The sequence below is a fragment of the Coregonus lavaretus genome (assembly GCF_964263955.1).
Source record: "Coregonus lavaretus genome assembly, chromosome: 23".
NCBI lineage: Eukaryota > Metazoa > Chordata > Actinopteri > Salmoniformes > Salmonidae > Coregonus > Coregonus lavaretus.
Window position 1 is genome coordinate 43,130,822 of NC_140010.1, and position 288,358 is coordinate 43,419,179.

A 288,358-nucleotide genomic window follows, 5' to 3' on the forward strand; every position below is an offset into this window, starting at 1 on the left:
TGGATTTTTGTTTTAGATTTCGTCTCTCACAGTTGAAGTGTACCTATGATAAAAATTACAGACCTCTACATGCTTTGTAAGTAGGAAAACCTGCAAAATCGGCAGTGTATCAAATACCTGTTCTCCCCACTGTACATGTATACACACATGTATACTCTCCCTTACTTGGGGCTCTATTCAATCACATCCGCTTTAGCTGACATCCGCATAGTGGTTGTTTTGGCGGTGTCTGAGGTAGAGCTGTCCACAAGTGGCTCCTGGCATTATACCTAAAGCGGACGTTGCCATTGGCTGCACGGAGTCACATTAACAGAAATCTCATGCAGTCCTGTTTACAAGTTTGAACACTGAAATTTGAGATGTATCTACACCTCGATTAGGCTGATAGAAATCCTCATTTGTTTGTTAAATGATTTTGAATTTAAACGTAATTTTTTCTATATAGCCTACACTTTCTCGTTCTGAACTTGTAACTCGAGTAGGACGTGTAGTTTCGTGACAATGATCAAGAACAGCTGCTTACCGATTTGACAGATCCAACGCAGTTGCACCTCACACACTGCCAAAACATCAGCTATGCGGGTGTCGGCTATTGCCGGTTAACACTTGATCTGATTGAATCTAGGCCTTACACTCATTCAGTCTGTTTAGTTGTATGATTATTGTCAGTTAAGAAAATTGTGCCTCTCTTTTAAATCTGCCACCCCCAGCAGTTCAGCTGCAGTCACAGTAGTCCTCTGCTGTGGTATTTAATTTACAGGCTGCACAACTTCCTACTACACTGGCCGTGAAAGGAGAAACTTTTGAGGATTCTCAGATGGATACAGGTAATTCAGAATTATGTTACATACACATACGCTCACTCACACCAAAATATGTGCACACAAACATGTTGTTGAACGGTATACTCCCTGTCACTTTATGCATCTCTCTTTCAGATCTGCCATGCACTCCACCACTGCCTGACAGCCTCACCCAAAAGTGCAGTCACTGGGCCTATCAAGACTGACAAAGCAGAGATTTCCAGCTTCACCTGGAATACTTTTCCAACAGTCTTGAAGGAGTTCCCACATATGCTGAGCACTTGTTGGCTGCTTTCCTTCACTCTGCGGTCCGACTCATCCCAAACCATCTCAATTTGGTTGAGGTCGTGTGATTGTGGAGGCCAGGTCATCTGATGCAGCACTCCATCATTCTTCTTCTTGGTCAAATAGCCCTTACACAGCCTCGGGGTGTGTTAGGTCATTGTCCTGTTTAAAAACAAATGATAGTCCCACTAAACCCAAACCAGATAGTATGGCGTATCGCTGCAGAATGCTGTGGTAGCCATGCTGGTTAAGTGTGCCTAGAATTTTAAATAAATCACAGACAGTGTCACCAGCAAAGCACCCCCACACCATAACACCTCCTCCATGCTTTACGGTGGGAAATACGCATGCAGAGATAATCTGTTCACCCACACCGCGGTTGGAACCAAAAATCTCAAATTTGGACTCCAGACCAAAGGACTTTTGATGTTCTTGAAATGTTCCATTATGACTGACCTTCATGTCTTAAAAAGTAATGATGGACTGTTGTTTCTCTTTGCTTATTTGAGCTGTTCTTGCCATATGGACTTGGTCAGAGAACTCCTGAGTGGCGCAGTGGTCTAAGGCACTGCATCGCAGTGCTAACTGTGTCACTAGAGATCCTGGTTCGAATCCAGGCTCTGTCGCAGCCGGCCGCGACCGGGAGACTCATGGGCGGCGCACAATTGGCCCAGCGTCGTCCAGGGTAGGGGAGGGAATGGCCGGCCGGGATGTAGCTCAGTTGATAGAGCATGGCGTTTGCAACGCCAGGGTTGTGGGTTCGTTTCCCACGGGGGGCCAGTATAAAAAAAATATGTATTCACTAACTGTAAGTCGCTCTGGATAAGAGCGTCTGCTAAATGACTAAAATGTAAATGTAAATGTATGTCTTTTACCAAATAGGGCCATCTTCTGTGTACCCCCCCCCCTACCTTGTCACAACACAACTGATTGGCTCAAACGCATTAAGAAGGAAAGAAATTCCACAAATTAACTTTTAAGAAGGCACACCTGTTGAAATGCATTCCAGGTCACTACCTCTTGAAGCTGGTTGAGAGAATGCCAAGAGTGTGCAAAGCTGTCATCAAGGCAAAGGGTGGCTATTTGAAGAATCTCAAATATAAAATATATTTTGATTTGTTTAACACTTTTTTGGTTACTACATGATTCCATATGTGTTATTTCATAGTTTTGATGTCTTCACTATTATTCTACAATGTAGAAAATAGTAAAAATAAAGAAAAACCCTTGAATGAGTAGGTGTTCTAAAACCTTTGACGGGTAGTGTATGCTCCATTTTATTTGAGGATTGTGTGCAAAAAAGTACATTTACAGTTAAAGCAACAGTTTGGTTTATTGGATATTTCTCTGATTAAATGAATGACCAAAATGAAGTTGGCAGACCTGCAACCCTCTGGGAGTGTGTGCAGGTTTTGTCATCTGGAGCTGAAACAAGGCCCCAAAAGCCCTCACATATGTACAGGGTTCCCAGTAGTGGCAGGCAAATATGTGTATTGTCCTGCAAAAGTATTTTTATGTACCAAGGCCATTCCCTGGCTACCCATCCACATCGCTCAGGCCAAACTGACGTTTGTTCTCCACATTGACTGTATGTAGGGATTACAATTCAGGGTGATTCATCAGGCAACCAAGGCCAAGGAATGGAGAGAGAGAGATGACCTGGAGGGGAGTTCCAGACCTCAGCTTTTTATGAAGCAGAAAAGCAGAGATGTGTGGCTGACAAGGAATAAGTAAAACACAACATGCACACACACTCTCTCTCTCTCACACACACACACAGTCTGTAAATATGTAAATTCATTGTAAGATATCTAGGCCTACAACTCTAGAGTGCAGTAAAAAAAATAAGATGTATCATTAATATTATGATTAATAACTGACACAATTCTATAATGAATACATATAATAATTATAATACATAATAAAGTGATTGTTGAGTGTTAATTACTCAACAAGTAGTGCCCCAAGGTGGGATCAAACCGTGTCTCAAAAGTAGCAGAAAAGGTCAAAAAATGATAAACGTTTGGCCCCCACGGGTCAACCATGAATAGTTTTGCAAAACTATTTATTGTTTTGTGGTCGACCACTAACTAGATCCAAATAATTCAGGTAGCTAACGTTACACAGAACAACCGGGACCATATATACAAATATATATATTGTGTGTTACTGTAATTCAGTTTTTACCTTCCATACTACAAATACAATAGCTACAATGACCTATTTTGAAATTTTTGGTATCTTCTCCGGCTGGCCTCGACCAACTGACTGACTCTCACAACGACCATTGGAAAGACAGGCGCCGAGTCCGGCTCAAGCAGCAAAGTAGACCGCTCGAGCAGCAGAGGCCACCGATGCTGGATCGTGTGTTTTTGGTTCCTTTAGAGGTAATGCTAGCTCCCTATTAAGGATACTTCAGCAAGCATTGATGTTGGTAATTGACAATACATGAGTGCTGCTATTTGATATGTTGAAAATTACAATGATAGATTTGTAAAACAGACAGGAAATAGTAGACTATTGTTGACTTTGTGATGTGAGGTCTCAATCTTGAATTAAACTTTGTCTATGTTTAGGTTCAGCTAACATTTGGCAGGCAAACTTGGGACAAAGAAACACTATGCCAAAGTTACAGTTGGTGATACAATTCATAACTTACCCGGTTTAGATACGCTTTTTTATTTTCTTCTGTCTTCTCAGAATGTGCAGGCAGCCCATAGCTACTGTCAAAAGTTCCATGCAGGAAAATGTTAGTTGTCTCAAAATATGAAATGTGACATTAAGCGGACGTTTTTTCCAAAGCGACAGTATGCATGCATTCATTATCCATTCGTGGCCCAGGGAAAATCGAACCCAGAATCAAAATCAAATGTATTGGTCACATACACATGAGTAGATGTTATTGCGAGTGTAGCGAAATGCTTGTGCTTCTAGTTCCGACAGTGCAGCAATATCTAGCAAGTAATTTCTAACAGTTCCACATCAAAAACCTAATACACACAAATCTAAGTAGAGGAATGGAATAAGAATATATAAATATATGGATGAGCAATGTCATTATCATTATCAGAGTGGCATAGTCTAAGATGCAATAGATAGTATAGAATACAGTATATACATATGAGGTGGGTAATGCAAGATATGTAAGCATTAAAGTGGCATTATTCAAGTGACTAGTGTTTCATTTATTAAAGTGGCCAGTGATTTTCAAGTCTGTATGTAGGCAGCAGCCTCTCTGTGCTAGTGATGGCTGTTTAACAGTCTGATGGCCTTGAGATAGACAGGCAGTGGCTCGGGTGGTAGTTGTCCTTGATTATCTTTTTGGCCTTCCTGTGACATCGGGTGCTGTAGGTGTCCTGGAGCGCAGGTAGTTTGCCCCCTGGTGATGCGTTGTGCAGACTGCACCACCCTCTGGAAAGCCCTGTGGTTGTGGTCGGTGCAGTTGTCGTACCAGGCGGTGATACAGCCCGACAGGATGCTCTCAATTGTGCATCTGTAAAAGTTTGTGAGAGTTTTAGGTGACAGGCTAAATTTCTTCAGCCTCCTGAGGTTGAAGAGACGCTGTTGTGCCTTCTTCACCACACTGTCTGTGTGGGTGGACCATTTCAGTTTGTCAGTGATATGTATGCCGAGGAACTTAAAATGTTCCACCTTCTCCACTGCTGTCCCGTCAGTGTGGATAGGGGGGTACTGCCTCTGCTGTTTCCTGAAGTCCACGATCATCTCCTTTGCTCAGTTGGTAGAGCATGGCGCTTGCAATGTCAGGGTTGTGGGTTCAATTCCCACGGGGGGCCAGTATGAAAAATGTATGCACTCACTAACTGTAAGTCACTCTGGATAAGAGCGTCTGCTAAATGACTAAAATGTAAATGAGTGAGAGGTTATTTTCCTGAAACCACACTCCGAGAGCCCTCACCTCCTTCCTGTAGGCTGTCTCGTCGTTGTTAGTAATCAAGCCTACTACTGTTGTGTCGTCTGCAAACTTGATGATTGAGTTGGGACCCAATTGCACAGGGCGGGGTTGAGACCCAGGGCCTCAAGCTTGATGATGAGCTTGGAGGGTACTATGGTGTTGAATGCTGAGCTATAGTCAATGAACAGCATTCTTACATAGGTAATTCCTCTTGTTCAGATGGGATAGGGCAGTGTGATGGTGATTGCATCGTCTGTGGACCTATTGGGGCGGTATGCAAATTGAAGTGGGTCTAGGGTGACAGGTAAGGTGGAGGTGATATGATCCTTGACTTGTCTCTCAAAGCACTTCATGAGGGCCTTCAGAGGAAGGCCCTCAAAATTGTCAAAGACTCCAGCCACCCTAGTCATAGACTGTTCTCTCTGCTACCGCACGGCAAGCGGTACCGGAGTGCCAAGTCTAGGTCCAAAAGACTTCTCAACAGCTTCTACCCCCAAGCCATAAGACTCCTGAACAGCTAATCATGGCTACCCGGACTATTTGCACTGCCCCCCCACCCCATCCTTTTTACGCTGCTGCTACTCTGTTAATTATTTATGCATAGTCACTTTAACTCTACCCACATGTACATATTACCTCAACTACCTCAACTAGCCGGTGCCCCCGCACATTGACTCTGCAACGGTACCCCCCTGTATATATAGCCTCCCTACTGTCACTTTATTTTACTGTATATATAGCCTCCCTACTGTCACTTTATTTTACTTCTGCTCTTTTTTTCTCAACACTTTTTTGTTGTTGTTGTTTTATTCTTACTTTTTTTGTTTAAAATAAATGCACTGTTGGTTAAGGGCTGTAAGTAAGCATTTCACTGCAATGTCTGCACCTGTTGTATTCGGCGCATGTGACCAATAAAATTTGATTTGATTTGATTTGATTTGATGATGACAGAAGTGAGTGCTATGGGGCGATAGTCATTTAGTTCAGTTACCTTTGCATTCTTGGGTACAGGAACAATGGTGGCCACCTTGAAGCATGTGGGGACAGAAGACTGGGATAGGGAGATATTTAATATGTCCGTAAACACACCAGCCAGCTGGTCTGCGCATGCTCTGAGGACGCGGCTAGGAATGCCGTCTGGGCCGGCAGCCTTGCGAGGGTTAACACGTTTAAATGTCTTACTCACGTCGGCCACAGAGAAGGAGAGCCCACAGTCCTTGATAGCTGACCGTGTCGGTGGCACTGTGTTATCCTCAAAGCGGGCAAATAACTTGTTTAGCTTGTCTGGCTGCAAGACATCGGTGTCCGCGACGTGGCTGGTTTTCCTATTGTAGTCCGTGATTGTCTGTAAACCCTGCCACATACGTCTTGTGTCTGAGCCGTTGAATTGCGACTCCACTTTGTCTCGATATTGACGTGTTGCCTGTTTGATTGCCTTGCAGAGGGAACGACCACTCTGTTTGAATTTTTTTGGTACCCTTTCCCAGATCTGTGCCTCGACACAATCCTGTCTCGGAGCTCTACCGACAATTCCTTCGATCTCATGGCTTGGTTTTTGCTCTGACATGCACTGTCAACTGTGGGACCTTATATAGTCAGGTGTGTGCCTTTCCAAATCATGTCCAATCAATTGAATTGACCACAGGTGGACTCCAATCAAGTTGTAGAAACATCCCAAGGATGATCAATGGAAACAGGATGCACCTGAGCTCAATTTCGAGTCTAATCAATTTCGAGTCTAATACCAAAGGTTTTGAATGCTTATGTAAATGTGATATTTAAATTTCCACAAATTTCTCAAAACCTGTTTTTGCTGTGTCATTATGGGGTATTGTGTGTAGATTGATGAGAAAAAAATCAGTTTTAGAATAAGGCTGTAACATAACAAATGTGGAAAAAGTCAAGGGGTCTGAATACTGTAAGGCACTGTATATAAATTCCAGTCGTACTTTATATAAAATAATATGCCATTTAGCAGATGCTTTTATCCAAAGCGACTTACAGTCATGTGTGCATACATTTTTAGGTATGGGTGGTCCTGGGGATCGAACCCACTACCCTGGCGTTACAAGCACCATGCTCTACCAATTGAGCTACAGAGGACCACCGTCAAAAGCCTTTTCAAAGTCAGCTATGAATACCAGGCCTGGTTTCCCAGGTGTTTCATAGTGTTCCATTGTTTCCTGTACTTGTCTTATATTATCTCCAATGTATTGTCCATGTAACAAAAAACAGTCTGATTAGGATGAATAATTTCTGACAATTCCAATACGTAGAATTGTTGCAACACAACACTGAAGTGTAAAGGCCCTCCAATCTTTATATTTACCACTTGGGTCCTGTTTCAGTAATAATGAAATAAGACCTTCTTGTTGAGTACAGTGAGGGAAAAAAGTATTTGATCCCCTGCTGATTTTGTACATTTGCCCACTGACAAAGACATGATCAGTCTATAATTTTAATGGTAGGTTTATTTGAACAGTGAGAGACAGAATAACAACAAAAAAATCCAGAAAAACGTATGTCAAAAATGTTATCAATTGATTTTTATTTTAATGAGGGAAATAAGTATTTGACCCCTCTGCAAAACATGACTTAGTACTTGGTGACAAAACCCTTGTTGGCAATCACAGAGGTCAGATGTTTCTTGTAGTTGGCCACCAGGTTTGCACACATCTCAGGAGGGATTTTGTCCCACAACTCTTTGCAGATCTTCTCCAAGTCATTAAGGTTTCGAGGCTGACGTTTGGAAACTCGAACCTTCAGCTCCCTCCACAGATTTTCTATGGGATTAAGGTCTGGAGACTGGCTAGGCCACTCCAGGACCTTAATGTGCTTCTTCTTGAGCTACTCCTTTGTTGCCTTGGCCGTGTGTTTTGGGTCATTGTCATGCTGGAATACCCATCCACGACCCATTTTCAATGCCCTGGCTGAGGGAAGGAGGTTCTCACCCAAGATTTGACGGTACATGGCCCCGTCCATCGTCCGTTTGATGCGGTGAAGTTGTCCTGTCCCCTTAGCAGAAAAACACCCCCAAAGCATAATGTTTCCACCTCCATGTTTGACGGTGGGGATGGTGTTCTTGGGGTCATAGGCAGCATTCCTCCTCCTCCAAACACAGCGAGTTGAGTTGATGCCAAAGAGCTCGATTTTGGTCTCATCTGACCACAACACTTTCACCCAGTTCTCCTCTGAATCATTCAGATGTTCATTGGCAAACTTCAGACGGGCCTGTGTGCTTTCTTGAGCAGGGGGACCTTGCGGGCGCTGCAGGATTTCAGTCCTTCACGGCGTAGTGTGTTACCAATTGTTTTCTTGGTGACTATGGTCCCAGCTGCCTTGAGATCATTGACAAGATCATCCCGTGTAGTTCTGGGCTGATTCCTCACCGTTCTCATGATCATTGCAATTCCACGAGGTGAGATTTTGCATGGAGCCCCAGGCCAAGGGAGATTGACAGTTTGTTTGTGTTTCTTCCATTTGCGAATAATCGCACCAACTGTTGTCACCTTCTCACCAAGCTGCTTGGCGATGGTCTTGTAGCCCATTCCAGCCTTGTGTAGATCTACAATCTTGTCCCTGACATCCTTGGAGAGCTCTTTGGTCTTGGCCATGGTGGAGAGTTTGGAATCTGATTGATTGCTTCTGTGGACAGGTATCTTTTATACAGGTAACAAGCTGAGATTAGGAGCACTCCCTTTAAGAGTGTGCTCCTAATCTCAGCTCGTTACCTGTATAAAAGACACCTGGGAGCCAGAAATCTTTCTGATTGAGAGGGGGTCAAATACTTATTTCCCTCATTAAAATGCAAATCAATTTATAACATTTTTGACATGCGTTTTTCTGGATTTTTTTGTTGTTATTCTGTCTCTCACTGTTCAAATAAACCTACTGATAATTTCTTTGTCAGTGGGCAAATGTACAAAATCAGCAGGGGATCAAATGCTTTTTTCCCTCACTGTATCTGATAATCTACCATTTTTATAGGAGTGGTTAAAACATGCTAATAACGTTCCTCTTGAGTACATAAAAAAATGTTTGCTATACCTCAACTTAAAGACTTTAATTGTATCAAGAAGTTCCTCCTCTGTCACGTCTACTCATGTTCCTCCCCTCCGGTATGCGACGTCGACGGAATACTAACCACCGGTTGTCACGCCCTGACTCAGGGGACTCGTATTTGTTGATTCAGGGTGTGTATTTTCTGTGTTGTGTTTTGCTATGTTGATTTTCTATGTTTAGATCTAGAATGTGTAGATCTATGTTGGCCGGGGTGGTTCCCAATCAGAGGCAGCTGTAGATCGTTGTCTCTGATTGGGGACCATACTTAGGCAGCCTATTTGCACTAGTGGGTTGTGGGATCTTGTTCCGTGTGAGGTATGTTGTTTGTCTACCTTGGACTTCACGTTTCATTTCATTTGTTGTTTTGTCGTGGTGTTTATTCAATATAAATAAACATGAATGCATATCACGCTGCGCCTTGGTCCGTCCCGTCTATAAACGAATGTGACACCGGTCCTGGGATTCATCATTACGCACACCTGGGATTCATTATTACGCGCACCTACAGATCATTATGATTCACAGCTGGACTCCATTGCCTTCCTCATTACCTCCCCTTTATCTGTCGCTCCCTTACGTTTATTCCTCAGTCGGTATTGTTCCTGTGATCATGCTATATCGCCAATGTTACGCTGTCTCGTTTCATGTTTGTTGTTTTATTAAACGTTTCATCTGCTTCTCGAATTTGGCATTCACATGAGTCTTTCTGTATAGCAGTTAATTTTACATTATTAATAGGAAAAAAAGACTTACAAGTAACTTCGGTTAGTGGAGATGGAGGAGACTGGAATGAAAACATATGCTTAAAGTACTTTGCTTCCTCTTTCAAAATATAGTTTGGTTAATCATAGGTGACTCCGTCATTTGTAACAAGTTTCAGTAAATTATTTTTGGTAGCATTTCTATGTTGAAAATAAAAAAATAATTTGGTGCATTTTACCCCATATTCCATCCAGTTTGTTTTATTTTTATAATATATTACACTTGATCTGTCTTGAATAAGTTCCTACAGTTTTTCCTCTAACTTATTCTGTGTCTCTCTGGTACGGTTTTCATTGCTGTCTGTCTGTACTGTTCGTCCCTCTATTTGCTTTGTTAATATAAACTGTTTTGACCTAAATTGCTTTTGTTTTTGTATTGAATTGCATGGCCTCTATATACACATTTAAAAGTGCCCCATACAATAAGGGGATCTGTTGTACCTATGTTATGTCGGAAAAAGTCAGTTATAAATTATTCTATCTTGGTTAAAAACAAATTGATTAAATTTCAAATATCCTCGCCCACATGGAAATTCTGTACGAGTAATGTAAAGTGTTGGTCCCATGTTTCATGAGCTGAAATAAAAGATCCCAGCTTTTGTCGAGATAATCCATCCACTTGACAGGTGTGGCATATCAAGAAGCTGATTAAACAGCATAATCATTACACAATCAAATTTGGCAGTACGTCAAATCGGCCTCACAACCGCAGACCACGTGTAACCACACCAGCCCAGGACCTCCACACCTAGCTTCTTCACCTGCGGGATCGTCTGAGGGGAGGGGGGTTGCTGAGGAGTATTTCTGTCTGTAATAAAGCCCTTTTGTGGGGAGAAACTAATTCTTATTGGCTGGGCCTGGCTCCTAAGTGGGTGGGCTTTTGCCCTCCTAGGCCCCCCCATGGCTGTGCCCCTGCCTAGTCATGTGAAATCTATAGATTAGTGCCTAATGAATTTCAATTGACTGATTTCCTTATATGAACTGTAACCCAGCAAAATCTTTGAAATTGTTGCATTTTGCGTTTCTGTTTTTGTTCAGTATATATGCCAATTATTTTATGGTCCAATCGCATTCTGTCCCCTATCAGCCCTTTTTAAACTTTTGGTGCCAGCGAGAATGACATAAGAAAGTAGTGAAGACGACTAGCTTGACTGAGCCTCCGCCATGTACAGTGGGGAAAAAAAGTATTTAGTCAGCCACCAATTGTGCATGTTCTCCCACTTAAAAAGATGAGAGAGGCATGTAAATTTCATCATAGGTACACGTCAACTATGACAGACAAAATGAGGAAAAAAAATCCAGAAAATCACATTGTAGGATTTTTTATGAATTTATTTGCAAATGATGGTGGAAAATAAGTATTTGGTCAATAACAAGTTTCTCAATACTTTGTTATATACCCTTTGTTGGCAATGACACAGGTCAAACGTTTTCTGTAAGTCTTCACAAGGTTTTCACACACTGTTGCTGGTATTTTGGCCCATTCCTCCATGCAGATCTCCTCTAGAGCAGTGATGTTTTGGGGCTGTCGCTGGGCAACACAGACTTTCAACTCCCTCCAAAGATTTTCTATGGGGTTGAGATCTGGAGACTGGCTAGGCCACTCTAGGACCTTGAAATGCTTCTTACGAAGCCACTCCTTCGTTGCCCGGGCGGTGTGTTTGGGATCATTGTCATGCTGAAAGACCCAGCCACGTTTCATCTTCAATGCCCTTGCTGATGGAAGGAGGTTTTCACTCAAAATCTCACGATACATGGCCCCATTCATTCTTTCCTTTACACGGATCAGTCGTCCTGGTCCCTTTGCAGAAAAACAGCCCCAAAGCATGATGTTTCCCTGCCCATGCTTCACAGTAGGTGAGCATTCTTTGTCCTCCAAACACGACGAGTTGAGTTTTTACCAAAAAGTTCTATTTTGGTTTCATCTGACCATATGACATTCTCCCAATCCTCTTCTGGTTCATCCAAATGCACTCTAGCAAACTTCAGACGGGCCTGGACATGTACTGGCTTAAGCAGGGGGACACGTCTGGCACTGCAGGATTTGAGTCCCTGGCGGCGTAGTGTGTTACTGATGGTAGGCTTTGTTACTTTGGTCCCAGCTCTCTGCAGGTCATTCACTAGGTCCCCCTGTGTGGTTCTGGGATTTTTGCTCACCGTTCTTGTGATCATTTTGACCCCACGGGGTGAGATCTTGCGTGGAGCCCCAGATCGAGGGAGATTATCAGTGGTCTTGTATGTCTTCCATTTCCTAATAATTGCTCCCACAGTTGATTTCTTCAAACCAAGCTGCTTACCTATTGCAGATTCAGTCTTCCCAGCCTGGTGCAGGTCTACAATTTTGTTTCTGGTGTCCTTTGACAGCTCTTTGGTCTTGGCCATAGTGGAGTTTGGAGTGTGACTGTTTGAGGTTGTGGACAGGTGTCTTTTATACTGATAACAAGTTCAAACAGGTGCCATTAATATAGGTAACGAGTGGAGGACAGAGGAGCCTCTTAAAGAAGAAGTTACAGGTCTGTGAGAGCCAGAAATCTTGCTTGTTTGTAGGTGACCAAATACTTATTTTCCACCATAATTTGCAAATAAATTCATTAAAAATCCTACAATGTGATTTTCTGGTTTCTCTTTTCTAAATTTGTCTGTCATAGTTGACGTGTACCTATGATGAAAATTACAGGCCTCTCTCATCTTTTTAAGTGGGAGAACTTGCACAATTGGTGGCTGACTAAATACTTTTTTCCCCCACTGTATATCTCACTAGGTCAGGATATTTAAGCCTCCATATATCCACTAATTCCAATATATCCAAGATATTTGTGATTTCCTTAAGTGCATGAGGGTGATAGTTTGTAGTGTGATTTCCTTTATGGTCCATTGACGTATTTTAAACCTTATTATAATAACCCACCATAATAATAGTATTGTATTGCTTGTAGGCTTGATAAATTATTATATATATTTTCAAAGAAACGTGGATCATCATTATTTGGACCGTATAGATTAATGAGCCAAATCTGTTTTTGGTCCAATAACATATTTAAAATAATCCATCTACCTTGAGGATCTGTTTGGACAGTTTTCACATTCGAATCAAAATTATTGTTAATTAACCTCAGCTGGTAGAGCACGGCGCTTGTAACGCCAAGGTAGTGGGTTCGATCCCCGGGACCACCCATACACAAAAAATAATAATAATAATGTATGCGCACATGACTGTAAGTCGCTTTGGATAAAAGCGTCTGCTAAATGGCATATTATTACATTATTATAATATCATCACCCCTTTTGATATTTCGCCCCCCCCCCCCCCCCCCCGTCCTTTTTCCACACAACTTCATCTAAAATTGTTGAATGAGTTTCCTGTAAACAATAGATATTATATTCCTTTACTTTCAGCCAGGTAAATACTGATTGTCTTTTCTTATGCTCTGCCATTACAATTATAACTGGCTATAATTATTTACCATGAGCTGCCCAGTGACACAAGACTTCCAGACGAGCTAAACCACTTCTATGCTCGCTTCGAGGCAAGCAACACTGAAGCATGTATGAGAGCACCAGCTGTTCCGGATGACTATGTGATCACGCTCTCCGTAGCCGATGTGAGTAACACTTTTAAGCAGGTCAACATTCACAAGGCCGCAGGGCCAGACGGATTACCAGGACGTGTACTCCGAGCATGTGCTGACCAACTGGCAAGTGTCTTCACTGACATTTTCAACATGTCCCTGACTGAGTCTGTAATACCAACATGTTTCAAGCAGACCACCATAGTCCCTGTGCCCAAGGACACTAAGATAACCTGCCTAAATGACTACCGACCCGTAGCACTGACGTCTGTAGCCATGAAGTGCTTTGAAAGGCTGGTCATGGCTCACATCAACACCATTATCCCAGAAACCCTAGACCCACTCCAATTTGCGTACCGCCCCAACAGATCCACAGATGATGCAATCTCTATTGCACTCCACACTGCCCTTTCCCACCTGTACAAGAGGAACACCTACATGATAATGCTATTAATTGACTACAGCTCAGCATTCAACACCATAGTGCTCTCAAAGCTCATCACTAAGCTAAGGGTCCTGGGACTAAACACCTCCCTCTGCAACTGGATCCTGGACTTCCTGACAGGTCACCCCCAGGTGGTAAGGGTAGGTAACAACAAATCTGCCACGCTGATCCTCAACACGGGGGCCCCTCAGGGGTGCGTGCTCAGTCCCCTCCTGTACTCCCTGTTCACCCATGACTGCATGACCAGGCACGACTCCAACACCATCATTAAGTGTGCCGACGACACAACAGTGGTAGGCCTGATCACCGACAACGATGAGACAGCCTATAGGCAGGAGGTCAGAGACCTGGCCATGTGGTGCCAGGATAACAACCTCTCCCTCAACGTGACCAAGACAAAGGAGATGATTGTGGACTACAGGGAAAAAAAGAGGACTGAGCACGCCCCCATTCTCATCGACGGGGCTGTAGCGGAACAGGTTGAGAGCTTCAAGTTCCTTGATGTCCACATCACCAACGAACTATCATGGTCCAAACACACCTAGACAGTCATGAAGAGGGCACGACAAAGCCTATTCCCCCTCAGGAGACTGAAAAGATTTGACATGGGTCCTCAGATCCTCAAAGAATTCTACAGCTGCACCATCGAGAGCATCCTGACTGGTTGCATCACCGCCTGGTATGGCAACTGCTCGGCCTCCGACCGCAAGGCACTACAGAGGCTAGTGTGTACGGCCCAGTACATCACTGGGGCCAAGCTTCCTGCCATCCAGGACCTCTATACCAGGCGGTGTCAGAGGAACGCCCTCAAAATTGTCAAAGACTCCAGCCACCCTAGTCATAGACTGTTCTCTCTGCTACCGCACGGCAAGTGGTACCGGAGTGCCAAGTCTAAGTCCAAAAGACTTCTCAACAGCTTCTACCCCGAAGCCATAAGACTCCTGAACAGCTAATCATGGCTACCCGGACTAATTGCACTGCCCCCCCACCCCCACCCCCCACCCCCCACCACATATTTTTATGCTGCTGCTACTCTGTTAATCATTTCTGCATAGTCACTTTAACTCTACCCACATGTACATATCATTTCAACTACCTCAACTAGCCGGTGCCCCCGCACATTGACTCTGGACCGATACCCCCCTGTATATATAGCCTCCCTACTGTTTTTTATTTTACTTCTGCACTTTTTTGTTGTTTTATTTTACTTTTTTATATATAAAAAAATGCACTGTTGGTTAAGGGCTGTAAGTAAGCATTTCACTGTAATGTCTGCACCTGTTGTATTTGGCGCATGTGGCCAATAACATTTTATTTTATTTTATTTGATATTTGATATGTTTGTAAAATTACCATAAAAAAGTGCCATGATGATTGAATGTCCATATAGCTGTACCATGACTACTGTACCACTGCTACTGAGTAAACCTCTAATTGTTCTCTACTACCCGCTAAAACCTTCCCCATCCCAGGTTGGGTTGTCGTCCCAGTGACTGGCAGACCACCCCTGTCCACCTGGATCCTAGGGCCTTTGAGAGATTGGGACCCATCCTTTGAAAACAGCACACAGTGCCACCTACAGAACAGAAGCAGATCAACAGCCAAAAGCATTTCCAACACCCTCACCTCGATTATACTGTATACAGTTATTACAAAATATATACAGTACCAGTCAAAAGTTTGGACACACCTACTCATTCAAGGATTTGTATTTCTACATTGTAGAATAATAGTGAAGACATAAACTATGAAATAACACATATGGAATCATGTAGTAACCATTTGTTTTTAAACACATCAAAATATATTTTATATTTGAGATTCTTAAAAGTTACCAACCTTTGCCTTGATGACAGCTTTGCACACTCTTTGCATTCTCTCAACCAGCTTCATGAGGTAGTCACCTGGAATGCATTTCAATTAACAGTTGAGCCTTCTTAAAAGTTAATTTGTGGAATTTCTTTCCTTCTTAATACGTTTGAGCCAATCAGTTGTGTTGTGACAAGGTAGGGGTGGTATACAGAAGATAGCCCTATTTGGTAAAAGACCAAGTCCATATTATGGCAAGAACAGCTCAAATAAGCAAAGAGAAATGACAGTCCATCATTACTTTAAGCCATGAAGGTCAGTCAATCCGGAAAATGTCAAGAACTTTGAACATTTCTTCAAGTGCAGTCTCAAAAACCATCAAGCGTTATGATGAAACTGGATCTCATGAGGACCACTACAGGAAAGAAAGACCCAGCGTTACCTCTGCTGCAGAGGACAAGTTCATTAGAGTTACCAGCCTCAGATTGCAGCCCAAATAATGAGTTCACAGAGTTCACAGAGTTCAAGTAACAGACACATCTCAACATCAACTGTTCAGAGGAGACTGTGTGAATCAGGCCTTCATGGTCGAATTGCTGCAAAGAAACCACTACTAAAGGACACCAATAATAAGAAGAGACTTGCTTGGGCCAAGAAACACGAGCAATGGACATTAGACCGATGGAAATCTGTCCTTTGATCTGATGAGTCCAAATTTGAGATTTTTGGTTCCAACCGCTGTGTCTTTGTGAGACACAGAGTAGGTGAACGGTGATCTCCACATGTGTGCTTCCCACCGTGAAGCATGGAGGAGGAGGTGTGATGGTGTGGGGGTGCTTTGCTGGTGACACTGTCTGTGATTTATTTAGAATTCAAGGCACACTTAACCAGCATGGCTACCACACATTCTGCAGCGATACACCATCCCATCTGGTTTGCGCTTAGTGGGACTATCATTTGTTTTTCAACAGGACAATGACCCAAAACACACCTCCAGGCTGTGTAAGGGCTATTTGACCAAGGAGAGTGATAGAGTGCTGCATCAGATAACCTGGCCTCCACAATCACCCGACCTCAACCCAATTGAGATGGTTTGGGATGATTTGGACCGCAGAGTGAAGGAAAAGCAGCCAACAAGTACTCAGCATGTGTGGGAACTCCTTCAAGACTATTGGAAAAGCATTCCTCATGAAGCTGGTTGAGAGAATGCCAAGAGTGTGCAAATCTGTCATCAAGACAAAGGGTGGCTACTTTGCAGAATCTCAAATATAAAATATATTTTGATTTGTTTAACACTTTTTTGGTTACTACATGATTCCATATGTGTTATTTCATAGTTTTGATGTCTTCACTATTATTCTACAATGAAGAAAATAGTAAAAATAAAGAAAAACCCTATAATGAGTAGGTGTGTACAAACTTTTGACTGGTAGTGTATATATACTTTTGCATATCTTAATTTATTTCCACAATTAACAAATAATATGTAGCCACTTCCTACGAAGGATTGTTACCTATAACCAGGACTGACATTACAAAAATTACATTTTCGGCAACAACCAATTATTGTGATTAATCCTATACTGTCCCTAACATCATTACCCCATAGCAACAGATGTGGGATACATACACGCACTCTCCCCACCCCTCTCCCACAAATAACCACAAGCTCAGATGTTTAACAGTTATTCCCACCCTGAGCCCAACTCAAGAGAAGACTTGATGTGTGAATGTGTATACAGTTGTAGCTGTTTGAGAAGGCATGCTGGTCCCCCGTTGTGACCATTTTCCCAAGCACCTCTTTGCAGTCAGACAATTAGATTATTTTGTGCCGCCAGAGCCAGTGTGTGTGTGTTTCCTGGTGTTTGTGACACTCGCCGTCTGGTGCGAAGCAGATCTGGTGGGGAGCGTATTGAAACAGAGGTGACAGTCCGAGTCTTTACCTGACAAACTAATGTTAGGATTCATGAGTTATGTTGTTAGAGCTTTTGTGTCAAATACACTGCGATGTTATAGGTGTCACGTTTATGGGCATGTCGCAGCAGTGTGTAGGAGGGAGATTCCAAGATGTGGGAAGTGTGCAGGAGGACATGGGACAGAGGAATGTGTAGTTTCAGTGGAAAAAGTTGTGTGTGTCATCTGTAGGGGTGCCCATGTTGCTGGGGATCTGAGGTGTCCGGTGCGAGAGAGGCAGGTTGAGGTGTCCAGGGTCAGAGAGGTGTAGAAGATGTCCCATGCTGAGGCAGAGAAGAAAGTAGAGGAGGGTGGATCAAGGGTGAGGGATTCTGAGAGGATCCCTGTGAATAGTATATCCATGCCAGAACAGAGGAATAGGTCAATGAGTGATATATGTTTCAGTAAGGTTGGATTCTTAGTGTTCATAGCAATGGTTATCAACAGTACCGCAGAGATGAAGCGTAAGTCACATAAAATAGATGTTGTGGTGGCAGCTGCAGAGAAGTACTTGGGGGTACAAGATTTTAATTAATAAGTTACAGGGTGTGTTGAGTGGTAGTGTCCCGTCCTCTCAGGTCATTGGCCAGGTCGTTGGCCAGGGGTAGGATCAGATAGGGTTAAAGAAGTGGAATAAGGTGGTGGGTTTTAATGAGTGTAGGGTTAGTCGGTAGGGTAATAAAAAATATTATTTTATTTTTCCCATTTCCCTTTGTATCTCAAAGTGTAATGGATTTATTACTTATTTATTTATTTTTATTATTTATTATGTGTGGTCCTCTGTAGCTCAATTGGTAGAGCATGGCGCTTGTAATGCCAGGGTAGTGGGTTCGATCCCCGGGACCACCCATACGTAAAAATGTATGCACACATGACTGAAAGTCGCTTTGGATAAAAGTGTCTGCTAAATGGCATATTATTATTTATACTATAGTTCAGTTGGGGGCGGTAATGCAACATATTGGATGCCAACCGCCGTTAAACTCCACCGAAGAAAAAGAAGAAGAAATCACCTCAGGCTTGACAGCTGCATTTCACACATGTGCGCAGGGCAGACCACACAATGTTGTCAATGGAGGGTACCTGCGGCGGTGAGAAGAGTGGAAGAAAGGAGTGAAGTTGAAGAAATAATGGTAGTAGGAGTAGAGACACCGGATAATGTTCCTTGTCAACAGAAGGATCCTGACATGTTGCATGTTAAGAAGGTGGACTTTGTAGCGTTTATTGCATTGGTTATCAACTGCACAGCACAAACAGAGAGGAAATCAGAGAAAATAGGCATCATTGTGAGTGCGGCTGAGCGTTTTTTAGACTCAGACATTTTAGAGCAGAGGCATTACAAGGAATCCTGTCGAAGAATGTTCTGTCCTCACAGGCATCTGAGCCTGTTAGGGATGTAATTTGAACTGTGACTGAAGGACCAGGATTTTATATAATTTTTTATATATATTTTGTATGATGTCGGGAATATTAAAGTAGTTTAATTAGGAAATTAGCAATTCTGTTTTTTCATGTTCAGGCTGACCTTACTATGGAATTGCTCTTTTCAATCTACCAAGAAAGTTTTCAAAAGGAAACCCTGAAATGTTATCGAAGTGGCCATGTGTCTGAACATCATCACTCAGCTGTACCAAACCATGTACATTGTACACCAATCTCTCTGGAAAGTACAGTTCACTGAAATACTTTGAAAATGACACGAGCAAACTCTTGGCAAAATCAGACATTGTAGCGCTCAGTGTTGGGCTTGCAAAGATGTAAATAGCCACAAACAGCAACATTAAATTATTGTACAGTGGAGAACACAAAAGGTCACATAGAGGACCTGTATATAAAATAAACTGGCCCAACTCTGTAGCCAGGGTCGGCCCGCTCATTAGGTAGGATTAGGCGGCCGCCTATGGCGGCAGATTGACATTTTCTGAGGTAACCTGACCAAGACGCACCTCCAACAACACATAAAACATCACATCATTCTGCCCAAAATCAATGACAATTTCTCTCAACCAGTGGCATATGGGCTTTTTAGGTGAGCGCTGATGCCGCCCTGTGATAAGCAGTGGCCACTTTGTCAAAGGCAAGGATACAAAATATTTATCTTGTCCATTCCCAGCGCGCCTCTCCAGGGCACTGTTGGAGAGATACATTGCTGTAGCGCTCCACCAACGTTCCGTGCCAAAAATAATCTAGCGGCCTCCCGAGTGGCGCAGCGGTCTAAGGCACTGCATCGCAGTGCTAGAGGCGTCACTACAAACCCGGGTTCGATCCCGGACTGTATCACAACCAGCCGTGATCGGGAGTCCCATAGGGTGGCGCACATTTGGCCCAGCGTCGGTAGGGCTTGGCCGGGGGGGCTTTACTTGGCTCATCGCGCTATAGCGACTCCTTGTGGCGGGCCGGGCGCCTGCAGGCTGACCTCGGTCATCTTTTGAACGGTGTTTCCTCTGACACATTGGTGCGGATGGCTTCCAGGTTAAGCGAGTGGGTGTTAAGAAGCGCAGTTTGCGGGTCATGTTTCGGAGGACACATGACTCAACCTTCGCCTCCCGAGCACATTGGGGAGTTGCAGCGATGAGACAATATAAAAAAAGGGGGTAAAATACTAACATAAGTCATGTAGCAGATATACAGTGCATTCGGAAAAGTATTCAGATGCCTTCCCTTTTTCCACATTATTTTACGTTACAGCCTTATTCTAAAATAGTTTAAATTCAATTTTTTCCTCATCAATCTACACACAATACCCCATAATGACAAAGCAAAAACAGGTTATTAGAAATGTCTGCAAATGTATTAAAAAATAAAAAACAGATTTACATAAGTATTCAGACCCTTTGCTATGAGACTCGAAATTGAGCACAGGTGCATCCTGTTTCCATTGATCATCCTTTAGATCAGGGGTGTCAAACGTACGGCCCGCGGGCCGGATCAGGCCCGCAAACGGGTTTAATCCGGCCCGCGAGATGATTTAGAAAAAAACAATCTTTTTTTTTTTTTTTTTAAGTATAAAAATGCGCTGCAATTTTTCTATAAAATAAACTGCTGTTCCAATTGCGTCCACTGGATGGCGCAATAGCAATTGTGTTAAGCAAGCAAACTGTTTATACCGGGGCAGAGCAAGTAGGTCAAGCACGTGCAGCCAATGAGCTACTTTGTTTTGCCCGCGATATTTATTACGGCTTCTACTTTTAACATTATGTGCTTTGGCACCCTCATTGCCCCAATATGTCTCTGTCAAAAAAGAGAAAAGTGGACGCAGAGTGTTCCAAGAAAAATGGTCATCCTATTTAATCACGGAATTGAATGGGAAAGCTGTATGTTTGGTGTGTTCAGAGCATGTTGCAGTGCTGAAAGAATATAACCTTCGTCGCCACTATGTGAGTCTTCATGCCGACAAATATGACAACTTTCAAGGACGGCGGAGATGAGAGAAGGTGAATGAACTGTTGGCGGGTCTGAAGAAACAGCAGTCTGTGTTTACTCACAGCCGAGACATCAGTGACGCTGCAGTGAAAGCTAGCTACCTCATTGCTAATGAAATCGCAGTGGCTTCAAAACCATTTAGTGAGGGTGAATTTGTAAAAACATGCATGATGAAGGCAGCAGAGATTGTGTGCCCTGAAAAGCGGCAGGCTTTTGCAAATATCAGCCTGACAAGAAACGCAGTTGCAGACAGGATTTCCGATCTTTCAGTGGATTTGGACAGCCAGTTGAAGCAAAAAGTAAAGTCATTTATTGCGTTTTCGGTTGCAATTGATGAAAGCACAGACATTACAGATGTTGCACAACTGGCCATTTTCATCCGCGGAGTTGATGACACATTGACCGTCACCGAGGAGTTCGTGGAGTTGGTGCCGATGACAGATACAACGACAGCAGCTGATATTTTTACCGCACTCGTCGGCGCGCTGGACAGGGTCGGAGTGGACTGGTCCCGCGCTGTCAGCCTGGCTACAGATGGTGCGCCCTCAATGATCGGGAAAAAAGCAGGCGTTGTGACAAAGTTCAGAGAGAAAGTGCAATCTGCAAATGGAGGACGTGATTTTTTGACTTTTCACTGTATTTTGCACCAGGAGGCTTTGTGTTGCAAGTCATTAAAGATGGATAACGTCATGAAGGTGGTCATCCAAACTGTTAATTTCATCAGATCCAGAAGCCTGAATCACCGTCAGTTTGACAGCCTTCTCAGAGAGAAAGACCACATCTATGGCCTGCCATACCACACTGAGGTAAGATGGTTAAGCCGAGGTGCTGTGCTGAGGCGTTTCTTTGATTTACGAGAAGAAATTGAACAGTTCATGGAAGAAAAGGGCAAACCAGTGTTAGAATTTCATTCCGCAGAATTGATGCCGGACCTTGCATTTATGGTGGATGTTACAGAGCACCTGAATAACTTGAACAAACAGCTGCAAGGGCGCAACAAAGTTGTCACGCAGTATTATGACAGCATACGTTCTTTCAAGTTGAAGCTGTCATTGTGGGAGACGCAACTTGCCGGTGGTGATGCAGCTCACTTCCCCTGTCTGAAAAATGTGTGCGTGACCCAACATGTGGCAGACATGAAGCGGTTCAAAGATAAAATAACTGGACTGTTACGGGAGTTTGAGCAACGCTTTCAGATTTATGTTTATATGTTTTTATGTTGATGTGCTATTGTTTTTAATTTATTTTATTTTATTTGTATATTTAACCTATTCTTGACTCTGTGGTTCTTGCACTTGTTTGGGGAACAGGATTTCATTATTTTTATCTACATTTCTGCCTGAGAAATGACACCCTGATATAGTTCTGTGATCTGTGAAACAGTTCTGTTAATCACTGAGGCATTGTGTGTTTGTGTGTTCTTTTTCTTTAGAATTTTCAAATAAACTTGACGTGTTTTATGATTAATAGTGATGTTGTGCTTGTACTATTTTGGACACACTGTCCTCAGGCTCCAGCTTTATGTTGTATGTTGATCGTATTAAAACAAAGAAAACAATCTGAAGTTGTTGTTTTTAAGTTATATATACCATGATTTTTCCGGTCCGGCCCACTTGGGAATAGATTTTCCTCCATGTGGCCCCTGAGCTAAAATGAGTTTGACACCCCTGCTTTAGATGTTAGGTTGGGTGGTGGACTCAGGTGCAGAGACGGACACACGGACAAAGAGAGTAAAATTAGGATGTAGTTTATTCAACGTGTATTGGCAGGGAGAAGTAGTCAGGGTGGAATAGCTTCAGGCTGGGGTAGGAGCTGAGTGGGGTGGAGAGCCAGTAGTCCTGAGAGCTGGATAACGAGGATATCAGGCAACAGAGGAGCAGGTAGCGGCGTGGGAATGGCAGGCAGGCAGGCAGGCAGGCAGGCAGCAGGAACAGACGAGATCTGGTCGAAGGAGAGACAGGTTACAAAACGTGGCAGGAACAACAATAATACTGAGAGAGTACAACTACACTGAGAGTGCTGTACGGGCCAAGTTACCACTGGAAGTGTAGGAACGAACTGGCGCTGGAGAGGTGTCCAGCCCGGGTAGATATCTGCTGCTTGATTGGTGCCAATGAGCTGCAGCTTGATGCAACTGATCTGATGATAGAAAGGCCACGCCCGCTGACCTAGAACCTCTGACTGCACAGCAGGGGGAGACAGACACAAACAACACACACAGGGGAGAAAAGGGAAAGGAACACCAACAGGAACAGGACCAACAGAGCCGGACCGTAACAGTACCCCCCCCTCAACGGGCGCCACCCGGCGACCCACCCGGCTTGTCAGGGTGGTCCCTATGGAAGTCCTTCACTAGCTGAGGATCCAGAATAAAACGTCTGGGAATCCAGGACCTCTCCTCGGGACCGTATCCCTCCCAGTCCACCAGGTACTGAAACCCTCTACCACGCCTTCGGACGTCCAGCAGTCTCCGAACCGTGTAGGCTGGATGGTCGTCAATAATGCGCGGTGGCGGAGGGGGATCCACCGGCGGACACAAAGGACTGGAGGAGACCATCTTCAGCTGGGACACGTGAAATGTGGGATGGACTCTCATGGCCTGGGGAAGCTTCAACCGAACAGCCGAAGGGTTGATGATGGATTCGACCTCAAAAGGACCCAAATACCGGGGCGACAGTTTACGGGAGTCAGTGCGCAGGGGAATGTTGCTGGAGGAGAGCCAGACTCGCTGACCAGGCTGGAACTGTGGAGCGACTACCCGGTGCCTGTCCGCCACACTCTTATTGCGCTCTGCTGTCCGTAGAAGGGCCTCACGGGTGTCCACCCACACCTTGCGGCAACGACGAAGGTTATCCTGAACTGACGGGACGGTTAACTCCTTTTCCTGAGACGGGAACAATGACGGTTGGTACCCCAAAGCCGCCTCAAATGGTGAAAGGCCGGTGGCAGATGAGGTGAGGGAATTGTGGGCATATTCGACCCACGGGAGGTGTTTGGCCCAGGTGGACGGGTTCTGGGATGTCACACAGCGTAGGGCAGCCTCCAGGTCCTGATTGGTCCTCTCAGGCTGGCCATTGGACTGGGGATGGAACCCTGATGAGAGACTGACAGAGGCACCCAGAGCAGAACAAAACTCCTTCCATACCCGAGAAATGAACTGTGGACCTCTATCGGACACTATGTCCACAGGTATTCCATGGGGACGGAATACATGTAGGACAAAGAGGTCGGCCGTCTCACTGGCAGACGGTAATTTTGGTAATGCAACAAAATGGGCAGATTTAGAGAATCTGTCCACGATGGTGAGTATGGTGTCATTACCCTCAGACATAGGAAGTCCAGTGACGAAGTCCAAGGCCACGTGAGACCAAGGACGACTCGGGACTGGGAGAGGCCGCAGCAGGCCCGAAGGCGCCCTGTGGGAAGCCTTATTTTGGGCACAGATGGAACAGGCCGCCACGTACTCCCGGACGTCAGCCTCGGCTGATGGCCACCAAAAATGCCTCTTCAGTAGCGATAGTGTACGTTTCATACCAGGGTGGCAGGAGAAGCGTGAGGTGTGGATCCAGTTGAGCACTTGCGGCCGCACGGCTGCGGGAACATAGAGAAGGTCGGGGGGGCCATCGGCCGGTCCAGGTTCCGACTCTTGTGCCGATCGGACGAGGGACTCGATTTCCCAGTGAACCGCCGCCACCAAACAGGACGCGGGCAGAACAGGTTCAGGATTGCTGGAGTCTTCATTGTCTGTAAACTCAGCCAGGTCCAAGTACTCCTCAGGGACTGAAGAGAGGTCTGGGGTTTTGACAGGGGAAGCAGGGGAACCTACCGAGGGCGGAATAGCCGACCCAAGGCAAGCAGAATGGCAGTGAGTGCTCCAACTGTGTATCTTGTGGTTTTGCCAGTCAATATGGGGGTTGTGAAGGCTAAGCCAAGGGAAACCCAGGATAAGGGGGGAGGCCGAGGAGGAGACTACTTTAAACTGGATGGTTTCTTTGTGATTGCCGGACAGCATGAGAGAAACGGGGACAGTTTGGTGGGTGATGTTGGCAAACTGACGGCCGTCTATAGCGGTTACTGTTATAGGCTTAGGCAGGGGCTTAACAGGGATCTCAGCCTGAGTGACCAGGTTAACGTCAACAAAATTATCCTCAGCACCAGAGTCAATGAGAGCAGCTAATGGGAGAGACAGATTCCTGAACTGGACTGTAGCTGGGATAACTAGACGGGGTGCTGTGGGCATTGAGTCAGGTGTAGCACTCGCAAGTACGCCCACTTTTACCTGCGAGCTTTGTCTTTTTGGGCGAACCGGACAGTTAATCAGGAAATGAGTGCGGTCCCCACAGTACATGCACTCACCAACCCGCATGCGCCGTTCCTTTTCGGCAGGGGACAGACGAGCGCGGCCCAGCTGCATGGGCTCGTCTAGTTCCATGGAGGGATCCGCTGAGGTGTGTGGGCGGTGTCCGAGTGGTGATGTTGCTCGGGTTGCAGAAAGCGAGGGAGCCCCGCCTGCGGTGTGGACCCGACCGCCCCTCTCCTGTCTCCTCTCCCGTAGCCTGTTGTCTATTCGTGTAGCAAGGGAAACGAGAACATGAAGGTTAGCAGGCTCTTCACGAACAGCTAGTTCATTCTTAATCGTGTCACTTAACCCGTTAACAAACGCTCCCTGAAGAGCTTCGTCATTCCACTTGGAATCGGCTGCCAAGGTCCAAAAATCAATGGCGTATTCAGCCACGCTACCCGTGCCCTGTCGTAGCTTCAACAGTCTCTTTGTGGCGGTCCCGGCATGGTCCGGGTGATCAAACACCACTTTCAATTGAGAGGAAAAATCGTCAAACGACAGGCTGGCGATCTGCTGAGTAGAACAAGCCGCTTCTGCCCAAACCAAAGCTTTGCCCCTCAGTAACCCCAGAGCGTAATGTACCTTTGAGGATTCCGTGGAGAAGGACAGGGGCTTCTGTTGGAACACCAAGCGGCACTGAAGCAGGAAACCACGGCACTTGTTCAGGTCCCCGGTGAAAGGTTCGGGTGAGGTTGTAGGGGGTTCCCGAAGGGCAGGAGCGGAAGCCGAGCCTGGAGCCACTGTAGGAGGAACAGGCGGAGGAGAAGCAGAGGGAAAAAGGGTAGTGAGTGTTACCAGGTTAGCTACCTGAGAGGTGAGATGAGATACTTGATCCAACAACTGCTGGTTGTTATCCAATAGCATCCGGATGAGTTGGTCGTGTTGTCCCAATAGTACTCCTTGTGAATGGAGGGCGTGTTGTACGCCATCACCCGTTGTTTCATGTGACATCTCTGCTGAGTCCATGTTTGGCCAGTTCGTTCTGTTAGGTTGGGTGGTGGACTCAGGTGCAGAGACGGACACACGGACAAAGAGAGTAAAATTAGGATGTAGTTTATTCAACGTGTATTGGCAGGGAGAAGTAGTCAGGGTGGAATAGCTTCAGGCTGGGGTAGGAGCTGAGTGGGGTGGAGAGCCAGTAGTCCTGAGAGCTGGATAACGAGGATATCAGGCAACAGAGGAGCAGGTAGCGGCGTGGGAATGGCAGGCAGGCAGGCAGGCAGGCAGGCAGCAGGAACAGACGAGATCTGGTCGAAGGAGAGACAGGTTACAAAACGTGGCAGGAACAACAATAATACTGAGAGAGTACAACTACACTGAGAGTGCTGTACGGGCCAAGTTACCACTGGAAGTGTAGGAACGAACTGGCGCTGGAGAGGTGTCCAGCCCGGGTAGATATCTGCTGCTTGATTGGTGCCAATGAGCTGCAGCTTGATGCAACTGATCTGATGATAGAAAGGCCACGCCCGCTGACCTAGAACCTCTGACTGCACAGCAGGGGGAGACAGACACAAACAACACACACAGGGGAGAAAAGGGAAAGGAACACCAACAGGAACAGGACCAACAGAGCCGGACCGTAACATTAGATGTTTCTACAACTTGATTGGAGTCCACCTGTGGTAAATTCAATTGATTGGACATGACTTGAAAAGGCACACACCTGTCTATATAAGTTCCCACAGTTTACAGTGCATGTCAGAGCAAAAACCAAGCCATGAGGTCACAATTGTCCGTAGAGCTCCGAGACAGGATTGTGTCGCAGCACATATCTGGAGAAGGGTACCAAAATATTTCCGCAGCATTAAAGGTCCCCAAGAACACAGTGGCCTCCATCATTCTTAAATGGAAGAAGTTTAGAACCACCAAGACTCTTCCTAGAGCTGGCCGCCCGGCCAAACTGAGCAATCGGGGGAGAATGGCCTTGGTCAGGGAGGTGACCAAGAACCTGATGGTCACTCTGACAGAGCTCCAGAGTTCCTCTGTGGAGATGGGAGAACCTTCCAGAAGGACAACCATCTCTGCAGCACTCCACCAATCAGGCCTCTATGGTAGAGTGGCCAAACAGAAGCCACTCCTCAGTAAAAGGCACATGACAGCCCGCTTGGAGTTTGCCAAAAGGCACCTAAAGGACTCTCAGACATTGAGAAGCAAGATTCTCTGGTCTGATGAAACCAAGATTGAACTCTTTGGCCTGAATGCCAAGCGTCATGTCTGGAGGAAACCTGGGTGCTGGCAGCATCATGCTGTGGGGAGGTTTTTCAGCGGCAGGGACTGGGAGACTACTCAGGATCGTGGGAAAGATGAACAGAGCAAAGTACAGAGAGGTTCTTGATGAAAACCTGCTCCAGAGCGCTCAGGACCTCAGACTGGGGCGAAGGTTCACCTTCCAACAGGACAACGACCCTAAGCACACAGCCAAGACAGCACAGGAGTGGCTTCGGGACAAGTCTCTGAATGTCCTTGAGTGGCCCTGCCAGAGCCCGGACTTGAACCCGATCGAACATCTCTGGAGAGACCTGAAAATAGCTGTGCAGTGACGCTCCCCATCCAACCTGACAGAGCTTCAGAGGATCTGCAGAGAAGAATGGGAGAAACTCCCCAAATACAGGTGTGCCAAGCTTGTAGCGTCATACCCAAGAACACTCAAGGCTGTAATCGTTGCCAAAGGTGCTTAAACAAAGTACTGAGTAAAGGCTCTGAATACTTATATAAATGTGATATTTCCGTTTTTTGACAAAAAAAACCTGTTTTTACTTTGTCATTATGGAATATTGTGTGTAGATTGTTGAGGGGAAAAAACGATTTAATCCATTTTAGAATAAGGCTGTAACGTAACAAACTGTGGAAAAAGTCAAGGGGTCTGAATACTTTCCAAATGCACTGTAGCATATGGTAGAAAAGGTATGTGGCCTTTTCTGTAGCCTACAGGCTGGAGAGAAAATGTATGACAATGCAGTGAGACTGAAACGTTTTACATCATGCAGGTTTCTCTGATCAAATAGCCTAACCCAAAAATAGTTTTTGGCCTTACTGCTATTATTCCATACAAATGCATTGAATAACAGATTCACTACATGGAACAACCAATAGTCCCCCAAAACAAATCTAAAGGAACTTTGTTCTGAAGTGTCTGTCCTATATCTGAGAGATATAAGATGTGTTTAACCCCATATTTTTGGTAAAAAACAATCTAAGCCCCGTCTCAGCCAGGGGAGGTTCTACTAAGCTAAAGAGTACCACAGTATGAGTCATAATACCTATAAAACCTAGCGGTCAAACAAGGAAATGGTTCCAATCGTTTTTCCACCCTTCATTTTTCCCATAGGGGATTTTAGAAATACTTAAAATAAAGTCTGTGTTTCGTGTAGGCTTACCTTGGCGTGACGTTTTGATAACCGTGTAAATCTCTCTAGGACAAGATTACTTTTATCAATGTATTTACCCCCCCAAAATGAAATGCTAATTAGCTGCTAATGTGTCTATCATAAAGAACTACAAATGCCATGATGATCTGGACGAGCCTGTAGAATCGAGGCAAAGGTAAGAATCTCTGGATTAACTATCTAATGTTAGCTAAATATAGTAATTAATACATTCGCTACATTTCTTTAAATTGACAATTCTGTGAACTGTCTTGTGCAAGTTTTAAATTGACACAATATCTGTTAGCAAAGGTGTCAGCTAGAGATGACGTGCAGGAGCTTGCAGGGATTTGTAGTCTTACATGATATCTACTTTGATGTCTACATTTTCGAATCTGTGAGTAAATAGATCCGAACATATTGATAGAAGTCACCTTGTCCGAGAAAGATTTACATGGTTATCAAAACATTATGCCAGGGTAAGCCTACATGAAACACATCCCTTATTTTAAGTGTTTCTATAATCCCCTATGGGAAAAATGAATGGTGGAAAAATGATTGGAACCATTTCCCTGTTTGACCACTAGGTTTTATGTGTATAATGACACCTCCACTGTGGAGCTCTATATGGAATTGTTTTAAGAAGGTCATACTAAGGATAATTTTGCTATTTGATTTTGAATTTTAAGACCCCTTGAAGTATACAATTTTTTTTTTACAAAATTATTTCAGGAAAATTGTATTTAGCCCATACAAACGCATTGAATAACAGATTCACTACATGGAACAACAGATCGGCTGTACCGACTTCAGACTAGTCCCAATACGCTTGTGGGGGTCGTAGAGCAAAACGGACACCATCGTGTTTGTGAGAGTCTCATCTTTCCATAGAGGGGTCATAATGGCTTGAAGGCCACACCATTTGGACTCTACAGTCGATTTTGTGAGAAGACCGATTTTTGGGATGTCTCATGGTCTGACAAACACCGCTCTAGCTCTGTCACCTTTCACCGCAGATGCGGAAGTGCGACATTGGATGTGGTGCATTGAGACGCATCCAATGCAAAAAAACAAGATATCTCTATCTTAAACTGACAGATTGTTATGGGGATTTTTTTAATGCTAATTAGATTTCCGCGGGGCCGCGGACATGTACTCTAGGTTAAAAAACAACATAACCTATCCTAAAAACAGGACAGGTCAAAGTAAAATGGACAATATGGAATGGACAATTAGGCTACTTACAACTGCTGTCCAGGAGTTTCATCCCTTGGGCAAAATTGCCATGATCAGTGGTTTCAAGGTTGTACCCATCCATTTTTGATGAGCTGATCATAGCAAAAAAGAAAGTACTTCTGTATTTCCCGCTGTGTAAACACATTGCAAATAGGCTCAGGATAACTCATCCTAATAAAGTTGGGTTGCTGATATTAAAGCCAATGCAACGGCCTGTTTTATAAATGGTGGGCCTACCACATGGATGGGCATTCATAAAATTCCATTCTGGCCTGACATGGTAGGCTACACCCCGGTAAGCACGGACCGATGCCAATGTCTTTTGGACTTCTCTTTTTGGTCCTGTCAGGTCCGGCCATCTTTTTTTTGTGTGTTTTACAAACGGTAGGCCTACCACATACTGTAGATGGGCATTCCTAAAATTCAATTTCAGGCGACACTGTAGGCTATACCTCACTAAGCACGGGCCGATGCATTTTGAACATCTTTTTTTGGTGCAATCCGGACCGGCCTTGATTTCCAAGTCCACAGGCGTTGGTTTTTGGTCCAGTCCGGACCATATCTGAACCAATCATAGACGTCTATGTTTGGTACCGATTTAGTCCGGTCTGGACCAGCCTTGATTTGGCCCAAACATAGACGTCTATAAACTTTCATTCAGAATCGAAAATGAACCTGATTTCAACGTATTCTTTTTTTGTCTCGCATAGGGCGGCAGACCGGCCCTGTCTGTAACTTTCCATCTATTTCTTTCTGCCAGCGACCTAGGCTTCCTTCCAAACTCTTGGCTTAAACCTGAGGAAGCGAGATGAAATAGACCCTACTGCTCTGGAAGGAAGCTGCAATGGGCCACTTGTCCACAGGTCTAACAGACATATCACTACCCCGAAGCAAACTAGATGCATATAATAATGCGGAAATTGAGAGACCATCCCTACAACCTCTCTCGCAAGGGCGAGGGTTAATGGTGATGTTCTTCGTCAATCATCTGAATAAAACTCTGGTCTGTCCTTAAAGTGGCTTCTGTTGCTAGAAATGGAATTCTGTTCAGTATACACTTACGTGGCTGGGTACATTTATCACAACCGTAATACCCTGTGTGTGATTTAATTCCCTTAATGAATGCCCTTGCTGGTTCATCACAAATGACTGTGCTCACTTTCATGAAAAAGGTCTTGCCATGGTAGACAAAGTGTCACGACTTCCTCCGAAGCTGCCTCCTTTCCTTGTTCGGGCAGGCTTCGGCGTTCGTCGTCACCGGCCTTCTAGCCACTGCCGCTCCTCTTTTCATCATTCCATTTGTTTTGTCTTGTTTTTCACACACACCTGGTTCATATCCCCTCATCAGTCTCTGTATAAGTATTCCCTCTGCCCCCCATGTCTTTGTGTGTTATTGTTTCCATGCGGAGGTGTCGCTAGCTCGGTTGAGCATTCATGTTACTTTTGTCGTTGGGATATTCACCCGTGTGTTTTGTTTCCCCAGTGCGCATTTAAGTCGCACTGTATTTGGTTTTCGCATTGCTGCGAACTGCTGTATTGGATGAATAAAACATATTCTGTGATTCACACCTCCTGCGCCTGACTCCGTCCTCATCACCCGCTACAGAATAACACACCAAACAGAATGGAGTCAGCAGGAGCGGGGAATATGCCTGGAGTCTTTGTGCGGGTCCGGAAGCATTCCAACATGTTAGGCAGCTTGGGTGAAGCGATGGATCGGGTTCTCCAGGCCGTCCAGCACCTGGAGAGGAGAGGACCCGACCCTGCGGAACCAGCTGAGCGACCGGATCCAGCCACCCACACACCAGCACCCAGTGGTATTCACCTGTCTCGACCGATGGAATACGACGGGACAGCGGCCCGCTGCCAGGATTTCCTCCTGCAGCTGGACCTCTATTTCAACACCATCAGCCCTGCTCCATCGGATTGGGAGAAGGTGTATGCCCTCGTCTCCTGCCTCTCGGGGAAAGCCCTGGAGTGGGCCAACGCTGTCTGGAGTGAAGGAGGAGACGCGTTGGATAGCTATGGCGAGTTCGCTCGCCTCTTCCGGGCAGTCTTTGATCATCCCCCCGAAGGAAGAGAGGCGGGTGAGCGTCTGTTCCATCTGAGGCAGGGTTGAGGACCGCCTAAGACTTTGCCCTGGAGTTTAGAACTACAGTGGGGAGAACAAGTATTTGATACACTGCCGATTTTGCAGGTTTTCCTACTTACAAAGCATGTAGAGGTCTGTAATTTGTATCATAGGTACACTTCAACTGTGAGAGACGGAATCTAAAAATCCAGAAAATCACATTGTATGATTTTTATGTAATTAATTTGCATTGTATTGCATGACATAAGTATTTGATCACCTACCAACCAGTCCCGAGTGGCGCAGTGGTCTAAGGCACTGCATCGCAGTGCTAGCTGTGCCACTAGAGATCCTGGTTCGAATCCAGGCTCTGTCGTAGCCGGCTGCGACCGGGAGACCCATGGGGCGGCGCACAATTGGCCCAGCGTCGTCCAGGGTAGGGGAGGGAATGGCCGGCAGGGATGAAGCTCAGTTGGTAGAGCATTGCGTTTGCAACGCCAGGGTTGTGGGTTCGATTCCCATGGGGGGCCAGTATGAAAAATAAAAAATAATGTATGCACTCACTTAACTGTAAGTCGCTCTGGATAAGAGCGTCTGCTAAATGACTAAAATGTAAGAATTCCGGCTCTCACAGACCTGTTAGTTTTTCTTTAAGAAGCCCTCCTGTTCTCCACTCATTACCTGTATTAACTGCATCTGTTTGAACTCATTACTTGTATAACAGACACCTGTCCACACACTCAATCAAACAGACTCCAACCTCTCCACAATGGCCAAGACCAGAGAGCTGTGTAAGGACATCAGGGATAAAATTGTAGACCTGCACAAGGCTGGGATGGGCTACAGGACAATAGGCAAGCAGCTTGGTGAGAAGGCAACAACTGTTGGCGCAATTATTAGAAAATGGAAGAAGTTCAAGATGACGGTCAATCACCCTCAGTCTGGGGCTCCATGCAAGATCTCACCTCGTGGGGCTTCAATGATCATGAGGAAGATGAGGGATCAGCCCAGAACTACACGGCAGGACCTGATCAATGACCTGAAGAGAGCTGGGACCACAGTCTCAAAGAAAACCATTAGTAACACACTACGCCGTCATGGATTAAAATCCTGCAGAGCACGCAAGGTCCCCCTGCTCAAGCCAGCGCATGTCCAGGCCCGTCTGAAGTTTGCCAATGACCATCTGGTGGAGGAATGGGAGAAGGTCATGTGGTCTGATGAGACAAAAATAGAGCTTTTTGGTCTAAACTCCACTCGCCGTGTTTGGAGGAAGAAGAAGGATGCGTACAACCCCAAGAACACCATCCCAACCGTGAAGCATGGAGGTGGAAACATCATTCTTTGGGGATGCTTTTCAACAAAGGGGACAGGACGACTGCACCATATTGAGGGGAGGATGGATTGGGCCATGTATCGCAAGATCTTAGCCAACAACCTCCTTCCCTCAGTAAGAGCATTGAAGATGGGTCGTGGCTGGGTCTTCCAGCATGACAACGACCCGAAACACACAGCCAGGGCAACTAAGGAGTGGCTCCGTAAGAAGCATCTCAAGGTCCTGGAGTGGCCTAGCCAGTCTCCAGACCTGAACCCAATAGAAAATCTTTGGAGGGAGCTGAAAGTCTGTATTGCCCAGCGACAGCCCCGAAACCTGAAGGATCTGGAGAAGGTCTGTATGGAGGAGTGGGCCAAAATCCCTGCTGCAGTGTGTGCAAACCTGGTCAAGACCTACAGGAAACGTATGATCTCTGTAATTGCAAACAAAGGTTTCTGTACCAAATATTAAGTTCTGCTTTTCTGATGTATCAAATACTTATGTCATTGCAAATTAATTACTTAAAAATCATACAATGTGATTTTCCGTCTCTCACAGTTGAAGTGTACCTATGATAAAAATTACAGACCTCTACATGCTTTGAAATTAGGAAAACCTGCAAAATCGGCAGTGGATCAAATACTTGTTCTCCCCACTGTATAGCGGCTGGGTCCGGGTGGAACTAGCGGTCCCTCATTGACCATTTCCGATGCAGCCTGCGTGAGGACGTCCGAAGGGAGTTAGCCCTGCCAGGATACCACTCTGACCTTCAACCAATTGGTGGACATGGCCATCCGGTTGGGCAACCTGCTGGCTTCGAGAGGACGTCCTGGAAGTGGCCTGCCCATTTCACCCCCCCCTCACCCCGGCTCACGTTCCAATGGAGCTGGGTGGTGCAGCGTTCCGGGAGAACGGAGGACGACAGATCCAGTGTCACTCTTGTGGCAAGAGAGGACATTCTGCTGCACGATGTCGTCAGAGTTCTTCTGGTTCTGGAGGCGGCAGGCAGGGCACTCTCGCATCACCCCAGGTAGCGCAAACACACACTTGTTCAGAGCCCTCTGCTGCGCATTTAACCATCCACGTCAACTTCCCTGATTACACGGTAGGTCCCCAGTGTAAGGCGCTGGTAGATTCAGGTGCAGCTGGGAACTTTATGGACAGGTCTTTAGCTCTTAGTCTACATATTACATTGGTTGCCCTGTCCATTCCATTGCCCATCAAAGCACTTGACAGTCGACCATTAGGGTCAGGTTTTGTTAGGGAGGCTACAGCACCAGTCACTATGATTATGCAAGAGACCCATAAAGAGCAAATCACCTTTCATATTATTGAGTCCCCTGATTTCCCTGTTGTGTTGGACCTTCCCTGGCTAGCATTACACGACCCCACCTTTTCATGGCCGCAGAGGGTTCTCACGGGGTGGTCGCGAGAGTGTCAGGGTAGGTGTCTAGCTGTTTCCGTTGGTGCGACCACGGTGGAAAGTCCAGACACTGCCTCCACCGTCAGCATTCCCCATAATACCTCGACTTGGCACACGCTTTTTCCAAAACGCAGGCGACCAAATTAACTTGATTGCGCGATAAACTTAGACGCTGTACTACCCAGGAGTCATGTACAGTCGTGGTCAAAAGTTTTGAGAATGACACAAATACTAACTTTCACAAAGTCTGTTGCCTCAGTTTTGATGATGGCAATTTGCATATACTCCATAAATGTCATGAAGTCCCTCTTTGCCATGAAAATGAACTTAATCCCCCCAAAACATTTCCACTGCATTTCAGCCCTGACACAAAAGGACCAGCTGCCATCATGTCAGTGATTCTCTCGTTAACACAGGTGAGAGTGTTGATGAGGACAAGGCTGGAGATCACTCTGTCATGCTGATTGAGTTAGAATAACAGACTGGAAGCTTTAAAAGGAGGGTGGTGCTTGAAATCATTGTTCTTCCTCTGTTAACCATGGTTACCTGCAAGGAAACACGTGCCATCATCATTGCTTTGCACAAAAAGGGCTTCACAGGCAAGGATATTGCTGCTAGTAAGATTGCACCTAAATCTACCATTTATCGGATCATCCACAACTTCAAGGAGAGAGGTTCAATTGTTGTGAAGAAGGCGCCAGGGCGCTCAAGAAAGTCCAGCAAGCGCCAGGACCGTCTCCTAAAGTTGATTCAACTGCAGGATCGGGGCACCACCAGTGCAGAGCTTGCTCAGGAATGGCAGCAGGCAGGTGCGAGTGCATCTGCACGCACAGTGAGGCAAAGACTTTTGGAGGATGGCCTGGTGTCAAGAAGGGCAGCAAAGAAGCCACTTCTCTCCAGGAAAAACATCAGGGACAGATTGATATTCTGCAAAAGGTACAGGGATTGGACTGCTGAGGACTGGGGTAAAGTCATTTTCTCTGATGAATCCCCTTTCCGATTGTTTGGGGCATCCGGAAAACACCTTGTCCGGAGAAGACAAGGTGAGCGCTACCATCAGCCCTGTGTCATGTCAACAGTATAGCATCCTGAGACCATTCATGTGTGGGGTTGCTTCTCAGCCAAGGGAGTGGGCTCACTCACAATTTTGCCTAAGAACACAGCCATGAATAAAGAATGGTACCAACACATCCTCCGAGAGCAACTTCTCCCAACCTTCAAAGAACAGTTTGGTGACGAACAATGCCTTTTCCAGCATGATGGAGCACCTTGCCATAAGGCAAAGTGATAACTAAGTGGCTCGGGGAACAAAACATCGAAATATTAGGTCCATGGCCAGGAAACTCCCCAGACCGTAATCCCATTGAGAACTTGTGGTCAATCCTCAAGAGGCGGGTGGACAAACAAAACCCCACAAAATCTGACAAACTCCAAGCATTGATTATGCAAGAATGGGCTGCCATCAGTCAGGATGTGGCCCAGAAGTTATTTGACAGCATGCCAAGGCGGATTGCAGAGGTCTTGAAAAAGAAGGGTCAACACTACAAATATTGACTCTTTGCATAAACTTAATGTAATTGTCAATAAAAGCCTTTGACACTTATGGAATGCTTGGAATTATACTTCAGTATACCATAGTAACATCTGACAAAAATATCTCATAACACTGAAGCAGCAAACTTTGTGAAGACCAATACTTGTGTCATTCTGAAAACGTTTGACCACGACTGTCGCAGGCTGAAACGGAGGCTATGGAGACATATGTCTCCGAGTCCCTGTGTCAGGGGTTCATACGTCCCTCCACTTCACCCGCCTCCTCAAGTTAATTTTTCGTGAAGAAGAAAGACGGGGGTCTGTGCCCTTGCATTGATTAATGTGCACTTAATCAACCTATCATTCGCTATAGTGACCCTCTACCCCTCATTTCCTCTGTGATCGAATCAATGCATGGGGCGCGCTTCTTCACGAAATTAGATCTTAGGAGTGCGTACAACCTGGTGCGTGTCCGGGAAGGGGATGAATGGAAGACAGCATTTAGCACAACCACGGGGCATTATGAATACCTGGTGATGCCGTACGGGAATGCTCCATCAGTCTTCCAGTCCATTGTGAACAAGGTGTTTCGGGACATGCTTGGTCGCGGTGTGGTGGTCTACATCGATGACATCCTGGTGTATTCCGCTACGTGCACTGTCCTATATACCAGGCACTAAGACCGTGAAGGCAGACGCACTGTCACGGTTGTACGACACAGAGGAGAGGCCCATTGACAACACCCCCATACTCTCGGCCTCCTGCATTGTGGCGCCGGTGGTGTGGGCGGTGGACGCGGACATAGAGCGGGCGTTACACACAGAGCCATCTCCACCTCAGTGCCCAGCTGGGCTTCGGTACGTGCCGTCTAGTGTCCGTGATCGTCTTATCTATTGGGCACACATGTCCCCCTTCTCTGGTCACCCAGGCATCGGCCGTACAGTGCGCCACCTTACCGGGAAGTACTGGTGGCCTACCTTGGCTAAGGACGTGAGGGTGTATGTCTCCTCCTGCTCGGTGTGCGCCCAGAGTAAGGCACCTCAGTTACATCCCTTACCAGTTCCACAACGGCCATGGTCCCACTTATCGATCGATTTTCGAACTGATCTTCCCCTCTCTCAGGGTAACACCACCATCCTGGTCGTTGTGGACCGCTTCTCTAAAGCCTGCCGCCTCCTTCCACTGCCCAGTCTCCCCACGGCCCTGCAAACTGCGGAAGCCCTGTTTACTCACGTCTTCCGGCACTACGGGGTGCCAGAGGACATAGTGTCTGACTGGGGTCCCCAGTTTACATCTAGGGTCTGGAAGGCGTTCATGGGACGTCTAGGGGTCTCGGTCAGCCTGACCTCTGGGTTTCACCCCGAATCTAATGGGCAGGTGGAACGGGTGAATCAGGATGTGGGTAGGTTCCTGCGGTCCTACTGCCAGGACCGGCCGTGGAATGGTCGGTGTTCTATAATCCAGTGCGACTTGAGTTTCACCATCAGCTGGAAGACTGTGTCTGTCCCCTTTTCTTAGCTGAGGGAGGGAGAGCAGAAGCCTCAAGGCTCCTCCCTCCCCTCAGACTGACCATCAGAAGCAGGCCATTAGTCCAGTAAAAAAAAAACTCATTATTATGCTAACTCAGCTGTGCTTCACAAGTAATACAACAAATATCTATTACCAGTGTGATCATATCCCTACATTAAAAAAATACAGTGAGGGAAAAAAGTATTTGATCCCCTGCTGATTTTGTACATTTGCCCACTGACAAAGAAATGATCAATCTATAATTTTAATAGTAGGTTTATTTGAACAGTGAGAGACAGAATAACAACAAAAAAATCCAGAAAAACGCATGTCAAAAATGTCATAAATTGATTTGCATTTTAATGAGGGAAATAAGTATTTGACCCCTCTGCAAAACACGACTTAGTACCATTAAAATTATAGACTGATCATGTCTTTGTCAGTGGGCAAACGTACGAAATCAGCATGGGATCAAATACTTTTTTCCCTCACTGTATATAATTTCAAAATGGTCTGAGAAGAACAACATTGGCAGGGCAATTCAAGCATAACCAATTCAAGCATAGCCAATATGCAGTGATAATGTATTGGGCCTATAGCCTACTCTCACAAATCTCATTGCTAAAGAACTGTTTTTAATTGGTTGCATAGGCTTATGTTTTTTAAGGGGCAGCGGTAGATCTCGGCTTACATTTTGACTCAGAAAGTGATCTTGACTCAGAAAAGGTTGGTGACCACTGCTGTAGGCCTATTTTACATTCAGCAATTAGCAAGAGCAAGCCTGCTTCTCTCCTCGAATAGGCTATTAGGCCTAGTATAACAAATTCTACAAATAAATGTCCTATAGCTTTTGTAGCTATAGCATTTCCTGGGATTTCACACGAAGAGAATAGCAGAGAGGCATTGCGTAGCCTATTTCGCACAGGAACAGCTGAAAGAAAGAGGCTATAGAGATGTGTAGCCAAAGTAAAACGCTAAATAAAAGGTAGATATTAGGCCTTTCATTAGCTAAATATTAGGGCTATAAATATTTACCTGTCAAAGTGCCGGAAAAAAAAAGTTTACAGATTATGAAATGGCAGATATAGGCAATGCATTCCTCTGCGGTTGCCGGCACACAAAAAGCTCCACTATTGATTAGGCCTAATTTTTAGACAATAAAATTATTCTACCTAAGCTACAGCAATGAGGTATGTATTATTGTTAGTACACAATTATTGTCTAGGCTGTAAACTGCAGTGATGTAGGCTAATTTGAATAACCACTCAAACATCCTTTCGAATGCATGTTTCATGCCAAAATAAAGCTCTGATTATACAACCATTTGGATCAGTTATGGGTCTATTCTCTACAGTTTACGAGGTCCAGAAAGTTGCATTAGTCCACTCATATGGTGTATTTTGTCAGGATGTATTGGCGTTTACAGATACCATAGGAAAATAGGCTATATATGACACTGAGATGTGCTGTCTGTCATGTATCATCAGTCTCCCAAGTCGTGCTATAATTAATGTGGCCACCAGTATATTCCAAAAAATTATCGGGCCGGATATATGCTGAAGTGGACATGGCCCGAGTGCCATTAGCAGGAACCCAGAGTAATATGATTCTGCCGGACTCAGGAAGAGCTCGGCCCGCATGAAGCCCTCCCCGAGTCCGAGTCGATGCCGAGTCCCCCGAGTCTCAAACAGAATAGGCCCGAGCCCACCGGGATTATGTTTACTGTTAATATTTTGATATAACATATATTTATTTGATTGTATATACGTTATATACATAGTTTTAGCAAGCGCTTTGGCAGCAATCTAAGCTTGTTTTGCTATAATATTTAGCTAGTTAGCTTTGCAAACTCTAGCCTAGCTAGCTAGCATGAAGTGTAGGCGATATAAAAATGTATGTAAAAACAGCTCTGGCTTAGTTTAGAAGACAGACTGATGTACATTTTTTACAGCAGAATTACTTTTGAATTACTTTTGATGCACCGTTGAAAAGATTTGTATAATTAGTTCCTTGTTCTATCTGTGCCAGTAGTGTACAGCAGCTGCCATTACTGCAGTAGCGAAAAACCAGAAACAGTCATCTCCCCCGCAATTTCAACCCCCCCCCCCCCCCCGGAGATAGGCTCATTGGGAGATACAATTCCACTGAAACGCTACACTCAACTTCAAAATAACATTTCATCATCTGGAGAGTGCTCTCTCTCATGCACCAACTTTCCTGACAAATGTCATCATCTTGGCAACATTGAACCAATGTTAGACCACTCCCCTCTCTTATCTCTGCTGTGTGTCTCTCCCTCTTCTTCTGTCTGTCTCCCTCACTCTCCCCCTTTCTCTCTTTTGCAATGACCCTCCATTTCGTTGTGCCAGATTTGATAGCTTGTGTTATCAATGGCTCTATTGGTATGTGTGACCGTGTTATTTATGTCAATGTTGTCTGTAAATGTTGATTTATTTTTAACTCGAAAACAAATTTGTGAATAAGACGAATAAAGTGGACTTGGCTGAACTCTCTCACTTTGACAACTCCAAGTTCACCATAATAGAAATATAATTTGTCTGACTCTTAAGGATGTAATAAATTCAATTTAACATCCTTGGGTCAGGGTCAAGGAGCAATGGCTACCTTGTTGGCACTAGGACCCAGCAAAAAATAATGACATATGGGAAGCCATGTAAGTCAGTGCAAGAGAACTTGCAGCAGAGAAGGGAAAATGATTACGAGAGGGAGGGAATGAAAGAGACCACAGACAAAGAACAGAGACTGGGAAAGAACACTGGGAGGAGGGAGTGGGATAAAGAGAGAGACAGAAGGACGCAGGGCAGACAAGAGGAACAGGGCTGCAGTTGGAAAGAGTGACAGCTCAAGATCAAGAGGCTGATAGAGAGTGAGAGTGAACGAGGAGCCCACTAAGAAGGAGGGAGGGAGGAGGAGGAGTCTTGAACAACAAGAGGAAGATAAAAAAAAAGCGCTTGGGAGAGAGAAAGATCTACAAACAGAACCCGTCCAAACACAGCCATTACACTGGAGCAGCGTGCTGAGCCCAAGGAATATGGATTGAAGTCAAGACAAGTTGGAAATCTATCTGGGAATAGGACACCCTAATTCAACCGACAACCAAAGGAACAACTGCTGTAGCGAGGAGAGGAGGAGAAAGACAGACAGTGAGAGGGAGCAAGAGAAGAGAGAGAGTACAGGATAGTGAACGAGTAAGGGAAAAAGAGTGGCTAGACAGAGGAAGGCAAAAGAAAGAGAATTAATACCACCCACTGTGCCAATACCACACACAGATTCAAAGACAGAAACCCTGCCTGTGCCACACACATAGTATTTATGTCTCACACAGTGGCAATACTGCACACACCGAATTTCTCAAACACGTTTGCGTGCGACATATGCAGTAAGTATTCAACACGCTGAAATCAAAACGTTTGTATCAACAGAAACGGAGAGACACAAAGAAGATAAAGAGGCATGGAGAGACATTAGAGCGTCATATGGGTTGATATTACTACGCACAGAGTTACATAGACAGACAAAACGCAACATAGTGGCATCACGGGGCCTCCACAGGAGCAGGAACTCTTGGAAAACAAACCTGAGGAACTATACAGCCAACTTAACCCCATAAAAGAATTACCACAGAGCTGGAGGCCGGTGATTGTCCTACACTTTGACTACAATCCTACCACCATCAAACAGCAGCAAAGCAGAGCAACTGTATTGAGGATCTATCATATCCGTAGGATGGGTGCCTAAGACAGGCGAGCTGAAGAGCTGTGTCCCTGGAAGGAGCACCACCAGCCCTCCAGCCCCTCCCCACCATGCTGCCCCGGACGGCCCAGGGCAGGGGCACCTTAAGCAGAGTACGAGGGCTCCTGCTGCTGCCCCTCCTAATGGTGCTGCTGGTGACTTTTTGTGCTGCACAGAGTGAGAAGAGTCAGGAAAACCAGGGAGAGAATAACACTGGCAGTACGGAGAGCCCGGTACGTCTCTATCTTAACGCACACCATTACCAATACGTCTCTCACGTACACACATAATCACACATTAACAATTAAACACATAGTTTTTTTCCAAAATGGCAGTATGTGCCTGACATGATGAATGACTGTTATGATTGGTATAAGTTAGTGAGTCAGATATAATTGCTGTGGTAAATATTGTGACATTACTGTTCAGTGTGAGGACCAAGTGGTTACAGTGTGCATGGTTCAAGGGGATATATTTAAACATTCATGGTAATGGTAATGGTAACTCATTGTAATTGCAGGAGACTGTCTCCTCAGATGTGGCCATCGTCAGTCCTCGTAACTCCTGGCTTGTCTTCAGACACAACTCCAACAAAGGAGAGAACAAGAAGACCAAGCCCCCAAAGAGGGCATCTAAGGTGAGTAGATATAGAAATGGAAACCCATACAGATCTACACAGTAGGCTAATACAAGCCTAGCTAACACGGATACAAGCTAGCTAACACAGGTACATTCAGATTCTGGCTTATATAAGTTCTGAACAAAAATATGAGTGCAACATGCAAAGATTTTACTGAGTTACAGTTCATATAAGGAAATCAGTCAATTGAAATACAGTGAGGGAAAAAAGTATTTGATCCCCTGCTGATTTTGTACATTTGCCAACTGACAAAGACATGATCAGTCTATAATTTTAATGGTAGGTTTATTTGAACAGTGAGAGACAGAATAACAACAAAAAATCCTGAAAAACACATGTAAAAAATGTTAGAAATTGATTTGCATTTTAATGAGGGAAATAAGTATTTGACCCCTCTGCAAAACATGACCTAGTACTTGGTGGCAAAACCCTTGTTGGCAATCACAGAGGTCAGATGTTTCTTGTAGTTGGCCACCAGGTTTGCACACATCTCAGGAGGGATTTTGTCCCACTCCTCTTTGCAGATCTTCTCCAAGTCATTAAGGTTTCGAGGCTGACGTTTGGCAACTCGAACCTTCAGCTCCCTCCACAGATTTTCTATGGGATTAAGGTCTGGAGACTGGCCAGGCCACTCCAGGACCTTAATGTGCTTCTTCTTCAGCCACTCCTTTGTTGCCTTGGCCGTGTGTTTTGGGTCATTGTCATGCTGGAATACCCATCCACGACCCATTTTCAATGCCCTGGCTGAGGGAAGGAGGTTCTCACCCAAGATTTGACGGTACATGGCCCCGTCCATCGTACCCTTTGATGCGGTGAAGTTGTCCTGTCTCCTTAGCAGAAAAACACCCCCAAAGCATAATGTTTCCACCTCCATGTTTGACAGTGGGGATGGTGTTCTTGGGGTCATAGGCAGCATTCCTCCTCCTCCAAACACGGCGAGTTGAGTTGATGCCAAAGAGCTCCATTTTGGTCTCATCTGACCACAACACTTTCACCCAGTTCTCCTCTGAATCATTCAGATGTTAATTGGCAAACTTCAGACGGGCCTGTATATGTGCTTTCTTGAGCAGGGGGACCTTGCGGGCGCTGCAAGATTTCAGTCCTTCACGGCGTAGTGTGTTACCAATTGTTTTCTTGGTGACTATGGTCCCAGCTGCCTTGAGATCATTGACAAGATCCTCCCGTGTAGTTCTGGGCTGATTCCTCACTGTTCTCATGATCATTGCAACTCCACGAGGTGAGATCTTACATGGAGCCCCAGGCCAAGGGAGATTGACAGTTCTTTTGTATTTCTTCCATTTGCGAATAATCGCATCAACTGTTGTCACCTTCTCACCAAGCTGCTTGGCGATGCTCTTGTAGCCCATTCCAGCCTTGTGTAGGTCTACAATCATGTCCCTGACATCCTTGGAGAGCTCTTTGGTCTTGGCCATGGTGGAGAGTTTGGAATCTGATTGATTGATTGATTGATTGCTTCTGTGGACAGGTGTGTTTTATACAGGTAACAAGCTGAGATTAGGAGCACTCCCTTTAAGAGTGTGCTCCTAATCTCAGCTCGTTACCTGTATAAAAGATACCTTGGGAGCCAGAAATCTTTCTGATTGAGAGGGGGTCAAAAATTATTTTGGACATGCGTTTTTCTGGATTTATTTGTTGTTATTCTGTCTCTCACTGTTCAAATAAACCAACCATTAAAATTATAGACTGATCATTTCTTTGTCAGTGGGCAAACGTACAAAATCAGCAGGGGATCAAATACTTTTTTCCCTCACTGTAAATAAATTAGGCCCTAAACTATGGATTTCACATGACTGGGCAGGGGCGCAGCCATGGGTGGGCCTTGCCCAGCCAATCAGAATGAGTTTTCCCCCACAAAAAGGCTTTATTACAGACAAATACTCCTCAGTTTCATCAGCTGTCCGGGTGGCTGGCCTCAGACGATCTCGCACGTGAAGAAGCCGGACATGGAGGTCCTGGGCTGGCGTGATTACACGTGGTTTGTGGTTGTGAGGCCGTTTGAACATACTGCCAAATTCTCTAAAATGACGTTGGAGGTGGCTTATGGTAGAGAAATTAACATAAAATTATCTGGCAACAGCTCTGGTTGACATTCCTGCAGTCAGCATTCCAATTGCACGCTCCCTCAAAACTTGAGACATCTGTTGCAGGTGTTGTGTGACAAAAGTGCACATTTTAGAGTGGCCTGTGTAATGATCATGCTGTTTAATCAGCTTCTTGATATGCCACACCTGTCAGGTGGATGGATTATCGTAGCAAAGAAGAAATGCTCACTAACAGGGATGTAAACAAATTTGTGCACAAAATTTGAGATAAATAAGGTTTTTGGGCGTATGGAACATTTCTGGGATCTTTTATTTCAGTTCCTGAAACATGGGACCAACACTTTACATATTGTGTTTATATTTTTGTTCAGTATATTTACAGTGCCTTCAGAAAGTATTCATACCCCTTGACTTATTCCACATTTTCACCTATCTATCTACACACAATACCCCATAATGACAAAGTGAAAACATGTTTATAGAAATGTTAGCAAATTTATTGAAAATGAAATACAGAAATATCTCATTTACGTAAATATTCACACCCTGAGTCAATACATGTTAGAATCACCTTTGGCAGCGATTACAGCTGTCAGTCTTTCTGGGTAAGTCGCTAAGAGCTTTGCACACCTGGATTGTACAATATTTGCACATGCTTCCGGATTCCACACAGAGGGGACTATCCCCCGTGGAGAGCCACACCCTCTGTCCTGGGCGAAAAACTGGGTCTGGGCGATGCCTGCGGTTGGTCTGATGTTGAGACCTGACGAGGCCCGCTTAAGCGCTGCCCGTAACTGCCTCCAGGTGCGGCGACAGCGACTGATGTGGGCCTGGACCGACGGGCCGCCGCCTCCTCCTCTTGCTCTGGGAATAAGGGGGGTTGGTACCCGTATTGGCACTGGAAGGGGGACAGGCCGGTGGACGAGCAGAGAAGGCTGTTGTGGGCGTACTCCGCCCATGCCAGTTGCTGACTCCACGTAGCTGGGTTGCTGGTTGACGCGCTCTGTCTGCCCGTTCGACTGGGGATGGAAGCCAGAAGACAAGCTGACGGAGGCGCCGAGGCAGGTGGGGAACACCTTCTAGAACCTGGAGGCGAACTGAGAACCCCGATCTGACGCCACATCTTGGGGAAGGCCGTGGACCCGGAAAACGTGCTGCACCACCAACTTAGCCGTCTCGCAGGCCGACGGGAGTTTGAGAAGGGGTATGAAGTGGGCAGCCTTCGAAAACCATTCCACAACGACCAGGATGACTGTGTATCCATCAGAGGGGGGTAAGGCGGAAATGATATCCAGCTAGATGTGGGACCAGGGGTGCTTGGGGATAGGCAGGGGTCGGAGCAGCCCTGCCGCGGGCTGAGGTGAGCTCTTCGTGTGCACGCACACCGGGCAAGCCGCCACGAAAGCGCACGTACCCCCCTCAGCTGATGGCAACCAGAACCTCCTACGCAGGAACTCCAACGTCCTGGCAGCCCCCGGATGGCTGGTGAGGTCGGACGCGTGCGCCCACTGAAGCAGTCGCGAGCGCGCAGCCTTGGGTACGTACATCCTCCCCAATGGGCCTCCGCCCGGATCGGGCTCCCGCCGTAGCGCTGCTCTGACCAGCCTATCGATTCCATTGGGGACAATGGGGTCATCTCTCTCCACCAGGTCCACGGGTATGAGATCGTGAACCGGAATCTGGTGAAGAACAACGCCCACCTGGCCTGGCGTGAGTTGAGCCTCTTGGCCCCCTGAACGTAGGCTAAATTCTTATGGTCAGTCCATACGACGAATGGATGGGCGGCCCCCTCTAGCCAATGCCTTCACTCCCCCAGGGCGAGCTTGACCGCTAGCAGCTCACGGTTCCGCACGTCATAATTCCGCTCCGCCGAGGACAGCCGACGGGAGAAAAACAGGTAGGGGTGAGTCTTACCGTCCGGAGGAACCGCTGGGACAGGATTGCTCCCACCGCAACGTCTGAAGCATCCACCTCCACAATGAACGGTAGGGACGGATCAGGATGCCCTAGGACCAGGGCCGATGTAAAGCGCAACTTAAGCGCAGCAAATGCGTTCCACGCTTCCGGGGTCCAGGCGAAGGGGCGCACGCTCGTCTGGGTGAGGGCTGTCAGGGGCGTGGCTAGGGAGCTAAAATTGCGAATAAATCGCCTATAAAAATTAGTGAACCCTAAAAACCTTTGTAGTTGCTTGAGGGATGGGCTGGGGCCAATCCAGTACCGCGCTGACCTTGGCTGGGTCCATCCGTAGGTCCCCCTGGGTGACAATGAACCCCAAGAAGGAGACTGTCTCTCTATGGAACACGCAGTTCTCCGCCTTGACGTACAGCTGGTGACGGAGAAGGAGTTGGAGGACCTGCCGAACGTGCTGCTGGTGTTCACTCATGTCCTTTGAAAATATTAGGATGTCATCCAAATACACGAAGACGCTGTAGTCGAGGAGGTTCTGGAGCATGTCATTGACTAACACCTGGAACACTGCAGGTGCATTGGCACGGGGACAGTGCGCCGGGTGATGAAGCCCGACCCCAACGGCCGGCCATCCAGGCCCATGACCGGAACCGGCTCAGAGAGGGAAAGTAACGGAACGCTCCACCCTTGGGCCAGCCCCGCTGTTTCCTGCAGCCCCCGCGGTACTCAGAGATGTGTTGTTTTGGATTTGCCCCAAACATTAAGCTTTGTATTCATGATATAAAGTTAATTTCTTTGCCACATTTTCTGTAGTTTTACTTTAATGCCTTATATTATATTTTTATTCTGTACAGGCTTCCTTCTTTTCACTCTGTCATTTAGGTTAGTGTTGTGGAGTAATTACAATGTTGTTGATCCATCCTCAGTTTTCTCGTATCACCGCCATTAAACTCTGTAACTGTTTTAAAGTCACCATTGGCCTCACAGTGAAATCCCTGAGCGGTTTCCCTCCTCTCCAGCAACTGAGTTAGGAAGGACACGTATCTTTGTAGTGACTGGGGTTTGTAGTGACGCCCTCATTCTCATCGACGGGGCTGTAGGGGAACAGGTTGAGAGCTTCAAGTTCCTTGGTGTCCACATCACCAACGAACTATCATGGTCCAAACACACCAAGACAGTCGTGAAGAGGGCACGACAAAGCCTATTCCCCCTCAGGAGACTGAAAAGATTTGGCATGGGTCCTGAGATCCTCAAAAAATTATACAGCTGCACCATCGAGAGCATCCTGACTGGTTGCATCACCGCCTGGTATGGCAACTGCTCGGCCTCCGACCGCAAGGCACTACAGAGGGTAGTGCGTACGGCCCAGTACATCACTGGGGCCAAGCTTCCTGCCATCCAGGACCTCTATACCAGGCGGTGTCAGAAGAAGGCCCTCAATGTTGTCAAAGACTCCAGCCACCCTAGTCATAGACTGTTCTCTCTGCTACCGCACGGCAAGCGGTACCGGAGTGCCAAGTCTAGGTCCAAAAGACTTCTCAACAGCTTCTACCCCCAAGCAATAAGACTCCTGAACAGCTAATCATGGCTACCCGGACTATTTGCACTGCCCCACCACCCCCACCCCCCACCCCATCTTTTTACGCTGCTGCTACTCTGTTAATTATTTATGCATAGTCACTTTAACTCTAACCACATGTACATATTACTTCAACTACCTCAACTAGCCGGTGCCCCCACATATTGACTCTGCACCGGTACCCCCCTGTATATATAGCCTCCCTACTGTTATTTTATTTTACTTCTGCTCTTTTTTTCTCAACACTTTTTTGTTGTTGTTGTTTTATTTTACTTTTTTATTTAAAAATAAATGCACTGTTGGTTAAGGGCTGTAAGTAAGCATTTCACTGTAATGTCTGCACCTGTTGTATTCGGCGCATGTGGCCAATAAAATTTGATTTGATATGATTGATACACCATCCAAAGCGTAATTTATAACTTCACCCTGCTCAAATGGATATTCAATGTCTGTTTTTGTTTTGTTTTTGTTTTTCCATCTACCAATAGGTAACCTTCTTTGTGAGGCATTGGAAAACCTCCCTGGTCTTTGTGGTTGAATCTATGTTTGAAATGTACTGCTCGACTGAGGGACCTTACAGTTAATTGTATATGGGGTACAGAGATGAGGTAGTCATTCAAAAACCATGTTAAACAATATTATTGTACACAGAGAAAGTCCATGCTACTTATTATGTGACTTGTTAAGCAAAATTTTTTATTTAGGCTTGCCATAACAAAGGGGATGAACACTTATTGACTTGACATCTCAGCCTTTTATTTTTTATTAATTTGTAAGAATTTCTAAAAACATTTTTCCAATATGGGGTATTGTGTGTAGGCCAGTGACACATAATCTCCATTTTAATTTCAGGCTGTAACACAACAAAATGTGGAAAAAGTCAAGGGGTGTGAATACTTTCTGAAGGCACTGTAGGTTTAAACTATATACGTTTAAATATGTATGCTGCTAAGTGGGCACGATGGTAACATAAGCGAAAGCAGGTGAAATGGGTTCAAAGAAGCTAATGTAAGCAAGCGTTAGGCTAACACATCAAAAGACATACCAGGTAAGCAAATTTAGGGCGCTATTCAATCTGTAAAGCTGAAGTGTTTAAAATATAAAGGTAATTTCTGATTGAGCCGACATATGCAGCGTTTACCGTGAATACAGTCTCCGCTAAAGCGGGAACATTACCTTAAAATTTGAATCATGCTGTAAAGCTGAACTTCAGCAATGCGGATTGAATAGAGCCCCTAGTGTCTTACGTGACCAGATATATTCAACACAGTTGAATAAATACTGAGCAGCATATTCACCTAGGCTATGTGTGGGTTCCCCTGGATTTACAGTTAGCAGCAGGTGTATTGCTAACAGGTAAATAAATATACAGTACATGCGTGTAGCAATAAATAGATGGATACAGGTTAGTTTATATAATGACATAGCTATTGAAATAGAGGCTGCACTAACTTACCAAAAATGTATTTACATGGTAGTTAAGGTGTGTACAATGTAATCACTGTAGGTACATATTACTACATATGTATTACAACTGTTACTTGTTTGCAGCATGCACAATATCAAGGATTTGGACATAAACTCTCAATGAAGACAACTGAATGCTGGTGAGCAAATGGGTCTAGAGTAGATACACTGTGTCTTTACTGTTCATTTCATCCATTGCAAGTCAAGGTAGATCTCCTTACATTTCACCTTAGTTGAAATTCAAATACACATGCAATAGGTGTGGTCTGAGCATTGTGAGTTTAGGGCCCTCACTCAGGAAGAAGTAAGGCATCTCTGCTCTCTCGTGTTAGATGGTGGGAGTGATAGATTGTTTAATTGTAACAGGTTTAAAGGGTGCCAATTTGACCAAGTTTAGTCAAAATGATGGGCAATGATTTTAATAAAAAAGAGTGTCTAGGTATACCGCATTTAATCTGGATTTGATGAAGCAAGTTTATAGTCTTAGAATCCCTTGCTTCCCTTTTATCCTGATCCATCGAGAATAACTGTAACCAATCAGTTTTAGGTGTAGACGCCTTTAGATATTCCCGTTTGTATGAACTCTTTGAGGACTGATCATCGAGGACTGGTTTCATTTTTTTTTTGTCTCTGTCTGTAGCATGGGCTACCAGGGCCCCCCGGACCACCAGGCCCCCAAGGGCCACCCGGCCCCCCCGCCCCGCTGTTACCTCAGCAGGAAGAGCTGATGCAGGAGTTCCAGCTACGACTGAGAGGTACACAAGAACAGACCAATGGCAGACTCTGAAATTAAGGGACAGACCTGGATGTCAACCAGTCATTGGTCTCCACTAGGCTACGACATAGTGTCAAGTGTATCCTAAGGTCCAAATTTTGTTCAATCGTGGCCTGGGGTGGTCTAGCGTTTAGGGGCCGCTACCTTCAGCACGCACATATAGGCCTATCGTGTCGATTCTGGCCCACGCCCTTCTGGCACAAAGAACTCAATCCCACGATTGGCTTGATATATTTACACATTTCAAATATGGACAGTCCAGGAATATTCTATCCTGATCTTGATAATAAATTACCATACCAGACACTTTTGGACAACATAAATAGGGAACAAATCAAATAATAACAATAGGCCACACCAACATTAGTTTCCATTTATACAACGTGTCGGGTACATTTCCACAGTAGGTTTGCTGTGGTAAACGATTAAATACTTTGTTTCTATTGTACGGAATGCTTGTCAAATAGATAAATCGCCATTAGTCTGTTCAAAAAGGTCTAAGTTGTTCTGATTACAATACAAACCAGAGGACAAACATATCTTGAAAGACTTTGGTTGCAAGCAGGACTAAGGTAAAACGATTTTGTTGCGCTGAGACACTTTTTTTTTTATCAGACTATTCTTTTTACTTATTGAAATTTTTTAAATAAATGCAATTCAATTTTGGGCCTAATGTAGGCTCAGGCTGGTCACGATATCATGAGGCTCTGAGCCAGAGCTTGCTGCTTAGACCACTGCGCTACGGCAGTTAACAATACTCTAACAAGCATTAAGAATACTATGAATACTGATGACACATAGGCGCGTCGTTTTTAATTATTTTGTTTTAATCCTTCCCCAAAACATGGTCCTAGTGCTCTATTCAATCCACATTGCGGAAGTTCAGCTTTACCTTGTGATTTAAATTTAAAGGCAATGTTCCCGCTTTAGCGGAGACTGCATTCACGGTAAATGCTGCATATGTCGGCTCAATCGGAAATTACCTTTACATTTCTATTGCGGAATCTGTAACACTTCAGCTTTACAGATTGAATAGAGCCCCTAACCTTAACCACTCTGAATTAATGCCTAAACTGTTAACCTAATAGTTTCAACCCTGTAACCACGTGGAATGAATACATCAAAAATAGACGTTCATCCACGAGGCAAAGGGCAGTGGGCCAGGTTCAAACCCATGCTGACTCTGGCTGTAACCGATGGACCACACAGGCACTGAGGAAACAAATAATTTATTCTGCCTATTGTTTACCTTCAACATATACAGTGAGGGAAAAAAGTATTTGATCCCCTGCTGATTTTGTACGTTTGCCCACTGACAAAGAAATGATCAGTCTATAATTTTAATGGTAGGTTTATTTGAACAGTGAGAGACAGAATAACAACAACAAAATCCAGAAAAACGCATGTCAAAAATGTTATAAATTGATTTGCATTTGAATGAGGGAAATAAGTATTTGACCCCCTCTCATACAGAAAGATTTCTGGCTCCCAGGTGTCTTTTATACAGGTAACGAGCTGAGATTAGGAGCACACTCTTAAAGGGAGTGCTCCTAATCTCAGTTTGTTACCTGTATAAAATCAAATCAAATTTTATTGGCCACATGCGCCGAATACAACAGGTGCAGACATTACAGTGAAATGCTTACTTACAGCCCTTAACCAACAGTGCATTTATTTTAAATAAAAAAAGTAGAATAAAACAAAAAAGTGTTGAGAAAAAAAGAGCAGAAGTAAAATAAAATAACAGTAGGGAGGCTATATATACAGGGGGGTACCGGTGCAGAGTCAATGTGCGGGGGCACTGGCTAGTTGAGGTAGTTGAAGTAATATGTACATGTGGGTAGAGTAAAAGACATCTGTCCACAGAAGCAATCAATCAATCAGATTCCAAACTCTCCACCATGGCCAAGACCAAAGAGCTCTCCAAGGATGTCAGGGACAAGATTGTAGACCTACACAAGGCTGGAATGGGCTACAAGACCATCGCCAAGCAGCTTGGTGAGAAGGTGACAACAGTTGGTGCGATTATTCGCAAATGGAAGAAACACAAAAGATCTGTCAATCTCCCTTGACCTGGGGCTCCATGCAAGATCTCACCTCGTGGAGTTGCAATGATCATGAGAACGGTGAGGAATCAGCCCAGAACTACACGGGAGGATCTTGTCAATGATCTCAAGGCACCTGGGACCATAGTCACCAAGAAAACAATTGGTAACATACTATGCCGTGAAGGACTGAAATCCTGCATCGCCCGCAAGGTCTTAATGACTTGGAGAAGATCTGCAAAGAGGAGTGAGACAAAATCCCTCCAGAGATGTGTGCAAACCTGGTGGCCAACTACAAGAAACGTCTGACCTCTGTGATTGCCAACAAGGGTTTTGCCACCAAGTACTAAGTCATGTTTTGCGGAGGGATCAAATACTTTTTTCCCTCACTGTAATAAACAATTTATCTAAAAAAAACTATATTTTTCAGGGGGTGCTGCAGCACCTTCAGCACCCCTATGCCAACAACCCCCTAAATATTTCTTCAGATATTCAAATCCTCCTGCTGCAGGACTCGCCTGCGATGAAAGGGGTGAAATTAAGATCCAACATCGGTGACATTTCAAGCTAGCTGTAAAATGAGTTTACGGTACGTTCTTAACCCCATTACGCTCACCCCTTCTAAACTTGCTACACAGCGAACTACCCCGGCCGTTGAGCCGATCCTGGTCACAGACACCACTGTAACGGGGGACAGTGTGCTACAAACAGTTTAGCTTCCTCCACTGTCCGATTTCCCCAGACTGGGCTCGAACCAGTGATCCTCTGCTTCGCAACACACATGACCACCCTCCTTGACAATGTTCCAACGGGTCAAGCCACTCAAAATGTACCTGTTGGATTGCTCCATCGGCGACATTTCAAGCTAGCTGTTGCGTGAGCTTACAGTACGTTCCTAACTCCGTTACACAAGTTCTATTCTACATTTTAGTCATTTAGCAGATGCTCTTATCCAGAGCGACTTACAGCTAGTGAGTGCATACATTTTTCATACTGGCCCCCCGTGGGAATCGAACCCACAACCCTGGCATTGCAAGCACCATGCTCTACCAACTGAGATACAGGAGGCTCTGAGCTTCTATGACTCCATAGTGGCAGGCAGCTCTACGCAGTGCATTCTCTTATAGTAAAGTGCGGCCTGGAAATAAGATTAAATTTCTAAAGTAGGCAAACCCTTTGTCGTCATTATGATGTCACTAGTTCTACTTTAGAAGTAGTATAACATTGCATAGTTAAGATTGAGTGAAGAGCATGTTAGCATTGCTAGGTTTTTATGACGATAGTTGCTAGATAATGGCGACATAGATATACTTTAGGCATATTGCTGATGCAGTGGAGGCTCCTCAGAGGAGGAAGGGGAGGAACAACCTAATTAGTAAAAAAAAAAAATGTATAAGGTATCCTTTTTAGATAAAGCTATACTAAATATATTCACGTCACCAAATAACTGATTAAAACACATTGTTTTGCAATAAAGGTCTACAGTAGCCTCAACAGCGCAGCTGAATACTGTATGCTGAAAACACTCGGTTTGTTATTTTTTACTAAAATATGAGTTAAATATAAATACTGAACTTGTTTTTGCATGGATTCCGCGACGCGGTTAGCTTTTAACAGCTAGGACCGCTATTTCTTGTCCGAGAATCCCGCTTAACAGACAGGTTGAAGCCTGCTTGACAGATCTGCTAAGCTGCTAGCCATCAAGCTAACGAAGTTCGTCCCAGATGAGTTTTGCAATGGAGCCCTCTTTGTCTGGAGAAATAAATGAACGGTTCCAGCACTGTAGTAGCTGTATCTACTATGCTTTGTTTCGGGACAAACTGGATCACTCAGAGTTCCAATGTGGCAATTGTTTGCTTGCCGAGGATTATAGGCTTGAGGTGGCTTCCTTGATCACGCAGGTCACCAGCCTACGTAATAAACTGGGGAAACGCAGAGTGGAATGTTTACCTTTTCTACGCCGGTGGCTGGACGTCGTTCGCACTTGTTGGATGCATCTCCGCCTTGTCGTTTGTCGTTATCCGACTGGCCGGTGTTGCCTGGTGTTCGTTCGCCAGGGGAGCCTGCCTCTCCTCCCCCATCTGATAGCGGAGTCGAAGGAGCACAGCAAGAGGAGCATGGCACTCAACGATGGTCGCATGTCACAAGCCGTGGAAGCCGAAGACAGCGGCCTCCCGCAAAGCACTCTACACTCCCAACGAGAGGCCCGGAGCGGCTACAAACAACAAATAGTTTTGCTGTCCTGGAGCCTGATCTTCCTGCAACTTCGTCGCTGGGGGTGCCTGTGTCTGCGGCCGCAGTGCCTACTCCTACGATTTCTAAGTCGACGTCGGCAAACTTCCGTCCCTGCTCTGGATCGAGCGGGGCTTCTCCATCTGTCGGAGGCCTGCACTAGGCGCCGGGAGCGACGGGCTGAAATGATCCTGCCTCTCGCCCATCCATAAAGGGTTCTCCGAATCCTGTGAAGCGTAAGAGTGTGTGGATTTCCTCATCCTTCTCGCCGGCCGTGATTTTGGGCAGCACCATGATAAGAAATGTGACCATTCCAGGTGCAAAAACAATGTCCTATCCCGGAGCTCGAGTAAATTATATTACTAAACTGCTCCCGAATGTACTACGTCAGGACATGGAAATCGATTATATCGTAGTCCATGTGGGTTTTAATGACATAATGAAGAGCAGCTCTGAATAGTTGAAACTGGATTTTAAAGAGCTGATTGACGCTCTGCTAGACACTAATAAAATACCCATCATATCTGGCCCTGTGCCCTCTCTGAATCATGGCATTGAATGCTTTAGCAGGATTCCTGCTCTTCACAACTGGCTACGTGATTATTGCAGCTCAATGGGTGTAACTTTTGTTGACAATTTCGATACCTTTTGGAAACATAACACATTTTATAAGGAGGATGGGATCCACCCAAATCATTTGGGTTCCTGGATCCTTTCACAGCATTATAAGGCTGCATTGAGACAATGACTTATCAATGACCCAAGCCCAGCTCAGTTAATCCCTACCATTGTGACGCTGAGTTGTCATAATGCTTCAGCAAATGTACATTATACCAGGGGCATTGGTAGACACAATGTAAGTAACTTAATTGATGTCCATCTAACTGCCCTGAATGCCTTTGCTGATCCTACAGCTATTGTATGCAGCAATCATGTGCCTATGAACCAAATTTATGCTGTTAGCACTGAGGCGGTGTGCCCTAGTAGGAAGTCCACTGTGTGCAGCTCACCCTGCACTAACATAAATAACATGAGCATATCTACTTCTGCTAAGCTTCCCAGTAAAGCAATGAAAACAATCTAGCATCCCAGAAAAGTGCTCAAAATAGCCCATGTTAACATATGTAGCTTAAGAAACAAGGTTCATGAAATTAACAATTTGCTAGTAACAGATGAAACTCACTTAGATAATATGTTTGATGATAGAGTGGTAGCAATACAAGGTTATAACATTTACAGAAAAGACAGAAATGCCAATGGTGGAGGTGTTGCTGTTTATATTCAGAACCACATTCCTGTAAAGCTTAGAGAGGATCTCATGTTCAATACTGTTTAAGTAATATGGCTACAGGTTCATCTGCCTCACCTAAAGCCCATTCTTGTGGGAAGCTGCTATAGACCACCAAGTGCTAACAGTCAGTATCTGGATAACATTTGTGAAATGCTTGATAATGTATGTGATATCAACAGAGAGGTATATTTTCTGGGTGATTTAAATATTGACTGGCTTTCATCAAGCTGCCCACTCAAGAAAAAGAATCATACTGTAAACAGTGCCTGCAACCTGGTTCAGGTTATCAGTCAACCTACCAGGGTAGCTACAAACAGCACAGGAATTAAATCATCAACATGTATTGATCACATCTTTACTAATTCTGCAGAAATTAGCTTGAAAGCAGTATCCAGATCCATCGGATGTAGTGATCACAATACAGTAGCCATATCTAGGAAAACCAAAGTTCCAAAGGCTGGGCCTAATATAGTGTATAAGAGGTCATACAATAAGTTATGTAGTGATTCCTATGTTTTTGATGTAAATAATATTTGTTGGTCTGTGGTGTGTAATGAGGAGCAAACAGACGCTGCACTTTACACATTTATGAAATTGCTTATTCCAGTTACTAATAAGCATGCATCCATTAAGAAAATGACTGTAAAAACGGTTAAATCCCCAAACGCATTGCAAATTGAGAAATCATGTGACTAAACTGTATAAAAAGCAGAAGAAACTACACTATGAAACCAAGATAAATGCCATAAAGAATGATAGTAAAAACTTTGGAGCACCTTAAATTAAATTTTGGGAAAAAAGGCAAACTCAGTTCCATCATTCATTGAATCAGATGGCTCATTCATCACAAAACTGACTGATATTGCCTACTACTTTAATTATTTTTTCATTGTCAAGATTAGCAAATTTATGCAAGACATGCCAGCAACAAACGCTGACACTACATATCCAAGTATATCTGGCCAAATTATGAAAGACAATCATTGTAATTTTGAATTCCGTAAAGTGAATGTGGAAGAAGCCACCGGGGTCTGACAACTTGGATGGAAAATTACTGAGGATAATAGCGGATGATATTGCCACTCCTATTTGCCATATTTTAAGCCTACTAGAAAGAGTGTGCCCCCAGGCCTGGAGGGAAGCAAAAGTAATTCCACTACCTAAGAATGTCTCAAATAGCCGACCAATCAGCCTGTTAACCAACCCTTAGTAAACTTTTGGAAAATATTGTGTTTGACCAGATACAATGCTATTTTACAGTAAACAAATTGCCAGTGTGTCTATATATGTGGATGACTCAACACTATACATGTCAGCTACTACAGCGACTGAAATGACTGCAACACTTAACAAAGAGCTGCAGTTAGTTTCAGAGTGGGTGGCAAGGAATAAGTTAGTCCTAAATATTTCTAAAACTAAAAGCATTGTATTTGGGACAAATAATTCGCTAAACCCTACACCTCAACTAAATTGTGTAATAAATAATGTGAAAATTGAGCAAGTTGAGGTGACTAAACTGCTTGGAGTCACCCTGGATTGTAAACTGTCATGGTCAAAACATATTGATACAACAGTAGCTAAGATGGGGAGAAGTCTGTCCATAATAAAGTGCTGCTCTGCCTTTTTAACAACACTATCAACAAGGTAGGTCCTACAGGCCCTAGTTTTGTCGCACCTGGACTACTGTTCAGTCGTGTGGTCAGGTGCCACAAAGAGGGACTTAGAAAAATTGCAATTGGCTCAGAACAGGGCAGCACGGCTGGCCCTTAAAAGTACACAGAGAGCTACAATGAATAATATGAATGTCAATCTCTCCTGGCTCAAAGTGGAAGAGAGATTGACTTCATCACTACTTGTATTTGTGGAGAGGTATTGACATGTTGAATGCACCGAGCTGTATGTTTGAACTACTGACACACATGCATACCCCAAGAGGTGTCTTCACAGTCCCCAAGTCCAGAACAGACTGTCATTTAGCAGACGCTCTTATCCAGAGCGACTTACAGGAGCAATTAGGGCACATCGACAGACTTTTCACCTAGTCGGCTCAGGGATTAGAACCTGCGACCTTTCGGTTACTGGCACAACGCTCTTAACCACTAAGCTATCTGCCACCCCTACATAGAGCCATGACTACATGGAAGTCTATTCCACATCAAGTAACTGATGCAAGCAGTAAAATTAGGTTTAAAAAACAGATGAAAATACACCTTATGGAACAGCGGGGACTGTGAAGCAACACAAACATAGGCACAGACACATGCATACACACACACGATAACATACGCACTATACACACACGTACACATGGATGTTGTATTGTATGTGGTAGTGGTGGAGTAGAGGCCTGAGGGCACACATAGTGTTGTGAAATACGTGAATGTATTGTAATGTTTTTAAAATGGTATAACTGCCTTAATTTTGCAGCAGCTAATGGTGATCCATAATAAATCCAAATACAAACAGCACCGTCTAGGGTAGCACCCTGGTGTAGCCAGAGGACAGCTATTATGCGTCCTCCTCTGGGTACATTGACTGAGGAGTATTTTTCTCCACTAATACAGGAGTAATAAAGGCCTAGTTCCCATATTTTGTGGCTTTTTTTATAGGCTATGTTGTAGCAACCTCATGATGGGCATAGGGCAAATTAAAGTATTTGAACTGGGTGAATGGAATATGAATGACAGTCATCCAATATTTTGTAATAGAAATAAGGTCATGCTAATTTTTTAAAAAGACAGTCCTCCCTAATCTTAAATGGCACCGACCGCCACTGATCTGAGGACATCAGAATGATGACAAAGGGGTGCCTACTAATTATTTGCCTTATTTAGCAATTACATCTTATTTTGAAGCAACTACAAAATCATCATTAGCCCTTTAAAACTAGTGGACTCCAAAGTTGGGAATCAGTGGCCGCTGAGAACGTTCATAACAATGGAGTGACTCGACCATGAAATCCATAAAAAGGTATCAATTTGATATTGAAGCAAAACCACACCCGACACTAAAGCAGAACCCACAGAGCTAGTTGTTTGAATCAGAGATCACGATTGTTTATATTTTGCAGCATGATTATTGAATTATGACTTATATCTTGATAATCAAAAGCAGCCAGAGCTTGAAAACTGTCATCTGATATGGAAAAAAATTGCCCTAACCGTAAGATACTACGATTGCTGCAAACAATATATGGAATACATACTCTGCGGTGCGCACAGTATATTCACATAACAAACACAGCATAACTCAGTACATATAGCCTACATAACAATGCACTGCCACTACATTTTCTGTATTGGTTACAATTGGTCTTTCTATACAATGTGTGTGAATGTAGGCCATATACAAAATACAATGTTGGGGAGGCTGCTTGTCTGATTGTGGGCTGGTCTGATCCCTTAATAGAGGTAATTTTCCGGAACGTGGATGTGACTTGGCTGGGCCGTAGAATTCCTCAGATTCCTCCAGGCTCGCTAGTGTGTCTTTGTTACTTTTTTGTGTGCGCTCGTGCGTGAGTACGTGTGTGTGAGGTGTTTGTGCATGTCCGTGTGTTTGTAATAACTGTCCGTGTGTGGAATGAGAGTTGGCAGGCTGCCATGTGAGTAGACACGGGTCTGTTTGTGCTCTCTGGGAACTGCAGGCTGTTCTGACAGCACCTCTAAAACATAAAGACTTCTATTCACACAGCCGAGAAGGGTGGCGCCGCACACACACTCTCGCAGACATGTTACACACACTAGCACACAAACTAAAACATGCTTTTTAACACTTATACACACACACACACTGCTGATATTCAAACAGACATATATTTACACCACTGGTGTACCACACCCCCCCACAGACCTTCTGGAGGAGGCCAACCCCCCCCCTCCCCCCCTCCCCACATAGCATATGAACAAGTCATAAGCCATGGCAAAAAATATTTATAATTACAGGATATGTGCTTTAAAACTGCAACATTTTATCTCAGCCTCATTGCAAAATGTGTAGAATAGCAGGACATTAGCTTTAAAAATGCAAATTTTTCTCTCAGCCTCATGGCAAAAAGTGTAGAATAGCAAGAGAGTGTGCTGAGCAATTAACTGAAATGTCAGTTATTTTTCCGTTTTTAAACAGCTAATTGACAGACATTGATGGTTCAATCATTTGAATTCCATTTCGTTCAATGTACACATTTCACTGCAGTTTCTCAAGAGATAAATCAGATCATACCTGTACTGTGCGATGTAGTATGGAGTTGTAGTTACCAACAGGCCAATGTTCTACATAGTTTAGTGCACAAAACGTGATAATTAACTACAATGGCCATAATCCATTGTGCGGCTACTTGTCTGTTTCTTTTACGCCTGCTACGTAAGGGAATGTGGGATCAGTTTCTTTGAGGTATCTAAGTGATTGAAAGTTGGTATTTAGCAGTCATAAAATTATGCCTTATTTACTTTGAAGAACTACTAAAATAGTGATTTTGTCAGACAGCATAGGCAGCATGAGATGATGACTTGGAATTAAATAATAAAGTCATCAAATAAAACAAATGTAATATACACAAGAACTTAAATATTTGTATTAAAGTAAAGTAATATGAATAACTGATGGTTAATAAGTGATAAGCAGTCATGGGCAGTCACTACCATCATGGGACTTGTATTAATTGTTTTATTCTGTGTTACAGCATTTAACCCACATAATGCATAGTGCATTTAATGTAAAAAAAAAAGAAGGTTTTATTTAAATCGAAAATTATGTATTAAACAATATATATACAGTTGAAGTCGGAAGTTTACATACACTTAGGTTGGAGTCATTGGAGTCATTAAAACTTGTTTTTCAACCACTCCACACATTTCTTGTTAACAAACAATAGTTTTGGCAAGTCGGTTAGGACATCTACTTTCTGCATGACACAAGTAATTTTTCCAACAATTGTTTACAGACAGATTATTTCACTTATAATTCACTGTATCAAAATTCCAGTAGGTCAGAAGTTTACATACACTAAGTTGACTGTGCCTTTAAACAGCTTGGAAAATTCCAGAAAATGATTTTATGGCTTTAGAAGCTTCTGATAGGCTAATTGACATAATTTGAGTCAATTGGAGGTGTACCTGTACCTACATTTTAGTCATTTAGCAGACGCTCTTATCCAGAGCGACTTACAGTTAGTGAGTGCATACATTTTCATACTGGCCCCCCAGTGGGAAACGAACCCACAACCCTGGCGTTGCAAGCGCCATGCTCTACCAACTGAGCTACAGGGGAGGTGTACCTGTGGATGTATTTCAAGGCCTACCTTCAAACTCAGTGCCTCTTTGCTTGACATCATGGGAAAATCAAAAGAAATCAGCCAAGACCTCAGAAAATAAATTGTAGACCTCCACAAGTCTGGTTCATCCTTGGAAGCAATTTCCAAACGCCTGAAGGTACCACGTTCATCTGTACAAACAATAGTACACAAGTATAAACACCATGGGACCACGCAGCCGTCATACCGCTCAGGAAGGAGAAGCGTTCTGTCTCCTAGAGATGAACGTACTTTGGTGCGAAAAGTGCAAATCAATCCCAGAACAATAGCAAAGGACCTTGTGAAGATGCTGGAGGAAACAGGTACAAAATTATCTATATCCACCAGTAAAATAAGTCCTATATTGACATAACCTGAAAGGCCACTCAGCAAGGAAGAAGCCACTGCTCCAAAACCGCCATAAAAAAGCCACACTACGGTTTGCAACTGTACATGGGGACAAAGATCATACTTTTTGGAGAAATGTCCTCTGGTCTGATGAAACAAAAATAGAACTGTTTGGCCATAATGACAATCGTTATGTTTGGAGGATAAAGGGAGGACTTGCAAGCTGAAGAACACCATCCCAACCATGAAGCACGGGGGTGGCAGCATCATGCTGTGGGGGTGCTTTGCTGCAGGAGGGACTGGTGCACTTCACAAAATAGATGGCATCATGAGGAAGGAACATTTTGTGGATATATTGAAGCAACATCTCAAGACATCAGCCAGGAAGTTAAAGCTTGGTCGCAAATGGGTCTTCCAAATGGACAATGACCCCAAGCATACTTCCAAAGTTGTGCCAAAATGGCTTAAGGACAACAAAGTCAAGGTATTGGAGTGGCCATCACAAAGCCCTGACCTCACCATAGAAAATGTGTGGGCAGAACTGAAAAAGCGTGTGCGAGCAAGGAGGCCTACAAACCTGACTCAGTTACACCAGCTCTGTCAGGAGGAATGGGCCAAAATTCACCCAACTTATTGTGGGAAGCTTGTGGAAGGCTACCCGAAACGTTTGACCCAAGTTAAACAATTTAAAGGCAATGCTGCCAAATACTAATTGAGTGTATGTAAACTTCTGACCCACTGGGAATGTGATGAAATAAATAAAAGCTTAAATAAATAATTCTCTCTACTATTATTCTGACATTTCACATTCTTAAAATAAAGTGGTGATCCTAACTGACCTAAGACATGGAATTTTTACTAGGATTAAATGTCAGGAATTGTGAAAAACTTAGTTTAAATGTATTTGGCTAAGGTGTATGCAAACTTCCGTCTTCAACTGTATATACCAAAACTGAACCAACCTCAAAAAGCACAAATCGCTCAGCACTACAAGAGATTAGCCATATAACTGCAAATTTTTCTCTATGCCCCGTGGCAAAATGTGTAGAATTGCAGGAAATTTGCTTTAAAACAGCAACATTTTCTCTCAGCCTGATGGAAAAATATGTAGAATAGCATGAGATTAGCTATAAAACTGCACATTCTTCTCTTTGCCCCATGGGGTGGGGCTCTTGCGAGAGGGGCCGCCTGAAAGTGCAGTACGCCACTGATTTGCACACATACACACAGAACAATCTCAAATATATTCATATTTAGCCATGCACATGGCACTCTCAGATTCTTAATTCAAGTCATGTAAGACAGCACCAATCACACACCACTGCTCAAACATATATTCTTTAAGAATATAAACAATACAAAAACAATTCCCTGTCTTTCACTTCAGAACCTTTTTAATTATTCTGACACTCACTCCCTCAATCCACTTGAATCTCACTTATCTCCCCTCCTCTTGCCATTACAGAAAACTCATACCAACATAATCTAAATCTATCAAAGCCTGGACTGTTCAAATACACTGACAATGCATCCTTTCCTTCTTTCCTTCCTTGAAGGTTTTCACCTATCCAGTCTTTGATCTGCCATGACTGGGTAGGTGAAAGCCATGAATAGTCTCTGTGTAAGTCTCAAATGGCACCGTATTCCCTATATAGTGCACACTACTTTCGAACAAAGCCCTATGGGCCCTGGTCAAAAGTAGTACACTAATGAATTGAGGGGAATACGGTGCCATTTGAGACTTACACAGAGACTATTCATGGCTTTCACCTACCCAGTCATGGCAGATCAAAGACTGGATAGGTGAAAACCTTCAAGGAAGGAAAGAAGGAAAGGATGCATTGTCAGTGTATTTGAACAGTCTCCGTCTCTCTTAAAATGAAAGAAATAGGTATTGATCACAGGAACTATCTCCCTCTCACTCTCTCTCAGAGATGGCGGGCGGTCCCTGTCTGCTCTGTGAGCGACCTCCCCGTGTGGCCACCGCCTTCCACTGCCGCCTGCATCACCCCCTCACCGTGCCCCGCCGCAGTCTGCTGGAGCTGCAGCCATTCAGCAGTGTGAGTGAATCGCTCATACACACACACACACACACACATATATATCCACAGACCCTCAAACACGCATACATATGCCAACGCAGGCACACACTCACAAACACACATGCATGTGGTTACAGATACAACTCACTGGAGCCCCAGGCCTTCAGCTGTGTGAGTAGACACACGCTCCAATAAACTCATGCACGTGCACATACACAAACAGTATTATTACATCGGCAGATATTGGAACACCATCTATCCCTCCAAAAGCATGGAAAAAAATTGCCAAATATGACTAGGCTTAAATGGCTTATATTCTAGAAAAGGCAGTATCACTTGACCATTGACCTTTGTCTCCCTGTGTGACCCCTCCAGCCCTCGGACACGGAGCAGAGCCTCCAGAGGGGCCAGGGCTTCAACTCTAGCAGTGGCCGCTACATGGCTCCCGTCTCCGGGTTCTACCAACTCACCGCCAGCCTTCTCATAGGTGAGACTTCCACACCATCCCATACCAAAGTGTTAAATTATGGGGGTAAGGGGGTTTGCAGTACATTTGGGCTGAATTGATGCCCATACCACAAAAAGAGGGAGGGAGAGGAAGAGGTTCAAGAGGGAGGAGGACAGATAGATAGAAAATAGAGATGTAATGAGAGGAAGATAAGTGGTTAGACAAGGAAATTAGGAAGATAGGAGCTGGGGAGAGGCTAGGGAACGATAGAGAGGGGGATGGATAGACGGAGAGAGGAGAAATAAGGAAAACAATGGGAGACTATACAAAATAATGGTTTGTAGAATAACATCTCCACAATAGATCAAATACAAAGTCAACATTACAATAACTCTATAGCATTATACAGTATATATTTTCCTCTAAGTAGCTTTTCCCTCGTGACCTAGAAATATATATATTACCTTCTTTTTTGCCTGCAAGAGGCCAAGTGGAGAAGTGAAGGTTGCAGCCAGCCATGCAAAAAAAAACGGTTTGAACTTTTTGGGTGTGTCATTGGCTTACACCAATCAGAAGTGGCCTAGGCACTGCCCTGGCCAATCAGTGTCAGATGTTGAGAAGATAAGGCCCGGCCAGTTCTGAGGAACAGGGGTGGGGTCTTTCCTCAGAAAGTCCACCCAAAGGGAAACCACCCCGCACCACCACTGCAATGTGTGTGCCTCTGTGCATGTGAAGTAAATGGTGTGTGTGTGTGTGTGTGTGTTCTTAGAGCCCAATGAGAGGTCACAAGCCAGGATGAAGGATAGTGTGAAGGCTTCCATCTGCATTGAGTCCCTATGCCAGAGCAATGTGTGAGTACTAGTACACACACACAAACACACACACACGGCACACACAAGTTGTATTCAATCATTGCCAGTTGTTCCCGCCTGTTTTTCCTGAGCTATGCCTCTGAATGTTCCAGGTCTCTGGAGTCGGTGACAGGGGTGGGTAGTTCAGGAGGAGTCTTCAGCATCTTACTGACAGGAACCCTTTACCTACAGGTAATATACTCTCTCAGACACAGGGTATTATTACACATTCACGCACGCGCACACACAAACACAGTATAGAGTTACACGTGTATATGGCCACCCATTCACAACAATCTGATATCTGCACACACTCCTATCAACACTCTCATCTCCAGATAAAGACATATACTTTGACAATTATGTGCAATTACCTTGTTTGCCAGGAATGATACTGGCAGTCAGAGTGATAGATGAAAATAAACACTGCTCTTGGTGAAAGGATTGAGCGTAGAGTGCTGAGTGACTGATGGTCTTTAACCCTTTATGTTCTGGCTTGCAGGCGGGGGAGTATGTGTCCATTTTCGTCGACAACGGAACAGGCTCAGCACTCACAGTCCTCCAGGATACTTTGTTTTCCGGGATACTCCTGGGAGTGTGAAGACAGTAAAACAAATGATACACCCACATATACATAAGCACACACCCATAGACAGAAATGAACACATGCATTAAACCATGTACGTACACAGAGATGGGCAAAGATACATTCAAATGTATCTGTTACAAAATATAAAATACCCTAAAGACCAATGTATTGTAATGAACTACAAAATACTGGTGCCAACAAATGTATTTGATTAAAATACATGTATTTTGTATTTTCAAAATACAGAAAATACATTTACAAGTAGCCTCCTTAAATGAGTTATAAAACAGCCTGTGAACGTTGGCTAACACGCTATGAACAGTATCTATTGCCCAGACAGTTGGCACAGTTCATAGTGTTAGTCTTCAGAGCTTTGTGGCCGCTGCATTGGTGTCAGAAATGAGATACCATATATTACTCTGAGCCTTACATCATCAGAGGTGTAGGTGGATGCACAAAGGTGTTTGAAAGAAAGTAACTTGCCGAATGAGAGTGAGTGTAGTGATAGTGTGGCAATAAAAATCTAATTCACTGCATTATCCTCACTCTGGAAGTGTACTGTATCTTTGTGCATTAACTTTTTTTGCAAGCTCCTCCACCAACAACTCTCATTGCTGTACACGATAGTGGCATAAGACTTCTGATATGGGGCCACAAAATTGTGAACCTCTATTTTTTTAAACGGTATAAAAGTATTTGTGTTTTGAAAATACAAAATACCATTCTCTGAAGTATATTTTTACAAATTACATCTTCAGTCCTTTCGAATACAAATTACAACATACTCAAAAGTAATTGAAATACCTATCCAATCTCTGTGTGTACATACAGAAAGTATTTCTCAAAATTGTAGACTCTCTCTCACACACACACACACACAGCTATATGCCACTCTGGGCAGAGCAGAGAAGAAAGCCTCACACTGGTAACTGCGAGTGGGATGAGTGTGTCATTAGCAAACATCAACAGTATTCAGACCAGCCTCTGCAATTATCCATAACAGCATTGCTAAGACAACAGGGTCGTATTCACTAGTGCACACTGTAGCAAAACATTTTGCAAAGAAAATGAGTTTCTTATTGGACAACTTCAGGTAGTTGTTTTCTTCCGTTTGGTTTCTACTGAATACGACCCAGGACATTTTGTTAACAACATCTTAAACCACCATTTTGTCTATATACGTAGATGTATTTTTCTAGTGCTACTTTCATTGTCGATGACTCGCTTTAACACGCTATTCAGAATATTTATTTTGCTTTTGGATTTGAAATGAATACGATATATAAAAAGTTGTGGATATTATTGCTTGTAATAAAACATTTTTTGCAATCCCAGTTAGGATATGCTCGCTGGTGTTTGTTTGTTGTTTAAATATGGAATAATCTACAAATGTTCTATTTCCAATTTCAATTCCAAGTGTAATTATAGGCTAATTGCAGAGATACATAGATACTAATTCTTTCTCCTGTGCTTTTATTTCAGTGTTGTTTCAATGTAATTTGTCAACATATTGTGACGTGGAATCTACGTGGAAAATACATTGGATTTGAGGGTGAAGTTTCAACCACATGATTATGTCATCATGGTAACCAAATTTCAACATAGACAAACCCTGTATAAAATATGTTACATTTGTACCTTTAAAACAACGTCAGATCTTCAACGTTATATCCACCATCAGCAAAAACAAAATAATAGGCTGGGCAGCATCCACTGGCGTAGCGGAAACCCCTGCATCCCCTTAAGGGACATGCACACGTCATCTCACACCTATGTCAACATTTTATAAATGTTTGAAAAAAATATTTTATTTTACAGTAAATTCAAATCAAATTGTATTTGTCACCTGCTTCGTAAACAACGGGTGTAGACTAACAGTGAAATTCCCAACAATGCAGAGAGTAAAACATTGAAATAATAGAAAAATAATAAGATGAGGAATAAGTAACGATAACTTGGCTATATACACGGGGTACCAGTACCGAGTCGATGTGCAGGGGTACGAGGTAATTGAGGTAGATATGTACACTACCATTCAAAAGTTTGGGGTCACTTAGAAATGTCCTTGTTTTCGAAAGAAAAGCAATTTTTATTTTTTTTTCCATTAAAATAACATCAAATTGATCAGAAATACAGTGTAGACATTGTTAATGTTGTAAATGGCTATTGTAGCTGGAAACGTCGGATTTTTTATGGAATATCTACAAAGGCGTACAGAGGCCCATTATCAACAACCATCAGTCCTGTGCTCCAATGGCACGTTGTGTTTGCTAATCCAAGTTTATCATTTTAAAAGGCTAATTTATCATTAGAAAACCCTTTTACAATTATGTTAGCACAGCTGAAAACTGTTGGTCTGATTAAAGAAGCAATAAAACTGGTCTTCTTGAGACTAGTTGAGTATCTGGAGCATCAGCAATTGTGGGTTCGATTACAGAATCAAAATGGGCAGAAACAAATAACTTTCTTCTGAAACTCAGTCTATTCTTGTTCTGAGAAATGAAGGCTATTCCATGCGAGAAATTGCCAAGAAACTGAAGATCTTCTACAACGCTGTGTACTACTTCCTTCACAGAACAGCGCCTTCTAGGCAGAGTTGCAAAGAAAAAGCCATATCTCAGACTGGCCAATAAAAATACATACAAGATTAAGATGGGCAAAAGAACACAGACACTGGACAGAGGAAGATTGGAAAAAAGTGTTATGGACAGACGAATCAAAGTATGAGGTGTTCGGATCACAAAGAAGAACATTTGTGAGACGCAGACCAATTGAAAAGATGCTGGAGGAGTGCTTGTTGCCATCTGTCAAGCATGGTGGAGGCAATGTGATGGTCTGGGGGTGTTTGGTGGTGGTAAAGTGGGAGATTTGTACAGGGTAAAAGGGATCTTGAAGAAGGAAGGCTATCACTCCATTTTGCAACGCCATGCCATACCCTGTGGATGGCGCTTGATTGGAGCCAATTTCCTCCTACAACAGGACAATGACCAAAAGCACAGCTCCAAACTATACAATAACTATTTAGGGAAGAAGCAGTCAGCTGGTATTCTGTCTATAATGGAGTGGCCAACACAGTCACCGGATCTCAATCCTAATGAGCTGTTGTGGGAGCAGCTTGACCGTAAGAAGTGCCCATCAAGCCAATCCAATTTGTGGGAGGTGCTTCAGGAAGCATGGGGTGAAATCTCTTCAGATTACCTCAACAAATTGACAACTATAATGCCAAAGGTCTGCAAGGCTGTAATTGCTGCAAATGGAGGATTTGTTGACGAAAGCAAAGTTTGAAGGACACAATTATTATTTCAATTAAAAATCATTATTTCTAACCTTGTCAATGACTACATTTCTTATGCATTTTGCTATAGTTCCAATTCAAACTCATTTCATGTATGTTTTCATGGAAAACAAGGACATTTCTAAGTGATCCCAAACTTTTGAACGGTAGTGTACAGATAACTAGGAATAAAGTGACTAGGCAACAGGATAGATAATAAACAGTAGCATCAGTGTATGTGATGAGTCAAAAGAGTTAGTGCAAAAAGGCTCAATTCAGATAGTCCGGGTAGCTATTTGGTTAACTATTGAACTATGTAGCAGTCTTATGGCTTGGGGATAGAAGCTGTTCAGGGTCCTGTTGGTTCCAGACATCGGTACCGCTTGCTGTGCGGTAGCAGAGAAAACAGTCTATGATTTGGGTGGCTGGAGTCTTTGACAATTTTGAGGGCCTTCCACTGACACCGCCTGGTATAGAGGTCCTGGATGGTAGGGAGCTCGGCCCCAGTGATGTACGGGGCTGTACGCACTACCCTCTGTAGCACTTTGCAGTTGGATGCCAAGCAGTTGCCATACCAAGCGGTGATGCAGCCAGTCATTATTCTCTCAATGGTGCAGCTGTTGAACTTTTTGAAGGTCCATGCCAAATCTTTTCAGCCTCCTGAGAGGCGTTGTCGTGGCCTTTTTCACGACTGTTTTGGTGTATGTGGACCATGATAATTCCTTAGTAATGTGGATACCAAGGAACTTGAAGCTCTCGACCCGCTCCACTACAGCTCCGTCGATGTGAATGGGGGCGTGCTTGGCCCTCTTGTAGTCCACGATCAGCTCCTTTGTCTTGCAGACGTTAAGGGAGAGGTTGTTACCCTGGCACCAAACTGCCAGGTCACTGACCTCCTCCCTATAGTCTCATCGTCGTTGGTGATCAGGCCAACCACCACCTTGTTGTCAGCAAACTTAATGATGGTGTTGGTCATGCGTAGCCCCTCAGTCTTGGGTGAACAGGGAGTACAGAAGGGGACTAAGCACGCACCCCTGAAGGGCCCCTGTGTTGAGGGGATACGTGGTGCATGTGTTGTTGGCTACCCTCACCACCTGGGGGCGGCCCGTCAGGAATCCAGGATCCAGTTGCAGAGAGAGGTGTTCAGTCGTAGGTTCCTGAGCTTAGTGATGAGCTTGGAGGGCTCTATGGTGTTGAACACTGAGCTGTAGTCAATGAACAGCATTGTCACAAGGGGGTTCCTATTGTCCAGTGGGAAAGGGCAGTGTGGAGTGCAATAGAGATTGCGTCATCTGTGTATCTGTTGGGGCGGTATGCGAATTGGAGTGGATCCAAGATGTCTGGCATGATGGTGTTGATGTGAGCCATGACCTGCCTTTCAAAGCAGTCATTTAGATAAGTTACTTTGGCATTCTTGGGCATAGAGAATATGGTGGTCTGCTTGAAACGTGGGTATTACAGACTGGGTCAGGGAGAGGTTGAAAATGTCAGTCAAGACATTTGTCAGTTCATTCTCTGAGTACAGTGAGGGAAAAACGTATTTGATCCCCTGCTGATTTTGTACGTTTTCCCACTGACAAAGACATGATCAGTCTATCATTTTAATGGTAGGTTTATTTGAACAGTGAGAGACAGATAAACAACAACAAAATCCAGAAAAACGCATGTCAAAAATGTGATGAATTGATTTGCATTTTAATGAGGGAAATACGTATTTGACCCCTCTGCAAAACATGACTTAGTACTTGGTGGCAAAACCCTTGTTGGCAATCACAGAGGTCAGACGTTTCTTGTAGTTGGCCACCAGGTTTGCACACATCTCAGGAGGGATTTTGTCCCACTCCTCTTTGCAGATCTTCTCCAAGTCATTAAGGTTTCAAGCCTAATGTTTGGCAACTCGAACCTTCAGCTCCCTCCACAGATTTTCTATGGGATTAAGGTCTGGAGACTGGGTAGGCCACTCCAGGACGTTAATGTGCTCTTCTTGAGCCACTCTTTTGTTGCCTTGGCCGTGTATTTGGGGTCATTGTCATGCTGGAATACCAATCCACGACCCATTTTCAATGCCCTGGCTGAGGGAAGGAGGTTCTCACCCAAGATTTGACGGTAAATGGCCCCGTCCATCGTCCCTTTGATGCGGTGAAGTTGTCCTGTCCCCTTAGCAGAAAAACACCCCCCAAAGCATAATGTTGCCACCTCCATGTTTGACGGTAGGGATGGTGTTCTTGGGGTCATAGGCAGCATTCCTCCTCCTCGATTTTGGTCTCATCTGACCACAACACTTTCACCTAGTTCTCCTCTGAATCATTCAGATGTTCATTGGCAAACTTCAGACAGGCCTGTAAATGTGTTTTCTTGAGCAGGGGGACCTTGCGGGCACTGCAGGAATTCAGTCTTTCACGGCATAGTGTGTTACCAATTGTTTTCTTGGTGACTATGGCCCCAGCTGCCTTGAGATCATTGACAAGATTCTCCTGTGTAGTTCTGGGCTGATTCCTCACCGTTCTCATGATCATTGCAACTCCACGAGGTGAGATCTTGCATGGAGCCCCAGGCCGAGGGAGATTGACAGTTATTTTGTGTTTCTTCCATTTACGAATAATCGCACCAACTGTTGTCACCTTCTCACCAAGCTGCTTGGCGATGGTCTTGTAGCCCATTCCAGCCTTGTGTAGGTCTACAATCTTGTCCCTGACATCCTTGGAGAGCTCTTTGGTCTTGGCCATGGTGGAGAGTTTGGAATCTGATTGATTGATTGCTTCTGTGGACAGGTGTCTTTTATACAGGTAACAAACTGAGATTAGGAGCACTCCCTTTAAGAGTGTGCTCCTAATCTTAGCTCGTTACCTGTATAAAAGACACCTGGGAGCCAGAAATCTTTCTGATTGAGAGGGGGTCAAATACTTATTTCCCTCATTAAAATGCAAATCAATTTATAACATTTTCTACATGCATTTTTCTGGATTTTTTTGTTGTTATTCTGTCTCTCACTGTTCAAATAAACCTACCATTAAAATTATAGACTGATCATGTCTTTGTCAGTGGGCAAACGTACAAAATCAGCAGGGGATCAAATACTTTTTTCCCTCACTGTATGTGTCCTGGTAATCCGTCTAGCCCCGCGGTCTTGTGAATGTTAACCTGTTTAAGGGTCTTCCTCACATTAGCTATGGAGAGCAAGATCACACGAAACCAGCATAGTAGAAATGTAGCTCATCTGGTAGGCTCACGTCACTGGGCAGCTCGCGGCTGGGTTTCCCTTTGTGATCCATGATACTTTGCAAGCCCTGCCACGTCCGACGAGCGTCAGAGCCAGCATAGGTTTTGATCTTAGTACTGTATTGACGTTTTGACTGTTTGACGGCTCGTCGGAGGTCGTAGCGGCATGTCTTACAAGCATCCGGATTAGTGTCCCGCTCCTTGAAAGCAGCAGCTCTAGCCTTTAGCTCAGTGCAGATGTTGCCTGTAATCCATGGCTTCTGGTTGGGATATTTACGTACAGTCACTGTGGGGACGACATCGTCGATGCACTTATTAATGAAGCCAGTGACTAATGTGGTAAACTCCTCAATGTTATCGGATGAATCCTGGAGCATATTCCAGTCTGTGCTACCAAAACAGTCCTGTAGTTTAGCATCTGCTTCATTGGACCTCTTCCGTCTTGAGCGCTTCACTGGTACTTCCTGCTTGATTTTTTTCTTTTATACAGTGCATTTGGACTTTTTCCACATTTTGTTACATTACAGCCGTATTCTAAAATGGATTAAATATTTTTTCCCCCTCATCAATCTACACACAATACCCCATAATGACAAAGTGAAAACAGGTTTTTAGAATTTTTGCACATTTATTAAAAACAAAAAAATCTGAAAACCTTATTTACATAAGTATTCAGACCCTTTACTATGAGACTCGAAATTTGCTAGAGTGCATTTGGATGATCCAGAAGAGGATTGGGAGAATGTCATATGGTCAGATGAAACCAAAATATAACTTTTTGGTAAAAACTCAACTCTTCGTGTTTGGAGGACAAAGAATGCTGAGTTGCATCCAAATTACACCATACCTACTGTGAAGCATGGTGGTGGAAACATCATGCTTTGGGGCTGTTTTTCTGCAAAGGGACCAGGACGACTGATCCGTGTAAAGGAAAGAATGAATGGGGCCATGTATCGTGAGATTTTGAGTGAAAACCTCCTTCCATCAGCAAGGGCATTGAAGATGAAACGTGGCTGGGTCTTTCAGCATGACAATGATCCCAAACACACCGCCCGGGCAACGAAGGAGTGGCTTCGTAAGAAGCATTTCAAGGTCCTGGAGTGGCCTAGACAGTCTACAGATCTCAACCCCATAGAACATCTTTGGAGGGAGTTGAAAGTCTGTGTTGCCCAGCGACAGCCCCAAAACATCACTGCTCTAGAGGAGATCTGCATGGAGGAATGGGCCAAAATACCAACAACAGTGTGTGAAAACCTTGTGAAGACTTACAGAAAACGTTTGACCTGTGTCATTGCCAACAAAGGGTACATAACAAAGTATTGAGAAACTTTTGTTATTGACCAAATACTTATTTTCCACCATAATTTGCAAATAAATTCATTAAAAATCCTACAATGTGATTTTCTGGATTTTTTTTCTCTCATTTTGTCTGTCATAGTTGACGTGTACCTATGATGAAAATATACAGGCCTCTCTCATCTTTTTAAGTGGGAGAACTTGCACAATTGGTGGCTGACTAAATACTTTTTTCCCCCACTGTACTTCCAGTGGAGAGCAATTGAACGTCTAGCTTGTAATAGACACAGGTCAACCATTTTATTTTCTCTCCTATTTGAAGAGTTATTCTCTGGGTAAAGATTTTGGATGCAAAGTTTAGGGATTAGTGGTATTGGGGTAGAGGTGATCTCAGAGATATAGTGCAGTACTGAGCTCCAAAACTTTTGTATCTCAGCACACTCCCACAGGCAATAATACAAGATGCCTAGATGCATGTTATATTTAACACACAGGTCTGGGATATTAGGGTCAAATTTGTGAAGCTTAACAGGGGTGATAAATGTTCTCATTATCCAATTGTATTGCAACAATCTCAGGCGGGTGTTGTCTGTATCTGAGTTCTAGCGCATATCATACCCCAGTCCTCTGCTGAAATATCTTCCTGCATATCTTGTATCCACTGAAGTCTCTTACTATCAGAGTTGTCTTTAAGAGTAGCTCCCATTTAGTGACGTAATTTCACCTCTCTCATAACACATATTAACAGAGTGTTTCTAAAGTGGTCAAAGGAGGTTGTAGGTCAGATTGTTTTAGACTGGAAAAAATACAGCTTCTCAATTGTAAGTATTTGAAAAAATGCTTTTGTGGTAAGTTACATTTTCCCTTTAGTTCTTCAAACGACATGAGCCCGATTTCATTGTATAAATCCATTACTCTAACAATACCTTTTCTTGCCCATTCATTTTTACCAGATGTGAAATTGTCATTGCCCCAAATTGGTGTAAAACTGGATAATACAGGGGATTCGCCCAGATATTGCTGTACTTCGTGTCATATAGTTAGGGTGTTTTTAACAAAGGGATTAGTAGTATTCTTATTTAGTTTCTTAAAGGGAGCAGAGTACAAATATCCACCCAAAGTTAAGCCTTTTGTGGACAACATTTCAGTCTGCAGCCAGGGTAAGTATGGTATCTTGGAGAACCAAAACATTGAAGCCCTCAGTTGTGCAGCCCAGTAATACCACTGTAGGTTTGGAAGTTGCAATGCCCCTCTGTCATAGGGCAAATAAAGAAGAGAAAGTCTAAGCCTTGGTTTTCTGTTGCTCCAGATCAAAGTTGAGAGTATCTTTCTGATCTTTGGGGAAAATAAAGGTGGTGGAGCCAGAGGAAATGATTGAAATAGACAAAGAAATGTAGGCAGAATATTCATCTTTATTATATTTATACTACCAATAATAGATATAGGCAATGATGTCAATCTGTTGATGGATTCTGTTACACTCGTTACCATGGGTTCATAATTTGTTGAACTCAAGGAGCTAATTACTGGTGTAATTTTAATACCAAAATATGTGAAACCTTGTTCTGTATTCACAAATGGTGCTGTACAACTGGATTCAGTCTCTCTTGCTTGTTGATGAAAATAATGGAAGATTTGGTTTTATTAACTTTAAACCCAGAAAACTGACCAAAGAAGAGATATAATTCTTTAGATCTGTTAGGAATAAGAGGGTATCATTCAGCATACAGGGCCACTTGATGTTCAAAATGTTTTAATTCCACTTATTGATGGGTCCTTACTGCAATGGAAAATGGTTCTATAGCTAGAAGAAAGAGTCCTGGACTGGCCGGACATCCTTGTCTTGTGCCCTGAAAAAGCATAGACGGTTTTTCACGATGCCATTTTGGTCTTCGTGTATTAGATATGGGAGCACTCTATCCAGTCTCCTGGCTAAGGATTTAGCAATAATTTTTCAATCGGAATTCAGAAGAGAAATCGGTCTGTAACTTTCACAATTTGTTGGGGATTTATCAGGCTTTAGAATAAGAATGATTAAAGCACTCCTTAGAGAGGGGGGAAACAACCTTGCTGAAATGATTCAGCATACATATCCAAAAGTGGACCTAGAAGTTTGTCCTTAAATAGCTTATAAATATCTATTGGGAGCCCATCTTGACCTTTTCTATCTTCTGAAATAGAGGGAAAATCAAGACCATCCAAAAATGATGTCTGATTAGTAAGATTCTCAGGAGATTCAGAGTTGTAAAGTGTGTTGTAGTAGGAAGCAAATGTTTGGTTTATTTCTACAGGATCCATTGATAATTGTCCTTGTAAATTATGAATTGCATTAATGACTGAATTTAACTTCTTAATGCGCCAGGCCAGTAATTTACCAGGTTTTTCTTCTTGGTCATAGAAGGACTGTTTCAGCCTCGTTCAGCTGTTTGCAGCCTTTGAGGTGGAAAGTTCTTCATACTGTCACGATCGTTGAGGAACGGGTCAGACCAAGGTGCAGCGTGGTATGCGTACATATTTATTATACAGGACAAAACAACAAACGCAACGAAAACTTGAAGTCCTATGGGCTATACACGAAACAAGCCGAACAGGAACAAGATCCCACAAACAAGGACTGCAACCAGGCTACTTAAGTAGGATCCCCAATCAGAGACAACGAGCGACAGCTGCCTCTGATTGGGAATCATACCCGGCCAAACATAGACGTATAACAACTAGACTCTAAACATAGATATACAACAACATAGAACTAAACATGCACACCCTGACCAAACTAACTAGAGTTCTAGAGGTCAGGGCATGACACATACTGAGCTTTAAGAACAAATAATTCCTGATTTACTTCTACTGAGTTATCCAAAAAAGCTTCCCTCTCCAATTCTCTGATTTTGCTGTCCCTCTCTCTAATTTTCAGATTTAATTGATTTGATTTGAAACTTATAATTTGCCCCCTAATATATGCTTTGAAAGCCTCCCTTCTGTTACTTGCTGATGTTTGGTCAGTGTTCAATGTAAAATAAACATCTATATGCACTCCAACGTAATGTAAGAAGTCTGGGTCCTGTAACCATCTAGGATGCAAACGCCATCTAGAGGATCCTTTGACTAGTTTTGTATCCCTATAGAATAATGACACAGGGGAATGGCCACTCAGAACAATACTATCATATCCACTTCCTGCTATGTTGGGAAGCAATGAGCAAGAAACAAAAAATTAGTCTATACGAGAATATGATTTAAATGTCGATGAGTAACATGAATACTCCCTTTTACTCGGGTTCTGAGTCCTCCATGGATCACATAGATTTAAATCCTTAATGAAATGCTGTAATTTCTTTCTACTCTGCGAGTGGGAAGTGTTTAAACCAGAGGAGCGATCTAGATGAGGATCAAGAGTGCAATTAAAATCCCCTGCCATTAGAACTTTACCAGGAAGGGAGGCTATCAATAGAAATACATTCTCAAAGAATTTTGGATTATCATCATTAGAACCATAAACATTATCCTGATTAATACGCTCATTCAAAAGAGTTCCCTGTATCAACATGTATCTACTAACTGTATCAGTTATAATATTATCCACTTGAAACGGAACAGATTTGTGAATTAAAACCATAACACCATGAGAATGAGAGGAGAAACAGGATGCTATTACTTGCCCTTGCCATCTACTGCGTACTTTAAGTAGCCCATCCTTCAACAAGTGAGTTTCTTGTAGGAACACAGTAGATGAATGAAGATGTTTAAGCCTAGTACTAATCTGTTTAAGCTTGGATAGTTTACCAACTCCACAGACATTCCACAAAGTACATTTCAGTTTTGCATTTGAAGTCATTGAACCAAAGATGTAAACATGGAATAATCTATAGCATAAAAGCATATCTAAAGTATGTTTAGTAACCACAAGGACCGTATGAGTATTTTGTAGAGAGGAAAATATGTAAAGATCTGTTGAAAAAAAGAAGAAAATCTATCCTAACAGTAAAACACTGAACCCCATTCCCCTGTCTCCCTAACCGAGACACCCAACGCTTCCCCTCTCACCTCCCCCTAATCGTAAAGTGTAGCCTGGTGGACGACTGATCCATTAAAGGGAGCAGTCTAACCTAAGCGATGCTAACCTGCCTTCTCTCAGCTATTACTCCTCACGAACAAAACAAAAGCCATATCTATCAAGATGTTATGTGAAATATCACATAGTCTTCATTTGAAAAGTAGCAAAGAATAACTCCACCTAAAACAGTAATGTTAGTTAGTGAAGCCTGAGACTAAACGTTAACATTACAGTATGGACAGTCCAAAATAGTTGTAGATGATCCGCAACACAGGGTCTGTCGCTAGTAGCTACCAAGTAACAAAATGTCTCATATAGCGTTAACGTAGTATACCATAATACGTTTATAAACCCAAGAAAATTATAAAAGATCAGAAATGAACACGCTACATGAGAAAAAGAGATACCATTGAATGTGTGCTACGTTACCCAAAGGCCCTTTGCACACGATAATGTCAGGCTTGCACGTGAGTGTCAATCATTTTAGTCCAAGGATTTGATCAAAACTTACATTTTTATATAAAGTAGGCCCGATGCTTCTCAGTGGTGCAGAATGAATGAATAAGGTCCAGCTATGTTATGGCTAGCTCACTGGCTGAATGACTGAATAACGTTAGCCATTTCGAGTCCGTTGACATGGAGCAAAACATCTTCGCCGGCATTTTACAAAGTCTCATTGGAAGAGAATTATCAACATAACAAAAATAAACTTAAATTTGACGTCCAACATTCAATCGACAGTTATCTCGCCTGTCAGATGGAAGAAACGCAGCTAACTGATGAGTACATACAGGCTACAAGTAATATGAGAAACTTTGAGTGGGCTAGCTCGCCATGTTATTCACTTAACTGTTATACTAGCTATGGTAGCGGCTAATAATTTGGCTAATGTCAGTTAGTTTGCCAACAGTCACATAATCCAAGGTGGTTTAATTCTCCGTAGTCCAGAGTGGTGTTAAACTTCACAGCGGCAACATGACTAGGAAGAACATTCATGTTGTATGTCACAGATGAACGCCTCAGCTTGAGAGGGAGATTCAAAGAGGTGGCTTCTCTGGCCTTTAGGAGCTGGAAGCCAATGGGCTCTTTCAATGTGCACAGGGTCCGGAAAGTTATCCGGCCCCAATGCCTCGGGCAGCCATCGCTCCAGAAACGCAACTGTGTCACCATTTTCCACTTTTTCGGGTAGATTACCCAGTCTCAAATAAGACCACCTGTGATGGTTCTCGAGCTAGCTTCGTTTTTAAGTAAGATCCGCCACCTGTTTTTCCAACTTTCCGGTTGTTGTTTTGACAGTGATGACAGTATCTTCCACCGTGCTCCTCTGCTTCGTCCAAACCCCTTTGCTCTGGTTCTGGTTTAGGTCGTCGACATCGTTGGTTGCCATGTCGGACTCGTGGTGTGTGGGGCTTGCAGGGCTAACTGGGTTAGTAGAGCTAGATGAATTAGCAGGGCTAACTGGCCTTGCCTGGACCATGTTGTCGATGTGAGATGTTCTTGTTTTAGGAGGAATATGTTTGAGTCGATTCACAATGGATGTAGATATGCCTGGAATTGTCCAAGAAAATTGCTGTTTGTGTAACGAGGATTTAAAATAAGAGATTAAAAGCATTTAAAAGAAATGTAGCAGGAGAGCACTAAAAACACGTCTGCTCAGTTCAACGCCATAACCACGCCTCCCTCCTTGAGTTTTTGCTTGTAAGAAGGAAACAGAAGGTCAGATTTGCCAAAGGGAGGGCGAGGGGAGATCTTTGTATGCGTTTCTGTGTGTGGAGTAAAGGTGATTTAGAGTTTTGTCGCCTCTAGTTGCACCGGTGACATACTGGTAAAAATGGAGGTAAGACGGATTTCAGTTTCCCTGCATTAAAATCACCGGCCACTAGGAGCGCCGCCTCTGGATGTCCATTTTCTTGTTTGCTTATGGCCTTATACAGCTTGTTAAGTACGGTCTTAACGCCAGCATCGGTTTGTGGTGCTAAATAGACAGCTACGAAAAATATAGATGAAAACTCTCTTGGTAAATATACTGAACAAAAATATAAACGCAACATGCAACGATTTCAACGATTTTACTGTGTTACAGTTCATATAAGGAAATCAGTCAATTGAAATAAATTAATTAGGCCCTAATCTATGGATTTCACATGACTGGGCAGGGGCGCAGCCATGGGTGGGCCTGGGAGGGCATAGGCCCACCCACTTGGGAGCCAGGACCACCCACTGGGCAGCCCCACAAAAGGGCTTTATTACAGACAGAAATACTCCTCAGTTTCATCAGCTGTCCGGGTGGCTGATTTCAGACGATCCCGCAGGTGAAGAAGCCGGATGTGGAGGTCCTGGACTGGCACGGTTACACATGGTCTGTGGTTGTGAGGCCGGTTGGACGTACTGCCAAATTATCTAAAACTATGTTCACATGGCTTATGATAGATAAATTAACATTCAATTATCTTGTAACAGCTCTGGTGGACATTTCTGCAGTCAGCATGCCAAAAGCACACTCCCTCAAAACTTAAGACATCTGTGGCATTGTGTTGTGTGACAAAAGTGCACATTTTAGAGTGAGCTTTTATTGTCCCCAGCACAAGGTTCACCTGTGTAATGATCATGCTGTTAAATCAGCTTCTTGATATGCCACACCTGTCAGGTGGATGGATTATCTTGGCAAAGGAGGAATGCTTACTAACAGGGATGTAAACAAATTTGTGCACAACATTTGAGATAAATAAGCTTTTTGTGCGTATGGAACATTTATGGGATCTTTTATTTCAGCTCATGAAACATGGACCAACACTTTACATGTTGCGTTTATATTTTTGTTCAGTATAGTATGGTCTGCAGCTTATCATGAGGTATTCTAACACAGGCGAGCAAAACCTTGCGACTTCCTAAGCATTAGTTGTTAACAAAGAGACACACACCTCCCCCCTTAACCTTACCCGAAGCTGCCGTTCGGTCTTGACGATGCATAAAAAACAGCTAGATGTAATTATCCATGTCCTTGTTCAGCCACGACTCTGAGAAACATAGGATATTACAGTTCATCAGGTCCCGTTGGTAGGATAGTCTCGCACGGAGCTCGTCCAGTTTGTTCCCTAGTGAATGTACATTCGCCAATTGAACAGAGGCGGTTTATTTACTCGCCAACATAGTCTCGTCAGGGAGCCCGCTTGTTTGACTCTCTGAGCAGAACGTCCACAGCTGCTGACTCATTTAAGTAGAAATCTTCATCCAAATTGAGGTTAGTGATTGCTGTTCTGATGTCCAGAAGCTGTTTTTGGTCATATAACGTAGATGCAGGGAGTCAGGAAGCAGGTGCAGTTAGTGAGTTTAATAATAACGTACATGGAACGATACAAAACAAGAGAAGAGTCTGACATGGAAACACAAACAATACTACCTGATGACTGACAAAACAGTGCTAAGATAAATGGTAAGTAATGAAGGTAGTAATGATGTCCAGATATGACTGATGATAGGGCGCAGTTGGCGTAATGATGGTTGCCCCCCCCCCCCCCCCGACGTGCGGCTCCAGCCACATGACGATAGTGGCTAGGGGGACGGCCCCGAGGGCGAGGAGCGGGCCGGTCCGGATGACGAAGGTGGAAATCTTGGATGATGTTGGGATCTAGAATGCCGTCCACTGGAACCCAACATCGCTCCTCTGGACCGTAGCCCTCCCAGTCCACCAGGTACTGGAGCCGACCCCCAAGATGTCGGGAGTCCAGGAGGGATGTGACGGCATAGGCAGGGCTCCCCTCGATGTCCAAGGGAGGTGGAGGGATGTCGTGGGGGACGGCATCAGCCAGGGGACCAGGAACCACCGGCCTGAGGAGGGAAACATGAAAAGATGGTGAGATCCGATAGTTAGTGGGGAGTTGTAATCTGTAAATTACCCGAGGACCTTGATCGGCCCCACAAACTGGGTACTCAGCTACTTACAGGGCAGGCGGAGTCGAAGGTTCCTGGTGGAGAGCCAGACGCGGACGGCGAGCTGGAGTCTCACGTGGGCATCGTTCCATACTTCTTCTGTGCACCTGAACACCTCGTCCACCACAGGAGCTACTGTCTGGCTCGGAGTCCACGGAGCCAGGGCTGGCTGATAACCCAGAACACACTGGAAGGGAGTCAGCCCAGTGGAGGAGTGTCGCAATGAATTCTGGGCAAATTCAGCTCAGGGAAGGAATCTGGCCCATTCCCCCTGCCGGTCCTGGCAGTGGCTCCTCAGGAACCTCCCCAGCTCCTGGTTCATCCTCTCCACCTGCCCGTTAGACTGAGGCCGGTACCTGGAAGTGAGGCTGACTGTGACCCCCAGCTTCTCCATGAAGGCCTTCCATACACGTGATGTGAATTGGGGCCTCAATCAGAGATGATATCCTCAGGAAGACCATAGTGCCCGAAGACCTGTTGGAACAGTGCCTGAGCGACCTGGATAGCGGTAGGGAGACCAGAGAGAGGGATGAAATGGCATGATTTAGAGAATCTGTCCACTATCGCAAAAATGGTGGTAAAACCATCAGAAGAAGGGAGATCAGTGACAAAATAAATGGACAGATGAGACCAGGAACGCTGAGACATGGGAAGGGGAAGGAGTTTCCCTGCCAGAGCGTTCCGAGGGGATTCAGATTGGGCACATACAGAACAGTAGTTGACATAACGAGTGACATCCTGCGCCAAGGTGGGCCACCAGTACTTTCCAGAGATGGACTGAATGGTGCGGGTGATATCTGGATGTCCAGCAACGACAGCTGTGTGCGCTCAGGTCAACAGCCGATCCCATATCCCCGTGGGAACGTAGGTGCGCTCAGGAGGACAGGTAGCAGGTGTGGGTTCCCTCTCCAGGGCCTGGCGAATGTCCACATCTACGTCCATCTACGAGAGGGCGGAATTATCAGTGCACTCAAGACAGGAACCTCTCCCGAATCATAGAAACGGGACAGGGCATCGGCTTTTATGTTTTTTTTACATGGGCAATATGTCAGTGTGAAATCAAATCTGGTGAAGAAAAAAAGGACCCACCTGGCTTGGCGCGGGTTCAGTCGCCTCGCTGTCCGTATGTACTCCAGGTTCCGATGGTCGGTGAGGATGAGAAATGGGTCCTGGGCGCCCTCCAGCCAGTGTCTCCACTCCTCTAATGCCAACTTCACCGCCAGGAGCTGCCGATCGCCAACATCATAGTTCCTTTCTGCAGGAGACAGCTTTTTAGAGTAATATGCACATGGATACAATTTCTGTGGATTATCTTGACGTTGGGACAGGACAGCCCCCAAACCTACTTCTGAAGCGTCCATCTCCACCACGAAGGGCAGTGTAGGATCTGGATGTTTGAGCAACGGGCGGAGGTGAAACACCCCTTCAGTAGGCGGAAGGCTTCGTCAGCTGCAGGATTCCACCCCAACTTCCGGGGACCACCCTTGAGGAGAGAAGTGAGAGGAGAGGCGATCGAGCTAAAGTCCTTAATGAATCGGCGGTAGAATCCCCAAAACCATTGTAACCCCTTTATGGTGGTTGGGACTAGCCATGACCTGATAGCATCCACCTTCTTCTCATCCATCATGACTCCTTGCGGGCTGATCTGGTAACCGAAAAAGACATCCTCCTGATGGAATTGGCACTTCTCTGCTTTGACGTACATGTGGTTGGCCAGGAGGCGTTCCAGGACTACTCGGATGTGAGCGATGTGATCCTCCAAGGTAGCTGATTAGACCAGGATGTCATCGATATACACGACCACCTTGCGTCTAAGCATGTCCCAGAACACCTCGTTGATGAATGCCTGGAACACTGACGGAGCATTGGCTAATCCAAAAGGCATCACCAAGTACTCGTAGTGACCAGACATTGTGCTGAAGGCCGTCTTCCATTCATCCCCCTCCCGGATGTGGATCAAATTGTAGGCACTCCGCAGGTCCAACTTGGTAAAAAAACGGGCCCTGCGGAGTTGTTCAATCACAACCGGCACCAATGGGAGAGGGTAGCGGTACTTTGTGGTGATGGAATTTAGATTTCTGTAATCGATGCACGGGCACAACCCTCCGTCCTTCTTGGCCACGAAGCAGAAGCCTGCCAATGCAGGGAAGGTGGACGTGCGAATGAAACCCTGCTGGGGCACCTCCTGGATGTACTCCTCCATAGCCTTGGTTTCAGCCACCGACAGAGGGTGGATGCTGCCACGCGGAGGCGCAGAGCCTGCAAGCAGGTCGATGACACAGTCCCAGGGGTGATGAGGAGGGAGACAGGTGGCGCAGGTCTTGGAAAAAACTTCCCGAAGATCCTGGTATACCTAAGGGATGTTGGGCCGAAGGGCAACCATAGGACTCTCAACTGACGTGGAACCACAGGGAAAGGAAAAGCAGTGCTTCCAGCATTCGGATGCCCAGTCGGTGATTTTCATCCTTGGCAATGAGATGGTGGGGTTATGACGTTGAAGCCATGGGAGGCCGTGGTTGACTATCCAGCGCTTGAACCGGACAAGGAGAGGAGAGCAGGTATGAGGTGATGTTAAGGGAGGAGGCGAGGGCCTGGTCAATAAATTCCCCGCGGCAACAAACATGAAGGACAGCCAACCAGTGAAATCGATACTAGGAAAGGTTTGGCGGAAAGTGATGATGATGGAATGCTCACGCCTAACCCAGGAAACAGATGATCACGTGGCTGTCCCTCTGCTCTCGTGTACGCCCGGTTAGAACGTACCAGACACTGTTGAAGCTGGTGCCCCGCCAGTCTAAGGACAGAGCCCCAGCTGTCTATGACGGCGTCGCTCAGCCGCGGAGAGGCATGTGTCCCCCACCTCCATGGGTTCAGGCTCTGACGCAATCCTCTTCTGAATAGGGTACGGAGTGCCGGCTCATTCTATCCGCTGGATGCTGCCACTGTTCGAAAGGTGAGCATGTACTCCGCCGCAGTCTGGCCATCCTGCCGTAGTTGGAGTAGGCGCTCACCCCCTTCTCTGCCCTCCGGTGGATGTCAGAAGACCCCTCTGAACAGAGCCACGAACCCCTCATAGGAACCCAGCTCCTCCTCTCCTCTCTCCCAGACGGCCGTGGCCCACTCCAACACTTGTCCGGTCAGCAGAGAAATAACCGTGGCAACCTTGGACCTCTCGGTGGTGGGGGCTCCCATCTGATGAGCGAAATAGAGGGAGCACTGGAGTAGGAGGTCACGGCATTTCGATGGAGTCCTGTCATATTTGTCCGGGAGGGACAATCGGGCATCGTTGACCATGATGGACTGCTGGATGGGCTGGGGTACTTGCTAGCTGAGTCGACTTGTGGTAGAGAATCCTCCGCTGTTTGGAGATGATGCCCTTTGAGTAATGTTGACTCATTGAAGAACGCGGAGGACATCATCCATAGCCGTTCCCAAATGAGCCAGCTGGTCGTAGTGTTAACAAAGTAGGTGTCCCTGTTCGCTGACCATCTGGGAGATGTCTTGATTAACTGCTTCCATTTGTTGAGGTAGTATTCTGTAACGTAGACACAGGGAGTCAGGAAGCAGGTGCAGTTAGTGAGATTAATAATAATGTACATGGAACAATACAAAACAAGAGAAGTGTCTGACATGGAAACACAAACAATACTACCTGATGCCTGACAAAACAGAGTGCTAGATAAATGGTAAGTAATGAAGGTAGTAATGAGGTCCAGGTGTGACTGATGATAGGGCACAGGTGTGCGTAATGATGGTTGCCAGGTGTGTGTAAAGATGGGTTGCCAAGACCGGTGATTAGTAGACAGGTGACGTCGAGCGCCGGAGTGGGAGAGCGGGAGTAGACGTAACAGGTCATAGGAAATGATGGCAGAAATATAATGTACAAAAACAGTAAAGATCAGCTAAAAAAACACACGCCAGCTATCCACTGCAGCACCATCTTCAATAGAAACCCTTCTTTTTAATTTTCACATGTAGCAAGTGAAGTGTTTGTGTTGTCCAATCCACATGGGTAGTAGGTGAGTCAGACAGACAATATAGTTTACATGCATCGAATTTCTCAGTTGTTCAAGATGGATAAATTAAAGGCAAAACCAAGTGGTGCACAAAAACGCCGCAAAAAAGCTTTATCTGATCAAGCTCGTGCCAAAGTACCGAAAAGAACCATATCAGCAAAGCTACCAGCTCGTCCTCGACTGACGAAACACCTTCGCAGGTGGAAGCTAGTAGGCTTATTTATGCAGCAGCTAGCACTAGCAGCCTCCCAGTCTCAACAGAGAACTCATTGCCTGGGCCCAGCAATGACAATGGCCTTGCTCCTCCTCTTCTTCCTCCCCTCGAGAATAGTGACATTTCCTGTAGGGATTTAACCAAGAAAACCTAAAAAATATTTGATAAAATATTTGATAAAATATTGCATTTGGCCTTTACTACCATAGCCCAGAGAAACATGACTGTAAGTCGCTTTGGATAAAAGCGTCTGCTAAATGGCATATTATTATTATTATTAAACACATTGAATAACACATTCATAAACGGCAAAAAAGACAGTAAAAAAATTAATCAAAAGGAACAAGGTTTTGAAGTGTCTGTCCTATATTTAGGAGATATTTTTTTTTTACACATATTTTACCCCTTTTTTGGGTAGGCACAAAACTACCTTCATATTTCCATTCATTTTTTAAAACCGGTACCGGTTACCTTCAATCCCTTGACACTTGTAGGGAGCGTAGAGCAAAACGTGAATCTCCCCTTTCCACAGTGGTGTCACATTAATTTGAAGCCCAAACGGTTCGGACGCTACAAACAGTTGGCACATCGACGGTACCGACTTCAGATTAGTCCCCTGACACTTGTGGGGGTCGTACAGCAAAACGGAGACCACCATTGTGTTCGTGAGAGTCTCCCCTTTCCATAAGAGTAGATCAAACCTTTCAGACGTTACAGACGTTTTTTGTGAGAATTAGTTTTCAGGATGTCTCATGGTCTGACAAACACTGCTCTAGCTCTGCCACCTTTCACCGCAGATGCAGAAGTGCGACAGGCAGATGCGATGGATAGAGACGCATCCAATGCAAAAAAAAAACATTTATCTCTAGTTTAAACCGATGGATTTTGATGGGGATTTTTTAAATTATGTTACTTAGATTGACTCTAGGGGGTTAAAGAATGGGATTAAGCAAGTGGCTCAGACGGAACTATCCAAGTAGTAGATGTATCTCCTTTAAATGTTTATATTTGGTTGCATTGTCAACCAAACACAATTCAATATTACTTTTGTAATACAGTAAATAGCCTAAAGTTAAGGCTATTTTACAAACTAATGTAAGTCAACAATAAAATAAGTAACACATCCATGACCACATTTGAGGTTACTGTAACTATACATGACTTTGTATGTAATCAAATAAAATGATATTTACCGAATACAACAGACCTTACCGTGAAATGCTTACTTACAAGCCCTTAACCAGCAATGCAGAGTCTTTAAAAAGTAAGTAAGAAAAATGTGCTAAATAAACTAAAGGAAAAATAGTAACACAATAAAATAACAATAACGAGGATATACTGTATACAAGGGGTACTGGTACCGAGTCAATGTGCAGGGTTACGGGTTAGTCGTATGTAGGTAGGGGTAAAGTGACTATGCATAGATAATAAACTGAGGGTAGCAACAGCATATGTGTGCGTGTGTCGTCAATATGCATGTGTGTGTGTGTGTGTGTGTGTGTGTGTGTGTGGTTAGAGTCCAGTGAGTGTACATTGTGCCTGTGCAAGACAGTCACTGCAAAACAATAAGAATACATAAGAAAAAAATAAGGGGATCAATGCAAACAGTCTGGGTAGCCATTTGATGAACTGTTCAGCAGTCTTATGGCTTGGGGGTAGAAGCAGTTAAGGAGCCTTTTGGTCCCTTGCCATGCGGTAGCAGAGAGAACAGTCAATGACTTGGGTGGCTGGAGTCTTTGACAATTTTTAGGGCCTTCCTCTGATGGTAGCAGAGACGGTAGCAGCCTGGTATAGAGGACCTGGATGGCAGGAAGATGGCAGGAAGCTCAGCCCCAGTGATGTACTGGGCCGTACGCACTACCCTCTGTAGCGGCTTACGGTCGGATGCTGAGCAGTTGCCATACCAAGCGGTGATGCAACCAGTCAGGATGCTGTCGATGGTGCAGCTGTACAACTTTTTGACAATCTGAGGTCCCATGCCAAATCTTTTCAGCCTCCTGAGGGGGAGTAGGCGTTGTCGTGCCCTCTTCATGACTGTCTTGGTTTGTTTGGACCATGATCGTTCCTTAGTGATGAGGACACCAAGGAACTTGAAGCTCTCGTTATTAAGCGTGCATGTTCAAGATAGCATGCGTAGGTCGTCACAATTGCTCTAATAATCTGTGCAGAATCTCGAACAGCATTGATCACTTGCACCATGTACTTTTAATGTAATCTCAACTGCAATCCAGGTAATTTGGTTCTGCTATTAGATGAAGCACAGTGATAACACATCTGTTGTACAAAGAAAATAAATATCTGACATTGTATTCCCATTTGCTGTTCTTTTAAACGGTTGAAAGTGCAGTGGGTTGAAAACTAAACCAAAAATCTCATTGTTTTTCCATTGGAATTTAGTTGTGCTTTTAGATGGTTGAAAGCATAGCGATAACACATTGGAAATTCAACTAACTTTTGGCTGTCTTTTTGAGTGGGTGAATATAGGTTGTAATCTCATTGATCAACGTCTCAACCAAATATTACCCAATTATGCACGATGAAATGACGTGGTGTGCCCAGTGGGTACTTACCTCATGATGGATTTCGGGAAAGCATGTTCTCATTATAATCATACAGAGGAAATACAATAAACACACACATAGACTAACTTTGCTCCTAGTTGTTTGCTGTTAATTGCTTGGCCTATCAAGCTGTCAGCCTAGAGGGTTTACTATACAGGTAAAATCTCTCTCTCTCTAACTACACATTTTGTTACGCGTATAATTCATCCTCTTCATCTTCTGTCTAGAGCAATAGCATGTGTAACAACAGAGTGCATTCTGTTCTGCCCTGAGTGAACCTTCTGTACAACACCACACGCCACTCAAAGCCAAACGTCTTAGCCAACAGAGCAAGAGACTAGTCTGTCAATCCATGAGCAACAGTTGGCTTTTGGATCTCAGGAACTTCATATTGGTCATAATGAGGGATAAGGACAGGGGGGGACAGATCAAATGTTACATTTCAGTTCCCTGTAAAGCCTGTATGTGGCAATTTTTCCCTTCCTGTTTGATTCTGTACCCTTCTCCAGAAGTGTGCATTTGTTCACTCAAGGCTAGATTGAATCGGTGAATATATAGTGATTTAAATGTAAAGGTAACTCTGATTGAGCCGACATATACAGCGTATACTGTGAACGCAGTCTATGCGAACGATGGAACATTGCCTTTAAATTTCAATTTTGCTATAGCAAATCAAATAAAATAAAATGTTCCACATGCGCCGAATACAACAGGTGTAGACATTTACCGTGAAATGCTTACTTACAGCCCTTAACCAACAATGCATTTATTTTTTAATAAAAAAGTAAAATAAAACAACAACAACAAAAAAGTGTTGAGAAAAAAAGAGCAGAAGTAAAATAAAATAACAGTAGGGAGGCTATATACAGGGGGGGTACCGTTGCAGAGTCAATGTGCGGGGGCACCGGCTAGTTGAGGTAGTTGAGGTAATATGTACATGTGGGTAGAGTTAAAGTGATTATGCATAAATAATTAACAGAGTAGCAGCAGCATAAAAAAATGGGGTGGGGGTGGGGGGGCAGTGCAAGTAGTCCGGGTAGCCATGATTAGCTGTTCAGGAGTCTTATGGCTTGGGGGGTGGAAGCTGTTAAGAAGCCTTTTGGACCTAGACTTGGCGCTCCGGTACTGCTTGCCGTGCGGTAGCAGAGAGAACAGTCTATGACTAGGGTGGCTGGAGTCTTTGACAATTTTGAGGGCCTTCCTCTGACACCACCTGGTATAGAGGTCCTGGATGGCAGGAAGCTTGGTCCTAGTGATGTACCGGGCCGTACGCACTACCCTCTGTAGTGCCTTGTGGTCGGAGGCCGAGCAGTTGCCATACCAGGCGGTGATGCAACCAGTCAGGATGCTCTCGATGGTGCAGCTGTATAACTTTTTGAGGACCCTTACCACCTGGGGGCGGCCCGTCAGGAAGTCCAGGATCCAGTTGCAGAGGGAGGTGTTTAGTCCCAGGATCATTAGCTTAGTGATACTATGGCACTATAGTGTTGAACGCTGAGCTGTAGTCAATTAATAGCATTCTCACGTAGGTGTTCCTCTTGTCCAGGTGAGAAAGAGCAGTGTGGAGTGCAATAGAGATTGCATCATCTGTGGATCTGTTGGGGCGGAATGCAAAATTGGAGTGGGTCCAGGGTTTCTGGGATAATGGTGTTGATGTGAGCCATGACCAGCCTTTCAAAGCACTTCATGGCTACAGACGTCAGTGCTACGGGTCGGTAGTCATTTAGGCAGGTTATCTTAGTGTCCTTGGGCACAGGGACTATGGTGGTCTGCTTGAAACATGTTGGTATTACAGACTCAGTCAGGGACATGTTGAAAATGTCAGTGAAGACACTTGCCAGTTTGTCAGCACATGCTCGGAGTACATGTCCTGGTAATCCTTCTGGCCATGCGGCCTTGTGAATGTTGACCTGCTTAAAAGTCTTACTCACATCGGCTACGGAGAGTGATCACATAGTCATCCGGAACAGCTGGTGCTCTCATACATGCTTCAGTGTTGCTTGCCTCGAAGCGAGCATAGAAGTGGTTTAGCTCGTCTGGTAGGCTTGTCTTACTGGGCTGCTCGCGGCTGTGCTTCCCTTTGTAGTCTGTAATAGTTTTTAAGCCCTGCCACATCCAATGAGCGTCAGAGCCGGTGTAGTATGATTCAATCTTAGTCCTGTATTGACTCTTTGCCTGTTTGATGGTTCTTCGGAGGGCATAGCGGGATTTCTTATAAGCGTCCGGATCTTCCGCGATACAGATTGAATCTAGATGTAAGCCATGGACTGATTTTTTTTCTTTTGAGCACAATCTTGACTGCGGGACCCCAGTGAAGAACCACTGCTTTTCAGCAACACTTTTACACATGCTTCTCAAAAACAGAAGAGCAAGATAGTTGGTGTCCTATGGGCCATACTGACAGATAGCAGGGAGAATGAGGAGCATGGGACTTGTTTCTTCATAGTTTAGTTTGTGACTCTCTCCTGAAACATACAGATTGTAGCTTCTTAACTTACCTTGCCTGTGATAAGGAAATCTTCCTGTCCTACATATGCCATATCCGTGGCTCATTCATCCAACCAGCACTGAAATATCTAAAGGCGTTAGTGATGTGCAGTTTGCGAACGATTCATTATTTTTGAACGACTCTTTTAACTGACTCGAGAGTCATGATTCATTTTTCTGAGTGACTCGTTCATTTTAGTCGTTAGTTTGACCTGTTGGCAAGAATGAATGCAATTAATTGATTATTGAATGTTATGATGGACACAGCTTTGTAGAACCAAAATAAGCAGCCTCTGCTCAACAAACTCAAACTCGAGAAAAAATTGTTTGGGGGGCTGCAGTTCGCGAACAATATTGGGCATTAATATCACCCCACGGCAGTCAAGCAATGCATTCCGCCAAGGGTTATTCACAATCTAGTCCGGTTGCAGCCACAACTAAACTTAGTTTCAAATGTATAAAGAAATAATTGTACTGTATACCTAGCAATCAACAAATGTACATTCTTTAAAGCACACTTTTACAAGTCGCTGTCACAAATGACAGCTCCAATAAGTCCCCTATGGTGCACAAAATGTGAACGAGAGGCTTGTAGAATTATGACTCTTTCGAGTTTTCAGTTCATCGTTCGCCGGTAGGGAGTCCTGCGTGCTCTGGGCATTACTGACTCAAATGAACAAAATTAGTCGAAAAATGCGTTCTTTTAAAAGGATCTGAGTCAGTAAAATGAGCCGAACTTCCCATCATTAAAAGGCATCGGTGCATTTGTACGCCTTCAGGCTCACTCCAGTGTATGGTAAAAGGGTTTATAAGGTAGATGTAACATCAGGAAATGTCAGATTTGGCAGTGGTTTAAACACATCGGGTGGAGCACCATAAGGTTCACATCCCCCAAGTACAGCAAGTTCTTCTGAAAGAAAAATGATCTTGCAAATTTAGCAGGCTATGGTGTGAAATAGGCTTTTAGAAGTGACGTCTTTATTTTATGACTAATTGTTAATGCGGTCTTTGGTGTGCTTATCAATGCACAATCAACTTTTTTCCCACTCCTATCGATAAAATAATTGTATTACGTCATTCAAAAGTTTTACTGTGCTTGAACTTTCTAATGCATTCTGGCATTACTAAATGTGTAATATTACTATTTTTAACACACAAAAAGACATTTGATGAATAAAATATTAAATAAATTCTCTGCCTCAAATAAAGGGGATGATGGTGCAAATTTGCAAGAGGGCGGGAATCTGATTTAATTGGTCCTCAATTTGCGGCTGAGACACTTCATTCAAGATAAATGGAGTTAGCCCTGCGTTAGCCTGCCTTAGAGCAGGTTAGTTCTGAAGGATTCGTTACCGAATAAATTTACCTGGCTAAAATGTGAACCAATTTCGTGGTACCGGTTATTACGAGTTGAACTCAGAGTTGACCAAAGTTACCTCGCTAACTCCTCAAACCAGGTAATATGGTGCTTTCAAGACAACTGGGAACTCTGAAAAAAACGAGGTCAAATCATGACGTCAGTGATCTTCAGGTCGGAAAGTTGGAGCTCTAGAAAGATGCCTGAGTTTCCGACTTGGAATTCCGAGTTGGATGACCGTTCAAAACGTTTTTCCCTAGTCGGAGCTCGTTTTATTCCGAGTTCCCAGTTGTCTTGAACGCACTGAAGTCGGAAGTCAGAGATTTCCGAGATCGGAGTTCTCGGTTGTTCTGAACTCTGGCTGAGAACGTTCAATACAATGGTGTGATGCGACAGAGTGACGTAGGTGCAACCAAGAATAGATTATGTAATGCCGTGTTCAAAACAACTGGGAACTCGGAAATCTCTGACTTCCGACTTCAGTGCGTTCAGGACAACTGGGATTCAACTGGGATTCTGAAAAAGAGCAGTATTTGAGAGGATTTAAAATAGAACATGGAAAGCATTCACAAGATCATCAGTTGCTGAAGTTTATTGTTAAGTTATTACAAGCAAAATTGTCAAATAGAATTTCACATTGTACATTACAATTAACCTGTATTTTAACAATCAAACAGAATGTGTAGGCTGTGCAAACAATCAATTGAATTAAATGAACAAAATATTTCATTGGCTTGTTTTTTTTGTGTTAGAAAAACAACATATACTGAACAAAAATATAAACCTAACATGTAAAGTGTTGGTCCCATGTTTCATGAGCTGAAACAAAATATGCCAGATATTTTCCATACGCAAAAAAAGCTTATTTCTCTCAAATGTTGTGCACAAATTTATTTACATCCCTGTGAGCATTTCTCCTTTTCCAAGATAATCCATCCACTTGACAGGTGTGGCATATCAAGAAGCTAATTAAACAGCATGATCATTACACAGGTGCACCTTGTGCTGGGGACAATAACAGCCACTCTAAAATGTGCACTTTTGTCACACAACACAATGCCACAGATGTCTCAAGTTTTGAGGGAGCGTGCAATTGGCATGCTGACTCCAGGAATGTCCACTAGAGCTGTTGCCAGATAATTTCTCTACCGTAAGCAGACCCCAACGTCGTTTTAGAGAATTTGGCAGTACGTCCAACCGGCCTCACAACCGCAGACCATGTGTAACCACACCAGCCCAGGACCTCCACATCCGGCTTCTTCACCTGCGGGATGTTCTGAGACCAGCCACCCAGACAGCTGATGAAACTGTGGGTTTGCACAATCGAAGTATTTCTGCACAAACTGTCAGAAACCGTTTCAGGGAAGCTCATCTGACCATTTATGCATTTATATTTTTGTTCAGTGTAGTATTTAAGTAATCCATGTTCATAAAGTAGGCTTCAGGGGCCTTATCTATTCAAGATGACAATCGTTGGCTATTACATTATTAACGTGCTATTATTATGTAACATAAACATAATATTGTTATATAATAAATATTTTCATCAATTCATGTTCGTTAAATCTGATCAAATAAATAATATATTATTTATGATCGAATTATATGTATTTGATCAAATCAGATAAGACAAAAGTTCTGCAATGGATGGCTACAGACAATGATAGTCTCCCGAGTGGCGCAGTGGTCAAAGGCACTGCATCGCAGTGCTAGCTGTGCCACTAGAGATCCTGGTTGGAATCCAGGCTCTGTTGTAGCCGGCCGCGACTGGGAGACCCATGGGGCGGCGCACAGTTGTCCAGGGTAGGGGAGGGAATGGCTGGCAGGGATGTAGCTCAGTTGATAGAGTATGGCGTTTGCAACGCCAGGGTTGTGGGTTCGATTCCCACAGGGGGTATGAAAAAAAATAATGTAAGTCGCTCTGGATAAGAGCGTCTGCTAAATGACGTAAATATGTGGTCGTGGTGGATGTTGACGGCTTGTTCTCAATGGTGTAAAGGTGATTCAGATCTGAGGCTCCAAATGGTGTTGTGGGGGGATACCACGCTGTGTTGTTGGGCCTGCTTTATGTTGTTGGGACACAGCTTTGGTGAGGTAGGACAGGGGCCCCTGCCACACATTCAAATGTGTTGCCAGCTGCTGAAACACAGTAAGAAATATCTTATTTTCACTGCTGAAGCTGCCTTTTGCTGTTCTCCTGAAATGTGACTGAGCTAGTTAGTTAGAGAGAAGGTCTATGTATTGTAAGCAATGCTTGTGCATCATCAATGGGACTATTCACATGCTAGCCTAACATTACATGGCCTACTGTTATTATTTAACTAGCTAGCTACTGGTAACTTACAGTGTATCATTGCTATGCACCATTCCCATTGCTACAGTGTATCATTACTACAGTGTATCATTGCTTTGCATAGCCTACATATTGTCTGCAATGGCCGTGTGCATCATCAGTGAAATAATCACAGGCTAATGTTACCTGGCCTAACATTGTTATTATTTTTTGCTGGCTAGCTCACCTTAACTTACAGTGTACCATTGCTTTGCATAGCCTATTGTCAACTTATCACTGGGGAAGGAATCGTCAATTTCAGATGACGAACTGTTCAGTGTCTGGTTTGGACTTTAACTTGCAGCAGCAGGCACAGGACTGTCAATGATATTGTCAATCATATAAAAATATTGACACTAGCACTTTTCATCTGCCGAGCTTCCCGACTTCCTGAGTGCATCCCTCACTGAAAGGTATTGTGAGCATAGTTATATAAAAAAATGTGTCGTACACTGCTCTGGATTCCCTGAGTAGCCTTTTGGCGTATTTTTGTGGGTCTTTGCCATTTCCGCCTTGATACTCTCCCCCAGATCTGCAGTAAGGTCTCGGTTTCACAGACAGTCCTTATTATATATATTTTTAGCTAATTCAGCTAGTTAACATATGTCTACCTAACGTTAACTGGATAACAAAAGTTTAATAACCAACAGAAAATAATGAATATCGCTCCTGTATATATCGCTCCTGTTGCAACCTGTATTTTAAAAGTTTCACAACACGTGAACATCAGCACAGGGTGTTGCTGTGTCACAATACCTGGTACCCTGGTCCTGGATCTTGGACCCACAGCCCAGGCAGGGTCCAGGATTCGTTTGGGCCAGGATTAATTTACGTTTCACATATGCTGTATAGCGCGGATCAGGGTACCAAACGCTCCAGGATCCAGATCATACAGAGATATGTGAAAGCACCCTCAGTGAGACCTGCTAGGTTGGATATGCGATTTATGGAAGTTGTGTACAAATTAACAACATCAAAAACGGTCGTTTTGAGATATTTATATTCATATTTTTTATGTTGAATACATTAATGTGGGCATTGTATTTCAGAATCTAGACATACTCCATATGTTAGAGCACACTACAATATAAGGAGTACAATGACACCAAGATGTCTGGATCATGTATATAAGGTCTTACAGGAGGCATGTATAGGTCTACAAAGGGCATAAAATTGGCACTTTCATCATGATTTTCAAATTTACAAAACATTTCAAACATCCTTCCTCCTAATGAAGTTTCTATGTGATAATTACCAGAACAATCTGCGATAGCCAAAATATTTTTCACTCCCACTGGCGTAGAATCACCCTAAAACATGTTTGATAATGGGTCCTGAGTTACAAAACCACTCCACTGCAGAAAGGGCCTGGTGTTGAGCTGTAAACATTAAGAACAAAGGCCTGTACATAAAAGCCCTCCTGAAATATAATGACGTCAAACATAATGTCATGGGTACGTCTACACATTTTACACGCTTTAACTTTAAAAGGGTTGGATGTTCATATCCAGCAATAAAACAGTGCATTGCAAATTACATAAATGCAACAAAAGAAAGCCTACTCAAAAAACCTGGACAAGCCTTAGTCCTTACTGGACATCCTTGAGATAATGTGAATGTGAAGAAGATCTTACTCCACCATCATGTACAGTTTTAAACTTCAGTAAGTACCTAGGAACACTCATAGGAACAAGATTCCACACCAGTGAACACACGCAACAGTTCCCTAAATGTGTGTTGCATTGTTGTTTGTGTTTTTCTACTAGTATAATTTTTTATTCATCACACAATTCAAAGATCAATTGTTGAATGTTAATGACTTAAATGAACTTGAACTCCCCTTACAGGCAGACAGATGGCCATAACAATTCCCCCATTACTTTAGGCAGAAGATTTGCTGTCCACATTCTTCCTTGCTGCCAACTCTGGACCACAAATTGCCTCTTCAAATCCCATGTCCTTGTTCTGTGCTGTCTTTCACCTCAACTATCTCCCCCTCTCATTCCTATCTGGAATTCCAATATCCTTAATAAAAAATATATATTTATACACAGAACAAAAATATAAATGCAACATGTAAAGTGTTGGTCCCATGACAGGTGTGGCATATCAAAAAGCTGATTAAACAGCATGATCATTACACAGGTACACCTTGTGCTGGGGACAATAAAAGGCCACTTTAAAATGTGCACTTTTGTCACACAACACAATGCAATTGGCATGCTGACTGCAGGAATGTCCACCAGAGCCATTTCCAGATAATTTAATGTAAATTTCTCTACCATATGCCGCCTCCAACGTTGTTTTAGAGAATTTGGCAGTACGTCCAACCGGCCTCACAACCGCAGACTACGAGTAACCAAGCCAGCCCAGGACCTCCACATCCTGCTTCTTCACCTAAGGGATCGTCTGAGACTAGACATCCAAACAGCTGATGAAACTGTGGGTTTGCACAACCGAATAATTTCGGCACAAACTGTCAGAAATTGTCTCAGGATGAATCCTGGTTTCAACTGTACAAGGCAGATGGCAGACAGCGTGTATGACTTCGTGTGGGCGAGTGGTTTGTTGATGTCAACGTTGTGAACAGAGTGCCCCATGGTGGCGGTGGGGTTATGGTATTGGCAGGCATAAGCTACGGACAACAAACACAATTGCATTTTATCGATGGCAATTTGAATGCACAGAGATACCGTGACGAGATCCTGAGGCCAATTGTCGTGTTTCAGCATGATAAAGCACAGCCCCATGTTGCAAGGATCTGTACACAATTTCTAGAAGCTGAAAATGTCCCAGTTCTTCCATGGCCTGCATACTCACCAGACATGTCACCCACTGAGCAAGTTTTGGGATGCTCTGGATCGACATGAACGAAAGCATGTTCCAGTTCCCGCCAATATCCAGCAACTTCTCACAGCCATTGAAGAGGAGTGGGACAACATTCAACAGGCCACAATCAACAGCCTGATCAACTCATGTGTCGCGATGCATGAGGCAAATCGTGGTAACACCAAATACTGACGTGAAAACCATAAATTGGGCCTAATGAATTGATTTCAATTGACTGATTTCCTTATATGAACTGTAACTCAGTAAAATCTTAGAAATTGTTGCATGTTGCGTTTATATTTAGGTTCAGTGTACATACATACATTATTATTGTACTATATTTCCCTCATCACATCAAGGCAGGGGACAAGTCTGCTTCCTCGGTTTACATTCTCAGGCAGTAGGGCTGTAAGTTCTTCCCTCACATCTTCAGACAGAGAAGGAAATTTTCCCTCCCTACTATTTCCTTACAAGCCTACCCTTCTTTGACCTCTTGGCCTGCGACGAAGATGACAACAACGGTGACCCGGGCAACAGCTGTGTCCATGATGACCGCAGTGTCCATGGTGATGGGGGCGGCTCCACTGGCGGCATGGGCGCAGCCACCTTAACCGTATTCTTCCCATATAGCCTCTTCTCAAACTCTAGTAGCTGCGCCCAGAAACCCGCGTTGAGCCGCACGTACGGCCGACTCTCCTGCACCCATGCGTGGGCCCGGCACAGAGTCACGCCCCGGTAACGCATTAGGTATGCCATGACCAGGGCCGGCGAGCGGCTCATGCCAGCCGCACAATGCACCAGCGTACCACCCGTCCGGTTGCTGTGGATACGCTCTGCCACACGGTCAAAGTGGTCGCCTAGACGGGCGGTGGGCAGATCGGAGACGGGCACACGCAGGCACTCCACGCCTGGGTAGACAGGGCAGGCGTGGTTGAGGGTGGCATTGACGATGAGGGTAATGCCCTTGCGGGAGACCAGGGCCTGGTTGAGGGGGGCGTCTGCTCCACTCAGGAACAGGGTGGGGGTGATCTGAGACACTGACATGGCTGCCTGCGAGGGGAACACACACAAACACACCATTACCAATACAATATACTCTGAGATCTCTGATCTATTCGGTCATAGAGAGCTACAGGTGTGCAAGCTTTGGTAACACCTGCATCAGCTTATCTGGGTCCAGACCAAAAATAATGTTCAGACCATGATTTTACACAATGGTTATTGATTATTTGAAACGGGTGTGTGCTGGGAGGAACAACACCTTTACACTACCTCTTAGGACCTGAGTGGGGGATCCATAATATGCTGTAGTCACTAACCCTGGTCTTGGAGTGCAGGCTTTTGTTCCAGTTCAGTACTAGCATACGTAATGCAACCAAAGCCATAGAGCTAAGTACATAATCAAGACCTTTAGTTGAATCCGGTATTTTGGCTGTTTCAAAAGCATAACCTGTTCTCTAGGACCAGGCTTGGTGACCACTTCCTTTACATCAATACAACCTAGTAAGAGATCATCATTACTAAAATGTTGAGTCCAACACACATTTTTTACGTAGTACCAAGACAACCTTTTGAACAAAGTGGATGTTAAGTTAGTAAGAACCAATCTGTCCAAGCCTCATTATAGTATTCTATGAATACCCATTCATCAACACTGCAGGTACATCGACATAAGCTGCCACACACTTTCACAATCCTTTACTCGCAGTAAAATGAGCATATCATGTGCGTGACTAGAAAGACATTGTGGTTCAATACCATGAACATTTTTGAAGGTAGGCTTATATGTAGACGCAACGGTGTCATATGCATAAAGTAAAAGCTCTGTGTGTTTAAATGTTTTAGAGTTATTTATGCTTGCCACAGTATACAATCTTGTGTAATTCTCAGTCACGTTTCATAGGAGTGAGCCTATGTGTTGTAAGACTATGTTTGTCGCAGCTGCCGCCCGCGTTTGTGTGTCTAGTGGCTTACCTGGTCCCTGTATGCCTCTGTAAGTCTGGATCTGTCTCTCAGGTTTTGAAGAGTTCTGGCCTCGAGAAGCGAACCCTCGTTGGGGAACACACATAGGTACACAAGCACAAGCACACATCCTTAAATAGGCTTTGGGCCTGATGGCCAATGAAGAGAGAGTTTAATTTTAGACTTCCACGGCAGCTGGGGTACAGCTCTTGAAAACCTTGTCACGTGCGCCCACATTTCCAGCCACCTACACACACACCAATGTCCTATATAAATCAAATTTGATTTATATCTATAATTTCAATTATCACCAGTTTCTACAGTCGAAAGAAAAACACTATTAGGCTACATAACATTTGAAGACAGTGAACAGTTTACCATAAACTTTCCACTTTCTGTTTAACAGAAGTCCCATCAGTGAATGAATGGCATTTGCAGATGTATTTTAGGTTATGGATGGAATTACCAGGAGAGACAGTGACATCAAATCAAATCACATTTTATTTGTCACATACACGTGTTTAGCAGATGTTATTGCGGGTGTAGCGAAATGCTTGTGCTTCTAGCTCCGACAGTGCAGTAATATCTAACAATTTCACAACATATACCCAATGCACACAAATCTAGTAAGGAATGGAATTTAAGAATATATACAGTGGGGAGAACAAATATTTGATACACTGCCGATTTTGCAGGTTTTCCTACTTACAAAGCATGTAGAGGTCTGTATTTAAAAAATCCCGAAAATCACATTGTATGATTTTTAAGTAATTAATTTGCATTTTACTGCATGACATAAGTATTTGATCCCCTACCAACCAGTAAGAATTCCGGCTCTCACAGACCTGTTAGTTTTTCTTTAAGAAGCCCTCCTGTTCTCCACTCATTACCTGTATTAACTGCACCTGTTTGAACGTGTTACCTGTATAAAAGACACCTGTCCACACACTCAATCAAACAGACTCCAACCTCTCCACAATGGCCAAGACCAGAGAGCTGTGTAAGGACATCAGAGATAAAATTGTAGACCTGCACAAGGCTGGGATGGGCTACAGGACAATAGGCAAGCAGCTTGGTGAGAAGGCAACAACTGTTGGCGCAATTATTAGAAAATGGAAGAAGTTCAAGATGACGGTCAATCACCCTCGGTCTGGGGCTCCATGCAAAATCTCACCTCGTGGGGCATCAATGATCATGAGGAAGGTGAGGGATCAGCCCAGAACTACACGGCAGGACCTGGTCAATGACCTGAAGAGAGCTGGGACCACAGTCTCAAAGAAAACCATTAGTAACACACTACGCCATCATGGATTAAAATCCTGCAGCGCACGCAAGGTCCCCCTGCTCAAGCCAGCGCATGTCCAGGCCCGCCTGAAGTTTGCCATTGACCATCTGGATGATCCAGAGGAGGAATGGGATTAGGTCATGTGTTCTGATGAGACAAAAATAGAGCTTTTTGGTCTAAACTCCACTCGCTGTGTTTGGAGGAAGAAGAAGGATGAGTACAACCCCAAGAACACCATCCCAACCGTGAAGCATGGAGGTGGAAACATCATTCTTTGGGGATGCTTTTCTGCAAAGGGGACAGGACGACTGCACCGTATTGAGGGGAGGATGGATGGGGCCATTTATCGCGAGATCTTGGCCAACAACCTCCTTCCCTCAGTAAGAGCATTGAAGATGGGTCGTGGCTGGGTCTTCCAGCATGACAACGACCCGAAACACACAGCTAGGGCAACTAAGGAGTGGCTCCGTAAGAAGCATCTCAAGGTCCTGGAGTGGCCTAGCCAGTCTCCAGACCTGAACCCAATAGAAAATCTTTGGAGGGAGCTGAAAGTCCGTATTGCCCAGCAACAGCCCCGAAACCTGAAGGATCTGGAGAAGGTCTGTATGGAGGAGTGGGCCAAAATCCCTGCTGCAGTGTGTGCAAACCTGGTCAAGACCTACAGGAAACGTATGATCTCTGTAATTGCAAAAAAAGGTTTCTGTACCAAATATTAAGTTCTGCTTTTCTGATGTATCAAATACGTATGTCATGCAATCAAATTATTTAAAAATCATACAATGTGATTTTCTGGATTTTTGTTTTAGATTCCGTCTCTCACAGTTGAAGTGTACCTATGATAAAAATTACAGACCTCTACATGCTTTGTAAGTAGGAAAACCTGCAAAATCGGCAGTGTATCAAATACTTGTTCTCCCCACTGTGTATATGTATGTATGTATGTATGTATGTATGTATGTATATATATATATATATATATATATATATATGTGTATATATATATATATGTGTATATATATATATATGTGTATATATATATATATATATATATATATATATATATATATATATATATATATATATATATACATACATACATACATATATATACATACATACATACATACACACACACACACACACACACAGTACCAGTCAAAAGTTTGGACACACCTACTTCTTAATTTTAGTGAAGACATAAAGATTATGAAATAAGACCAAAAAAGTGTTAAACAAAGCAAATTATATTTGAGATGTGAGATTCCTCAAATAGCCACCCTTTGCCTTGATGACAGCTTTGCACACTCTTGGCATTCTCTCAACCAGCTTCACCTGGAATGCTAAGCACCCGTTGGCTGCTTTTCCTTCACTCTGCCGTCCGACTCATCCCAAACCATCTCAATTGGGTTGAGGTCGGCGGATTGTGGAGGCCAGGTCATCTGATGCAGCACTCCATCGCTCTCCTTGGTAAAATAGCCCTTACACAGCCTGGAGGTGTGTTGGGTCATTGTTCTGTTGAAAAACAAATGATAGTCCCACTAAGCCCAAACCAGATGGGATGGCGTATCGCTGCAGAATGCTGTGGTAGCCATACTGGTTAAGTGTGCCTTGAATTCTAAATAAATCACAGACAGTGTCACCAGCAAAGCACCCCCACACCATAACACCTCCTCCTCCATGCTTTATGGTGGGAAATACACCTGCAGAGATCATCCGTTCACCCACACCGTGTCTCACAAAGACACAGCAATTTAACCATGAAGGCCTGATTCACACAGTCCCTTCTGAACAGTTGATGTTGAGATGTGTCTGTGACTTGAACTCTGTGAAGCATTTATTTGGGCTGCAATCTGAGGTGCATTTAACTCTAATTAACTTATCCTCTGCAGCAGAGGTAACTCTGGGTCTTCCATTCCTGTGGCGGTCTTCATGAGAGCCAGTTTCATCATAGCGCTTGATGGTTTTTGCAACTGCGCTTGAAGAAACTTTCAAAGTTCTTGAAATGTTCCGTATTGACTGACCTTCATGTCTTAAAGTAATGATGGACTGTCGTTTCTCTTTGCTTATTTGAGCTGTTCTTGCCATAATATGGACTTGGTCTTTTTCCAAATAGGGCTATTTACATTTACATTTGTCATTTAGCAGACGCTCTTATCCAGAGCGACTTACAGATAGTGAGTGCATACATTTTCATACTTTTTTCATACTGGCCCCCCGTGGGAAACGAACACACTACCCTGGCGTTGCAAGCGCCATGCTCTACCAACTGAGCTACACGGGGCCTGTATAACCCCTCTACCTTGTCTACCTTGTCACAACACAACGGATTGGCTCAAACGCATTGAGAAGGAAATACATTCCACAAATTAACTTTTAAGAAGGCACACCTGTTAATTGAAATGCATTCCAGGTGACTACCTCATGAAGCTGGTTGAGAGAATGCCAAGTGAGCGCATAGCTGTCATTTACATTTTAGTCATTTAGCAGACGCTCTTATCCAGAGCGACTTACAGTTAGTGAGTACAGACATTTTAATCAAGGCAAAGGGTGGCTATTTGAATAATCTAAAATATATTTTGATTTGTTTAACACTTTTTGGGTTACTATGTGATTCCATGTGTTATTTCATAGTTTTGATGTCTTTACTATTATTCCACATCATAAAAAAATGTAAAAAGAAAGATAAACCCTTGAATGAGTAGGTGTGTCTAAACTTTTGACTGGTAGTTGATATGTTTAAGAAATTGCCATGGCGGTGCAATTTAGATGTAGGCCAAAAACCCACAACTCGCGACCAATACATTTTCACCCAGGACATCCTTTTTTCAAGTACGCCGGGTACAGGAAAACTGCACACATGGCAACCCTGAGCATGGCATGAATTGCGATAATTGCGTAAAATGTACTGTACGGCAACGTGATGACGCAAAATGTGTGCACACGGCGTAACTCTGCCATGGTTCGCTGGACAAAGCCTATAAGGAAAATGAATGGCGTTTTTGTAAGTGTAAACACAGAAAATAAGGTCTGTGGTAAACACAGGTTTAGGAGATATTTTTGTCTATGAGATCATCTTCATCAGCTAATGTCACTTATTGTGAATTTGGAAGAACGTATGTAATAAAAATAAAAACGAATCACAAAGGCTTCATAATTCATAAAGGTCATGTTAACTGACTTCTATTATCTCATATAAAAAATGTATACGATATCATAAACCTGTGTTAAGCTCAAACATTATTTTCAGTGTTTATTCCGAAACCCTATTCTTTCCACATAGGGATGGTTGAACGAACCAGAGCTAATTTATTTCCGGGTTTTAGGACTACTATAGTGAATGTTCCAATCCGAACTTTATATTTTTCGATTGTGGTCTTAAAGAATACCTGTTTGAAGCATATTTCTAATTGTTTTCATAAAATCCTTTTTGCATTTGATTATAAGCACAATAAAATTTGACTGATTAAAATGTAATATTTTTTTAATGAGTTATCCACAATGTAAATATTGAAGGGTTCGTCAATACCATACGAAAGTAACGTCATCATTTGTGCTGCTGGCAGAACACTCAGTGTCGCACAGAGGAAATTTGTCGACATACATATTGACGAGAAGTTATGGCCGAATTAAATCGAAGTCTTCAAGAATATCTGGCCCAGTCTAAAGGCGGTGCCATGACGATCTCTCAGTCCAGCTCAAGTACGACCATAGATATCGATGAATCCACCTCAGTAGCTGGGAGCTGGTTCGGAAGCTGGTCGAGCCCGTTCTCTGGTTCCAGTAGTCGCGGCGGAGGTTCGACGGGCCAAGGGTTGGGCAGCGGCTATTCCTGGCCGTGGTCTACGGAGCCAGACCCATGTTTACCGGGAATGAGTCGCTTGCAACGACTGGTCGCTTTCGGAGTGTGTATTGCATTTTCGGCGTTGTGCTTTGGACTGTCCGCCCTGTACGCACCCTTGTTGCTGTTGTATGCGCGCAAATTCGCCCTTCTCTGGTCTCTCGGCTCTCTCTTCGCGATTCTGGGAGCAGCGATACTGCGGGGACCCATCAAGCTCATAGCGAGGCCGACTCCCAGCGGGGTGGTGTATCTGTGTTCTCTTGGAGGTACACTTTACGCAGCGCTCAGGCTTCACAACACCATACTCACTGCCCTCGGAGCCATTGTCCAGGTTGCCGTCATCGTTGGGTACATAGTCTCTTTGCTGCCGGGCGGTAGCGCAGGTATTCGATTAATGGGAGGGATGGCAATGTCTGCTATCAAAAGGACTGTCACGGGGAAAACGATGCCAATTTAACCACTTCAATTAATCCGAACGGATTTTTGCCCTCTGTTGTGAATAGGACTGACTGACTTGTGTGCACACTAGCAAAACATTCAGCAATTCACAGACTAATTTGAAAAACAAAAAATTCATAATGACTGGCCCTTGACAACGGTGTTAAATCCTTGTTTTCTTTTGTCATTTACTTCTGATGTACCAACATGCCCAATAATATCTCAGAATAAGACTAAAATGGAACAGACCAGCAGAGAACTATGAAGCCTCATGTATTTTTTTCTATTTATGTTTTGACTAATAAAATGTACTGTGGTACAACCTTATCATGGAATGTATTTTCTGTCCTGAACCAAGGGATAGAACATTGGCCTAGTGTGGATGAAATACTTGGTGCAGGACCAATAGAATAGCACCAAAAGTACCAACTCTGCATGCCAGGCAAGGGTACTTAAAGTATTTCTAAAACGGTAAGCTATTTGAAAGTCTGTATTCAACGCAGGTCTGGTCTGGCTACTTTCAAATGCATATTTCCCGTCTTTCCTTGAGGTTTTATCTTACTATGTCAGATAAGTGATGACCTAAAGGAGGAAGTTAAGACGCATTATTGAAAGTAACCGAAAAGGCTATGTATGGTCTTAGGTTCTGATATAATATAGCCTTTCCTTTAGATTGGGAATTTGCTTGAGTCATTGCAACAGTGTCTGTGAATTAACGGGTTAATGTGATGACATGGGCACTACGTGACCTGCTGAACATAAGTCTACGGAACGCCATTGCCTACTACTAGCCTGGTCCCAGATGTGTTTGTAATGTCTTGACTTCTATGGGCATTGTCACTCCAAACATGACCAAGGGGGTTGGCAAGACAGCACAAACAGGTCTAGGACCAGGCAAAGGGTGTACAAGTACATACTTCTCCCCCCCCCCCCCCCCCCCACTCAGTCATTGCACAGGATCCCAAAGAATTAAAGACCAGAAACGAGGGCGACATTTTGCACACATTTCTATTATAGTCTCATACAAAAAATGGACAAAAGCAATATGACAATCTCATGACAAACTGTACATTTAGAAAGAGAGGAAGGCCGCCTCGATATTCAGGGGAGCCCGGCAATGAGACAGTGATTCTTCTTCTCTCCATTATTGGACATTTAAAAATGAATTTAAATAAATGGAGCCGAGGACTTTGGGGGAATAACACATTCAACGCCCTGTTCTGTTTGTTAACTACCAGTGACAAACAGGCCTTTGTGCATCCCAAATGGCACCATATTCCCTATATAGTGCACTAGTGCCTATATAGTACACTACTTTTGACCATACCCCTATGGGCCATGGTCAAAAGTAGTGCTCTATATAGGGAATCAGGATTTGGGATGCATGCTTATAGCCGAGGACCAAATCCTCTCCTGGAATAATGAATCTTGAAATGGTGGGCGTATTCAGTGTGGCGCCACAGTCTCAGAACATTTTCAGATAGAAATGTAATGTACAGAGGGGACATGGTTCTCTATTCTTCCCAAAACAAACGAAAAAGAGTTGTCTGATCTGTGCATTGTATTCCTATCTGCAAAGCTCAATGTTGTGTCAAATTGCGTAAGATCCTGGACTCTCCTCTCTATTATGTGTGATTGGTACAGTGCATGTAGAAGAGAGAAACTATGGGCCGTTCACATTATCACATGAAGTGTGTCCAGGGGTTTATTCAGGAGGGTGCAGCGTTACAAAACGTTCAGACAGAAATATGTTGAGGAGAACAGACAATTCTCTCTAATGCAGAATAAGGAATCCTATCAATGCCTGTCAGCAATGTTCTAAACTTTGCACCCTCCTGAATAAACCCCAGGTTTCTTGCCTGTTCAAACCACACTGACAAAAAACATTGTTATGTGGCCCACGTCTGAACTTGGAACAGAAACATCGACCAACCAGTGATTGCTTCAGCTTGTCATACCCATCCTGTGTCCAAATCAGGCCACTAGACAACACCTGCAGCGACCAATCAGAATGAGTGTGGCAAAGAGCCATAGGGCGGAATCTGTCATCTAAAGGATCCAAATGTAAAGATAGCAACTCGTCCATCCTGTAGTGAGAGATCTGAGGCTTGACACATTCAGCAATAAAGGCCCTTTTCCACTCCACAGAGGCCCCTATACACACAGTAAACAATCCATCCTCCAGCCTTACAAACAGGCCTGAAGAGGTGTAGTCTGAGCCCAGAGATGATCCACTGATCTGGGGGACAGGAGGTGGCGGTAGTGGTTGTGTGTCTCTTTTTGGTCCCTGTCCTCTTTGCGGGGGTGAATAGCAGGGAGAAGGGGATTGGGGGAAAGAGAGTGTAGGTTTGGTAGTGAGTTGTTCCTTCAGTCCTACCGGCCACGCCCTCCTCCCCTGGGGGCCCCGCGGGGCGCCCCCCTCCAACCCCCTCTCCCGCCGCGGGACGAGGGCCCGTAGCCGCCGCCTTCCTCTCTCTGGGGGGGTCGGCCTGGAGAGAGCAGCAGAGGGACAAGAGACTGGGGTTGGACTCTGTTCCATTTCAAATCAGGACATAAAACCTCCACCCTAATACCAACAAAGTATGACATGCAAAGACAGATTATAGAAATCTCAATACAGTGCGTTCGGAAAGTATTCAGAACCCTTTCCTTTTTCCCCATTTTGTTACGTTACAGCCTTATTCTAAAATGTATTACATTCTTTTTTTCCCCCCACCTCAATCTACACACAATACCCCAAAATGACAAAGCAAAAATATGTTTTTATAAATTTTTGCAAATGTTATAAAACGGAAATATAACATTTACATAAATATTCAGACACTTTAATCAGTACTTTGTTGAAGCACCTTTGGCAGCGATTACAGCTTTGAGTCTTCTTGGGTATGAGGCTACAAGCTTGGCACACCTGTATTTGGGGAGTTTCTCCGCATTCTTCTCTGCAGATTCTCTCAAGCTCTGACAGGTTGGATGGGGAGTGTCGCTGCACAGCTATTTTCAGGTCTCTGCAGAGATTTTAGATCGGATTCAAGTCCGGGCTCTGGCTGGGCCACTCAAGGACATTCAGAGACTTGTCCCGAAGCCACTCCTGCGTTGTCTTGGCTGTGTGCTTAGTGTTGTTGTCCTGTTGGAAGGTGAACCTTCGCCCCAGTCTGAGGTTCTAAGTGCACTGGAGCAGGTTTTCATCAAGGATCTCTCTGTACTTTGCACCATTCATCTTCCCCTCGATCCTGACTAGTCACCAGTCCCTGCTGCTGAAAAACATCCCCACAGCATGATGCTTCCACCACCATCCTTCACCGTAGGGATGGTGCCAGGTTTCCTCCAGACGTGACGATTGGCATTCAGGCTAAAGAGTTCAATCTTGGTTTCATCAGACCAGAGAATATGGTTTCTCATGGTCAGAGTCCTTTAGGTGCCTTTTGGCAAACTCCAAGCGGGCTGTCATGTGCCTTTTACTGAGGAGTGGCTTGCGTCTGGCCACTACCATAAAGGCCTGATTGGTGGCGTGCTGCAGAGATGGTTGTCCTTCTGGAAGGTTCTCCCATCTCCACAGAGGAACTCTGGAGCTCTGTCAGAGTCACCATCGGGTTCTTGGTCACCTCCTGACCAAGGCCCTTCTCCCCCAATTTTATTTTTTATTTTATTTCACCTTTATTTAACCAGGTAAGCCAGTTGAGAACAAGTTCTCATTTACAACTGCGACCTGGCCAAGATAAAGCAAAGCAGTGCGATAAAAACAACACAGAGTTACATATGGGGTAAACAAAACATTAAGTCAAAAATACAAACAGAAAATATATATACAGTGTGTGCGAATGTAGTAAGTTATGGAGGTAAGGCAATAAATAGGCCAAAGTGCAAAATAGTTACAATTTCTCAGTTTGGCCGGGCGGCCAGCTCTAGGAAGAGTCTTGGTGGTCCCAAACTTCTTCCATTTAAGAATGATGGAGGCCACTGTGTTCTTTGGGACCTTCAATGCTGCAGAAATGTTTTGGTACCCTTCCCCAGATCTGTGCCTCGACACAATGCTGTCTCAGAGCTCTATCGACAACTCCTTCGACCTCATGGCTTGGTTTTTGCTATGACATGCACTGTCAACTGTGGGACCTTATATAGACAGGTGTGTGCTTTTCCAAATCATGTCCAATAAATTACCACAAGTGGAATCCCAATGAAGTTGTTGAAACATCTCAAGAATGATCAATGGAAACAGGATGCACCGGAGCTCAATTTCAAGTCTCATAGCAAAGGGTCTAAATACTTATGTAAAAAAAATTTTCAAACATTTCTAAAGACCTCTTTTCGCTTTGTCATTATCGGGTACTGTGTGTCGATTTTTTTGATTTAATCAATTTTAGAATAAGGCTGTAACGTAACAAAATGTGGAAAAAGTCAAGGGGTCTGAATACTTTCCGAATGCACTGTAAGGGAAATAAAGAAGACATGGTGGGGGATAGGCTAGTAGTTCAAAGTCACCATGACATGACAAGTAATGGATACATGACTCACAGCCTTAGCATCAGCCATTGTCACACACACACACAAAGCCCTCCAGTTCTCTTAGGCACACACACAAATACCACCCCTAACCCCTCTCCCCTGTATACCTGCTGTCCTGTCCTCTACCCCTGCTCCCGGGGAGTCTTGGTCTCCGGTACCCGGGCCGTCGTGCCACGGGCGTTTGCGTGGGGGCAGCGAGGCCATGTCCATGCCTTGCAGGGAGGAGGAGCGCTCACGGCTAGCAGGGGACGGGCTGTCGTGCGGCGGGCCGTGCTCTGAGCGCTGACCTTCTCTGTAAGCCTCGTGACCTGGGAGCACACAGGCACAAACAGGAGCACACACGTACAGAAGCACACACACACAATTACATGAACACAGAGTAATTGCCCAACAGGGTCAAAATGGGGAGATGTGGATAAAACTGACACTATTACCTCACAATACTTGTGGCACCATTTATTTCATAACCTGGCGCTGAGCTGTCAAAATGAACCCCTAAAAAATAAATTCCTTAGTAGTGTCACACTAAAAATCCTCTGGGGCTGCCATATACATTGATTAGTCCTTTCACTAACTTTAACGAGGGAGACTGGCTGCTAGCCATGACTTCTGTAAGGGTTAGCCTACTACGCTATTATTTCCTTATGGCTAGAGTTGGGAGCTGTTGGCCTGCCACGCTACCCTGGTTTGATAAGACAGCCCCTTTACCTTGATCTTGCCCGCCCTCCCAGGCCTCCTGACTTCTGCCTCCCTCATAGTGTGGGGGGAACTCATCAGGGGTGGGGAGCAAGCCCTGGCGTCCACCTCCACCACCTCCTGAGGTAACAACCGACGGATGAATGAAAGATAGCACCCATAGATTGATGGACAGATACAGACAGACGAGAAAGAGGTAGAGAGAGAACTAGATAAGGACAGAGACAGATCATAAAAGAAGGACGGACAACAAACTCAGCTGGTCTCACCTCCTCCTCTGGGTGGGCCCCCTCCTCGGGGGGGTCTCCCCCTCCCTCCGTTGTCCCAACCTCCGGCCATCTCATTTGAGGCGTCAAAGTTCTCCTCCTGCCCACCAAACTCATCAGGGAACCCCCTCCCCCCAGGGCGACCCTGTCCAACCCCTCTGTACCTGCACAGAAAAGGGACACCGTTTAAGTGGAGATACAGCAGGCCAGTTGAAACATCCATGTCCCACTGTCCATGCTAGACCCTTTATTTAAAAAAAGAGAGGTTCACACCTTAGGACACTAAGTAAAGGCTATAAAACAAATCACATATGATTGTGCTTACACTCAGCAGTGTGATGCGTGATACTGCAACTGCTAGTCAAAATACATGATACAAAACACAACCTCAGCTGCTGTTAGAGGAAACATCCACTATGAAGATAACTTGGGCAAGCCAAGGTGCGTTAAAGAGCAGTGCACTAGACAGCCGACAATGCACCTTCTAAATTCATTTTCCCAGACGTTCGCGGAGATCGCATTCAGGGTGAACTATGCACATGTCGGCTCAAGCATAAATGTCCTTTTAAAGTCTGTTATAATGCGCTGCTCTATAACGTGACTTGGATTGAATCCTGGCCTTGGTATGCATAATGTCTGTGTTCTAGTTTTTACAGTGTCTTTTTTTTTCAGTATGTAGTTAGTAGGAAAGTTGGTCTGCGGGTTAGTAGATGGGTTTGTAGGAAGGCTAGGTTGCCAGTTAGGACAGTTTGTGAGTTAGTAGAAAAGCTAGGTGGCGAGTTGGTAGGAACGTTAGTCGGCGAGATAGTAGGACATTTAGTCAGTGAGTTAGTAGGCAAGTTAATAGTTAGACCCACGTGTCGTCTGAGTCCTGGCCATGCCTCGGTGGAGGCAGTCGGTCTCTCTGCCTCTGGTCAAACTCCTCTCCTGGACCCCCATAACCACCAAACCTGACATGCACACACGCATATAAGCCCAGAGTTTGAGCAAACCGAGACGGAAGCAACCCATAGAGCCACTAATATAGTAAGTTAAGGGTCAGAGCAAAGGTAGGTTTGAAAGACGAAGGTTGCGGTTAAGATGAGAATGATGAAAAAGTAGGTGAGATTAAAGGTGTAGCGGTACAGGTAAACACTGTATGGTTTAAGGTGTAGAGGTACAGGTAAACACTGTATGGTTTAAGGTGTAGAGGTACAGGTAAACACTGTATGGTTTAAGGTGTAGAGGTACAGGTAAACACTGTATGGTTTAAGGTGTAGAGGTACAGGTAAACACTGTATGGTTTAAGGTGTAGAGGTACAGGTAAACACTGTATGGTTTAAGGTGTAGAGGTACAGGTAAACACTGTATGGTTTAAGGTGTAGAGGTACAGGTAAACACTGTATGGTTTAAGGTGTAGAGGTACAGGTAAACACTATGGTTTAAGGTGTAGAGGTACAGGTAAACACTGTATGGTTTAAGGTGTAGAGGTACAGGTAAACACTGTATGGTTTAAGGTGTAGAGGTACAGGTAAACACTGTATGGTTTAAGGTGTAGAGGTACAGGTAAACACTGTATGGTTTAAGGTGTAGAGGTACAGGTAAACACTGTATGGTTTAAGGTGTAGAGGTACAGGTAAACACTGTATGGTTTAAGGTGTAGAGGTACAGGTAAACACTGTATGGTTTAAGGTGTAGAGGTACAGGTAAACACTGTATGGTTTAAGGTGTAGAGGTACAGGTAAACACTGTATGGTTTAAGGTGTAGAGGTACAGGTAAACACTGTATGGTTTAAGGTGTAGAGGTACAGGTAAACACTGTATGGTTTAAGGTGTAGAGGTACAGGTAAACACTGTATGAGAGCTTAGGTGAGATTTCAAGTACAAAGATGCAGGTTAGAGAGCCGGTAGAGTTGGCGGCACGGACATAAGTAAAGACAGACGTGAGGTTAAAGGTCACAACCGAAAAGCAAGGTAAGCTCACCGGTCATCCCTTCGGCCTCGGAACTCTCCCCCATCGCGGGGGAATCTTTCCTCAGAAGAGCCCCAGTTTCCCCCATTCCCCCCTCCTCCCCCTTGCCCTCCCCCTCCTCCTCTGTGGCCTCCCTGGTAGTCCTGGCTGGACCCTCTCCTCCAGCTCTCCTCTCCCCGTCCGTGGAAGTCCTGGCCACCTTCATTGAAGTCGGAGGATCGGCGCCCCTGCTGAGAGTCTCCCCAGTAAGAACCAGAGCCCTGGTCAGGGCCCCCAGGGCCGCCCTGTCCCCCAGGTGGAGGACCCATGTGGTGATTGGGAGGCCCTCGGGTATCTCCTTGGGAGAATTCAGAGAGAAAACAGTCAGACAAAACATAAAAGCACTTTCAATTGAGAATCGCCATTGAGAATGCTTTTTAGCCCAGGACTAGGCTTAATCTGTGTCTGGGAAACCGGCCCCAAGTGTTTATGCCAGTAGGTATCAACTGTATTCCGTACTACAGTATGTGTTTGAAAAGTTATCTTCCCTGGACACTTTAGTAATGTTTATTATGTTTACATACTGCTTTACCCACTTTATATGTATATACTGTATTCTAGTCATGGCTCATCCTATATAACTACTGCTGTACACACCGTTTCTATTCATATACTGTCTTTCCACACCATTATATGTATATACACTGAACAAAAATAGAAACGCATGTAAATGTAAAGTGTTGGTCCCATGTTTTATGAGCTGACAAAAAGATCCCAGAAATGTTCCATACGCACAAAAAGCTTATTTCTCTCAAATGTTGTGTACCAATTTGTTTACATCCCGGTTAGTGAGCATTTCTCCTTTGACAGGTGTGGCGTATCAAGAACTAATTAAACAGCATGATCATTAAAACAGGTGCACCTTGTGCTGGGGACAACAAAAGGCCACTCTAAAATACAACAGTTTTGTCACAACAAAATGCAACAGTTGTGTCACACAACACAATGCCACAGATGACTCACGTTTTGAGGGATCATGCAATTGGTATGCTGACTGCAGGAATGTCCACCAGAGCGGTTGGCAGAAAATGTAATGTTAATTTTGGTACCCTTCCCCAAATCTGTGCCTCGACAAAATGCTGTCTCTGAGCTCTACAGACATTTCATTCGACTTCATGGCTTGGTTTTTGCTCTAACATGCACTGTCAATTGTGGGACCTTGTATAGACAGGTGTGTGCCTTTCCAAATCATGGCCTATCAATTGAATTTACCACAGGTGGACTCCAATCAAGTTGTATAAACATCTCAAGGATGATCAATGGAAACAGGATGCACCTGAGCTCAATTTAGTCTCATAGCAAATGGTCTGAATACTTGTAAATAAAGGTATTTCTGTTTTTTATATTTACATTTGCTAAAATTTCTAACAACCTTTTTTCGCATTGTCATTATGGGTAAATTGCTGAGTTTTTAAAATATTTTCTATACATTTTAGAATAAGGTTGTAACGTAACAAAATGTGGAAAAAGGGAACGTCTGAATACTTTCTGAATGCACTGTAAGTATTCAGACCCTTTAACTCAGTACTTATTGAAGCACCTTTGGCAGCGATTACAGCCTCAAGTCTTCTTTGGCATGACACTACAAGCTTGGCACAACTATATTTGGGGAGTTTCTTCCATTCTTCTCTCAAGCTCTGTCAGGTTGGATGGTGAGCGTCGCTGCACAGCTATGTTCAGGTCTCTCCAGAGATCTTTGATCGGGTTCAAGTCCGGGCTCTGGCTGGGCCACTCAAGGACATTCAGAGACTTGTCCCGAAGCCACTCCTACTTTGTCTTGGCTGTGTGCTTAGGGTTGTTGTCCTGTTGGAAGGTCAACCTCTGCCCCAGTCTGAGGTCCTGAGCGCTCTGAAGCAGGTTTTCATCAAGGATCTCTATACTTTTTTTTTTTTATGAATTTGCAAACATTTCTAAAAACCTGTTTTTGCTTTGTCATTATGGGGTATTGTGTGTAGATTGATGAGGAAATACATTAATTTAATCAATTTTAGAATAAGGCTGTAATGTAAAAAAATGTGGAAAAAGGGAAGGGGTCTGAATACTTTCCGAATGCACTGTATGTACGTACGTACAGTACCAGTCAAAAGTTTGGACACACCTACTCATTCAAGGGTTTTTCTTAATTTTTACTATTTTCTACATTGTAGAATAATAGTGAAGACATCAAAACTATGAAACAACACATTGAATCATGTAGTAACCAAAAAAGTGTTAAACAAATCAAAATATATTTTATATTTGAGATTCTTCAAATAGCCACCCTTTGCCTTGATGACAGCTTTGCACACTCTTGGCATTCTCTCAACCAGCTTCACCTGGAATGCTTTTCCAACAGTCTTGAAGGAGTTCCCACATATGCTGAGCACTTGTTGGCTTCTTTTCCTTCACTCTGCGGTCTGTCTCATCCCAAACCATCTCAATTTGGTTGAGGTCGGGGGATTGTGGAGGCCAGGTCATCTGATGCAGCACGCCATCACTCTCCTTCTTGGAAAAAAATACCCCTTACACAGCCTGGAGGTGTGTTGGGTCATTGTCCTGTTGAAAAACAAATGATAGTCCCACTAAGCCCAAACCAGATGGGATGGCGTATTGCTGCAGAATGCTGTGGTAGCCATGCTGGTTAAGTGTGCCTTGAATTCTAAATAAATCACAGAGTGTCACCAGCAAAGCGCCCCCACACCATAACACCTCCTCCTCGATGCTTTACGGTGGGAACTACATTCCGGATATCATCCGCTCACCCACACCGCATCTCACAAAGACACGGCAGTTGGAACCAAAAATCTCCAATTTGGACTCCAGACAATAGGACACATTTCCACCGGTCTAATGTCCATTGCTCGTGTTTCTTGGCCCAAGCAGGTCTCTTCTTATTATTGGTGTCCTTTAGTAGTGGTTTCTTTGCAGCAATTCACACAGTATCCTCTGAACAGTTGATGTTGAGATGTGTCTGTTACTTGAACTCTGTGATACATTTCTTTTGGCTGCAATTTCTGAGGCTGGTGACTCTAATTAACTTATCCTCTGCAGCAGAGTTAACTCTAGGTCTTCCATTCCTGTGGCGGTCCTCATGAGAGCCAGTTTTATTATAGCGACAGTTTCATCACAATCAGCTTTATTACCAGATTCGTCCGTTGGACTGCCAGATGGTGAAGCGTGATTCATCACTGATTCTTCACACACATTTCCACTGCTCCAGAGTACAATGGCAGCAAACTTTACATCACTCCAGCTGACGCTTGGCATTGCGCATCGTGATCTTAGGCTTGTGTGCGGCTGCTCGGCCATGGAAACCCATTTCATGAAGCTCCCGAAGAACAGTTCTTGTGCTGATGTTGCTTCCAGAGGCAGTTTGGAACTCGGTAGTGAGTGTTGCAACCAAGGAGAGACGATATTTACGCGCTACGCGCTTCAGCACTCGGAGTACCCGTTCTGTGAGCTTGTGTGACCTACCACTTCACGGCTGAGCCGCTGTTGCTCCAAGACATTTCCACTTCACAATAACAGCACTTACAGTTGACCGGGGCAGCTCTAGCAGGGCAGAAATTTGACAAACTGACTTGTTGGAAAGGTGGCATCCTATGACGCTGCCACGTTGAATGTCACTGAGCTCTTCAGTAAGGCCATTCTACTGCCAATGTTTGCCTATGGATATTGCATGGCTGTGTGCTCGATTTTATAAACCTGTCAGCAACGGGTGTGGATGAAATAACCGAAACCTTTAATTTGAAGGGTTGACCAAATACTTTTGGCCATGTAGTGTATTTATATTCAGGTCTCGGACATTGCTCGTTCTGATATTGCTTAATTTCAGATTTTTATTTTGTTGATTATGTGCATATAGTTTATTGCTAGGTATTACTGCACTGTTGGAGATAGAAACACAAGCATTTCGCTGCAACTGCGATAACATCTGCAAATCTGTGTAAGCGACCAATAAACTTAGATTTGATCTTACTTATGAGAATTTGTGTTCTCCTACCTTTGCCATTGGGTCCTTGCTGTCCCATCGCATGCATCATGGGGCCAGTGTTTTGGCCCACCTGTGAGAAATGTTGTTTTTAGGATTTGAGACTTTTTGTAAACAACACAAAGGGGCGTTTCAACAAGCATTGAATTGAACCATTTTGCATCATCTCATGTTGCACACAAACAGCCCTACTGCTTAAGTATTGAATTTGAACTCAATGTAGGTAGCAAGTTGGCTAACCAACAATACAATTTTGCTACAATTACCGCCACTGAACTACCCAACCCAGATGAACATTTACCTCTTTAGATTCAACCAAAGCTCTTGCCACATTCTTATGAAATGAGCCTACCTTCATATTTTCAACACATTTATTTTGTTTTACAGCTAGTTTGACAATCTCACCTGGTGCTGCATGTAGGACGGAGGCCCCTGCATGTTGCTTGGTGGGCCCTGCATATTGCCTGGGGGTCCTTGCATGTTACCGGGGGGCCCTTGCATGTTTCCAGGGGGGCCCTGCATGTTGCCGGGTGGTCCTTGCATGTTACCCGGTGGGGGCCCGTGCATCCCACCCGGAGGTGGCCCCTGCATGTTGCCCATCCCGTGCATGCCCCCCATGCCTGGCATGTTGCCGTGTGTCCTGGGAGGGTTCTGCATGGGAGGCCCCATCCCCACTCCGCCCTGGATGGGTCCCTGTGGGCCCATCATATTCCCCTGAGGGGGAATCATGCCCCCCTGAGGCGGAGGCCCCTGGCCTCGAGGAGGGGGCCCCATCATTCCTCCCGGTGGGGGGCCCTGCATGTTTCCGGGGGGCCCCTGCATCCCTCTGGGTCCAGGAGGCATGCCATGAGGCCCCTGGGGGCCCATGTTTCTGTGGGGGCCGGGGTGCCTCTGCATGCCCTGGGGCCCGTGGAGGTCCGGGGGACCCATCATGCCCTGAGGAGGCCCCTGGTGGTGCTGGGACCCTGGAGGGGGACCCATCTGGCCCGGGCGCATGAACGGAGCCTGCATGACGCCAGGGCCCATGGGGGGCCCCATGTTGTGGGGCATCTGCTGAGGGGGCATGGACTGGGGGAAGCCCTGTGGAGGTGGGGGCATGGGTCCTCCCTGGCCAGGGAAAGGTGGCATGGGTCCTTGTGGGCCTCCTGGGGGAGGCATGTTCCCGTCCATCTGATTCATACGGTCCATCTTCATTTGCTAGGGGGAAAATAAGATATGTTCCATCCCAGCAATAAGACACCTGATTCAGCATATCATTTAAAGGGATAGTTCACGCTAAATCTATATTTGGGTAAAATTACACTTCCCTTCAGTTGTGTCTTAAGGCCCATGGTGAAATAATCCATAATAATCTATTATTTACTTCTAACAATCTATTATTTTCGTCAGATTTCATGAATGGAAACAGCCAAGCTGGAACGTCCTCAAACTAAGTTTGGTAGCGTCGAAACTCGCAAGAACCTGTCCATGTTTTCTTCCCCACGAGAATGTTGTTATTTTTGCAATACAATTCTAATTTTTTTATGCTTTTCCTATGTTTACCGGTCAGTTTTGATCACATCTGGAAAGCAATACCGGTCTAAGAGCCTGCTCCAGGGGGACGACGTCATCACTGGAAGACGCATACAGATGCTCTGTTCTGTGGCTATGTGAGGACTTCGCTCTAGTTCGGAGTAACCAAATTCCAGCGATTAATTCAGCAGTATGCACGTAAAAAACCTCCCTGCTACCTCTAACTACCGAACTCAGTTTGAAGTGTTTTTGAGGGAGTTTCGGCTTACAGTGCAGCTTTGCTAACATCGGTTCGGCTGTATCCATTCATGAAATCTGACGATGCTAGCCTGAAGTAAATAATAGATTATTGTGGATTCTGTCACCATGGGCCTTCAGACACAACTCAAGGTAAGGCCCAAATGTAGATATATTATTATTTTAAGCTGAAACAAACAACTGTAGCTGCACTGCAGGGCTAGGTTTGTTGACCATTGACCTAAAATGTATTTCTCTTGCAATCGCTCTTTCATGTTACACATTTTTGTCACTGACACTTTCGTCACGCATTTCTTTGTTTCAAAGCGGGCACTTTGCTTCTGACCTCTCACCTCTAGCATCATCGGGTTGGTCTTCCCATCCATTTTCTTCTCATCCATCCTTTCTTTCTTCTCTCCTCCCGGTGGCACGAGAGGTACCTTATTATCTGCCCAGGCCTGAAGGAAGGAAAGGGGGGAGGAGACAAAGGAAGGGAGAAAGAGTGACAGATGTCACAGAGCAAATACTAATTTACTCACAACAGACCCATGTCTTGCTTCTTTTTCTTGATGTCAACATTAATGTAAACAAAACTGAATCAAGACTAAGTTACCTGTTGGAATTGGGCAGGGATGGGTTTGGCATAGGGGACCTTCTTCTGTGGCACTTTCTTCTGGTCTTTCTGTAAAATCTCCTCAATCCCCCAATCCAGACCTGGGATGCTCATCTCCTCCTCAGGTGCAGTCTCTTTATCTTGAGAAAATCAAACTACGTTACCCATAGTCCACCAATCTACCACTCCAACCTTACTGGAACTGCATAGACCGTGGAAGTCACAGCCAATTGCTGCAACATTGTTAGAGCTAATTCAACTACAAAACTAAAACGTAACCCCTCTCTGTGACTTAGATAAGATTTGTTTGAGAAGTGCGAACGTGTGTGTCCTCACCGTTTGCCTCTTGTTCCATGGCAGCTTTGAGCTGATCGGGGATCCCCATGCCAGGAATGGCAGCCAGGCTGTTTGGCTCCATATCATCTGGAAAACAAACAGACCCAGAAACACAAGTCAAATGGTGACACCATGTAACCTTGACCAGACAAACATGTCTGGCTGCAATTCAAACTTTTTTTCTTTCTTCTACAGGACCTCACAAACACAAAAACAAAACGCCCACTATACAAAACCTTCTTTAAGGTGATCAACATATGTTTTCCAAATTCTGTCAAATATTTCTGTTTTTTTGTTTAACTTTTGTTTAAGTAGATAGTTCAGTCCTCCAGTTTGTTATTGAGGGTGAATATAAGGCTTTTCAACTGATGGCTATACATTTTATTTGCAGCAATTAGACCTAGATTACAAAACTTTCTCTGATATTGTTCACCAATATTTACATTTCCCAACAGACATAATCATGGAGATGGATGGATATAAATTCCTAGACACAATGAAATTATAGCACAACCTGTACATTATCCCAAAATGGTGTCCGTCTATCACAAGACCATGCAATATAGTTCCTTTGTGCTTTTTGCATCTCCAACAGAGATTACATTTCTGGGTGCATTACATGCATTCTGGCAGGAGTGCATGCAATGTCCTATGAATTATCTTAAAATTGCAGTAGTTTATGTCTTAGGTTGTAGTAGCAGGTATGAGCATTTTCACATATCTGTGACCAATGGTTCCTCTCAGTTTCCCATTTTCCCCTTATTAGGTTCTGAACAATCAGGTAGAGTTTCAATCAACCCTTGATATCTTGGCAATCAACTTCTTTGGTGTAGCAGCTTCTTTCAGTATTGTTTCTATGCTAGATGCCTTTGGTTCATCCAGATTCTGTTGAAGCGATTAAATAAGATTTCTGAGTTGTAAGAACTTAAAGAAATCGGCCTTGGATAATCCAAATCTTTCTTGTAATTGATTTAATGACAGTAGAGATCCATCATAGTACACGTTCAAAATTCATGATGCCACTTTGGAGCCAAGACTTAAAGGTCTGGTCATTAAACACTGGAGATAAGGTGGGCTTATTCCAAAAAGGAGTGCCTGGCGATATAGGTTCTTGTTATTTTAAGTGTTTCTAAAATTCCCTACAGGAAAAATGAATTGTGGAAAAACAATTGGAACCATTTCCCTGTTTGACCGCTAGGTTTTCTGGGTATTATGACACCTCCACTGTGGAGCCCTATACACAGACAAATTCAAAAACACACACAGCGTACATACTTACACCTCACACACAATATTCCTACATATCATACCGTATTCCACTCCATCCTCTGACATCCCAGGTAACAAATTCAGATTGTATCTGTCCCTCATCTTGTCTCCTGGCCGATTCCTCGTCCAGAATTTACTGAGAAAGGGATGAATGGGGATAGAAATCATGCAGGGAACACTTCAAAGCACATCGGAACAGACACAACCGAAATAATAATAATTAATAATAATGTGGGTGCTTAATGTTTGTCCTATTTCCAACGGTTTATACAGTTGGAAATAGGACTCCCCTGAGACACCCTTTGAGAGTGGGGTCATGGGCAGGGTCTGCCATTATCAACGGCGACCCTGGAGCAATTAGGATTAAGTGACTTGCTCAAGGGCACAGAAAGATTTTTCACCTGGTTGGCTCGTGGATTCGAACTAGAGACCTTTCGGTTAATGGCCCCCACGCTCTAAGCCTCGGCTATCTGCCACCCTCGCGACACATTCAGTATACGGCCAACGAGGACGTCAAACCCAAAACCTACCAACAGTCATTAGCAAACCATGGGACAATAGAAATACGGGAGGAAGGTCTATCAACAGGGGTGTGCATCTTCCCTTTTCAAGACAATTCAAGAGCCATGTTGGCTCTGACACGATACAGGAAAGATACGTTTTAGTTGAAAATGATTCGGTGCAATTCGATGCACTAACATTTGTTGCATTTAGACATTAGTTTTCCATTCAGCATTAAGGCCTACCTCTTGTGGACAGCGCGGGAAGCTGTGCACCGTGCGTAGAAATGTTACAAAAGGCTAATGACAGGTATTGGGGTGGCTCGGCATGCAAGATGACTTGTAGATCAATTACTGTCATACACAGTTACACATAGGAGAGGACGCCCCAGTTCAGTCAGAAAATATTAGAAGAATTTTCGGAAGGTAAAAAGAAAGTTATGCGAGTAAAAAATGTTAGTGAACCAGTGGTTCGTAAAGTTTTAATTGGTTTTCTGACTGATACATGCTACATTTGGATTGGTTTAGAGTCCCACGGACCGATGTGCTCATACCTTAAACATTTAAACCGGATTCCGTTACACCCCTATCTTCACCCTTAGTCTTGCTTCCCTGTCTACACTGAACAAAAATATAAACGCAACATAAGTGTTGGTCCCATGTTTCATGAGCTGAAATAAAAAATCCCAGAATTGTTCCATACGCACAAAAACATTTTTTCTCTAAAATGTTGTGTTCAAATGTTTACATCTGTTAGTGAGCATTTCTCCTTAGCAAAGATAATCCATCCACCTGACAGGTGTGGCATATCAACAAACGGATTAAACAGCATGATCATTAGACAGGTGCACCTTGTGCTGGGGACAATAAAAGGTCACGTTTTGAGGGAGCGTGCAATTGACCTGCTGACTGCAGGAATGTCCACCGGAGCTGTTGCCAGAAATTTGAGAATTTGGCAGTACGTTCGACCAGCCTCACAACCGCAGACGACGTGTATGGCATCGTGTGGGCGAGCGGTTTGCGGATGTCAACGTTGTGAACAAAGTGGTGGCGGTGGGGTTATGGTATGGGCAAACATAAGCTACAGACAACAAACACAATTGCATTTTATCAATGGCAATTTGAATGCACAGAGATACCGTGACGAGATCCTGAGGCCCATTGTTGTGCCATTCATTTGCCGGCATCACCTAATTTTTCAGCAAGATAATGCACAGCCCCATAATGCAAGGATCTGTACACAATTCCTAGAAGCTAAACATTTCCTAGTTCTTCCACGGCTTGCATACTCACCAGACATGTCACCCATTGAGCATGTTTGGGATGCTCTGGATCAACGTGTACGACAGTGTCTTCCAGTTCTCGCTAATATCCAGCAACTTCGCACAGCCATTGAAGTGGTGGGACAACGTTCCACAGACCACAATCAACAGCCTGATCAACTATATGCCAGGGCGATGTGTCGCACCTCATGAGGCAAATCATGGTTACACCAGATTCTGACTGGATTTCTGATCCACGCCCGTACTTTAAAAAAAAAAAAGTATCTGTGACCAACAGATGCATATCTGTATTCCCAGTCATGTGAAATCCATAGATTAGGGCCTAATTTATTTATTTCAATTGACTGATTTCCTTATATGAACTAACTCAGTAAAATCTTTGAAAATTGTTGCATGTTGCGTTTATATTTTTGTTCATTATATATTCTGGTATGGGTGTAGAGTTACTGCACGTCTCTTGTTGTGATTCTCTATGTCTTCTGTATACAGTGCATTTGGAAAGTTTTCAGACCCCTTGACATTTTCCACATTTTGTTACGTTACAGCCTTATTCTAAAATTAATTACACCGTTTTTTCCCCCTCAATCTACACACAATACTCCATAATGACAAAGCAAAAACACATTTTTAAAAATATCACTTTCACATAAGTATTCAGACCCTTTACTCAGTACTTTGTTGAAGCACCTTTGGCAGTGATTACAGCCTAGAGTCTTCTTGGGTATGACACTACAAGCTGAGGAGTGGCTTCTGTCTTGCCACTCTACCATAAAGGCCTGATTGGTGGAGTGCTGCAGAGATGGTTGTCCTTCTGGAAGGTTCTCCCATTGCCACAGAGGAACTGGAGCTCTGTCAGTGACCATCGGGTTCTTGGTCATCTCACTGACCAAGGCCCTTCTCCCCCGATTGCTCAGTTTGGCCGGGCGGCCAGCTCTAGGAAGAGTCTTCGTGGTTCCAAACTTCTTCCATTTTAAAATGATGGAGGCCACTGTGTTCTTGGGGACCTTCAATGCTGCAGACATTTTTTGGTACCCTTCCCCAGATCTGTGTCTTGACACAATCCTACATCATGGCTTGGTTTTTTCTCTGACATGCACTGTCAACTATGGGACCTTATATAGACAGGTGTGTGCCTTTGCAAATCATGTCCAATCAATTGAATTTACCACAGGTGGACTCCAATCAAGTTGTAGAAACATCTCAAGGATGATCAATGGAAACAGGATGCACCTGAGCTCGATTTCGAGCCTCATAGCAAAGGGTCTGAATCCTTATGTAAATAAGGTATCTGTTTATTATATGTAATACATTTGCAAAAATTTATAAAAAACAGTTTTCGCTTTGTCATTGTGGGGTATTGTGTGTAGATTGAGGAACATTTTGTATTTCATCCATTTTAGAATAAGGCTGTAGCATACCAAATGTGGAAAAAGTCAAGGGGTCTGAATACTTTCCGATTGCACTGTATGTAACTTGTTAGCTTACCTCGTGTGGTCGTTGGATCCCGAGCAGAGGATGTGCCCGAGTGGGTGCCACGCCAGGCTCCAGATCATGCCCTCATGTGCCATCTCCATACCACCCACCTCCTTCTCCACCCTGACAGAAAGCACAGTAGGAATACATGTTAAGAGCGGGATGTGACATGAAAACAGTCATAATTGGTAATGAACCCAGTCCTTTGTAACAACTATAATGTCATGAATATAGGCTTTGTGTAGGAATTATTCACTTTCAGAGGTATCCAGACTACATTTATGAGCATTGCCTCTTACACACGATTAACGCTTGCTATCATAAATGTTTTACTTTGCTCATTGAAATGACAGTCAGGCAAAGGAATCAAGCCTTTGGCCAGTGATTGGTAGAGGAAATGAGATCCTGTGTGTCGATTGGAAGGTTGAGCTGTCACTCTTACCCTACGTTCCAGAAGAGGAGGGATCCGTCCGAGCCTCCGCTGGCGAACAGGCCCTCGTGGACAGGGTGCCAAGCTACAGCTGGAGACAGGAGACAAAGGGTTAACACACATTTTAATGTCTCAAACTCAGGATCACCACAACAATTAAAAGTGGTCTGTCAACTCAAGGAGTTCCCCTGCACACCAGTAAAAACGATAGAGAACGTATTCACACCCTTGACAGAGCAGCACACAGCAGAAACAATCAATAGCAACACTCATGATCTTCAACCACATACACGCACATGCATACACAGTGTAAATAAACCAAGCAACATTTGGCATCATAACATTCTAACAGTCTAGCTACAGCAGAGGCCATTTGCTGAACTAAGTGCTAAATGGAATAGGCCAAGTCAAGTAAGTCAAGCCAAAGCATACCTGTGGCCTCTTTTTTGTGGCCCCGGAACACCTGCAGCTCCTCCTTGAGGTTGCGGATGTCAAAGAGTTTACACAGGTGGTCGCGGGACGCTGTCAGCAGCCAGTTACCGTTCAGGTTCCACTTCACCTCCATCACCGTGTTCTTATGGGCATGACTGACGGAGAGGGAGGGGGAAAGATGGGGAGAGAGAGACAGTAAGGGACTGATACCTTTTACACACTACTAAGCAGAGCCAAGCTGAGCCAAGCTGTACTGTGCTGGCATGGTTGTGCATCCAGTTGCTGCCGGAACCGTGTGGAAAGGACGAATATCCGAGCCAGCACAGTACGGTTCAGCTTGGCACAGTAGTGTAAAAAGGGTATAAGTTATTTTCTGTCCTCCAAGTTGCCTCAAGCATTTTAAAAAGGATGGAACTATTTTACAGCTTCCCTTACCATCTGTCATCTACTGAGAAACTACATGGTAACATAATTTTAACAAGAAAGCACAAATTGTTACCGAGAAGTACCACATTTTGTTAGATCATTTCTCAGGGGGCTCTGGGTTTTGGGGATGAGGTGCTTTATGCCACTTCCGCTGCCTTTGGGTAAAACTCACAGTGTGGCCAAACTCTGTCCGGTCTTGGGATCCCAGAATTTTATTGGCTGCTGGCTATCTTTGCTCCCAGAAACCACCAAGCCTTTAGTGGGGTGCCAGTCCACACACTTCACGTCAGCTCCGTGACCTGTGGAGGAAGATCACCTTTAGTATCTGTAGGTGTGTTCGAGGCAAAAAGACAGGACAAACATACAATAGTTCACTTGTACGTGCATGTAAGAGGTGGTGCGATCTACGGGTGTATGACAAAGATACAGCATGTGTGTGTGTAGGGGAGTCACTCAATCCCACCTTCACTCACTGTTGGGTAAGTAAACATAAAACTTGGGCAATATACTTGTACCAATGCGCATTAATTATTATTAAAATAGTAGATGTGGTAGCAGACAAAATCCAAAGTAATTACACATACCGGTAGATTACAAAGTGTGTGTGAGAATAATAGACAAAAAATAAGAGGACAAAAGGTGACCAAACATAATTGAGACACCAACAAGGTTTAACAATGTGTACATGTGTGATAGGAGATAGATGACTGTATAAGCCATTGGTGATAACATGACTGATTGACCTTGTCACAATTTGGGACAAATTACTAATTTAAAAACTAAGCCAATTCCTCTGGGTGTTAGGCACTCACAACAATTGTACCTTTTGAGTCTACAAGTAGTAAGTAAGCCCTTCTTCAGGTCTACATAAGCACTACATGACACCAAATAAACGTTGCCTTTGTTTTACCTCACATCACCAAGTGCAGTTTAACGTTCTACAAACAAATATGTGGGGATTTATGACAGTTTAAGTCAAGTGATTGTAAGCAGTGCATTCTTGTGTGTAACCCGTTCAGCCTAAATATTTACATGAAAGCACACACAGGGGTTCCATTTCAAGGGTATGTGCACAGGTAGACATATGCTTGTGATAATGTACTTCCATGTAAAACAGAACATGGGGAGCGGGTGAGAGAGGACATCATTCACTTTGTCTGGCTTTAATGGGTGCAGATTGACAGTGCTTGTGTGTGTGTGTAAATAAGTGAATAATTGGCCACATACACTAGATTGAATACCCTGCGATTCAGCATCCTCACAGTCTAAGATACATCTTAGATAATCCCGGCTTGACACATTCCAATTAGCTTAGTTTGATAGCTTTTAAAAACCTGCTCAAATTAACTCAAAACGATACAAATGCAAGACAAGTTACATTGAAAATAGTGTGCTCAGTCCTTCATAACTGTTAATGTTTGAATCAACTCCAGCTCACTTAACACATGAAATGCTTTGTGGTCCGCTTACTACACCAGACAACACATTCAGTTCAGTTAAAATCTGCTGTATTTTGCCTTTTGACGATATAGTACTATATACATTTTTACCTAGAAGTGCAGCAAGGCATCTCTGCTGTAAAAGCACATTAATTGTATAAGAACATTTGACAAATGGGTGAATTGATAGCTGCATCACCAATCCATTTCTTATAGTGGAAACAAAACTAAGGGAGTAGTGAAATAGATCAATTAAAGTCAATTCACTCAAGGCAACACAGACTAATCAATGGAAGATTTGCACAAAATCTTTGAGTATAGCGTGCACAGCTCTAGTTTTACTTCACATACGGCTTCTCAATAGCACAAATCAAAACAACTGTTGTCAACCAACGGTAATGCACTAGCTTATATTCAAAATATCAGGGTGTCTACTAGAGGAACAAGAAAAGGCAAACTGGTTTCAAGGAAAAGTACAATTCTGCATTTATTCTTCAATGAGCACAGTAAAGTTTAGTTTATTGAAAGGCAACAAAAAACAGAAGCAAGACAAACTGCTTTCAAGTAGGCTAAGAGATCATTTATGCATTATTCTTCAATGAGAACAGTAAAAATTATTTTGTTTATTGCAAGGCAAAAAGCAAGCCTAAGGGCCTTAACCGAAGTCAGACGACAAGTAAACTTGCACACACGGTACAGAATCTGTGAATTAAGCCAATTGCAGATTAGGCCTAAACTTTCTGCATGGCCTGTGAATAGTTAACGTATACAAATTGTCAGACTGCAACTGTGAAAATATTAGCATAATATTAACTAACAAGATGTTTGCTTTATTCATACTTGGCTGGAAGCATTTTATTACAATTTGCACAAGGATGCAAACATGCACTACAATGAATTACCCCCAATCCCTTCAAAAGTCTGGGTACCAGTCTAACATTCCACCCCTTGTACTCCGTGTCATGTGCCAAAGACAAATTACAAGGAGTGGAATGTAATAGCTGAACAGAGACTGGCAACCAGGCTATCCCTTCCCAGCAACTATTAAAAGAAACCAAAGCATGTAATCAAGGAGGAATGTTTTTTTCCTGACTAGGGTGTTTATGCAACAAAGACTTGATGTCTTGACGTGACTGTGAATCATGCTGAACCATCAAGATCCTGACATAAGACAGACACACTACAGAAAAGAACACACCAAACCGTGTACTCTTATGATGCACTAATATACAAGAGTATGGGGCACTGAAACCAGTTCCTGTGAATATAGTATACCATCACTAATAATCCTGCTCAACCTACAGTGCATTCGGAAAGTATTCAGACCCCTTGACTTCTTCCACAGTTACATTACAGCCTTATTCTAAAATATATATATTTTTTTATTCCCCTCAATCTACACACAATACCCCATAATGACAAAGCAAACTCAGGTGTTTAGAAATGTTTGCATATTTATAAAAAATAAAAAAACTGAAATATGACATTTACATAAGCATTCAGACCCTTTACTCAGAACTTTGTTGAAGAACCTTTGGCAGCAATTACAGCCTTGAGTCTTCTTGGACATGACGCTACAAGCTTGGCACACCTGTATTTGGGAAGTTTCTCCCATTCTTCTCTGCAGATCCCCTCAAGCTCTGTCAGGTTGGATGGGGAGCCTCGCTGCACAGCTATATTCAGGTGTCTCCGGAGATGTTCGATCGGGTTCAAGTCCGGGCTCTGTTGGAAGGTGAACCTTCTCCCCAGTCTGAGGTCCTAAGCGATCTGGAGAAGGTTTTTATCAAGGATCTCTGTACTTTGCTCCGGTCCTCTTTCCCTCGATCCTGACTAGTCTCCCAGTCCCTGCCGCTGAAAAACCTCCCCACAGCATAATGCTGCCACCACCATGCTTCACCGTAGGGATGGAGCCAGGTTTCCTCCAGACATGATGCTTGGCATTCAGGCCAAAGAGCTCAATCTTGGTTTCATCAAACCAGAGAATCTTGTTTCTCATAGTCAGAGTCCTTTAGGTTTCTTTTGGCAAACTCCAAGCGGGCTGTCATGTGCCTTTTACTGAGGAGTGGCGTCCGTCTGGCCCCTCTACCATAAAGGCCTGATTGTTAGAGTGCTGGAGAGATGGTTGTCCTTCTGGAAAGTTCTCCCATCTCCACAGAGGAACTCTGGAGCTCTGTCAGAGTGACCATCGGGTTTTTGGTCACCTCCCTGACCAAGGCCCTTCTCCCCCAATTGCTCAGTTTGGCCGGGCAGCCAGCTCTAGGAAGTTGGTGGTTCCAAACTTCTTCCATTTAAGAATGATGGAGGCCACTGTGTTCTTGGGGACCTTCAATGCTGCAGACATTTTTTGCTATCCTTCCCCAGATCTGTGCCTCGACACAATCCTGTCGGAGCTCTATGGACAATTCCTGCGACCTCATGGCTTGGTTTATGACCTGACATGCACTGTCAACTGTGGGACCTTATATAGCATAAATGTAGATATTCCATAAAAAAATCAGCCGTTTCCAGCTACAATAGCCATTTACAACATTAACAATGTCTACAATGTATTTCTGATCTTTTTGATGTTATTTTAATGGACAAAAAAAATGCTTCTCTTTCAAAAACAAGGACATTTCTAAGTGACCACCAAACTTTTGAACGGTAGTGTTTGTTTATTTTTAATACATTTGCAAACATTTCTAAAAACCTGTTTTCGCTTTGTCATTATGGGGTATTGTGTGTAGATTGATGAAAAATAAATATTTCATACATTTTAGAATAAGGCTGTAACGTAACAAAATGTGGAAAAAGTCAAGGGGTCTGAATACTTTCCGAATGTACTGTATTAGTGCATGTAATGATGTTGAAAGAAACATTAAAAGGGGAAGTTCAGTATTTCACAACTTAATGTAAGATGGTTCCTCCCCATGAAAGTAGTCGATGGGCCAGTACAAAATGTAATCCACGGTTTCTTTAAACAGCCACTAAACTTCAGCTAACTTTAGCTATCGTTATCTAAAAATCTACTGGGAGTGATCGCATGTGGTTCCCGGCAACAACAAAAAATCACCTTTAAGTAACGTCAAACCAAATGATTGAGCTATTTGGCCATTACATTTTTAATGAGTCAGGCATGCCCCATTCCTCCCATTGATTTTTAGCTAACGGTGGCAAAAGTTAGCTCAAGTTAGTGGTAGCTGTTAAAAAAAAAGAAACAAACCATGGATTACAGTTTCTCCTGGCCCATAGACTACTTTCAGGGGAAGAACCATCAAACATAAAGGAATGTTAAGGAAAACATTAAGAAACCATCTAACATTAAGGTGCAAAATACTAAATTCCCTTTTAATTTAAAAGTGAATCATTTTGTAATTCTGATATTAAAGGAGATGACCGCCCAACATAAGCATTATTGCCCTAACACTAAACACTTCTAGCTAGCTAGATGAAAAGAAGCAGCTGTTCATTACTGCAGATAGTGGTGTGAACTGTAACTGCAGCTTCAAAAACCTAGCTATGGTTTATCGAACGCCATAATTATGGTGTATCAAAAATAATAAACATGAAATAAATAAATATGCTAATGATAGCATGCTGAACATCAATGCTTTTGTACTGCAGAGCCTAAGTCTAATCACTAATTCAAAAGCTATAGGAAGAATAACTCTTACTAACCAACCTCACAATGTAAATACATTATGTACGACATGTATGTTTGGAAACTGAACTAGCTTTAGCCTTTATAGCTATATTATATAAAATACAATTGATGCAATTAAATGCTCGTGCAACGTGCCTAGTTGGTGTTGGGATAGGCCTACCTATTCATTCACAAAGGTTTGTGTTCATGGATGGTTCAGACTTATGGGTACAGTAAAGGAACATGTTTTCGGGGGTGAGTCAGTGGTCAGTGAGGTGTATCAATTAGGTACAGCTGTATGTGTATTCAACAGAAAACATACCTCTGAGAATTCTCTCCTCGTGACAGCGTAGAAAGTCCCAGATGCGTACGGTTCCGTCGTCAGAGCAAGTGGCAAATTTATTATCCGTAGGTGAGAAACTGAAGACAGAGTGAGGCAGGAAGACAATCAACAATGCAGGAAGACACAGTTGGGCTCCCAGGGTTTACAACAGGGTCAAATCCTAGTACAACTTAGTACAGTACAACCACTTAGGGGGCATTTCCTGGGCACAACAGCAACCTCACCCTCTAGCTGTGTTTTGGCATTTAACAAAATTCACAAAACTTGACCTGAACAGTGACGGAAACTCAAGACAAATACTATCTCATTCAACAAACAGTCTTGCCCCACAACTAACACGTTGAGTCATTACACTAGAACGTATCTACCCAAAACGTAACTACACCTACATTATATATACAAAAGTATGTGGACACCCCTTCAAATTAGCGGATTCAGCTATTTCAGCCACACCCGTTGCTGACAGGTGCATAAAATCGAGCACACCGCCATGCAATCTCCATAGACAAACATTGAAGAGCTCAGTGACATTCAACGTGGCACCGTCATTGGATGCCACCTTTCCAACAAGTCAGTTCGTCACATTTCTGACCTGCTAGGGCTGCCCCGGTTAACTGTAAGTGCTGTTATTGTGAAGTGGGAATGTCTGGGAGCAACATTTACATTTAAGTCATTTAGCAGACGCTCTTATCCAAAGCGACTTACAGTTAGTGAGTGCATACATTTTCAAGGAGGTTTGTAGGTCTCCTTGCTCGCACACGCCTTTTCAGTTCTGCCCACAAATTGTCTATAGGATTGAGGTCAGGGCTTTGTGATGGCCACTCCAATACCTTTACTTTGTTGTCCTTAAGCCATTTTGCCACGACATTGGAAGTATGCTTGGGGTCAGTCCATTTGGAAGACCCATTTGCGACCAAGCTTTAACTTCCTGACTGACGTCTTGAGTTGCTTCAATATATCCACATCATTTTCCTTCCTCATGATGCCATCTATTTTGTGAAGTGCACCAGTCCCTCCTGTAGCAAAGCACCCCCACAGCATGATGCTGCCACCCCTGTGCTTCACGGTTGGAATGGTGTTCTTCGGCTTGCAAGCAACCTCCTTTTTCCCTCCAAACATAACGATGTTCATTATGGCCAAACAGTTCTATTTTTGTTTCATCAGAAAAGAGGACATTTCTCCAAAAAGTACGATCTTTGTCCCCATGTGCAGTTGCAAACAGTAGTCTGGCTTTTCTATGGCGGTTTTGGAGCAGTGGCTTCTTCCTTGCCGAGCAGCCTTTCAGGTTATGTCGATATAGGACTCGTTTTACTGTGGATACAAATACTTTTGTATCTGTTTCCTCCAGCATCTTCACAAGGTCCTTTGCTGTTGTTCTGGGATTGATTTGCAACAACAGATCAGCTGCGAAGCGGTAGGCCACACAAGCTCACAGAACGGGAAAGCCGAGCGCTGAAGCGCGTAAAAATAGTCTGTCCTCGTTTGCAACACTCACTACCGAGTTCCAAACTGCCTCTGGAACCAACGTCAGCACAATAACTGTTCATCGGGAACTTCATGAAATGGGTTTCCATGGCCGAGCAGCCGTACACAAGCCTAAGAACACCATGTGCAATGCCAAGCGTCGGCTGGAGTGGTGTAAAGCTTGCCGCCATTGGACTCCGGAGCAGTGGAAACGCCTTCTCTGGAGTGATGATTCACACTTCACCATCTGGCAGTCGACGGACAAATCTGGGTTTGGCAGATGCCAGGAGAACGCTACCTGCCCCAACGCAAAGTGCCAACTGTAAAGTTTGGTGGAGGAATAATGGTCTGGGGCTGTTTTTCATGGTTTGGCCTAGGCTCCTTAGTTCCAGTGAAGGGAAATCTTAACACTACAGTATACAATTACATTCTAGACAACTGTTGCCACAAACTTTGTGGCAACAGTTTTGGGAAGGCCCTTTCCTGTTTCAGCATGACAATGCCCTCGTGCACAAAGCAAGGTCCATACAGAAATTGTTTGTCGAGATCGGTGTGGAAGAACTTGACTGGCCTGCACAGAGCCCTGACCTCAACCCCATCGAACACCTTTGGGATTAATTGGAATGCCGACTGCGAGCCAGGCCTAATCGTCCGACATCAGTGTCCGACCTCACTAATGCTCTTGTGGCTGAATGGAAGCAAGTACCCGCAGCAATGTTCCAAAATCTAGTGGAAAGCCTTCCCAGAAGAGGGGAGGCTGTTATAGCAGCAAAGGGGGGGCCAATTCCATATTAATGCCCCTGATTTTGGAATGAGACGTTCGACAAGCATGTGTCCACATACTTTTGGTCATGTAGTGTACACCTGTATAACCATTTATTTATTTTTAAAGACACAATCAGGTCTAAACTGTAACCCAAAAGCAATCTTCACACTAGACGTAAACCCAAGTTAAATTCATCTTTCTCAGTTTACACAAGCATTACCATCTATACTCAAATTACCAATACCTACAATAACTGCATTTGTCTTGGCCTTACACTAAAGCAACAGTAAGCAAGCCAGCTAAAAACTAAATCTAAACCTGCCTTTCTTAACATGCACAATATCTGCAAGCCATTCATAATCTTCAACAACTCTTGGCCAGTCCCATTGCTATTCCTATTCCCTTCAGTGTTTACAGACTGAGGTGATCAGAAAGGTGAAGCCAATATGGCGAAAGCTCAGCCTTGCCCTCCACTAGACCTTGTGAAACGTTGGCCATAATGCATTAACTAATCCAATTTGTGCACACAAAGAAGTAGAAGCTAGGGGAAAATGTAACTGGGCTGTCTAGGGTGAGATTACAGAGCCGTAGTATTTGACCAAAAGTGGACTTCTGTTGAGATATGTCAAAGGTGATCTGTTTTATAGATCAAGCAATATACACTTTACAAAATGATGGAAATGATAGGCAGCGGCACTATATCATTTCCAGATTTGCAGAGCTTAGGCCTATGTCTGAAAACAGACAAACTTATATTATTTTTTTTACAGCATCATGAGGTAGTGCATTCCTGTTAGTCAATCAGATAATATGTTTCTGTCTGTAGTTGACGCAACAGTTGTAATGTAGTGATGAACTAACGTACTAGGCCCAAACGTGACTCATACCAACAGCAAAGACAGCCTACACCTGACACAAGAGACACCTGAGGAACTTCTTGACTAGTTCCCTAATTGCAATCTTCAGTTTTGGAGCACAGCCATCAATGCTTGTATGATGTCAGTGCCCTTTTCCTCCTGTCATAATTTTCCCAGGGCTACGCCACAGCCCTAAGATGCTTCATTTTCAATTGGTCCTGGAGATTCAATGCACGTTAAATATTAACAACAAGACAGTAAAAGTGCCCCTCAAACATTAACAGTCAAAGAAAATAAGTTGTGGCATTGAGAAGTTATGTATTCAAGAGTGAAGCTTTAAGTTATGTTACAGGTCACGAGGTAAACCCAGCATAAAACCCTATTCATGATCTTTATTGAATATTTTCGTAAAGCTCCATGAAGGCAACCACCACCAAAGGTAGAAATATACACAATGGCAACCTTTTATTAAATAAATCTCTAACTCCACTGCCCCATTCAATTTAGATATTAAAGCTGCAATATGTAACTTTTTGGGCGACCCAACCAAATGCACATAGAAAAGTGTGTTATAGATCTGTCACTCATTGAAAGCAAGTCTAAGAAGCGGTAGATTTGTTCAACGTGTGCCATTTCTATGCTTCCCGTTCTTAAGTTTAGTTTTTGCATCTTTTACTTTCGGTTTTGTACACAAGCTTCAAACAGCTGAAAATGCAATATTTCACAGCGGTTTAGATGGTACAATGATTCTCTACACTATACTTGCTTGTTTTGTCACAAACTGAAATTAAGCAAACTATTAGAATCTTTAGCAACGAGGCAATGGTGGAGCGATTTCTGCATAGTGCATCTTTAACTTTCAATATACCAGGGAAATTGGGGTGATGGGAAGGTGGGTGGTCAAAGCGACCTTGTGGGTTGCGTGGAAATTCAAAGTGAAGGGTGATGGCCAACTACTCTAACCCCAGAGGCAATTTGGTTGTGTGTTCAACAGAAATTATCTTTATTCAAGAAGCTATGGGGTCACTTGTGGATGTGGGTTTTGTCACTGGGATAGATTCAACGGCGGACAACATGGGGGTGGCAATATTGGTGGATCCAAAAGGTGGGAATTGTAGACATGCGTTTGCCTACATCTCAAAAAACTTCAAACCAACCACGGGACCGTGGCAAAGTGTGTGGATGGAGTGACCTTATGTGTGTGTGAGACGCCTTCCCCAAAGGTCCATAAGAGGGATAATACTGCCCCCTTGTGGAAGTGCGCCACATTCAAACCTCCCTGTCCCAACATCAGGTGCAACCTCTCCACTTTATTCGGTATAACTCTGTCCCTCTGGGCTCATCTATGCAAACCAGTAGTCTTAACGTGCGTCAATACCTTTTGAGTATAGATATAGATCAACACTTTATTTAACAAGACCGTGAAAATCAACCTTTTCTGTACATAGTAGTTATGTATAGAAAAAATCAAGATACACAACTCATCATGAGCCACAGGCAATAAGAAGAGAAATATAAAAAAGATCAGTGCAGTGTTGCGACAGCACAGACGTACATTTATCAATCATTTTCAGGGGAAACAGCAATAACAACAGTAATAGGCTGGGGTTAACTACAGAAAATGGTAGATTGTGTATAGACCTGGCCTCTCTAATCGCCTCCTTGTGAGCCTGGAACATCTTGACGTTGTTCATGTTGGACTGCCAGTACTTGACGTAGCCGCCGTGGTCGGCCGTCAGCATCCACATGTCGTTGTGAGACCAGGTCATGGCCCGCACGGGGCTGTCATGGGCCTGAGGGGAGTAGAGGAGAGACAGACGTAGCGTCAGAGAAAGCACCAGGACCAAAAACACAGGGGCTAGAAGACAGTGGATATACAACCGCCGCATTTCTTGTGGTTCCAACCCCATGCCTAACCATAACCTTTGGCTCCGCCGGCTGAATACACCTTTCAACAACAAAAAAACATCTCTGAATTTTTAAGTTCATTGTAAAGTGTTGTAGGAGGGTGGATTCAATTTTTACCTGTAAGATGGTCTCAAAGTTGAAGGTAAGTCCGTTCCACAAGGTGAACTCCCCACTGGAGGCTCCTGTGACAAGTCGCCTCCCCTCAGGAGTCCACTATGAACGAGGGAGAGGGATGGAGGAGACGAGGAGAGAAAGGGAGGAACAGTTGGATAAATTAAAGGGGTAATGAAAAATGGAACAAAAATAGATAAGTGAGACTGAACTTAGTAATGACCTTCTGAAGTGCCGGTTTATATTCTGCAGAAAACTCAATTCCTGGTGGACCGAGTGTGTGGGTTTTGGCTCGTCCCATGTACTAGATTGACCAATTAAGGGCATGAGCTATGTTTCCATAAACTTGTCCAAAGTATTGTCGATTTTTTGGCAACATTAAAAAGTTTGCATAGAAAATAGATGCAACAATTGGCTGCTACGGTGCATTTCCATGTAACTGTTGTCGATAAAAACAGTTGGATGTAATGACACCCCCCCCCCCTAGAATGCAAGAATTGACTAATATTTGCCATATTCTAATCATTCTCATGTGACAACGTATCGCCACGGTCCGTGCTATGGTAAAACTTGCCCTCCTGTTCTTCTGAAATAATTGTAAGTAGGGCTGGGTGATATATCAAATTAATTTGATTAATTTGAATGTATGTTTTAGCATGATGTTCCAAATGCCTGTATCGCAAGAATCAAGGTATAAGTCTTTGTCTTTTTGGTCTGGTTTCCATCGCTCCTTCTGTGCACCTTACCACTCACACACAGACACTAAGCCCCTCCCCCTGCCACTCACAAAAAAAAGAGACGGAAAATCACTTCTTCCTCTCTGACAACAAGCAGTTTCAACTTGCTATTTGCATTTAAGGTATGTCCCAACATGTAATAGAGAACGTAACCTTTGTAACGATACCCTTTTTATGTCTCAACTCCCAACATTTAGAACAGAGCAGTCCCTACTAAGACGGGAGTATCAAGAATTAACATGATTGAGGAAAATGAATGCTCAGTTTGTCGCATTTGGCACCACGTATCACTAGCAGCATTATAGCCACAGACTTATGCTAGCTGTATAGTCTGTGTTTTACAAATGTACAATGAGCATAAAAAAATGCATTTGTATACGGGATTAGCAACTCGTTCACATTCTGAGAAATAAGCATCTTCTTCTCCAGGTAGCTTGGCCACTTGATTTCAACATCTAAACAAAGTGAACAGGCTGTGTTGTTCAAACAGTTGGAGACGAACAGGAGGGTGTATTCATAACAGTTCAACTGTTCTACCTTTTGAGCAAGCAAATAGATCCAAGTTGGCAAGACTTTAAATACACGGCTTTAAAAAATAAAGGGAACACTTAAACAACACAATGTAACTCCAAGTCAATCACACTTCTGTGAAATCAAACTGTCCACTTAGGAAGCAACACTGATTGACAAATTTCACATGCTGTTGTGCAAATAGAATAGACAACAGGTGGAAATTATAGGCAATTAGCAAGACACCCCCAATAAAGGACTGGTTTTGCAGGTGGTGACCACAGACCACTTCTCAGTTCCTATGCTTCCTGGCTGATGTTTTGGTCACTTTTGAATGCTGGCGGTGCTTTCACTCTAGTGGTAGCATGAGATGGAGTCTACAACCCACACAAGTGGCTCAGATAGTGCAGCTCATCCAGGATGGCACATCAATGCGAGCTGTGGCAAGAAGGTTTGCTGTGTCTGTCAGCGTAGTGTCCAGAGCATGGAGGCGCTACCAGGAGACAGGCCAGTACATCAGGAGACGTGGAGGAGCCCATAGGAGGGCAACAACCCAGCAGCAGGACCGCTACCTCCGCCTTTGTGCAAGGAGGAGCACTGCCAGAGCCCTGCAAAATGACCCCCAGCAGGCCACAAATGTGCATGTGTCTGCTCAAACGGTCAGAAACAGACTCCATGAGGGTGGTATGAGGGCCCGACGTCCACAGGTGGGGGTTGTGCTCACAGCCCAACACCGTGCAGGATGTTTGGCATTTGCCAGAGAACACCAAGATTGGCAAATTCGCCACTGGCGCCCTGTGCTCGTCTTCTTGGCGGTGGGTCAGTCATGGTGGGCGTGGCATTTCTTTGGGGGGCCGCACAGCCCTCCATGTGCTCGCCAGAGGTAGCCTGACTGCCATTAGGTACCGAGATGAGATCCTCAGACCCCTTGTGAGACCATATGCTGGTGCGGTTGGCCCTGGGTTCCTCCTAATGCAAGAATGCTAGACCTCATGTGGCTGGAGTGTGTCAGCAGTTCCTGCAAGAGGAAGGCATTGATGCTATGGACTGGCCCGCCAGTTCCCCAGACCTGAATCCAATTGAGCACATCTGGGACATCATGTCTCGCTCCATCCACCAACGCCACGTTGCACCACAGACTGTCCAGGAGTTGGCGGATCCTTTAGTCCAGGTCTGGGAGGAGATCCCTCAGGAGACCATCCGCCACCTCATCAGGAGCATGCCCAGGCGTTGTAGGGAGGTCATACAGGCACGTGGAGGCCACACACTACTGAGCCTCATTTTGACTTGTTTTAAGGACATTACATCAAAGTTGGATCAGCCTGTAGTGTGGTTTTCCACTTTAATTTTGAGGGTGACTCCAAATCCAGATACATTTGATTTCCATTGATAATTTTTGTGTGATTTTGTTGTCAGCACATTCAACTATGTAAAGAAAAAAGTATTTAATAAGATTATTTCATTCATTCAGATCTAGGATGTGTTATTTTAGTGTTCCCTTTATTTTTTTGAGCAGTGTATAAAGATTAGCTGGCTACTCACTAGCAGTGGGCTTGTGCTTGAGAGATTGTTTATGAGACCTGTATACGTTTTCTAAAATGCCTGCTACCAGAAGTTGGTCATTATTAGTGGATGTGCAATGTGCACGGTTCTATTTACATTTGTAAAAAGGGCATTTTCGTAGACAGACTTGAAAGCCAGATCAGTGATTATTGAAAAAAAGCAGGTTAAACTATATTGATCAAATAATTAAATGATTAGTGGGTGTTATGGTTCAAGGCTTATATTTAGCCTACGTATAATTTTACAAGCCTTCATTAGATTATTCCAGATTGTTTGAAATGTAGTGTATTGATGTTTAATTGTGCAACAAAGCATATTTAGAGAAATTGTTTTGTTTTTCTCTTATAAATCAAGCTCTACAGTGCATTCGGAAAGTATTCAGACCCCTTCCCTTTTTGTTATGTTACAGTACGGTACCAGAACATTTCTGCAGCATTGAAGGGGTCCAAGAACACAGTGGCCTCCATCATTATTAAATGGAAGAAGTTTGGAACCACCTAGATTCTTCCTAGAGCTGGCCGCTTGGCCAAACTGAGCAATCGGGGGAGAAGGGACTTGGTCAGGGAGGTGACCAAGAACCCAATGGTCACTCTGACAAAGCTCCAGAGTTCCTCTGTGGAGATGGGAGAACAACCATCTCTATAGCACTCCACTAATCAGATTATGGTAGAGTGGCCAGACGGAAGCCACTCCTCAATAAAAAGGCACATGACTGCCCACGTGGAGTTTGCCAAAAGGCACCGAAAGGACTCTGACAATGAGAAACAAGATTCTCTGGTCAGATGAAACCAAGATTAGATTGAACTCTTTGGCCTGAATGCCAAGCGTCACGTCTGGAGGAAACCTGGCACCATCTCTACGGTGAAGCATGGTGGTGGCAGCATCATGCTGTGGGGAGGTTTTTCAGCGGCAGGGACTGGGACACTAGTCAAGATCGAGGGAAAGATGAACGGAGTGAAGTACAGAGAGATCCTTGATGAAAACCTGCTCCAGATCGCTCAGGACCTCAGACTGGGGCGAAGGTTCACCTTCCAACAGGACAACGACCTTAAGCACACAGCCAAGACTACGCAGGAGTGGCTTCGGGACAAGTCTCTGAATGTCCTTGAGTGGCCCAGCCAGAGCCCAGACATTAACCTGATAAAACATCTCTGGAGAGACCTGAAAATAGCTGTGCAGCAACGCTCCCCATCCAACCTGACAGAGCTTGAGAGGATCTGTAGAGAAGAGTGGGAGAAACTCCCCAAATACAGGTGTGCCAAGCTTCTTGAGTCACACCCAAGAAGATTTGAGACTGTAATCGCTGCCAAAGGTGCTTCAACAAAGTACTGAGTAAATGGTCTGAATACTTACGTAAATGTGATTTGCGCTTTATAGATACACGCGTATCTTCAAATACCTTCAAAATTATTCTGCCATCATTTATTTAGAAAAACACTTTCCATCATTTGTCGCAATAAAGAAAGTTAGACAAAAGAAAATCCATCCGTCTAACAGATACAAACTTTGCCCATCTTTAGAACATTTCTCCTATAATTTCTCCTATAGCTGCCTTTTCCATTTCACATTTCGCAATGTTTTTTGAGACTTTGCTTTCATCGAATAAACCCGGTTCAATGGAAACTTGTCTAGTGATTAGTCAGGAACTCCCTTCACCTGGTTGTCTCGGTCTTCATTGGACACAAAATGTAATAACAAAAACCAGACGACACACAGCCCTCCAGGAATTGAGTGATACCCATGCACTATGGGCTTCACATGGTCTCAGAGTGATACAAGTAATCTGCCCTGAACAAATGAGGAAAGTGTGTGAGGAGAGACTTACCCTTATGACAAAGACGGGGCACTTTACTTTGTTTGTGGAGGTTCGGACAAACTTTGTGGTCACTGCGTTCATGGGGTTACTCAAGATGCCCACAGGAGGAACCAGCTACAAGAGCCAGAGGAATAAAGGGAGATGAGAGAAAAAAAGAGACATTTCAGCATATTGTCTAAAAATGGGTACAAAATACATCAAATCTAGCCAGGAAGAGGGACTTGCTAACACCCTGACACGGATTCATTGATAACATATTTTCTTACTGGCTCACGGACAACAGAAGGTCAAAATCACTGTTTTAATTGTAAATCATATAAGCCTAGTATCTGTCCATACTTACATCATTGTAGCATCCTGCATCTGGTTGGATGGCACGGAAATCTCTGTGGTCTCGCTGCCACAAGCGATTCTGCAGTCAAGAAAAAGAAAGCATTTAAGGAACCATGAAAAAAGGGACAAAGGTCTTTGCATTCACATACATTTCAGCCAAATACAATGCATTCAGAAAATATTCAGACCCCTAGACCTTTTTCACATTTTGTTACGTTACAGCCTTATTCTACAATGGATTAAATAAAAAATGTCTCATCAATCTACACACACTACCTCATAATGACAAAGCGAAATCAGGTTTAGACATTTTTTCAAATGCATTAAAAATAACACAGAAATATCTTATTTACATAAGTATTCAGACTCCTTGCTATGAGACTCGAAATTGAGCTCAGGTGCATCCTGTTCCCATTGATCATCCTTGAGATGTTTTTATAACTTGATTGGTAAATTCAATTGAATGGACATTATTTGGAAAGACACACCTGTCTATATCAGGTCCCACAGTTGACAGTGCATGTCACAACAAAAACCAAGCCATGAGGTCAAAGCAATTGTCCGTAGAGCGCCGAGACAGGATTGTGTCGAGGCACAGATCTGGGGAAGGGTACCAAAAAATGTCTGCAGCATTGAAGGTCCCCAAGAACAGTGGCCTCCATCATTCTTAAATGGAAGAAGTTTGGAACCACCAAGACTCTTCCTAGAGCTAGCCGCCTGGCCAAACTGAGCAATCGGGGGAGAAGGGACTTGGTCAGGGAGGTGACCAAGAACCCACTGGTCAGTCTGACAGAGCTCCAGAATTCCTCTGTGGAGATGGGAGAACCTTCCAGAAGGACAATCATCTCTGCAGCACTCCAACAAATCAGGCCTTTATGGTAGTAGAGTGGTCAGATGGAAGCTACTCCTCAGTAAAAGGCACATGACAGCCCGCTTGGTTTGCCAAAAGGCACCTATAGGACTCTCAGACCATGAGAAACAAGATTCTCTGGTCTGATGAAACCAAGATTCAACTCAATGCCAAGCGGCACGTCTGGAGGAAACCTGGCACCATTCCTACGGTTAAGCATGGTGGTGGCAGCATCATGCTGTGTGGATGTTTTTCAGCGGCAGGGACTGGGTGACTAGTCAAGATCGAGGAAAAGATGAACGGAACAAAGTACAGAGCGATCCTTGATGAAAACCTGCTCCAGAGCGCTCAGGACCTCAGACTGGGGTGAAGGTTCACCTTCCAACAGGACAACGACCCTAAGCACACAGACAAGACAACGCACGAGTTGCTTCAGGACAACTCTGAATGTCCTTGAGTATCCCAGCCAGAGCCCAGACTTGAACATCTCTGGACAGACCAGAAAATAGCTGTGCAGCGACGCTCCCCATCCAACCTGACAGAGCTTGAGAGGATCTGCAGAGAAGAATAGGAGAAACTTCCGAAGTACAGGTGTGCCAAGCTTGAAGCGTCATACCCAAGTAGACTCAAGGCTGTAATCGCTGCCAAAGGTGCTTCAACAAAGTACTGAGTAAAGGGTCTGAATACTTATGTAAATGCAATATAATAATTTAATAAATTGTTTAATAAGGCTGTAACGTAACAAAATGTGGAAAAAGTAAAGGGATCTGAATACTTTCCAAATGCACTGTACATACGTGGGAGTGAGTGCTCAAGTACAGCTCTCTGCGCTCATGGTCATGTCTGCGTGTGGATATTAGAAACTGGCCATGTCCGAATACCCATACTTGCATTCTAAAAGGTAGTCATTTTAGGCATGCGCAAAAATTAAGCTTTATAATATGTAACATTTCGGAAATGTAGTATGCTTTAAATGCCAGGATATCATACTCATTTCGGCTTTTCATCTAGTAAAATTCGCTGCACACTATTGAGGAAGAGAAACGTCAGTGAAGACACTTGCCAGCTGGTCAGCGCACGCTCCAAGTACATGTCCTGGTAATCCGTCTGGCCCTGCGGCCTTGTGAATGTTATCCTGTTTAAAGGTCTGACTAACATCGGCTACGGACAGCATGATCACAGTCGCCTGGAACAGCTGGTGCTCTCATGCATGGTTCAGTGTTTGCCTCGAAGCGAGCATAGAAGGCATTCAGCTCTTCTGGTAGGTTCACGTCATTGGGCAGCTCGTGGCTGAGTTTCCCTTTGTAATTTGTGATAGTTTGCAAGCCCTGCCACATCTGACGAGTGTCAGAGCCGGTGTAGTAGGATTCGATCTTTCATTATATTTGTCAAACATGACCGGCGTTTAGTCTACATTTACGTAATTAAAAGTCTTATTAAAGTTTGGCTACATTTTCTGCCACCTCCCTCATGTCAGCATCGGTTTGGACATGAGGCTATAAGCCAATATCACCTGCATATTACCTACACTTCAACATGCAGGCTTTTTTTTATTTATGTAGGCCTACACGAAAAATGGATGAATATTATTCCAATGTTGGCCTCTGATCGGAATAAAGTTTTTATTTTTTTACTTGTCCATTCAGACAAATTAAATCTATATTCTTCTTGTTTGCTTGTTATTTTGTATTTTTTTACTTGTCTTGGAAAATAGGACAACTGTTAATGTTGAGCCTTGGGCTGCTATCCAATGCAATGCCATTACTCTGTGCACAAAGTCCAGTTTCTTTAGAAACAGACTGTGCTGTGGTGGCTGGAAAAAATGTGTTCATTGAGTGGGCCACCAGAGAACTCAAAAGTTTGATCACAAAATAAAAATAAAACTGATGCTTCATCTCACGTCCATTACCTCCAGGTGTCTGATGACCGAGGGGTTGTAGTCAATGGTCTTGCGGTTGACAGCCTTACGCATGCGCTTGCCGTCGAAGGTGAGCTGCTGCATGGCCTGCTGCTGGGCGAAGTCGGGCCGCTTGTAGAAGAGCTGCCGTGGCGCCTGGTGCTGGAACCGCGGCATGTGGAAGAACCGTGGCGGGGAGCTGGTGTCCGTCGCCATGGTCAATCTGCTGCTCCTCTAAACCTGGGGAGAGATGGAAGAGGGGGGTGGAGGTGAGAGGCAGTTGAAAAGTAAATCTGTCATGAGTACAGAGATAAGATGCTAAACAATGCAGTATTCTCACAAAATACTTGGGCAGTGCTTCTTCAAAATATCCATACTAAATCTATTTTGAAAGGGCACAAAAGTCATCTCAGCTAATTGGGTCTAACAGGTTTGTGCAGCCATTATTTAGAAGATTAATTATACTGTAACTACAGATGACAAATTCAGCTTCGGCCCATGTAACTGATCAGGCATTAATTTGCAACATTTCTCTACCAAGAAGCTTTATCACCACAAACACCCACAATATACATTTCTCAGAACAGTCAACTCATAAGTAGATGCTGTCTAATTGCAGAGTTCTGTCTTTTCAAATAACAATAAGACATGACACCTCCCCTGACTGGACAGGCACATCTGAAACTGAGAACGTACACCACAGGTGGGTAGTGATCACAGTCCTAGACAAATCTAGGATCGGACTATCCAACCCCAAATCCTAACAACCTTAATTAGGCCTATTTAGTAGGGCCGGGATGATACCAGTATCATGAAGGCCCTCAAAATTGTCAAAGATTCCAGCCACCCTAGTCATAGACTGTTCTCTCTGCTACCGCACGGCAAGCGGTACCGGAGTGCCAAGTCTAGGTCCAAAAGACTTCTCAACAGCTTCTACCCCCAAGCCATAAGACTCCTGAAAAGCGAATTATGGCTACCCGGACTATTTGCACTGCCCCTCCACCCCATCCTTTTTACGCTGCTGCTAAGTATTTATGCATAGTCACTTTAACTCTACCCACATGTACATATTACCTCAACTAGCCGGTGCCCCCGCACATTGACTCTGCAACGGCACCCCCCTGTATATATAGCCTCCCTACTGTCACTTTATTTTACTTCTGCTCTTTTTTTTCTCAACACTTTTTTTGTTGTTTTATTTTTACTTTTTTTGTTTAAAATAAATGCACTGTTGGTTAAGGGCTGTAAGTAAGCATTTCACTGTAATGTCTGCACCTGTTGTATTCGGCGCATGTGACCAATAAAATTTGATTTGATACTCGTTAGTACCGTGGCAAGAAAACAAACACGAAGTAGATTTAAACTTATTTAGGAAAGCAGCCCTAATGTTGGAAACAAACATCATTATGTTGTCATCCAGAGTCACATTTATTTATTTTCCAAGCTATAGCACAGTATTTTACATACCGCAGGTTTTTAAAGAATCAAAGAGTTAGGTCTGCTTCGTGTTTTCACTTTTGCCATGGAAAAAGTAACAATATTGCGATACTGGTATCTTCACAGCCCTACTATTTAGGTCAATAAAAACATATAATCCTGAACCAGCAGTGACGGGCAACTTCTACCAATTAGGCCTATGTGATTACAAAGACACAACATTTACTTGCTTGACATGTAAATCAGTTCAGAGGAGTTCTAGATTGGTGAGCTTGCAAATATGGGCAAGTCTAAATTAATGAGTGGCAAAAGGGGTGTTGTTGCAACAGGTTTCCAGACTTCCTTTGCCCGTCTTTCATAACAAAAGACACAGGAAACAAAACAAACATGGCTTCAGTCATACCATCTTGCAAGCATCAATTATAGGTTACATTTAAACTTTGTTCTGTCATACTATCGTGCACAAGCTTATTCGGCTGTACATTGAACCTATGGTGAACACAGGTGTACAGCAAGCCTGCCATGAGCACAATTCAAAACAGCAATGCAACAGTCAGTCATGACATTCATGTATGCGCATGTAAGCAGTACCTGGGTGAACTTTGAGCAAACTCAGTTTAGGCAAATCTAGCTATAGGCCTACTATAGCAACAACATTCAGCATTGTACACACATTTGTAGAAAACATCTCAATGACGTCAAAGAAAACACTCCCTGCTGCCCTCTACATGCAGCATAGTAATAAGGCTGGCTTTACATAAAGGAAAAAGACCAGCCACCATTAAAACACAAACACATCCTACAACTAGAAGCGACACTAAGATATGTTTATCGAAGAGTGGGACCACTTATAATAAATGGACAATGAAGCAATATTCCAAAACGCTCTGGTCCCATACTGTAGCCAACTCCTTCATCAATGTCATACATGTTTGGCATGAAACATGTTTGGCATGACAATGAATGAACACAGTTAAGAGTTGCCTTGCATAAAGAACAAACAAACTGTATCAAGGCTAATCAAAGTGCATTTCATTACACTTTCACATGTAAATAACTAAATGAGTAAACAGACATTTTACATAATGTGGTAATAAAAACACAGAACCCACTGACAGTAATACTTTTTATCTAACATTAGGCTCAGAAACTTCACAAAATGACTCATTTCAAATAAGCTACAATTGACAATTTCTCATGTCATCATTCTCTTCAATACATTTCCCCAACATGTGGCCATAATAAAATCCACTTTATTTTGTGCATTAGGACAGACCATTATAACCAGGACACTAGTGAGGAAATATGCAGTGATTCGGTGTGCTACACTGTGTGCAATTGTTCCTTGTTGGATTTGTACAATTGACAACTTCCACTTATGTCCAAAAGTAAGTTATAAAGCAGTTTAATTGAGAAAAGTAACTAACTAGCTACCTAGTGAGGGCAACATATGCAACTATTCAAACAACTTTATTTGTACCCCTAGCCCGGGTCCAAAGCCAGCGTCGTTGGGAGGTAGCTAGCTATCTGGAGTCAACTTATAGGCTAACTGATTAGCTAACTAACGTTACCCGCAATGTTATTATGTCCAGAGTCAGAGAGGTAGCTAACTACCGGTAGTTAACTAAGGTTGGTTAGCTATTAGCTACTAAGACAGCTAGCTAAATGTTTAAGCTATCTAGCTACTGTTGCAGTTCTATGGGAGTCTGAATTTCTTGCCACGGTAACGTTATCCAGCAGCACACGAGGTTTCTATGCTAGTTAGCTAACCAGAGGTTTCTATGCTAATTAGCTAACCAGCTAATGCTAGCTAGCGCACAGATCCTGGCAACCAGTGCGCGGCTGATTAGCTAAGTTAACGTGAAGTTACACTGGCTGGTTGGATTGTTATCCAAGTTGTTGACCAACTGCAATAGTTATGACCCCAACTGTATTTTATGTGGGGGAAACTATGCCTAAAGTTAGGTAACTAGTTAAGTTGATGTCAACAAGCCATTACTAGCCTTTGAAATGGACGAGGTGGTGGCTGCTAGCCAGCTAACGTTAACGCTTGCTAGCTAACGCTTAGCTAACACGCTAACGTAGGTCAATATGAATAACAAAGAAAAACGTTAGCTAGCTGCCAAACTATTAAGGGATTAGTTTACGGTGTATGGATAGACAGTAAGCTATTTCAAGGTTTGTGTCTAACACGAAAATAGACATCACAATCCGTTCCTCTTCAAATCGATGTTTTGTTCCTGACTTGACAACGTAATTAAATGGCGCCCGGTGGAAGTAGTCTTTACAACAACAACGCGATGCTTAGAAACTCACCAACAATATCCAATGCAGAGTTATCTAGCTATGGATAACTAGATTCTTCTCAGAGATACTCTTTTTGAGAATCATAAGCGCCTCAAAGTTTATTGAAAATGTATCGGTTTGTCACTTCTCGTGTTTAGCCACCTACGCCGGCCTCCATTTCGGCGCTTTCTCCTGCTTCAGTTTTTTTTTTTTTTAAACACGACTGACTACATTACGCCGGTGGTGGGCGTTTCTAACGTCATCACGTAATTAGGGTATTCTTCTTATTCTTATTCTTCTTCTTCAGTGGGGTCTATCGGCGGTTGGCATCCAACGTTATGGTGCATTGCCGCCACCTACTGTACTGGAGTGTAGGCCAGAGACAGGGATGAACTAAATCCTACCTGCCTCTAATGACGTTCTAGTCAATATACTCTTTCAACTCATTTCCTGTATCCCCTTCTCCCTCATACTAGATCTCATCCTCTCTCTTTCCCTCTGATCCTGCCCACACTGTAGCAATACATGCTTCACGGTCTCTGTTTCCTGACAGTAATCACACTTTCCTGTTGGATGCTTTCCTACCACATTTAATGTCTTATTCAACTGGCTGTGTCCCACCCTTAATCTTGTAAAAAATAACCTCCTCTCTTCTGTCATTTCCTGCCGTCCTCCCCTCCCCGACTTTCGTCTGTACTTGAAATAAATGCCTTCCCTTATTATCTCTACTCCACTGCTCCTGCCATCTCTGCACCATCACTGTATATATCAGTATTTTTGCCTCTGCCTTGCTCATTGAAACTTAAACATCAACTTCCCCACTACTAAGTGCTTGTTTAGCCAGTTCATCTACTGCCTCGTTCCCCTCCACCCCCACATGGACTGGAACCCAAGTAAATATTATCTGAATACCCATCTGTTTAATCATTTACATTTACATTTTAGTCATTTAGCAGATGCTCTTATCCAGAGCGACTTACAGTTAGTGAGTGCATAATTTTTTTTTTTCAACCTGCCATGGGTTTGTAGCACCTCATAAAGCAGGTATTGTCTGTTACGTGAGCTAAAGGACTGGAGACTCATTAACACTGCACATGAATCAGAGTAAATAACTACTCTGTCTTGTTTGACTTCCTCCACCCACTGCAAGGCCAACAGTATGGCCATCAGCTCCGCCGTATATATACAGCCAGATTATCTGTAATACGTTTCCTGACTTCCACCCCACATTCCTGCACTACAAATGCTGACCCAGTACGTCCTGTCCTTAGGTCTTCTGAACCATCTGTGTAAATGGCCACAAAATCCTGATACACAGTATCCAGACGTCTCTTAAGCAAATCAGATGGATCAACACCCTCCCTATCTTTCTGTAGCCTCTCCAACTACTGGAGGAGGATTAGGGTACTGGTACTACTACTACTACTAATAATAATAATAATAATAATAATAAGGGAATTCAATGAATCTGGACTGGGCGCTCGGGTAGGCGTCTGTTGCACCGGCGCCCTTACAAAATAATATTGCAGTTTTGGGTGCGTTTGTAAATTCACTCTGGCTATCTACTCCGATTTCAGAGCACTGTCGTCTCAGTGTGCCAGAGCGCAGAATAACTGATGAACGCTCAACACCTGTTGAATGTGGCCGGTGTCAGTAAAAGTCAGCAAATAAGCGTAATTAAATTGTTGCCAGCAGCACAGTTACAGTCACCAACGCTCTAGATAACATGAAAACAGCCTAACCAGCTCTGCTAGGGCGAGTAAAATGGTCAGAGTGAGGTGTTCTCTCATTTGTGTCTGGAAGTAGCTAGCAAGCTAGCCAACGTTAGCTGCCGTTGTGAGGTCAGAACGCTCGGATCAACCCTACTCCTCGGCCAGAGCATCCAGTGTGCGCTCTGAACGCTCCGAGAGCAAAACGCTCTGAATTGACAAACAGACAACCTGACAATGCTCTGAATTTACGACCGCCCAGAGCGCACTCTGAGCGCACTCTGGCACTCCAGATTGAATTTACGAACACACCCTTTGAAACTGCAGTAAAAGTGCAGTAACTGCAGTCAACTGTGGTATTTTGGACACAGTAATTGCAGAATAACTCTAACTGCAGTTACACTGCAAAATTACTGCAGTAAAAAAACGGTGATATTTTGGATGCAGTATTTGCAGCATACTGCAGTTATACTGCAATCTTTTTTCATTAGGGCAGAAAGTTGATTCTATTCGTTTTGGAACCGGGTGCCCCATTCAAAGCCCATGGCGAAGTCGGCTCAAAACAAAAGTGACGTAAATTAGCATGTGGAGTAATGAGTAGGATTTTGTGTTTTCACATGCAAAAGTGATTGCTTTTGATAAAAACGCATAATCTGCCTTCCCAATGAAAACTAGTTAAAAAATTCAAACAAATATTTTATGTGTTTGTATGTTTCTAGACGATGCACCATGCTGCCTTGTTGACTACATGACTGAGCGGTGCAGAGAGATTACTGTTGATTTGGGAAGGGCGCTCCTCCCTCACTGCTTTTGCTGTTCATGTCACAGGCCATAGACCAGTGCCCAGCGGCTCAGCATAATCGAATCCGCCCACAGTAAAGTAGAAATGTCCCAATGTATAATGGTTATTTTGTGGCATAGTTTTTAAACCCGAAACCATTTTTTGCAAAAACCTATACATCAACCTAGCTGTACTCTTTGAAGCTAGTATTTTACAGAAGTTGGTTTCTAGCCTCTTCATACCTCTCTCTCTCTCTCTCTCTCTCTCTCTCTCTCTCTCTCTCTCTCTCTCTCTCTCTCTCTCTCTCTCTCTCTCTCTCTCTCTCTCTCTCTCTCTCTCTCTCTCTCTCTCTCTCTCTCTCTCTCTCTCTCTCTCTCTCTCTCAGCTAAATATAACTACAGACAACTGAGATCAGTGCTTCTCTTTTCCTCTCTCTCTCGCACACGCATTGGCCAACCAGACTCTTCGCGCATTTGGGTGGAAGTGTCTGGGAACTAAATTAAATCAAACACAACTGAGAACACACATCAACTTCATAGAACAGTGGAAACACTTATCTCTCACAGAAAACACTGTTTTATGTTTAGGGCAGACTAAAACAACACACACACGGACACACTTACATATGTGGAGGTTGAGATGTGTGTATCCTGGTGAAAGGAGAGGAAGGTCATGTTTTTCAGGATGCAGCAGGCTAGAGCCCTCACACACTAACCCCTTCAGAGAGGACAGAGGGTACAACACAGTCTGCCATCTCACTACACACACACACACACACACACACACACGCACACGCACGCACGCACGCACGTACACACACACACACACACAAACACACACACACACACACACACACACACACACACACACACACACACACACACACACACACACACACAGACAGACAGACAGACAGACATACTGTAAGCAATGGATGGGCTGGAGTAGGCATCAGGCAATTGCTGAGTCAGTCAGAGTTTGACCTCCAAAGTCCAGTGATGATGAAGCAGGAGGATAGCGTGGTGACACAGCAAACAGGATAGCTGCACAGACTGGCACTAAGTCTGTGTGTGTCCATGTCTCTGAATCAATGTGATTCTGATTAGTTCCTAGGATATCAGTGAATTTATGATTGTGGAATACCGGTGTGTTTATGGTCATAATGAGTTGTATTACTTATGTGTTTTCCATCACACATAAGCACCTTCAAATGTGTGCTTTTTAAAAATGTCATATTCCCCATTGTGTGAATTTATACTCTCCTCTTTTAATTGATATAATTCAATCTCTTCTCTGATCTACTCTTCAAATGTGTGTGTGTTGTGCATATGTGTGTGGGTGCACACTGCATGATCACTACACTAAAAAAGACCATCTACTCTATTAAATCTACCCCCAGCTCATCACATAGAATACGAATCACTGTGGAGCCTTCAAACGTGAACTAAACTGGTGTTAGGACCCAGGGAGTGCCTGACCGTGGACCTACCTAACCCCTACAATAAATATAGCTTGCTATTAGGACAGAGTCAGATGGCCAGAGCTGACTGCCACGACAACCCCCACATGCCATAGCCTGAAGGAGAGACAGTTTCCCTAGGAAGAGTGTGTTCCAGTGAGAGAGCAAGTGCGTAGGCGGTGTTAGTGAGTGTATGTATGTTTGTGGAATGAATGAATGTCACTGGAAGTGTGATTGCATGTGTTTGTATTGTCATTAGGGGGTGCATGTGAAAAGTGTGAATCTACTTGTGTGCAGTGTGTAGGCTACTGTTATTTATTTGTGTGTAGTGTGAGAATGTCATTGCAGCCTTCTGTATCAATGTCAATGTGAAGTGTTTGTGGGAAAGATACAAGTCGAAAGTGTTGTATGCAAGTGCATGTGTATATGTGAAATAGGAGAAAGGAAAGTTGACATTCGTGCGAGTGAGCGTGTGAGCGCAGCGCAGGGTTAGTTAGCAAAGGTCGACGTGTCACCAGGGTTAAAGGTCATCCGTCGACGATGCTCCAGCCGCAGCTCCAGCTGTGCAAGGTCACCAATGCGCTGTTCATCAGCAACGCGCGCTCGGCCTGCACTGACGACCTCATCCAGCAGGAGGCAGTGACGCTGTGCATCAACGTGTCCAAGCAGCAGCCCTTCCCCGAGGCGTCACGCATCACTGCGCTGCGTGTGCCCGTCTACGACGACCCCACTGAGGACCTGTACCGCTACTTCGACAGCTGTGCCGACGCTATCCGGGACGAGGCATCCAAGGGAGGCCACACCGTCGTCTATTGCAAGAACGGCCGCAGCCGCTCTGCCACCATCTGCGTGGCGTACCTCATGAAGTACCGCAAGCTCTCATTGGCTGACGCGTTTACGGTAGGTGACAAAAAGAGGGAGGGAGGGAGGGAGGGAGGGAGGGATGGGAGTGATGGGTTAAAGATGGCAAGACGTTTTGGTCTAATTGTCATTTTATTGTAATTGTGATTCTTTCCAGGGCGAGATGGTTAATAGCTCTGTCAATTCACGAAGTGACTCCTCAAAATCCTCATTGACAATAACTGGGACTTTTCCATTAACCTCCTGAATAGACTGAATTTAAATTGAATTCACCCAAACTCAGTCTCTAATGTAAAGTAGAATAATCAGCTGATTTCTGTCTGTCTTTGTTTTTGTGGTTGTAAACCGTATGGGTGCATCTCAAAGTGGCTTCCTCTTAAGGCATCAGCATGCTTCAGTTTGGCTGGCACCTAGCCAAACTCGGCTAGGCGAACCGAACGAGTGTGCTCGCATGCTCCCCCAAAAAGACCTTCACTTGAACAACGAGACAAAAAGCGGCAATAGTACTGTTTGTCCTTTTTGAGATGCTGTAGCCAGTATAGACTTCCTCAAAATAGTCAGAATTCACCTAAGACAACTCAAGAAGTTGTCATTAATTTTTGATGTTTTTGCTGAGGAGATCTTAGTTGCGCGATTTTAAATCTAAGATGTTTGGTGCAGTATTTCTCAATGAAAAAATGTGCATGAAAACGAGTCATCTCAAATTGAACGACAACAAAGACTTTATTGTCTTTGTTGTCCAATCACCGACGAAGGGATAAGAGTGTCTGCTAAATGACGTAAATGTAAATGTAAATGTGAAGGGGCGTAGACTTCGGCTACAGACTTCGACTTGCCTAGAGAAAAAATGTGGTGTGCCCAAACAGCCGAAAAAACACTTACCGAAGTCCAAAACGAACAAAAACGGCACAAAATGTCATCATAATATATGCACACTCTTCAAAACTGTTTCGGCTGGGAAGCATGCAGATGCCTTTAGTCTCCTCTCCTTCTCCTCTCTTTCATTTTCAATGATCTGAAATTAACCACGACTGAGTAAAAACTGTTTCAAGGATGCTTACCAAGACTTTGCTTGCTTTAAATATCTGCCCAGTTCTTTAATGTCATTGCGTCAGGAGGAGAGGAGAGGAAGTCATATTAGAGTATTGAGATGCACCCAATGTGCTGTGTGATTCAGCTACAGTATGTATGTCCCAGGGCTGATCAGGTAATTGATTACGTTATACACTCCGTTTCTTCATCTTCTTCTCCAGAAAGTGAGGACTTCTCGCTCAGTGGTGGACCCCAACTCGGGATTCTGGGCCCAGCTGGAAAGATATGAGCAAGAGCTGAAAAAGAGGCGGGGGGAGGTGGACAACGCCCCAACCTAACGTTGTGCCATATTCCTCGCCCTCTAGGACCCTGCAGCTCTCCACCCTAAGCCGACAGTCCTGAAACTCTTTGGGCCGGTTTCCCGGACACAGATTAAGCCTAGTCCTAGACTAAAAACCATGGTCAATAGAGAATCTCAATTTTATATCCAGGACTAGGTTTAATGATACATGAGTTTTATAGGTAGCTTAGTGGCTAAGAGTGTTTTGCCAGTAACCGAAAGTTTGCTGGTTCTAATCCCCGAGCCGACTAGGTGAAAAATCTGTCGATGTGCCCTTGAGCAAGGCACTTAACCCTAATTGCTCATGTAAGTCGCACTGGAAAAGAGCGTCTGCTAAATGACAAAAAATTTTAAATATATATAGCACTTTTAAAGGACATCTGTGTCTGGGAAACTAGCATTGTATCCAAAGAGGTGGACAGCTGGTTCATAAAGCAACCCAATCTCTTAATAATATGTCACAATAATGTATATTTCCATGGGTTGCATAGAGAGTGTTACTCTGGCTCTATACTTATTGACCGCACTTATATACACCTGTACAAACACTGCAGAGACTGTTGCAGTGCCACCTTTAACCTCTAGAGGGAAGTATTACAATGGAATAGAGTAAAAAACATGACAAACCCGATGGACTGCTTTGTGGAGATGTACTACTACAGACTTTTTGTGTTGAAATCTCTTCAGCTCAGAAACTCTTCTCTGCCACACATTAAATATTTATTTGAGCAATACTGAATCTAAACTCTGCAGGAATTGAAAGAGTCTTAAGCCATTAAACGTTAGTTATAGCAGCAAATGTAGAGCAGGTGCAATGACCTGTGCTCAGGTAATACAACAAGCTACAATAGAGGGTTGCTATTGAGTAGATAAAGCATCAAATCAAATCAAATGTTATTGGTCGCGTACACATATTTTGCAGATGTTATTGCGGGTGTAGCGAAATGCTTATGTTCCTAGCTCCAACAGTGCAGTAATACCTAACAATACAAAACAATACACGCAAATCCAAACAATTTAATATATAGAAATATTAGAACAAGCAATGTCAGTCCGGAATATAAATATATATGTATATGATGGTGTGTATAGACAGTATGGACAGTATATGAATTGAAAAGGTGTGTACAGCAGTAGTTATATAGGATGAGCCTTGACTAGAATACAGTATATACAAATGAAGTGGGTAAAACAGTATGTAAACATGATTAAAGTGACCAGTGTTCAATTGCTATGTACCTAGGGCAGCGGTCTCTAAGGTGCAGGGTTGAGTACTGGTTGGCAGCTGGCTAGTAGCAGTGACTAAAGTTCAGTCCATGGTACTGGGCGGAGGTCGGCTAGTGGTGACTATTTAACAGTCTGATGGCCTGGAGATAAAAGCTGTTTTTCAGTCTGATGCACCTGTACTGTCTCCGCCTTCTAGATGGTAGTGGGGTGAACAGACCATGGATTGGGTGGCTGAGGTCCTTGATGATCTTCTTGGCCTTCTTGTGACAAAGGGTGCTGTAGATGTCCTGGATGGCAGGCAGTGATGCGTTGGGCTGACCGCACCACCCTCTGGAGAGCCCTGTGGTTGCAGACGATGCAGTTGCCTTACCAGGCGGTGATACATCCCGACAGGATGCTCTCAATGGTGCATCTGTAGAAATTTGTGAGGGTCTTAGGGGCCAAGCCGAATTTCTTCAGCCTACTGAGGTTGAAGAGGCGCTGTTGCGCCTTCTTCACCACACTGTCTATGTGGATGGACCATTTCAGTTTGTCAGTGATGTGCACGCGCACGCCGAGGAACTTGAAGCTTTTCACCCTCTCCAGTCGATGGATATGGATGGGGCGTGCTCCTTCTGCTGTCTCCTGAAGTCCACGATCAGCTCCTTCACTTTGTTGACGTTGAGGGAGAACGCCCCTATCCATATCCATCAACTGGAGAGGGTGAAAAGCTTCAAGTTCCTCGGCGTGCGCGTGCACATCACTGACAAACTGAAATGGTCCATCCATATAGTGAATACATCAAAACTATGAAATAACACAATCACGTAGTAACCATATTTGAAATCCTTCAAAGTAGCCACCCTTTGCCTTGATGACAGCTTTGCACACTCTTGGCATTCTCTCAACCAGCTTCACCTGGAATGCTTTTCCAACAGTCTTGAAGGAGTTCCCACATATGCTGAGCACTTGTTGGCTGCTTTTCCTTCACTCTGTGGTCCAACTCATCCCAAACCATCTCAATTGGGTTGAGGACGGGTGATTGTGAGGCCAGGTCATCTGATGCAGCACTCCATCACTCTCCTTCTTGGTAAAATAGCCCTTACACAGCCTGGAGGTGTGTTGGGTCATTGTGCTGTTGAAAAACAAATGATAGTCCCACTTAGCACAAACCAGATGGGATGGCGTATCGCTGCAGAATGCTGTGGTAGCCATGCTGGTTAAGTGTGCCTTGAATTCTAAATAAATAAATCACAGACAGTGTCACCAGCAATGCACTCCCACACCATAACATCTCCTCCTCCATGCTTTATGGTGGGAAATACACATGCGGAGATCATCCATTCACCCACACCGCGTCTCACAAAGACACGGCGGTTGGAACCAAAAATCTCCATATTGGACTCCAGACCAAAGGACAAATTTCCACCGGTCTAATGTCCATTGCTTGTGTTTCTTGGCCCAAGCAGGTCTCTTCTTCTTATTGGTGACCTTTAGTAGTGGCTTCTTTGCAGCAATTCGACCATTAAGGCCTGATTCCCACAGTCCCCTCTGAACAGTTGATGTTGAGATGTGTCTGTGATGTGAACTCTGTGAAGCATTTATATGGGCTGCAATTTCTAAGGCTGGTAACTCTAATGAACTTATCCTCTACAGCAGAGGTAACTCTGGGTCTTCCATTCCTGTGGCGGTCCTCATGAGAGCCAGTTTCATCATAGCGCTTGATGGTTTTTGCAACTGCACTTAAAGAAACTTTCAAAGTTCTTGAAATGTTCCGTATTGACTGACCTTCGTGTCTTAAAGTAATGATGGACTGTCGTTTCTCTTTGCTTATTTGAGCTGTTCTTGCCATAATATGGACTTGGTCATTTACCAAATAGGGCTATCTTCTGTATACCACCCCTACCTTGTCACAACACAACTGATTGGCTCAAACGCATTAAGAAGGAAAGAAATTCCACAAATTAACTTTTAACAAGGCACACCTGTTATTTGAAATGCATTCCACGTGACTTCCTCATGAAGCTGGTTTAGAGAATGCCAAGATTGTGCAAAGCTGTCATCATTTTACCAAGAAGGAGAGTGATGGAGTGCTGCATCATATGACCTGGCCTCCACAAAATTGAGATGGTTTGGGATGAGTCGGACCGCAGAGTGAAGGAAAAGCAGCCAACAAATGCTCAGCATATGTGGGAACTCCTTCAAGACTGTTGGAAAACCATTCCAGGTGAAGCTGGTTGAAAGAATGCCAAGAGTGTGCAAAGCTGTCATCAAGGCAAAGGGTGGCTATTTGAAGAATCTCAAATATAAAATATATTTTGATTTGTTTAACACTTTTTTGGTTACTACAGTTTTGATGTCTTCACTATTATTCTACAATGTAGAAAATAGTAAAAATAAAGAAAAACCCTTGAATGAGTAGGTGTGTCCAAACTTTTGACTGGTAGTGTATATATATATATATATATATATATATATATATATATATATATATATATATATATATATATATTCTGGACTCTGACATTGCTTGTTCTGATATTTCTTAATTTCTTTCTTTAAATGTTTTGGATTTCTGTGTATGGTTTTGTATTGTTAGGTATACTGCACTGTTGGAGCTAGAAACATAAGCATTTTGCTGTGCCTACGATAAAATCTGCAAAATATGTGTACGTGACCAATAAAATTTGATTTGATTTGGCTGTTGGGGTGCTTATATGGTCACGTACATATATTTTTTGTTATTGTGAGTGCATCCCAGCATACGTTAGGTAAACCTGTTTGCAACCATGATCAGATGTTCCCCTTCCATACATATGGGGCGGCAGGTAGCCTAGCGGTTTAGAGTGTTGGGCCAGTAACCAAAAGGTTGCTGGTTCAAATCCCTGAGCCAAGTAGGTGAAAAATTGTCTGATGTGCCCTTAAGCAAGGCACTTTGCACTAATTGCTTCTGGATAAGAGTGTCTGTTGAATGTATATCTTGGGTACTTTTAGACACTTTTTCAGTGTTGTTTAATGTTGTTAATTGCTATAGGTTAATCTATGACCTGTCTTTGGTATTACATGTATTATGTGTATCTCAGGTGCTAGGTACTGCTTATGTAGCCTAAAGGATTTGAGACTTTACTGAAGCTATGTGTCTGACATGTTTAAGCCATAAAAAACATTAAGACAAGAGACAAAAAAAATCTAGACTAGAGAGAAGAAATCAACCATATGATAATTGAGACTGTATATCTATGAGACTGTATATCTGTGAATTTCGTGAACAACTGTTTGTACAAGTGCTGGCCTTTAACCATTCTACTGGATGTGCTACAACGAGGTAGAAATAGCCAATAGAAAAATGGCTTCTGTATGAACTAGGGATGAATATTAGGCAACTACAATCCCTTTAAGAAAGTATATCACTGTAAATCTCATAGGAAAACGTAGATATCTGTTGTTAAGCAGGGCAGCAATGAAAAAGGTAACACTTTATTTGGATAGTCCCAAGTAGATGATGTGTAGATGTAAAGCAGATGTTCAATAACTGTCAACAACATTTCAACTCCCTATCCACTAACCCTAGCCCTAACCTTAACCCTTATCCTAACCCTAAACTTAACCCTTAACCTAACTCTAACCTTAACCCTTACCCCTTTAATCTAAACTTGTAACCCTAACCTTAGCAAGCAGTTGCTTATCAACAGATAGTTTGTTCATAGTATGACCATCTGTAGATAATCTTTATGGGACTATCCAAATAAAGTGTGACCAAGAATATGAACTGTGAATTATACCAAAGGCCAGTATTCTACTGTACCTTTGTCTGTAAAGATGACAAAATAATGAATCTGCAAAGTAACATGAAAGAACAACTGTGAAACTTGAGAATGTGTTGATTTATTTCACAAAGCATGTTAGATATCTAACCTGTACCCAGGTGGATAGACTCAGTAGGGTGGATGGAGGGAAGGAATTTGAAATGTAGAGGGACTTGTCTTAGGGCTCAGGGGCCTTGTACCACCCCTTCCGCACACTCTCAATCCACTCATTGTAGTTGGACACCTTGGTGTAGATGCCCAGTTTGTCCTCGTCACCACAGCCCTCGCCCCAGGACACCAGGCCGATGAGGAACCAGGTGTTATGGTACAAGGTGACCATTGGGCCGCCGCTGTCGCCCTCGCACGCGTCCTCCCGCCGGCCTATCACACCGGCGCACAGAACGTTACCTGTCACGTTGTTGACCATGTGACGGGCACACAGCTCATGCTCCACCAGCGGCACCTCGATGAAGTTGAGGGCTGAGGTGAAGCGCTGGGAGTTCTGCTCCTCCTTGCCCCAACCCGTCACCACTGTGCGTGTGCCATTGAGGTGGAGCACGCCCTCGGCCAGAGCGCGGCTAGGGAGGCATGCCGGGAGGATGTACTCGGAGAAGGTGACAGGAGAGTCCAGGCGCAGCAGGGCGATGTCGTTGTCCACCGTCTCTTTGTTGTAGTTCGGGTGAGAGAAGGTCTTGATCACCGGCACAGTGACTTCAGTGCCCTCCAGCTTATAGCGCTCGTAGTCACCTGTTGTTGAAATAGTAGAGGAGTGAAAGTTAAATATGGATAATCAGTGATAAAGAGCTGGTTGCAGCAACATAGGATAAAGTGTTTTACAGTCACTGATGAGAAACACTCATTTTCCATTGCAATAGGTTTTAAATGTTTTCCTTTGCATGCCCTATTGAAAATTACCATAAACTGGCTGTGTATAGGGAGAAGAAGGTGAGAAGGATTGGTCTGCCGGTGTGTATAATAATAATTGTATCGGGGAAGTGATGAAGGTATAATGTGACTTACCCAGTCTGACGCTGAAGCGAAGGCTACTGGTCAGGCAATGGGCTGCGGTGAGGACCCAGTTCTCATCAATTAAGACCCCTCCGCAGTGAAACTTCCCCCTTGCATTCAACACAAGAGCCTAAGACACCCACAAACACACACAAACAACTTTATACAGTACATTACTTTTTAAAGCAGTATTACACTCCTAAATGTATGTTCGTCAGATGTTTTCAGATTTCCATCGTAGTCTAATGTCAATATGATTCCACATCCCACGTCATTGGTTGTGTAGATCCAGTTAGATGTTTCAACCACAAATGTAATATTGCCCTGCAAATCTCGAAATTACATGGTGTCTTTCTTTTCCCTTTACTGGCTGGGAAGTGGAATCATCTTGACACTAGACTACTTTTTATGTCAGTTGTAGTGGATGGGTACTGAAACAGAATCAATGTATGGATAGTGTATGGATCAATGTATGGATGGTACCTGCCAGGGGCTCTCCCCCTTCTTGCCCATTTCTCCCCCTACCAGCCAGGGCAGTAGTCCTTGAATGGGTTTACTGTAGGAGGTCTTGGCCACCAGTAGCTGCCCACAGGAGTGGTGACCTAAAGGTAAGAGAGGAACGGAGAGAGACTGTACTGTACACTAAAGCACAAGCAGTCACACACTAATATGATAAACTCGCCAAAGGTGAGTGGGCGAGGCGTGTGTGTCAGTGGAGGCTCCTCAGAGGAGGAAGGGAGGACCATCCTCCTCAGTGAATTTCATAAAAATAAAAATGGTAAAACATTAAAAAAGTTATCCTTTTTAGATAAAACTATACTAAATATAATCACGTCACCAAATAATTGATTAAAACACACTATTTTGCAAAGAAGGTCTACAGTAACCTCAACAGCACTCTGTAGGGTAGCGCCAAGGTGTAGCCGGAGGACAGCTAGCTTCCGTCCTCCTCTGGGTACATTGACTTCAATACAAAACCTAGGAGGCTCATGGTTCTCACCCCCTTCCATAGACTTACACAGTAATTATGACAACTTCCAGAGGACGTCCTCCAGCCTATCAGAGCTCTTGCAGCATGAACTGACATGTTATCCACCCAATCAAAGGATCAGATAATTAATCTAGGACTGAAAGCAAAATGTGTCCTCCCTCATCTTAAATGGCACTGACCGCCACTGATGTGTGTGATTTATTTTAGAATGCATTGTTTTGAATTATAATGACCCAACCGAACCAGGGTGGGTGGGTTGTTCGCTTTGATGCCTCGCTCAATAAGAACCTGTCTCTATTTTGATTTATTTGGGCACTGTAGTCACACAAAACACAAAAACATTTTGTCATTTCATACAGTCACTGCTTTGCCTGCCCTGTCCTTTCCACCCGCCTCTCTCTGCTTTCTCCACCTACCCGAGTTTTTCCGCTTAAGACACACATGGATGAACATTCCGAAACACTGTATACTCTCGTACACATTTCTATAACACATACTTACAAATTAGACAATCCCCTACATTAATGGTGTCCCATGTGAGGAGAATTCCCTGTGCCAACAGAAGAGAACCAGGCATGGTTCCCCTAGCCGGAGTTTTTTCTAGACAGGGCCCCAGAGTAATTCTTACCTTTGGGGACACATTGTCTAGAGTTCAGGTGGAGACGGTATCCCTGGACACATCTGCAGGTACGTCTCAGGCCATCCTCATTGTTTTGGCACTCATGGTCACAACCACCGTTGGCTATTGCGCAATTAGTGGCTGTGCTAGCTATTCACAACAGACAGTATCAAAGCCAAAACACAAAGAAGCACCAACACAAGAAACAGAACCAGAACCAGAGACATAACAAGTACTCTCCAAGACAAAACACACATCAGAAAATAGTATCACATCACGTCACAGACATAACAAACACGTTAATGTTTGTTTCTCATATATTAGGAAACAAAAAGTTGATCACAGAAAAATATAGTATGTTTTACACCCAATCAGAGACATAACAAACACTCAAAAGTCAAGAACATCACAGGTGCAAACATATCAAAGACAGTGGTGTCAGGGGCTCACGTTGGTCGCAGTGTTTTCCCTCAAATCCTGGATTGCAGCTGCAGTCATAGGACTGGAAGCGGTCCACACAGGCCCCATTCACACAGGGGTTTGAAATGCATTGATTTCCATCTAAGATACACACCAAAGACAGATGTAACCCTGAGAGGTACAGTACATTGACACAGGGAGACCGAGAGTGAAGGTGTTTTGGTAGAAAACATTTGATTGTAGTTTAAACATTGTGTAGAGCTCTGTCTTGTTCATTGAACTGATTCCCCAATATGCATGTTTGCCAATGTGTTTACATAATGTACAACATAAAATGTATAAAATTCAAGGCAGTTAGAAGGATATATGAGTCTATTCGGAACAAAAGACTTCACTGACCTGTATAAACCGTCCAGAATTCCAACTGAAAACAAGTAGAAGACTGTCAAAGTCTATTATTCCTTCGCCATACAGAATTGATAAATGGTATACACCATTTTTTAAATTAAAAACAGCTTACCGTGGCCTCCCTGGTTTTGAAAATCTCCCTTGCCTCCTCAAACTCACATCTCTCCTCCACGCATTCCCGCTCCATCGATGGAGGCTTCAGTTCCTCCAGGAAGGTGTTGGCCCTTTTGGAGCGCAGGAGCATGTGGGCCTCAGGACCGCTGGAAAACACTGACAAACAAAACCAGGTGTGTTCATTTGGCATTAAGAGGAGGTAAACGGGCTATAACAGGGAGGACTACCATGGACTTGTCCAATATGAAACGCTCATTTTTGCTTTGCATTGCAAAAGGCAACTGATATTAGAACTCAATGAACTGGGGGCGGCAGGTAGCTTAGTGTTTAAGAGCGTTGTGCCAGTAACCGAAAGGTTGCTGGTTCTAATCCCTGAGCCGACTAGGTGAAAAATCTGTTAATGTGCCCTTGAGCAAGGCACTTAACCCTAATTGCTCCTGTAAGTCACTCTGGATAACAGCATCTGCTAAATGATTAAAACTGTCTTGTAAGGTTAGAATGTTATTCAATGTGCTTGTGCAACATGGCACTCTAGCATTTCCCTACCACAGCAAGCATTCAGGAAATGTAACTCTTTAGGCACCAGAACTGTTTGTAGTTCCCGTGATATTAGGAACTACAATGCTAGTCTCCAATTCCTCTTGCACATGCAGTATTATTATATACTATATAGAAACATTACAAAAATACATAAACTTTTAGCAATGTTTGTCCGTATACAGGTGTGACCTTACAGGTGATTGCATCACATTAGTGGTGGACATGAAAAACGTGCTACTGGGTCTTCAGATTATACATTTATTACCTGATGTGCTGAGAGCAGAAGCCGACCACAAAGCGAGAGCCGCAGTCACACAGAGGAAAATCTTGCCCATGATATCTACAGACCCTGCAGCCAATGGAAACTGTCAACTAAGCATTTGCAAATGGTAGCTTAGAGATTTATGTTTACGTTAATCTGATTTTCACACAGTAGCTGTACACTCAGTATTAACAAGTTATATTGGTATAAGATCTAAATCTTCATAAAACCAAATGAATTATTGCTAAATAAAAATAGAGGTCCCATACCAGATAGTAAAGACCAACAAACTCAATTATCTCCAGTTCAATGTTCTTCTCTAAGAAACAGAGATTCAAATATTAGTGATACATAGAGAAACACAAACTGGTGCGCTAATTCCCCATGCTTTGGGTTACTTTGGTTGCATCTTTCCTCATGCAATGTTTATAAAGATACGATTAGCGACTGTGGAATCTCTACAAACATGGCCCTGTCCAAATGATAGGAGGAGGGATAAATGCCCATGGAGTGAATTAGCATTGCCTCATGACCATGCCATCAACTAATAAAAACATTTAATTGATCAAAACAGACAATTGTCCGATGAAAAAGAGAAATGTCAAAACAAAGGATTCACAAAAGGTATTTTTTTACTTACATCTTCAGAAACAAGGCCGGGACAGGACTGACGGGATGTGATGTTTAAACTGTGTTAATGACTAACTTCAGATGTTTACTGTGAGTTCACAGTCTGTGTTACTACTGTCTATCTCAGTCAGTGTTCCCTACAATACTCACCTCCCATTCTAACCTGAGCAAGCACACATGAGCACAAGCACAAGCAAGCACACATGAGTACACATGAATTAAGGTCATATACATTAAATCAAACTTAATCATTAATATGTACTGTACATACATCTTGTTATACAGTATAATGTACACAATTCAATTAAATCATTAATAGTTATTAAGTAAGAAACATGTAACAGATACAAGATATGCAAAATAGTACAAACAAGCATTATGCTCCCTGCTCATAATACTTTATGAATGTAGTTATAGATGTTTATGAGCAGCTATTAGCATCTCTGTTGTTGATAGTGCATTATACATAGCTCATAAGGCATTGTGAATGTGCTTATAATGCATAACGGAGAGGGTATTCATATGAAGGGTTACCAATACTTTCAAAAAATTATGTTAAGTTGGGTCAATGGTGGATAACAATGCTATATGGACAAACTCATATATGAATGATACCTCTCATTTTTCAATTATGTAACACACACTCCCATGCAAATTCACACCCTCAGAAAGAGGGAAGGCATCAAGTAGCCTTCTTAAAATACTACTGTCCTTCTCAACACAATAGCTTAGGAAGCCTCAATTTAAAGCTCAAAGTACTTGAAACGTAAACACGTAGGCCTACATATAGACGAACAATAGAGCACAGAGAAAAGTATGAACAAATGTATGCGAACACGCACACACACACACGAGTACACACACACAGACATACTGTACACCATCGCTATACTGTTCAAATGGCACCAAGCTGAGAAAGCGCAGAGGGTACTAGAACACAGAGGCACATTGACAACAGCATGCCACCTTCGGTTGGCCTGTATTTGTGTCTGAGAGTGTGGAAATGAGGCCAGTTATTGGGGTCGCCATTCATCCTCCATTATCCTCATTGTGCACGGGCCTTGTTTCTATGGCTCAGGTTTCTGTTGTATCCACACTGTTGATATATTACAGAACCGGCCTGGATAATAGAGTTCTGCAGGGGGGGAACAAAGGTGTTTGGAGGGAAGGGTGTGGTTATTCCCCAGGACACTATGGGTACGGAACTGGCCGTCCCGCTAAGTGGTCCCTCACAGGTAACAGGGTCAGGGGTTTGGTCGCTAGGGGCCTGTGTTGTGTCCCAGACCAGTTTACCGGTCCACCCTAATCCTGTTTCCCTGGAACATGTAAGAAGCACATTGGTGGGGCTTCATTTGTACCCAAAAAATGTGTACGCGCAGATTTGATCGTAAATCTAGCACACGATGGAATCCATGCCAACATTGTAAGACATAAATCCTCAACTCGTGAAATACATGATTTACTTTGACTTAATATATTAAAGCTACAATTCTGTAACTTTTTGGGCGACCCAACAAAATTCACATAGAAATGTGAGTTACAGATCTGTCATTCTCATTGAAAGCAAGTCGGTAGATCTGTTCAAGCGGCAGATCTGTTCTATGCGCGCTCGTTTTTGCGTCTTTTACTTTCGGTTTTGTACATCAGCTTCAAACAGCTGAAAATACAATATTTTTGGTTACGGAAAATATATTTCACTGCGGTTTGGATGGTACAATGATTCTCTACACTATACTTGCTTGTTTTGTTACATAAACTGAAATTAGTTAAACTATTAGAATTTTAGCAACCAGGAAAAGGGTGGAGCGATTTCTGCATAGTGCATCTTTAATTATGCTTATATGATGTAAATAACATTATTGATATACATAACATTATTAATCCGTATAGACATTTTATAGAAGGTGTTTTCTTGCGTATAACTGTCACACAAATTCTCTGAACTATTGCCCTTGTCAACCATTAATTAATTTGTCAACCATTAATTAAACATTAATCATATTTCTACCAAAGTTTCATTTTCTCTGAAAAACCCAAAGACAAGACCATGTTGCCCTTCCCTTACTTTAAACAAGACTTCAACACACTTTTCCTCAATAAAATGCAGAGTGTGTCAGGCAGGTAGCTTAGTGGTTAAGAGCGTTGTGCCAGTAACCGAAAGGTCGCTGGTTCTAATCCCCGAGCCAACTAGGTGAAAAATCTGTCAATGTGCCCTTGAGCAAGGCTCTTAACCCTAATTGCTCCTGTAAGTTGCTCTGGATAAGAGCATCTGCGTAAATGTAATGTACAATATTATATTGGGAAATAGTACAGACATACCAATGTCTTTGAGCAAGTCCTGGATATAAAACAAATATTATACAAGAGACCACACACTGCAATCGCTCCAATGTGATTTATCAGAGCCTGTATTCATAAAGCATCTCAAAGTATGAGTACTGATCTACGATAGGGTCACCCCCTGTCCATCCAATCTTATTCATTATGATCTAAAAGGCTAAACAGATCCTAGATGAGTACTTCTACTCTGAGATGCTATATGAATATGGGCCCAGGTCTATATTGGGGGGTCTTGACATTTCCTGTTAGGGGGCCACAGTCTTGGTTTCAGGAAGCAGTCCAGTCCAGAAACAGACACATGAGCTGAAGTAGGCCAGTGGAGCCCCTTGTGTCTATGGAGTGCTGGTTACAACAGACCCAGCTGTCTGAAATAGATCTGTTTTCTGTCTGAGCTCCTTATCTCTCCATCAACACCTTCTCTGAAACCTCGGAGAGTGGAGCGAGAGGCAGAGAATGAGAGGGAAAGGGAGATGGAGAGAGAGAGGAAGACGGAAAAAGTGACATTGAGGGAGAGGAGTGAGAGGTGAGAGGAAAAGTGAAGAGAGAGCAAGGTGGAGGGAGTCATGGGACAAGGAAGAGGGTGGAATATACTGTAGCAACACGGGTGACGCCTCTCTCGCTCTTTTTTTTTTACCCCTCTATTCTTTTGATTATATAATTTTGTGGACCATGCTGTTGATCGCTAATGAGGTCATTTTACAGGTAGAAGCCCTAGTTGCTCTGTACACAGCACAATGAAGTATCTCTTCCTCCTCCCACCTTCCATTCCTCCCTCATATGCTTTGTCTGCAGGTCTAGAGGGTGCAAGGTGGATTTAAAGTGTTGTTTTGGGCGAGGCCTATAAATTGATCAATGCCTCTGTCCTGATCATCATTCCACTAATATCTTTCATCCTGCACATGATGACACAAGACTCCAAAGGAATGGTGAGTGCAACTCTTTAAATTGTGAGTGGGATCTTTGGGGCTTTTCACACTACTGAGCAGAACCGAGCTGAGCCAAACCAAGCTGTACTGAGCTGGCTTAGTTATATAGATCCACCATAGTTGCTGGAACTTTGCTGAAAAGGACCATGTATAAATAAGTCAACACAGTTTGGTTTGAAACGGCAAGGTAGTGTGAAAAGGGTATCTGTGGTGGTTGAAAACCTGCACGGAGCACTCACTGGTAATAGTCTTTTGAAAAATAGAAAACTTCAAAAGACTATTACCAGTGAGTCAAGGCTGTTGGTTTGACCGTTGATACTTTGGGCTGTTCTTGTATGGGTATTTTTATTTATTTTTATTGAACCTTTATTTAACTAGGCAAGTCAGTTAAGAACAAATTCTTATTTACAATGACGGCCTACCAAAAGGCAAAAGGCCTCCTGCAGGGACGGGGGCTGGGATACATTTTTTTGTTGTTGTTGGATAAAACACACATCACAACAAGAGAGACACCACAACACTACATAAAGAGAGACCTAAGACAACAACATAGCATTGTAGCAACACATGACAACACAGCATGGTAGCAACACAACATGACAACAACATGGTAGCATCACAACATGGCAGCAGCACAACATGGTAGCAGCACAAAACATGGTACAATCATTATTGGGCAGAGACAACAGCACAAAAGGCAAGAAGGTAGAGACAACAATACATCACGCGACGCAGCCACAACTGTCAGTAAGAGTGTCCATGATTGATTCTTTGAATGAAGAGATGGAGATAAAACTGTCCAGTTTGAGTGTTTTTTGCAGCTCGTTCCAGTCGCTAGCTGCAGCGAACTGAAACTGAGCGAACTGAGTATTGACCAATGGGATTGGTGAGTCGTGAATGAGTGATCAGTTTTATGGATGAGTGGCACAATTGATTGGTTGATAAGTGTATTGGTGATTGATGAAGGTTCTGTGTTATTGGTTGATAGGGATTGTATGGTCCTATAGTAAGAAGTGAAATTGTTTTGTTGCATTATCTGTAGTAGATGATAGTCTTCATAATAAATTGGTTAGACATGAGCGTACAGTGATTGGTAAGGGATTGGTGGATAATTCTCAGGACAAAAGTACATTAGTCACTAATCACTATTATAACTGTTCAATAAACAAGATTAAGTATGGTGTAGGTTAACTGAAAACATCCCACTGGGCACATCATGCAATTTCAGTGTGGAAATGTGGGTAATATTTGGTTGAGACGTTGATCAATGAGATTTCAACCTTTATTCAAACACTCAAAAAGAGAGCCAGAAGTTTGTTGAATTCTAATGTTTTTTCACTATGCTTTCAACCATCTTAACATTTACATTTAAGTCATTTAGCAGACACTCTTATCCAGAGCGACTTACAGTTAGTGAGTGCATACATTATTTTCATTTTTCATACTGGCCCCCCGTGGGAATCGAACCCACAACCCTGACATTGCAAACACCATGCTCTACCAACTGAGCTATATCCCTGCCGGCCATTCCCTCCCCTACCCTGGACGACGCTGGGCCAATTGTGCGCTGCCCCATGGGTCTCCCGGTCACGGCCGGCTACAACAGAGCCTGGATTCGAACCAGGATCTCTAGTGACACAGCTAGCACTGCAATGCAGTGCCTTAGACCACTGCGCCACTCGGGAGGTAGCACAACCAAATGTCAATGGAAAAACCATATCTGATTTTTGGTTTAGTTGTCATCTGAATGTGTTATCACTGCGCTTTCAACCATTTAAAAGCACAACAAAGTTCAAATGGGAATACAATGTCAGATATTTTTACAACAACTTATTGTGTTATCACCGTGCTTCATCTAATAGCACAACCAAATGACCTGGATTGCATTTGAGATTACATTAAAACAAGTGATGAATGCTGTTCAAGATTATGCACAGATTATTATAGCAATTGTGAAGAGCTCCACAGACCTGCGACCTTTGCATGCTATCTTGAACATGCACGCTTTCTATGATTACATAAGATTACATTTACAGTAATCTCAAAATGTGGCCATGGGTGTGTTACTCATTTTAAGGTTGAATAAATAGTGGTACATTAGTTTGTAAGATAGCCTGAACTTTATGCTATTTACTGTATTGCAAAAGTGATTTTGAATTGTGTTTGGTTATCAACGCAACCAAATATCAACATTTGAAGGAGATGTATCTTTTATGCCACTGACTTAGTCTGGCTTTAATTCCAGTTTGTCTACAAATTAATAATTAATATGCTGGATTCATGTCTCCATCTCAACCAAAAATCTAAGTTAAATAATAGGACTAAATGAGATTTTTGGTTGAGATGGAGACATGAATCCATCATCTAAATTATTAATTTGTAGACAAACTGGAATTAAACCCAGACTAAGTCCGTGGCACAGATGGAACTATCCAAGCAGAAGATACAGCTTCTTCAAATGTTGATATATGGTTGCATTGACAACCAAACACAGTTCAATATCCAGTTTGTCTACAAATTAATAATTGATATGTTGGATTCATGTCTCCATCTCAATCAAATAATCGGGGACTAAATCAAATCAAACTTTTAATGCACTTTAAATAAAGTTTGATTTGGTTTAGTCCTATTCTTTATCTATTTAGTTATTAAGAGATCTCTCAGTAATCATTCTCATGATAGAACATTGGTAGTAGTCAGTGACAAATATCAAAGCTGGGCTTGGTAAACACCCTGGATGAGAAACCAAATGGATAGCTGTAGATAGATCAACTGTCCAGTAGGAGGTGCTGCCCAGACTATTGTTTTTTTCTGATAGTGGATATAAAGTTGAAGATCTGACGTTGTTTCAAATGTACAAATTCAACATATTTTATACAAGATTTGTCTATGTTGAAAATTGGTTACCATGATGACATAATCCTGTGGTTGAAGTTTCACCCTCCAAACAACTTTTTGAGGACTTTTTTCAAATCCAATGTATTTTCCACATAGATTCCATTTCACAATATGTTGACAAATTAAGTTGAAACAACGTTGATTTAACCAGTTTGTGCCCGATGAGATACCACTGTATTTTTTTTCTCATTTTGTATCAAAAACAAGTTTTGGGTCATTGTTTGAAGAAATAAAATTGATTAAGTAGTTCTGTTGAAAGGTCATGAAAACAACTGGAAATATCTCTCTCACTCTCTCGTTCCCTATCTGGCTCTCTCTTTTTGTCTCTCTGGATCTGTGTGTGTGTGTCTGTCTCTTTTTCTGTCTCTCTCTTTCTATCTTTCTCTCTCTCTCTAGAAGACGACCAGTCTGCTGGGACTGCTCCTATGCTCCACCATCTCCTCGGCGATGCATACTTCACCCCCCGGGGGATACAACGAGATGCCCCCTCTCCCGTCCCCAGGCTCCGACGAGAGCCCCATCCCCCCTACTGACCTCCACATGTACCCAATGCCTGACTACCCTATGCCCACCAATAACCAGAACATGAATGCCCGCAACGGTCCCATGCTCCCCTCCGACTACCCCAATCCTGGCTTCTCCATGCCACCCAACCCTCACATGAACATGCCACCCAACCCTCACATGAACATGACTGGGAACTGGCGAACTGGCGAACTGCTGGTAGGTGAGGCCGGGTCGGAGCCGGACATGCTAGACATGTCATACTGCCAGACACTGCTGGAGGTGCCAGTGCCGCCCCCCATGGACCAGGTGCCCTGGTTCTGCATCTGCTCCCGCTGCAAGGCCAGCGTGGGACCCAAAGGAGACAGCGGAGATAGGGGCCTGCCAGGTATGTAGACAGGCATAGAACAGTATTCATTTATTTAGTACCTTTATTTTATTTGTATTTATGGTAGTCCCATTAGAAGTAGAAAAAGAAATGTACACTCTCTTAAAATGAAGGTGAAAAAATATGGTTTGTCTCAAATGGATCAAAAACATTTCGTTTTTTTTCACCCTAATTAGAAGTGTGGACCTTTTCTTTTGCTCTGGCAGTATTTTAGGTCTACACACCATCTTAACAAACGATACAACTAGCTGCATCCACTGTCTTTGCCTCATTCTCTGTTTTTCTCTCTGCCACTCTCAAGCATAGATATAATATATTAAATACAGTATATTAGCTAGCTACATATTGTTTACGTCGTTGTTCTTAACCCACAAAGGTATTCCAGGAAGTCCTGGGAGGAGAGGACTCACAGGGTTCAGAGGTCGGCCTGGGTTCGTGGGCCGCCAAGGACTGAAGGGTAAGTGATACTTGTCAATTCTGTTAAGACTAAAAAAAAAGCAAAAAAGCTGTGCACTGTTCCATATCTGAGCAGCGACGGTAATCCAAGCTTGCAGAAAATGATTTGCAACTTTCTTCTCTCTTTCTCTTACTTTATACCTCTCTGTTACAGGTCAGAAGGGAGATCAAAATGAGAAGGGCGAGCTTGGGCCAATGGGTTTCACCGGCACTAAGGGGGCCCGCGGCTTCAAAGGTTAGTCAAACAACAGATGCAGAACATAAACTAATCTCTCCAGCATCCAACTTTGGAACTTTAGATCTCATCTATGTGTGTGTGTGTGTGTGTGTGTGTGTGTGTGTGTGTGTGTGTGTGTGTGTGTGTGTGTGTGTGTGTGTGTGCCGTGTGCTGTGTGCCGTGTGTTTCAGGGGACAAAGGGGACCAGGGTCTGGAGGGTCCACAGGGAGAGATGGGGCCCCAGGGAGAGGTAGGGACCTGCCCTGCGTCCTGTGAAAGTGTCCAGGGCCATGCAGGACAACCAGGGATACCCGGACCGGCTGGAGCCAGGGGTCTCCCCGGGGTAGCTGGCCCTCCAGGGACTACGGGGCCCAAGGGCGACACAGGGGACATGGGTGCCCCTGGGGTCCCCGGGACGGATGGTGAGAAAGGTGAACTGGGAGCGGAGGGCGTGTGCAACTGCACAGATGGAGCAGACGGGGCAGACGGTCAACAAGGGATCCCAGGGCCCAAGGGAGAGCAGGGTGAGGTGGGCCCTCAGGGTGCCGTGGGCCTCAACGGTGAAAAGGGCAACCAGGGCGAACTCGGCATGATGGGCATTCCCGGACCGTGCTCGCCAACCATCCAGTCCTCATTCTCCGCCGCGCTCGGCACAATTTACCCACTACCGGACAAGCCCGTGCCGTTCACCCAAGTCATCACCAACCAGCAGTTTCATTTCGACCCCACCATTGGCATCTACAGGGCACCGGTGAACGGCACCTATGTCTTCAGCTACCACCTGGTGGTGTTCAGCAAGGTGCTGAAGGTGGGTCTGTTCCATAACTTCAACCCTATCGTGAAGACCACGGAGCCAGCCCATCTGGGCACCGCTAGCCAACAGGTGGTGCTCCACCTGGCCATGGGCGACCGGGTGTGGCTGCAGGTGAAGGACACCATCACCAACGGCATGTACGCTGACAACGAGAGCAGAAGCACCTTCTCTGGCTTCCTGCTCCACCCCGACTCCTGCGACTTGCCCTTGTTCCGAGACTTTCCTCCAGCAGCCGCTCCAAGTGGTGACGAGGGGACCTATAGTTGGGGGCAGATAGAGGGGCCAACCACCACCCCATCGCCTTAGTCAGTGAGAGTCAGTTACACAGACACAGGTTACACACACATATAATATGAAGACACACAATCCACACACACATACATTAACAAAGTTCTCAAAGGAAACACCAACACAGCACCTTCTATAAATCAGAAGCCATTTCGAATGGCCTGTTAGCTCTGGGTAGTTTTCTATAACATTAATGAAGCTAAACTTTGATCTCAAAGTAAAATTTCCCACAAAACGACCTATTTGTTTGACTGATTTGTTTATCTTAATGAGTGAGTGTGTTTATGATTGTGTTGTTTAGTAAAATCACTTATTCTTGCAAAGTGCCAATTTAGGAAATGTTATCCTTGGACGTTTGTGACCTCCACATTCACACATAAACTCCATATAACACAATCTCAGTTAGCTAGTTTTAACTTATCTGCTTTTGGATACAAAAATCCAACTTCATGTCGCTACACGCATGTTTATGATATTAGCGTTCTGATAATAAGAGCTATATTTTTTGGATTCATCATTAGAGCTATTGTCAAAAAAATATCAATCAGCATAAGACGGATAACCATTTCGACTGCATGAATACATTTTTCTTATGTCATCCACAAAATGTAATTAATGAACAGAGACGTTGTGGGCGTAGAGAGGAGGGGCTGCAACAGGATACTTGTGCTAGTTGTTTTCAAAGTAAAAGCTGTGTGACTATCTGACGTTACCTGACCATCGCTCCAGCTAGCGAGCTTTCGCCAGCTTAGTTATAAATAAGGGCCACCAACAAGTAACATTAGTTAGTTAGCTAGCTAGCTGACTTCCTTCAATGCTTGGTGGCTTTACTGACAGACAAGACAGGGAGCTTATATTAAAAGCCACCAAGCATCGAGCTAAAGGCTAAAGATAGCTAGCTATCATTCCAAACAGGTGTGTGTGTGTGTATCTGTCTGTCTGTCTGTACACTGTACAAGGATCGTTCAAGACTATCCAGCACCAGCTATGACATACCAAGATTTGAGCATCACCCTCTCTCTGCCATCAGGTGAGAATGACTTAAGTATCAACAATTGTCTATATGGTGTAGGTAGCTAGCTATAGGTGGTCATTCCCTCCATTTATAATGGCAGAGATGAAAGGAATTAGGATGGATCTATCAATTGTTCAATCATTCAAATATTCTCAATTATAAATAGTGTGTATATCTGTAAAGGACAAAGGTGTGAATACTGAGTATGCCTGCGTATGGCCACCACTACACATGCACCACTTGGTGAGATTGAAGCTGGCAGTGTTGAGGCTGGCACAACACTTCTGCCATTCCCTGCCTTACGTGGTATGGCTTTGTACAGTGCATTCGTAAAGTATTCAGACCCCTTGACTTTTTCCACATTTTGTTATGTTACAACCTTATTCTAAAATGGATTCAATTGTTTTTTCCCCCTCATTAATCTACACACAATACCCCATTATGGCAAAGCAAAAACCGTTTTTTTTGACATTTTTGCAAATGTATAAAGAATAAAAAACGGAAACAGTATATTTACAAAAGTATTCAGACCCTTTACTCAGTACATTGTTGAAGCACCTTTGGCAGCGATTACAGCCTCGAGTCTTCTTGGGTATGACGCTACAAGCTTGACAAACCTGTATTTGGGGAGTTTCTCCCATTCTTCTCTGCAGATCCTCTCAAGCTCTGTCAGATTGGATGGGGAGCGTCGCTGCACAGCTGTATTCAGGTCTCTCCAGAGACGTTCGATCGGGTTCAAGTCCAGGCTCTGGCTGGGTCACTCAATGACATTCAGACACTTGTCCTGAAGCAACTCCTGCGTTGTCTTGGCTGTGTTCTTAGGGTCGTTGTCCTGTTGGAAGCTGAACCTTCACCCCAGTCTGAGGTCCTGAGCGCTTTGGAGCAGGTTTTCATCAAGGATCTCTCTGTACTTTGCTCCGTTCATCTTTCCCTCGATCCTGACTAGTCTCCCAGTCCCTGCCGCTGAAAAACATCCCCACAGCATGATGCTGCCACCACCATGCTTCACCGTAGGGATGGTGCCAGGTTTCTTCCAGGCATGATGTTTGGCATTCAGGCCAAAGAGTTCAATCTTGGTTTCATCAAACCAGAGAATCTTGTTTCTCATGGTCTGAGAGTCCTTTAGGTGCCTTTTGGCAAACTCCAAGCGGGCTGTCGTGCCTTTTACTGAGGAGTGGCTTCCGTCTGGCCACTCTACCATAAAGGCCTGATTAGTGGAGTGCTGCAGAGATGGTTGTCCTTCTGGAAGGTTCTCCCATTTCCACAGAGGAACTCTGGAGCTCTGTCAGAGTGACCATCGGGTTCTTGGTCACCTCCCTGACCAAGGCCATTCTCCCCCGATTGCTCAGTTTGGCCTGGCGGCCAGCTCTAGGAAGAGTCTTCTTGATTCCAAACTTCTTCCATTTAAGAATGATGGAGGCCACTGTGTTCTTGGGGACCTTCAATGCTGCAGAAATGTTTTGGTACCCTTCCCCAGATCTGTGCCTCGACACAATCCTGTCTCAGAGCTTTACGGACAATTGCTTCGACCTCATGGCTTGGTTTTTGCTCTGACATGCACTGTCAACTGTGGGACCTTATATAGACAGGTGTGTGCCTTTCCAAATCATGTCCAATCAATTTAATGTACTACAAGTGGACTCCAATCAGGTTGTAGCAACATCTCAAGGATGATCAATGGAAATAGGATGCACCTGAGCTCAATTTCGAGTCTCATAGCAAAGGGTCTGAATACTTATGTAAATAAGGTATTTCTGTTTTTTTTTTTTTATACATTTGCAAAAATGTTTTTGTTATTATGGGGTATTTTGTGTAGATTAAAACCATATTTAATCAATTTTAGAATAAGGCTGCAACGTAACAAAATGTGGATAAAGTCAAGGTCAGAATACTTTCCGAATGCAATGTAAACTCAGCAAAAAAAGAAAAGTCCCTTTTTCAGGACCCTGTCTTTCAAAGATAATTCGTAAAAATTCAAATAACTTCACAGATCTTCATTGTAAAGGGTTTAAACACTGTTTGCCATGCTTGTTCAATGAACCATAAACAATTAATTAACATGCACCTGAGGAACGATCGTTAAGACACTAATAGCTTAGAGACGGTAGGCAATTAAGGTCATAGTTATGAAGACTTAGGACACTAAAGAGGCCTTTCTACTGACTCTGAAAAACACCAAAAGAAAAATGTCTAAGGTCCCTGCTCATCTGCGTGAACGTGCCTTAGTAATGCTGCAAGGAGACATGAGGACTGCAGATGTGGCCAGGGCAATAAATTGCAATGTCCGTACTGTGAGACACCTAAGACAGCATTACAGGGATACAGGACGGACAGCTGATCATCCTTGCAGTGGCAGACCACGTGTAACAACACCTGCACAGGATCGGTACATCCGAACATCACACCTGTGGGACAGGTACAGGATGGCAACAACTACCCGAGTAACACCAGGAACGCACAATCCCTCCATCACAAGTGTATGCACTCACTAACTGTAAGTCGCTCTGGAAAAGAGCGTCTGCTAAAATGACTAAAGTGTAAAATGTAAATCAGTGCTCAGACTGTCCGCAATAGGCTGAGAGAGGCTGGACTGGGGGCTTGTAGGCCTGTTGTAAGGCAGGTCCTCACCAGACATCACCGGCAACAACGTTGCCTATGGGCACAAACCCACCGTCGCTGGACCAGACAGGACTGGCAAAAAGTGCTCTTCACTGACAAGTCACGGTTTTGTCTCACCAGGGGTGATGGTCAGATTCACGTTTATCGTCGAAGGAATGAGCGTTACACCGAGGCCTGTACTCTGGAGCAGGATCGGTTTGGAGGTGGAGGGTCCGTCATGGTCTGGGGCGGTGTGTCACAGCATCATCGGACTGAGCTTGTTGTCATTGCAGAGAATCTCAAATCTCTGCGTTACAGGGAAGACATCCTCCTCCCTCATGTGGTACACTTCCTGCAGGCTCATCCTGACATGACCCTCCAGTATGACAATGCCACCAGCCATACTGCTCATTCTGTGCGTGATTTCCTGCAAGACAGGAATGTCAGTGTTATGCCATGGCCAGCCAAGAGCCTGGATTTCAATCCCATTGAGCACGTCTGGGACCTGTTGGATCGGAGGGTGATGGCTGGGGCCATTCCCCCCAGAAATGTCAGGGAACTTGCAGGTGTCTTGGTGGAAGAGTGGGGTAACATTTCACAGCAAGAACTGGCAAATCTGGTGCAGTCCATGAGGAGGAGATCCACTGCAGTACTTAATGCAGCTGGTGGCCACACCAGATACTGACTGTTACATTTGATTTTGACCCCCCCCCCTTTGTTCAGGGACACATTATTCCATTTCTGTTAGTCACATGTCTGTGGAACTTGTTCAGTTTATGTCACAGTTGTTGAATCTTGTTATGTTCATACAAATATTTACACATGTTAAGTTTGCTGAAAATAAATGCAGTTGACAGTGAGAGGAAGTTTCTTTTTTTGCTGAGTTTATATACTAGAGCCCTCAAACTACACTCTGGACCTTGAAGCCAGTTCCACTGCATTTTTTCATTGTTCCACTCTAATCAGGGACTGATTTATGTGGACAGAATTAATTTCCAGGTAGAACAGCAAACTTACTTACAAACATACACAGGTACACAGACACACTCACACACACACAGACACACACTATTAGGAATGTTCCCCTATTTACAGTGGCTTGCGAAAGTATTCACCCCCCTTGTCATTTTTCCTATTTTGTTGCCTTACAACCTGGAATTAAAATTGATTTTTGGGGGTTTGTATCATTTGATTTACACAACATGCCTACCACTTTGAAGATGCAAAATATTTTTGGGTGTGAAACAAACAACAAATAAGACAAAAAAACAGAAAACTTGAGCGTGCATAGCTATTTTTGCCCATTCTTCAAGGCAAAACTGCTCCAGCTCCTTCAAGTTATGTCAGTTGGTGTGAATAAAATTATTTATTTCATGTCTTGTATATTTTCCATGCTTTTTCTGTTAACAACTTTATCCTCGAATGTGATCATTTCAGTAACTGCTACTTTGCTTTGGTTCTGATGTAATCACCCAATACCGTTGAAGTCGGAAGTTTACATACACCTTAGCCAAATACATTTAAACTCAGTTTTTCACAATTCCTGACATTTAATCCTAGTAAAAATTCCCTGTCTTAGGTCAGTTAGGATCACCACTTTATTTTAAGAATGTGAAATGTCAGAATAATAGTAGAGAGAATTATTTATTTAATCTTTTATTTCATCACATTCCCATTGGGTCAGAAGTTTACATACACTCAATTAGTATTTGGTAGCATTGCCTTTAAATTGTTTAACCTGGGTCAAACGTTTCGGGTAGCCTTTCACAAGCTTCCCACAATAAGTTGGGTGAATTTTGGCCCATTCCTCCTGACAGAGCTGTTGTAACTAAGGTCAGGTTTGTAGGCCTCCTTGCTCGCACACGCTTTTTCAGTTCTGCCCACACATTTTCTATAGGATTGAGGTCAGGGCTTTGTGATGGCCACTCCAATACCTTGACTTTGTTGTCCTTAAGTCATTTTGCCACAACTTTGGAAGTATGCTTGAGGTCACTGTCCATTTCGAAGACCCATTTACGACCAAGCTTTAACTTCCTGACTGATGCCTTGAGATGTTGCTTCAACATATCCACATAATTTTCCTTCCTCATGATGCCATCTATTTTGTGAAGTGCACCAGTCCCTCCTGCAGCAAAGCACCCCCACAGCATGATGCTGCCACCCCCGTGCTTCAGGTTGGGATGGTGTTCTTCGGCTTGCAAGCGACCCCCTTTTTCCTCCAAACATAACGATGGTCATTATGGCCAAACAGTTCTATTTTTGTTTAATCAGACCAGAGGACATTTCTCCAAAAAGTACGATCTTTGTCCCAATGTGCAGTTGCAAACCGGACTCTGGCTTTTTTATGGCGGTTTTGGAGTAGTGGCTTCTTCCTTGCTGAGCGGCCTTTCGGGTTATGTCGATATAGGACTCGTTTTACTGTGGATATAGATACTTTTGTACCTGTTTCTTCCAGCATCTTCAAAAATAGAAAACATAAGCGTGCATAACTATTCACCACCCCACCCCAAAGTCAATACTTTGTAGAGCCACCTTCAGCAATTACAGCTCTTGGGGTATGTCTCTATATGCTTTGCACATCAATTCTACAATTCTCTTCTTCAATACAGTGGCTTGCGAAAGTATTCACCCCCATTGGCATTTTTCCTATTTTGTTGCCTTACAACCTGGAATTAAAATGGATTTTTGGGGGGTTTGTATCATTTGATTTACACAACATGCCTACCACTTTGAAGATACATTTTTTTTATTGTGAAACAAACAAGAAATAATACAAAAAAACAGAAAACTTGAACGTGCATAACTATTCACCCCCCCACACCCAAAGTCAATACTTTGTAGAGTCACCTTTTGCAGCAATTACAGCTGGAAGTCTCTTGGGGTTTGTCTCTATAAGCTTGGCACATCTAGCAACTGGGATTTTTGCCCATTCTTCCAGGCAAAACTGTTCCAGCTCCTTCAAGTTGGATGGGTTCTGCTGGTGTACAGCAATCTTTAAGTCATACCACAGATTCTCAATTGGATTGAGGTCTGGGCTTTGACTAGGCCATTCCAAGACATTTAAATGTTTCCCCTTAAACCACTCGAGTGTGGCTTTAGCAGTATGCTTAGGGTCATTGTCCTGCTGGAAGGTGAACCTCTGTCCCAGTCTCAAATCTCTGGAAGACTGAAACTGGTTTCCCTCAAGAATTTCCCTGTATTTAGCGCCATCCATCATTCCTTCAATTTTGACCAGTTTCCCAGTCCCTGCCGATGAAAAACATCCCCACAGCATGATGCTGCCACCACCATGCTTCACTGTGGGGATGGTGTTCTCGGGGTGATGAGAGGTGTTGGGTTTGCACCAGACATAGTGTTTTCCTTGATTGCCAAAAAGCTCAATTTTGGTCTCTGACCAGAGTACCTTCTTCCATATGTTTGGGGAGTCTCCCACATGTCTTTTGGTGAACACCAAACGTGTTTGCTTCTTTTTTTCTTCAAGCAATAGTTTTTTTCTGCCCACTCTTCCGTAAAGCCCAGCTTTGTGGAGTGTATGGCTTAAAGTAGTCCTATGGACAGATACTCCAATCTCCGCTGTGGAGCTTTGCAGCTCCTTCAGGGTTGTCTTTGGTCTCTTTGTTGCCTCTCTGATTAATGTCTTCCTTGCCTGGTCCGTGGGTTTTTGTGGGCGGCCCTCTCTTGGCAGGTTTGTTGTGGTGCCATATTCTTTCCATTTTTTAATAATGGATTTAGTGGTGCTCCGTGGGATGTTCAAAGTTTCAGATATTTTTTTATAACCCAACCCTGATCTGTACTTCTCCACATCTTTGTCCCTGACCTGTTTGGAGAGCTCCTTGGTCTTCATGGTGTTGCTTGGTGGTGAACCTTGCTTAGTGGTGTTGCAGACTCTGGGGCCTTTCAGAACAGGTGTATATATACTGAGATCATGTGACAGATCATGTGACACTTAGATTGCACACAGGTGGACTTTATTTAACTAATTATGTGACTTCTGAAGGTAATTGGTTGCACCAGATCTTATTTAGGGGCTTCATAGCAAAGGGGGTGAATACATATGTACACACCAATTTTCCATTATAAATTTTTTCGAATTCTTTGAAACAAGTTATTTTTTTAATTTCACTTCACCAATTTGGACTATTTTACATGAAATCCAAATAAAAATCCATTTAAATTACAGGTTGTAAAGCAACAAAATAAGAAAAACGCCAACGGGGATGAATACTTTTACAAGGCACTGTACATCTAAGCTCCATTGCCTTATCTACACCCAACATATTAGTATTGATACAATCCAGTCTAGACCTTAGATATGACATTGTGTGCTTATTTGCAGATAAATCCTTTCCTTATATAACATGTGTACTTACAATAACCCTACTCTTTAAGGAGTCTGGACTAATTACCTACATGACGCAGGTGCATTTCTATGAATAACTGATAGGAACCAGTCATATCAATGGATATAAGGATAGGAATAAAGAATACCATTTATATTTTCTACAATTGGAAAACTAGTGGGCAACAGTTACCATCTTTTTTGCCTCAATCTCCCCAAGTCCTGGAGCATCAGAGTAAATCAGGGGATTCAGATCCTCTTGACATTTACTGTTGGCCGTTTTAGCTCAGGGTCCTACTCCACCCTTTGATGCTTGGAGCTCTTTAATTGGCTATTAACCCATAGCTGGGGCAGTGGTTGGGCATGCACATTACACCTCTGTGGCCCACTGCTGCTGCAAGATCGCAAGCAGTTTAGCCTGAGTCGTAAATTAGCGAGTTACCATATGTGTTACCATGAGCAGGTACTGCAAGGGTCTGGGTAGTGGAGATGCTACTGCCAGGGGGAGGCTTACTACATCTAGTTTCAAGCTGTGGCCCTTGGTTACATCGCCTGACGTACCACTTACCCTGCTGTAGAACCAACAACACACAACTAACAAAGTAGGGATACAAAACTTTTTGTACTGTGGAGTGACATCTATTTTGGAAATTATACTCACTTTTGCAGCACAAGACATGATATGAATAGGATTGACTAGGGATAGCAGGAGGAGGATACGTGGTAGTATAAAGTTGGATGAAGTGAAGTTCTACATACAGTGGGGGAAAAAAGTATTTAGTCAGCCACAAATTGTGCAAGTTCTCCCACTTAAAAAGATGAGTGAGGCCTGTAATTTTAATCATAGGTACACGTCAACTATGACAGACAAATTGAGGAAAAAAAATCCAGAAAATCACATTGTAGGATCTTTTATGGATTTATTTGCAAATTATGGTGGAAAATAAGTATTTGGTCACCTACAAACAAGCAAGATTTCTGGCTCTCACAGACCTGTAACTTCTTCTTTAAGAGGCTCCTCTGTCCTCCACTCGTTACCTGTATTAATGGCACCTGTTTGAACTTGTTATCAGTATAAAAGACACCTGTCCACAACCTCAAACAGTCACACTCCAAACTCCACTATGGCCAAGACCAAAGAGCTGTCAAAGGACACCAGAAACAAAATTGTAGACCTGCACCAGGCTGGGAAGACTGAATCTGCAATAGGTAAGCAGCTTGGTTTGAAGAAATCAACTGTGGGAGCAATTATTAGGAAATGGAAGACATACAAGACCACTGATAATCTCCCTCGATCTGGGGCTCCACGCAAGATCTCACCCCATGGGGTCAAAATGATCACAAGAACAGTGAGCAAAAATCCCAGAACCACACGGGGGGACCTAGTGAATGACCTGCAGAGAGCTGGGACCAAAGTAACAAAGCCTACCATCAGTAACACACTACGCCGCCAGGGACTCAAATCCTGCAGTGCCAGACGTGTCCCCTGCTTAAGCCAGTACATGTCCAGGCCCGTCTGAAGTTTGCTAGAGTGCATTTGGATGATCCAGAACAGGATTGGGAGAATGTCATATGGTCAGATGAAACCAAAATATAACTTTTTGGTAAAAACTCAACTCGTCGTGTTTGGAGGACAAAGAATGCTGAGTTGCATCCAAAGAACACCATACCTACTGTGAAGCATGGGGGTGTAAACATCATGCTTTGGGGCTGTTTTTCTGCACAGGGACCAGGACGACTGATCCGTGTAAAGGAAACAATGAATGGGGCCATGTAGCGTGAGACTTTGAGTGAAAACCTCCTTCCATCAGCAAGGGCATTGAAGATTAAACGTGGCTGGGTCTTTCAGCATGACAATGATCCCAAACACACCGCCCAGGCAACGAAGGAGTGGCTTCGTAAGAAGCATTTCAAGGTCCTGGAGTGGCCTAGCCAGTCTCCAGATCTCAACCCCATAGAAAATCTTTGGAGGGAGTTGAAAGTCTGTGTTGCCCAGCGACAGCCCCAAAACATCACTGCTCTAGAGGAGATCTGCATGGAGGAATGGGCCAAAATACCAGCAACAGTGTGTGAAAACCTTGTGAAGACTTACAGAAAACTTTTGACCTGTGTCATTGCCAACAAAGGGTATATAACAAAGTATTGAGAAACTTTTGTTATTGACCAAATACTTATTTTCCACCATAATAATACATTCATTAAAGATCCTACAATGTGATTTTCTGGATTTTTTTTTCTCATTTTGTCTGTCATAGTTGACATGTACCTATGATGAAAATTACAAGCCTCTCTCATCTTTTTGTTACGGTCCGGCACTGTTGGTCCTGTTTCCGCTTGGACCTAGATCCTCAGACCAGTCAGAGGATCTAGGTCAGGGGGCGTGGCCATTCTCTATCATGCTCCGTTACCTCCAGCTGCGGCTCATTGTCATCAATCAAACAGCAGTTATCTACCCGGGCTGGACACCTCTCCAGCGCCAGTTCGTTCCTACACCACCTGTGGTAACTTGGCCCTGTACAGCAAATCTCAGTTTAGTTGTACTCTCTCAGTATTATAGTTGTTTCTGCCACGTTTGTAACCTGTCTCTCCTTCGACCAGATCCCGTCTGTTCCTGCTGCCTGCCTGCCTGCCATTCCCACGCCGCAACCTGCTCCTCTGTTGTCTGATATCCTTGTCATCCAGCTCTCAGGACTACTGGCTCTCCACCCCACTCAGCTCCTACCCCGGCCTGAAGCTACTCCACCTTGAACTGCTTCTCTCTGCCAAAACACGCTGAATAAACTACATCCTAATTCACCCTCTTTGTTCGTGTGTCCGTCTCTGCACCTGAGTCCCCCACCCAACCTAACAGAACGAACTGGCCAACATGGACTCAGCAGAGATGCCACATGAAACAACGGGTGATGGCGTACAACGCGCCCTCCATTCACAGGGAATGTTATTGGGACAACACGACCAACTCATCCGGACTCTATTGGATAACAACCAGCAGTTGTTGGATCAAGTATCTCATCTCACCTCTCAGGTAGTTAACCTGGTAACACTCACTACCCTTCCTCCCTCTGTTTCTCCTCCACCTGTTCCTCCTACAGTGGCTCCAGGCTCGGCTTCCGCTCCTGCCCTTCGGGAACCCCCTACAACCTCACCCGAACCTTTCACCGGGGACCTGAACAAGTGCCGTGGTTTCCTGCTTCAGTGCCGCTTGGTGTTCCAACAGAAGCCCCTGTCCTTCTCCACGGAATCCTCAAAGGTACATTACGCTCTGGGGTTACTGAGGGGCAAAGCTTTGATTTGGGCAGAAGCGGCTTGTTCTACTCAGCAGATTGCCAGCCTGTCGTTTGACGATTTTTCCTCTCAATTGGAAATTGTGTTTGATCACCCGGACTATGCCGGGACCGCCACAAAGAGACTGTTGAAGCTACGACAGGGCACGGGTAGCGTGGCTGAATACGCCATTGATTTTTGGACCTTGGCAGCCGATTCCAAGTGGAATGACGAAGCTCTTCAGGGAGCGTTTGTTAACGGTTTGAGTGACACGATCAAGGATGAACTAGCTGTTCGTGATGAGCCTGCTAACCTTCATTCTCTCGTTTCCCTTGCTACACGAATAGACAACAGGCTACGGGAGAGGAGACAGGAGAGGGGCGGTCGGGTCCGCACCACAGGCGGGGCCCCCTCGCTTTCTGCAACCCGAGCAACACCACCACTCGGACACCGCCCACACACCTCAGCGGATCCCTCCACGGAACTAGACGAGCCCATGCAGCTGGGCCGTGCTCGTCTGTCCCCTGCCGAAAAGGAACGGCGCGTGCGGGCTGGTGAGTGCATTTACTGTGGGGACCGCACTCATTTCCTGGTTAACTGTCCGGTTCGCCCAAAAGACCAAGCTCGCAAGTAAAGGTGGGCGTACTTGCGAGTGCTACACCTGACTCAATGCCCACAGCACCCCGTCTAGTTATCCCAGCTACAGTCCAGTTCAGGAATCTGTCTCTCCCATTAGCTGCCCTCATTGACTCTGGTGCTGAGGATAGTTTCCTTGACGTTAACCTGGTCACTCAGGCTGAGATCCCTGTTAAGCCCCTGCCTAAGCCTATTACAGTAACCGCTATAGACGGCCGTCAGTTTGCCAATATCACCCACCAAACTGTCCCCGTTTCTCTCATGCTGTCCGGCAATCACAAAGAAACCATCCAGTTTAAAGTAGTCTCCTCCTCGGCCTCCCCCCTTATCCTCGGTTTCCCTTGGCTTAGCCTTCACAATCCCCATATTGACTGGCAAAACCACAAGATACACAGTTGGAGCACTCACTGCCATTCTGCTTGCCTTGGGTCGGCTATTCCGCCCTCGGTAGGTTCCCCTGCTTCCCCTGTCAAAACCCCAGACCTCTCTTCAGTCCCTGAGGAGTACTTGGACCTGGCCGAGGTATTCAGTAAGTCCAAGGCACTTTCACTACCACCTCATAGGCCATACGATTGCGCTATTGAGTTACTGCCTGGAGCCCCTTTGCCGTCCAGTCGGCTTTTCAATCTGTCCCGTCCGGAGAGAGAAGCTATGGAAACCTACATAGGCGACTCCCTAGCCTCTGGCATCATTCGTCCCTCATCTTCCGCTGTTGGTGCTGGGTTTTTTTTTGTAGAGAAGAAGGACAAAACATTACGCCCCTGCATTGACTACAGAGGACTAAATAACATCACAGTCAGAAATACATACCCCCTGCCTCTCATCAACTCAGCCTTTGAACCCCTTCATGGTGCCACCGTGTTTACCAAACTCGACCTGCGTAACGCTTACCACCTCGTTAGGATCAGGCAGGGAGACGAATGGAAAACTGGGTTCAATACCCCTCTCGGACACTTTGAATACCTAGTCATGCCATTCGGTCTCACCAACGCCCCAGCAGTGTTTCAGGCCATGGTTAACGATGTGTTGAGGGATTTTCTACACCGTTTTGTGTTTGTCTATTTGGATGACATTCTTATATTCTCTAAGTCACAGGATGAACACGTCTCCCACGTCCGTCTGGTTCTCCAACGCCTACTGGAGAATAAACTGTATGTGAAAGCAGAAAAATGTGAGTTCCACTGGCAGTCCGTCCCCTTTTTGGGCTTTATTATCGAGCGAGGACAAGTGTCACCAGACCCTGACAAGATCAGAGCGGTTGTGGAGTGGCCCACACCCACGTCTCGGAAGCAGCTACAACGCTTCCTGGGCTTCGCCAACTTCTACCGCCGCTTCATCAGGGGTTTCAGCCGAGTGGTTGCCCCCCTGACCAAGCTCACCTCCCCAAAGGTGCCATTCCTGTGGACGCCTGAGGCCGAGTCAGCCGTGAGTACATTGAAGGAACTGTTCACCACCTCACCTGTTCTTATTCATCCAGACACTAGCTTGCAGTTTATTGTGGAAGTGGACGCCTCTGATTCGGGGGTGGGGGCTGTCCTGTCACAACGTTCCCCCACGGACCAGAAGCTCCATCCTGTGGCCTTTTTCTCCAGGAGATTGACCCCTGCTGAGAAGAACTACGACGTGGGTAACCGGGAGTTGCTTGCTGTCAAGTTGGCGTTGGAGGAGTGGAGGCACTGGCTAGACGGAGCAGAGCAACCCTTCATAGTCTGGACAGACCACAAGAACCTGGCTTACATCCAGTCCTCCAAGAGGCTAAACTCCCGTCAGGCCAGATGGGCTCTGTTCTTCAGCAGGTTCAAGTTTATTTTAACATATCGTCCTGGCACACGTAATGTCAAGCCTGATGCTCTCTCTCGCCAGTTTACAGACAATGAAGACTCCAGCAATCCTGAACCTGTTCTGCCCGCTTCCTGTTTGGTGGCGGCTGTTCGCTGGGAAATCGAGTCCCTCGTCCGATCGGCACAAGAGTCGGAACCTGGACCGGCCGATGGCCCCCCCGACCTTCTCTATGTTCCCGCAGCCGTGCGGCCACAAGTGCTCAACTGGATCCACACCTCGCGCTTCTCCTGCCACCCTGGTATGAACCGTACACTGTCGCTACTGAAGAGGCACTTTTGGTGGCCATCCGTCGAGACTGACGTCCGGGAGTACGTGGCGGCCTGTTCCATCTGTGCCCAAAATAAGGCTTCCCACCGGGCTCCTTCGGGCCTGCTGCGGCCTCTCCCAGTCCCGAGTCGTCCTTGGTCTCACGTGGCTTTGGACTTCGTCACTGGGCTTCCTATGTCTGAGGGTAATGACACCATACTCACCATCGTGGACAGATTCTCTAAATCTGCCCATTTTGTTGCATTACCAAAATTACCGTCTGCCAGTGAGACAGCCGACCTCTTTGTCCTACATGTATTCCGTCCCCATGGAATACCTGTGGACATAGTGTCCGATAGAGGTCCACAGTTCATTTCTCGGGTATGGAAGGAGTTTTGTTCTGCTCTGGGTGCCTCTGTCAGTCTCTCATCAGGTTTCCATCCCCAGTCCAATGGTCAGACTGAGAGGACCAATCAGGACCTGGAGGCTGCTCTACGCTGTGTGACATCCCAAAACCCGTCCACCTGGGCCAAACACCTCCCGTGGGTCGAATATGCCCACAATTCCCTCACCTCATCTGCCACCGGCCTTTCACCATTTGAGGCGGCTTTGGGGTACCAACCGCCATTGTTCCCGTCTCAGGAAAAGGAGTTAACCGTCCCGTCAGTTCAGGATAACCTTCGTCGCTGCCGCAAGGTGTGGGTGGACACCCGTGAGGCCCTTCTACGGACAGCAGAGCGTAACAAGAGGGTGGCGGACAGGCACAGGGTAGTCGCTCCCCAGTTCCAGCCTGGTCAGCGAGTCTGGCTCTCCTCCAGCAACATCCCCCTGCGCACTGACTCCCGTAAGCTGTCGCCCCGGTATTTGGGTCCTTTCGAGATCGACTCCATCATCAACCCTTCGGCTGTTCGGTTGAAGCTTCCCCAGGCCATGAGAGTCCATCCTACATTTCACGTGTCCCAGCTGAAGCTGGTCTCCTCCAGCCCTTTGTGTCCGCCTGTGGATCCCCCTCCGCCACCGCGTATTATTGACGACCATCCAGCCTACACGGTGCGGAGACTGCTGGACGTCCGGAGGCGTGGTAGAGGGCTTCAGTACCTGGTGGACTGGGAGGGATACGGTCCCGAGGAGAGGTCCTGGATTCCCCGACGATTTATACTGGATCCACAGCTAGTGGCTGACTTCCATAGGGACCACCCTGACAAGCCGGGTGGGTCGCCGGGTGGCGCCCGTTGAGGGGGGGGGTACTGTTACGGTCCGGCACTGTTGGTCCTGTTTCCGCTTGTTTCCCTTTTCCTTTTTTCCCTGTGTGTGTGTGTTGTCTGTGTCTGTCTCCCCCTGCTGTGCAGACCAGTCAGAGGATCTAGGTCAGGGGGCGTGGCCATTCTCTATCATGCTCCGTTACCTCCAGCTGCGGCTCATTGTCATCAATCAAACAGCAGTTATCTACCCGGGCTGGACACCTCTCCAGCGCCAGTTCGTTCCTACACCACCTGTGGTAACTTGGCCCTGTACAGCAAATCTCAGTTTAGTTGTACTCTCTCAGTATTATAGTTGTTTCTGCCACGTTTGTAACCTGTCTCTCCTTCGACCAGATCCCGTCTGTTCCTGCTGCCTGCCTGCCTGCCATTCCCACGCCGCAACCTGCTCCTCTGTTGTCTGATATCCTTGTCATCCAGCTCTCAGGACTACTGGCTCTCCACCCCACTCAGCTCCTACCCCGGCCTGAAGCTACTCCACCTTGAACTGCTTCTCTCTGCCAAAACACGCTGAATAAACTACATCCTAATTCACCCTCTTTGTTCGTGTGTCCGTCTCTGCACCTGAGTCCCCCACCCAACCTAACACTTTTTAAGTGGGAGAACTTGCACAATTGGTGGCTGACTAAATACTTTTTTTCCCCACTGTATACTGTAACTCTTGAACTTGCTGACTTCAAATGGTTATCTTAACATTGCTTATTTTTTGGTGTACCATCTTATTATTTCGCAAACAAAGGAATACCCAATCACTTGGCAGAGGATGGATGCCCAAAAAAGATTGGGGACGAGCTGGTGCCTTGCGCCATGGTAGCGGCAGACATGTATAGGGAAGACCACATTGACCAGGGTATCAATCTTTGGGACGGATCCCTTCTCATCTTAAGAGAACACAGCAAGGTCAGAGTATCCTGACGTGTCAGTACCATTTGATAACACAGTAAATTACAATTATGGTCCATTCAAGAGGCCCTGGGATACCTTGTAATCACAACAGAGAGATTTGCTGCTAGTTAGTGCTGCTGTGTGTTTTAGCGGTAACTGTGTTTTCTGTTTCTTTTTTATTTCTAGAATTTCTGTGAAATACAAGTAATACACCTCCATACACTAACACCAAGTGAAGAACATACATCATTGAAAACACAACATTTTTGACATTTTACAGAACCAAGACCTACATTTCACATAAGACATGAACAATTGTTGAGATGGCGCCGGAGAAGATGGCTGCCGTTTTACAGCCCTCTAACCAATTGTACTATTATGTGTGTTTTTTCGCGTTATTTGTAATTTATTTTGTACATAATATTTCTGCCACCGTCTCTTATGACCAAAAAGAGCTTCTGGATATCAGGACAGTGATTACTCACCTCGTATTGGACAAATATTTTTTTCTTCAACGAGTCGGACTCGAAGGATATTCTACAGACAGGCCCAAATCCCCATCATTCGCATGAGAAAGAGACGGCGATATCGTGGACGTAGGTCGGGGTGCCTTGTAAGGATCCGACGGCGAGCGAGTAAACTGCCTCTTCCATCAATCCTATTAGTCAATGTTCAATTATTTGAAAACAAATTGGATGACCTAAGACTAAGGTTATCCTACCAATGGGACATTAAAAACTGTAATATATTATGTTTCACAGAGTCGTGGCTGAACGACGACATGGATAACATACAGTTAGCGGGCTATACGTTACATCAGCAGGATAGAACGGCTGACTCCGGTAAGACAAGGGGTGGCGGTCTGTGTATATTTGTAAACAACAGCTGGTGCACAAAATCTAATACTAAGGAAGTCCCGAGGTTTTGCTCGCCTGAGGTAGAGTATCTCATGATAAGCTGTAGACCACACTATTTACCAAGAGAGTTTTCATCTATATTTTTTGTAGCTGTCTATCTACCACCACAAACTAATTATGCCACTAAGGTTGCACTCAATGAGCTGTGGTCCTCTGTAGCTCAATTGGTAGAGCATGGCGCTTATAACGCCAGGGTAGTGAGTTTGATCCCTGGGACCACCCATATACGTAAAAATGTATGTACACATGACTGTAAGTCGCTTTGGATAAAAGCGTCTGCTAAATGGCATATTATTATAAGGCCATAAGCAAACAGGAAAACACCAGACGCAACGCTCCTAGTAGCCAGGGACTTTAATGCAGGGAAACTTAAATCCGTTCTACCTAATTTCTATCAGCATGTTAAATGTGCAACCAGAGGAAAAAAAACTCCAGATCACCTTTACTCCACACACAGAGACACATACAAAGCTCTCCCTCGCCCTCTATTTGGCAAATCTGACCATAACTCTATCCTCCTGATTCTTGCTTATAAGCAAAAACTAAAGCAGGAAGCACCAGTGACTCGGTCAATAAAAAAGTGGTCAGATGACGCAGATGCTAAGCTACAGGACTGTTTTGCTAGCACAGACTGGAATATGTTACGGGATTCTTCAGATAGCATTGAGGAGTACACCACATCAGTCACTGGCTTCATCAATAAGTGCATCGATGATGTCGTCCCCACAGTGACCGTACGTACATACCCCAACCAGAAGCCATGGATTACAGGCAACATCCGCACTGAGCTAAAGGGTAGAGCTGCCGCTTTCAAGGAGCGGGACTCTAACCCGGAAGCTTATAAGAAATCCCGTTATATCCTCAGATGAACCATCAAACAGGCAAAGAGTCAATTCAGGACTAAGATTCAATCGTACTACACCGGCTCTGACGCTTGTCGGTAGAGCATGGCGCTTGCAACGCCAGGGTTGTGGGTTCGTTTCCCACAGGGGGCCAGTATGAAAATGTATGCACTCACTAACTGTAAGTCGCTCTGTACAAGAGCGTCTGCTAAATGACTAAAATGTAAATGTAAACATTGCAGGGCTTGAAAACTATTACATACTACAAAGGGAAGCACAGCCGCGAACTGCCCAGTGACACAAGCCTACCAGACAAGCTAAATCCCTTCTATGCTCGCTTCGAGGCAAGCAACACTGAAGATTGCATGAGAGCACCAGCTGTTCCGGATGACTATGTGATCACGCTCTCCGTAGCCGATTTGAGTAAGACTTTTAAGCAGGTCAACATTCACAAGGCCGCAGGGCCAGACGGATTACCAGGATGTGTACTCTGAGCATGTGCTGACCAACTGGCAAGTGTCTTCACTGACATTTTCAACATGTCCCTTACTGAGTCTGTAATACCAACATGTTTCAAGCAGACCACCATAGTCCCTGTGCCCAAAGACACTAAGATAACCTACCTAAATGACTACCGACCCATGGCACTCAAGTCTGTAGCCATGAAGTGCTTTGAAAGGCTGGTCATGGCTCACATCAACAGCATTATCCCAGAAACCCTAGACCCACTCCAATTTGCATACCGCCCCAACAGATCCACAGATGATGCAATCTCTATTGCACTCCAACACTGCCCTTTCCCATCTGGACAAGAGGAACACCTACGTGAGAATGCTATTAATTGACTTCTGAGAGAGAGAGAGAGAGAGAGAGAGAGAGAGAGAGAGAGAGAGAGAGAGAGAGAGAGAGAGAGAGAGAGAGAGAGTTGGAGATGAGATTCAGATGGGCTAGTAATGTATTCCAGACCTTAATGAATGCAGCTGTTTGATGGGTTGTTGACATTGTGATTTGTTCCACGTGTACATATTTAATGATCAGATGGTGTCAATACTGTATGGAGTTGTTATTTTAGTTCTTCCAGTTTTGAAATATGCATTTCTTCCCCAGAAGCAAAATAAATCCAGATAAGTTGGTTTTGGTAGGGTAGATCAAGGTTGCCCAGGTCACCTGGTCACCCAGGTCACCCTGGCGTTGCACCAAGGAGACCAAAGAGCCTTTTTGAAATTATTACTTGTTAAATAAAATCTCTTTCTCTGAGCAATTGTGTTAGTATAAAATAATGTAATTTGAAAAACTGTGGGAGCATACAATATAGCTTTGTATTTGTGTGATTTATTTTATAGTCTTTTTCAAACCAAATCCAATTTTATTGGTCGCATAAACATATTTAGCAGATATTATTGCGGGTGTAGTGAAATGCTTGTGTTCCTAGCTCCAACAGTGCACTAATATCTAACAATACACAACAAATCTAAAAAGTAAAAGAATGGAATTAATAAATAAATATTAGGACGATCAATTTAAATATATACACTTTTTATACAAAAGTATGTGGACATCCCTTCAAATTAGTGGATTCGGCTATTTCAGCCACAACTGTTGCTGACAGGTGTATAAAATCGAGCACACAGCCATGCAATCTCCATAGACAAACATTAGCAGTAGAATGGCCTTACTGAAGAGCTCAGTAACTTTCAAAGTGGTACCGTCATAGGATGCCACCTTTCCAACAAGTCAGTTTGTCAAATTTCTGCCCTGCTAGAGCTGCCCCGGTCAACTGTAAGTGCTGTTATTGTGAAGTGGAAACATCTAGGAGCAACAACAGATCAGCCGCGAAGTGTTACGACACACAAGCTCACAGAACGGGACCGCCGAGTACTTAAGCGCGCAGCGCGTAAAGATCTTATGTCCTAGGTTGCAACACTTACTACGTCAGCACAATAACTGTTCGTCGGGAGCTTCATGAAATGGATTTCCATGGCCAAGTAGCTGCACACAAGCCTAAGATCACCATGCGCAATGCCAAGTGTCGGCTGGAATGGTATAAAGCTCGCCGCCATTGAACTCTGGAGCAGTGGAAACGCGTTCTCTGGAGTGATAAATCATGCTTCACCATCTGGCAGTCTGACGGCCGAATCAGGTTTTGGCGGATGTCAGGAGAACACTACCTGCCCCAATGCATAGTGCCAACTGTAAAGTTTGGTGGGGCTGTTTTTCATGGTTCGGACAAGGCCCCTTAGTTCCAGTGAAGGGAAATGTTAACACTACAGCATACAATTACATTCTAGAAGATTCTGTGCTTCCAACTTTGTGGCAACAGTGAGATGTTCGATGAGCAAGTGTCTACATACATACAACTCCTGAGTGGCGCAGTGGTCTAAGGCACTGCATCGCAGTGCTAACTGTGCCACTAGAGATCCTGGTTCGAATCCAGGCTCTGTCGCAGCCGGCCGCGACCAGGAGACTCATGGGCGACGCACAATTGGCCCAGCGTCGTCCAGGGTAGGGGAGGGAATGGCCGGCAGGGATGTAGCTCAGTTGATAGAGCATGGCGTTTGCAACGCCAGGGTTGTGGGTTCGATTCCCACGAGGGGCCAGTATAAAAAAAAAAATTTATTCACTAACTGTAAGTCGCTCTGGATAAGAGCGTCTGCTAAATGACTAAAATGTAAATGTAAAATGTATACATAACTTGCAAATAAATTCATTAAAAATCCTACAATGTGATTTTCTGGATTTTTTCTCTCAATTTGTCTGTCATAGTTGACGTGTACCTATGATGAAAATTACAGGCCTCTCTCATCTTTTAAGTGGGAGAACTTGCACAATTGGTGGCTGACTAAATACTTTTTTTCCCCACTGTATGTGATGGGATGTATAGACGTTATGGACAGCATATGGATAGAATATGTAGTATATCTGTAGAATACGTAGGATAGAATGGTATATGTACAGCAATATTTATATAGGATAGGCCTTGACTAGAATACAATATATACAGTTGAAGTCGGAAGTTTACATACACCTTAGCCAAATACATTTAAACTCAGTTTTTCACAATTCCTGACATTTAATGCTAGTAAAAAGTCCCTGTCTTAGGTCAGTTAGGATCACTACTTTATTTTAAGAATGTGAAATGTCAGAATAATAGTAGAGAGAATGATTCATTTCAGCTTTTATTTATTTCATCACATTCCCAGTGGGTCAGAAGTTTACATACACTCAATTAGTATTTGGTAGCATTGCCTTTAAATTGTTTAACTTGGGTCAAACGTTTCGGGTAGCCTTCCACAAGCATCCCACAATAAGTTAGGTGAATTTTGGCCCATTCCTCCTGACAGAGCTGGTGTAACTGAGTCATGTTTGTAGGCCTGCTTGGTCGCACACGCTTTTTCAGTTCTGCCCACAAAATGTCTATTGGATTGAGGTCAGGGCTTTGTGATGGCCACTCCAATACCTTGACTTTGTTGTCCTTAAGCCATTTTGCCACAACTTTGGAAGTATGCTTGGAGTCATTGTCCATTTCGAAGACACATTTGCGACCAAGCTTTAGCTTCCTGACTGATGTCTTGAGATGTTGCTTCAACATATCCACGTAATTTTCCTTGCTCATGATGCCATCTATTTTCTGAAGTGCACCAGGCCCTCCTGCAGAAAAGCACCCCCACAGCATGGTGCTGCCACCTCCGTGCTTCACGGTTAGGATGGTGTTTTGCTCCAAACATAATGATGGTCATTATGGACAAACAGTTCTATTTTTGTTTCATCAGACCAGCAAAACAGTCCTGTAGCTTAGTATCTGTGTCATCTGAACACTTTTTTATTAACCGAGTCACTGGTGCTTCCTGCTTTAATTTTTGCTTATAAGCAGGAATCAGGAGGATAGTTATGGTCAGATTTTCCAAATGGAGGGTGAGGGAGAACTTTGTACGCGTCTCTGTGTGTGGAGTAAATGTGGTCTAGAGTTTTTTTCCCTCTGTTTTCTTCCCTCTGGTTGCACATTTAACATGCTGGTAGAAATTAGGTAGAAAATATTTAAGTTTCCCTGCATTAAAGTCCCCGGCCACTAGGACCGCTGCCTCTGGATGAGCATTTTCCTTTTTACTTATGGCCTTATACAGCTCATTGATTGCAATCTTAGTGCCAGCATCGGTTTGTGGTGGTAAATAGACAGCTACGAAAAATATAGATGAAAACTCTCTTGGTAAATAGTGTGGTCTACAGCTTATCATGAGATACTCTACCTCCGGTGAGCAAAACCTTGAGACTTCCTTAGTATTAGATTTTATGCGCCAGCTGTTGTTTACAAATATACACAGACCACCACCCCTTGTCTTACCGGAGTCAGCCGTTCTATCCTGCCGATGTAGCGTATATCCCGCCAGCTGTATGTTATTCATGTCGTCGTTCAGCCACGACTCGGTGAAACATAAGATATTACAGTTTTTAATGTCCTGTTGGTAGGATAACCTTAGTCTTAGGTGGTCCAATTTGTTTTCAAATGATTGAACATAGGCTAATAAGATTGATGGGAGCGGCAGTTTACTGGCTCGCCGCCAGATCCTTACAAGGCACCCTGACCTACGTTCACGATATCTCTGTCTTTTTCTCCTTTGAATGACGGGGATTTGGGCCTTGTCGGGTGTCTGTAGAATATCCTTCGAGTCCGACTCGTTGAAGAAAAAATATTAGTCCAATACAAGGTGAGTAATCGCTGTCCTGATATCCAGAAGCTATTTTTGGTCATAAGAGACGGTGGCAGAAACATTATGTACAGAATAAAATACAAATAACGCGAAAAAACACACATAGTAGTACAATTGGTTAGAGGGCTGTAAAACGGCAGCCATCTTCTCCAGTGCCAATGTACATATGAGGTGGGTCAAACAGTAAGTAAACATTATGACCAGTGTTCCATGACTATGTACATATGGGCAGCAGCCTCTAAGGTGCAGGGTTGAGTAACTGGGTGGTAGCCGGCTAGTAACAGTGACTAAAGTTCAGGTCAGGGTACTGTACTGGGTTTTTCAGTCTCTCGGTCCCAGCTTTGATGCACCTGTACTGACCTCGCCTTCTGGATGGTAGCGGGGTAAACAGGCCGTGGCTCGGGTGGCTGAGGTCCTTGATTAACTTATTGGCCTTCCTGTGACCCTAGGTGCTGTAGATGTCCTGGAGGGAAGGCAGTATGCCCCCGGTGATGCGTTGGGCAGACCGCACTACCCTCTGGAGAGCCCTGCGGTTGCGGACGGTGCAGTTGCCATACCACGCAGTGATACAGCCCGACAGGATGCTCATCACACTCGAGAATAAAGTTCTTAACAGAAATAAAGCATGGAAAATATACACAACATGAAATACATCTCATTTTATTCACACCAACTGACATAACTGTAACTCTTGCCATTGCCAAACAGAGTTGTTTGGAATTTGTTTCAGTGAAGCTCATACAAACAATAACAGTAGAACGGTAAAAACTGTATCACAAACATCCATAAAAGCATTAATATTTGGATGATTTCGAGGGCCTCTGTACATAATAATGACAAGTGCTAACCAGAAGAGCGTTGTCCTCACTAAAGTGCCTGTGAGAGGTAGCTACTAGACTATTGAGACGCAGCTACAGTGTGTTGTCAAGGAGAGGTGTTGAAGCTGCCCCCTGGAGGTCGGCGGGAGGCGAAAGGGGAGAAGTTCTCGAGGGCAAACAAGAAGACGTCGCTCGGTTTTCGTAGTAAAAGGAACTGCAAGAAGTCAGCCAACATGGCAAGGAGCTCCCCGTGCTGCCGCAGGTACGAGGCATGCTCCGCCTTCAACTCTTCCTGTAACACACACACAGGTCAGGTCATGTTGGAAACGTAGGGGTTAGTGGTTAAGAGTAAGCGGCTAGGTGAGAGTAGGGGGTAATGGTAGGGTGTAAGGAAGACTTGTCACACCCTGATCTGTTTCACCGGTCTTGTGCTTGTCTCCACCCCCCACCAGGTGTCTCCCATTCTTCCCAATGATCCCATGTGTATTTATACCTGTGTTCTCTGTTTGTCTGTTGTCAGTTCGTCTGGTCTCGTCAAGCCTACCATCGTGGTTTTCCCATACTCCTGTTCGCTTTAGTCCCTGTTTTCTAGTTCTTCCAGTTTTGATCATTCTGCCTGCCCTGACCCTGAGCCTGCCTGCCGTCCTGTACCTATCTGACTCTGACCCAGTTTACGAACTTCTGCCTGTCCTCAACCTGCCTGTTGCCTGCCCCTTATATATTAATAAGTATCAGAGACTCGAACCATCTGCCTCCTGTGTCTGCATCTGGGTCTCATCTTGTGTCATGTTAAGACTAATATGTCACTTTTCTGTCCAGGAACTTGGAGTGCATCTCCATGTCCTCCTCCCACACCAGACGCCTCTTCTTAAACGCTGGCTTATCATCTCTTAACTCTGACACACAACACACATACATACAAACATTTAAATAGGCGAGCATTCCTATGAGTGTGTGTGTGTGTGTGTGTCTGTGTGCCCGTGTGTATTTTGGGCGGGAGCAGCAGGATCCTCATGTTGACGGGAGAGCCTACCTGCACTCAGCTGGTCAGGTGTATAAACAGGAACAGGATATGTCATCACACATGGAGAAAGAGATGACAGGAACAGTGGTGCCCTGTATGTCCCGGGTTCCCCTGGTGTAGGCTGGGTTACTGTAAAAGTACTTTGTGACAGCTGCTGGTGTAAAAAAATTAAGCTGTTTATAAATTTGCTTGATTGATTGTATAAGTAGAAGTGATGTCCACTGACTCATTAGGTAGGAAGTAGCAGTGCCAACACTGACAAGTGGCTGGGATGTCGTCCACTAAGTCCACCGTCCTCTCCAACCCAAACACCTCCACTTCCACCATCTGCTGTCTGCCGACTGCACCCCAGCTCCCTCTGACCACAGTTTGACGTGTTGGCCCACCAGACTCATTGTGCATTTGGGCGGAAGTGTCTGGGAATGAGATTAAGTCAAACGCACAACTGAGAACGCACATCAACTTCATAGAACAGTGGAAACACTCGTCTCTCACAAAAAACACACACAGTTTTATGAGTATTATGAGTAAGGCAGACTACAACAACTGACACGCAAACACACACACCCACACACGCAACACACACACACACACACGCACACTCACATTTGTGGAGGTTGAGATGTGTGTCCTGTTGAAAGGAGAGGAAGGTCATGTTTTTCAGGATGCTCTACCTCAGAGGGAGCAGCAGGCTAGAGCCCTCACACTATTTATTTTATTTTTATTTAATTTCACCTTTATTTAACCAGGTAAGCCAGTTGAGAACAAGTTCTCATTTACAACTGCGACCTGGCCAAGATAAAGCAAAGCAGTGCGATAAAAAAAACACAGAGTTACATATGGGGTAAAAAACATAAAGTCAAAAATACAACAGAAAATATATATACAGTGTGTGCAAATGTAGCAAGTTATGGAGGTAAGGCAATAAATAGGCTATAGTGCAAAATAATTACAATAGTATTAACACTGGAATGCTAGATGTGCAAGAGATTATGTGCAAATAGAGATACTGGGGTGCAAAAGAGCAAAATAAATAACAATATAGGAATGAGGTAGTTGGGTGGGCTAATTTCAGATGGGCTGTGTACAGGTGCAGTGATCGGTAAGGTGCTCTGACACTAACCCCTTCAGAGAGGACAGAGGGTACAACACAGTCTGCCTCTTCACTTCCTACACACACACAGGTTAGTTAGGGCCTACAGATACATACCCGCTAACCGAGCACATCGGGGGAAACACTCTGCCCCCTTACCTCACACATACACACACACACATACACACAGAAATAAATCTCATAAGATTCTCGATGCAGACTTTAAGCCTTTCTATCTGGAAACTATGACCATGTTTGTCTGCTCATCCATTCCTGTGCATGCGTGTTACCTGTGGTCCAGCTGCTGCAGCAGCTCCATGTCTATGGATGTTCTTCTCTACTGAACATGTGTAGGATGTGAGAGATTGTAAGGGACTGTAATTCTGCATCCAGCATCTCTATGGAGAATGAAGATTCTACACACAGAGTCAAATACAAAGTCAATTTAGTTCATTGCACATTACACACTGTCCCTGTCCCTCTCCAGAAAAACAGGGAAATATGTCATTGTACTCTAGTGCAGCGGTGTTCAACTCTTACCGGTGCCTGCTGGTTTTCTATACTACCTGATAATTAATTGCACCCCCCTGGTGTCCCAGGTCTAAATCAGTCCCTGATTAGAGTGGAACAATGAAAAAAAGGCAGTGGAACTGGCTTCAAGGTCCAGAGTGTAGTTTGAGGGCTCTAGTACAGTATATACAAAGCCATACCATGCAAGGCAGGGAATGGCAGAAGTGTTGTGCCTGCCTATATGTGTAGTGTCACTGTCAACACTACCAGCTTCAATCTCACCCAGTGGTGCAGGTGTAGTGGTGGCCATACACAGGCATACTCAGCATTCACACCTATTTCTCCACAGATATACTCACCTATACTCACTAATTACAATTGAGAATAATTGAATGGTTGAACAATCCATCTTAATTCCTTTCATCTCTGCCATTATTAGGTGGAGGGAATGATTTAATATAGACAATTGTTGATAATTAATTCATACTCACCTGATGGCAGAGAGAGGGTGATGGTCAAAACTTAGTATGTCAAGCCGTGTTAGCTGGGGCTGGATAGTATTGAACAATCCTTGTACAGTGTACAGACAGACACGCACACACACACACCTGTTTGGTATGATAGCTAGCTAGCTAGCTTTAGCCATTAGCTCGATGCTTGGTGGCTTTAAATATAAGCTCCGTGTCTTGTCTGTCAGTAAAGCCACCAAGCATTGAAGGAAGTCAGCTAGCTAGCTAGCTAACTAGCATTACTTGTTGGTGGCCCTTATTTATAACTAAGCTGGCGAAAGCTCGCTAGCTGGAGCGATGGTCAGGTAACATCAGATAGTCTCACAGCTTTTACTTTGAAAACAGCTAGCACACATATCCTGTTGCAGACCTTCCTCTCTACGCCCACACCGTCTTTGTTCATTAATTAAATATTGTGGACGACATAAGAAAAATACATTAATGCAGTCAAAATGATTATCCGTCTTAGTTGTTTAAGTTCAGATATTGATTGACCGAACCGTACACAGATCGTGAAGTAACCCCCAAGTTTCGACTTACACTATATTTGAGTGAATTGAGACTCAGTGAAAGCAGAAGGGTATTGAAACATGTTTTGATGGTGTATGGACCTCAGATTGAACTGCATGTCCCTGAATGGCAAAATAATTTGTTCTGTGAAAAAGTATCCTTGCACTTTAGGAGACATTGGGCTAATATGAAATTTGGTACAGGTGGTTTTTGGAACAGATGTATTCTCCTCAACAGTGTCTAAAGTGATTGATGATGTATTATCATACAGGTAGATACAGTATGTTGTTTTGTGTTTTGATGTTAGGGTTGTTGCTTGTGTTTTGTTCTGTATATTGCTCCTCCTCGCCTAAATAAAATGTCAACTCTTGGTTTTTGTCTGTTTTTGATTGGTTTGACCGTGCGTCCTTCTTTGTGTCTTTCATACATATTTATGTGTGACTTGTTGAAGCACAAGGGACAAATCGGCCTTCAACGACACCTGTAAGGCAGCACTGCACTCTTATATAAAAGGGTTCCAAAAGGGTTATTTAGCTGTCCCCATAGGAGAACCCTTTTTGGTTCCAGGTAAAATATTTTTGCGTTCCAGGTATAACCCTTTTGGGTTCCATATAGAACCCTCTGTCGAAAGGGTTCTACATGGAACCCAAAAGGGTTATTCAAATGGTTCTCCTATGGGGACAGCCAAAGAACCCTTTAAGGTTCTAGATAGCACCTTTTTTTCTAAGCGTGTGCCTCCCAGGTAGATGTTTAACGCAACCCCCGCTGTTAATGGTATAGGCTTGAGCAAAGCCTGCGTTGACAATGTATCTTCCCTGTATGAAAGGATGCTATGAAAATGTAATACAAGAGCTTTTGTGAGAACATCTGTAGCTTTTAATACCATAACACAAGTACAAGAGAGCTGGTTTTCACTGCAAGCACAATGATATGCCCAATTATCTAGTGCATTACACTTGTATCTACTAGATAACACTAATAATAGCCAATGTAACAGAGCAGCTTTTACATGACTCAAAATGGCCGCCATTCACCTCACAACATTGCTGCCACACTCTTTATTAAAGACTCAGATGGATGTTACATTACCCTGTGCTCACGGTGACCATAAGACATTGAGTGAAATCCTGCAGATAGCAAAGCTGAAAGAGTCTACTGATGGTGAGGCTGAAATACAGACCCCCTAAGCTTTGTGAATAAACTATAACTCATCCACCAGCAATGTTCTAATCTACCTCTAAGGCTGACTCAAACACCTAACCACAATTGTTTTGACTGCTATCGTTACACTTTTTACTCAATACTATCCCCGTTTTCTGTCCTCGTTGCATGGAGTACTGATGCGGCCACAAGGGGTGCTGTGACCAGGCTGCCTGGCCGGCGGCGAGGGGCCCTTCTCAGGAAGCTGCGTCTCCTGTAGACACGTTGCCCTCCTCTTCATCGTCAGCCATCCCCTTCAGGTAGGAGCGCTTGAACTCCTCAAACACCATCTCCTCCTCCAGCTCGCTGCTCCCAAGAAATGTGTGGATGGACAAATGGACAGACGTAAAGCCAGAGACGTGGTGAGACAAGAAGACAATCAGACAGACAGATATGCAAGAAGGCAGGTGTATGAAAAGACAGACAGACAGACAGACAGACACACACACACACACACAGACAGTCAGACAGGTAGGCAGCCAGACAGACAAACAGACATACAGTGATTGGAAATAAACAAAAATACAGACAAAAAGAAATGAAAGACAGAAAGAAAAGGGGATGAAGACACACAGGCGTGGTCAGAGAGAAACAACAGAAGAACAGTCCGATTGAGAGATAAAATGGGTCCAGGTACATGTTCAGAATATGACACCCTCCACGGATTCATTGAACAAAGAGGTGAACATGTACATGGGATCATAATCGCAGTTGATCAATCATGTAATCACATATGACTACTAAGCAAGACATGGAGGAAAGATAATCCAGTTTTACCTTTCCCTCACTTCAGAAGGCAAAAGATAACAACATGAGTGATTAGATTTCATGGGTTGGGTACTATGGAGTGATATTAGTGACAACAGATCAATTGCATTGAAAGCTTCAGAAAAATGCAAAATACACATGCACTCATGCCCACTCACATGCAGATCGTGAAATAAAAATGTTTGTACCTAGGTCAGGTTTTGGGTGCATCAGTGTGAGAGGCAGCTCTACTCCCACCTCACTGAAGTAAAACAGACAGGCTAGAGATTAGCCGCAGATATAATATAAGCAACCATAACAAACACACATGCACACACACAGAGGTGCACACATGAGTAATGCTCATTGCATTGTTAAGAGTGTAAGTGCAGTAGCTGAATAAGATAAAGCAATCATACCTAGATCCCATTATTCTACGAAAGCATAAAAGACAAAAAACGTATTAAATCTACAAGATGAAGAACATAACCAATAATAAACCCAAACACCAACGTACGCACGCACACGCACACGCACACGCACAGTGTACTGACCCGCCGATAATGAGCTTAACCATGACTCTGTATGACACCAGGATTCCTAGAACCTCCTTCAGCACACCTTCTTTAACACTGTAGGAGAGAGAGAGAGAGAGAGAGAGAGAGAGAGAGAGAGAGAGAGAGAGAGAGAGAGAGAGAGAGAGAGAGAGAGAGAGAGAGAGAGAGAGATATGGAATGAAGGGAAAGGAATAGAAATGAAGCAAGAAGAGAGTTGAGACATGAAATTAAGTCACCAGTATTTTTATATGTTTTAACCTTTATTTAACTAGGCAAGTCAGTTAAGACCAAATTCTTATTTACAATGACGGCCTACACCGGCCAAACCCGGACGACGCTGGGCCAATTGTGCGCCGCCCTATGGGACTCCCAATCACGGCCGGTTGTGATTTAGCCTGGAATCGAGCCAGGGGGTCTGTAGTGACGCCTCAAACACTGAGATGCAGTGCCTTAGACTGCTGCGCCACTCGGGAGCCCTGCCGTATAAAAGGCAACTTGTATCGCCCTATTGTGTTGCCTTTGTAGTATCCTAATAATACCACACTTTAATATGTTTCAATAAGGGATAAAGTTTGAGTTCAGGAAGCAACGCCCTGAACATTGCAGATAGAAATGACATGAATTGAGCTAACATGATTACTTGCTCAGAGATAAATGCCAGCAAACCGGGAACATTCCCAGAACATTCCATAAGATTCCCATTAAGTTCTAGTTAGGGTTTTATCTATCATTGGGATGATAACATCCCAAAAACATTCAAATAATGTTTTAGGTTTTAAATTAAATATCCTTGGAATGTTCTCCAAACATTCACTAAAATGCTGTGCACAACATCTATAGCAACCACCACAGAATATTCCCCAAAAGTTCTCATTAGGTTTCCAGGTAATAACACAATGTACCAGTAATGGTTGTCCAGCAAACCAAAATTGGTTCTGTGGTTCCCTGAACATTCGTTAGGTTGCGGCAAATGTTCTCATAACACAGAAACTGTCCAGTCGTGCTGATGATTATACAATGTTTGTATAAAAGTCGCCTGATGTTGCAAGAATATTCCCAGAACACATTTTGTCTGTTCTTTAAAAGGTTCCCAGAATGTTTCATTAAGTTGTGGGAACAGCAGGTAGCTTAGTGGTTAAGAGCATTGTGCCAGTAACCAAACGGTCGCTGGTTCTAATCCCCGAGCCAACTAGGTGAAAAATCTGTCGATGTGCCCTTGAGCAAGGCACTTAACCCTAATTGCTCCTGTAAGTCGCTCTGGATAAGAGCGTCTGCTAAAAGAATAAGAAATAACATTATGGGGACATGTTCCCAAAACACAAAAAACTGTCCAGTTGTTGCGGATGATTATACAATGTTTCTTTTAGTGTGCAAAAAACGTTCACCTGATGTTACAAGAACGTTTCCAGAACACATTTCGTTTGTTCTTTAAACGTTCTCAGAATGGCTGTACGGAGTTGCTGGATATTGGTGGGAACTGGAACACGCAGTCGTACACGTCGATCAAGAGCATCCCAAACATGCTCAATGGGTGACATGTCTGGTGAGTATGCAGGCCATGGAAGAACTGGGACATTTTCAGATCCTTGCAACATGGGGCCATGTATTAATATGCTGAAACATGAGGTGATGGCGGCAGATGAATGGCACCACAACGGGCCTCAGGATCTCATGACGGTATCTCTGTGCATTCAAATGGCCATCGATAAAATGCAATTGTGTTCGTTGTCCGTATCTTATGCCTGCCCATACCATAACCCCATCGCATCCATGGGGCACTCTGTTCACAACGCTGACATAAGCAAACCGCTTGCCCACATGACGCTATACATGCTGTCTGCAATCTGCCCGGCACAGTTGAAACCAGGATTCATCCATGAAGAGCACACTTCTCCAGCGTGCAAGCGGCCATCGAAGGTGAGCATTTTCCCATTGAAGTCGGTTACGAAGCCGAACTGCAGTCAGGTCAAGACCCTGGTGAGGACGACGAGCAGGCAGATGAGCTTCCCTGAGGATATTTCTGACAGTTTTTGCAGAAATTCTTCGGTTGTCAGCTGTCTGGGTGGCTGGTCTCAGACGATCCCGCAGGTGAAGAAGCCGGATGTGGAGGTCCTGGGTTGGCGTGGTTACACATGGTCTGCGGTTGTGAGGCCGGTTGGACGTACTGCCAAATTCTCTAAAACGATGTTGGAGGCGGCTTATTGTAGCGAAATTCTCTGGCAACAGCTTTTGTGGACATTCCTGCAGTCAGCATGCCAATTGCACCCTCCCTCAAAACATGAGACATCTGTGGCATTTTGTTGTGTGACAAAACTGCACATTTTAGAGTGGCCTTTTATTGTCCACAAGCTGCACTTGTGTAATAATCATGCTGTTTAATCAGCTTCTTGATATGCCATACCTGTCAGGTGGATGGATTATTTTGGCAAAGGAGACATACTCACTAAATGAGATGTAAACACATTTGTGTCCACAATTTAAGAGAAATAATTTTTGGTGCAGATGGTACATTTCTGGGATCTTTTATTTCAGCTCATGAAACATGGGACCAACACTTTACATATTGCGTTTATATTTTTGTTCAGTGAGGGAAAAAAGTATTCAATCCCCTTGTAAGGGATCGGGGGTTGGCTGGGTCTAGACAGAGTCTGACACTTCCCCGATCTACAGAGAGGGGGAGTCATCAGACTCGATCTGGTTCACCTGAGTTCTGAGCACACCTGTCAGTAATTAGTGTAGGATTTAAGGTGTGCTCAGAAGTTCAGTCGAGAGAGAGAGAGTTTGTTGTTTTTGATTACCCGTGTATCCGACCTGTGCCTTGTTGTTTGACTCCCCGTATCGCTTAATCCTCTGCTTGTCTACCCCAGTGATTACCGTTCTCTGATCCTGTGCCTGTGCCCTCGACTACGACTAAGCCCGCTCCCTTGGTACCTCTGCCTGTCTATGCCTGGCCCGGTTTTGACCACAGCCCACCCGACCACGATTAAGCTATTCCCTTGTCTGTCCTCTAATAAAGCATCGCTATTCTGCGATTGGATCTTACCACTCTGTCCGAGTATTCATTACAGAATACCTCGCCCTTATCATGGATCCAGCTGAATTACAGAGGTGATGGGAGATACAGGAGAAACGGATGGATGAACTCCTGCAGCTACTCAACGCTGGTGCGGCTGAAGGCACCACACCGAGCACGGTCAGTCCTCGTCCTGCACCTCCGATTTCTCTACCGACAAGGTACGACGGGGAACCTGGCAAATGTCAGGGTTTTCTACTCCAGACGTCCCTGTATATGTCGTATAATCGTACTATGTTTTCCGATGACCGTAGCAGGGTGGATTTCATGATTTCTCTGCTAACGGGAAGAGCACTGGATTGGGCTACTGCGCTTTGGGCAACTGAGGTCCCCGAGTTGAATGCGGAAGTTCAGTTCAAGAGACTGTTCCAAGAGGTGTTCGACCACCCAGTATCTGGGCGTAGTGTGGGAGACCAACTATGCGAACTTCAGTAGGGCCGTCGCACAGTAGCCGACTACGCTTTGGAGTTCCGTACTATAGCAGCCGGTAGCGGATGGAGCGAGACTGCTTTGCTCACTGTTTTCCGAAGAGGGCTGCGCAAAGACGTACAGACTGAGTTGGCTTGTCGAGGAGATATCACTGCGCTACATGATTTTATCAAAATAGCCATCTCTATTGATAATCTGATAGTGCAACACAAGGTATCCACAGTCCGGGAGCCCTCGATCACTGGTCCTAAGGAATCTGAGGAGGAACCTATGCAACTGGGACGGTCACCTCTACAAGGTTCGGTGAGACAACAACGTCGGCAAAACGGACTATGCCTGTATTGTGGTCAGTCGGGTCATTTCGTTCGGTACGACCAAACCGTACCCCAGGATATCGCCTCGGAACTGCCAAACCGGTGAGTGAGACTCAAGTTTTGAACATTACATCAAAACAAATGTATGTGCCAGTTACCTTATCTGTCGGAGAGAAAGTGCGCAGGTTGGAAGGACTTATTGATTCCAGAGCGGCTGCCAGCTTTCTGGATATGGGTCTTGCTGAGGAGTTGGGAGTTCAACTTATCCCAATTCAACCTCCCCTGCAAGTCAACGCGCTAGACGGTGAGCCCATGGGCACTGGGTTCATTACGCACCGTACAGAGGTAATCAAATTACAAGTGGGCTCCATACACCATGAGAACATAATTTTTTCGTCATCTCCGCTCCACGGGAGCCGCTAGTTCTCGGCCACCCCTGGCTCGTCACCCATGATCCGGTAATCTCCTGGAAATCTGGCGATATCACGGCTTGGAGTGAGGTATGTAGGGCAGAGTGCCTCAATTTACCGTGCAAAATGTCTACTGTGGAGGATGCGCAGGGTCGGTGTCTACTGTTGTCCCTACAGAATACCAGGATTACGCGCAGGTGTTCTCCAAGGAGAGGGCCACCGTGTTACCACCTCATCGGGCCTGGGACTGCGGGATTGATCTGCTATCCGGGGCTACACCTCCTCGTGGAAGAATCTACCCGTTGTCACAGCCGGAACGAGAATCAATGAGCCAGTATATTGATGAGGCACTACAGCAAGGGGCCATTCGCCCATCTACGTCTCCTGCCGCATCCAGTTTTTTCTTCGTGAAGAAAAAGGATGGCGGACTGCGTCCTTGTATAGACTATCGAGGGTTGAACGATATTACCATCAAAAATCGTTACCCCCTTCCTTTGATTCCAGCAGCCCTCGAACAGGTGGGACAGGCCTCCATGTACAGTAAACTGGACCTCAGGAGTGCGTGCAATCTGGTGCGTATTAGAGAAGGGGATGAATGGAAGACCGCCTTCATCACACATCGAGGACACTACGAATATTGTGTCATGCCCTATGGACTTACCAACGCGCCCTCAGTATTCCAGGCGTTCATGAATGACATTTTCAGGGACATGATTGATCGCTTTGTTATCGTGTACATTGATGACATCCTAATCTATTCTAACTCTCTGAGTGAACATGTGTCCCATGTACGACAGGTGCTGGATCGGCTCCTACAACATTCTCTGTCCGTGAAGGCAGAAAAGAGTGAATTCCATGTCACTACGATTTCCTTCCTTGGGGCCATACTCACTCCCGAAGGGGTTAAACTGGATGAATCCAAGGTGCAAGCGGTACAAGACTGGCCTCAACCCCAGACGGTGAAAGAGCTCCAGAGATTCTTAGGGTTTGCCAATTACTATAGACGGTTCGTGCGTAATTTCAGCACAACCACAGCGCCCCTGTCGGCGATGACCAGCTACAAGGGTCGCGGTCTGAACTGGACGGAGGGGGCAGTGCGTGCGTTTGAGACGTTGAAACAACGCTTTACCACCGCTCCTATTCTATGTCAGCCGGACCCTACCTTACCGTTTATCGTGGAAGTGGACGCTTCGGAGGTTGGAGTTGGAGCCGTGTTATCCCAACGCCAAGGTGAACCGCCTAAATCACGACCCTGTGCTTTCTTTTCAAGGAAGCTGAATTCTGCCGAGCAGAACTATGACGTGGGTAATCGGGAATTACTGGCGGTGAAGTTAGCACTGGAGGAGTGGAGACATTGGTTGGAGGGAGCAGAGCATCCGTTCCAAGTGCTCACGGACCACCGCAACCTGGAGTATCCTCACAGTGCCAAACGACTGAACTCCCGACAGGCAAGGTGGTCTTTATTCTTCAACCGTTTCCGATTCACTGTTTCTTATATCCCCGGGTCCAAGAATGGTAAGGCGGACGCGCTTTCCCGACGGTTCGAGCGCGCGGAAAGACCCATGGAGCCAGAACCTATTCTCCCCATGAGTTGCCGTGCTGGTCCTGTGAGGTGGGCTATTGATGACACTATTCAGGAGAGCTTACAAGCGGAACCAGCCCCTCCAGAAACCCCGGTGTCTAAGGTGTTTGTGCCAGCCCCACTTCGACCTCAACTGATGGAATGGTGCCACACGTTGCTGGGATCTGGTCATCCTGGGATCACTCGAACTACACGACTCATCAGCCGCAAATACTGGTGGGATTCCCTCACAGATGACGTCAGAGACTATGTCTTATCCTGTCCCGTATGTGCTCAGTCCAAGGTACCTCGTGCACTACCGGAGGGTAAGCTGATGCCATTGCCAACTCCTCAATGACCCTGGTCGCACATTGCAATGGACTTTGTTACCGACCTACCAGAATCAGAGGGCCATACTGTAATTCTCGTGGTCATCGATCGTTTCTCCAAGATGTGCCGGTTAGTACCCATGACCCGTTTGCCTAACGCCACTCAGATGGCTGAGACTATGTTTACCCAGGTGTTCCGGCAGTTTGGTGTCCCGGAGGATATTGTTTCCGACCGGGGACCCCAGTTTGTATCCCGGGTATGGAAGGCCTTCTGCGAACGCTTGGGCATCTCGGTTAGCCTAACCTCCGGATATCATCCCCAGGCCAATGGGCAGACAGAACGGCTCAACCAGGAAATTGGGAAATATCTACGGCAACAATGTTCGCGGCAGCCGCAAGAGTGGAGCCGATTCCTTCCTTGGGTAGAGTATGCTCAGAACTCACTCGTTCACACCTCCCTACGCCTAACGCCCTTCCAGTGTGTTCTAGGGTATCAACCACCCCTGTTCCCGTGGGATACCGCATCAGGGATGGTACCGACTGTGGACGAGTGGTTCCGTCGGAGTGCGCAGGTCTGGGAGACGGCCCATCAACATCTCAGTCAAGCCTCACAACAGCAAAAGACCTACGCCGACCGACGCCGGAGACCTACTCCCACTTATCAACCCGGGCAACGAGTGTGGCTGTCTACCCGAGACCTGCGGTTCCGACGGAGCTGCAAGAAACTCCAACCCAGGTACATCGGTCCTTTCAAGGTACAGAGACGTATTAACCCTGTCACCTACCGTCTGTTACTCCCTCGACACTACAGGATAAACCCTACGTTCCACGTCTCCCTATTGAAACCTGTCCACTATAGCCCGATGTACCCCCCAATCGCTCAACAACCTACTACACCACCTTTGGAGGAGGAACAGGACACCACCTATACAGTCCACGAGATACTGGAGTCAAGACGGAGACGAGGGGGCATCGAATATCTCGTGGACTGGGAGGGATATGGACCTGAGGAACGGTCATGGGTCCCTGCTAAGGACATACTGGATCCCGCTCTCAAGGCCGCTTTCCACGCTGAACACCCAGATCATCCAGGACCCCGACCCAGAGGAAGACCACCCGGTAGAGGTAGAAGGCCGTCAGGAGCCGGCCCTGGGGAGGGGGATACTGTAAGGGATCGGGGGTTGGCTGGGTCTAGACAGAGTCTGACACTTCCCCGATCTACAGAGAGGGGGAGTCATCAGACTCGATCTGGTTCACCTGAGTTCTGAGCACACCTGTCAGTAATTAGTGTAGGATTTAAGGTGTGCTCAGAAGTTCAGTCGGTGCGAGGTATTGTTCCATTGTGACTTGCTAAGCGTTTTGATCCGAGAGAGAGAGAGAGAGTTTGTTGTTTTTGATTACCCATGTATCCGACCTGTGCCTTGTTGTTTGACTCCCCGTATTGCTTAATCCTCTGCTTGTCTACCCCAGTGATTACCGTTCTCTGATCCTGTGCCTGTGCCCTCGACTACGACTAAGCCCGCTCCCTTGGTACCTCTGCCTGTCTATGCCTGGCCCGGTTTTGACCACAGCCCGCCCGACCACGATTAAGCTATTCCCTTGTCTGTCCTCTAATAAAGCATCGCTATTCTGCGATTGGATCTTACCACTCTGTCCGAGTATTCATTACACCCCTGCTGATTTTGTACATTTGCCCACTGTCAAAGACATGATCAGTGTATAATTTTAATGGTAGGTTTATTTGAACAGTGAGAGACAGAATAACAACAACAAAATCCAGAAAAACGCATGTCAAATATGTTATAAATTGATTTGCATTTTAATGAGGGAAATAAGTATTTGACCCCTCTGCAAAACATGACTTAGTACTTGGTGGCAAAACCCTTGTTGGCAATCACAGAGGTCAGACGTTTCTTGTAGTTGGCCACCAGGTTTGCACACATCTCAGGAGGGATTTTGTCCCACTCCTCTTTGCAGATCTTCTCCAAGTCATTAAGGTTTCGAGGCTGACGTTTGGCAACTTGAACCTTCAGCTCCCTCCACAGATTTTCTATGGGATTAAGGTCTGGAGACTGGCTAGGCCACTCCAGGACCTTAATGTGCTTCTTCTTGAGCCACTCCTTTGCCCATCCACGACCCATTTTCAATGCCCTGGCTGAGGGAAGGAGGTTCTCACCCATTTTTACATTTACATTTTAGTCATTTAGCAGACGCTCTTATCCAGAGCGACTTACAGGAGCAATTAGGGTTAAGTGCCTTGCTCAAGGGCACATTAACGTCATTTAGCAGACGCTCTTAGCCAGAGCGACTCACAAATTGGTGCGTTCACCCTATAGCCAGTGGGATAACCACTTTACAATTGGGGGGTAGAAGGATTCCTTTATCCTATCCCAGGTATTCCTTAAAGAGGTGGGGTTTCAAATGTCTCCGGAAGGTGGTGAGTGACTCCGCTGTCCTGGCGTCGTGAGGGAGCTTGTTCCACCATTGGGGTGCCAGAGCAGCGAACAGTTTTGACTGGGCTGAGCGGGAACTATGCTTCCGCAGAGGAAGGGGAGCCAGCAGGCCAGAGGTGGATGAGCGCAATGCCCTCGTTTGGGTGTAGGGACTGATCAGAGCCTGAAGGTACAGAGGTGCCGTTCCCCTCACTGCTCCATAGGCAAGCACCATGGTCTTGTAGCGGATGCGAGCTTCAACTGGAAGCCAGTGGAGTGTGCGGAGGAGGGGGGTGACGTGAGAGAACTTGGGAAGGTTGAACACCAGACGGGCTGCGGCATTCTGGATGAGTTGTAGGGGTTTAATGGCACAGGCAGGGAGGCCAGCCAACAGCGAGTTGCAGTAGTCCAGACGGGAGATGACAAGTGCCTGGATTAGGAACTGTGCCGCTTCCTGTGTAAGGCAGGGTCGTACTCTCCGAATGTTGTAGAGCATGAACCTGCATGAGCGGGTCACCGCCTTGATGTTGGCGGAGAATGACAGGGTGTTGTCCAGGGTCACGCCTAGGCTCTTCGCACTCTGGGAGGAGGACACAGCGGAGTTGTCAACCGTGATGGCGAGATCATGGAACGGGCAGTCCTTCCCCGGGAGGAAGAGCAGCTCCGTCTTGCCAGGGTTCAGCTTGAGGTGTTGATCCGTCATCCATACTGATATGTCTGCCAGACATGCAGAGATGCGATTCGCCACCTGGTTATCAGAAGGGGGAAAGGAGAAGATTAGTTGTGTATCGTCAGCGTAGCAATGATAGGAGAGACCATGTGAGGATATGACAGAGCCAAGTGACTTGGTGTATAGGGAGAAAAGGAGAGGGCCTAGAACTGAGCCTTGGGGGACACCAGTGGTGAGAGCACGTGGTGTGGAGACAGCTTCTCGCCACGCCACTTGGTAGGAGCGACCGGTCAGGTAGGACGCAATCCAGGAGTGAGCCGCGCCGGAGATGCCCAGCTCGGAGAGGGTGGAGAGGAGGATCTGATGGTTCACAGTGATTTGTACCGTCAAATCACCCAAGATTTGACGGTACATGGCCCCGTCCATCGTCCCTTTGATGCGGTGAAGTTGTCCTGTCCCCTTAGCAGAAAAACACCCCCAAAGCATAATGTTTCAACCTCCATGTTTGATGGTGGGGATGGTGTTCTTGGGGTCATAGGCAGCATTCCTCCTCCTCCAAATTTGTTGAGTTGATGCCAAAGAGCTTGATTTTGGTCTCATCTGACCACAACACTTTCAAGCAGTTCTCCTCTGAATCATTCAGATGTTCATTGACAAATTTCAGACGGGCCTTTATATATGCTTTCTTGAGCAGGGAGACCTTGCGGGTGCTGCAGGATTTCAGTCCTTCACGGCGTAGTGTGTTACCAATTGTTTTCTTGGTGACTATGGTCCCAGCTGCCTTGAGATCATTGACAAGATCCTCCTGTGTAGTTCTGGGCTGATTCCTCACCGTTCTCATGATCATTAAAACTCCACGAGGTGAGATCTTGCATGGAGCCCCAGGCCGAGGGAGATTGACAGTTCATTTGTGTTTCTTCCATTTGCGAATAATCGCACCAACTGTTGTCACCTTCTCACCAAGCTGCTTGTCGATGGTCTTGTAGCCCATTCCAGCCTTGTCCCTGACATCCTTGGAGAGCTCTTTGGTCTTGGCCATGGTGGAGATTTTGGAATCTGATTGATTGATTGATCTGTGGACAGGTGTCTTTTATACAGGTAACAAGCTGAGATTAGGAGCACTCCCTTTAAGAGTGTGCTCCTAATCTCAGCTCGTTACCTGTAATAAAGACACCTGGGAGCCAGAAATCTTTTGATTGAGAGGGGGTCAAATACTTACTTCTCTCATTAAAAAGCAAATCAATTTATAAAATTTTTGACATGCGTTTTTCTGGATTTTTTTGTTGTTATTCTGTCTCTCACTGTTCAAATAAACCTACCATTAAAGTGATAGACTGATCATTTCTTTGTCAGTGGGCAAACGTACAAAATCAGCAGGGGATCAAATACAATTTTTCCCTCGCTGTATAATCATCAGCATGACTGGACAGTTTTTGTGTTATGAGAACATTTACCACGACCTAACGAATGTTCTGGGAACTTTCACAGAACCAATTGTGGTTTGCTGGGTTGTCTGTTCTACACAATATATCTGAATGTACCATGGTTGTGTTCAGTAGGCACGAAACGAATGAAAATGCTCCGAAATGAAGGAAAAAGGGGAGGTACTATTTGAACTTGTCCAGTAAGAAGCGTTTATCTTGTAGCTCAATTGGTAGAGCATGGCGCTTGTAACGCCAGGGTAGTGGGTTCGATCCCCGGGACCACCCATACGTAAAAATGTATGCACACATGACTGTAAGTCGCTTTGGATAAAAGCGTCTGCTAAATGGCATATTATTATTATTATTATTATTATTATTATATTATTATTATTATTATCATATTATTATTATTATTATAAATGTTTTGCTACGGTGTGTCCTAATGAACACAACCCAGATTCTCCTTCAACATCACCACTTGTTTTACTAGCTGCCGATAACTGGCGGGATACTCACATGCTAGACGATGCCAGATTGGTGTCTTCATGCTTCAACTTGCCATCAAGAGCTATGCCCCGCCTCTCCTGGTTGCAGATCAATAGGGGAGTGAGGGTATACACTTTCTTCAGGCTTGCACCAGCAGCAACAGCATCCCTGGACCAATGGGAGAGCCTGAGTTAGACATTTTGGGGTGCTTTCCAGGTTGTATGTACAGTGGCTTGCGAAACTATTCACCCCCTTGGCATTTTTCCTATTTTGTTACCTTACAACCTGGAATTAAAATGGATTTTTGGGGGGTTTGTATCATTTGATTTACACAACATGCCTACCACTTTGAAGATGCAAAATATTTTTTATTGTGAAACAAACAATAAATAAGACAAAAAAACAGAAAACTTGAGCGTGCATAACTATTCACCCCCCCCCAACGTCAATACTTTGTAGAGCCACCTTTCGCAACAATTATAGCTGCAAGTCTCTTGGGGTATGTCTCTATAAGCTTGGCACATCAAGCCACTGGGATTTTTGCTCATTCTTCAAGGCAAAACTGCTCCAGCTCCTTCAAGTTGGATGGGTTCCGCTGGTGTACAGCAATCTTTAAGTCATACCACAGATTCTCAATTGGATTGAGGTGTGGGCCATTCCAAGACATTTAAATGTTTCCCCTTAAACCACTCGAGTGTTGCTTTAGCAGTATGCTTAGGGTCATTGTCCTGCTGGAAGGTGAACCTCCGTCCCAGTCTCAAATCTCTGGAAGACTGAAACAGGTTTCCCTCAAGAATTTCCCTGTATTTAGCACCATCCATCATTCCTTCAATTCTGACCAGTTTCCCAGTCCCTGCCGATAAAAAACATCCCCACAGCATGATGCTGCCACCACCATGCTTCACTGTGGGGATGGTGTTCTCGGGGTGATGAGAGGTGTTGGGTTTGCGCCAGACATAGTGTTTTCCTTGATGGCCAAAAAGCTCAATTTTGGTCTTATCTTACCAGAGTACCTTCTTCTATATGTTTGGGGAGTCTCCAACATGCCTTTTGGCGAACACCAAACGTGTTTGCTTATTTTTTTCTTTAAGCAATGGCTTTTTTCTGGCCACTATTCCTTAAAGCCCAGCTCTGTGGAGTGTACGGCTTAAATTGGTCCTATGGACAGATACTCCAATCTCCGCTGTGGAGCTTTGCAGCTCCTTCAGGGTTGTCTTTGTTCTCTTTGTTGCCTCTCTGATTAATGCCCTCCTTGCCTGGTCCGTGAGTTTTGGTGGGTGGCCCTCTCTTGGCAGGTTTGTTGTGGTGCCATATTCTTTCCATTTTTTAATAATGGATTTAATGGTGCTCCGTGGGATGTTCAAAGTTTCTGATATTTTTTTATAACCCAACCCTGATCTGTACTTCTCCACAACTTTGTCCCTGACCTGTTTGTAGAGCTCCTTGGTCTTCATTGTGCCGCTTGCTTGGTGGTGCCCCTTGCTTAGTGGTGTTGCAGACTCTGGGGCCTTTCAGAACAGGTGTATGTATATATACTGAGATCATGTGACAGATCATGTGACACTTAAAATGCACACAGATGGACTTTATTTAACTAATTCTGTGACTTCTGAAGGTAATTGGTTACACCAGATCTTATTTAGGGGCTTCATAGCAAAGGGGGTGAATAGATATACATGCACCACTTTTCCGTTATTTATTTTTTAGAATTTTTTTAAACAAGTTATTGTTTTCATTTCACTTCACCAATTTGGACAATTTTGTGTATGTCCATTACATGAAATCCAAATAAAAATCCATTTAAATTACAGGTTGTAATGCAACAAAATAGGAAAAATGCCAAGGGGGATGAATACTTTTGCAAGACACTGTATGCAGTCACACTGTATAGCTGATTCTGATTATTACTGATGAACAAACAAAAGTTAAAATCTAATATCCATTGTGGTTTATTGCAGTTTAAACATGTATTCTCTCAAAGGCTGGATGCTTACCCAGATTCCTCTAAGGCCACTGCCCTCACGTAGCTGTCATTGGAATACAAGACCACAGTGGCCACCTGGTCCACTGAGAAATCAAAGATAGAGATAGAAAAACATCTCCAGTCACACTTTGAAGACTTGAACTTATAGGGCACGAGTAAGCCTTCATAACATTTTTACATTTTAGCAGACGCTCTTATCCAGAGCGACTTACAGTACTGAGTGCATACATTTTCGTACTTTTTCGTACTGGTCCCCCGTGGAGAATCAAACCCACAACCCTGGCGCTGCAAGTGCCATGCTCTAACAACTGAGCCACACAGGACCCATAAAGTATTTATAATGCCTACATACATGCTTCAAAAATCATTTAGCAATATAACAAGGGTGATATGATGGGTTCATACATCTGGTGCTTTGCAAATTGTGGGGTAATGCTTTTGCCAGTTTTGATATATTATAGAATAGATATCTTGTTCTTTCGCATATGTGTCAGTTTGTAAAGTTTGCTGCATGTGTTGGTCTTTCCTTACCGGAGACAATGATGTTCTTCACATTCTTGTTGGAGCTGTTTGTGATGTTGACACGCACATTAATGGGCTCTCCATGGTAGTAGGTCTGCAAGGGAAGGAAATCATGTCAGAGAGGAGGGCTCCTTGTGGGGGCCATTTTGTAGTTGTGGTCATATGACCATATGGAACTATGTCTGAAAATATCCCAGGCTTTGTCCAAGATCCATACATAACATTTATACCAGCAATGTTTGAAATGTTGGACCCCATTGAACAAACCCCAACACACACATGCAAAAGATGGGGTTGTGTGTATCAAGCGTCTCAGAGTAGGAGTGCTGATCTAGGATCAGTTTTTCCTTTTAGATCACAATGAATAAGATAACAGGACAGGGGGGACCTGATCCTAGAGCAGCACTCCTACTCTTAATACATACGACCGCTGGTCCCACTTTTAACAAACACTATATACAGTGCATTCGTAAAGTATTCAGACCCCTTTGACTTTTTCCACATTTTGTTACGTTACAGCCTTATTCTAAAATTGATTAAATTGTTTTTTTCCTCTCATCAATCTACACACAATAGCCCATAATGACAAAGCAAAAACAGGTTTTTAGAAATGTGTGCAAATGTAAAAACATAATTTAAAAAACATATGAAATATCACATTTACATAAGTATTCAGGCCTTTTACTCAGTACTTTGTTGAAGCACCTTTGGCAGCGATTACAGCCTTGAGTGTTCTTGGGTTTGACCCTACAAGCTTGGCACAACTGTATTTGGGGAGTTTCTCCCATTCTTCTCTGCAGATCCTCTCAAGCTCTGTCAGGTTGGATGGGGAGCGTTGCTGCACAGCTATTTTCAGGACTCTCCAAAGATGTTCTATCGAGTTCAAGTCCAGACTCTGGCTGAGCCACTCAAGGACATTCAGAGACTTGTCCCGAAGCCACTCCTGCGTTGTATTGGCTGTGTGCTTAGGGTCGTTGTCCTGTTGGAAGGTGAACCTTCTCCCCAGTCTGAGATCCTGAGCGCTCTGGAGCCGCTTTTCATCAAGGATCTCTCTGTACTTTGCTCCGTTCATCGTTCCCTCTATCATGACTAGTCTCCCAGTCCTTGCCGCTGAAAAACATCCCCACAGCATGATGCTGCCACCACCATGCTTCACCGTAGGGATGGTGCCAGGTTGTGATGCTAGGCATTCAGGCCAAAGAGTTCAATCTAGGTTTTATCAGACCAAATCATCTTGTATCTCATGGTTTGAGTCTTTAGGTGCCTTTTGGCAAACTCCAAAGCGGGCTGTCATGTGCCTTTTACTGAGGAGTGGCTTCCGTCTGGCCAGTCTACCATAAAGGCCTGATTAGTGGAGTGATGCAGAGATGGTTGGCCTTCAGGAAGTTTCTCCCATCTCCACAGAGGAACTCTGGAGCTCTGTCAGAGTGACCATCGGGTTCTTGGTCACCTCCCTGACCAAGGCCCTTCTCCCCCAATTGCTCAGTTTGGCCGGGCAGCAAGCTATAGGAAGAGTCTTGGTGGTTCCAAACTTCTTCCATTTAGGAATGATCGAGGCCACTGGGTTCTTGGGGACCTTCAATGCTGCAGAAATGTTTTGGTACCCTTCCCCAGTTCTGTGCCTCGACACAATCCTGTCTCGGAGCTCTACGGACAATTCTTTCGACCTCATGGCTTGGTTTTTGCTCTGACATGCACTGTCAACTGTGGGACCTTATATAGACAGGTGTGTGCCTTTCCAAATCATGTCCAACCAATTGAATTTACCACAGGTGGACTCCAATTAAGTTGTAAAAACATCTCAAGGATGATAAATGGAAACAGGATGCACTGGAGTTCAATTTCGAGTCTCATAGCAAAGGGTCTGAATACTTATGTAAATAAGGTTTTTCTGTTTTTTACTTGTAATACATTTACAAAACATTCTAAAAACAACATTGTCATTATGGGGTATTGTGTGTAGATTTATGAGGAAAAAACTATTATTTACTCAATTTTAGAATAAGGCTGTAATGTAAGAACATTTGGGAAAAGGGAAAATGTCTGAATACTTTCCGAATGCAGTGTAGATGCTTCACTAATCATTTATGAGCAAAGGCGTACAATCTAAGGCCAGTCATGTGTTGTTATCTCTAATGGTATCCTACCCACCTCCTTGTCAAGACTCGCCTCCAGGTGCAGGGGCTTGTCGGACATGACAAAGTCACGGGTGGTCTCCACAGAGGGGGCCGTCCCGCTCTTCTCCGGGGCATACTGCACCTTTCGAATCATCAGACGCACTGTACTCCTACAGAGGAAGGAGAGAAGGGGGAGGGGAGATGGGGAGAGGAAGGGAGGGGAGGGATGAGAAAGAACCATTGTTATGGAATAGGTTAGGTAGTTTAGACAGCACGCTACAGTTCACTACCACTTCAACACTCCATTCCCCAGATGCTGAGCCGGGTTGATAAGGAGACAGGTGCTGCCAATGATGTGATCGTCAGTGTCCCAGCTGGAAAAGCTGTGAGGCTGCTGGTTTTGTTTGGTGTCCATGAGGCCTTTTGTTTGTTTTTGAGTCTTTAGTTAGGGCATTCCTTTTGTATTTTTTCTTTTTCTACATATTTATGTTTTGTCACCATCTGAACAAATAATAATCTGTTTGGACTGGCCGACCAAGAGATCAAGAAGGAGCTGGCCCTGGGCCTAAAGTAAGATGGCTGTCTCCCTGGGCACAAGTGCATCCAACATGGTCCTCCAACGCTGATTTCTCACATAAATGCACACATTCATTCAAGTTACATACCATGTAACTATGCCTAGGACCCCTAAATAAAGCAAGTGCAACAACATCGGTAGGCTAGTTATTGGTTTTGTAACACCATCCATCAATGTTTGTTGTGATATAGAGCCACAACCGGCTATTTCTGTTAAAGCAGCTCTCCAGGGCCGATGGTGGAGACTTTGGGTTAGGATCGGTGGTTATTTGGGAAAGAGAAAACTCCACTGACCGTTTGCGGACTTTGGCCTCCTGGCTCTCCGCACTGAAGGCTTTGACCTCAAACTCCACAGCACAGTGCTACCAAGACAACAACAGAGCATGCTCACAATCTGAAATACATTATATGAGCTGTATACGTCAATCGTCACAATGTAACAATTCTCAGAATACAAAAATACATTATATGCATTTCAAATGTAATAAACAAATATCACATAATGGAATGAAGCAATATAAGAGACAACCAGGTCAAGGTTCACAACCCTTACCTTCCCAGAATCCTTAGGGCCAGGCTGCAAACCCACTGAACAAGGCAGGTTATCAGGGAACTGAAACACACACACAAAGAAAAATGTAATTAGGGTGAACGAGAGGCGTTTGTGTTCATGTGTGGGCATAATGACGCGAGTAGGCCTATGTGAGTGTTGTTGTTTTTCTTGACATGTATAAGTGTTTTTAATTTGCAATGTGCATGTACAATAAAATGTTGGTGTCTCTTTAGGTCCTTGGCCCTCACCTCGAAAAAGAAAGGGAAAGCATTGTCTCCCAGTTTGCGCAGCAGTTTGCCCTGCATCTTGGTGTGTGTGGACTGCTCCTTGTCCTGCATGGGCGGATACACCTGACGGTTGGCCATGTAGATCTCCTTACGGAAGGCAATTCCCATCACGTCCATATCTTCACGACCGTACCGGAACGTGCAGGACAGCTGGACGAACGCTAGGGGGAGTCAAAGATATATGGTTATATTAACATGGTCATGGTTTGAGCCGTCACAAATCTAGCCGAGAAGGCTGGAAGTACTGCTATTTTGAATGGCTTCTCAATCAAATTAAAAAAGCTAAAAGCTTTTCCATTTGTATTTTATTTTAAATTCAAACCACTTCCTGAATTGACTGCCTTCAATTTAAATCGACCCCAGCCCTGTTCTACACACATACAAGCACAAACACTTGCCCACATGCACATGCACACGCACACATTTGGTGAAATGCAGACCTTTTTTTCCTTTGAGGACCTCAGGGTCAACCAGTATGACACCATCTATTGTGAGTGAAGAACAGCATAGGTTAGAATTTACATAATTAGACAAGACAGCGGCCAGGATTCAAACCAATGCAGATTAGTAATGTGTGCACAGCAATGGACTGAGGCTAGGAAACACTGTCACTACCGATAAATCTACGATAATCGAAAATTTCAACAAGCATTTTGCTACAGCTGGCCATGCTTTCCACCTGGCTACCCCTACCCCGGCCACCAGCTCTGTACTCTTCGCTGCAACTTGCCCATGCCCCCCCCCCCCCCCCCCGCTTCTCCTTCACCCAAATTCAGATAGCTGATGTTCTGAAAGAGCTGCAAAATCTGTACACCTACAAATCAGATGGGCTAGACTATCTGGACCCTTTCTTTCTAAAATTAGCCACCGAAATTGTTGCAACCCCTATCACTAGCCTGTTCAACCTCTCTTTCGTATCGTCTGAGATCCCCAGAGATTGGAAAGCTGCCGCGGTCATCCCCCTCTTCAAAGGGGGTGACACTCTAGATCCAAACTGTTACAGACCTATATCCATCCTGCCCTGCCTTTCGAAAGTATTTGAAAGCCAAGTTAAAAACAGATCACCGACCATTTAGAATCCCACTGTACCTTCTCCACTATGCAATCTGGTTTCCGAGCTGGTCATGGGTGTACCTCAGCCACGCTCAAGGTCCTAAACGATATAATAACCGTGATCGATAAAAGACAGTACTGTGTAGCTGTCTTCATTGACCTGGCCAAGGCTTTTGACTCTGTCAATCACCGCATTCTTATTGGCAGACTAAATAGCCTTGGTTTCTCAAATGACTGCCTCGCCTGGTTCACCAACTACTTCTCAGATAGAGTTCAAAGTGTCAAATCGAAGGGCCTGTTGTCTGGACCTCTGGCAGTCTCTATGGCGGTGCCACAGGGTTCAATTCTCGGGCCAACTCTATTCTCTGTGTATATTAATGATGTCGCTCTTGCTGCTGGTGACTCTCAGATCCACCTCTACGCAGACGACACCATTTTGTATACATCTGGCCCTTCATTGGACACTGTGTTAACAAACCTCCAAACGAGCTTCAATGCCATACAACACTCCTTCCGTGGCCTCCAACTGCTCTTAAACGCTAGTAAAACTAAATGCATGCTCTTCAATCGAACGCTGCTTGCACCCGCCTGCCTGACTAGAATCACTACTCTCGGCGGCTCTGATGTAGAATATGTGGACAACTACAAATACCTAGGTGTCTGGATAGACTGTAAACTCTCCTTCCAGACTCACATTAAGCATCTCCAATCCAAAGTTAAATCTAGAATCGGCTTCCTATTTCGCAACAAAGCCTCCTTCACTCATGCTGCAAAACATGTCAGCGATGTCATTTACAAAATAGCTTCCAACACTCTACTCAGCAAATTGGATGTAGTCTATCATAGTGCCATCCGTTTTGTCACCAAAGCCCCATATACTACCCACCATTGTGAGCTGTACGCTCTCGTTGGCTGGCCCTCACCACATATTCGTCGCCAAACCCACTGGCTCCAGGTCATCTATAAATCCCTTCTAGGCAAATCCCCGCTTTATCTTAGATCATTGGTCACCATAGCAACATCCACCCATGGTATGCGTTCCAGCAGGTATATCTCACTGGTCATCCCCAAAGTCAAAACCTCCTTTGGTCGCCATTCTTTCCAGTTCTATGCTGCAAATGACAGGAACGAACTGCAAAAATCTCTGAAACTGGAGACACTTATCTCCCTCACTATCTTTAAGCATCAGTTGTCAGAGCAGCTTACCGATCACTGCACCTGTACACAGCCCATCTGTCATTAGCCCACCCAACTACCTCATCCCCATATTGTTATTTACATTGTTATTTAATTTGCTCATTTGCACCCCAGTATCTCTATTTGCACATCATCTTCTGCACATCTATCACTCCACTAAATCATAATTGTAATTATTTTGCACTATGGCCTATTTATTGCCTTACCTCCATAACTTACTACATTTGCACACACTGTACAGTGGGGAAAAAAAGTATTTAGTCAGCCACCAATTGTGCAAGTTCTCCCACTGAAAAAGATGAGAGAGGCCTGTAATTTTCATCATAGGTACACGTCAACTATGACAGACAAAATGAGAATTTTTTTCTCCAGAAAATCACATTGTAGGATTTTTTATGAATTTATTTGCAAATTATGGTGGAAAATAAGTATTTGGTCAATAACAAAAGTTTTTCAATACTTTGTTATATACCCTTTGTTGGCAATGACACAGGTCAAACGTTTTCTGTAAGTCTTCACAAGGTTTTCACACACTGTTGCTGGTATTTTGGCCCATTCCTCCATGCAGATCTCCTCTAGAGCAGTGATGTTTTGGGGCTGTCGCTGGGCAACACAGAATTTCAACTACCTCCAAATATTTTCTATGGGGTTGAGATCTGGAGACTGGCTAGGCCACTCCAGGACCTTGAAATGCTTCTTACGAAGCCACTCCTTCGTTGCCCGGGCGGTGTGTTTGGGATCATTGTCATGCTGAAAGACCCAGCCACGTTTCATCTTCAATGCCCTTGCTGATGGAAGGAGGTTTTCAGTGGTCTTGTATGTCTTCCATTTCCTAATAATTGCTCCCACAGTTGATTTCTTCAAACCAAGCTGCTTACCTATTGCAGATTCAGTCTTCCCAGCCTGGTGCAGGTCTACAATTTTGTTTCTGGTGTCCTTTGACAGCTCTTTGGTCTTGGCCATAGTGGAGTTTGGAGTGTGACTGTTTGAGGTTGTGGACAGGTGTCTTTTATACTGATAACAAGTTCAAACAGGTGCCATTAATACAGGTAACGAGTGGAGGACAGAGGAGCCTCTTAAAGAAGAAGTTACAGGTCTGTGAGAGCCAGAAATCTTGCTTGTTTGTAGGTGACCAAATACTTATTTTCCACCAGAATTTTTTTTCTCAATTTGTCTGTCATAGTTGACGTGTACCTATGATGAAAATTACAGGCCTCTCTCATCTTTTTAAGTGGGAGAACTTGCACAATTGGTGGCTGACTAAATACTTTTTTTCCCCACTGTATATAGATTTTGTATTGTGTTATTGACTGTACGTTTTGTTTATTCCATGTGTAACTCTGTGTTGTTGTTGTTTTTTCCGCACTGCTTTGCTTTATCTTGGCCAGGTCGCAGTTGTAAATGACAACTTGTTCTCAACTGTCTTACCTGGTTAAATAAAGGTGAAATAAAAATAAATACATCTGCGTTTAATTGATTCCTGGCCAAAGGCTCTAAAGAATTCATTACATTGATGAAAGTGTTCATTGCTAAGGCTCTTATCTAAAGCAATACTAAGAATCCAGTAAGCCATTTGAATGATGGATTTCAATTAAAGGGACATTACACTTCAAAATCTAAGTCTGTCAGATGTTTTCAGACCTCAAAAGTGGCCTGTTATGTAGGTCCAGCTAGATCTGGCAACATTTTATTAATTGTGTGTTAGATTGTTTGATGTGCAATGCCCTTGGTGTGTTATGTGTTTGCTGTGTAATGATTGGTTTGTTTTTGACTTGTTGAGTTGCTGATTGGTTCACGTCGGGGTTGTTTTAAGAAAGCTGAGCTTACCCACTGGGTCGACAGAATCCACATGATCCACAAAGTCCCTCTTCGCCATGTATACTCCAACCTGATCAAGTACAAAACATAAAATCACACATCTTTACCTGATGCCTTCACTAAAAATGATGTCAACACATTAGCACATGCATGCATGCACACAACACATAAACACTCAAACACACGTAAACACTTTCACAGCATTCTAAACCCACTTGCAAGCAGTTTAACCTTGGGGAAAATGTGTTGCATATCCTTTAACACACATACACCACACACACACACCTCAGAGGAGTAATACATTAATCTAATCTCAATGTAATCTGTCATACGCATGGCTTCATCCGTGTCACCTGTTAACGCCATCACTTTGCCGACGACAACACAGAGTGAATAGTCTCTTTCCACAGCTTCTTGACAAGCAACTATGGAAAGAGACTACTGAGGGAAATGTAAGTGCTAAGTGAACAGCAGAAATGTTGTTAGGTTTCCTTGTCGAATACAAGTCAATGTGTGAAATATCAAGAATAGTCATATTGTTATATTTTGTTATTATTGCATTATGACGCTCTAATAATAATGCTTAGCACACAGACACACACACACGCACGCACATAAGCACACACACACACACACACACACACACACACTCACCGACTTGTCCTTGGCCATCTTCTTGAAAATTACATTCTTGGGACTCATGGTGGCAAACTGGAAAATCTATGAATATGAGATCTATGGGTTACGGAGAGAGAGAGAGAGAGAGAGAGAGAGAGAGAGAGAGAGAGAGAGAGAGAGAGAGAGAGCAGAGAGGGAGAGACAGAATTAATAAGACGAATCCCCAATGCTTTCTCTTAACTAATGCCATTATTCTTTTGAACAACCACTTAGTATTTACAGTTAAGTATAGAATATCCTAATAAATACAACACTCTCTACTGTAAATAATATGGTATGTCACAATGACATACAAACTCCTCCTGACACACAAACCCCAAATCAACATCAAATTGACATATGACATCACAGCCCTGCCAAGAATCCAATATGATTGTATCCCATCACTCCCCTCCCCGCCTAACTGCTATCCATCATTGTAACGAATTGTTTCATTTACGATACCCCAGTGTGACTGCATACGCTCAAAATGCACGCACGCAAACACACACAAACACACACAGACCTGTGTTGCTAGAGCTGGAGACAATCGGAGGAGTACAGTGGCGGAGGGGCTTGTATTTGTACCCTGTATCCGTCAATGTATTCCCTGACCAATCAGGTGAGTCTCTCTCTGCCTCATCTGCCTCACAAAGACACTTACAGACATACAAACAGGCAGACACACACATATATTCACGCACACGGCACACACGTATGTGCACGCACACACACACACACACACACACAGACTTCCTGGGCCCACTGTACCTAGTTGAGCGGATTGGGATTGGTTCCCCTTTGCTCAGCACAGGGTGGGATTAGAGAGATAGAGAGAGAGAGAGAGAGAGACACACACACACACACACAGACAGAGATAGTGTGAGAGGTCCCTCTGACACGAGGACACACACTCTCCAGTGTTAGCCAGGAGTCACGCGCTACCCCTCTTCCTCACGTTCTGCAGATAAAAGCCCCACACCCTCCCCTTATCCCACTGATGCACAACCCAGCATGCCTGATTCTACTAATCATCTCATCGTAGTCTTCAATCGAGGCTTTGGTTAGTAGAAACAGGCGTGTTGTTACTCAGCGAAATGTCTTGCATATGTGGGTGAGGGTTGTTGTTGCTTTTTAAAGGACGCAGATACATAAAAATGGTATCCACAAGTAAATCTGACTCTTGGGAAGTAGATAAAGGGCCTCGTTGCCAAAATCCCAAAGTATCCCTTTGAAAAATGGGGCAGTCACGTTTTTTTATTGGACGGTGGAGAGAAGAGAGGAAAGGTAGGAGAAGTTTGAGTGAAAGGGCAGTGGGTTGGATTCAAACCCCTGCCGACTCTGGCTTCGGTACACCAGGTCAGCGGCATTAACCACTGGGTTGTTTAATGGGCGATTCAAACAAGGATACTTTAACTCAATCAATGTGAAAGCTAAATTGTGAAAAGGTAAAAAGAGGCTTTGTACACTGCAACATATTCCTGTGTGTTCCTGAGATGACAGACAGATAAACAGACAGACAGACACACAGACAGACAGACAGACAGACAGACAGGCAGAAAGAAAGAAAGAAAGAAAGAAAGAAAGAAAGAAAGAAAGAAAGAAAGAAAGAAAGAAAGAAAGAAAGCTGTAATCCTGTGTTCTCTCTGTCTGAAGAGTGAGGGCTGAGGTCTACAGGGAGGCAAAGGGGATTAGTGCCTGCAGGGGAAAATAATCATTGTTATTACATTGGGGATTACATTCACACACCTACACCAAGACACACACACACACACACACACACACGCCAAGATGGCCCCCTGGTCACACTCTGTCATACTTTCACTTGCATAATCAGAAGCACACATAAAAATGACACACATGTAAACACACTACTCCATCTTACTGCTTCTAAAGCCCAGTTCAGATACAACAGCCGACGTGAGACGAGATAAAACTAGCTAGTTTTAGAATGTTGTGTTGTACGACAGCTGACTAAGAGCCAATTTATGCTTGATCCGAAAATGTGGTCGGAGGGGCCTTATGGATGGTGTGACATAATTGCGGAGCCTCCGGAATCATGCAGAGGCCAAATTGAGCTGCGCTCCGCATTGCCGTGCGCCTCGAAAATGTTTTAACAATGCGGAAGGCTCCATATAGATCCTCATTAACATGACTGGTTGACGATAGGTGGAGGCGGGAGGTCCTGTATAAACACAAACTCACTTCCATGACAACAGCTCTGCGCTGCTCCACGGAGCGCAAGAAGTATGAATATTCTGACTTCTGCAGAGGCCGTATCACTGTAAATGCTGAAGTCGGATTGACCATGCAGCTCTTTTAAAGACGGGGCATTCAGATCAAGGAGACGAGATGGGCCATTCAGATCAAAAAGATTAAACGTGCAGTTGAGACCGTTTCCACGGTAACGGTGCCTCTTCACAATGACATGATGAAACTTTGAAACAAAGTTGCCACTTATTGCAGTAAAGTGTTGTAGCAAATGAGTATCATAAAATACATGCACCAGAAACAGGGCACACTTTGTGACTTGTCAAATAAATATCAGCAAGCTAGGCTAGCTGTGTGCAGCAAAATAGCTAGCTAGCTCTCTGCTTGGATAGCTAGCTAGCTAGCTGCTTGGTTGCACACAGAACATTAGCGCACTGTTCACTGATTGGCTAAACGGATCCGTCTCGTCGCAAGACTTTAGCTAAGGATTTGACATGTTGAATCTTGGAAACTGCAGCCGACGACATGAGACGTTCCTAAACTAGACCTTCAGATCAAACAAACTTGTTCTAAAACTCCTTAAGACCGTCACGTCGCGTCTTATCTTATGTATCTGAACAGGGCTTAAGACGCAAAAAATGTCGCACACTCACATCATGCGTACAGGCCTACAGAGGATCAGCTCACACTCAAACGGTCTCTCTAAATCTTACATGTATTATGTGGTAAATACCTAAAGCGGTAATCAGAAGTAGAAACAATAGCAAAGCGTTCTCCCCACCCCTGTTTCAGTAACAAGCTGAGGGATGGGGCTGGAGAAAGGTAACCACTCTTAAATTAATAGACAGAGCTATGGATGCAAAGACTGACCGTACATGATATCAAAATTGTAGTTTTAACCATGTTTTGAGGCTATATAGTGTTTGTTTTCATTTACTTTGTTGAGAAACAATGGAGTAAAACACGTTTATATTTTGGGTTATGATGGGGGACAGTTGAACTAAGCTCATGAGGCATTTATAAGTTATATTCTTCAAGAATCAATGGGTACATATCATAAATGTATAAGTCAAAAATTGGATGTGGCAACTGCTGTCTGGTTTAGATGTTAGTATTTTAGTTCTTACTGTCTGAAACACAGTTCGAATAAGACACGAGACGAGATAAAACTAGCTAGTTTTAGAATGTTGTGTTGGATAACAACTGACTAAAGATGGGGAATTCAGATCAAGAAGACGAGACGTGCCGTTGAGACTATTTTTAATTTATTTAACCTTTATTTAACCAGGTAAGCCAGTTGAGAACAAGTTCTCATTTACAACTGCGACCTGGCCAAGATAAAGCAAAGCAGTGCAATAAAAACAACAACAACACAGAGTTACATATGGAATAAACAAAACGTACAGTCAATAACACAATAGAAAATCTATATACAATGTGTGCAAATGAAGTAAGTTATGGAGGTAAGGCAATAAATAGGCCATAGTGCAAAATAATTACAATTTAGTATTAACACTGGAGTGATAGAAGATGATGTGCAAATAGAGATACTGGGGTGCAAATGAGCAAAATAAATAACAATGTAAATAACAATATGGGGATGAGGTAGTTGAGTGGGCTAATTACAGATGGGCTGTGTACAGGTGCAGTGATCGGTAAGCTGCTCTGACAACTGATGCTTAAAGATAGTGAGGGAGATAAGAGTCTCCAGTTTCAGAGATTTTTGCAGTTCGTTCCAGTCATTTGCAGCAGAGAACTTGAAGGAATGACAGCCAAAGGAGGTGTTGGCTTTGGGGATGACCAGTGAGATGTACCTGCTGGAACGCATACTATGGGTGGGTGTTGCTATGGTGACCAATGAGCTAAGATAAAGCGGGGATTTGCCTAGAAGGGATTTATAGATGACCTGGAGCCAGTGGGTTTGGCGACGAATATGTAATGAGGGCCAGCCAACGAGAGCGTACAGGTCACAATGGTGGGTAGTATATGGGGCTTTGGTGACAAAACGGATGGCACTGTGATAGACTACATCCAATTTGCTGATTAGAGTGTTGGAAGCTATTTTGTAAATGACATCGCCGATGTCAAGGATCGGTAGGATAGTCCGTTTTACGAGGGCATGTTTAGCAGCATGAGTGACGGAGGCTTTGTTGTGAAATAGGAAGCCGATTCTAGATGTAACTTTGGATTGGAGATGCTTAATGTGAGTCTGGAAGGAGAGTTTACGGTCTAACCAGACACCTAGGTATTTGTAGTTGTCCAAATATTCTAAGTCAGACCAGCCGAGAGTAGTGATTCTAGTCGGGCGGGTGCAAGCAGCGTTCGATTTAGTTTTACTAGCGTTTAAGAGCAGTTGGAGGCCACGGAAGGAGTGTTGTATGGCATTGAAGCTCGTTTGGAGGTTTGTTAACACAGTGTCCAATGAAGGGCCAGATGTATACAAAATGGTGTTGTCTGCGTAAAGGTGGATCTGAGAGTCACCAGCAGCAAGAGCGACATCGTTCATATACACAGAGAATAGAGTCGGCCCGAGAATTGAACCCTGTGGCACCCCCATAGAGACTGCCAGAGGTCCAGACAACAGGCCCTCCAATTTGACACATTGAACTCTATCTGAGAAGTAGTTGGTGAACCAGGCGAGGCAGTCATTTGAGAAACCAAGGCTATTTAGTCTGCCAATAAGAATGCGGTGATTGACAGAGTCAAAAGCCTTGGCCAGGTCGATGAAGACGGCTGCACAGTACTGTCTTTTATCGATTGCGGTTATTATATCGTTTAGGACCTTGAGCATGGCTGAGGTGCACCCATGACCAGCTCGGAAACCAGATTGCATAGCGGAGAAGGTACGGTGGGATTCGAAATGGTCGGTGATCTGTTTGTTAACTTGGCTTTCAAATAGTTTCGAAAGGCAGGGCAGGATGGATATAGGTCTGTAACAGTTTGGATCTAGAGTGTCACCCCCTTTGAAGAGGGGGATGACTGCGGCAGCTTTCCAATCTCTGGGGATCTCAGACAATACGAAAGAGAGGTTGAACAGGCTAGTAATTGGGGTTGCGATAATTTCGGCTGCTAATTTTAGAAAGAAAGTGTCCAGATTGTCTAGCCCAGCTGATTTGTAGGGGTCCAGATTTTGCAGCTCTTCCAGGACATCAGCTATCTGAAAGGAGAAGCGGGGGGGGGGGGGGGGGGGGTGCAGAGCTGGTGGCCGGGGTATGGGTAGCCAGGTGGAAAGCATGGCCAGCCATAGCAAAATGCTTATTGAAATTCTCGATTATCGTACATTTATCGGTGGTGACAGTGTTTCCTAACCTCAGTGCAGTGGGTAGCTGGGAGGAGGTGCTCTTATTCTCCATGGACTTTACAGTGCTACAGGATGCACATTTCTGTTTGAAAAAGCTAGCCTTTGCTTTCCTAACTGAATGTGTATATTGGTTCCTGACTTCCTTGAAAAGTTGCGTATCGCGGGGGCTGTTCGATGCTAATGCAGTACACCACAGGATGTTTTTGTGCTGGTCAAGGGCAGTCAAGTCTGGGGTGAACCAGGGGCTATATCTGTTCTTAGTTCTGAATTTTTTGAATGGGGCATGCTTATTTAAAATGGAGAGGAAAGCACTTTTAAAGAACATCCAGGCATCCTCTACTGACGGAATGAGGTCAATATCCATCCAGGATACCCGGGCCAGGTCAATTAGGGAGGCAGGTAGCTTAGTGGTTAAGAGCGTTGTGCCAGTAACCGAAAGGTCGCTGGTTCTAATTCCCGAGCCGACTAGGTGAAAATCTGTCGATGTGCCCTTGAGCAAGGCACTTAACCCTAATTGCTCCTGTAAGTCGCTCTGGATAAGAGCGTCTGCTAAATGACTAAAATGTAAATGTAAAATTAGAAAGGCCTGCTCGCTGAAGTATTTTAGGGAGCGTTTGACAGTGATGAGGGGTGGTCGTTTGACCGCGGACCCATTACGGACGCAGGCAATGAGGCAGTGATCGCTGAGATCCTGGTTGAAGACAGCGGAGGTGTATTTAGAGGATAAATTAGTCAGGATGATATCTATGAGGGTGCCCATGTTTATGGATTTAGGGTTGTACCTGGTAGGTTCCTTGATAATTTGTGTGAGATTGAGAAAATCTAGTTTAGATTGTAGGACGGCCGGGGTGTTAAGCATATCCCAGTTTAGGTTACCAAGCAGTACGAACTCTGAGGATAAATGGGGGGCAAGCAATTCACATATGGTGTCCAGGGCACAACTGAAGGCTGAGGGGGGTCTGTAGCAAGCGGAAACTGTGAGAGACTTATTTCTGGAATGGTGGATTTTTAGAAGTAGAAGCTCAAACTGTTTGGGCACAGACCTGGATAGTATGATAGATCTCTACAGTAGATTACAACTCCACCCCCTTTGGCAGTTCTATCTAGACAGAAAATGTTGCAGTTCGGGATGGACATTTCTGCATTTTTGGTGGCCTTCCTAAGCCAGGATTCAGACACTGCTAGAACATCAGGGTTGGCGGAGTGTGCTAACGCAGTGAATAACTCAAAATTAGGGAGGAGGCTTCTGATGTTAACATGCAAGAAACCAAGGCTTTTATGGTTACAGAAGTCAACAAATGATAGTGCCTGGGGAGTAGGAGTGATACTGGGGGCTACAGGGCCTGGGTTAACCTCTACATCACCAGAGGAACAGAGGAGGAATAGAATAAGGATACGGCTAAAGGCTTTAAGAACTGGTCTTCTAGTGCATTGGGTACAGAGAATAAAAGGGGCAGATTTCCGGGCGTTGTAGAATAGATTCAGGGCATTATGTACAGACAAGGATATGGAAGGATATGAGTACAGTGGAGGTAAACCTAAGCATTGGGTAACGATGAAAGAGATAGATAGCAACCAGATAGCATCACTGGAGGCACCGATTGAGCCGGTCTCCGCGTGTATGGGGGGTGGGACAAAGGAGCTATCTGGTTGAGCGGGACTAGGGGCTCTACAGTGAAATAGTACAATAAGAACTAACCCAAACAGCAATAGGCAAGGCATATTGACATGGGAGAGAGGCATAACGCAATCACAGGTGTTATTCGAGAGAGCTAAGACAACAACTGGTAATGGCGACGAAAGTATGGGCTGAGGCTAAACAGATAAACAGGATGGGGTACCGTTTAAAGGAACAGTCCAGCAGGCATCAGCTGTGTAGCTGAGTGATCACAAGGTCCAGTGAACAGCAATAGGTGAGTCCAGGAGCAGTTCGTAGGCTGCTACAGCACAGGCGAGCAGGAGGCACGGCTGTTGATTGCGTGTGCTAGCGGGCCGGGGCTAGCAGATGGATATTCGTGGTCGCCGCAACGGGAAGCCTATTGAAACCACATCAGACAATTACGTCGACAGACCAGTCATGATGGATCGGCGGGGCTCTGTGTCGACACTAGGAGGTCCCTTCCGGTTGACAGAGAGGTAGATAGCTGGGAGATGGGCCTGGCTCGAGGCTAGCTCAAGGCTAACTGGTGTGTGCTTTGGGACAGCGGTGATTAGCCAACAACAGCCATTCGGTTGCAGCTAGCTAGTTGCGATGATCCGGTGTTAAGGTCCAGTGATTCAGTGATTCCGGCAGAAAATCCGATATGCTCTGGGTCGATAGCACGCTGTGCAGACTGGCCGATAATTATCCAGGCTAGAGCTGGCTGGTAGGTAGTGCAGGCCACGGACAGTGGTGAAGACCGCTAACAGTGGCTAATAGCAAGTAGCTAGTTAGCTGGCTAGCTGGCTAGTTTCAGCTGAAGATAATAAAATAAATAATAATATGCCATTTAGCAGACGCTTTTATCCAAAGCGACTTACAGTCATGCGTGCATACATTTTTGTGTATGGGTAGTCCTGGGGATCGAACCCACTACCTTGGCGTTACAAGCGCCGTGCTCTACCAGCTGAGCTACAGAGGACCACTCTTGATAAAGGTATAAAGGGTATAAAGAAATAATAGAATCCATTCCACATTGGGTGAGGCAGGTTGCAGGAAAGTATATTTAGTTAAAGGATGGAAAGTGAGATAGAGAAATATATACAAAAAAAGACAAAAAACTAAAAAACAGGCTATTTACACGAGGACACAACAGAATACACGACCGCACTGCTACGCCATCTTGGACATCTCCACTATTTCCACGGTAACGGTAACGGTGCCTCTTCACAATGACATGATGAAACTTTGAAACGAAGTTGCAATTTGTAGCAAGGTGTTATAGCAAATGAGTATCATAAAATACATGCACCAGAAACAGGGCACACTTTGTGACTTGGCAGAGAAATATCAGCAAGCTAGGCTCGCTATGTGCAGCAAAATAGCTAGCTAGCTGCTTGGCTAAAACAGAATGTCAGCACATTGTTCTCTGATTGGCTAAACGGATCTGTCGTATTCCAAGTCTTTAGCTAAAAACATGTTGAAAAACATGTTGAATCTTGGAAACTCTAGCAGCCAAAACTAGACCGTTCAGATCAAACAAACTTTGTTGTTAAACTCTTTAAAGGGAAATTTCACTGCTGCTCTATTTCACTGGATAAGTTCATTAATATGTTATAACATATCATGTGTCATAAAACTAGAGAATTTCTTCACTACACGCAAATGCAAGCGTTTCTGCATCACAGTGGTAGAAACAGGCCATCTACATTTCCTGGTTGTAAGCAAACCACAATATTCTGAATTCATAGCGATTTCAGAACGTAGTACCGCCCGGGTGAAGGTGGATCCAGTTGATGTGGAGGAATATCAAAATGTCTGTGTTTGTAGCCAGCACTTTCAGCAAGAGGATCTCGAAACGGAACTGAAATCTCAACTGATGGGGTTGCCAGGTCGAACGTTGAAAAGTGATGATATTCTATTGATTTTCCCCTTCACTTCAAAGAGGAAGGCATCCGATCAGCCAACATCAGTGCAGCAGAAAATAAGTCGAGCTGAGGTAACGTAGCTAACAGTACCTAGCTAACTAGCTACAGTGGGGAAAAAATGTATTTAGTCAGCCACCAATTGTGCAAGTTCTCCCACTTAAAAAGATGAGAGAGGCCTGTAATTTTCATCATAGGTACACGTCAACTATGACAGACAAATTGAGAAAACAAAATCCAGAAAATCACATTGTAGGAATTTTAATGAATTTATTTGCAAATTATCGTGGAAAATAAGTATTTGGTCACCTACAAACAAGCAAGATTTCTGGCTCTCACAGACCTGTAACTTCTTCTTTAAGAGGCTCCTCTGTCCTCCACTCGTTACCTGTATTAATGGCACCTGTTTGAACTTGTTATCAGTATAAAAGACACCTGTTCACAACCTCAAACAGTCACACTCCAAACTCTACTATGGCCAAGACCAAAGAGCTGTCAAAGGACACCAGAAACAAAATTGTAGACCTGCACCAGGCTGGGAAGACTGAATCTGCAATAGGTAAGCAGCTTAGTTTGAAGAAATCAACTGTGGGAGCAATTATTAGGAAATGGAAGACATACAAGACCACTGATAATCTCCCTCGATCTGGGGCTCCACGCAAGATCTCACCCCGTGGGATCAAAATGATCACAAGAACGGTGAGCAAAAATCCCAGAACCACACGGGGGGACCTAGTGAATGACCTGCAGAGAGCTGGGACCAAAGTAACAAAGCCTACCATCAGTAACACACTACGCCGCCAGGGACTCAAATCCTGCAGTGCCAGACGTGTCCCACTGCTTAAGCCAGTACATGTCCAGGCCCGTCTGAAGTTTGCTAGAGTGCATTTGGATGATCCAGAAGAGGATTGGGAGAATGTCATATGGTCAGATGAAACCAAAATATAACTTTTTGGTAAAATCTCAACTCGTCGTGTTTGGAGGACAAAGAATGCTGAGTTGCATCCAAAGAACACCATACCTACTGTGAAGCATGGGGGTGGAAACATCATGCTTTGGGGCTGTTTTTCTGCAAAGGGACCAGGACGACTGATCCGTGTAAAGGAAAGAATGAATGGGGCCATGTATCGTGAGATTTTGAGTGAAAACCCCCTTCCATCAGCAAGGGCATTGAAGATGAAACGTGGCTGGGTCTTTCAGCATGACAATGAGGAGTGGCTTCGTAAGAAGCATTTCAAGGTCCTGGAGTGGCCTAGCCAGTCTCCAGATCTCAACCCCATAGAAAATCTTTGGAGGGAGTTGAAAGTCCGTGTTGCCCAGCGACAGCCCCAAAACATCACTGCTCTAGAGGAGATCTGCATGGAGGAATGGGCCAAAATACCAGCAACAGTGTGTGAAAACCTTGTGAAGACTTACAGAAAACATTTGACCTGTGTCATTGCCAACAAAGGGTATATAACAAAGTATTGAGAAACTTTTGTTATTGACCAAATACTTATTTTCCACCATCATTTGCAAATAAATTCATTAAAAATCCTACAATGTGATTTTCTGGATTTCTTTTCTCATTTTGTCTGTCATAGTTGACGTGTACCTATGATGAAAATTACAGGCCTCTCTCATCTTTTTAAGTGGGAGAACTTGCACAATTGGTGGCTGACTAAATACTTTTTTCCCCCACTGTAGCTACATTTGTTTATCTAAACCAAAATCTAGCTAGCTAGCGTTCAGAATACGCTGTCTAGACATTCCAAAGCAAGTCAATGTAATTAGCCAGCTGCGATCTGGCGGTGTGATTTGTAACTTTGCAAGTTAACGTTAGCTTCTTTAGATTATGTTAGCTACAGCCTACCGGACCTATCTAACCGTTAGCTAGCTGCTAGCTAACTAACTACCGCAGAAGCTAACATGACTATGTGTTCTATTTAGAGTCCGATCCCTTCAACATCTGCAGCGACATCAACATCAAGCTCAGCACCAGGAACTAGTGTAATTCACCTTGCTAAATCTTTCCATGACGAGCAAATAAATATACTGGAGCCAGGCATAAACATGGTCCGTGTCTTGTTGGTGTGTTTACAAGTAGGCTACATCATCTACTGTACTTTTCTCTGTATTATGGAGGCTTAGTTGATTGTTCATGCAAGGGTTGAAATCCACATTTACATCATTTAGCAGACACTCTTATCCAGAGTGACTTACAGTTAGTGAGTGCATACATGAGTCTTTTTATTTTTCACACTGACCCCCCCCCGTGGGAATCGAACACACAACCCTGGCATTGCAAACGCCATGCTCTACCAACTGAGCTACATCCCTGCCGGCCATTCCCTCCCCTTCCCTAGGCCAATTGTGCGCCGCCCCATGGGCCTCCCAGTCGCAGCCGGCTACAACAGAGCCTGGATTCAAACCTGGATCTCTAGGTGGCACAGCTAGCACTGCAATGCAGTGCCTTAGACCACTGCGCCACTCGGGACACACTCGGGTCTAAATTGGAGAAAAGGAGGTATTAGTAAGGAGGGCATGGTGTGGGTGATGGATTGATGTCTGTTGGGGGTGGGTATTGTGTGTGAAGTTTAGTATGCATGATCTATTGACATGAGGGGGGTGGGTCGATATAGTACCTTGTTTGAGTGTGTATTGATGGTGACAAGGTAGTAAAATGTTGGCCAATCACTGTGTTTCCTACAGACTAATCCTGCTGACCTTACATTTTTACATTTTAGTCATTTAGAAGACGCTCTTATCAAGAGCGACTTACAGTTAGTGAGTGCATACATTTTCAAACTACCAACTGAGCTACAGGGGACTACGCACCTGCCGTAGATGAGCTGGTTAAGAAGCTAAGATTTAAAGTTGGCTTTTTCTACAGAAACAGATCATGCCTTTCTCTAAGCAGTAAGAAGCAGATTATTCAGATTTTTTTTTTTTCATACTGGTCGCCCGTGGGAAACTAACCCACAACCCTTGCGTCGCAAACGCCATGCTCTACCAACTGAGCTACACGGGACCTTGACACCAGCTTTAGTAGTACAGAGCCTGTAGACCCATTGGATGAAAGCTTTCAGCTGGGAACAAGCGCAAGCTCAACATCATCTGACTCGGAAACAAGCCAGGAAAGCCAAAGGTATTTATGAAAGCGCAGTACCCTCTTGAGAAAACAAAATCACTGATACACTAAACTGTCTACATGCCAAGTGCTCCAAGATGGCGTAGTAGTGCAGTTGTGTTTTTATCGTATGTCTGTAAATAGCCTGTAAATACCCTATTTTTCTGTATTTTTCGTACATATTTCCATATCAGACTTTTCATCCTTCTACAAAATATACTTTCCTGCAACCCGCCTCACTCAATGTGGAACGGATTCTATTATTGACTTACCTTTATCTAGAATTTAGAATCTCCAGTTGAAACTAGCTAGCCAGCTAGCCAGCTAACTAGCTACTTGCTATTAGCCTCAGCTAGCGGTATTTCACCCAGAACATTGGATTTTTTCTGCGGGATTAATTTTAATCACTGGACATTAATCAGCGGATATTCGGCCAGTCTGCACAGCGCGTTATCGACCCAGAACATTTCAGTTTTTCCGCCGGAATCACTGAATCACTGGACCTTTAACTCCGGATTCATCGCTATCAGCTAGCTACAACAAAACGGACGCTGTGGTCTGGCTAATCATCCTGAGCTAGGCCCATCTCCCGGCTATCTACCTCTCTGTCAACCGGACGGGACCACCTAGTGTTGACACGGAGCCCCGCCGATCCTACACGACTGGTCTGCCGACGAAACCGTCTGATGTGGTTACGACGTTAACCACGAAGATTCCATCCATCTGCTAGCCCCGGCCCGCTAGCACACGCTAGCCGTGGCCTCTTACTCACTAGTTTACCACCAGACCTTATGATAACTCAGCTATACAGCTGATGTCTGCTGGACTGTTCCTTTTTACGGTACTACATCCTGTTTATGTTTAGCCTCAGCCCAAACATGGTTAGTTTATTGTTGTTTCGGTTATTTCTAATTTTACTATATCACTGTAGACCCCCCAGCCTAGCTAAACCTGCCTTAGATAGCTCCTTTGCCCCTCCCCCTATACACGCGGAGACCGACTCAATTGATGCCTCCAGCGATGCTATCTCTTTCATTGTTACCCAACGGTTAGGTTTACCTCCACTTTACTCATATCCTTCCATATCCTTGTCTGTACATAATGCCCTGAATCTTTTCTATAACACCCGGAAATCTGCCCCCTTTATTCTATGTACCCAACGCACTAGAAGACCAGTTCTTAAAGCCTTTAGCCGTATCCTTATTCTAGTCCTCCTCTGTTCCTCTGGTGATGTAGAGGCTAACCCAGGCCCTGCAGCCCTCAGTATCACTCCTACTCTCCAGGCGCTATCATTTGATGACTTCTGTAATCGCAAAAGTCTTGGTTTCTTGCACATAAATATCAGAAGTCTACTTCCTAAGTTTGAGTTATTCACTGCGTTAGCACACTCTGCCAACCCTGATGTTCTAGCAGTGTCTGAATCCTGGCTCAGGAAGGCCACCAAAAATTCTGAAATTTCCATCCCCAACTATAACATTTTCCGTCTAGATAGAACTGCCAAAGGGGGTGGAGTTGCAATCTACTGTAGAGATAGCCTGCAGAGCTCTATCATACTATCCAGGTCTGTGCCCAAACAGTTTGAGCTTCTACTTCTAAAAATCCACCTTTCCAGAAATAAGTCTCTCACTGTTGCCGCTTGCTACAGACCCCCCTCAGCCCCCAGCTGTGCCCTGGACACCATATGTGAATTGATTGCCCCCCATTTATCCTCAGAGTTTGTACTGCTTGGTGACCTAAATTGGGATATGCTTAATACCCCAGCCATCCTACAATCCAAGCTAGATGCCCTCAACCTCACGCAAATTATCAACGAACCTACCAGGTACAACCCTAAATCCGTAAACATGGGTACCCTCATAGATATCATCCTGACTAACATACCCTCTAAATACACCTCAGCTGTCTTCAACCAGGATCTCAGCGATCACTGCCTTATTGCCTGCGTCCGTAACGGGTCCGCGGTCAAACGACCACCCCTCATCACTGTCAAACGCTCCCTAAAACACTTTAGCGAGCATGCCTTCCTAATTGACCTGGCCCAGGTATCCTGGATGGATATAGATCTCATTCCGTCAGTAGAGGATGCCTGGTTGTTCCTTAAAAGTAATTTCCTCTCAATCTTAAATAAACATGCCCCATTCAAAAAATACAGAACTAAGAACCGATATAGCCCCTGGTTCTCCTCAGACTTGACTGCCCTTGACCAGCACAAAAACATTATGTGGCGTACAGCATTAGCATCAAATAGCCCCCGCGATATGCAACTTTTCAGGGAAGTTAGGAACCAATATACACAAGCAGTCAGGAAAGCAAAGGCTAACTTTTTCAAACAGAAATTTGCATCCTGTAGCACTAACTCCAAAAAGTTTTGGGACACTGTAAAGTCCATGGAGAATAAGAGCACTTCCTCCCAGCTGCCCACTGCACTGAGGCTAGGAAACACTATCACCACCGATAAATCTACAATAATCGAGAATTTCAACAAGCATTTTGCTACAGCTGGCCATTCTTTCCATCTGGCTACCACTAACCCGGCCACCAACTCTGCACCCTCTGCTGCAACTTGCCCATGCCCCCCCCGCTTCTCCTTCACACAAATTCAGACAGCTGATGTTTTGAAAGCGCTGCAAAATCTGGACCCCTACAAATCAGCTGGGCTAGACAATCTGGACCCTTTCTTTCTAAAACTAGCCGCCGAAATTGTCGCTACCCCTATTACTAGTCTGTTCAACCTCTCTTTCATAACGTCTGAGATCCCCAGAGATTGGAAAGCTGCCGCGGTCATCCCCCTCTTCAAAGGGGGTGACACTCTAGATCCAAACTGCTACAGACCTATATCCATCTGTCACGGTCGTCTAAGAGCGAAGGAGACCAAGGCGCAGCGTGTGCAAGAAACATGACTTTATTAATTAACGTTTCGAACTACAAACAAAAGACGACTCATGAAGTCCACGGTACACCGACCGAAACGGAACAAAAACCCACAACACCCAAAGGAAAACATACAGATAAATATGGCTCCCAATCAGAGATAACGAGCCGACAGCTGACACTCGTTACCTCCGATTGGGAGTCACATGACTACACAAGAACTAACCAAAACCACACACACCCAAATGAACACACCCTATTCCCAACCTAACCAAAACAAACCCCAACAACACGAATACACCCTGGCTCAAATACAAGTCCCGGAGCCAGAGTGTGACAGTACCCCCCCCTAAAGGCGCGGACTGCGACCGCGCCTCAACTAGGGCTAACCAAGGGAGGGCTGGGTGGGCATACCTCTTCGGCGGTGGTTCTGGCTCTGGTCGTGGTCCCCACCCCACCATAGTCACTACCCGCTTCCGTAGCCTCCTCCAACTGACCACCCTCCAACTTAACCCCACCGGATTAAGGGGCAGCACCGGACTAAAAGGCAGCACCGGACTAAGGGGCAGCACCGGACTAAGGGGCAGCACCAGGATAAGGGGCAGCACCAGACTAAGGGGCAGCACCGGACTAAGGGGCAGCACCGGACTGAATGGCAGATCCTGGCTGGCTGGCTCTGGCGGATCCTGGCTGGCTGGCGGACCCCGGCTGGACGGCTCTGGCGGATCCTGGCTGGACGGCTCATGGCTGGCTGACGGATCTGGCTGCTCATGGCTGGCTGACGGATCTGGCTGCTCATGGCTGGCTGACGGATCTGGCTGCTCATGGCTGGCTGACGGATCTGGCTGCTCATGGCAGGCTGACGGATCTGGCTGCTCATGGCTGGCTGACGGATCTGGCTGCTCATGGCAGGCTGACGGATCTGGCTGCTCATGGCTGGCGGAAGGCTCTGGCTGATCCTGTCTGGCGGACGGCTCTGGCTGATCCTGTCTGGCGGAAGGCTCTGGCTGATCCTGTCTGGCGGAAGGCTCTGGCTGATCCTGTCTGGCGGAAGGCTCTGGCTGATCCTGTCTGGTGGAAGGCTCTGGCTGATCCTGTCTGGCGGAAGGCTCTGGCTGATCCTGTCTGGCGGAAGGCTCTGGCTGATCCTGTCTGGCGGCAGGCTCTGGCTGATCCTGTCTGGCGGAAGGCTCTAGCGGCTCCTGTCTGGCGGAAGGCTTTAGCGGCTCCGGTCTGGCGGACGGCTCTGAAGGCTCATGGCAGACGGGCGGCTTTGCAGGCTCAGTACAGACGGGCAGTTCATGCAGCGCTTGGCAGACGGACAGTTCAGACGGCGTTGGGCAGACAGGCAGTTCAGGCGCCGTTGGGCAGACGGGCAGTTCAAGCGCCGTTGGGCAGACGGGCAGTTCAGGCGCCGTTGGGCAGACGGCAGACTCTGGCCGGCCGAGACGCACTATAGGCCTGGTGCGTGGTGCCGGAACTGGTGGTCCCGGGCTGAGGACACGCATCTCAGGGCTAGTGCGGGGAGCAGCAACAGGACGCACAGGACTCTGGGGACACACAGGAGGCTTGGTGCGTGGTGTAGGCACTGGTGGTACTGGGCTGGAGCGGGGAGGTGGCGCTGGAAATACCGGACCGTGCAGGCTTACTGGCTCCCTTGAGCACTGAGCCTGCCCAACCTTACCTGGTTGTATGCTCCCCGTCGCCCGACCAGTACGGGAAGGAGGAATAACCCGCACCGGGCTATGTAGGCGAACCGGGGACACCATGCGTAAGGCTGGTGCCATGTAAGCCGGCCCGAGGAGACGCACTGGTGGCCTGATGCGTTGGGCCGGCTTCATGACATCCGGCTCAACGCTCAATCTAGCCCGGCCGATACGTGGAGCTGGAATGTACCGAACCGGGCTATGCACGCGTACAGGAGACACCATGCGCTCTACTGCGTAACACGGTATCTGCCCGTACTCTCGCTCTCCACGGTAAGTACAGGGAGTAGGCGCAGGTCTCCTACCTGACTTCGCCACACTCCCTTTAAGGCCCCCCCCAAGAAATTTTTGGCTAGTGCTCACGGGCTTCCAGCCTTGCCTCTGTGCTGCCTCCTCATATTGCCTCCTCTCGGCTTTAGCTGCCTCCAGCTCTTCACGAGGGCGGCGATATTCTCCCGGTTGTGCCCAAGGACCCCTTCCATGTCCATGAATCCTGTGTAGGTGGATCCTGTTGCCGCTTGACACGCCGCTTGGTCCTAGATTGGTGGGTTTTTCTGTCACGGTCGTCTAAGAGCGAAGGAGACCAAGGCGCAGCGTGTGCAAGAAACATGACTTTATTAATTAAAGTTTCGAACTACAAACAAAAGACGACTCATGAAGTCCACGGTACACCGACCGAAACGGAACAAAAACCCACAACACCCAAAGGAAAACATACAGATAAATATGGCTCCCAATCAGAGATAACGAGCCGACAGCTGACACTCGTTACCTCCGATTGGGAGTCACATGACTACACAAGAACTAACCAAAACCACACACACCCAAATGAACACACCCTATTCCCAACCTAACCAAAACAAACCCCAACAACACGAATACACCCTGGCTCAAATACAAGTCCCGGAGCCAGAGTGTGACACCATCCTGCCCTGCCTTTCGAAAGTATTTGAAAGCCAAGTTAACAAACAGATCACCGACCATTTCGAATACCACCGTACCTTCTCCGCTATGCAATCCGGTTTCCGAGCTGGTCACGGGTGCACTTCAGCCACGCTCAAGGTCATAAATGATATTATAACCGCGATTGATAATAGACAGTACTGTGCAGCCGTCTTCATCGACCTGGCCAAGGCTTTCGACTCTGTCAACCACCGCATTCTTATTGACAGACTAAATAGCCTTGGTTTCTCAAATGACTGCCTCGCCTGGTTTACCAACTACTTCTCAGATAGAGTTCAGTGTGTCAAATCGGAGGGCCTGTTGTCTGGACCTATGGCAGTCTCTATGGGGGTGCCACAGGGTTCAATTCTTGGGCCGACACTTTTCTCCGTGTATATCAATGATGTCGCTCTTGCTGCTGGTGACTCTCAGATCCACCTCTACGCAGACGACACCATTTTGTATACATCTGGCCCTTCATTGGACACTGTGTTAACAAACCTCCAAACGAGCTTCAATGCCATACAACAATCCTTCAGTAGCCTCCAACTGCTCTTAAACACTAGTAAAACTAAATGCATGCTTTTCAATCGAACGCTGCTGGCACCCGCCCACCCGACTAGAATCACCACTCTCGACGGGTCTGACCTAGAGTATGTGGACAACTACAAATACCTAGGTGTCTGGTTAGACTGTAAACTCAACTTCCAGACTCACATAAAGAATCTCCAATCCAAAGTTAAATCTAGAATCGGCTTCCTATTTCGCAACAAAGCCTCCTTCACTCATGCTGCCAAACATGCCCTCGTAAAACTGACTATCCTACCGATCCTTGACTTCGGCGATGTCATTTACAAAATAGCCTCCAACACTCTACTCAGCAAATTGGATGTAGTCTATCACAGTGCCATCCGTTTTGTCTCCAAAGCCCCATACACTACCCACCACTGTGACCTGTACGCTCTTGTTGGCTGGTCCTCACTACATGTTCGTCGTCAAACCCACTGGCTCCAGGCCATCTATAAATCACTGCTAGGCAAATCCCCGCCTTATCTTAGCTCATTGGTCACCATAGCAGCACCCACCAGTAGTCTGCGCTCCAGCAGGTATATCTCACTGGTCATTCCCAAAGCCAACACCTCCTTTGGCCGCCATTCCTTCCAGTTCTCTGCTGCCAATGACTGGAACGAATTGCAAAAATCTCTGAAGCTGGAGACTCTTATCTCCCTCAATAACTTTAAGCATCAGTTGTCAGAGCACCTTACCGATCATTGCACCTGTACACAGCCCATCTGAAATTAGCTCACCCAACTACCTCATCCCTATATTGTTATTTATTTTGCTCTTTTGCACCCCAGTATCTCTATTTGCACATAATCTCTTGCACATCTAGCATTCCAGTGTTAATACTATTGTAATTATTCTGCACTATAGCCTATTTATTGCCTTACCTCCATAACTTGCTACATTTGCACACACTGTATATATATTTTCTGTTGTATTTTTGACTTTATGTTTTTTTTACCCCATATGTAACTCTGTGTTGTTTTTATTGCACTGCTTTGCTTTATCTTGGCCAGGTCGCAGTTGTAAATGAGAACCTGTTCTCAACTGGTTTACCTGGTTAAATAAAGGTGAAATAAAAAAAATAAAAAAACGTTTCACACCCTTGCAGTCAGTTCTTTGGCATGGGGGATAGGGGCTGTTAGTATATCTTCTAGCCTATTCACTCTATTGTTAGCAGTGCTTTTCTACTCAATAGTGCAACTGTAGGTGCTCATACACAACAATACGTCTAGACTGTCTACAAGTCAAGCCCCCCCTCAAACTTTACACACCTTTGCTAACAGCTCATCTCAATGCCCCATTATTGACTCTGAGTGTAGCAAAACAAATACCAGTCTACTGTACCCTTTTTGGTTTACAGATTAACATGTTTTCTTGTATGGTTACACATCCTAATGATCAGTCTTCATGTTTTACACATCCTCATGATCAGTCTTCATGTCTTTCCAGGAGACTTGCAGTACAAACAAATCTTCTCCAAGAGGTCGAAGCAGTGGATGGTGAAGAAAGTGTATGAGCCCAGAACCCACCACTTCAGCGAGAGGCTTGTCCACCTAGCTGTGGATTGCAGAAAGGACCAGATGGTTGTCTACAAGGAGCCAGAGTCACAGATCCCCAAACCCAAAATCCTTGCCAACATCGCCACTGAGCCAAAGCCTTCTAAACCAGCTGCCATTACCCAACACAAGACATGGTTCACCAGCTGAACCATTCTGGAACCTGCTTTGAACAAACAACTAACACAACATCCATATTCAGTTAGACTTACTGTATGTTGTAGTATAATATAGAATGCCTAGTATGCTCATAACTACATTGTGGAATAGATATTGCTAACTCTTATACATTTGTATAATGGTGTTTTATATAATCTGTTTAATGTGTACTGACAAGTGACTAAATGTGTCACGGTTTCGGCCGAGGCTGCCTCTCTTCCTTGCTCGGGCAGGCTTCGGCGTTCGTCGTCTCCGGAATACTAGCTGCCACCGTTGCATGTTTCTATGTTCGTTTGCTTTTGTCTGATTGTTGTTACACCTGTTATCGTTTAGTGTAATTAGTGTCCTATAAGTTCTCGTTGTGTTTGTCTAGTGTTGTGTGTTATTGTTTTCACTGTCGTGCGTATTGCTTGTGTCTCTACAGTTTGCTCGGTTGAGCTGCTCTCCATTTGTACTTTGGAGTATTTTGTCGCGCGTGTTTCGTGCGCCCGTTTTATTTCGCCTGCGTGCGGAGTTTCTCGCCTCAGGGCATTTGTTTTCGTGCTGTGCTTATTGCAAAAAACCACTAAAGTCTTTTGACTTACTTTGTGCGTCCTGCGCCTGATTCCACCACCACACCCACCTACAGCAACACTGACAGAATTCCGTACTCTAGCGGCGGATGCAGGGTGGAATGAGCGGGCCCTCATCGATCACTACCGATGTAGTCTACGTGAGGACGTCCGTAGGGAGCTGGCCTGTAGGGACACCAGCCTCTCGTTCGACCAGTTGGTCGACATGTCCATCAGGCTGGATACCCTGCTAGCTACCCGCGGACGTCCCGAGGGGGATCCGTCCATTTCACCATCCAGTGCCTCCGAGCCGTGCCCCATGGAGCTCGGGGGCGCTGGCGCTAGAGAGAGGAGGGGTCGGATGACGAGGGGGTCCATCTCCTGCACCAACTGTGGATCGGGGAGGACACACCGCGGCTAGGTGCTGGGCATGGCCTCCTAGGGGAGAAGACGACAGGTCCCGCACTGGGGAGTCCTTCCAGGTGAGTAGGCGCCCCACTCACCCAGAGCTCTCTGTTGCACACTTCTGTATACCTGTGCGTTTTCCACAGGTAGCACCTCATTCCCAGCATAAGGCGCTGGTAGATTCAGGCGCGGCTGGGAATTTTGTTGATAAGAAATTTTGTTTAGCCTTAGGGATTCCCCTTCTCCCTGTTGACGTTCCCTTCCCCGTTCATGCCCTAGATAGCCGTCTGTTGGGTGCGGGCTTGATCAGGGAGGTCACGGCGCCACTTAGGATGTGTGCGCAGGGGGGTCATCAGGAGATGATCCAGCTATTTCTGATCGACTCGCCTGCGTATCCGGTGGTGCTGGGCATGCCCTGGTTGAGTACCCACAACCCATCTATTTCGTGGCAGGAGAGGGCTCTGATGGAGTGGTCTGCCCAGTGTGTGGGTCGATGTTTAGGCGTTTCCGTAGGGGCTACCTCGGTGGAGAGTCCAAACCAGGTGCCCGCATTGCACGTTCCCCCTGAGTATGGGGATTTGGCTATTGTGTTCAGTAAGTCGAGGGCGACGCAGTTGCCTCCCCATAGGCAGGGAGATTGTGCGATAGACCTCCAGGCAGGAGTTGCGCTCACACGGAGCCATGTGTATCCTCTGTCTCAGGAGGAGAAGAGAGCTATGGAGACTTACATAGACGAATCTCTGAGACAAGGATACATACGGCCCTCCACTTCCCCTGCGTCCTCAAGTTTCTTTTTTGTGAAGAAAAAGGATGGGGGGTTACGCCCGTGCATTGACTACCGTGGTCTCAATCAGATCACGGTGAAGTACAGTTATCCACTCCCACTGATTGCGACCATGACGGAGTCATTGCACGGGGCGCGTTTCTTCACTAAATTAGATCTCAGGAGCGCGTACAACTTGGTGCGCATTAGGGGGGGCGATGAATGGAAGACAGCCTTTAGTACCACCTCGGGCCATTACGAGTATCTTGTCATGCCATACGGGTTGATGAACGCTCCTTCAGTTTTCCAATCATTCGTGGATGAGATCTTCAGGGACATGCAGGGGCAGGGGGTGGTCGTGTACATAGATGACATTCTCGTGTACTCGCCTACCCGAGTCGAGCATGTGGCCCTGGTGCGCCGAGTGTTGCGGAGGCTGTTGGAGCACGACCTGTATGTCAAGGCAGAGAAGTGTCTGTTCTTCCAGGAGTCGGTCTCCTTTTTGGGTTATCAGTTGTCTGCCTCAGGGGTGAAGATGGAGGTAGACCGGGTGTCAGCCGTGCGTAATTGGCAAACGCCAACCACTGTGAAGGAGGTGCAGCAGTTTTTGGGGTTTGCGAATTACTTCCGGAGGTTTATCCGGGGTTTTGGACAGGTGGCAGCTCCCATAACGTCTCTTTTGAAGGGGGGTCCGGTGCGTCTGCAGTGGTCAGCCGAGGCGGACAGGGCGTTTGGGAGGCTGAAGGACCTGTTTACCTCGGCCCCGGTGCTGGCGCATCCGGATTCCTCTTTGCCATTTCAGGTAGAGGTGGACGCGTCAGAGGCCGGTGTAGGAGCCGTGCTTTCGCAACGGTCCGGCGCGCTTCCTAAACTCCGCCCCTGTGCTTTTTATTCCAAGAAGCTCAGTCCGGCGGAGCGAAACTATGATGTAGGGGACAGGGAGCTGTTAGCCGTGGTACAGGCCCTAAAGGTGTGGAGGCACTGGCTTGAGGGGGCTCAACACCCTTTCCTCATTTTGACGGACCACCGTAACCTGGAGTACATCCGGGCAGCGAGGAGGCTGAACCCTCGCCAGGCGAGGTGGAATATGTTTTTGACCCGGTTCACATTTAAGATCACGTACATCCCTGGGTCACAGAACGGTAAGGCAGACGCACTGTCTCGGCGGTATGACACGGAGGAGAGGTCCGTGGAGCCCACTCCCATACTGCCGGAGTCCTGTCTGGTGGCACCGGTAGTGTGGGAGGTCGATGCTGAACTCGAGCGGGCGTTACGCACCGACCCTAGTCCACCTCAATGCCCGGAGGGTCAGAAGTACGTTCCGCTCGAGGTTCGGGATCGATTGATCTATTGGGCTCACACGTCACCCTCTTCTGGACACCCTGGTATCGGCCGGACAGTGCACTGTCTTAGTGCCAAGTACTGGTGGCCCACGTTGGCGAGGGATGTGAGGGTTTATGTTTCCTCCTGCTCGGTGTGCGCCCAGTGTAAGGCGCCTAGACATCTGCCTAGGGGTAAGTTACTACCCCTGCCCGTTCCACAACGACCATGGTCTCACCTCTCGGTGGATTTCCTCACTGACCTTCCTCCTTCACAGGGGAATACCACTATACTGGTCGTTGTGGACCGGTTTTCTAAGGCCTGTCGTTTGCTCCCTATGCCGGGCCTTCCTACTGCCCTGCAAACCGCCGAAGCACTATTCACCCATGTGTTCCGGCACTACGGGGTACCCGAGGATATTGTGTCTGATCGAGGTCCCCAATTTACCTCCAGAGTCTGGAGAGCTTTTATGGAGCGGTTGGGGGTCTCGGTGAGCCTCACCTCGGGTTACCACCCGGAGAGTAATGGGCAGGTGGAACGTGTGAACCAGGATGTGGGTAGGTTTCTTAGAACATACTGCCAGGACCGGCCGGAGGAGTGGGCAAGGTACGTTCCCTGGGCCGAAATGGCCCAGAATTCCCTACGCCATTCCTCCACTAACCTAACCCCTTTCCAATGTGTGTTGGGTTACCAGCCGGTTCTGGCACCTTGGCAGCAGAGCCAGACCGAGACTCCTGCGGTGGATGAGTGGGTGCGGCGCTCGGAGGAGACATGGAACGCTGCACACGTCCACCTGCAGCGGGCCCTCCGTCGTCATAAGGCGAGCGCCGATCTCCACCGCAGTGAGGGACCGGTGTACGCACCTGGTGATCGAGTCTGGCTCTCTACCAGAAACCTGCCCCTCCGCCTGCCCTGTCGGAAACTGGGTCGGCGGTTTGTAGGGCCATTTAAAGTCCTGAGAAGGTTGAACGAGGTGTGATACAAATTACAACTACCTGTTGAGTATAAAAGTATTAACCCCTCGTTCCATGTGTCTCTTCTCAGGCCGGTGGTAGCTGGCCCACTCCAAGAAAGTGAGATCAGGGAGACTCCTCCGCCCCCATTGGACATCGAGGGGGCACCGGCGTACTCCGTGCGGTCCATCTTGGATTCGAGACGTCGGATGGGGGGTCTCCAATATCTAGTGGAGTGGGAGGGTACGGCCCGGAGGAACGGTGCTGGGTGCCGAGGAGAGACATTTTGGACCCGTCTCTCCTGACGGAATTCCATCGTGGGCACCCGACGCACCCTGCTCCGCGTCCTCCTGGTCGTCCCCGAGGCCGGAGTCGGCGCACGTCTGGAGCCGCGCGTCAAGGGGGGGGTACTGTCACGGTTTCGGCCGAGGCTGCCTCTCTTCCTTGCTCGGGCAGGCTTCGGCGTTCGTCGTCTCCGGAATACTAGCTGCCACCGTTGCATGTTTCTATGTTCGTTTGCTTTTGTCTGATTGTTGTTACACCTGTTATCGTTTAGTGTAATTAGTGTCCTATAAGTTCTCGTTGTGTTTGTCTAGTGTTGTGTGTTATTGTTTTCACTGTCGTGCGTATTGCTTGTGTCTCTACAGTTTGCTCGGTTGAGCTGCTCTCCATTTGTACTTTGGAGTATTTTGTCGCGCGTGTTTCGTGCGCCCGTTTTATTTCGCCTGCGTGCGGAGTTTCTCGCCTCAGGGCATTTGTTTTCGTGCTGTGCTTATTGCAAAAAACCACTAAAGTCTTTTGACTTACTTTGTGCGTCCTGCGCCTGATTCCACCACCACACCCACCTACAGCTACACTGACAAAATGATTCCAGCTGCATCAGAAACCAATAAAGAGTTGACTTCAACTTCTGGATCAATTCATTGTGATATTCACGAAATGTATTTGGATAAACTAGCTACAATCTTACTGCTAAAACAAATGTTGCAGGGTATAATTTAAACTTTCATTTGTTGGCAAGTAAACATGTTTCAATAAAACAGTAGATTAGTCTGTCAATATAGCAAATAAGTAGACATGGCTTCTATTCAAGACAAAGTATTTGCTCTGGAGACTAAGGTGAGTTTACACAGCAGTATGTAGGAACAGTTATGGCAATGTATGACATATATACAGTAGCGGAAAAATATACTACTAATGCCTATAATAAATACTACAGTTCTGCAAAGGGAATACTGGTATTTGGTGTGTTTGGGTGGTGCAGTGAGGTGTTCGGAGTCATTTTGATACAAGGGGAGATTGCTGTTATGGGACCTTTCACATCTCCTCTTGAGAGTCATTAACTTCTTTGTGTCCAAGTGGTATTGTCTGTGAGAGAAAGACAAAAAAACTATTAGATATTCATGGACAATCGTTGTGTATTCCTACTGTATCAGCATGATGTAGAATATGAGACATTTCACAGACATATGTTAGCTAGCTAGCTACAACACAGGTATAGTTACTCCAAGACTAATATGAGTCATAAAGCCAAAGTCATCCCTTTACTCTTCGTCATCGTCATTAAAACATTTATCTAGTTTTGCTCCTAATGAGATGTACTAAGGCTAGTTAGTCTAGTTAGCTAGCTAGCTATACCGTTAGACTACAGTACATTTTAGGTATAGCTAAACTTGGCTAGCTTAGCTTGTAGTGGTACTAATAAGCCCCGTTACTGCCAAATCAATCACGGAATTGAACTGTACTGAACAACACAGCCTCGTGTAAAAAGAGAGCTTATATTGCTAGTAGTGCTGAGCAATTAGTGCTTTTTGAGGTCAGTTCGATTTAGGTTTCAATTATTTATTTATTTTACATTAAATGCGCTATGCATTATGTGGGTTGAATGCTGTAACAACACAGAATAAAACAATTAATAAAAGTCCCATGATGGTAGCTGTCACGACTTCCGCCGAGGCTGCCTCCCCTCCTTGTTCGGGTAGGTTTCGGCGTTCGTCGTCACCGGCTTACTAGCTACTGCCGATCCCATTCTCATCACTCCACTTGTCATGTCTTGTCTTGTCAATCACACACACCTGGTGCTCATTCCCCTAATTAGTATGTGTATAAGTGTTCCCTCTGTTTACTCACGTCTTCCGGCACTACGGGGTACCAGAGGATATAGTGTCCAACCGAGGTCCCCAGTTCATGTCTAGAGTCTGGAGAGGAGAGGACCCGATCTATCGAGACCAGCTCGTCAACCGGATCCAGCCACCTACACCCCAGCCCCTGGAGGGATCCAGATATCCCGGCCTCCAACTAGAGCTGTATTTCTCCAGCATCAGGCCGGCACAACTGGAGCGGGAGAAGGTATCTGTCCTCGTTTCCTGCCTTTGTGGGAGAGCCCTGGAGTGGGCCAACGCGGTTTGGAACGAGGGAGGTGCCTCGTTGGAGGACTACGGGGAGTTTGCTCACCTCTTTCGGGCCATTTTCGATCACAAGAGGCGGGCGAACGTCTGGTCCATCTGAGGCAGGGGACGAGGACCGCACAGTACTACGCGCTGGAGTTCCGGACGCTGGCAGCGGGGTCCGGGTGGAACGAGCGGGCCCTGATCGACCATTTCCGGTGACACCTAAGGGAGGACGTCCGACGGGAGCTAGTTTGCCGTGATTCCATTTGTTATTGCCAAGGTGGAATATTTCCCTTGTGATAGTTTTGTTTTGACGCTGCGTGCGTTTTATTTATGTAAACATAATAAACTCTGGACTTCGGTGTTTTACCTCCTACGCCTGACTCCTTCATTCACACCTCGTCACAGTAGCGACTGCCCATTACTGCTTATCATTTATTAACCATAATCTATTCACATTACTTTACTTTAATAAAATATTTAAGTTGTTGTGTATATTACATATATTATATTATATGTGTATATTATATTGCTAACAATGACTGACAAAATCACTATTTTAGTAGTTCTTCAAAGTAAATAAGGCATACTTTTATGACTGCTGAATACCAACTGTCAGTCACTTAGATCATGTATTTTCTCCTCTCCATCGCGCATTCTTCTGTCTCTTTTACGTAGCAGGCGTAAACTAAACACAGACAAGTCGGCACGCAATGGATAATGGTCATTGTAGTTAATTACCACATTTTCTGCGCTAAACTAAGTAGAATATTGGCCTGTTGGAAACTACAACTCCCTACTACATCGCACAGTTCGGGCTTGATCTGATTTCTCAACAAAAACTGCGCAATGTGCGCATTGAGCTCACAGAAAAAAAGCAGAATGAAATGGAATTCAAATAATTGAACCGACATCTGTCAATTAGTTGTCTAAAAAACGATAATTGCTCAACACTAATTTCTAGGTAGCTACCGACAGCAAAACAACTTACTCGTACCCGGTCCAGCTGGCCTAGGCTGCCACCGCTGCTTACTTGTCTCGCAATTATTTTTCTCGCTATCTCAACTCTTTAGTATGAAAAGGGCTGTATGTTCCTATGTCAAAAACATCAAAAAATGTTTTGTGGTCCAGCTTTTCTTGGAAAGAGGAATCATCAGAAGCAGCCATTGTAATTACTTTGCAATCTCGGATAGACAGTGCACCTGTAAACTAGTACCGCCCCATTTTGAAAAGCCTGCCTTCGAGGGTGAGAACAAGGAAGTAGGGCTCCCATCAGGATGTAGTCTTTACAAAGCCAGGGAAAATGAGTCAACCTAGATATCCTGCAATGTCCTGGCAGATAGGAACATCATTGAGACAAGTCCAATGGCTCTATTGAACAAGGAAAACCATATCTACTAGCGTGACCGTGTTTCGGCGAAACACAAAGGCCACAATAATTGCTACAAAACATGACTTTTCGATCAGACAGCACTCACTGGGCACAGACATCAGTTCAACATCTAGTTTTGATTTACACTTGGTTGAGTTGTCAACGAAGGTGAATTCAACATGAACTAAACAAAAGTTGGGTAAAAACAAGATCAAATGCCCTTACTTTTTGCAAATCGAATCAGTTTTCCAAACATCATCATATTTATTTTTTCTGGTTGAAAATTATGTGGGAACAACGTTGATTCAACCAGTTTATGCCCAGTAGGCAGGCTCAATCAACCAATGATGTCATTGGTTGCACTCTCCTGGTGCAAGAAATACCAAAATACCGCTATAGTGCATAATTATTATCACTCAGAATTGTGTTTTTGTTTATTTAAATTTTATTTAACCTTTATTTTAACAGGGAAGTCATATTGAGACCTAGGTCTCTTACACATGTGCCCTGTATATACAACATAAATATTCACACATTTTAGCCAAACTCGCTCTCTCTCTATATATATATATATTAAAATACAAAAACACAGTCATGGGAAGCACAAATAAAACATCACAAACCCAGAAAAACAGTTACATTCCCCCACAAATAAGTCCCCAATCAATTAAATTGCCCAAATGGCACCAGAACATCAAGATGAAATGTATTTAACATTTTGTTCCAGCAATAAGGTGCATTAAAACTAAAAGCAGATGTACCTAGCTCGGTGGAGACCCTAGGAACCTCAAGAGTTAACCAATCCTGTGAACGGGTTAGGCAACTCAGGTGTCTATACTTCAACAGCAAAGTTAGATAAGACTGAAGTTTATGAAGTAGGGCCTTGTAAACAAAAAGGGTGTAATGTAGAGATCTACGGGTCTTTAGCGATGTCCAGCAAACCTTTTGATACAGGACGCAGTGATGAGTATCAAAACTGTCACCTGTAACAAAACGAAGGGCACTATGGTAGATGGCATCCAAAGGTTTAAGAGTAGTAGCAGCTGCACTTTGATAAATAATATTACCATAATCAAGAACAGATAAAATGGTTGACTGAATAATCTGCTTCCTACTGTTTAGAGAAAGGCACGATTTGTTTCTGTAGAAAAAGCCAACTTTAAATCTTAGCTTCTTAACCAGCTCATCTAGTTTTGAAACAGGCAAATCAACAGTCGGGGCAATAGCATACATAATAGTATCATCCGTATATAGATTGACCAATGGTGTTTATATAAATAGGGAAGTGAACAGGTACCAAAATCGACCCCTGTGGTACACCTTTATGTACTTCAAGAAATTCAGACTTAACCCCATCAATCACGATGGCCTGAGTTCTGTCACTAAGATAATCATGAAACCATGAACTGGTTTCAGAGCTCAGGCCTTATTCAATACAATAGCATGATCAACAGTATCAAAAGCTTTTGACAGGTCCATAAACAAAGCAGCACATTACAGGTTAGTGTCTAGAGCATTGACAAGATCATTAACAACTAAAGTATTTGCTGTAATAGTGCTATGCCCAGGCCTAAACCCTGATTGGTTTACATTCAAAATACATTTCTCAGATAAAAAAGAACAAAATTGTACATTCAAGAATGTTAGCTAGACAAGGAAGCTTTGAAATGGGGCGATAATTATTAAGATCACTACTATTATTAAGATCACTACTACTATGTAGGGAGACTGGAAAAACACCCCAAATGGATGTCTAGCGGTGAAGTTTCCCTTTAAGACCGCTGCATTGCGTCTCATCTTATGTATCTGAAGTGGGCTTTAGACATTAAGACATTTTAGTAAGGCATTTTAGTAAGGCATTTTAGTTGCATGAAATGACGACAAACACCAAAACATATATCAAATGAATGTTTATTGAGAGGATAGCAATTCCACACAAACAAATTCCATTACCAATAATTCATAACTCCAAATTATTCCAGGTTTTTGTATCAACCTCAAAATCCTTCAAAACAAGTAGCAAAATTCATGGTGAAAGAGAAAAACAAAAAAAGGGTAACAACAGTAAAATATGTGCTCTTAAATGTGAGCGTCAACAATGGTGGTGGGGTGGTTGAAAAGTGGGAGGTGGGGAGGTAGGGGGGTGGTGGGGGAGGGACGTCTTAGACGTAGGCTTTGGCGGAGTCCGGATCAGACTTGGCGGCAGGTGCGTAGATTGTCTTAGGCTGACTTGTTGCGTAGTACCCTCTGGATAACATCAAAGAGAACAGAAGGTCAGAGAGGGACAGGCAAACTAAACAACAGGTGAAAAAGCAAAAGGTGGCAGGCACAAAATGTAAATGAGACAAAACAACAAATAGAATAAACAACATTCAAAGTGACTCTTAAGGAAAAACAAGGGAGGCAGACAAAACACATGAAACAAGTGAGACACAGAAGTAGAAGACAAAAAATAACATGTGACAGTGAGGTAGGTTACAGTAGTGTTTCTCAACTCCAGTCCTCATGTACCCCACATTTGAGTTGAATGAGGTATGCTTGAGTGGGGCTAGAATTTTTTTTTGTAACATGGGGCGTAATCAAGGAGTGGAGTTTAAGAACACTGAACAACAGGGTATGTGAAGGTACTGATGAGAGGCGAAGGAAGTTGAATAAAAGACGTACGCTTTAGGCTTTTCACTTTTTGCCCTCTTGCAGGCACAGCAGAGAAGAGATCCTCCCAGCATGGACAGACAGGCTGCGCCCCAGCCCAGGAAGAGACCAGTGCCCAACTCAAACCTACACACAACAAAAATCCGTAAGGAACAAAACAATGGCCTCATTTTATGGGTGCATTTATACAGTATGAAGCCATGTATTATTATGTGCATCAAAGGGTGTGGCAAACATTCTATGTGTGTGAATTGAAGTTTGGGTTTGTAATGATGAATACAGTTCTGTGGTTGCTGAAAAAGTTGCTTCGCTTGGACTTTCTACTTACTTCACCCCACCAAAGTATGGGTTGTTGAAGTCCTGCACAACTCGGCTGGCGTACCAAGAACAGCAGATCATCTCGCAGAGACCTGCAGAAGAGAAATACACTTTATATGAGGGAGATGAAAAGCAGACGAGATGTGAGGTTAGGGAAGGAAAGGAAAGAAAGAATAAGGTAGACAGAAAAAGGAAAATGGAAGAGAGAACAGGGAACGCTAAGGAATCTGTTAACGAAACAGAATGAAGAAACAAGAGGTAAAGGTGTAAAGGGGGTGGGGAAGGAAAAAAAGGGTATGATAGCAAGATGAGAGAGAAGTGAACCACGGTGAACAAAATAAAGATGTGAAAAAGGAACTCAATGACAAAACAAGAAAGATATATACTCTGACGCTATCACCATGAAAGGCTACCGTATATCAGAACAGTTAGGGATATAGAATTCTGTTAACTTTTCCAAACTTAATGGGTTTTTCAGAAAAACAGGAACCTTGGGAAAGTTTCTGAAACTTTGCAACCATAGGTAGTAAATCTGAACTCACCAGCAAGGATGAAGAGGCCTCCACCAGTGACAGCAATCTTGGCCTTTGCCTGCTCCGTGGCATTGCCAATCTTAATGCACTTTAGCCCCAGCAGAGACACGATCATAGACACCAACCCTAAGAGCAGAGCGACGATCATCAGGGCACGGCTCGCCTGTACATGGCCTGAGGGGAGGGGAAGGAAGGGAAGAGAGAGATGAGGGGAAGAGTTGCATATTAAAACACAGCTACACATCAGCTACACAACATCAAGTTGGAGAGAAACTGTATACATATACACACACAATTACTGGTTTGTTGGTGGACTAGACTAAGACAACGGTATACATTTTCAAAGGAGTACTATCAAATATCCAAAGAAATAGACACAATGCAGAGAACATGTCCTTTATAAATGTCAAGGAACTGTATTCTGAACATGAAAAAATAGCATACTTATGCTAAAGGTGAAACTTAACAAAACATCCCAAGATATGTCCATAGTGGTATTGTAATAACATTTAAAAAATCCCAGACCATCACATTTCTAACCTGAATTTAATCTCACCGATTTTCAGCAGTTACTCATAAGGTTGTTATTAGGTTGTTGATATTTTTGCAATTCAACAATATACTGTATACATCTACAAATCACCCTTTAGATTGCAGATAACTGCTATCAAAGCCAAAGACCTAATAACCCAGATGAATGTATGCCTATATTTAGAACTGCTAGTTTAACACTGGCCAAAGTGTAGTAGCTTCCCTCCATTTCCTTGTCATAGGAACACAAAATGGCCGCCCACCATTATGACACACATCACTGGCCTTTGGGAGGAGAGAAAGGTACAAGAAAAATAGAGATTCAATTCTAGAAGAGAGTTCAAACGTGGCCTAGTGGTTAGAGCGTTGGGCTATTCATTGAAAAGTCGCTGGTACGAATACCCGAGCCGACAAGGTGGAAAATCTGTCAATGTGCCTTTGAGTAAGGCAGTTAACCATAATTTGTTCCAGGGGTACTGTACTACTATGACTGCACCTTATCTGAAACTTTCATGAAGAGTTAACATTATTTTAATAAGTAAGAACCCCTACATTTGAAGTTACATTTAGGCAGGAAAGCAGTGGGTCCGAATTGCACCCAAAGGATGTTCATATTAGCCTTTTTCATGAAAGCTCACAGAAAATAATGCAAAGATATATTTATCTTCTTGCGATGGTAGAAAGTAATTGGACATAATTATTATTCATAGTTACATTATCTTCATTTAACCATATCAGATATAGGCGCAGGTGTGCCCTGACCTTTCCCCACCAACGATGACAGTCACTCTAAGACTGGCAATCCTGGGTCTTGTTCAGTAAAGCACACCAAAAGAAAAACATTTAAAAACCTTTTGCAATAGAAAACGAGAAGTAGTGTCATTTGACCAATTCAGGTTGTACCGCCCCATTACACTCCGTTTCAAAGTGTTTTCTCCCTGGTTGGAGTGTCTGAGTTGGTGGTGACGGTTAGAACAGTTAGACTACTGGTTCTTACCGGGCAGGCCGAGCAGGGACTCGAAGTCGCGGCACTCAGCGATTCCAGAGCTGTCTTCAGCACAGGCGTGCCACAGGTTCTCATACTGTCTGTGGGAGATGATGACGCTGCCAGAGACGGAGGACACCTTCCAGTAGTCGTTGGCGAGAGCCGCACCAGTGATCAGCCAGCTGGCGATACACATGAAGAATCCGGTTGCCTCCACAGCGGTCGACATGGTTGAAACCTTTCACAACCACACGAGACGGAATGGATTCCCAAAATACACAGAAAATACAGAACTACAGGGCCAAATAGGTAAAAGTCCCCCTAAAAATGTAATGACGCTAAAAACTACACTACACTACAGACAGGGTATGGCCTTAAAAGAACCCCAAAAACAACCTTTGAAAATCTACCAAAGTATGCACAGAAGACTGAAGGTATAGATGTGTGGGGTGGATGTTAGCTATTGTCCCTATCTGTCCGTTGTGCTTCCTATATCTCAGGTCCCTGGCTCTGACATGAGGACTTTACACCCTACCAGGGGCCATAAAGTTAGCGGAGCCGCACCCATATGGGCCCTCTCTACCAACTCCCCCACTTCTCTCCAACCCTACTGATTATGATGACGGTGATAAGGATGGAAGACCTTAGTGGCCACACCCAAACCAGGCCCTCGATACTCTCGCCTCCTGCTCTGCTCCATTCTCCTAAGGTTGTGTTGACAATGATGATGATGACGATGATGATGAAGGTAATAGTCACTTCCTCTGTTGTGGTGACAGAATTACATCATGCTGTCTGTTTCTTGTCGTAAAGGGAAGACATTTCTGGCACCTCCTCGTCATCTTTTGGTTGTCTAATTGAACCCTCAAATCAAAACTTTGGTGCCGTCACAATAAGTCTTGAAGTCTAAATACATGCTTAGTAAATTATTTTTATCAATTATTGGACCTAGACATAAATACAACAGCATCGGTTGTCAAAATCTATGACATCTTTTGATATTACAGGCTTTGACTTCATTTGACATTAATAACTGACCCATTTGATACATTTATATGTTCTCCTGCTAGAAGATGGCATTCAAAATGGGTCACTGAACAAACTGTCATAGATTAAAACACTACTGAAATATCCTTGATAATGATTGCCATGAAACTAAGATAATGATTTTATGACCATATGAATTCCCCTCCTGTCGCTAAGCCACAAAAATGCTATGCGAAACAGCTACTCATTGTTGTGTGTGTGCTTGTGATTCCAAATGTGGGTGACCATACATAATGAATTCATCAATACTACTACACAGATGAAAAAGAGTTTGGTGACCAATGAAATATGTTGCTGCACTGTAGTACATTGTGCTGATAGTTAATACTTGTATGGTTAAACTGTAACATAGTCAATCCATCTTCAACCGCTCCTGCTCTGATTGCTTTCAATGTCAGCTATCAATATCAGTTTGCCCTCTCTTATATCGCAAAGAAATTGTTGGGCATGATCGAATAATTTTTATTGTGCCTGCTTAATGGTGTCATTCTACATCAACAGGTGTTATTATCATTTCACCTTCCACTTTCATGTTTAGTATTAAAGACGTTGCTCTTTTTAAACATTGGGTGTGCCTACTGTGGTTTCAGGTTGCAAAACTGCTTACGCCTACATCAAGTTCACAACATAGGTTTTCACAACATAGGCTCAGAACGAGCACGATGGATCAAATATTTGATACCACATACAATATTTTTTATTTAAAAAATCGTTGAACCCTTCAAACGAAGAACCATAAATCTCTGTTTTGGTGACATGGAATATTTCTAGTTGTATAGTCAATATGAATCATCCATAGTCTTGAAATTCAGACTATAAATAGACAAAATGTACAGTACAATACATGTCCATGTCAGTTGAGAACACTGGACATTACAGGGAACTTATAATGAGATACCAAATCAGTAATCAGCTGAAAATGAAAAATGCACATATATGGTTCTTCGGTTGAAGGGTTCCGTTTTTGGAGTGTGTCTCATCTTTGTAGACTAGCACCCTATCTAAATAATTGAGGAACGTTTTTTTTTGCTTTTTGGGTGTGGCACCAAAGCATTTGAAGTTGTTCGACACGTCTCCATAAATGCCCTTTCAGTGGTTCTGGGGAAACTCAGTATTGCTCTTGCACAGAAAAACAGGAAGTTACAAGATCATGTACTCTAAATAGGAAGTTGGATTAATCACCTGAGCAATAAACATGATTATGTTCAGTCTCAGTTAAATAATTTGACTGACTGAATACATTTGGTCCAACCTAGAGCTATTCAACATCCTTGAGGCTGTAATTGTTTCAGAAGAGACGATTTCTCTCGAGAACAACTTTTGAAGAAACGCAGCTATAAAAATTTATGTTGGACAATTTAAATTAGAACCATAGGGTGGTGGGGTTTAGAGTGTTCGCTTGGGTTCAGGATATACAGTGCCTAGTGAAAGTCTACACACCTCTTGCACTGTCTTCACATTTTACTGTCTTAAAAATAAATCAAAAAAGGGATTACATTTGATTTATTTTTCTACAGATCTACACAACATACTCCCCATTTTCAACATAAAATAATAATGATATACATTTTTACAAATAAAAAAAACAACAACCTGAAAATTGATACTTGGTGGAAGCACCTTTGAATAATTTTGAATAAGATTCTACCAACTTTGCACAACTCTTAGGGCAATTCATATCCATTGTTTTTGTCAAAATTGCTCAATTTAGTTGGGAATCATTGATGGACGGCAATATTCAAACCTTGTCTCTGATTTTCAGTGGTGCATTGGTGCCTGGAGAAGTGGGTATACTCATATTAATTTAGTAAAACATTTCCCATATGGCCCGCCCTGTGTGAAACATGCAATGTTTTCCTATAGTTTTTTCAGGTACTGTATTCACTCTCAGAATCACACTTTTTTAGAGAAAAACTACAAAAATGTGATGTTCCAAGTCCACAACAATGCTTAAACCACATCAGTAGACCATTTTTGAGGTCTGGGAAAAATAAATACATAAATTAGGGCGGAGGGTGTAGTTGCCATTTAAGTCAATTGTGCACCTAGCAAAATATATTTTGGCTAGCATTGTTTCTGTACTGTACAATGTAGGCCTACAGTGTAGGCTACATGTGATGGCAGAGTTTACAAAACAAATGCCCTCCCGATTGATACAAAACATCATGATATCATTCTGCCAGGTAGGCCTACTTTGCAGTCAACATTGAATTGGGAAGGTTTTTGGGGAAAGCCTTTAGACATGTTCATTCAAACAATGGATGATGACTGAATTGCGCATAGGAAAGATTCAACTTTTTCAATACCTGGTTTGCATAACCATTGTTGCCTTAGTTAGCATTTACTGCTAGATATCGTAAGTTGCGATATCTTACCTACCCTACTGGCAACCGATGTTGTTCAATTCTGTGAGTTGCTCCATGCTACAACCAGCGCTCTTGCTGCCTGATATTCTGCTGAAACTAGCTATGTGTGCGGCGCACATGTAAACATATTTCACGTGCTTTTCACGTGCTTTACTTTGTGCATGATTTCTCTATTGTACTACATAATCGATACGGCATATACGGTAGCTAACTAGTAACTCCTCCAGTATATGTTGACATCATTTCACAGGATTTGTTTGGGGATGTAAGCTGTAGAGATCGGTAAGACATGGCACTTCTGTTAACCAAATATCTTATTAATCAATTTTTTTAGTTGTTGCATTAAATTACCTGGTATGTTGATCAGTTATACAATTTAAAGCCATTATTTTTTAGTTTTAGCCCAAAGTTTACCTTTAAAGTAATTGTCCAGTGTTTCCAGATTTCTATGAAATATGACCTATAATTAATTACAATATGAGTGAAATAGTTTTCCTTCACAAAAATTGTTATTAAGTATGTTAAAAGGCAGCGTTTCTGTGTTGGAATGGTGTGGGCACTGGCGCAAGGAAGGGGGGTCCACGAGCTCTGAGGGCCCATGTGCCTGTCATTGATTTTTAAAAATGTAATAAATCATCTTGACAGTAACCCTGCAAAAAGTAATTCATTCATAAACCTTTTTAATTTCCATATGTACTAGGAAGCTAAGTGTTTGTTTCTTGGGCTTCAGGAATGTGACTGAAAAAGTGTCCCAGGTTTCGAAAAAGAACACATTTAACAGATTGAAAGTATAAGAGGGATATCGGCTAACAAATGCCGTGGTCAAGGCCACGACGACACCAGTGTGGAGAGTGGAGCTACTCAGGTGTTCAAAAGCTCATATCAGACCGAGAGCCTAATGTTTCTTATGTCATTCTTTGTGAGTTTTAGTTTAGAAAACGATCTCTCCTTAGAAGCGACAGTTACAGGGATGGTAAAAACAGCTTGATTGCCATAGCAACATCAGGGAAACTGGGCAGAAGGGAGGAGTGCTTTAAATACAGCAGTTCTGTAACATCTTTAATTGAGCCTCTCATTCTCCTTAATTGCTGGCCTCAACACGTTACAGAAAGAGATTAACTGTATAGGAAGCTCTGGGGACAGGTCGTCTGGATACTGGACAGCGAATAAATTGGCAGATGCAAACAGATTATCATATTTATTGGACAACAGTTCTTGAAGGCCTGAACAAAAAAAGCAGTTTGCGATTTTCGTTCATACTGGTGAACCGGCGTTTGAGTTGTGTGGTTGCAATATCAACAGTCCCTTATCTCTGGTATATCTTGGCATGCATCATTCAAGACTAAATTAAAATTGTGTGCAGCACAATGGACATATAATGCACAATGTCTTAGGAAAGACTGTCTGGGTTGGCAATACTCAGTATAGAAAACAGTCGGGCCCGCAACCTGAACCTACAGGCCGTGGTGAAAAAATTTGCACACAAAAAAGGAGGACTTCAGGAGACCAGGGGAGTAATTTAATTTACTTTGAATAATGCTGCCCATTTGTGTAGGGTATTAGCCAGACAAAACCTGCTGAGTTCAACAATAAATAGTGGCAGAATTTTTCCTCAAGCCGACTACTTTTTTCCTTATTGTTACGCTATTTTATGTGTAATTTTTATTAAAAGTATATAAATAGCCCCTAAATCGTAGCTAGACAGTATATAGCTATAGATAGTACACTGCATAATGAAAATCCCTAATAAGCTAGTGTTTTGAGGGTGGACTGACAGTATTATTTGGCATTAATAGACGGGTTTTATGCACAACAACTTTCTATCCAAGCTGGGATATTTTTTAAACGGTCTGTTTGAGATTCAAGTTTGAGATGGGGTTTTTGAAGTGTTTTTTCTCCAATTAATGCTTTGGCCACAAATACGAGTATAGGATGAGTCAACAACATTATTTGGGTATGAGTTAACAGACTATTAACTTTTAAAAGTGAGATTTTTACTGGACAGTTCATTTAAAACTGCAACATTTTCTCTCAGCCTCATGGCAAAATGTGAAGAGTAGCATGAGATGAGCGATAAAACAGCAAATTCTTCTCTCTGCCCTATGGACTGGACAACTCAGGAACACTAAACAACTCTTGGAAAGCCATTCTCATGTCTTTTTGCATTACAATTTGTGTAATTGTCCCGCTGAAAAATGTAACTCCTAGGGTTAGGTTTTCCGAAGACTGCGGCAGGTTTTCCTATAACTTTTTACCTGGGCTTTCCTCCTTTCATAATTCTTTACAACCTGACAAACTCCCCAGTCCCTGCTGGTGACAAGTATATCCATAACATGATGCTGCCACCACAATGCTTGAAAATACAGAGGGTTTCACTCTGTGTTGTGTTGTATTGGATTTGACCCAAACTTGTAGTGGAGTTCTACAATCTGAGGATCTGAGGACCCATGCCAAATCTTTTTAGTCTCCTGAGGGGGAATAGGCTTTGTCGTGCCCTCTTCACGACTGTCTTGGTGTGTTTGGACCATGATAGTTCGTTGGTGATGTGGACACCAAGGAACTTGAAGCTCTCAACCTGTTCCACTACAGCCCCGTCGATGAGAATGGGGGCGTGCTCAGTCCTCTTTTTTTTCCTGTAGTCCACAATCATCTCCTTTGTCTTGGTCACGTTGAGGGAGAGGTTGTTGTCCTGGCACCACACGGCCAGATCTCTGACCTCCTCCCTATAGGCTGTCTCATCGTTGTCGGTGATCAGGCCTACCACTGTTGTGTCGTCGGCAAACTTAATGATGGTGTTGGAGTCGTGCCTGGCCATGCAGTCATGGGTGAACAGAGAGTACAGGAGGGGACTGAGCACGCACCCCTGAGGGGCCCCCGTGTTGAGGATCAGTGTGGCAGATGTGTTGTTACCTACCCTTACCACCTGGGGGCGGCCCGTCAGGAAGTCCAGGATCCAGTTGCAGAGGGAGGTGTTTAGTCCCAGGATCCTTAGCTTAGTGATGAGCTTAGAGGGCACTATGGTGTTGAATGCTGAGCTGTAGTCAATGAATAGCATTCTCACGTAGGTGTTCCTCTTGTCCAGGTGGGAAAGGGCAGTGTGGAGTGCAATAGAGATTGCATCATCTGTGGATCTGTTGGGGCGGTATGCAAATTGGAGTGGGTCTAGGGTTTCTGGGATAATGGTGTTGATGTGAGCCATGACCAGCCTTTCAAAGCACTTCATGGCTACAGACGTCAGTGCTACGGGTCGGTAGTCATTTAGGCAGGTTATCTTAGAGTCCTTGGGCACGGGGACTATGGTGGTCTGCTTGAAACATGTTGGTATTACAGACTCAGTCAGGGACATGTTGAAAATGTCAGTGAAGACACTTGCCAGTTGGTCAGCACATGCTCGGAGTACACGTCCTGGTAATCCGTCTGGCCCTGCGGCCTTGTGAATGTTGACCTGCTTAAAAGTCTTACTCACATCGGCTACGGAGAGCGTGATCACATAGTCATCCGGAACAGCTGGTGCTCTCATGCATGCTTCAGTGTTGCTTGCCTCGAAGCGAGCATAGAAGTGGTTTAGCTCGTCTGGTAGGCTTGTGTCACTGGGCAGCTCGCGGCTGTGCTTCCCTTTGTAGTCTGTAATAGTTTTCAAGCCCTGCCACATCCGACGAGCGTCAGAGCCAGTGTAGTACGATTCAATCTTAGACCTGTATTGACTCTTTGCCTGTTTGATGGTTCGTCGGAGGTCATAGCGGGATTTCTTATAAGCGTCCGGGTTAGAGTCCCGTTCCTTGAAAGCGGCAGCTCTACCCTTTAGCTCAGTGCGGATGTTTCCTGTAATCCATGGCTTCTGGTTGGGGTATGTACGTACGGTCACTGTGGGGACGACATCATCGATGCACTTATTGATGAAGCCAGTGACTGATGTGGTGTACTCCTCAATGCTGTCTGAAGAATCCCGGAACATGTTCCAGTCTGTGCTAGCAAAACAGTCCTGTAGCTTAGCATCTGCGTCATCTGACCACTTTTTTATTAACCGAGTCACTGGTGCTTCCTGCTTTAGTTTTTGCTTATAAGCAGGAATCAGGAGGATAGAGTTATGGTCAGATTTGCCAAATGGAGGGCGAGGGAGAGCTTTGTATGCGTCTCTGTGTGTGGAGTAAAGGTGGTCTAGAGTTTTTTTCCCTCTGGTTGCACATTTAACATGCTGGTAGAAATTAGGTAGAACGGATTTAAGTTTCCCTGCATTAAAGTCCCCGGCCACTAGGAGCGCTGCATCTGGATGAGCGTTTTCCTGTTGATTAATGGCCTTGTACAACTCATTCAGTGCAATCTTAATGCCAGCATTGGTTTGTGGTGGTAAATAGACAACTATGAAAAATATAGATGAAAACTCTCTTGGTAAATAGTGTGGTCTACAGCTTATCATAAGATACTCTACCTCAGGCGAGCAAAACCTCGAGACTTCCTTGGTATTTGATTTTGTGCACCAGCTGTTGTTTACAAATATACACAGACCGCCACCCCTTGTCTTACCGGAGTCAGCCGTTCTGTCCTGCCGATGTAGCGTATAGCCTGCTAGCTGAATGTTATCATTGTCGTCGTTCAGCCACGACTCGGTGAAACATAATATATTACAGTTTTTAATGTCCCTTTGGTAGGATAACCGTAATCTTAAGTCGTCCACTTTATTTTCAAAAGATTGAACGTTGGCTAATAGGATTGATGGAAGAGGCAGTTTACTCGCTCGCCGTCGGATCCTTACAAGGCACCCCGATCTCCGTCCCCGATATCTCCGTCTCTTCCTCACGCGAATGACGGGGATTTGGGCCTTGTCGGGTGTCTGTATGATATCCTTCGCGGCCGCCTCGTTGAAGAAAAAATCTTCGTCCAATACGAGGTGAGTAATCGCTGTCCTGATATCCAGAAGCTCTTTTTGGTTATAAGAGACGATGGCAGAAACATTATGTACAAAATAAATTACATATAACGCGGAAAAACACACATAATAGTACAATTGGTTAGAGGGCTGTAAAACGGCAGCCATCTTCTCCGGCGCTGTTCCAACCATTAGGCAGGTTTCCAAAAAATTATACAGCTGCACCATCGAGAGCATCCTGACTGGTTGCATCACCACCTGGTATGGCAACTGCTTGGCCTCCGACCGCAAGGCACTACAGAGGGTAGTGCGTACGGCCCAGTACATCACTGGGGCAAAGCTTCCTGCCATCCAGGACCTCTATACCAGGCGGTGTCAGAGGAAGGCCCTCAAAATTGTCAAAGACTCCAGCCACCCTAGTCATAGACTGTTCTCTCTGCTACCGCACGGCAAGCGGTACCGGAGTGCCAAGTCTAGGTCCAAAAGACTTCTCAACAGCTTCTACCCCCAAGCCATAAGACTCCTGAACAGCTAATCATGGCTACCCGGACTATTTGCACTGCCCCCCCACCCAATCCTTTTTACGCTGCTGCTACTCTGTTAAGTATTTATGCATAGTCACTTTAACTCTACCCACATGTACATATTACCTCAACTACCTCAACTAGCCGGTGCCCCCGCACATTGACTCTGCAACGGTACCCCCCTGTATATATAGCCTCCCTACTGTCACTTTATTTTACTTCTGCTCTTTTTTTTTTCTCAACACTTTTTTTGTTGTTGTTGTTTTATTTTTACTTTTTTGTTTAAAATAAATGCACTGTTGGTTAAGGGCTGTAAGTAAGCATTTCACTGTAATGTCTGCACCTGTTGTATTCGGCGCATGTGACCAATAAAATTTGATTTGATTTGATTTGATTTGATTTGATTTGATTTCAGTGAATGCAATGTTTGTTATCCTCTGTATTTTCATGTATTGTGGTGGCAGCATCAATTCAAACGTGAGTTGGTTTCAGGGTGTGGTTTGATGTGGGTGTCTCTTGTGTGTGTTCGCAGGTGGGAAGAGTTAGCCAAATTATTTAGCCAAACAGCTTCAGCCGGCTGGTGTCGACCATGGCAAAGTTGGTTTGACTTTCGATAGCCTATCTCTGGGGCTAGTTGGGGACCATTAATAAATTACACAATGTAAATGAGGCAATATTTTTATGTTGCACACCTTTTAGTTTTCTAATGAAATGCTTTCAATATTTGTATATGAATTACTACAATTTATAGTTGGTTTGAGGTTTTTAAGTCATTGAAATTTGGAGCTATTGGAATGATAACAAATTGTGTCATTTATTGATGGTCTTTAACTAGCCCCATAGTGATATCCAAAGTTAACCCAAATTTTCCACGGGCATTACGATTGGGTCACGTATAGCTGCACTCCGAATTGATGATTACTTGTGTGCTGCCAGCTGTGGGCATGTGGGCAGGATTGAAACAAATCAAAAGGGGACCATCGCACTCTCCCAGATGCTTGGCTGGTGAGTAAAACCAGCGAATTCAGACAAACAAAAGGTGTAAACAGGTAGACCAACTGGTGTAGAGGTAGACCAGAAAAGCCACATCTCTGATTGGCAGATGAGTGGCATCCCTGATTAAAAGCACCTGCTGCTCATAGGTTGATCCCTACAAATGCTGTTTTAAATTTAAATAAAATTGGACCTACACACTGAAGAAGGCGAAACATCTGTGTATGCTATCCCTGATGCATTGAAATATTAAGCAAGCTTTATGCAACATCTTTTTGAGTGCGGACCCATTACACCTTTTGTTTGTCAGGATTGAAACAAACCCAACCTTTATTTACGTTGTGATGCAGTCATGACCACAAGTCTCACAAAACTCAGTTTTGGACGAGACTGACTTTATGACCAAAATTATCCTATTTACACTTTGTAGTCAATTTTCACAGTAGAATAAATGTTTCTGACTCATATCGATGCCACATAGGCTGTTTTCTAAATGAGAAGTTGGTTTTTATGGGTAGTTGCTCTTTAAATCTGCTTGAAAATGAGAGACAAGGTTTGAATATTGCTGTCCATCACAGCCGTAATGGCTGCCAAAGGTGGTTTCACCAAGTATTAGCTCTGGGACATCTATTTTCTTTAATATGTCTTTCATTTTTTAAATGTAGAGTAGGTTGTGTAGATCGGTAGGAAGAACATCAAATGTAATCCCTTTTTGGTCCTCTGTAGCTCAATTGGTAGAGCATGGCGCTTGTAACGCCAGGGTAGTGGGTTCGATCCCCGGGACCACCCATACGTAAAAATGTATGCACACATGACTGTAAGTCGCTTTGGATAAAAGCGTCTGCTAAATGGCATATTATATTATAGATTTAATTTTAAGGCAGCAAAAATTGAAAACTGTGCAAGGGGTGTGTAGACTTTCACTAGACACTGTAGGTAAGGTTAGTGCAAAAGGTATTTTTAGGGTATAAGTCAAATAAATGTACAAGTTTAAGACGAGGACTGAGGTTAAGAATAGAACAAGGTCAAAGAGTTTATTTGAGGCCAAACTGAACCTGAGCACAAATGTAAACCTTTGCAGTAGCCATTCTATGTTTATAATGCAATGTGCATGCACGCAGTGCCTATAAGCACCCCATAGTGCATCATAAGAAATGCTATAGACCTCCATAATAGCTCATGGCTCCAGATTAATCCTAATCCAGGACTAAAAACCAAGCTAAATGGAGAATGTTCATTGAAAATTATTTTTCAAATCAAAGCAAATGTGATTGGTCACATACACATATTTAGCAGATGTTATTGCGGGTGTAGCGAAATGCTTGTGTTCCTATCTTATTAAAGTGACTAGTGTTCCATTTTTAAAGTGGCCAGTGATTCCATGTCTGGATTAGTCCAGGATTAGACTTAATTGGTGTGCATGAAGCCGCTCCTATAATGCATACAGTGGAAGTCGGAAGTTTACATACAATTAGGTTGGAGTCATGAAAACTCGTTTTTCAACCACGCCACAAATTCCTTGTTAACAAACTATAGTTTTGGCAAGTCGGATAGGACATCTACTTTGTGCATGACACAAGTAATTTTTCCAACAATTGTTTACAGACAGATTATTTCACTTATAATTCACTGTATCACAATTCCAGTGGGTCAGAAGTTTACATACACTAAGTTTACTGTGCCTTTAAACAGCTTGGAAAATTCCAGAAAATTATGTCATGGCTTTAGAAGCTTCTGATAGGCTAATTGACATAATTTGAGTCAATTGGAGGTGTACCTGTGGATGTATTTCAAGGCCAACCTTCAAACTCAGTGCCTCTTTGCTTGACATCATGGCAAAATCAAAAGAAATCAGCCAAGACCTCAGAAACAAATTTGTAGACCTCCACAAGTCTGGTTCATCCTTGGGAGCAATTTCCAAACACCTGAAGGTACCACGTTCATCTGTACAAACAATAATACGCAAGTATAAACACCATTGGACAACGCAGCCGTCATACTGCTCAGGAAGGAGACGCATTCTGTCTCCTAGAGATGAACGTACTTTGGTGCGAAAAGTGCAAATCAATCCCAGAACAACAGCAAAGGACCTTGTGAAGATGCTGGAGGAAACAGGTACAAAAGTATCTATATCCACAGTAAAACGAGTCCTATATCGACATAACCTGAAAGGCTGCTCAGCAAGGAAGATGCCACTGCTCCAAAACCGCCACTACGGTTTGCAACTGCACATGGGGACAAAGATAGTACTTTTTGGATAAATGTCCTCTGGTCTGATAAAACAAAAATAGAACTGTTTGGCCATAATGACCATCGTTACGTTTGGAAGAAAAAGGGGGTAGCTTGCAGGCCGAAGAACACCATCCCAACTGTGAAGCATGGGGGTGGCAACATCATGCTGTGGGGGTGCTTAGCTGCAGGAGAGACTGGTGCACTTCACAAAATAGATGGCATCATGAGGAAGGAAAATTACGTGGATATATTGAAGCAACATCTCAAGACATCAGTCAGGAAGTTAAAGCTTGGTCGCATATGGGTCAGAATAATAGTAGAGAGAATGATTTATTTCAACTTTTATTTCTTTCATCACATTCCCAGTGGGTCAGAAGTTTACATACACTCGTATTTGGTAGCATTGCCTTTAAATTGTTTAACGTGGGTCAAACGCTTTGGGTAGCCTTCTACAAGCTCCCCACAGTAAGTTGGGTGAATTTTGGGCCATTCTTACTGACAGAGCTGATGTAACTGAGTCAGGTTTGTAGGCCTCCTTGCTCGCACACACTTTTTCAGTTCTGCCCACAACATTTCTATAGGATTGAGGTCAGGGCTTTGTGATGGCCACTCCAATACCTTGACTTTCTTGTCCTTAAGCCATTTTGCCACAACTTTGGAAGTATGCTTGTGGTCATTGTCCATTTGGAAGACCCATTTGCGACCAAGCTTTAACTTCCTGACTGATGTCTTGAGATGTTGCTTCAATATATCCACATAATTTTCCTTCCTCATGATGCCATCTATTTTGTGAAGTGCACCAGTCCCTCTTGCAGCAAAGCACCCCCACAGCATGATGATTTTATGGCGGTTTTGGAGCAGTGGCTTCTTCCTTGCTGAGCGGCCTTTCAGGTTATGTAGATATAGGACTCGTTTTACTGTGGATATAGATATTTTTGTACCCGTTTCCTCCAGCATCTTTACAAGGTCCTTTGCTGTTGTTCTGGGATTGATTTGCACTTTTCGCACCAAAGTACGCTCATCTCTAGGATACAGAACGCGTCTCCTTCCTGAGCGGTATGACGGCTGCGTGGTCCCATGGTGTTTATACTTGCGTACTATTGTTTTTACAGATGAACGTGGTACTTTCAGGCGTTTGGAAATTGCTCCTAAGGATGAACCAGACTTGTGGAGGTCTACAATTCATTTTCTGAGGTCTTGGCTGATTTCTTTTGATTTTCCCATGATGTAAAGCAAAGACACACTGAGTTTGAAGGTAGGCCTTGAAATACATCCACAGGTACACCTCCAATTGACTCAAATTATGTCAATTAGCCTATCAGAAGTTTCTAAAGCCATGACATAATTTTCTGGAATTTTCCAAGCTGTTTAAAGGCACAGTTAACTTAGTGTATGTAAACTTCTGACCCACTGGAATTGTGATACAGTGAATTATAAGTGAAATAATTTTGTGGAGTGGTTGAAAAACTAGTTTTAATGACTCCAACCTAAGTGTCTGTAAACGTCCTACTTCAACTGTACCTATAATCTATTTATATTGTATTACAAAACAGGTGTCTCAGAATTGCTAAATTTACTTTTCTATTTCCCCCATTCTTTACACAGTTTGAATGAGACACAGATATGATTCATTCAGGAGACCAGAAAAGTGCTGCCTCACAGCAACTGCTCATACTTTCGTTCATCACTCATGTGATTACACTTAGGTAACAGGGAGGAGGTGACTTATGACACTTGTCATCCACACATCCCACCCTCCTGTCTGTGTCCAACCCATGGCGCCCTGGTCAAAAGTGCCCTATGTAGAGAATAGGGTGCCCTTTGAGACGCAGTCCCAGCCTCTCAAACTAGTTTCGCGGTAAAATTCTGCTGTAGGCAGACAGTGAATGTGTGTGTTTTTGGGCTGTGAGTTTTTATGACTTTATAGCTTTATGGCTCTAGTTAATGGTTGATAATCATCAGAGTCCAAAGTCTGGTGTGTCTCCTGTGTTGTTCCTCTCTCTCTCTCTCTCTCTCTCTCTCTCTCTCTCTCTCTCTCTCTCTCTCTCTCTCTCTCTCTCTCTCTCTCTCTCTCTCTCTCTCTCTGTCTCTCTCGCTCTCTCTCTCTCTCTTTCACTGTTTCTCTTTCAAATAAAAATTCAAACAGTTATAGTTGTACAATGAGAACAAAGGGTACTTTTCACTACTACAAACATGGGATGTGGGATTATGTTCACACATATCATGTTTGTACTTTCAGCTAAATGTGTGAAAATTGCTGAAAATAATGTATTACTATTGTTATTGCGTACATTGGAACAATTCATTGAAATCAAAAATTTAACAAATAGTGAGAGGAACTAAAATCACAACCCTTAATGTAGTGTGTGTAATACATTGTGTAATAATTGACATCCTTTGCCAATAATGCAACCAAATACTTCAATAATACCAAAAAACTCCACCAATTTATCCATCTCTCCTTTTATCATCCTGCATCCCACTCTCCCAAACTCTCTCAAAATGACACTTATTACCTATCCAGTCCTTTTTTTTATCTGTGTGAAGGATATAATAACAAGGAGAGAGGGAAGGGTCTGAGTTTCATTCATCCTATACCCTATGAAAGTCCTGCCTACTTCCTGGTGCACGCTTCCAACTTATATCATAAAATTTATAAAAACGTGGTCATTTAAAATATATGCAAAATTGTAATTTATTTTACTTGAATTAATTTAGTTCTACCTGATGCTTTTCATGAAGGTTTTCGATTGCTTTTTTTATTATAAACGAAAGCCTTTGTCACACCCTGGTTCTGGGACTCATGATGTTGAGCCAGGGTGTGTGCATTCTATGTGTTCATTTTCTATGTTTGTATTTCTGTTGGGTTTATTTCTATGTTTGGTCAATGACTCCCAATCGGAGGTAACGAGTGTCAGCTGTCGGCTCGTTATCTCTGATTGGGAGCCATATTTATACTGTGTGTTTTCACCTTGGGGTTGTGGGTTTTTGTTCCATGTACAGTCATTGTCACTGTTGGACTTCACTATCGTCTTTTGTTTTGTATTTACGTGCTGTACTCATTAAAGTCATCATGTTCACTCAACGCGCTGCGTATTGGTCTGCTCCCTTTCAAGACGGTCGTGACAGAAAAACCCACCATACCAAGACCAAGCAGCGTGTCCAGGAGCAGGCAGCCTGGACGTGGGAGCAGATCTTGGACGGGCAGGGGTCCTGGACCTGGAAGGAAATCCTGGCCGGGATGGATCGCCGGCCATGGAGTGAGACGGTGGAGGCGCGCCGTAGAGAGGAGCTACGGCGTAATCAGGGTCGTCGTCGGACGGTCGTGAGTCAACCCCAGAAAATTTTTAGGGGGGGGCACACGGCATGGACGACGGGGCTGATGGAGGAGAAAAGGGGGAGTATCCAGGAGGCCACCAGGCCAGGGGTACACCGCCCTGTACGTCCTGTGCGGATGCCTCACACAGAGTGTGTGAGGGTAGGCATTCAGCCAGGACGGGTGGTGGCCGCTGTTCACTCCAGGCCTCCTATCCGTCTCCACAGCCCGGTCCGGCCTGTTCCTGCTCTACGCACCAAGTCTACGGTGTGCGTCGACAGCCCTGTCCGGCCCAGTCCTGCTCCCCGCACCAAGTCTACGGTGCGCGTCGCCAGCCCGGTCCGGCCTGTTCCTGCCACCCGCACCAAGTCTACGGTGCGCGTCGCCAGCCCGACCCGGCCTGTTCCTGCCACTCGCACCAAACCTACGGTGCGCGTCGCCAGCCCGGTCCGGCCTGTTCCTGCCACCCGCACCAAGTCTACGGTGTGCGTCGCCAGCCCGACCCGGCCTGTTCCTGCCACTCGCACCAAACCTACGGTGCGCGTCGCCAGCCCGGTCCGGCCTGTTCCTGCCACCCGCACCAAGTCTACGGTGTGCGTCGCCAGCCCGACCCGGCCTGTTCCTGCCACTCGCACTAAGCCAGGGGTGCGAGTCGTCAGCCTGGTAAGGCCCGTTCCTCCTCCACGTACTAAGCCTACGGTGTACGTCGCCAGCCCGACCCGGCCTGTTCCTGCCACCCGCACCAAGTCTATGGTGCGCGTCGCCAGCCCGGTCCGGCCTGTTCCTGCCACCCGCACCAAGTCTATGGTGTGCGTCGCCAGCCCGGTCCGGCCTGTTCCTGCCACCCGCACCAAGTCTACGGTGCGCGTCGCCAGCCCGGTCCGGCCTGTTCCTGCCACCCGCACCAAGTCTACGGTGCGCGTCGCCAGCCCGGTCCGGCCTGTTCCTGCCACCCGCACCAAGTCTACGGTGCGCGTCGCCAGCCCGATCCGGCCTGTTCCTGCCACCCGCACCAAGTCTACGGTGCGCGTCGCCCGGCCAGAGTCTGCCGTCTGCCCAACGCCGTCTGAACTGTCCGTCTGCCAAGCGCTGCATAAGCCGCCCGTCTGCCATGAGCCTTCAGAGCCGTCCGCCAGACCGGAGCCGCTAGAGCCTTCCGCCAGACAGGATCAGCCAGAGCCTTCCGCCAGACAGGATCAGCCAGAGCCTTCCGCCAGACAGGATCAGCCAGAGCCTTCCGCCAGACAGGATCAGCCAGAGCCTTCCGCCAGACAGGATCAGCCAGAGCCTTCCGCCAGACAGGATCAGCCAGAGCCTTCCGCCAGCCAGGATCCGCCAGAGCCAGCCAGCCAGGATCCGCCATTCAGTCCGGTGCTGCCCCGTAGTCCGGTGCTGCCCCTTAGTCTGGTGCTGCCCCTTATCCTGGTGCTGCCCCTTAGTCCGGTGCTGCCCCTTAGTCCGGTGCTGCCTCTTAGTCCGGTGCTGCCCCTTAGTCCGGTGCTGCCTCTTAGTCCGGTGCTGCCCCTTAATCCGGTGGGGGTCAGTTGGAGGAGGCGATGAAAGCGGGTAGTGACTATGGTGGGGTGGGGACCACGACCGGAGCCAGAACCACCGCCGAGGAGGTATGCCCGCCCAGCCCTCCCTTGTTTAGCCCGTATGGAGGCGCGGTCGCAGTCCGCGCCTTTAGGGGGGGGTACTGTCACACCCTGGTTCTGGGACTCATGATGTTGAGCCAGGGTGTGTGCATTCTATGTGTTCATTTTCTATGTTTGTATTTCTGTTGGGTTTATTTCTATGTTTGGTCAATGACTCCCAATCGGAGGTAACAAGTGTCAGCTGTCGGCTCGTTATCTCTGATTGGGAGCCATATTTATACTGTGTGTTTTCACCTTGGGGTTGTGGGTTTTTGTTCCGTATCAGTCTTTGTCACTGTGGACTTCACGTATCGTCATTGTTTGTTGTTTTGGTGTTCTATACTTTAATATAATAAAGTCATGTTCGCTCAACGCGCTGCGCTTTGGTCTCCCTCATTGGACGATCGTGACAGCCTTCATAAAAGGCATTGGGTAAAGTTAAATTCATCCACAAATATGAATATAATTGTGCATATACTGTATCTTAAATGACCCCATTTTCATGAATTTGATGTTATTAGCTTGACGCCCATTCAAAAACAGTACAAGACTTGTACCAGGAAGTAGGAGGGACTTTCATAGGGTATTCTCTACATGTGTCTCACTGCCCCCCTGTTAATAAATAACTGCAACAGCATCCTTCAATCTGAACTCACACCTTGTAGCAGTAACTCTGACGTGGATCACGTACTTGGCCTAGTTTTACAGAGAAATGCTAACAGGAAACATAGTTAATGCATCACTGTGTGTGTTCATGACATGTCTATACACACACACACAGGGCTCTAAATAAAAAATACTCATTGGTAGCACTGGTGGAGCACAACATAACATTTAGGAGCACCAGAAAATATGATCGATGAAATGACTTTGTAGTTTCCATGACAGGTATTTGTATCAACGTTTTAGCTTTCTAAAATAAACTAATGTAGTTACAGGGCTACATATTAGTTTTCTAGGGCACAACATGTGCTTCAGAAGTAGCTAGAATTCATATAGGCCCAGTATAGGCTAACTTTCAAAGTCATTTGTGGAATATTAGGTTTCTACATTGTGTAAAAGCACTATTTTCCTATTGAGATGCATTATATTGAAAATTGTACACTGTCTCTTTAAGAACGTCAAGTTTGTGATCAATGACATGCAAGAGATCAGTCATTCATTCATTGCTATGATCATTGATCTCCTGAAGAAACTATCCCTTTTCCTTTCTTTCTGTGTCCCCAAATGTTTGGATATACTGGTAAAGTTACCATGTTGTTAGCTAGCTAGCTAACGAGTTAACAAAAATGACTGAACAAGGCGTAAACAAGTGGTTAATGGCCCTGGAGTAGTTTTAGAACGGCCCGCTACATGGAAGCAAAAACTTGCGGTGGTAATATGGGTGATATCTTTGGAAGTCCATTCCCGCCACATTTCTTTTTTTTATGTCGATACTATCCAAAAAATTCAAGATACGCAAGTCAAAATTTCGAGATACTTTCTCAAAATGTTTAGATACCAACTCAAAATTTTACGAAACGAACTAGAAATGTCAAGATAATAACTAGAAATTCAGAGATAGTAGAACATACAGTGGGGGAAAAAAGTATTTAGTCAGCCACCAATTGTGCAAGTTCTCCCACTTAAAAAGATGAGAGAGGCCTGTAATTTTCATCATAGGTACACGTCAACTATGACAGACAAATTGAGAAAAAAAATCCAGAAAATCACATTGTAGGATTTTTTATGAATTTATTTGCAAATTATGGTGGAAAATAAGTATTTGGTCACCTACAAACAAGCAAGATTTCTGGCTCTCACAGACCTGTAACTTCTTCTTTAAGAGGCTCCTCTGTCCTCCACTCGTTACCTGTATTAATGGCACCTGTTTGAACTTGTTATCAGTATAAAAGACACCTGTCCACAACCTCAAACAGTCACACTCCAAACTCCACTATGACCAAGACCAAAGAGCTGTCAAAGGACACCAGAAACAAAATTGTAGACCTGCACCAGGCTGGGAAGACTGAATCTGCAATAGGTAAGCAGCTTGGTTTGAAGAAATCAACTGTGGGAGCAATTATTAGGAAATGGAAGACATACAAGACCACTGATAATCTCCCTCGATCTGGGGCTCCACGCAAGATCTCACCCCGTGGGGTCAAAATGATCACAAGAACGGTGAGCAAAAATCCCAGAACCACACGGGGGGACCTAGTGAATGACCTGCAGAGAGCTGGGACCAAAGTAACAAAGCCTACCATCAGTAACACACTACGCCGCCAGGGACTCAAATCCTGCAGTGCCAGACGTGTCCCCCTGCTTAAGCCAATACATGTCCAGGCCCGTCTGAAGTTTGCTAGAGTGCATTTGGATGATCCAGAAGAGGATTGGGAGAATGTCATATGGTCAGATGAAACCAAAATAGAACTTTTTGGTAAAAACTCAACTCGTCGTGTTTGGAGGACAAAGAATGCTGAGTTGCATCCAAAGAACACCATACCTACTGTGAAGCATGGGGGTGGAAACATCATGCTTTGGGGCTGTTTTTCTGAAAAGGGACCAGGACGACTGATCCGTGTAAAGGAAAGAATGAATGGGGCCATGTATCGTGAGATTTTGAGTGAAAACCTCCTTCCATCAGCAAGGGCATTGAAGATGAAACGTGGCTGGGTCTTTCAGCATGACAATGATCCCAAACACACCGACCGGGCAACGAAGGAGTGGCTTCGTAAGAAGCATTTCAAGGTCCTGGAGTGGCCTATCCAGTCTCCAGATCTCAACTCCATAGAAAATCTTTGGAGGGAGTTGAAAGTCTGTGTTGCCCAGCAACAGCCCCAAAACATCACTGCTCTAGAGGAGATCTGCATGGAGGAATGGGCCAAAATACCAGCAACAGTGTGTGAAAACCTTGTGAAGACTTACAGAAAACGTTTGACCTGTGTCATTGCCAACAAAGGGTATATAAGTATTGAGAAACTTTTGTTATTGACCAAATACTTATTTTCCACCATAATTTGCAAATAAATTCAATAAAAATTCAGTAATGTGATTTTCTGGATTTTTTTTTCTCATTTTGTCAAAATTGTGGTGAGCTGGCATATGCCCCAACACTTATGATTTGGTTTAATAAAAAATATTGACACAAAAGAGTTGAAAATAGGGACACTGTTGTTAAGACTGATTTTCCTCATGATTTGTCAACTCGTGCACAATTAATCTGTGCTTCAGTCTGATTAACTGTAGCCTACTGATAACAACCACAGCTGCAGGTAGCCTAGGGAAGCCTATGCGCTCTGATCCCCTCTGGCCAGCGGAAAGGAAGCGGTAACGTCATGTACAGTGCCTTCAGAAAGTATTCATACCGCTTGACGTATTCCACATTTTATTGTGTTACAGCCGGAATGCAAAATTGATTTCTCACCCATCTACACACAATACCCCGTGATGACAAACTGAAAACATGTTTTCAGACATTTTTGCAAATGTATTGAAAATGAAAGAAAGAAATATCTCATTTACATAAATATTCACACCCCTGAGTCAATACGTGTTAGAATCACCTTTGGCAGAGATTACAGCTGTAAGTCTTTCTGGGTAAGTCTCTAAGAGCTTTTCACACCTGGATTGTACAATACTTGCACATTATTCTTAAGAAAATTATTCAAGCTCTGTCAAGTCGGTTGTTGATCATTGCCAGACAGCCATTTTCAAGTCTTGCCATAGATTTTCAAGCCGATTTAAGTCAAAGCTGTCACTAGGAACATTCAATGTTGTCTTGGTAAGCAAATCCAGTGTATATTTGGCCTTGTGTTTTAGGTTATTGTCCAGCTGAAAGGTGAATTTGTCTCCCAGTGCCTGTTGGAAAGCAGACAACCAGATTTTCCTCTAGGATTTTGCCTTTGCATAGCTCTATTCCTTTTCTTCTTATCCTGAAAAACTCTGCAGTCCTTGCCGATGACAAGCATACACATAACATGATGCAGCCACCCCCATGCTTAAAAATATGAAGAGTGGTACACAGTGATATGTTGTGTTGGATTTGCCCAAAACATTACGCTTTGTATTCCTGCAACTGAGTTAGGAAGGATGCCTGTATCTTTGTAGTGACTGGGTGTATTACACCATCCAAAGTGTAATTAATAACTTCACCATGCTCAAAGCGATATTCAATGTCTGCTTTTTTCTTTATTACCCATCTACCAATATGTGCCCTTCTTTGTGAGGCATTGGAAAACCTCCCTGGTCTTTGTGGTTGAATCTGTGTTTGAAATTCACTACTCGCCTGAGGGACCTTCGAGAAAGTTTTACAGTGGAGAGAACAAGTATTTGATACACTGCCGATTTTGCAGGTTTTCCTACTTACAAAGCATGTAGAGGTCTGTAATTTTTATCATAGGTACACTTCAACTGTGAGAGACAGAATCTAAAACAAAAATCCAGAAAATCACATTGTATGATTTTTAAGTAATTAATTTGCATTTTATTGCATGACATAAGTATTTGATCACCTACCAACCAGTAAGATTTCCGGCTCTCACAGACCTGTTAGTTTTTCTTTAAGAAGCCCTCCTGTTCTCCACTCATTACCTGTATTAACTGCACCTGTTTGAACTCGTTACCTGTATAAAAGACATCTGTCCACACACTCAATCAAACAGACTCCAACCTCTCCACAATGGCCAAGACCAGAGAGCTGTGTAAGGACATCAGGGATAAAATTGTAGACCTGCACAAGGCTGGGATGGGCTACAGGACAATAGGCAAGCAGCTTGGTGAGAAGGCAACAACTGTTGGCGCAATTATTAGAAAATGGAAGAAGTTCAAGATGACAGTCAATCACCCTCGGTCTGGGGCTCCATGCAAGATCTCACCTCGTGGGGCATCAATGATCATGAGGAAGGTGAGGGATCAGCCCAGAACTACACGGCAGGACCTGGTCAATGACCTGAAGAGAGCTGGGACCACAGTCTCAAAGAAAACCATTAGTAACACACTACGCCGTCATGAATTAAAATCCTGCAGCGCACGCAAGGTCCCCCTGCTCAAGCCAGCACATGTCCAGGCTCGTCTGAAGTTTGCCAATGACCATCTGGATGATACAGAGGAGGAATGGGAGAAGGTCATGTGGTCTGATGAGACAAAAATATAGCTTTTTGGTCTAAACTCCACTCGCCGTGTTTGGAGGAAGAAGAAGGATGAGTACAACCCCAAGAACACCATCCCAACCGTGAAGCATGGAGGTGGAAACATCATTCTTTGGGGATGCTTTTCTGCAAAGGGGACAGGACGACTGCACCGTATTGAGGGGAGGATGGATGGGGCCATGTATCGCGAGATCTTGGCCAACAACCTCCTTCCCTCAGTAAGAGCATTGAAGATGGGTCGTGGCTGGGTCTTCCAGCATGACAATGACCCGAAACACACAGCCAGGGCAACTAAGGAGTGGCTCCGTAAGAAGCATCTCAAGGTCCTGGAGTGGCCTAGCCAGTCTCCAGACCTGAACCCAATAGAAAATCTTTGGAGGGAGCTGAAAGTCCATATTGCCCAGCGACAGCCCCGAAACCTGAAGGATCTGGAGAAGGTCTGTATGGAGGAGTGGGCCAAAATCCCTGCTGCAGTGTGTGCAAACCTGGTCAAGACCTACAGGAAACGTATGATCTCTGTAATTGCAAACAAAGGTTTCTGTACCAAATATTAAGTTCTGCTTTTCTGATGTATCAAATACTTATGTCATGCAATAAAATGCAAATTAATTATTTAAAAATCATACAATGTGAATTTCTGGATTTTTGTTTTAGATTCTGTCTCTCACAGTTGAAGTTTACCTATGATAAAAATTCCAGACCTCTACATGCTTTGTAAGTAGGAAAACCTGCAAAATCGGCAGTGTATCAAATACTTGTTCTCCCCACTGTATGTGTGGGGTACAAAGATGAGGTAGTCATTAGAAAATCATGTTAACCACTATTATTGCACACAGAGTGAGTCCATGCGACTTATTATGTGACTTGTTAAGAACAATTAAACAAAGGGGTTGAATACTTATTGACTCTGTGGTCCTCTGTAGCTCAGCTGGTAGAGCACGGCGCTTGTAACGCCAGGGTAGTGGGTTCGATCCCCGGGACCACCCATACACAATAATGTATGCACACATGACTGTAAGTCGCTTTGGATAAAAGCGTCTGCTAAATGGCATATTATTATTATTACTCTGGACACATCAGCTTTTCATTTTGTATTAATTTGTGTAAAAATGTCTAAAAACATAATTCCACTTTGACATTATGGCATATTGTGTGTAGTGACACGAAATATCAATTTCAACTATTTTAAATTCAGGCTGTAACACAACAAAATGTGGACAAAGTCAAGGGGTGTGAATAGTATCTGAAGGCACTGTATTTATAGCCAAAGTAATGTATTTAAAGCCCAAAATAGGCCTCTTTATTTGTGTTAAATGTGAATGTGATCAAATGTTGTTTACATTCAAACTTCAGGTGGCTAGGCTAGCTAGACCTTATCGATCCAAAATAATTGACTGGAATTGATCAATCAACACAATAGGAATGGTATACTGTGTGAGTAACTTTTCAATTACAGATGCAAAGGCCTACATGATGCAACCCTGCATTAAGTAAACTCAGTCCTGTTTGTTTTATTGTCCAATCGCAGTTGTCTGCTTTTTTTTTTTACCCTATGACCTGATTAGAAAAAATCTGGTCCCATCATAGCCCATATAAAACTGTTTTACATCTGATTTATTAGTATGTCATACCTTCCAACTAGGGTCCGGAGTTTTGCATGGTTAGGTTAGCCCAGTGGTTCTCAAACCTCTCATCGGGGACCCCCAGAAATGTCACAATTTTGTTTTAGCCCTGAACTAGTCCCCCTGTCTGTACAACACATATTGCAGGGAACTTTGAAATGTGAGATGATGTATCCATGACTGTTTATTGAAATACCCACCCCCTCCCCACCACATCTTGGACCTGTAATGCCACCACTGAAATCACACAATGTTACAAATTAAGAAATGTATCCTATAAGTATGCTCTACTATCTAAAAATGTTGAGTTAGTTTCTCGAAATTTCAACATAGTATCTCGGAATTTCGACTTAGTATATCAAAATGTTTGTATAGTATCTTGAAATGTTTACTTACGTATCTCGAAAATGTGACTTATTATCAAAACAATTTGAGATACTAAGTCGAAATTTCAAGATACTATCTCGGAATTTGAGACATTATCTCGAAATTTTTAGATAGTATTGTCACGATCGTCAGGGTAAGGAGTAGACCAAGGCGCAGCGTTGCAGGCAAACATACTCATTTATTAAGCGAAACGATATCAAAACAACAAAAGACGGAAACGTGACAGTACACGGTATAACACAACCAACTCGAAACAAGAACCCACAAAACACAAAGGAAAACCGACAGTTTAAATATGGCTCCCAATCAGAGACAACCAGCAAACAGCTGACACTCGTTGCCTCTGATTGGGAGTCACTCAGGCCAACATAGAAAAACACAACCTAGAACACCCAACATAGAAACAGAACACATAGAATAAACACACCCTGGCTCAACAAATAGAGTCCCAGAGCCAGGGTGTGACAGTACCCCCCCCTAAAGGCGCGGACTGCGACCGCGCCTCAATAAGAGCTAAACAGGGGAGGGCTGGGTGGGCATACCTCCTCGGCGGCGGTTCTGGCTCCGGCCTTGCCCACCACCCTCCAATCAACCCCCCATAGCGCCCCTGGTCCGGTCTAGCCCCGCTGGCCGGAGCCGGACTGACGACACGCACCCCTGGCTTGGTGCGTGGAGCAGGAACGGACCGGACCGGGCTGACGATGCGCACCCCTGGCTTGGTGCGTGGAGTAGCACCTGGCCGAACCGGGCTGACGATACACACCCCTGGCTTGGTGCGTGGAGCAGGAATGGACCGGACCGGCCTGATGATGCGCACCCCTGGCTTGGTGCGTGGAGTAGCAACTGGCCGGACCGGGCTGACGACTCGCACCCCTGGCTTTGTGCGTGGAGCCGGAACGGGCCTCACCGGACTGACGACTCGCACCCCTGGCTTGGTGCGTGGAGCCGGAACGGGCCTCACCGGACTGACGACTCGCACCCCTGGCTTGGTGCGTGGAACCGGAACGGGCCTCACCGGACTGACGACTCGCTCCCCTGGCTTGGTGCGAGTAGCAGGAACGGGCTGGACCAGGCTGACGACTCGCACCCCTGGCTTGGTGCGAGTAGCAGGAACGTTCTGGACCAGGCTGACGACTCGCACCCCTGGCTTGGTGCGAGTGGCAGGAACAGGCTGGACCAGGCTGACGACTCGCACCCCTGGCTTGGTGCGAGTGGCAGGAACAGGCCGGGCCGGGCTGGCGACTCGCACCCCTGGCTTGGTGCGAGTGGCAGGAACAGGCCGGGCCGGGCTGGCGACGCGCACCGTAGGTTTGGTGCGAGTGGCAGGAACAGGCCGGGCCGGGCTGGCGACGCGCACCGTAGGTTTGGTGCGAGTGGCAGGAACAGGCCGGGCCGGGCTGGCGACGCACACCGTAGGTTTGGTGCGAGTGGCAGGAACAGGCCGGGCCGGGCTGGCGACGCACACCGTAGGTTTGGTGCGTGGAGCAGGGACAGGCCGGGCTGGGCTGGCGACGCACCCCGTAGGCTTGGTGCGTGGAGCAGGGACAGGCCGGGCTGGGCTGGCGACGCACCCCGTAGGCTTGGTGCGTGGAGCAGGGACAGGCCGGGCTGGGCTGGCGACGCACCCCGTAGGCTTGGTGCGTGGAGCAGGGACAGGCCGGGCTGGGCTGGCGACGCACACCGTAGGCTTGGTGCGTGGAGCAGGGACAGGCCGGACTGGGCTGGCGACGCACCCCGTAGGCTTGGTGCGAGGGGCAGGAACAGGCCGGGCCGGGCTGGTGACGCACATCGTAGGCTTGGTGCGAGAGGCAGGAACAGGCCGGGCTGGGCTGGCGACGCGCACCGTACACTTAGTGCGGGAAGCAGGAACGAGCCGGGCCGGGCTGGCGACGTGCACCGTACACTTAGTGCGGGAAGCAGGAACGGGCCGGACCGGACTGGTGACGCACACCACTTGCTTGGTGTGAGGAGCGGGACTGGGTTTCATCATAACCCTCCGCTCCCTCAGCTGCCTACCGAGTTCCTCTCGCCGTGCCTCATTTCTCACCCTTTCCCTAATCGCCTCTAATAGCTCCATCCTCTGCAACACTAACTCCTGCTCCCTCTTCGCCAGTAGCCCCCTTAACCTGGTGGCCTCCTCACCTAATCGCCCTGTGGCAGCCTCCTGCTGCCCAGTCGCCCCTGCCGTGTGCCCCCCCCTAAAAATGTTTTGGGGTTGCCTCTCGACCGTCCAACGCTGACACTGCTTACGCCGTTGCTCCTCTCTCCGTCGCCTCTCAATTGTCTCACTCCATGGCCGGCGATCCATCCCGGCCAGGATCTCCTCCCAGGTCCAGGACCCCTGCCCGTCCAAAATCTGTTCCCACGTCCAGGCTGCCGATTCCTGGACACGCTGCTTGGTCCTGGTATGGTGGGTTCTTCTGTCACGATCGTCAGGGTAAGGAGTAGACCAAGGCGCAGCGTTGCAGACAAACATACTCATTTATTAAGCGAAACGATATCAAAACAACAAAAGGCAGAAACGTGACAGTACACGGTATAACACAACCAACTCTAAACAAGAACCCACAAAACACAAAGGAAAACCGACAGTTTAAATATGGCTCCCAATCAGAGACAACCAGCAAACAGCTGACACTCGTTGCCTCTGATTGGGAGTCACTCAGGCCAACATAGATAAACACAACCTAGAACACCCAACATAGAAACAGAACACATAGAATAAACACACCCTGGCTCAACAAATAGAGTCCCAGAGCCAGGGTGTGACAAGTATACACATAGAAAAAATATATACTTGCCGGTAATGGGCTTCCTTACAAATCTTTTGAACTGTTTGTGCTAGAAACTTGCAGTTTCCGCTGTAGTAAGGGTGCAACCATGATACTAATGATTCTGCGGTCGCTGTTTCATTACAACAATTATTATCTGGGTGATTTTTATTCTAGGTGCACTGGTGCTCCCAAATTAGAATTCCAGGTCGCACAACTAAATATTTAGGAGCATATGCGACCAAAATGGTCACACTTTATAGCTCTGCACACGCACACACGCATGCATGCACACACACACATACAGTGATGGGAGGGACTGATCATAACCAGTCTGACAGGCTTAACCATCATTTCATCCTCAGCATCCAGCCAAGCCATACCAGGCATTCTTTTAGACTCACGTGAGTACATCACACTCTCTCAATCAAACACACACTTTTATAAACAGCTTTACCTACATAACCACTCACTCACACGCACACGGATCATACAATGTAATTGATATGGCTCTCACTTAAAAACACATATTTGTAACAACACTATTTGTGTATTTTCGCAACACATTCTGAGGTCATATTACACTGCAAGCCTTTTACAGGAGACACAGTGGGAAAGCAAAGGGAGTGTGGCAGAGGAACCATCACAAGGACCGAGAAGAGTGCTAGGATCACAGTCATAGGAGCGGTCCCACTCCGGTCCGAGGAAAGTTTAAGTTACAGTTGGGGTCTTAGTACAGAGTATGGTTGGTATAACAGTCTGCAGTGGTCATGTTACGTTCGAAACAAGAACGATCAACGGGCAACGCGATGACTATATTTAAAACATAAAAGCAGTGATCACACTACTCCGGAATTGTTTGTATTACGTTCAAATTAGCAGTGAGAGACGGTCAACACAGTGATTGCACACTTGATCACGGCAGCGCTCCCACTCTTCTCCATACAGAGGGGCTATGAGACTGAGAAGGAGATTTTTTGACAGCCTGTTAATACTGGTCCTCAACATCGTCACAAACTGTAAGTACTGCAGCAACACACACTGTCCTGCTATTTAACAGCATTGGAAGAAGTTGCCTCAAACTGCTGATGTAGGATCAGATATTATTTCCATCCCCCAATGGTTAAGGTTAGCATTGGGGTAGTGTGATTTGATCCTAGATCTGTAGTTAGATGCAAATTCTACCTCAAGCCTATTGATCACAGCTAGCCTATTTACAGTATGTTTATTTCTACATGTTATACTGTATATGAAACCAATGGCAAACAGAGAGCAGAAGCAGAAAAGTGAGGTATAAGGTGCGGTGTGCTTGTATCCTGAAATGGGTGTGTCATCCAAGGTGGTGGACAATGACCGTGGAAATACATTTATGTTCTCATGTGCCAGATTCATAGGCATAAATGAAACCAGAAACATAGGTGAGAACTGCTGTAGGGTTGTCACAAATTTGTGAGTGTGCTACAATGTGTGCATTTCAGCGGAGGCTGCTGCGGGGAGGACAGCTCATAATAATGGCTGGAACAGAGCAAATGGAATGGCATCAAAGACCTGGAAACGATGCGTTTGATGTATTTTATACCATTGCACTAATTCCGCTCCAGTCATTACCACGATACTAATGATTATGCGGTCGCTGTTTCATTACAACAATTATTATCTGGGTGATTTTTATTCTAGGTGCACTGGTGCTCCCAAATTAGAATTCCAGGTCGCACAACTAAATATTTAGGAGCATATGAGACCAAAATGGTCACACTTTATAGCTCTGCACACGCACACACGCATGCATGCACACACACACATACAGTGATGGGAGGGACTGATCATAACCAGTCTGACAGGCTTAACCATAATTTCATCCTCAGCATCCAGCCAAGCCATACCAGGCATTCTTTTAGACTCACAGGAGTACATCACACTCTCTCAATCAAACACACACTTTTATAAACAGCTTTACCTACATAACCACTCACTCACACGCACACGGATCATACAATGTAATTGATATGGCTCTCACTTAAAAACACATATTTGTAACAACACTATTTGTGTATTTTCGCAACACATTCTGAGGTCATATTACACTGCAAGCCTTTTACAGGAGACACAGCGGGAAAGCAAAGGGAGTGTGGCAGAGGAACCATCACAAGGACCGAGAAGAGTGCTAGGATCACAGTCATAGGAGCGGTCCCACTCCGGTCCGAGGAAAGTTACAGTTGGGGTCTTAGTACAGAGTATGGTTGGTATAACAGTCTGCAGTGGTCATGTTACGGTCGAAACAAGAACGATCAACGGGCAACGCGATGACTATATTTAAAACATAAAAGCAGTGATCACACTACTCCGGGATTGTTTGTATTACGTTCAAATTAGCAGTGAGAGACGGTCAACACAGTGATTGCACACTTGATCACGGCAGCGCTCCCACTCTTCTCCATACAGAGGGGCTATGAGACTGAGAAGGAGATTTTTTGACAGCCTGTTAATACTGGTCCTCAACATCGTCACAAACTGTAAGTACTGCAGCAACACACACTGTCCTGCTATTTAACAGCATTGGAAGAAGTTGCCTCAAACTGCTGATGTAGGATCAGATATTATTTCCATCCCCCAATGGTTAAGGTTAGCATTGGGGTAGTGTGATTTGATCCTAGATCTGTAGTTAGATGCAAATTCTACCTCAAGCCTATTGATCACAGCTAGCCTATTTACAGTATGTTTATTTCTACATGTTATACTGTATATGAAACCAATGGCAAACAGAGAGCAGAAGCAGAAAAGTGAGGTATAAGGTGCGGTGTGCTTGTATCCTGATATGGGTGTGTCATCCAAGGTGGTGGACAATGACCGTGGAAATACATTTATGTTCTCACGTGCCAGATTCATAGGCATAAATGAAACCAGAAACATAGGTGAGAACTGCTGTAGGGTTGTTAAAAATGTGTGAGTATGCTACAATGTGTGCATTTCAGCGGAGGCTGCTGCGGGGAGGACAGCTCATAATAATGGCTGGAACAGAGCAAATGGAATGGCATCAAAGACCTGGAAACGATGCGTTTGATGTATTTTATACCATTGTACTAATTCCGCTCCAGTCATTACCACGATACTAATGATTCTGCGGTCGCTGTTTCATTACAACAATTATTATCTGGGTGATTTTTATTCTAGGTGCACTGGCGCTCCCAAATTAGAATTCCAGGTCGCACAACTAAATATTTAGGAGCATATGCGACCAAAATGGTCACACTTTATAGCTCTGCACACGCACACACGCATGCATGCACACACACACATACAGTGATGGGAGGGACTGATCATAACCAGTCTGACAGGCTTAACCATCATTTCATCCTCAGCATCCAGCCAAGCCATACCAGGCATTCTTTTAGACTCACATGAGTACATCACACTCTCTCAATCAAACACACACTTTTATAAACAGCTTTACCTACATAACCACTCACTCACACGCACACGGATCATACAATGTAATTGATATGGCTCTCACTTAAAAACACATATTTGTAACAACACTATTTGTGTATTTTCGCAACACATTCTGAGGTCATATTACACTGCAAGCCTTTTACAGGAGACACAGTGGGAAAGCAAAGGGAGTGTGGCAGAGGAACCATCACAAGGACCGAGAAGAGTGCTAGGATCACAGTCATAGGAGCGGTCCCACTCCGGTCCGAGGAAAGTTTAAGTTACAGTTGGGGTCTTAGTACAGAGTATGGTTGGTATAACAGTCTGCAGTGGTCATGTTACGGTCGAAACAAGAACGATCAACGGGCAACGCGATGACTATATTTAAAACATAAAAGCAGTGATCACACTACTCCGGGATTGTTTGTATTACGTTCAAATTAGCAGTGAGAGACGGTCAACACAGTGATTGCACACTTGATCACGGCAGCGCTCCCACTCTTCTCCATACAGAGGGGCTATGGGACTGAGAAGGAGATTTTTTGACAGACTGTTAATACTGGTCCTCAACATCGTCACAAACTGTAAGTACTGCAGCAACACACACTGTCCTGCTATTTAACAGCATTGGAAGAAGTTGCCTCAAACTGCTGATGTAGGATCAGATATTATTTCCATCCCCCAATGGTTAAGGTTAGCATTGGGGTAGTGTGATTTGATCCTAGATCTGTAGTTAGATGCAAATTCTACCTCAAGCCTATTGATCACAGCTAGCCTATTTACAGTATGTTTATTTCTACATGTTATACTGTATATGAAACCAATGGCAAACAGAGAGCAGAAGCAGAAAAGTGAGGTATAAGGTGCGGTGTGCTTATATCCTGATATGGGTGTGTCATCCAAGGTGGTGGACAATGACCGTGGAAATACATTTATGTTCTCATGTGCCAGATTCACAGGCATAAATGAAACCAGAAACATAGGTGAGAACTGCTGTAGGGCTGTCACAAATTTGTGAGTATGCTACAATGTGTGCATTTCAGCGGAGGCTGCTGCGGGGAGGACAGCTCATAATAATGGCTGGAACAGAGCAAATGGAATGGCATCAAAGACCTGGAAACGATGCGCTTGATGTATTTTATACCATTGCACTAATTCCGCTCCTGTCATTACCACGAGCCCGTCCTCCCCAATTAAGGTGCCACCAACCTCCTGTGGTGCATCTATACAACATGTCCATTAAAGGTAGATGACACTGAAGATGTTTTGAAGGAGAAAAACAGAATTATGCCTGAGGGAGAGGGTGTAACACAGTTAATGCCATGGCTGATATGATTGGAAACTTGAGAATCCTGTATGTGTGTGTGTGTGTGTGTGTGTGTGTGTGTCACAGGATGTCTAACACTTATTTCCCAAGGCTAAACCGCATGCAAGTGGGTTTAGAATGCTGTGAATGTGTTTACGTGTGTGCTAAAGCATTTGTGCACATAAATCTACAGTATGTGTTTGTGAACAAGACAACAGGTCCTTCTGTGTGCTTAGAACATAAATTCCCCTAAAGACCGGATTCTGTCAAACTTGCACTGATCAAGGAAAGATAGACACATAGCACTCACTCATACCAAAGCCTGTAAAAATGGGACCTGATGCGTCGTTGCTTTGCACTCAGCATTAGCATCCTGTCCAGGGGGTGTACTTGTACATCCAGCTGCCTCACGCTACAGAAACCGGAGATAGGCTTCTGCTCCTACGAGCTGTTCCGGCTTGCACAAGCCAAAGCTTGACACTTAATCAGCTTGGAATATTGCAAATCTTTGTTTTTAGCAAGGGGCTATGTTTTAATAGCAGATTTGATCACTGTTGTGGGCATGTCCACCTAATTACATTCCAATGTTTTTATATTTACTCTGTTTATCTGTTTAATTTCAGATTCCTGGCTGCTGCCATCGCCGTGGGGAATTTCCATGGAGTCCGTAAACATGAGGCACTTGCTCAAGTGGCACCGTCAACAGTCTCCTTGCAGTTCTATCATCTACTCTGTGCAGTTCCAGGGGTGAGTCAATCACTTCTGAAACATTACAGGAATGTTCAGACACATTGACGATAATACTGCTATTCCCAATACTGCTAAATGGGCTTTCTCTGACTTTTTCACTTTCATCCTTTTTCTCTGGCTGATTGGCGGGAACTGTACACTGAGAATGCAGCCCGGGCAGTGGGCTAAAACCTGTAACAATTGATTTAGATGAGATTCCCCCCCTCCCCTCTAAATTACCACCCCCTGTTGCTAAATAGCACCAATGGTGACATTTGTCTCTTCTTAAACCAGACGCAATTTCCTCTAATAACAAATAGTGTGTTGTCTCAAAAATGTATGTTTTATCAATACCCATTATACAAATATTAAGTAAACAGCGCAATGTTACACTTGCTAATTGCGAGCTGCAGTATTTTTTATTTACAAGATACGCTTATCCAAAGCGGCTTACAGTTTAAGGTAGCTAGGTGAGACAACCACATATCACAGTCATAGTAAGAAAACCTTTTCCTCAATAAAGCAGCTTTCTAACCATGACTGTGCTATGTGGTTATCTCACCTAACTCTGGATAAGAGCATCTTCTAAATGACTAAAATAAATGTACATAAAAAAATACTGCAGCTCGCAATTAGCAAGAGTAACATTGCACTGTTTACTTTATTTTTATAATTGCCTCCTTCTCATGGGCATTGATAAAACTGACGTGTTTGAGACATCA

The 288,358-nt window shown here is 44.5% G+C and overlaps 10 protein-coding genes across 13 annotated transcripts in view; 5 read left to right on the forward strand and 5 right to left on the reverse strand.

The window, feature by feature from the left end:
- The first annotated feature begins 40,515 nt into the window (after nucleotides 1-40,515).
- On the forward strand, nucleotides 40,516-66,477 carry LOC311150599 (erythroferrone). Its single transcript, XM_084188083.1, has 8 exons — nucleotides 40,516-41,800; nucleotides 42,088-42,204; nucleotides 49,865-49,979; nucleotides 63,135-63,262; nucleotides 63,620-63,731; nucleotides 64,462-64,543; nucleotides 64,657-64,735; nucleotides 65,046-66,477. The coding sequence occupies exons 1-8, from the start codon at nucleotides 41,639-41,641 to the stop codon at nucleotides 65,142-65,144; spliced, it is 894 nt and encodes a 297-aa protein (XP_084044209.1). The 5' UTR covers nucleotides 40,516-41,638; the 3' UTR covers nucleotides 65,145-66,477.
- A 30,188-nt stretch (nucleotides 66,478-96,665) lies between these two features.
- Nucleotides 96,666-98,804, reverse strand: LOC311150639 (dual specificity protein phosphatase 18). Its single transcript, XM_084188130.1, has 2 exons — nucleotides 98,676-98,804; nucleotides 96,666-97,751 (listed from the first exon to the last, which is right to left on the reverse strand). Exon 2 carries the CDS (start codon nucleotides 97,743-97,745, stop codon nucleotides 97,161-97,163), a length of 585 nt encoding a protein of 194 aa, XP_084044256.1. The 5' UTR covers nucleotides 97,746-97,751; nucleotides 98,676-98,804; the 3' UTR covers nucleotides 96,666-97,160.
- Nucleotides 98,805-103,307: 4,503 nt separating this feature from the next.
- sft2d3 (SFT2 domain containing 3) lies at nucleotides 103,308-104,551 on the forward strand. The gene has a single exon (XM_084188062.1). It carries the CDS (start codon nucleotides 103,566-103,568, stop codon nucleotides 104,241-104,243), a length of 678 nt encoding a protein of 225 aa, XP_084044188.1. The 5' UTR covers nucleotides 103,308-103,565; the 3' UTR covers nucleotides 104,244-104,551.
- Nucleotides 104,552-106,512: 1,961 nt separating this feature from the next.
- Nucleotides 106,513-146,303, reverse strand: wdr33 (WD repeat domain 33). Of its 3 annotated transcripts, XM_084139934.1 has the most exons (23): nucleotides 146,130-146,303; nucleotides 142,389-142,616; nucleotides 139,640-139,708; nucleotides 139,306-139,410; nucleotides 134,677-134,772; nucleotides 134,293-134,444; nucleotides 129,544-129,641; nucleotides 124,333-124,459; nucleotides 123,735-123,889; nucleotides 123,315-123,393; nucleotides 122,885-122,995; nucleotides 119,658-119,752; nucleotides 118,348-118,434; nucleotides 118,012-118,151; nucleotides 117,752-117,856; nucleotides 116,055-116,846; nucleotides 115,662-115,722; nucleotides 111,653-111,977; nucleotides 110,547-110,639; nucleotides 109,693-109,853; nucleotides 109,436-109,543; nucleotides 108,835-109,035; nucleotides 106,513-106,713 (listed from the first exon to the last, which is right to left on the reverse strand). In XM_084139934.1, the coding sequence occupies exons 2-23, from the start codon at nucleotides 142,590-142,592 to the stop codon at nucleotides 106,598-106,600; spliced, it is 3,480 nt and encodes a 1,159-aa protein (XP_083996060.1). In that variant the 5' UTR covers nucleotides 142,593-142,616; nucleotides 146,130-146,303; the 3' UTR covers nucleotides 106,513-106,597. The 3 variants fall into 3 exon arrangements, with proteins under 3 accessions (XP_083996060.1, XP_083996061.1, XP_083996062.1); XM_084139935.1 differs by lacking the exon at nucleotides 109,436-109,543; XM_084139936.1 differs by lacking the exons at nucleotides 109,436-109,543; nucleotides 110,547-110,639.
- Nucleotides 146,304-150,138: 3,835 nt separating this feature from the next.
- dusp28 (dual specificity phosphatase 28) lies at nucleotides 150,139-154,055 on the forward strand. Its single transcript, XM_084188131.1, has 2 exons — nucleotides 150,139-150,948; nucleotides 152,163-154,055. The coding sequence occupies exons 1-2, from the start codon at nucleotides 150,589-150,591 to the stop codon at nucleotides 152,277-152,279; spliced, it is 477 nt and encodes a 158-aa protein (XP_084044257.1). The 5' UTR covers nucleotides 150,139-150,588; the 3' UTR covers nucleotides 152,280-154,055.
- Nucleotides 154,056-157,352: 3,297 nt separating this feature from the next.
- Nucleotides 157,353-162,400, reverse strand: proca (protein C (inactivator of coagulation factors Va and VIIIa), a). Of its 2 annotated transcripts, none has more exons than XM_084188150.1 (10): nucleotides 162,296-162,400; nucleotides 161,925-161,974; nucleotides 161,659-161,765; nucleotides 160,852-161,009; nucleotides 160,731-160,755; nucleotides 160,362-160,472; nucleotides 159,921-160,061; nucleotides 158,785-158,903; nucleotides 158,314-158,431; nucleotides 157,353-158,040 (listed from the first exon to the last, which is right to left on the reverse strand). In XM_084188150.1, the coding sequence occupies exons 3-10, from the start codon at nucleotides 161,726-161,728 to the stop codon at nucleotides 157,472-157,474; spliced, it is 1,311 nt and encodes a 436-aa protein (XP_084044276.1). In that variant the 5' UTR covers nucleotides 161,729-161,765; nucleotides 161,925-161,974; nucleotides 162,296-162,400; the 3' UTR covers nucleotides 157,353-157,471. The 2 variants fall into 2 exon arrangements, with proteins under 2 accessions (XP_084044276.1, XP_084044275.1); XM_084188149.1 differs by having other exon boundaries at nucleotides 161,659-161,742; nucleotides 162,296-162,399.
- Nucleotides 162,401-168,896: 6,496 nt separating this feature from the next.
- Nucleotides 168,897-171,134, forward strand: LOC311150532 (uncharacterized protein; the record flags this gene model as incomplete). The annotated part of the gene is made up of 4 exons (XM_084188013.1): nucleotides 168,897-169,341; nucleotides 169,718-169,798; nucleotides 169,952-170,032; nucleotides 170,206-171,134. 4 exons carry the CDS (start codon nucleotides 168,897-168,899, stop codon nucleotides 171,132-171,134), a joined length of 1,536 nt encoding a protein of 511 aa, XP_084044139.1.
- Nucleotides 171,135-199,045: 27,911 nt separating this feature from the next.
- saga (S-antigen; retina and pineal gland (arrestin) a) lies at nucleotides 199,046-222,570 on the reverse strand (the record flags this gene model as incomplete). The annotated part of the gene is made up of 12 exons (XM_084188132.1): nucleotides 199,046-199,635; nucleotides 200,631-200,708; nucleotides 211,792-211,929; nucleotides 213,756-213,828; nucleotides 214,277-214,361; nucleotides 216,419-216,554; nucleotides 217,255-217,322; nucleotides 217,514-217,573; nucleotides 217,762-217,961; nucleotides 218,241-218,285; nucleotides 221,878-221,938; nucleotides 222,523-222,570. The coding sequence occupies 12 exons, from the start codon at nucleotides 222,568-222,570 to the stop codon at nucleotides 199,527-199,529; spliced, it is 1,101 nt and encodes a 366-aa protein (XP_084044258.1). The 3' UTR covers nucleotides 199,046-199,526.
- A 29,857-nt stretch (nucleotides 222,571-252,427) lies between these two features.
- cldn15la (claudin 15-like a) lies at nucleotides 252,428-255,739 on the reverse strand (the record flags this gene model as incomplete). Its single annotated transcript, XM_084139893.1, has 5 exons — nucleotides 255,297-255,739; nucleotides 253,778-253,942; nucleotides 253,246-253,327; nucleotides 252,930-253,043; nucleotides 252,428-252,512 (listed from the first exon to the last, which is right to left on the reverse strand). The coding sequence occupies exons 1-5, from the start codon at nucleotides 255,511-255,513 to the stop codon at nucleotides 252,428-252,430; spliced, it is 663 nt and encodes a 220-aa protein (XP_083996019.1). The 5' UTR covers nucleotides 255,514-255,739.
- Nucleotides 255,740-284,621: 28,882 nt separating this feature from the next.
- Nucleotides 284,622-288,358, forward strand: part of crfb16 (cytokine receptor family member B16) — a gene marked incomplete at both ends in the record, with an annotated part of 17,368 nt that continues 13,631 nt past the window's right edge. The window contains 2 exons of the mRNA XM_084188014.1: nucleotides 284,622-284,685; nucleotides 287,531-287,654. Of these exons, the coding sequence (XP_084044140.1) occupies nucleotides 284,622-284,685; nucleotides 287,531-287,654 (188 nt within the window). The remainder of the gene's footprint in view (nucleotides 284,686-287,530; nucleotides 287,655-288,358) is intronic.

Coding starts and splice junctions, on each gene's coding strand:
- proca (XM_084188150.1), bottom strand. CDS start 161,728: ATGGGCAAGATTTTCCTCTGTGTGACTGCGGCTCTCGCTTTGTGGTCG. Junction 160,062..160,361: donor GGGAAAACACTGCGACCAAC/GTGAGCCCCTGA, acceptor TGTTGTGAATAG/CTAGCACAGCCACTAATTGC. Junction 158,041..158,313: donor TCGCTTCAGCGTCAGACTGG/GTAAGTCACATT, acceptor TTTCAACAACAG/GTGACTACGAGCGCTATAAG.
- wdr33 (XM_084139934.1), bottom strand. CDS start 142,592: ATGGCGACGGACACCAGCTCCCCGCCACGGTTCTTCCACATGCCGCGG. Junction 122,996..123,314: donor CTCCTCTTCTGGAACGTAGG/GTAAGAGTGACA, acceptor GCTTTCTGTCAG/GGTGGAGAAGGAGGTGGGTG. Junction 117,857..118,011: donor TCCCTGCCCAATTCCAACAG/GTAACTTAGTCT, acceptor TCCTTCCTTCAG/GCCTGGGCAGATAATAAGGT.
- dusp28 (XM_084188131.1), top strand. CDS start 150,589: ATGCTCCAGCCGCAGCTCCAGCTGTGCAAGGTCACCAATGCGCTGTTC. Junction 150,949..152,162: donor CATTGGCTGACGCGTTTACG/GTAGGTGACAAA, acceptor CTTCTTCTCCAG/AAAGTGAGGACTTCTCGCTC.
- LOC311150639 (XM_084188130.1), bottom strand. CDS start 97,745: ATGTCAGTGTCTCAGATCACCCCCACCCTGTTCCTGAGTGGAGCAGAC.
- LOC311150599 (XM_084188083.1), top strand. CDS start 41,639: ATGCTGCCCCGGACGGCCCAGGGCAGGGGCACCTTAAGCAGAGTACGA. Junction 42,205..49,864: donor CCCCAAAGAGGGCATCTAAG/GTGAGTAGATAT, acceptor CTCTGTCTGTAG/CATGGGCTACCAGGGCCCCC. Junction 63,732..64,461: donor CACCGCCAGCCTTCTCATAG/GTGAGACTTCCA, acceptor GTGTGTTCTTAG/AGCCCAATGAGAGGTCACAA.
- sft2d3 (XM_084188062.1), top strand. CDS start 103,566: ATGGCCGAATTAAATCGAAGTCTTCAAGAATATCTGGCCCAGTCTAAA.